We start from the raw sequence: 247,668 nt of genomic DNA on the forward strand, positions 1-247,668 counted from the left end.
TCGGATTGGGCTCAATTAAACCACCAAAGTCATTGTTCCATTGTCAATTGAGGAAAGTTCCAGAAAAAAAAAAAAAGCCGTAATTATTCATAATCCCAACAATTTGAGTGACGCTTTTTTTGGTTCAGTAGTCATTTTGACATTTCTTGCATACATTTGCACATTAATGCGGCGCCTCGTTTGCCGAGGGAGCCTTTTCCCGTGCGAGGGCCCAGGCGGGGCGCCGGCACCGCCGACACACAAAGATTGGTTTTGTTGTCGCTGCTTCCGCCATCTTGACACACTCAGCCTCGTTGTCGACGACATTTGGGTAAACACACACTCGTCTGCGCTACTCGCGTTGTTGTTGTTTTTAAAAGAATATTCTAGCTTGTGATGAGTAGACATGCTTCCTCGATGGCGACTTAGACGCCACAAGGAACACAATCGAGTCAAACCCAACCAACGACAACGATTCTGTCTTCACAACGGCACTGTCAGAGAGCAATTATCTTTATTATTGTGCACTGGTATACAGCCATAATTCATCTCACTCATATCTGTTTCTGATATTAGTTTTTTGCAAAGAGTATTAAGGCCACACTGATAAGAAGTCAATCTTGTCAGACATTTTTTCTGGATGAAAAACTTATTTCTTTCAAGGTGTAATTTGTAATATTATGAGGTTAAAGTCAAATTATATTTGAAAAAGTCACAGTGTTATGAGGTAAAAGTTGTATTTTTTTTATCAAGAAGTTGTTTTATTAGCAAAAAGTTATTAATCAAAAAACAATATTGAGAGAGTAGATATTTTTCTTTGAGATGAATGTATTTCTTTGAGGAAAAAGTCAGAATATTATGTGGTTAATATTACGAGGTTCAAATTGTATTATATATTTATTTAACAAATTAAAATGTAATTTTATTTAACAAAATTATTTAAATTATGTGAATAGAATTGTAATTTTGTGAGGGGAAGTGAAGGAAGGGTACGTACAAAAGAATTCAATTTGCCATGAATTCACTTTTCATATGCGGTAATTTCATTGGTAATGTACTTTCCCGCGCAAAGCACCAACGGTAGAAACGTTAAAACCTCTCAGCTGGCGACGCCGTAAGGTTAAAGTGCAACTAACGTCGTGTCCGGCGACTATCCCTCATTTTGCGTGTCCCGCCCCCCTCGGTCCACATCTTTCATGTTCTGCACGTTTCCCGCCCGCCGTGGAAATCCATCGGCGTCCGCGGGCAGGGCTACGTGTGCGGCGCTCTGCCAGATTTGCATAAATAAGCTCGGCGTCACAGCGTGCCCACGCTGTTGCCCAGGTGCGGGCGCATTTGCATATAGAGCCGCGATAGGGCTCCCCCGGGTCCCCTCGGAGAGTGCGGCGCGCGCAGGGGGCCGGCGGTGCCGCAAATGAGATCTGAATTGGAACCTGGCCGCCCTCCATTTTATGAGCGCGTGCGGAGGTGCCGAATGACCGCGGAGAGAAATAAGAGATAACAAGGGAGCGGGAGAAAGATGGAGGGGGGGAGACGGGTGACACGTGGCGCCCGCCCCCCAATCCCACACGCGTGACTTGTAAAGCAGATTATTGACAGCAGAGGGGGATCAATCACTTGTTTACATTACGTAATGAATCCCACGATGGCTTTCAGTGACGCCGCTGATATATTGCCACGCGCGCCATTGGATGCAAAATAAAGCAATAGCGAGCGCAATACTTGTTGACTCCCTCTGACGGCCCCCGTCGTCGTGCTTTTCCATTACTGCCAGGTCTCTGCGGCCTTTTGAATCGGCGCGATACGGCGAGGCGGGCCCACTCCTGATTAGTCACATGTCGCTCCTCTGACGATACCGCTCGCGCCATCCGAGCACCATCCCGCCGTCTCCGGAACGACGAGAGAGCGGGCGGGTTGTGTTGGGCCGCCAGCCGGAGGAGCCTTTTGGGATCACGAGCGAGCTTCGTTGGACTCGAGCTGCCGCCGGCTGGCCCGTCGCCTTCTCCGTACCGCAAAAAAAAAAAAAATCAACCATCTCGCTGTGCAAGCTTACCGCGTGTCCCTAAGATGCACATTTTCTCCAATGTTTTCAATTGAATCGTAATGTACTAGCTGGTGATAACAAAACTTCTAAATGTATATCTTTAAAACAAGATCATCTGTATTAATGCGGAACAACTTTGTTTGACGCTTACTGATGAGCAGAAAACCTTTTTTGTACCCCGTGCGCCACCTACCGGTGATATTATGTAATTTGCCCCGCCTTCAAGGACGAATGCGTCATTTCAGTATGTTTTTAAAAGTAACTTTGTGTCATGATCGGGCCAGTGTTAGTGGAGTTCAACGTCTTTGGTTCGAATTATCTCAAAACCATACGACGCCACTGTATTGACACCGTCTCCTGCTCCTCACTTGACATATTGGGAAGTTTTTGTTTTGCGTGTGCGTGTTAAAATCCCAGTAGGCACTGAAAGGCAATAAATGGCCTGAGCTCGAAGCAACCGCCTTGGAATGTTTGCTTGGCGCTGCCCGGAAAGGCTTTTTTTTTTTTTTTTTTTGGTTTTGTTTCGTTTTCTTGCTCGCAGGTTATGAGGTATCATTGCGGTAACCAAGCGTGGCTTAGTGCGAAGGGTTTGACCTCAATTAGCGCGGGACGACTGTCTGAAAGCAGCGCAGCACAAACCGAAGGCCAAACAAGAAGCGTTTGTCTTTCGTCAAGGATGCCGAGGGCTCGCTAATTGCTTCTCTCCTCGTTTTTATTTCATTTAGAAAAGTGCTGTGATAGCACGATGACCCTTCTTATCTCCGTGTCATCAATCTTTATTCCGACGGTGCTGAATGCTCGCCCGAGGCTACCAGTGCCTGACATCACCTTTTGGACTCAGGACCAATTAAAATCCAAGCTGGCCGTCAATCAGTTAAGGTAATTTAGTGTTTTGAAAATACTGTACAGTGGGAAAAAATGGAGCTATTAGGTTACTGCATTGGCTTCACGGGAACGGGACAAACAGTCAAACACACAAATACAAAATGAAAACTCTGCTGTAGGGCCAACCCGACTCCAACTCCTGATGTCACTCCCTAGGCCACGCCCCTTAAAGGCACACATTCAACCCATGAATACTATAGTATAAGTGTTGTACCACTTGAGAGAGGACTCAAGACCACACTTTAATGGTCTGGTTCTTGTCTTGACTCGACTCGACTCCCAAAAGTCTGACTGGCTGAAGTTTCTATGGAGACCGGTTGAGACCAGCACCGATCTCGATCTGCTGTTCTTCAACCTCACTAAAGTGATAATAAGAAGAAACACTTTGGGAGACAACAATGTGTTACGGACCACCCCGATCATTTCTAAAATCTTCGTGGTGTTGTGACTGAAGGAGTTTCCCATTAAGTGTTCAATTTAAGCTAGCAGACTCAAGGGAAAGAAATGTGGTTATTTTAAATACACAAAGTGTAATTCTCTCTGTTTGATGTTTAGTTGGCCAGTAAACTTTAAGTAGAATTGGTAATAAACAGCGTGAAGGCTCAAAGTCGGCCAAACGACGGCTCGTATCTCGGAAATTTCGGGGGTTGAGTCACCATTGAACATATTTTTGGGTGCATGTTAAGATGAATTTCCACACAATCACAAATAATAGTTGTGATACAGAATACAATTAGCTTGTTTGATCCCTTAGCATTCTCGCAATTATACAGCAGCTTGTCTCTCCGCCTTCACACACTACAAACACCACTTTTGAGAGACAATCGATTTTTTTCTTATTTTTTTTATTATTATTTTGAATGTCTGACTCTCGGCATTCGCCCTGTAAATATTTTGGATGCGCCAGGTTAGCTGCACGTTAGCAGCTCTGCGAGCCTGTGATGCTAGCGCGGTCCGCCGGTGGGAGTACGACTGTGATTGAGCTCCAAGGTGAAGGCTAATCGCAAACATTAACGCGGAAAAGACGATCACGCGTGAGCTCGTTGAACGCTCGTTCACATTTCATGTCCTGCCAGGCGGAGTTTAAAAAAAAAAAGAAATCAATGTTTTGTCTGTGACACGTGTGTGTGATCATTGCATTGATTGATACTCTATGTTTTGGCTCGTCGGCGCGCCGCACGCCGCTTGCCAAGCGGGCTGAGGACACGCCGGGCCCAAAAGGACGCCAAACGCCTGGCGGAACCTCGGCTCGCCTTTTTGTTTTTCGCCTGTTTTTGTTTTTGGCTCCAGCGTGTCTGATGGTCGCTTCTCAGCACTAATGACATTGGCACATCCGGTCGGACGGGCCTCCCGACACCCACGACGGCATCGGGATTAGTTTGTCTGCTCGTCTCTCAGCATTCACACAATAAGGAAGCGGAATTCTTTGGCATTAGCATGAGTGTAAACGCTTGTCTCTCGCTTATTTATGTATTTATTTGGTCCTAAACGGTTGTCTCTCATAATAAGTGTTTGTGATGCGCATCAATGGGAATGATTAGCTCTCAGCATTCACGCACAAAATGTTATTTCAAAAAAAAACTTGGGATTCTCTCCTGTGAGAATGATTTTGTTTCTGTACAACAGAAGAAAAACAATCCCGCAGGATTCTCACAAAGATACCAATGCTCGTCTCTCAGCCTTCACACAACGCCAAATGTTTTTTTCTTATTTTTCCACGGACAATCTACAATGTTTGACTCTCAGCATTCCCGCGGTCTATACATTTGGACTTTTTGACAGTAAATAAGGATATGTGATCAACATTAGTATTAGCGTGAATGATTGGCCCTCAGCATTCACACAATAAGAAATCAGATTTTTAATACACAATAGCGCTAGTGCAAGAGATTGTCCCTTGGCGTTTTCGCAATGACGATAATGCTCGTCTCTCAGCTTTCACACAATACGAAATGTGTTCTTTGACAGTTGCATCATTTTGAATGTTTGACTCTGAGCATTCCCACAGTATATTGCATATTTTTGACGCACATTACCATTTTCCCCAATGCTTGCCTCTCAGCATATACTTTGAATGCCTGACACTCGCCATTCGCTCAGCAACCTTTTGATGCACTTTCGTATTTGTATGAATGATTGCCTCTCTGCATTCTCAAAATTATGAGAATTCTTGCCTCACAAAAATATTTTTTAATACACAATAGTATTAGTGTGAATGATTGTCCCTCGGCATTCTTGCAATGACAATTAAGCTTGTCTCTCAGCATTCACACGATACGATCCTTTGACAATCACATTTTGAATGCTTGACTCGCAGCACTCATCTAGTAAACCTGTTTGATGCACATTAGCGTTAGCACAAGACAAATGACATGCTTTGACAATCTCTTCATTTGGAACGCTTGACTCTCAGCCTTCCCCGCGTAACTGTTCTTCACGATGACTATTCTCGAATTAGCATCAGAGCCAACGCTCGCTTGTCTCTCCGAACTGCCACAACAATACAAATTTTGAATGCAGAATAGCATTCGCTTGAACGACTGTCCCTCGGCATTCCGTGATGGCGAGCAGACGGGGGCCCGACGGCCACCGCTAGCGCTCGCTTCTCCGCGGCGCTAATGATGTTGGCACGCCCAGTCGACGGCCTCCCGACACGAAGGCCTGCCGTCGCCGCGTCTTCGGGGAGCTCCCATTTAGCCGTTCTGTGTGATTCCCCTCTCAGGAAACAAGCAAATGGTTTTCACATAGACACTCTCGTTAGCCACCCTCGACTCACCCGCCCGCCCTCCTTCCTCCTTTGACACTGCCAGTTTCAACATTGGAATATTCCCCTACGCGCCTCGGCAAACATCGGAGGTCTCGTAGTTTTCCAACCAAAGTCGCCGCCGCCCGCCGCGTGTGCCAGCGGCACGCTCCAAGGAGGCCGGCGAGATGCCAAAGCAATAACGCCTGAAGTAGAAAGAAAAATAATAGCTGAAATGTTGTGATACTTAATGACGTGATATTTGGCCGGCGTGCCGGAAAACACAAACGCATCCGATAGTCCCTCCGTCCGTCCATCTCCTTTACCAGGGCTTCTCGAACTTTTTGGATCCAGAGAATTTTTTCCCCAACGACCCCCTCATAATCTTCTACCACATGTTCCCCGAAATGCCAGAGGATTAAAATGTTGCCTTTTTTTTGAGAAAAACAAAGTCGTAATGTCACAATAACCACTTTATATTTTGGAGAGAAAAAAAGTTGTCCTGTGATGAGCATAAAGTCCTATTTTCGTCAAGGAAAAATGAACAACAAAGACTTTTTCAGGTTGCAAAGTCGCAAATTTAGGAGAATTGTCATATTTTCCCCCGGTAGTCATGTTTTGATATTAAAGGGAAGAGTCATTTTAAACCGTGAATATGAAAAATATGACTTTATTCTCGCAGTAGGACACCTTACGGCTATATTGTCGAAGAAAATATTGTTCTCAAAAACAATTGAAAAATAAAACAATATTGTTCTCGCCTCATGCTAAATGAGGACGAATTGGTTTGTTATGTTTGCTTACATGCACGTTTTGAAAATGATGCAACATTATCATTTATTTGGCTTTTACTTTATTCTTGTAAGACATTTTACCTCGAAACATTTTACATTTGTTTCTTTATTCTCATGACATTCCTCCTTTTTTCCTGAAGAAATGTGAATATTTGAACGTAACTTAGTCTTTTTTTTTTTCTTCTTGAAAATAGGCAACTTTTTAATTCCCATGGCATGTAAGGCTGCACGTGGTAGTAGGTTTTATTTGACATTATGTGAGCGTCCTTGGAAAAATGTCTCCACTTGAAGGGGTCTCTGGAGCCCCCGAAGTTGAGAAGTTGTGATTTCGAGCCTTCATTGACGCTGTTGCGCGCTTTTGGAATGCGGCCGAAGACAACACGCTAACCCAACACCGGAAGGCCGGAGCAGAGATTAGAACCCGAACCTCAGAAGTGCGACGCAGACGTGCTCACCGCTCTTCCACCGTGCTACGCCGTCTCGATTGTATTCCCCTAATATGCTCGGCGCGCTAAATCTGCATTGAAACGCGAGAGAAAAGAGCGATCAATATAATAGCTTTGGCACCTGGCCCGAACGGTCCGCACAATAGGGCCGAGCCTTTTGGAAATCATCAGTGCGTAGCCCCGCGTGTTTGGGGGATAAAAATAATTCCTCGCCTCTTTGCCAAGCGAGCGCCAGGCACAATGCCCGCGTCTGAAGGGAAGGGTGCCACGCGGGCCCCGCAAATTGGCTCCGACGATCACCAAGCGAGCATCTTTTCTTTGTGTGTGTGTGTGTGTGTGTGTGTGTGTGTGTGTGTGTGTGTGTGTACGGACAAGCAGAAGGAGGCGGGGAGGTGCGTTGAGGGGGTGCAGCAGTGGGGGAAGGTGGCGGTGGTCGTGGTGGGCACGAAGGGGGTAAACAATCCCAATGATTTCCCAGCTCTGGCACAGTCCAGGATGTGGATGGCTGCACTGGAGAGGAATTGCATTTGTTTGGCACGCCGTTTGTTTCTTTATTGGAGTGTGTGAGAGAGATGGCGGTGGTTGGGGATAAGACAAAAGGGGGCCGCGTTGGCCAAGGGGAGGGAGGCAAGCTTGTTGTCGAATGAGCCAAGATGCTCAGAAGAAATTACTTCATTTACGCCAAGCCCCCCCCCCCCCAAAAAAAAACAATACACAAAATGGACCTGCGTTATTTGCAAACACATTTCAGCAGCCAATGCAACACACACACATGAGCTACAAAAGTATTGGGACACTTCTCGACGTCACACGTGTCAAACTAAAGGCCAGAGGGCCGCGTCTGGCCCTCCACATCATTTTATGAGCCTCGCGAAAGCTTGAAACAATTTCTCTTGACTTCTCCTCAATACTAACCGCAAAAATGCTAACCAAATGCCAGGGCAATTATGTGATGTGGGTGATTATATTCGGGTTCCCAGCATATAGAGGACAAGAGATAAGGGACAAGAAGTGTAACTGCCTCGTGCTCCAGCCACGTGTTTAGTCCGGGAACGACCTCAGTGCACCTCAGTTTATGGCTCGCGCACATCATGGGTAGCCTTGTGTGTTTCAAAAAAACAAAACGAAACAAAAAAAGTAACCAGCAGCCACTGCAGGGCTCTTCTGATGGAGCCAAAGAAAGAACAAATGCCATTCATTACCTGACAACAAGACAAACAGTTGATGTTGCGCTTTCTTTAAAAAAGAAAAGATTGAAACTTTTGATGTTTCCTTTTAAATTCCATCAAATCTGCCCATTTGTTTTGCGTTATGTTCCATGACTGTAGAGAATGTAAACCGAACCGAGAGCTTAGAACCCAGGTACGCACCAAACCGTGATGTTTGGTGCACCGTTACACCCCGAGCGATTGCACATTTACGTGGTTTCACCCCCAAAGGTCAACCGTCATCGAGATGCGACCCACGATGAAAACAAGCTTGACCCACTCTGCGCTAGCCCAGATTTGAATTGTAGTGGACCGCTGCATAGTTGCGGTTCAACTTTCACAAATTCACCTTTTAGCTGACTGTAGTTTGAACATTATTTTTTCCATTTTTGTGGCAGAATGTTTTCTTTTTGTTGTATTGTAGCTTCTTTTTAATTGCGACATTGAACGGTTACTGTCTGTAAACTCCACAGTAGGTATGATATTTATGATGTTGTAGCGTCTGTTAAATTGAGTGTGGCCGAACGCGACTGGCATGGACCATCGCAAACATTCAACAACTGCGACTTTCCGCCTTACACCAAGCGATTGAGTACCGCACATCTACAGACGTCCTTCAACGAAAAAACTGTGACACAGTATCGGGTTTTGAGGCCCCACAGACAATATACTGACCATTTAGTTAAGGGCCTGCAGTACTTCAGTACTTCGTTTTCGTTCGTGGAACTATTTTCTAATCAGATGTTCAGCTCTGCAGAAAATGTTCCAGAAAGGTTCCCGTACTTCTCAAAAGTAATAACCCCCCCATAGCAGGGTCTTCTTTGTACATCAGAACTAATATTGGACAGTAGGTTGGTCCAAACACTCTTCCAGGGTAGCGTTCCTGTGGTCGCTGATAAATGTCCTGGTGACCATTTTCCCAGTCTTAGTACCAATCAGATACTAGTCACTGTTATTTCATCATCATACATGTTGTCATGTACTTCTATGTTGCCCATATATTTTCTATATTGCACAATATTTATTTTTAACCACACAACGATCAAAATAAGGTAAATATAACGTCATTCTGCAGCGGGAACAGATTGATTGCATTTGCATTCATTTCAATGGGCGACATTACCTCGGTTTGCGGTCACGGAACAAATACAATTTGTAAGCCGAGATTCCACTGTATTTATCGTTTGATATTGCGAAATCTCACCTATTGCGGGTGGGACTGGAACGTATCCCCCGCGATAATCGACTTGGTGTAAAGAGTTTCATGCACATCTTGACATGCCTTTGCACATGCATCGCGTACCCCCGCTTTCAAAACTCCCAGCGTACAGGTAACGCCGCCACCTTACAAACAAGGCCGCCGCCGACAAAGCCTCAGCGGGAGCGGCGGATTAAAAATGACAATCAGTCGGGGGTTGCACGGCGACGCCTCGACGGGGGGCGGGGGGGGGGGGACGCAGGTGCCTTTGTTAAGAGACACCCCCGCGCTCTAAAGGGCCTAATTATCTGCTGTTATTTTGGCACTTATCAGCGCGCTGAATAACTCCCCCTGCTCCGCCGGCGAACTCACACAGCGAAAAATTACTCACCGGCTCCCGGTGAGGTATTGTGCCGCGCCGCCGACAAGGTATGCATATTATGTGCTCGGCTGGAAATTTCACCGCTGTGTGTGTGTGTGTGTGTGTGTGCGTAAAGAGTGATTAGGAAACAGGGAATTGTCACAGAAAATATCCTTTTTTTTTTTCCTTTTGTGTGACGTATCATTCAGCATTTTTGGTGCCCCCCCACCCCCAAAAAATGACGGCGTTGTGCATATCTGGTACTAGGGGGCACTGTTGCACATGCTTTGTGGCGCAGCTTGGTGAACACATTCAAACATAATTGGACAGTTTTATGGAGGATATGAACTCTGAAGGGGAACTTAAGCCATCTAATCATTGGCATTCAGCGTATGCCATTCATATGCATAAACACAAATAAAAGGAGCGAAGCTTCTCCAAAGGAAGTCGAGCCACCAAAAAAGAGAAGTGGGGGCAAAAAAAAGCCCTCGTTGGAATTGAAGTCAAGATTATAGGAAGTTAAAATCTTCAGGTAGAAGCCAATAATACGCATTTTATTCCTAATCCATCCACCAAAAGCACACACGGATTAACTAGAATTCACCGGACACAACATTAGGTACACTTGCACCATCTAAATGGGAAAATTGCGCTTTTGCAAAGATGATAATGCTCATTTTTTTTTTAGGTATTCATTTAACAATGTTTATTGATGTGCTCCCAGGACTGCACTCCATTTTTTTATTTTTATTTTTTTGCCACATGAGCTTTTATATTTGAACATGATGACAATATTTTATTGAATGTGGGTGCACCTAATCTTACACCCACTTTATATTTATATTATGTCAAACGATTAGAAATGATTTGAAGTTTTTGCTTATTATAAAAATGTATTGTGTACCTAATGTTATGGCCGTGTTTGTGTGTGTTGTCGTTTGAGTCTTTGACCGTTTAAGCAGTAAGGTGTTAAAAACATTAAAAGCAAAATGTATACAACCACACTAACTAACTAATATGTATTATGTATGTATAAATACATATTTAATATGTTTGTTTTTTATTGTACATAGCCACTGTGCGATGCAGTGCATTTGCACAATCGTGTTAATTACCGGAATCACATTTTTATGATGCAATTTTTGTTATTTCGCATGTAATAATACACGTCGATTAAAATTGAGCGCGAATTAATTTATTATCCATTTGATCTCATGAGATAGTGCAGGTGTACCTAATGTTCTGTCCTTGCACTCGGGAGGAGTTGTGTCAAATCATTAGGAACACTCTAATTTGTAGTGGATCGGATTAGATTGTAATAAAGTCGCTCAGTTTGTGACATTGACGCGCGTGTCTGTGCATACACGTGTGTGTGTGTGTGTGTGTGTGTGTTTGTGTTTTTGTTGAACCAGTCCCGCTTGCATTCGTATGGATTCATAACACGGCGCGACATGTTTGCCCTCATAAATGTATTTTGCGTGTGCGTGTGCGTGCGTGCTACTTTTCCATCTCGGGCCACGCTAACCTCCTCCTCGCTGTATCCACTAATGTAAGCATCTACATGTAATATGCAGATCATTTTGCAGCGGTGTATCCCGTCCGTGTCGTCCCGTCGCGTTACAGCGGATCACGCGACACGGGGGCCGGGGCCGGGCCCCCGGTGGGGGGTGGGTACAAGCGTCCCCCTTGTAATTGGGGGGGACCTTCTCGTGCGGATCCGTTCAGAGGGGATCCATCCTTTAGAAGGCGCCGCCACTCGTTACGGGGGCCACGGCCGAGCGTCTGCCTCAGCGTGGGGTGCCGGAATGGGGACAGTCCCCAACGGTCCCGGGCCTCCCGCCTCCTCCTTTTCGCGCTCTTTTCCCTCTCGTGTGCAAATGGCGCATCGCTCTCCTCCTCCTTGTGATCTTTGGCTCCTCTTCTTCTCCGTCGCTGTGATCTCCCGCTTCCTGTTTCCCTCCCACTCGCCCGCTTCCTCCTCTATCTTTGTGTCGGTTTGTTTCTCTCCCCATGGCCCGTCCTCGCTTCATCTTCCTCCGTGTGTTCGCTCGGCGTCGCTGCTGCCGTTTTTTTTATTTTTTTTTTTATAACTTACTTTTTTTGACTGTGTGTGTGTGAGAGAGAGGTGAAGCAAAAGAAGTCGTCGTCGTCGTCGTCGTCCTGTTGTGGGTATCTCAGCACCTGTGCTTTGTAAAGTAGAATAATTTCCAGCTTTCATAACTTTTTTTTTGTGGACACGTCTCGTTCTCCCTCTCCGTGCAAAATTTTATCCGCATTCTGGAAGTTTCCCCCTGCAAAGTGAAATGAGCACACGGTGGTGCGGCGCAGACCTCGGCCGAGGGCGTACGCTCAGGTGACGTCGTGTCTGTTCTCTTCTGTAGATCAACATTTAATCGTCATATAAATTATAATTTTTTTGAAATCCTGGATTACGAGACTCTTTTGCACTCCTTTGGCCCCAATAAATGACACTGGGTGGGATCGTGGCGCTTTGACGTTCGTCAAAGGTTTTAGAGCCAGACGCGGCCCGGAATTTGGCGGAGGAGGCCACCTCCAAAAAAGTCTGCAACATGTACAAAATCCTGGATTATTCCGCAGTTTTACCACAGCTCTTTTTACATCGGAAGTAAAATAGTTCCTGTGGTCCAAACACACAGTGGTCCTCCAAAAGTTCCTATTTCAGGGGGAAAAGTTGCTTTTTATGTGCTATAAATCCAGAACTGCTGCCTTTAAAAGAAACCTTAAATGTACTTTTTTGACTGGGCGTCAGCAGTAGAACGTGGCTTGGTTTCACCAAAAACACCCGTTTCTCACCAAAAAGCAGAGAAACCGAGCTTTGCGGGGAAAGAAACATGTCAAGCAGAACAGGGACTTTGAAGCAAATGTTTTTTTTTTTTTTTTTTGCTTACTTGACATCTCAAACTATAAAACAACCAAAACGAGACTGAGAAAAGGCCTTTTGATTGCAAGATGATACTTTATTTACACTTAGACAATGATGAAACACGGCATAACACCGACTCACCGCATGGCTCAAGTTGAACGCCAATTGGTGTTCCTCATTCACTTCATTAAGTGCGACATCTTTACTACCTACCGCGACTGTTTATACCATACATATCCAGACTCTGTTCGAGTGGGAGGTGTCTAAACTTGTCCAACTTCCAATGTGTTGACATAATCGATGTGATAAGCTGAGATTCACGCCTAATCATCTTCTAATCAAAAGCTGTGCTGCTCTCAAACCCAAAACGATGCAACGATGCCCCCTACAGGAATCTGTTAGTCATTACAGTGGTTTTCAAAGCTGAATTTCTCAGACCAACTGGCCAAGACTCTCTTCCACACCTACACGTTGAAAAACGTACTTGACGAATATATCCGTCGGTGGCAGTAAACGGTTGGATTCCAGTTGACAAATAGAAACGTCGACGGCGGTGAGTGAATGATAAACGTTTCTTTTGAATTTCAATTCATTTCAACGGGGAAAATGTATTCAATCTGCGAATACAGTAATCCCTCGTTTATCGCGGGGTTAGGTTCCGGACCACGCCCACAGTCGGTGAAATCCGCACTTTAAAAAAATGTCTGTTTTTTTTATACATATTTGAAAGCTGTATGATGAGCTTAAGATTCCCCACGCTCCTATTAACCTCTTCCATACGCTTAGAAACACTTTCTATTCTCATAAACATAAAGTACTGCACATTATGTACAGTACATTGCATTCCTTGTAATAGGTTATGAATTTCTCTTTTTACAGCTTTAATGTTTTATGCTCGGAATTACCGCAAAATAATGACAACATACTCTCAAAATCCTGCAATATGGCGAATTATGCGTTGTATGAATATGAAGAAAAAAAAAAAATCTGCAATGCACTGAATCCGCAATTGGTGAATTGCAATATAGCGAGGGAACACTGTCAATTGACCAGTACTTGGTCCCAGAACGAAGTAAATTCGTAAGTTAAGGTGCCACTGTCCATGTACCAAGAACTGTAAGATCCTGGAATTCCATTTCTGTCTGCAGCATTCTGTGACGAGTATCGTGGCGCCTCAGCGTGTGGTACTGGAATGGATCCTGGATCACTCCAGAGTTTTACATGGATCCAAGCTGTCCCACAATGCCCTCCATCTCCGGGCCCGCTGCGACGCCCCCACCCGCGTCCCCTCCCCGGGTGTGCCGTGAGAGCAGATCATTGTCATCTTTTCTCCTTCTATCTGCTCGCTGCTCGGGTGACATGCACATTATTTACTTTATGGCCGAGAACTCCATCGAAGCCCCCCCCCCCCCCCACCTTCGTACCCTCACCACCCTCCATCAGTCACATGCCACACAATGGCTTCCTGCTTATCTGCACGAGTGTCCCTTTTTTTTTTACGGCACTTCAGGGCGCCGTAACGAGCCGTAAATTTCTTTTTATTTTTTTTTATTTTATTTTATTTTTTTTGATGCTTGCGTATTCGAGAGCCGCTGCGCTTTTTGGATTGGCCCAGCCGTGAAAAAAAATTACGACTGTTTTCGCACACACAATCTCTCTCTCGCTCTTTGTGTGTGTGTGTGTGTGCGCGCGCGCGTGTGTGTGTGTGGTTGTAAACATGGCACGGCTCCCAAACTTGGAAGCATTCGGAATAAATAAGGCAATGATTATTTCTTGTCGTATTCGTGGGAGGAAAAAAAAAAAAACGTGTCGTACCAGTCGGGGGTGACATTGCTGACCATGTCCGGCGGCCCAATTACCTCCCGCCGCACGTGCCCCCCCCGTAACACATGGTGTGCGTTAACCCCCCCTCCAATTATTCCTGCATAAGCAGATTGTGTGCAACATCAAACCGGCGACGGGGCTGGCTGGTGTGCGGGCCGCCTCCAGCAGAGTGCTCTTTCTTTCCTATCATTTGATCTCATATTGTAATCCCAGGTGCTTTGAATAATTTATGGGATACAGCTTCTCGTTAAACAATAATTTATATGTGTCTATGAGAATTGATTCCACAGGAATGCACATCTAAATAATGAGAGAATCTGCTGCATTTCATCTATAAGAAGCAGCCGCAGCGCTGGGGATAATAATAGCGAAACAAAGGCGGCTTTTTACCGCCGCAATAATAACAACAACAACAACAAGAGCGGCGCACCCGCAATAATCACAATAATAATCAAAATAAAAAGTGATATTTACGGAGGCTACTATTTAAATTAGTTTAACGAACTTGCCTGGTACCAGTGGGCAAAGTACGGCCCGCGGGCGGCATATGGCCTGTTCCGTTGTTCAGTCGTTCAATAATCGAGAGTCTTGTTAGATTTAATTTTGCTGCTTTCATTGAATTGTTTTCCTTGCATTTGGTTAATTCCTCCGCCCTCCTGTTTTGTCGGGGGTCCAATTGACCCGTTTTAAAGTTTAAAACACTGGAGACAATAAGATTTTTTATATAGTGAAAGAATCCACAAACTTATTTGATATAATTTGTTTTATAATTCTTTTGGAATTTACATTGTAGAGATTCTCAGTGTGCTATGAGTACCACTAGTGGTATGCGCGCTCCCTCTAGTGGTACCTGAAAGAATGACCGAATTACGTGTTCTTACATTGTTTTTCAAATCCAGTAAAGTACGGTACCGTTGTGTTTACCTTTTAAGTACAATACATTTGCATTTAATCTTTTGGAGCGGTTTTTCCAAGTATTTATTTCGGTAACATTTTATTTAACTGTGAATGTTCAAACTGTGCATAATTTTACAGAGCTATATAATAATATGACTTTTTTTGTTTGTTTGTTTTCTAATAAAGCCTCTGCCTTGTTTTTGATTAACACGTAGGCCTACTGCGCCACTGGATTTTAATCTTGGTCATGATAACGGTACTTGGAATATTTTTACTTGGTATAAAAAGTTTATTGACCTGGCAGTGACACAAGCGACTTAAAGACAAGCAGACATGTCAACTGTATACGCTTTTTTTTTTATTTGTCTTGTAATGATTAAACATGCAGAAGGTCACATTGACGCATGAACATTTTGGGTGTACTAGTGTAGCAAACAAAAGGAGGGTTCATTTGATGATAAAATGTATAAAATAAACTAAGATACAGATGACGTAGCTATTTAGCCCCTTTTTTTTTTTTTTTTTTAAATCATATCAAAAAAAAAAAAAAAAAAAAAAAAGAGGCCCTTGAAGCCGAACATTTATAGAAGTTCAACAAAGCAGAAATAAAGCTTCAAATGTACAACTGTGTCTTATTTTTCTGCAAGCACGTGTCCATTGTGGCGAGCAATCCAAAGTGGCGACGACCGACGTGAACTTTCTCGGTGTGGCGGCGACCTCGCGGTTCCCTTTCTTCTCTCTACTTTATGGTCGGGGGCGGGGGCGGCGTTGGGGGTGGGGTGCGCTACCATCCATCCTCATGCATGATGAATTTATTGTTAATGCAAAAGGCTTGTAGCGCCCAGTGCTAATGCCCTGGGAGGAATGATGCAACTGATTCCTTCTGAGGCGGAACAATCCGGATGTTCATCAGTGTGTGTGTGTCTGTGTGTGTGTGTGTGTGAGAAGAAAAGCTGAAGCTTCAGAATATTATATCAATACGTATTGTCGCCAGCCCATGAAAAGCATGTAAGTCCATTTTTAACAATAGTTTGACTTTTGAACATAACCTGAGCATCAAACGTACTGTCGAAGCGAAACCACCGATTAAAAAAAGAAAAAAGAGAATTTTACAAGTACCGTCACGCAAGTACAGTATCTTCATTGGCTTCCTGAAATCGCGTTTGATTGTCAGTATCCGATATATAAAAAAACACACACACACACACACACGTCCACTGTAAGTCAAGTGTATACTGTGAAGTTTAAACACTGCTAAAATGTGTTTTATTGCGTCATACATTTAACAAGTATTTCCATTGGCCGTCAGAAATTAGCAAAGTTTCTGCATTTGTAACTATCCTGGATTTACAAAAAAATATTTCTAGTATTATAGTATATTTTTTGTTTTTAGCATAATGCAAACGTCACGAATACTTTCAAGGCCAAACCACCGATGACATTTTTTAAAATTACGTTTGTTTGTTGCTATCTGATAAAAATAAACAACAAACATATGTCCACTTTAAGACGGACCGTACCGTTGAAGCTAATCAGTCATTAAAAATGTTTTTTATTAAGTTATACTCTCAACAAGTATCTCCTTAGTCCACTTTACAGTCGTTTTTTTGTTTTTAATATAACACAAACGTCAAATGTAAAGTCGAAGTTAAACCTCCGGTAAAAATGTGTTTTATTACATCATATTTTTAATTTCTTTTTAAGTATCTCCATTGTTCGCCAGAAATCAGAAAAGTGTGTGCATTTGTCGTCTGAATTCACGTTAAGATGAAAGTTTTTGGTTTTTAACATAATCAATCACGCATACTGTCAAGGCCACCAATAAAAAGGTTTTGACACGTTCTCTTGACAAGTCAATCCATCGGTCGCCACAAATCATAAAGAACGTGTACGTTTGGGCGCTATCGGATATGAAAATCATATCATAAATCCGCTTCAAGATTAGTGTGTTTATACTGTTAACTTAACATAAACATCAAGCGTACTGCCGAAGCTAATTCACTGATAAAAAAATTGCGTCTAACTTATAACAAATCACAAAAGTGATTAAAATACACATCCACTTTTACTCGATTGTTTTTTGTTTTTTTTTGGGGTTTTTAACATACTGCGAACATCAAACGTAATATTGACTGCTAATAAAAATGTATTTTATTACGTCGTACTTTTGTCGAGTATCTCCACGGGTCACCGCAAATCAGAAAAGTGCGCGCGTTTGATGCCAGCCGAGAAAAAAACCCAAAGCATGTCAGTCCACTTTAAGACGAGGGTGTTGGATTGTTTTTAACGTAACGCCATGTATGCATTCGAAGTGGACAACATGGCCACTTTTTGTCAAATATTTGACAGCCTTGAACATTTTACACATGCAACATCAAATACAGATGTTCAAGCGTTAATTGGACACGCGTGATTCAATTGAAGTCGATATATTCAGAGCCCAACGTGTTGTTGTTGGTTTTTTTTGTTTTTTTTTTTGCATCTGAAAGCTGCCAGTCGAGCGATTCCTCGTTGTCGGCGGAGGTGCGACGTCGCCACCAAACTTCTGTCGCTACGCGATCGCTAAACGAGGAAGTTTGCCGACTTTTTTTTCTTTTTTTTTTTTTTACGGGAAGTGGCGACGAGCAATTATGCCCCGAAGTGTGTGGCGCTGTCAGAAGTCTCCGTCAAGTTCTCTGACACCTCAGTGTCAGTTGTTGTTCTCCACCAAGGATTTATTTCTTTTTTCTTTTTTTCCCCCACCAGCTCCAAACAGGACGTGGAAAAAAAGTCTGCGGTTGAGTCGCCTAAGGGTTTGGATTTAACGTGGACTGGGCGATCCATTTTTAATTATGATTTCTTTTTTCCCCCGAGGTGGCTGGATAAACGGTCCATGTTGTTTGTAATCCTTCCCGCCCGAAATAAGAGGAATGAAAAGCTTTTTTTTGTTTAGTTTTTTTGTGATGAAAAAAAAGCAACGTTAAAAACGCGTAAACGTCGCTCATTAGTGACAAGATTTGAAGCGTCACGTGAGGTGTCGGGAGGGGGTGGGGGCCAGAAAACAAGATGATAAAACGTAGATTAGCATTTTAGAAAGTGCCCGCGTCCCGTGCATCATTCTGCTTCAAAGAAGAAAAAGATAAATGATGATGCCATTAAAAGTGAACTAATTAAGGAATGCTTCTTTTAAAAACTCATTAACTGCACCCTCATTTACATAATGATGCATATTAATTAAGTTTTAATGAATCTGAGCTTCCATCACGTCGCCTCTCCTTGGCAGCGGCGCCGTGCCATCGCCACAAATGAATAAACACTTCTTTTCTCTTAAGTATATTTCTCTTGCCTTTCGCCCACAAATTGGAAATGGCTTCTTTTTCATTTATTTTATTTATTTTTTATTTTTTATTTTTTTACAAACAATGGACACAAACAAACAAAAGCCTTTGATGACGACGCCGTTGCAAAGCACGCACGCGACGCTCCCACAAGGTTGAACAACAACAGAACCAAATCACAAATATACATTTGAAATAAAAGTGAAAAGTCTTTCATTGTATCCTGCATATTTTGGATAATTTCTTTGATTTTTTTTTTCCTAGATGTATTTTTTTTTTTTTTTTTTTGGGTTCCTTGAGAGAATCTTGATTAATTCCAGCCGGCGTGGTTGTCGTCTTGCAATGTGACAGGCAAAGGCTTTCTTCTAATGAGATGCATTTTAAATTAGAGCGCACCTCTCCACGTCGCCAGCTGGTGCCTGCTCAGGTGCGTCTGCGTTGTGAATGACGGAATGTGTACGCACACACACACACACACACACACTCATCCTCACTCCTTAGCACCCTCACTCAACAAAGAGAGTGACTGGTGTTAATCCCGGCTTTTAGCACACTTTCATCATGTCAATCTAATCCATTATTATTCGTATTGAAATTTGTTTTTTCTTTTAAACTGGACTAATGTCACTTTTTTTTGTCACATAGAAGAAAAGTTTAGTTGTTTTTTTTCCCCCTCCAGAAATGTCCTTCTAACATGCTTTGAGGAATCAAACATATGTTGTTCCTTTAAAAAAAAAAAAATAGTCAGTCAAATTAAATTAAGAAAAAAAAGAATGAATGTCTGTGTGTGTGAGAAAAGAAATTGTACTTAGTATATCTGAAAGTGTATATAGTAGTATATCTCATCAAACAACGTGTAAGTGTACGTTTGACTTTTGACTTTTGCGTTCTCGCTGAGAAGTTTCTGAGTTGCTATGACAACGTTACTGCTAAAGGATTTTACAGAAAGCTGGCGCAACTTCTCAAGCGGTAAACCGAAAATGCAAAACAATTGAATGAAAGGATGTTCAATTCACTTATTGTTTGTTGCTTTGAAGTCAATGATGTCGTTGAAGTGGCTGGCTGAGCTGCTCTGGGAAAAGAAAATGGTCTTTTCCTGCACTTTAACTTGCTTATTTATTTGCTTATAAGGCTATTTTGAGGCTTGACAGTAGCTTTTGCATGTTTTTTTTTTTTTTTTTTTTACTTTTAAAGCTGATGTCAAATGTCGCTTTCTGTCATCTCAATGCATGTCCGCGCTTTATGATTTGAGTCCACTTTCGGAGTACTGCACTTTGACTCCAACAGCAGTATCGTATTTCCACATCCAACAAATCCACTTGCACTCAACACAATTTGACTTCTTCACATCATACAAACTGTTGATGCAAAATCACCAATAATTGTCATATTTTAGACCGTATCGCCACTGATTGCTGAAAATGTCCGTCAAATACAAACTTGTAGTACAGAGCAAACAACGTATGCATATGCTTGGTTACTGCTTATTATCCCATGAAAACTAAATTCCACTTTTTGAGGCTAGTTTGATGATGGACAATAATGCTGTAAAAAAAAAATAATAATAATTGGTTTTATGGCTGACCTGTGAAAACACGTACGCTTTTAATGCCCATTGTCTTGCTACTGTCAATGCTACTAGCAAAACGACCAATAAAAATGTTGAAAATCCACTTTAAGACGGTATATATTTTGACTTTTCAAACCTCAAACACACTGTCGAAGTGAAACCACTAAAAACGATGTTTTGTCGTGTCATACTTTTGAACAAGAATCTCCATCGACCGCCCAAAATGTGCGACAAACAAATACATGTACTACAGGAAGAGCTTCCCAAAATAGCAATGCTTTTTTTTTTGGTCACAATTGTATTTAAAAAAACAAAACAAAAACGTCTTCTCCACTGTCAACATTGCCAGCTAAAAAAACCCCAACCAAAACGTCCACTTTTCGACTTCTGTTTGACTTTCAAGCAGTCAAAAGTTACGACGTCTAATTAAAAAGAAAAGCAAACAAACAAGCAAGTCCACTTGCAGCCTTTTTGAACATAACACTCATGCCGCATGTCTTGGCTACAGTCTGTACTTCTCCAAACGGCTATTATTGTGGTGTTTCCGCTCAAGTCTGTTTCAAGACATCAGTCGTACTGCTGAAGCGAAACCGCCGGTAAAACGCTTGACTTTTATTTGACTATCTTGATTGCTGCCAAAATATAGCTTTCAAAGACAAACGTACCGAATGCACTGCGTACAGATTCAGATGCTTTGTTGTTGCTTATCATTATCATCAAAATCACATAAATCCACTTTTTATTTTTATTTAGCTTATTTTATTTGGCCGATGATGTGTGAAACGCTAACATTCCAGCACACGTTTGGGCAAATGAAAATACGTCCGACTGTTAGCAGCTGGTTCAGGGATGGGAGGGGGGGGGCGGGTGCCGGCGCTGGGGTGAAAGGTCGCACCAGTCGGTTGATTGCGAGTACACGGGCAGAGCGCGTCGCCGCCGTGTTGGGAAACGCGGGGGAAGCAGATGCCCGTTAATTAGGGGAAATGTGACGGACAAGATTTGATCAGCGAGGGGTGCGCCTGCCTCCCGCAGCATGGCAGCTGTTGTGAGGGGGATGCTGGCGGGGATGCTGGGAGTGCGCGCGCGCGCGTCCCCACAGGGCACCGCCACACTTCACAGACGCGCCAGCGAGCGTCCGCAGGCCAACGCGCAGCCCCGGCGAGAGGCGCTATTTACGGCACAATACGACGCAACTCATTAAACTCTCCGCACCCCCCCGAAAACTTTTGTTTGTTTCCGCAGCATTCGCGTGCACTTTTATTATTTTGGAGGGGCGGGGAGGACAAAGTTTCAAAAGTCGTCACCGTCTCGTCTGTCGCTGCGAGACAAGAAACACTCCAGCTTTAATTCAACGGAACGTTAGCGGAGCTTGATTTAGAGTGCGTACATGTAATGTAAACATCTTTCAAATTAACGCTGGTTTTTCCGGCGGATTCGTCACTTAATTTTAAAAAACAGTAAAATGAGCAAATTCGATGTCCTTCTCCGACTTGAAAAAGTGCTTCTGTCAAATTCTTTAAAAAGAACCGTTTGGTCTTCAAAGCAACTTGGTCGGTCAATTAATCGACTGAAAAAAAAAATCACGTAAAATTAGCTATATTGCCGTTCCAAACTCCTCTTGGCACATTTGACAGCTTTTTCATTCACTTCTTGGGGCCTTTTCGGTGCGAGCTCAATAAAGTGCGAAGGTTTTGGGTAAAAGTCCTTGAAAATGAACGCGTCATTTTAATAGCGACTGAGTTAGCCACTTCATCGACTTAAAAACATTGAAAAATAAGCACATTTTACATCGTTTTATTTCTCCGTCTGTCTTTGTTCTTACAGCATTTTTCTTGGTTGAAAACATTTAAAAAAAAAAAAAAAAAAGTTAAGTCCATAAAATGAACTATATTGTTTGATTATAGCAACTCAGCCAGGCACTTACATGACTTAATTGTCATAAAAAAAAAGTGAAAAATGAGCACATTTTTTTATGTTTTCTTTTGTTACTTTTGGGTTTTTCTTGGTTGAAAAGGTGCTAATCTTTTCTTTGTAAAATTAACTATTTTGTTTTTATCGCAACTCAGGCAGTTCATCAAGGATCAACTTTTTTTTTAAATTGCACATTTAAAGTCTATTTTATTGGTTCTTGTTGCATTTGTCTTGGTTGAAAAAGTGCTCATGTTTTTGGTAAATCCTTTAAAATATATATATATATATTTTTTTTTTATAACAACTTAGTCAGCCAATTATGCATTCAAATTTGAAGTCATGAAAAATCAGCAAATTTGACTGTTCTTTATACATGAATGAAATCAATTTTCCGCAAAGATTTAAAAAAATAACAACTTTGACATTAAAAAAAATTCTAGAATTTGACATCTTTTCATTTCTTTTTTCTTTGTTCATGTTGCGTTTTTCTTGGTTGACAAAAGTCAATCGTCGATCGTCGCTACTTTGTTCGGACGAACCGATAAAAAGCTTCCGACAAACGTGGACGAGAGCAACGTCACATTTTGTTGAGTTTTTAGCAGAGAGTTGACGATCGTGGCGTAAACGGAAGATTTCCTCACAAAAATTTCTATTGCGCACGTTTGCATCGTACATTTTGTGCAAATCCCAAATATCACTCGTTTCATGATCTAAAAAGAATAATCATTTCAAAATGGTTTTAGCGACTCCTTCAGGAAAGACAATGTTGATTTGTTTTTCTTTGAGCATCTTATGACTGCGCTTTACTTTACTTGAGATTTTTACAGCCGACATTCCGGTTAGTGTGTTATAACGGTGTGTGAAATTATAATATATACACGTCGTGGAATATTTATCAAGACAGTCAAGACAATGTGACGTTTTCTTCCAGACTCTTTTCAATTGCTTTCATTTCATCTGCCGCTTTCATCACATGGTACATGCTCGCGATATGGGAAAATAATACAACGGAATATGTATCATCATCATACGTGCGCTATGTGTAACATTTGTTCAAAAATATGCCATTGACCACAGGATTTGAAATATGATCATGAAAAGTGCTTTAAAAGTTATGAAAATGTTATAGCAAAAGATAAATATATCATGTATATATCTAAAAGAGACTTTAATTGTGTGTTTTAAAAATATGTGTTTTTAACAGGCAGGTATTTAAACTACAAATACAAATAAATGAAGCAGAATAGAAAATGAAAGTTTGATGTCTTTATTCCCTCAGCACTTTAATTGTGTTAAAAGTTCCACTTTCTCACACTGATTTCTATTACAGTGGCGTTGCCGCTGTTCTTCGTCGTCGTCGTCTGCCGACGTTCGATTCCCGCACGGCAAGCGCAACTGACCGCCGCATCCTGCTTGTCGAAATGACAATTGCGTAAAGCAAACCAAAATAGAATTGTGCGAGAAGTTTGAAAAGCAAAAACTGACTCACTGACTAATTATAATCCATACAGATACATGCTTCTTCTTCTTTTTTTCTTTTTTTTTTTAATGCTCTGACGTGTTCAAATGTCATCCTGTATCCGTTTTGTACCTTTTAACTCAGGCAACATGAAACTTTACCAAAGACTTGTTTTTTTTTTTACAACTAATTGGATATGTTTAAAATATATATATATTTTGTCTTGAGCAGTTGAATCCAATAGAGAGTTGTGTTTTTTTTTTTTTTTTTTTTTTTTTTGCTAAATGACTATTTCCTCATGGTACGGCCGTGGCATGTTTGAAACGACATGAGACGACAAGAAGCAGAACCTCCACCGCCCGCCCGCCTCCCCCCTCCCCCCTCCCAAAAAAAGCCGCCGCCCACGCCGCCAGCTCGCAGCACCTATTAAAACTTATCTTTCTTTAATCAATTGTTAAATGTCATAGACAATCATCATTTAGCCGCGTCTTGCTGTCGGATTCTTTTTAATCTGGCTGTAAATAGGGCAGCCCTGTCTATCACTTCGCTTCCTGCCACACACCAGAGACTTAAGGTGTTTCAACAATAGCTCGCCAAGAAAAAAAAAAAAACTGGAAAAAAAACAAAGCAGCACTTTTTTTTGATGCATCACCCTCCTTCTCCTCCCTCCTTCTTCCACTTCTCAAATCCCCGCAGAGAACACCAAAGGTATGAAAAGTGAAGAAAGGAAGGAATAAATCCGGGCGATGATGAATAATTTGAATGTGGAAATGAAGCCGTTTGGAGTGAGCGAGAGAGAGACCGCACAAGGAGCAGCCATGGGGAGCGCACAATTAGGTCACCCCAAAATATATAAAAAAAATAAATAAAATGAAATGGGGGGAAGAAAAAAAAACTCTCCTCCAGAAAGTCTTTCTTGGATTTGTCAAATTCAATCGACTTCACTGCCAACAGAATCGCTGATTTGGCTGTGAAGTACGAGGGCGAGCGAAAGGAGGGACGACGCGTCTCATCATTTATGGAAAAATGACACTTTTTTTTTTTTTTTTTTTTTTTTTTTTTTTTAAATTGAAGTCAGGCGAGCCTCTCAGGGAAGGACAGCAGGCAGACATATTGTCTTGGATGTACGCGCCGTCGGCGATACCTGCGCTGCTGCGTTTAATGACACTTGAAAAAAAGCCAAAAGAGTGTTGTCCTTCCTGTTCCCCCCATCCAAACTTCTTTTTCACCTCTAAAGTTGACAGAGCATCAGTGCCTCAAAAGTCGCTCCTGAAAACTCTTGCGTCAAGTTGAAAATGCCACTGAACAATATCAAGTTGGGAAATTCTACTACAAAATTTGCAAATGAGCAAAATCTCTTCTAAATTGAAGCGACATTACGTAGAAAAATGCTCCTCCAATCGTCTCAAACGTTGGGAGTTTGCGTTGCCGCCCGATTGCCGTCATGTGACCGCGCAATTCGGAAAGTTGAGCCCACAAAGTCTGAAAAGTATGCCACGTAAGTCACCCCGAAAGTCCAGAACCTGGAAAGTGAATTCACCGATTTGTGTCTAAATCGGTTTTACATGTTTGAACTGCTGAAAATATGCGCAAAGACGACTGAGAACTATGTCACACTCAACTGTGGACATATAGTGTTCAAACTGTGTTTCACTATTTCAGTTTTGCTGATTTAAAAAAAAAAAACATAGATATTTTTGGGGGGGCGGGCTGGGGGCTACAACGGTGCCGCTTGATGCACTTAAGAGTCTGCCCTGACTTGCCCCTTCCTCACTATTTACAGTAAGAAATCGCATCAGTGGTTGACAAACCGCAATTGTGACGTGCAGTTAGCAAGCTAGCTACGCCTACGCTCCGAAAATTCATCTTCCCTTCGAATAGTCCGCTGGCGTGGCCGCTTTAGAGCGCCTCGTTGTAGTGTCGCCATGATGACCTGGTGCGATATATTCCGGCCACCGGCGGGCATATTTTGGTGACCCAGAGACGTCAGTGACATTCATATGCCGTACATATTTTAGATGAACTTTTGAACTGTTAACTGTTGTGACTTTCCAGTTCCTTGTACTCAAAGGTTTCGAACCATTTCGTCTCCAGATGTGCTTCCTGGAAACGTGGCGAGAGCAATGCGAATGCCGGCAGCACAGTGTCCTAGCGGTTAGCACGTCTGCCTCACAGTTTTGTAGGTCTGGGATGGAAATTCCCCCCGAAAGTTCTCCCAAACTTGCGCGGTTATATTGCCGCACGTTCTCAAAACAAACTTCGTTGGGGGTTAATGGGGCTTTTTGGATGCTTTTTTTTTTTTTTTTTTTTTTTTTTTTTTTGTCTATACAGTCTGTTCCCTGACATTGACAGCACACTTACTGATTACGTTATTCTTCCTTGACATGTGACGTGAAGGGAAAACGTAAATAATAAATCAAATATGCAAATGCAGTGCCCCCCCCCCCACTTCCCCCTCTGCTCCAGCGCTCATGTGACATTAAACCTCGCGCCACAAACGGATGGTCGCAGCACCTCTGGATTATTCATTTGTAAAAGTTTCTCAAATGGCTGAGGTGTGGTGGTGGTGGTGGTGGTGGGGATGGGGATGGGGTTGGGGGGGTGATGGGGGATGATGATTGGGTGGGTGTGGTGACTGACTGAGGCCCGGAGGATTTGACTGGAGCGCACCCAGCAATACTCAAGGAAAAAAAAAAAGAAGTGCTTTGTTAGAAGAGCGAGAGGCATCCCTTGGGCTGTCTCTTTGAATAAGCCAGGAGTAAAGCGTCACACACACACACTTCTCACTCACTCTGTTCCCAAACTACCCACCGCCCACCCTCCCTCCCACCTACCCACCCACCCACCCAGCCAGCCAGCCAGCCAGCCAGCCTCCTTCTCCCCTCAGACCGACAGAAGTATAATTGTGCCACAGGGTTTTAGCTGCGGTGACATATCTGTCACCTGGAGACAACGAGGCGCACCGTGCTCTCCGGAGGAGCCTCGTCTTCCTGTTGAGGTGTCACGGTGAGAGGCAAGCGAGGGTTGGTGGGAAAGAGGAAGTGGGGGGGGAGGGGGGCTCATTTGTTGACTTTTGTCACCACATTGACGCTTTGTAAACTTTATAACCCCCCCATAAAGGGTAAAAAAAAGTTTGGAGTGTGAAGGTGCAAGGCCGGTGCTCGTTTTCCCTTTTTTCTTCTCCAGATGTCATTGAACGTAACATGAACAGTCTAAAAGCACCAATTTGTTTAGAAATGTTCCAAATAACAATAATAATAATAAAATATGGATAATCTGTTCCAGCGCCAGCACGGTAGTCATCTGGTTAGCACATCTGCCTCACCGTTCTGGGGACCGGGGTTCAAATCCCGGCCCCGCCTGTGTTTAGTTGGCATGTTCTCCCCGTGCCTTGGGTGGGTTTTCTCCGGGCACTCCGGTTCCCTCCCACATCCCCCCAAAAAACATGCGTGGTAGGTTGATTGATGATTGATGTTTGTTTGTTTCTATGTGCCCTGCGATTGGCTGGCGATCGGTTCAGGGTGTACCCCGCCTTATGCCCGAAGATAGCTGGGATAGGCTCCAGCAGCCCTGGACCCTAGTGAGGATAAGCGGTAAAAGAAAATGGATGGATGTTCCAGCTTTCGTTGGCTGCCAGTCCTCCATGTTAACATGGATATTTGAATTCAACAGCCGTCAATGGCAGTGAATGAGTTTTAAGGGCAAGTTTTTAGTACCGTTAACATCTTGTCAGAAGTGCAAAGTCATCATCATGAAATTTGCCACATTTATGATATTTTACCTAAAATAATATGGAAATATTCTGTAACAAGGTCATCATAAACAGAATTTTCAAGTAAGATTTTAACATTTAATGATCATCACACATGTAAAAATAAGTTCGGATGTGTATAGATGTTAAAAAGAAAGTCTACCTTAAAACATCTGATAAGTGTTTGTTTTTTTTTCTCAATGGAAAAAATAGAAATATAAAAATTCTGTTCCTGGGTCAAACTGTTGCCATGATGAAATAGTGTAGGCAGTATTTTAAGTATCATTTCAACAGTTCTAATAATCATACAAGTCTAAAAAGTTAGACAATTTAGACAAGATTAACCGCTGCTAAATGGTTAGCAATCGCCATTAGCATTAGCGTGCTAGCGATGACCATTTTAGGTCTAAAAACGCTAGCTACCATTCAACTCATGCATACATCATGTTATATGTCCATTAGACATCTAATAGTGTATTTAAAATCACTTGCAGACCCTCCTTTGTCGTCTTTAGCAATGTTTTTCACTGGCCCAACACTGCGTCCGTCTGCAACAAATGTCCGTGCGGTAAACACGCCAAACATGGTTCTGGGCAGTGCACATTTGTTCCGGGCGGCGCAAATATGCCTTTATTATTTTTTTATTGCCCCGAGGCAGAAAGTTTTGCATTGATACATTTTTGTGGTCGACTTAGCTGAGTTAGACAATTTTGTGTTTTTATATTAAATATATTTTTTTTTTTAACCTTTTACTGTTCACTGTGGTTACCATATTTTTACACCTACTGACTTCTGACAGTTCATGAGAATGTTCAGCTGTTGCAATTTATTTATTTTTTTAAGGTTTATCAAAGTTAAGCTTAAAACTATTTTAGTGATTTTACTCTTTACTGTTAACAGTGCTTAACTAACTTCATTTTACACTTCTGCCATCAGTTTGACAATGAAAATACCGATACAGCTGATTTCCTGCGGGAAAGGTTGTTAACAAATTGGAGGTCCGGGAGCAGACCACGTTGGACCTTAGAGTTTCCGGTTTGGCGCCTATTAGCTGTCAGCCTAATTCTGTGTGTGTGTGTGTGTGTGTGTGTGTGTGTGTGTGTGTGTGTGTGTGTGTGTGTGTGTTGGGGGGTCCCGCTTCTTTAACAATGCATGAGCTAGGCAACGCGCGAGAGGGGACGCTTGTGTACTCCAACTAGGTCAAACTGTCTCAGGAACGAAACACAACAGACCTCAAGTTTGCGCAAATCATTACAGCAAAACAAACTCGTCACTTCGCTTGACACGTTTGTACCACTGCGGCGATAATAAAAATAATAATAAAGAAGAAGAGAAATCTCCATTGCAAATTAGCCTCCGTGCCGGGTTGTGAAGTTTGGCCTGTTTGAAATGCGTATGAAAACGCCACAACTTACCTTGTCGCTGACATCGGGATGGGGAGGGGGACGAGGAGGGGGGGCCGGAGGGTGGGGCGTGGCGGTACGACGGGGAGAAGAAAAGCGATGCGCTCTTTGAGGGCCGCCCCGCCGCTGTGTGTACACAAGGCGTACGCGCCAAAAAATAATAATAAAAAAAAGAAAAGAAAGAAAGCCAGATAAACCGGCGGCGCACGTTCATAAAATATACATTGGCTTCTTTGTCTTTCGTTAAGATCTTCGGCAAATAGCGCTGATGCAAGGAAAGCGAGAAAAAGAGAAGAGAGGAGAGAAAGCGCGGAGCTGGAGGGCGTGTTTGAACAACGACTTAACCCTAAACTTAACTGTGCTTTTCCATCTCTTACAGCACACAACCTGGGAGCATTAATTGCGTCGTCGTCTTTTTTCTTCTACGATGGCAGGGCGATGAATCGATTTTATTTTAGCGATTCATGTAAGTAGAGCTGCAACGATTATTCCAATAACTCCAATAATTGGATTCCCGCAAACAAAGTCGAGCGAAATGTCTGCCTCGAAGCTTTGCAGTGCCGATTTTTCCACACGGACTATTGTTAACTGCAGACTCACGTTGCGCTACATTTAGTATTCTCGATCTCGATTGGGCCAAGCAGGAAGAAAAAGTGGCCCGATACACACATAAAGACAATCTGGCTGTTTTTGTTCCGATTTTGTGCCTTCCCAACCAATCACGTCAAACGCCAGACTATTTTATGTCTTGTCCGAATCTTAAGTATTGAACATGTTCAATATTTACGACCAAAACTCTTCATGTGTGTGGGAGAAGCCGACGTTTCTCGAGTCATGTAGCCAATCAAAGAGGCGTCCTAACTGAGGAGCAACAACGAGGCCATTAAAAAAACAAACAAACAAAAAACAAAGGGGCTTGCTCGATGTTGTTTTTTTTTTGGTTTTTTTTGAGACATTATCGCCATTTTACAAGGCTACTGGCATCGGCAACCTTCGAAAACACTCAGCAAAGGTCCAGGAATGTTTCTTCTTCTTTGGTTTTCACATGCGATCACGCAAGACTTCGAGAGCAGCAGTGGAATAGAATCTTTTCGTGTGTGGTGTTGTGTGTTGAGATGATCGGAGCACACCACACACAATACGACCAAAACTGTTCCATAAATGACAGATCTTCATGTGTCGGGTCTGTAACAGATTTAAAAAAATATAAAAATCCTTGTGTGTACCAGGCCTTATACGACACCTTGTCTGCGACAAGGGAACATAAACATCGTTGGCTAATTTAACATAGCCTCCCACCGCTAGTTACAGCGCATAGTAATGCCCCCACAAGATGTCAAGGATAGACACAGTCGGCGGTACACTTTCAATCGCCTTATTGGACAAACGCTAACAAAATAAGGATAGTCATACTAGCTGCCACAACTGACATAACGCGCAGACTCGCTAACATGAGCTAACGATAACCAACTACAGTCCCGTGAAAAAGTAGCGGCCGCATTCTCAAATTCTTATATTTCTGCATAGTTAACTCACTTGAATGTTTAAGATCATCAAACACATGTAAATATCAGACAAATATAATCCAATTGAATTTAAGTTAACTTTATGAGGGAAAATACAATCCAAGTGAACTTAAATTAACTTTATAAGTGAAAAATGACTCGTCAAAGTTAGCTGGCCCTGTGTGCTAAAGAACGTTTGCAAATTCATATATTCACCAGTTGTTCTGGACTTACCCTCTGTTATTTGTTGAAAAACGTATTTATTCGCCGTTAGCAATGGCTAATGTAACAATAGCATTGACTCCATTCAAGAAAGAATAAAATTGGAAGTCATATTTTGTGAAATAAAACGTGAGATTTTATTTTTGGTGCATACTGTGTAGCACACCCGCCTGGGAGCGCATCAATTAATCCTTCCTCTTCTTGTTTTTTTTTCTTTTTGTTGTTCTTCTTCTAACGCCAGCGAGCAGCTGCGGCGTCAAAGTTGGCTGCCCAGGAAGTGGAAGTGGTGAGACAGATGCAAACGTTATTTTACACGGCGTTCCCGTTCTTTGGCTTTCGGATGCCGGCGCTGCGCCTCGCTGCTTTTGTTTCGAGAGAAATGACTGACAGCCGTCGCCATGGTAACTATAGATGTGGGGAAAAAAATTAAAGCTAAGCCATAAAGGGGCTCGTCGAGGGTAGGGGAGGTGTGCTCGACGGAGAACCCCTTGTATTTTTCTGCTAGTAGGGGGCGCCAGTGAGGCATGTGGTTCATGAAGATGTTTGGTCAAGCGCTGACCATGTGGAACTGACTTGTTGGTACCTCGGAGTACAGAGTCCATAGTGTACACTACTGTTGCGCATTACTGCATATTTGAGTTTCAAAGGTGTTTCAGAGTCTAGAAAGTGTTTAGAAGAGAATGCTATTTGTTGAAAAACGTATTTATTCGTTGTTGGCAATGGCTAATGTAAAAATACAGGAGTACAGAGGACATAGTGTTGTGCATTACTGCATATTTGAGTTTAAAAGGTGTTTCAGAGTATAGAAAGTGTTTAGAAGAGAATGGTAGAGGTTCATAGGAGCTTGAGGACGATTAAAGAGCTTTAAAATGTGTACGAATAATGCCCAAAAATATGGGGTCACTACTTTGCGGAGTTTGCCTATCGTGGCGGTGGTCTGCAACCTAGCCCCCCGGGATAAACGAGGGATGAACGTATAGTGAAGGCGATGTTACCTCTGACGTGGTAGCCGACCCGATGCGGGACTCGACTGTCCGACACGCTTTGAAAATGTTTCCCGCGTGCTTCTTGCCGGCAACACGGCTACATTTCTTTCCATCTTGTCACATCCATTCAGGAGCCAACCATCCATGTAGGACACCAACGTCTCACCTTGTCGGTCCGAGCCCCCCTCCACACGGACACTCTGCATGCAGCCATATATATATATAGATATATATGTGTACCTGTATATAAATATATATGTATGATTGGTGGTACAGGAGGGGAGCAGCAGGAGTGACAGCACCCCCCTCCCCAAGGTCACATCCAAGGAGAGCGCAGCCAATTACTATGCAGATCAGACGTGATGGCGTTTAGGAGGATTGCTGCGATGCAATCACATTAGCTGGCCAGAGAGGAATCTCCCGGCTGACCCCAATCACGGGGGGCTGCGGCGGCGGCGGGGTCGCGCGCCAAGGTGCCGCCGCCGCCTGTGTTTTCTTTGAACAAAACACTTCTTCCTTATCGCGGGCCGCTACGTGATTATCAAGTCAAACAATCCTGCGCCGCAGCGCGGAGCCGCTGTGCACTCGCATATGTTGCCTCGCCAGCGCACTTTGCTCGTGTCCGCTGAACACATGCAAGTTACTTGGTCGCCATTTGGACTTTTTAACATCATCAACAGCCGCACGACCAATGAAAACAGGTTTTATTTTACAGTGGTACCTTGACTTGTGAGTTTAATTTGTTTTGTGGCCAGGCTCAAACAGGAACCCTCCCGCCCCAACTACAAACATAATCAAGAGTCTAGTCAGTTATTCATCAATATTAAACAAGACACATACTGTATGTGAGACTTAGTCATGTAAGAATGTAACGAAATTCAGAGGATTTAAAAATTCTGATTTTTTTTTTTTTTTTTTTTTATCATCAAGCTGCTTCTTTTTGTGTGCATTACTGCCCCTTACAGGACTGGAGTGGTCACGACTTTCCACACGGCGCATTCAGTCAGCTTTCGGTTTGATTGGCAGGTGTTGACCATCAGCATCTCCACTGAGATGGACATTTTTGGATATTTTTTTTCTTCCTTATTTGCCTCTCAGGTGAATGCCCTGGAGGGCAGATTGCAATGGGTGTGTGTATATGTACACGGATGTGTGTGTGTGTGTGTGTGTGTCTATGGCCGTTAATGAAGGTGGAGTTTGATCAGGTCGGCCTCTGCGTTCCTGGGAAGATCTCACTTGAGCCACTGGCCCGTAATGGAATCTGCATCTAATGCATACATAAATCAAAGCCCTCTTTCAGGACATTTTCATATGCATAATGTCCTCCAACCCCCCCACCTCACCGCCATCACCTTCCTCTTAGATCCTTCACATTTCCCTCTCTTTCCACCCAAATGGGGGGGGGTGCAATAGTGAAAGAAACAGAAAGGCAATGTTTCTATCTCCTTTTTATTTGAAGGGAATGATTTTGTCGTGGCTCCGACAAGACGGTTTGAGACGATGTTGAGGATGTTCTCAAGGTGGCCGCCCGACACCTGTTCTCAGCGTGCGATGACAGCAGAGGGAACACAAAAAAAAAGAATAGAAAGTAATCGGCAGAGAATTTGTCAAAAAGGGACAGTCAATATGGCCTCCCTCCCCCTCACTCTGCTGCCTTTGTTATGCTAATTCGGTGGATGCGGCAGATCGGTGGCCACAAACCCCACGATCCGAAGTCTGTTTGACTGCTATGATTGAAAAGTCACGATGGAGGCATTCCACTGCGGTCCTGTAGGTGGCAGCCATGAGGAAGTCAACCGTTGCCCCGCCTGGCCCCAATGCTAGCCGACTGTAACAGACGAAGGGAGGAAAAGAAATTCAACTTGACAGTCACCGAGACATTTGGTTGGTTGGCAGGATTAGGCAAAAGCTACATAACCGATTTCCAGGAAAAATGGTAGCGCGTTGGAGCTTAGGCCAAGAGAGAAGCTGTAAGATGGAAAATTACTTACATGTATGTAAAACCCAAGTTGAGAGGTTACATTTTGATTTGACACTCGCAGTTTTCTGTCTTATTGTGTAAAAAGGGTTCAAAAGGCAGCAAGGCGTATTCCACAGTTAGCTCGCCAACACTCAGACAAATACGAAAACTAGGAAAAGAATTTAGACGATAAAAGATGTACAAAAAGTAAGGCATACGAAAACCAAGGTTTCACTGAAACTGTTTTCCACGAAGTAAGTAAAACGTAACGTTTGGTTAGCCAGTTGGTTGGTTAGCAAGACTACACAAAAATGAAAAAATGGTACAGAGCTAGCACGTGGCGCACGTAGCATTTACCGTCACTATAACATGGGGTGACGAGACGATGTTGAGGATGTTCTCAAGGTGGCCGTCCGGCACCTGTTCTCGCCTCACGATGAAGCAAAGACTAGATAATAATCGTCGCCGAGTTTGTCAAGAAGGACGGTCAATATGGCCTCCCTCCCCCTCACTCTCACTCTTTCTCTCTTCCACGTCTTCGCCCTCGCTCGCCTTTGTTATGCTAATTCGAACGGATGTGGCAGATCGGCGGCGATTTTTCATGTGCGAGTGACGAGAGATAAAAGGCGAGTGACGAGGTGTCGCCGGCGTCCTCTCGAGCGCTAACAAGCGCTCGCATTGTGCCGCCCGCCGCACATTTGCATCGACGAGGCGCCACTCCGGCCCACCTCCTAAAACTTTATGCCCCCTCGTTAGGGCCGCGGGATTAAAACGTCGGGCCGACTTTTTCCCCGCCGGCCACACGTGCGCGACATATGCGCCTTTACGAGCAGGCGGGCGGCGTGCGCGCAAGCGGCGAACGCGCCGTGTTTATTGGACGCCTCCTCGGAGCTGCCGTATCAGCACGGCCCCAACGCGTCCTTAATCACATTTGCATTTTTATTTTGGAGATATTCCTCAAACGTTTGCATTATTGAGGATTTATGACCAGCTCCTCGCCACATCCTCCATCAACTTCACTCATAAAGAAGATTTTCCATAACTCACGGGCGAGTGGAATATGATGCCCCCCCCTCCCCCTTGCCCCCCACCCCTCTGAAGTAATTAGATGGCAGAATTGTGATATGGAAAAGTTTGAATAAATCACTTTGTTTATGACTGTAGAGGCCTTGAGCCCCCAATTGAGACCACACATTTTCTTTTTCCTCGTCACGGGTGACTTTTGATTATCCTCAAACATTTGCCTTTTTTTTTTTTTTTTTTAGCCTTGATTTAACCCGCGTGCATGCATGTGCGCGCGTGTGTGTGTGTGTGTGTGACATGTGGTAACAATGAGCCCTTATCACAACAACACCAAGTGTCAAGACGCCAGGAAGAGGATGATCAAAAGCTTTATTTTTGGGAGGTAGATGCTCTCAAAATGTCTGACAGGAAGTAAGTGAGTGCACCACCAGGAAGTCGGTTGTTCAGTCAGTCCCCCCCCCCCCCCCCCCCCCCCCCAAAAAAAATAATTATTTCATTCTGAACAAGCTCGTTTCCTTAAACATTCATCGTTTTGTGTACGTCTGACATGAACACACCACTGAATGTTTGAAACTGTACACTGAATGAATTTTTTTAATTGGATTTTAAAAAATGTAATTTGGCTCATTATTTTGTTTTATAATTTATTGTACCCTGACATATATCATTTTTGTGTATTTATATATTATTTATTTAATCTTTTTGTTCTCAGTATTATTTTAAAAAATATGACACGCATTAAAGGAATTATTTTCTTAAAAAAACAAGTGACAGATCCACATAATTTTAATGGTAACAAAAACTCCAGGAAATAGACAGCACAATGTTTCATGAGCGGAGGGGGGGGGGAGTCATCAAATGTCCTCTTTGAGTCGCATCTGGGCCAATTGGGGGCAGTGCCCCACGCCATCCAGCAGATGGCACTGTGGTGAAAAAAAAAATGTTTTCCGATTGCTCGTTTGAACAGAGTCCCCACTGAGGTTTCCTGGTTGAGTTTGGACTTCTCAAGAATTCTCTTGTGGTTTGATTGGATTCTTGCTTTTCTGATTGTTAGCGTCACCTGTGTGCCATCAGTTCTCGTCAAGAAGCCCCCACCCCGGCCCCCCTTATTCAGCCCCCACCCACTGTGTTCTCTCACCTGTGTCTTGTTTGCTAATTAGTCATCTTTCGTTTCCTCGCTTGCTTTCTCTTCTCACTCTGTCGCCTCCTTTTGCCCCCCCCCCCCCCCCGCCCCTCCTCCTCCTCATCTTCTTTTTTCCTTCGTTCTTTTCGAAACGCTCGTTAGTTTCATCAACATCACTTCCTGCCTGGTCCCTGACTTGGCTGCATTTTATTCACCGACACACTTTGACGAATCGGGGAATATTTACGACTGTTGAGAGGCTGAAATCCGACGATTTGGACAATTTAATGTATAAAAATGTCTCAAAACGATTCAGCGCTGATCCAAATTTTTGTGGATTAATTTGATCATCGTTTAGTTTACAATTAATCGATTACTTGTGGCACCCCTAAAAGAAATGACATTTTTTCTTCGTTCCCATTTAGCATACAATATGCATTGTTCCCAGTACATTAGCAGGTATGCAAATATAATCTGTTATAAACACAATTGTACCATTTTAAAATGGTTTAAAAGCTGGCGAACACCCCGATATTTTATTTTTATTTTATTTTATTTTTAGGGGATGGGGGCAAGAAGCCTACATGTCACACGGTTGGTGAGGTTCAAACCGTGTGAGAGTAAATAAATAAAGAAATAAATAGAGTGTCTGGCTCGTGTGCACGCTCGAATAGGACACAGCGAGTCGGAATAATAACATCAAGAATGTTAAAACGCACTCCAATTTGGGCAACAATAAAGGCACCATGATCATGTGAGCGCACAGTAACTTCCATCTTATTATATCCAATAAAAATGAAGAGGGGGGGGGGGGGGGGGGCGGTTGTGCATTTTAAGAAAATGCAAATGGAGATCCATCAATCAATTTGTTGGTCCCAAAACTGCCATCAAAGGGGCAGAGGCTGTGAAGTATGCAATCCCATCAACAAAACGCACGATTGAAAGGGGAATCCTTCAAGCTTAATTAATGGGGAGTCTGCCACTATTACTTGGTTTGTTTAACGCGCCTCACACAGAGGGCAACTTGTCCTTTTTTTTTATTTTTTTTTTATTTTAATCACCACACCAAATTGTTCAACATTGCTCATGCACAAAAAAGAAGACCCCAAAAAAAAAAAAAAACAACAATCCATCCGGGCTTTAATCCTTTCCTCGCGTCTCAACATGTCATTATTTTGATCCACGCGCAACAATGGCGGCGGTGCACATTACTAGGATAATTATCGCCAGGCACCGACTTCTATTTGGAGAGGAAGTACTACCTACCTAAAAAAAACAAAAAAAAACACCTCGCCGCTCTGAGATAGCCAATTACATCTCGGTAAACAGCCAGCGGCGAGCCTCGTTTTGCGCCGAGCAGCGTTGCCGATCTATAATAAAAGTCAATAGCGGGAGAAGAAGAAGAAAAAAAAACACAAGTTTGTCGAGAAAATGTCAAGCTGGAACTTTGTGAAGATGAGTCAATGTAAATAACGCTTTAATAAGCGCCCTTGCTAGTTCGGCAGTGCAAATCAGACGTGAAATTTGTCCAAAAAGGGGGGAAAACAATACATTTCGCCCGCGTGAGCTAATAACTGGCGATGGGAAGAGAAGCTGAAACAAAAGATCACTCAGGCGTTCATTTGAATATTCAAATCCTTTTTTTTTTAATAAACTCTCCTTGATTCCATTTCCCCCAAAAAAGACTCATTTTTGCAGCGACACGTGTTGAAAAAGATAATGAAACAGTCGACGCTTGTTTAAGGTCATCATCCATACCTGACGCAAATATTGGAGGACGCAAACTCCACAAAGGATTTGCACTTTTTTTTTTGCCCCAAAGTAGCTGAAATGACAAGAGATGCTTCCATTTCTGTGAGAACACGTGCTAAGGAAGGGTTTTCATAAGTTGAAGTGTATTTTAATGAGTTAAAAGTGTGTGGAAGGGGTCAAACTATCTTTACAATTTGATGCGGTCTGTCTGTAGGGCAGATTTGCACCTATCGCCTCGTACAGTCGGGAACGTTTCCGCTGCGATAAACGAGGCTTGAAAGCAATGAATCGGCTCGGCTTAGCGCCCCCTGCGGGACGCGCGAGTCGCTTTGAGCACCGTGTCGGCCGCCATTTCATTATTGACGAGGACCAAGTGAATTGGCGGCGTCCGAAGCCTGACATTAAGTGCAATATTCAAATTGCCCCTCCCCCCCTCGCCCCCAGGATGAGCCGTGACCTTCAAGGGGGGGCACGTGGACGCCGGCCCCCTGTAACCCCGCCGCTTCGTTCGCCTTAGGCACATGCAATATAAGCATATGTATGTATATTGTTATATTGAAGCATGGTCGTCCCTGGGCTACGCAATGAGGCGGCAAATATATATATATATATTTCTATTTATATGGCGTGTCCGGTGCTGTGTACGCTGATGAGAATGGGAGCACGAGTGGGAATTCACTCTGGGTGGGGTGGCGGATAAGGGTTGCCGTGGATGGAATAGGGGAGGGGGTGGTGGGGGGGGGTGCATGGCGGGGTTTCAATCTCCCAGCAAAGCATTTGAATATAGGCTGCTGATTTATTGCCTTATTCGCTCTGTCTTCTCTATGCAAATGCACACAAGCAGGGTGGGGGCGGTGAATCGGGGTGCGCAGGTTCTGGTGCGGCTTGGGGGGGTGGAGGGGGGGGGGGGGCACTTTGGTTGTATGCATAATGAGATTCCCAGGGTCATCCCTCCGGTGTGTCAGGGAGCCGCACCGAAGCCGGTCCCCAGCTGGGGTGGGGTTGGACCCCCCTCCACTCATCAGCCTGGCAGTAACTCACCCTCCTCGCCTCCCCCCCCCCATGCCTAATGCTTAGCACAAGGGGTGGGTGGGCAAACTTTGCTGCTCAAGGATCGCATTAGATTTTAAAAAAACAACAACAAAAAAAACGGACAGATGGGGTGACTCATTCGGTGATGAGGCACACACAAAAATGTTTGTAAATTGTTTCATTTGAATCACAGCAGGCTCACTTTTCATTTGTATAATTAGTCGATGTAACTGTCATTATCTTGTGAAATGAAAAAAGTCCGTTGGCTCAAAAAAATGGCTCGTCGAATACAATTAGAATTCATGCTCATTTGAATTGTATATTTTGAATATACAGAAAACGATGAACTAATTATACAATTTTCACATTTTTATGAAGTAATTTTATTAAAACTAATTTAGATGCTTTTCCCCCCCAAATTGGTTACCTAAAATGTATTTTCCCCATTCATTGTTTACTTAATTTATTGTAAGTAATAAAATGAAAAATATTGAGTTTATTTTCGTAACATTTTTGTATTAAATCAAATGTGTAACAAGAAGAAAATGTACAAAAATGAAAATGAATGAATACAATTCAGTGAACCAGTTTGAGTGGAAAGAAGGGCTAAATTAATCAACCAAATATTACAGCACTCTTGGTAATGTAAGCAGTGGGTGGGCCGGATTAAAGAAGGAATTTTACCGCCCTGGCCTCGCATGCTAGCATGTAGCGCTCTGTGTATTAGCCTCATATGCCCCCCCCCCCCGCCCTCAAATCACACCAATTATGGATCTGATCTGTATGTTTAATAATTGGCCTCTTTAGACATTCAATTGTGTCCAAATGGGAGTGGAATTGATTTTCTTTTTAGGATATTAGCCGATTACTCAGACTACTTCTCAGCCCCCCCCCCCGCCTTCTCTCCTAATTTGAATAATGGTTATTTCTGTGATCTTTGCGCAGCATGGCATAATGCCCTTAAGGTGGGGCGCTGCCATGAAGCCAACGCTGGAAGTATCAAAATATATTCGCCGTCATATTTTAGGATTCATTTAATGCGTTAGAAAAAAAAATAAAAAATCATCAAACCTTAGTGACTCCTCTACCGGAAAATAAACAAAGATAAAAGATAGCAACTGTCATTAACGTCTTGTCGAAACAATTGTTTTTTTCTTTGTTTGTTTTAATTGGGACGAAGAGGCCATTGAAAAAGGTCACGTTTCTGGCGGATGGCGAATAAACAAACCCGATGGCTTGTTGACTCTTTGGTCATTTTAGCCCAAAATACAATGCAGTTCAAATGCGAGCACATATGGTGGGCGGCAAATAAACCAAGCGAAAACACACTAGCTACTCCTTGCACATCCTAAACATCTTGGTGAAGTGATTTTACTTTTTGTCGTTTTAATGCAAATGCACAAAAGAGTTTGAAGTGTGCAAATGTTAGACAAGTCACCCTAACAATACAATGTAACGCGACCTTTGCAAGTAGCACTTTTTCTGTTAAGTTTGTGGTCATTAATGCCCCAAATGTGGACTTTATTAGTGTTTTGGTTGTACGTGCATTGACCACCAGGGGCCAGTATAATACATACATCCATACATATTACGCCTAGATTTGAGGATAAAACATAGAAGGCTAATATGAATCTCTCGAAACAAAAATGTCATCATATTTCCCGGAGGATAAAGAATATATATATATGCCTGTGAATATTAGGTTTCCCCTCTACATGTGTTGCTACTACTTGTGTTCATATATAAGTTGTTAAAAGGGTTTATAACTCGCGCAATATCGGTGCTAGTTTCATTACTATTGCATTTTGCATTGTGGGTTCGCATTAAGCTAGCGGTCATTTGTAAGACAAAGTTAATCTGGTTCGGTTGGTTTATTTTCGTCAAGCCGTGTGTAATTCTCTTTGTTTTAGGTTAGGTTTGACGGTAAACTTCAACGGGGATCGGCATTAAGAATTGCTCGCGATCTTGCTAGCGCTTGTAACTCCAATTTTTGCTCAAAAGACAACGACCAAAGTCGGACGTGGAGGTAGCACTGTACGCTCGAAATAATAACAACAACAACAACAAAAAAACCAAAAGCACTTTTTTCAAACCAGCGACATGAAAAGATTTTCTTGACGTTTGATTTTTCGGAGCACATTTTGAGTGACAGTTTAGGTTCAGTTACAGATGTCGCGTGTCCACTTTACAGGTGCACTTCTTAAAAGCTCCTCGGCGAGAACAATCATTTCAAAAAAAGGCGTGACGAGGTGTCGCCGCATTCTGACAGCGTCCACTGTCGCAGACGGCAGTTGAACCGCCCCCCCCCCCCCCCCCCCCCCAATAGATAGACAATAGGCCCGTCTGACACTTAAAATATTAAAGAGCGGAATATGCACTGCGACGTTGATCTTCACTATCAATATTTAACACCCTTTTATGCATGTATGCTGACTTGTCCAATTTCATTAAGGCCATTTGTCACGGTCGGGGGACAGCGGTCGGTCCGGGCCCTCGAGGAGTCCCGCCACAAACCAAATGGGGCTTGTCGCAAGCCGGGAGGAAAAAGTTGCTTGCGATGGTGTATATGCAAATTTTTGCAAACAAGCTCACAAAAAAAACAAAAAAACAAAAAAAGCAAGTCTGTGGCTTTGCGAGCTGGCAGCGGCTGAAAGGCTGCCGAGTGGCTCCAACATTATCGGGCGTGTTCAATGCGGAATTAACATATTTTCCCGCGGATTTCGGTCATTTGAGGAAGGCGGCGGCAAGCGTTTGCTATCAAAGAGTCCGCATTCACCGGGAATCTCAGCTTTGAGTGTCATTGTGCAGGAACGTGGTAGTTATAATTTTTTTGAGTTGTTTTTTTTTTGTGTGTTGGAGTCGCCACGTCGATGGGCTCGTGGGCGTCGCTCGGAGCGCGGTGACGAAGACGACGCGCAGCCGGCTCTTATTTGCCGCCCGTACATTATCGCATTTCCTCCCCACAATACATCTCGATTCCGAAAGGCACGGAATCGCAAATGTGACATTTTAACAACCCTTATTCCTTTCACACAGCGCCATTATTTCCCTTTCCACACCCCCCCCCCCCCCTTTTATTTTTTTATATTTTTTGCACTTTAGAGTCATTTTCATTCCAATCCTGAATTACCAATTTGTCTTTGTGGCACAGGCAATTTACATGCATCCCTTTTTTCCTGCCGTTCTCTTTCTCTTTCTCCCCCCCTTTTTTTATATGCAAAATGCACTAAAGTGTAGCATTTTTCCCATCACAAGGATATTTTCTGGGCTCTAATTTCATGGTTTTGATGGCGAGCGAGTGCGTCTCGGGAGGAACTGCGCCTCTTGTTCTCATAGCTCCTGGGTGACGTCTTGATGACAAGTGTCTTTAATATGCATGGAGAATGGCAGCTCCCACATTTCGTCCCCGCCATTTGGCACGTCGCGAGGAAATTGCCCGGCGTTGGGCTGCAGTTACTTTCGGAGACGAATGTCACTTACCGTTCAGGAGGAGACCCCAGCCTTTTATGATTATTGCCGCTGTGTACCGCCGTTAAAACACACGCACGCGCGGACACGGAGCGTGTGTCTGCTTTTTGGCTTCCTCCCCGAACCTTCGCCAGGCCCGACCGCGCCGCCGCCAAGCTTAAGTGGCATCGGAGGGCTCGTTGACGCCGCCGGGAGCGTAAAAACCTTGTCTACGGTGTGACCCGGACAACAAGAAATTAGTAATTATACTAGCAGTCCTGATCTCATGAAAAATTCCTTGTATTTATTTCAGGAAAAAAAGTCACAATATACGAGAGAAATATGTAAAGCAAAAAAATTCCAGTTGTAATCATCATCTCATACCATGAGAATGAAGTAGGTTTTCTAGATAAAAGAAAATCAGATCTTTGTTTTTTTTTTTTTTTTTTTTTTAGAAAAAGTAGTAATTTTTTAGAAATAAGTCAATATTTTTGGGGAGAAATGAGTCATTTTAAAGAAAAAAATGTAATAGTTTGAGAAATAAGTCAATTTTTATGGATATTAATGTTTTTTTTTTTTGTTTTTTTTTTAGAAATACCTTGTCATGTTTCTTTGAGGGCGAAAAAAAAATTCCCCAAAAATTTTGGAAAAAATTCCTTGTACTCCGAGAATATTTTTTGTGACACAAAATATAGTGGAGTGTAAATGTACAATTGTAACCATGATCTCATACTGTAAGCAAACAAAATAAAAATATTTCTAGAAAAAGTAGTAAAAAAAAAATAATTTTTTTTTTTTTTCAAGAAATCTTAATTTTGGAGTAGAAATGAGTCATAATTTTTCAATGAGAAAGCTGTAATTGTTAGTCATAACTTCCCTAATTAGTAATCGTAATTTTTCAAGAGAAATAAATAAAATGTATATTTCTTTGAAGGAAAAGTCGAAATATTTTGTGGCAAAAAAGGTGCAGTATAACAGTAAAAATGTATCATCTCATACAATGTGAATGAAGTGTTTTCTAGAAATAAAAATCTAATTTTTCTTTCTTTTTTTTTCTTTTCTGGAAATGTAGGTGTTGGTTTTTTTTTGTTTTTTTTCCCAAGGAGAAATGAGTCATAACTTTTCAATAAAAATAGTCATAATTGAGAAAAAAAAACCTTTCTAGAAATTAATAATAATTTTGCGAAATAAAAACTTACTTTGTAAGTCTTTCAAGAAAAATTCTACATATTAAGAAAACAAATATTTTCAAGAAAGGAAAATCATAATCTCTCGGGAAATTGTGTTTTTAATTTCTTCAGTGAGAGGCTTTTTTTTAATGAATAAGTCCAACCTTTACAAGAGAAAACACTAAAATGTGTTATTTAAGATATTACAAGAATCAAGATGTATTTTTTGAGAGCATTCATCCATCCATCCATTTTCTGAGCCACTTCTCCTCACTAGGGTCGCGGGAGCGCTGGAGCCTATCCGAGCTATCATCGGGCAGGGGGCGGGGCACACACTGAACTGGTTGCCAGCCAATCGCAGGGCACATAGAAACAAACAACCATTCGCACTCACATTTACACCTATGGACAATTTAGAGTCGTCAATCAACCTAGCACGCATGTTTTTGGGATGTGGGAGGAAACCGGAGTGCCCGCAGAAAGTTTACTAGTCCTTTTTGAATGAACCATAATGTAATGCAGCAAAATTTTTAGTCATCTCATACTATGAGAATAAAAATAAAAGAATAATGTTTTTGGAAACAAGGCCTAATTTTCTTTTGGAATCAAAGGAAATTTTTCGAAGTAAAAAGTGGCCATTTTCCTTGGAAAAAAAAAAAAATAGTATTTCAAGAAATAAGTTGTAATCTTACAAGAGTAACAACAGTATATTATTTCAAGAAAAAAGTCAAAATATTACAAGGTAAAAAGTATTTTTTTTTTTTTACATAAAAAATAAGGGATTGAAGTTGCATTTCCTGAGGGGGCGGAAGCGCAGTAAGTGAAGATATTTTGAGTAAAATATCATTTCATGCGGATAAAGTTAAATACGCAGAGAGTTTGTTCATTTTTCCGACGATTTGGCCTTTCCGTTTCTGTTTGTGCTCTTACATCTCGGACACTTGGGAGACGCCTTCAAGCGCTTTGCGAGTCGACGAGGTGAAAAGATGACGAAATAAAATGCACTTACCGGTGAGGCGCGCTCGCTACGTTTGTTGAAAATAACACATTGCGATTGCGTTTGGGATTCTTGCGCTCCGTTAATTGCTCCTCCAACAATTTGTCCTCTTTGTTCATCAGCTTTGCGATAAAACGCTGGCATTTTGACGCCGACCACACGCTGTGCATGAAAGCATGGAAATATAGGCCTGCTCCCAAGAAGTGACATTCGCCACGAAAACTTAAGTGCTACCACCGCCGCCTTTTAATGTTAAACTATATACGCAACAAGTACGTAACGTGGCAAAATAGTCACTTTTCAAGTGTGCAACTCAAAGACACAGAAAGAAAGGCACCGTCAGAGCTAATAAACTTACAAATCCTTTTTTCACTTTTTTGTTGTTGTCGTCATAACATGTCATAAAAATATCACCTCTCAGAGGAGGTCTTCATTTTATGTAAAAAAGCTGGGTTTTTTCCCCCCCCCCCCATGAGAAAAGTTAACATTTGTTGAGGTTGTCATCTTACAATTACAAGTTCTATTTATTTAATTTTACAGAAAACATATTTCCTTTGAGAATTAAATTGAAATCTGCTGAGATGAGTTGTATTTTTATCATTTGTTTTCAAAACTCAGACAGCAGAAAGTTAGAAAACAGCAGTTTCACGGCTCAACACAAGACTCGGTGAACGTGTCCATCATGACGAGAGACAGGAAAACGTCCCAAGGACCGATAGCTTAAATTGAACAAGAAGCCACACTTGTCGGTGGCGCTAATCAATCTCCGCAAACATTCGGCGTGAGCACGGCGGTCTGCGTCCCCGCTGAGTGACATCTGATTCGGACCTCTTTTCATCCCTTCCGTGGCGGAAAGATGTAATTACCTCGCGGACATGCAGGGGGCGACACCTCGGCAGGTGACGGCGCTGACAATTACACTCGGACTAAGCGCGAACGCTACAGAACAATAATAATCATGTGAAAAAGACTGCGTTTGGTAATCAGTCATCACAGAGTCTGCCACAATCTTTGGTTGCGTTAAGTAGACCCAAGTTCAAAGCCTTAAAACTCAAAATTCAGTTGGCACTCTGACCCTAGTTCTAAGACTTGAGGGACTACAGTTCAATCCAAGCACAAAGAATTGCAACTGTTCTTAGACCAAACCCCGAAGTATTCGAGGGGATATCTGCAATGAAAAGTCCAAATAAGGACACAACAAAGGCTCGACAGTAGACGTAAACCCAAAACTCATGTTGAACCCGAATTCAAAGCCTTAAAACTGGACTAAGTTGGCACAGCAAGTTGCAAGTCTTGCGAGTGGCATTCGACCCAAGCCCAAAGTGTTAGATCGGATTTCAAAAGATTTCAAAAGGGATGGAAGACTAAAGATGTCAAGGGAAGTCACCGGAGCGAGACAATTTTGGATTGGACTTTGATTGGCGCTCAAAGGCCCGAGACAAGCCATCAACACAAGTTTGGAAGTGTTTCCCGAACGCTTGAGTCGTCTGCGGCCTGAAGTCCAAGCAAAGCGACTTTCAGGCCCACGCTCGTTAGGAGCGCTTTCACCTGGTAAACGGCCAACTGGGAGTCAGAGACGTCACTCGCTCAGCCACGCCCCTTACAGGCCCACGCCAACACATTTTTTCTTTTTTTTCAGGCGCTGGAATGGATTCCTGGCATTTGAATTCATTTCAGCGGGAAAAATGGATTTGAATTCATCTCATGTGTGACGGTACCACAGTACAGGCAACTTTGACTTCCAAGAAATTCCATTGCGTCCCCCCCCCCCCCCCCCCCCACCCGTCTTTACGTACAAACGCGTGTAAGCGAGTGCATACAGCGAATTAGACTGCAGACATCTCAACAGCATAGGTGTGTGTACACGCGTGCGTGTGTGTGTAGGGTTCACAGGCCCGAGCGGTGACATTCACGCTACACCACCTACACGCTGGGGTCCCATCTCGGGTCATTTACATATCTTTGAAAGACAGATTGAAAAGCGAGAGAAAGGAGGGACCGGAGCGGCGAGGGTGGCAGGCGGGGGGAGGGCGAAAGGTAGGGGGGGGGGGGGGGGGCGGCGGGTACGAGGGGTCGGCCTGCGGGTGACGGGAAGAAGGGAGAAAGGCAAAAAGAAGACCAAGCCGGAAGATTAGATTCCCCCATCAAGAAAATGAGGGGGGAGTTAGGGGGTCGGGGTGCGCGGAGGGGCCTACTGGGAGGATCCTTCTTCATATTTGTGTGTGAATTGTTTATCACGGTGACAGAAGCGTGCCAGGCCCGAGATAAAGGCAGCGCTCCATCACGGGGGCTGTGACAGCGGGAGGACACGGCGCGGCACTCACCGCCACAGCCCCCGAAATATTATTAATAGATGCCGACTTGATTTGCCGCGATTGCGCCGCCTTGGCGCCGCTTGATTGTGGCCTGTGAAGTTCCGTCCAAAGGGGGAAGCTATTTTTCATGAAGTGACAGAAGTCGACGCCATTTTCTATCCTAACCCCCCGCCCCCCCCACGAGCACCCCACCCCACCCCGCCGTCGCAGTTGCGTCTCTTTCCAAGGAGCTGATATGCAAGACTGCTTATTATGAGAGCGTGTCAGATTTAGAGGGAGCGAAAAAAAGCAGGCAGGGAGAAATAGTTGCTCTTTTGATGGGACGGCCTGCGAGATGGCCTGTAGATGATATCCAGTGTGTGCGGCTGTGCGCGTAAGCCAGTATGCACATGCCAAGCGTGCATAAACTTGACAAGCAGATTTTTTGGGGGGGAAGAATAAGTGTGAGAATAAGAATCACACATCTGCACATACATAAATGTATAAATTCACACAAGGCTGACAGTCAATTTGGGATTTTTCTCAACACGCACACGCGCGCACACACGTTGCGCGTTACATCATGTCAACACAAGTGCAGCCGTCATGACCCACAACCACGAAGGCCTCAATGCCTGACTTGGTACTGGTTGTGGACCAAAATTCACAACTTTGGACTGGACTTGCGTCCACTAATTTGGGTCTGCACCAAAGTGTAAATATCCAGGAACTTGCAGCCTGAGCTCAAAGACTGGAAATTGCACCTAAATCTAAACTCAAAACTTGGGACCAGTTTAAATACTTTGGAGGTACTGGATTGCCCAAACTTAGAACTTGGGACTGCACTTGCAGAGCTCCCATTAATTTAGGACAGGACCAAAGTGCAATGATCTGCAATAGGCCTTGGAACTTTGCACCTAAACTCGAAGTTTTGGGATTACCCTTGAATCTGAACTCAGAACCTGGTTCCAATCTCAAATACTCTAGAAATACCAATTTAGACTGAAGCTGAGAACTTGGGACTGCACTTGGATCAAGGTTTGAAGAACTGCCTCTAATTTGGGACTGCACCAAAGTGCAAAGAAGCGCGACAGGCCTTGGAACTTGGAGCCTGAGCTCAAAGGCTAGGAATTGAACTTAAATCCAAACTCAGGACTTGGATCCAAGCGCAAATATTATACGCAGTATTATATGACCCCGAGCTCAGAACGTTGGACTTCACTTGAAGAACTCCTTCAAATTTTTGACTGGACCAAAGTGCAAAGTTGCGCAACGACACTTGGAACATGGTGCTTGCCTTGGAGCCCAAGCTCAAAAGTTTGGGATTGCACTTTAACCTAAACTCAGAACTTGGGATAAGACTTGGATCCAAGCTCAAAGATGTGGATTGGACCTGAACCCCATAAACCTTTGTAGAAGTAGTCGTGAAATCAGAATCAGAATGCGAGTCCGGACTTGGACTCCATAAAGTTGAGTACAGTTCCAAGCAGAATCCCAGTGCAGTTATATCAAATCATAAATTCACACCAAGCTGCGAACATGGAATTCTTTTTTGCACATGGCGTCAACACGAGTGTGATGATCCACACATTTAGACACCCCCGCCCGCCCAGCCCCCCGACCAAAAGGGAACCTGACGGTGTGCACTTGTTTGTCCATGAGAGGGTGTCGCTGTGCCACACGAGACATAAATGTGCCTCAAACTTTTCGCTGTCAAACTTCCTCTTCGAAAGCTAGATTTCTGTTTCAGTCCAGGGCCCACCAACAAGTTTTCACAGACCACCCCCCGATGCCACCTGCTTCCTTGGAGCACCGCACAGCAGCGAGGAGCCCAGCCGCGATGTGTGACAATGACAATGACCAAGACAGGCGAACCTTTTTGTGTCGTTGAGCGTCTCGCGACCGCAGACTCGGAAATGGACTTCAGATGACTAAAAACACTTCTGCACACAAAATAGTTGCTTTACGACACGTTGTTGTTTAAGAGCCGTGTAGTATGAAAAAGTAAGGGGTAGAAAGCGTTGGCACTACTAAACTTAACTTGTAAATAGAGGTACCACAGTACCTGAAAAATGTCATAAATACAGTAACAAAGTAACCGTACACCACTGCAGACGTTGCAACGACTGCAGACCGCCGGCCCCGAGCCCCGCCCCCCGCTGAGCTGGTTTGCTCGCCACGGTGAGAGGCGCCTGTGGCGGAGTTTCTCAGGTCTGCACCTGGCGACCGCAACCTCCGTCCTCACTGGTGCTGAGACTCGGGGTTTGGGTGCCGGGGGAGGGGGGGGGGGGGGGGGGGGGGGGCGGAGGAGCTGCGGTCGTACGGGCGCAAATGGCGGAGGCCCGAACCTCGTGCAGGAAGTGCGCTTATCTTGTAGCATGAGGCCACAGTGCGGCTGTGACACCTGCCGGGGGAGGGGGCGGGGGGGCGCCGGGTGGTAGGGTTGGGATGACAGATGAAGATGCTCCGATAAGGTTTACGACTTACTTGTGCTGGCTCTACGTACCAAAATAGACACCTGGATTTTAAACGGCGTCAGCGTCACTTGCAAGTAGCCTCTTAAAATGGGCACCCCGGTCCCAGATAGCTAGCTGCCTTTTGTTTTTGCGCAGCCGCCGTTGTGCTCACGAAGCCGGGAAGTTGGCAGCCTTTGTGAGTAGGAATCCAACGAAAACGCGACCAACGGGCCTGGAAAAGGGTCGTCAAACTTCAATTCAAATTAGCTCGACTCGAGGACCTGTCTCCGTGCGGAGCTCATTTGCTCAAAATGGCGACACGGTGGTTAGCGGGGGGTTTGACTCCGGGCTCGGGCGTTTCCATGTTCTCGCCCGCGCTCGTGTGGGTTTTCGCCGGGTGCTCCAACTTCCTCCTACATTCCAAAAACATGCATGCTAGGTGAATCGAAGACTAAATTGTCTGTTTGTGTCAATGTTTGTTAGTCTTTATGTGCCCTGCGATTCCGTTCTTTTCCGCTCCTTGACCTTTCGCCTCTCTCACCGTGACGTGTGCGCACTCGCCCCCGACAGCGAGGCGCTCTAAAGCGGCCACGCCAGCGGACTCTCCGAAGGCACGATGCGTTTCGGGGTGTGGGCATAGCTAGCTAGCCAACTGCACATCACAATTGCGCCGGACGAACTAAGGCCCTCGAGTTCTAATTTTGTGGGGGAGGGGCAATTTTTGCTGGACTCCAATGGCGCCGTTTTAGCCACGCCCCCCCCCCCCCCCCCCCCCCAAAAAAAAATCAGGAATACAGTTTACTGCTGTATCGCCACAACTGAGTACGACATAGTTCTCAGTCTTTCATTTCAAATCTCTGAATTCACTTTACAGTTGTTTTTAACGTTTACTGGGAACATGGTGTAGGAGAATAAGATGGGGCCATGAGCCGCATGCTGCTTCACCAAGACATCTGGTAAATTTCCATTGCAAAATACATATGTAACGTAAACGCATAAATAGCCGCTTGCAGCGCTTAAGTGGAGCAACGCCGGTTGCTCGGCGTGCGAGGAGGGGGGAGGGCGGAGTGTCGGGTTGTCACGTGACCCCCAACCTCCGCCGGGACCCGGGCCTCCGGCACGCATCCGCACTCCAAGACGCGCCCGCCTCGCTCCGAAGAGCGTTCCGTCTCAGGAGTCAATGTTGAGCATCAGCTGACAAATTAATTCCAATAATATTCAAATGCGATGGCGGCGTGTCGGCAGATTCTTCCTGATTCTGAATTATGCGTATTCAATCTGCGCCGGGGCCCGCCGTCTGCTATTTGGAGTGTTCTGTTTTTCGAGCAATCTATTCCTGATATTGCTCCCATTTTGCCCGAGACAGACACCGGCCTTGTAATATCACGCCGGCCGGCCTTCCTTAATGGGATCCTCCTCCCGCCTCTTCCTCCTCCTCTTCTTTTTTTCACCATTTGAATAAACGCACTCAATTAAATCAAACCTGGAATAGTGAAGCTTTTAATTGAAAGGGAATTATGCTCTATATGATTTGAGAAACGATCTCTGGGGAGGCGGCGGCGCTCCTCGACAACTCACCAATTAGACGACTCGTCTCTTAAACGGGCGCCGCCTCCCGAGGAAGTGGCCTCGCATTAAGGCCTTAATGATCGGGGCACTTAGCAATTACCCCGGCAACCCGATTTGCTCTCTCGTTAAAACAAGACATCATATTAATATCGCTTTTTATTTCCTTTCGCCGGCTCGTAAAAAAAAAAAAAAAATAATAAAAGAAAAGAAAAATTGCGTGGGGCGCGGATTTGCCGGCTGTTGAAGCGTATTCGCTTTTTTGAATGTACAATTACACCATTAATGGGGTAATGATAGAGACAAATATATTTGACATATCACCATGTGCTTTAAGAGCTGCTCACGAAATGCTCACTTTCGATTGACAACATCAGTTACCTTCACCGAGGAGGATTTAAAAAAGAAGACGAAAAGAAAACATTTCATTAAAAACATCCAAGGATTTCTTTTCATTAGCAAACTTCATTTTGCAACAGTTTCTTTCGCGGACTAAATTTGCATGAAACCTAATATGCAGCATTTTTCATATGTTGACATTTACTCTGTTACATTTTTTGATGCACTGTGCCGTACTTGTCAGAGTTTGAATGTTTGTAAAGTTGTAATGCGACATACTTTTTATATTTCTTATTTAGAAACGCTATACTTCTACTCCGTTACTTTGAGCTGCAATTTGCTCGCTACTTTTATTTGCATATTTTATTTTATTTTTTGTGTGTGGCTGCTTTAGCCTTAATTCACACTATTTGATGAAGATTGAATTTAGTATTGTTTTAGTGAAAGTAATATTGTTGGTCAATTAATGAATTTGCACGTTCCTTTTTTCATATTTTTGTCTTTGACATTCATGCGCTGATTTAAAAATGAGTAATTCTTTCTTTTAATTATTGATACTACTTTTGACTTGAGTCCTATTATTCTAAAGTAACAGTACTCTTACTCAAGTACAATTTGTGGCGACTCTACTCAGTTCTGTATACTGACTGCCTTAGTTGAGTAAAATAGAGGGTCAAAATATTCGCAACGGTACACGTGGAAGACCCAAACAGACAGATACTTGATTTATCCCGTCAGGTAAATCAAATACTGCATCATGAACTAAATGTATTCAAAATATTCTTCTCTAATAGACAATTGAGGTCCTCTGAAGTACCCCAAATATTCGGCATACGTCTGTGGGGTGCACTCCTGTATGGTTTTGTCAAAAATATATTCGCTCAATTTGCGTAACTCTATTTGTAATAACGACTGGGTCCTTCATGTAGGTGTCAATCAAAAATGAACATTGGCTTTTTTGAGGCAGAATTTTGGATACAAATCGTTATGTAATGAGGTGTTAAAAAAATAAAAAAATAAAAATAAAAATAAATAAAAGTCACTATCAATTTTTGAAGAGCCCAAAACTGGCCTCGTTTGATGAAGTTATACTTCATTTCCCATCCATCCATTTTCTGTCTTCCTGACGGGTCGCGGGCGTGCCGGAGCCTATCCCAGCCGATTCTGGGCGAGCGGCGGGGTACACCCTGAACCGGTCGCCAGCCAATCGCAGGGCACGTATAGACAAACGAGCATTCGCACTCACATTCACACCTACGGGCAATTTAGTCTTCAGTCAACCGAACGTGCATGTTTTTAGGATGTGGGAGGAAACCGGAGTACCCGGAGAAAAGCCACGCAGGCACGGGGAGAACATGCAAACTTCACACTGGCAAGTTTGTGAACTTGCCACTGTGAGGCCTTCATCACCCTTCATCTCCCTCACAAGATGAATTAACAAAGCGCTGTTGAGGGGTCCAAACACACCTTCAGAGACTTATCAATAAAATATGACTTTGCCCGTGTCAAACATTAAGTGATGAACACAAGAGCTGCGCAGTTGGTCTCAAACGTAAGCGAGTGGTCCAAATGTTGTCGAGTGCAGCCGTAAAATTGACAAAAGAGGGCAGCAGGCTTCTGCTGATGCGTCCGAGTGGAGCTTGTGTGTGTGTGTGTGTGACAAGAAGATGGGGTCTGGGTGAAGCGGGCCTGGTTCCACTCAGCGAAGGCGGCCCACCCCTCTCCAGCCCCCTCCGCCCCGCTCTCGTCTGCGCCGGCTCATATCGGTTTACTTGCGATCATCACGCACGCAAACACACACGCACACACACACGACAGAAGTGCATGTGTGTGTCTTTTGAGAGCTATCAGCCAGACCACATCTGAAGAAGAAGTGTGCTGAGGGAGCAGATTGCGAGCTGGCGTCTTTCTCCTCCTCCTCCTCCTCCTCCTCCTCTTCTTTTTGTTCTTCTTGGCGTCCTCGTCTCACGAGGTGACCACTGGCTGACACATGTCGCCGTTCTTTACGCCTCTTTTTCGTTGCCGATTAGCTACTGTGCGTCAGCAGTTTGTTGCATTAGCAGCGAGGTGACGACGGACTCTCAAAGACGGGCAAAAGAAACCCAATGTCAGATGTTCGTTGAGCCTCTTCAACGCAGACAATCACGGCCCATATAAGACATTCATTCGCCTGTCTTTCACACAGGACCCGGTGAAGAAGTGAGCGTTCATACCGGCATGGCGGAATACCTTCACACACAGGTGACGTGCCGACACGGCCCTCTTTCACTCAGTTCTGGCAAAATACCACAATCAGATCATAAAACAGTTATTCGCTCGGAGGGCGAGGACGGAACGGCCCGAGGTGGACGTCTGCCGCGGCGTCGCGTGACCTCGAGTTGAAGACCGTTCAGTGTTGCAGTGACGTGAGAAGGCGCATCCAATAGGAGAAGGCGCTGGCGGAATGATTTCACAGTGCTCGCGTCAATAGAACAACCAGCGGGGGAAAAATACTTACTTCCTGGTACACTGCTACGCAAGCGCTTCCAAATATGGTCGAGAACACCAAGCGCATTGTCAAAAGGCCTTTAGAGCATTTGGAGTGATTTTTCAAGACTCACACAAAATTGTCTTCTTTGGCAATATAAACCGACCAAAGTCGTTCTCTTCGCACACCCGAAACTTTTACGTTGTTTAGTAATCAACAGTAGACTATTGGTCGGTTTCACCCAAAACACCGCGTTCTGATCAAAGTCTGATCTGTTGTTGTTGCTTTTGTGACACCTTAAATTATATAAGAACAAAAACAAGACCGAGAAAAAAACAATTATTTCCAGATATACACCTAAGAAACGCTGACTCTCGGGCTCGGCTCGAGGTTGAAGTTGTTCTCACGAAGTCCAAAGTTCAAGTTCATTTATTGAAGGTCGATTGAAGGTAGCGCAGCATTTTCACATTCTGTAATCCGTTAAGTCGTTGTAGGTCGTGAACGCTAATTTGAGTGTATTAAAGTTGGTTCGATCAAAATAGTTTCTTGGATTTGAAGTTACGTTCAGGTGAGTTAAGTGCGCTTGACATTTCTTGTGTTCTGACCTTGAAGCGTGCTTGTTAGTTAGCGCGTGACATGATATACGCGTCGAAAATTCTGGGCCGGTCTTGCATCGCAAAGCTTTGTGTGCTTCCCCGTCACGCGACAGCTCCCGATAATAACGCCCATCGTTTTCCGGGAGTTACCGACTGGATCGGGTCGTGCTCCAAAGTCGACGGGAGGGCAAAGACGAAGGTCGGATGAACAAAATAGGGTCACCGCAATACAGGTGAAGTACGATTTTATTCATACATAGGGCTGACTGATTCATCGATTTTTATTGCTCAGAATCATTTCGTAGTTGAAAGCTCGTCCCCGATGATGTGCACTGCTTGCACTAGCAACATGGCTGGGAACAGAGAGGAGCTAGTTTATAAAAGCACACTCAGTATTGCCAACTAGCGACTTTCCAACCCGTCTACAGGCGATCTTTCAAAAAAGCAACTCGTGACTAATTCCCGCCCAAAAAAAGAACAAAAAGTGGAATCCTTTTCATATTGATTTGTGTATTACCGGAAAGCAGCTTTATGAAAGGCAATCACGGGAGAAAATCGCGATGAACATGGCGCCCGTTTCACGTTGCTAAAGCAGTGATTTTAGAAAAGCTTTTGAACCCGGAGTTTGTGCAAATATTTTGCCGCGGTCGTCTTGCCTCACCTATAAAGCTACTTTTCATTTGGACCATTATGATGTTAAACCTTTAAAATGATCAAATATTAAGGATTGAATTGACATGTTTTGACAAAAGGGAAGTTGTAGAAGTTAACGTTTGGAAAAAGTCACGATTGTTCCCAACTGTTGATCTGAGCTCCGTTAATCATGTCTGCCTTTTTTCTTCGGACAATCTCGAAAAGGTAACGACGTGCGGTCGATTAGAGCCGATTATCCCAGTTGAACCTTCGACAAGCTGCAAGTTTGAGGCAGTCTGAGAGGCAAATAAAAAGTTTTTGGACATGTCGTTGCGCCGCTTTTCCAGTGCGACCCGCGCCAACGCCGCCGCCCCTTTTGGCTGGCTGGGAACGCGGCACGGTCGCCCGCCGCACACACACGAGAACCCTTTGAAAAACAAGCCCCGGTTTGAAGGGCAGAGTGGATTCAGATGGCTTGGCTGCGGCTCAAAGGCGAGCAGCTCTCCGGGTCAGCTTATTATTTCAATGGATGCGAGGCGCCGATCTTCTCCAGCACGCCGCGCTTCAAACCAAGAGACCCGGCCGGCGGGCCCCTTGGTGCACTTTCTGGGTCAAGGCAGCAGTGTTAGATCAGACAACCTGTTAGTTCAGACAACGTCTATGTCTATTAAGAAAAGGTACATAAATGAGGGCACTGCCACGAAGTTTATGGAGACCATTGCTGTGCCACAAACTGTGGATGCTGAGACAGTTGATGAACTTTGGGAATATTTCACCTGTAAAATCTCAAATGTCACGAATGCTGTCGGTCCCATTAAAACGAAAAGACAATCTTGGGGCGACCTAGAACACCGTGGAGGAGCACAAATATGGTAAAGAGCTCCAAATCAAAGTGTAGGAAAGCAGAACGTAAGTGGAGAAAAACTCAACTCTACAGACAAAGTCCTTGTAATTTTAACGGGGCTACACAGCAACACTTTTCTGAAATCATCAGTAAGAACTTCAACAATACTCGCACTCTGTTTGCTGTGGTTGACAAGCTCATAACCCCCCCCCCCCCCGAATCAGATAGCTCCACAACTCCTACAGATAAATAGATAAATAGATAAATAGCAGATAAATGCCATGAATTTGCTTGTTATTTTAGTGAAAAAAGAACAATCCATCAGGTTAAATATTAGCACAAATCAGCAAAATGATCAAATGATACTACATCTGAAACCACCCAGGAAAAACTCTATTACCATGTCAGAATTTGATACAGTTGGCCAAAAAACTGTAGAGAAAACGGTTCTGCAGCTGAAACCATCAACGAGAGCTGTCTTGACTCAATACCATCTGACTTTTTCAAAGCTATCGCAAAGTCTGTGCCAGCTGATTTCCAGTCAAGAATCAATTGCTCACTTACGGTAGATCATAATAGACTGCTGAACAGGTTGGAAACGTGGGTAGGACTAAATGGAACAGTCCTTAAATGGTTCATGTCCTACCTGGAGGAAAGGAGTTATTTTGTAACCATTGGAAGTGTTCAATCTCATCGAATGGCAATGACCTATGGGGTCCCTCAAGGGTCAGTTCTTGGACCCCTCCTGTTCAGCCTGTATATGCTACCCTTGGGTCAAATTCTGCAGAACTTTAATTTTGACTATCATAGCTATGCAGATGACACACAGTTATATCTAGCGGTGTCTCCAGATGACTACAGTTCAATTGAGGTGTTGTGTCACTGTCTAAAACAGATAAATAACTGGATGAACCAAAATCTTCTTCAATTAAACCACAGCAAAACTGAGATAATTGTTTTTGGCAATAAAGAAAAGAGGATTGCGAAATACCTGGAGTCACTCTCTTTAAAAACCAAAGACCAAGTCCAAAACCTTGGTGTTCTGATAGATTCCGACCTGACTTTCAACAGTCATATCAAATCAATTACTAAAACGGCCTTGTACCATCTGAAGAACACATCCAGTGAAGGCTTGCATGTGTCAAGCAGACCAGGAGAAGCTCATCCATGCTTTTATCTCAAGTAGACTTGACTATTGTAATGGTCTTCTGACTGGACTCCCTAAAAAGAGCATTAAACAGCTGCAGCTCATTCAGAATGCTGCGGCTCGGGTTCTGACCAGAACAAAGAGGTCAGAGCATATTACTCCAATTCTAAAGTCTTTACACTGGCTTCCAGTCAGCTTTAGAATAGATTTTAAAGTTCTGCTACTGGTCTATAAATCACTAAGCGGTTTAGGTCCTGAATACATGAATGAAATGCTAATGGAATATAAACCCAGCAGGGCTCTGAGATCGACCGACTCGGGTCAAATAGTGGAGCAGAGAGTCCAAAGCAAATGTGGTGAAGCAGCATTTGGCAATTATGCTGCACACAAATGGAATAAGTTGCCAACAGAAGTGACGTCAGCCCAAGTGTGCACGTTTTTAAGTCCAGGTTAAAAACTCTTCTTTTTTCCCCCCATGCTTTCTAGAGCATTTCCACTTTTAAATGATTTTATTTTATTTTTTTTTCTCTTTGTTTTAAATGTTTATAAGCTGTTTTTTTTCTTCTTTTAATCATGTAAAGCACATTGAGTTACCATGTGTCTGAAATGCTCTATATAAATACATTTGCTTTGCTTTGCTTAAGACGACACCAGCCAGGAGAACTTGAAGCAGAGGAGAAGGCCCACCCCCCTCTCACAAATAATAAAGATACAGTGCATACAATGGGAAATTCCATAAGCACACAGGCTAACAATTAGCATCTATGTGGCGGCGTTGTTACCGTATAAGCGATGGATATCTGAACATAAACATTGCAGCAACACATGTAGACAGATAATAATCAGTACCTGCTGTACTGAGAAGCAAGAGAGAGGAGCTGTCTCCAGTATATACGTGTCTGTCTTATACTGCCCCCAGGTGGCCAAGGCGCACACAGCAGAATGAGCAGCACAATGTGCATTGGAGAAAGTGTTGCAAAAACAGTTTTGTTCTTTTCAATTCTATTTAATTATGTCGCTACTGTATGTTTTGATAAAGAATGCGGGCCGCCGGTCCGTATCCCCGCCTGAGCACATGTCGTCGCTGTGTCCCTGGGAAAGACACTTAACCCATCTTGCCCAGGAATGGATGTGGTTCGAAGCACGGTGGTGGTCGGAGGGGCCGTAGGCGCAGAATGGCAGCCACGCTCCCGTCAGACTGCCCCAGGGCAGATGTGGCTACACGGGTGGCTTACTAGCGCCAGGGGTGACCGAGGAGAGTCGATGAATAATGTGTGCAATTGTAAAGCGTCTTTGAGTGTCTAGAAAAGCGTCATGCATTATTATCATCATCATCATCATCATCATCATCATTAAAATACACAACCGTCTTTTTTTTTCTTCATTCATTTCAATGGGGCTTGACTTGAGATACGAGTGTGGTCACGGAACGCAAAATAATTTCCCCCCCTATTGCGGGTGTGTGTGTGTGTACCGTATTTCCCGCAATACTCACTGTATAGTCGTTGGATTCTGAGCCGCAGTTTGGGAAATCGGGTCCTGACAACGCGCCACCAGAGTGGGTGGTCCGACACCGTCCAGCACCCTGTTGCCCCCGATACTAGGCGATGCCTCTCCACAAAGCTGACTTCAAATCAGTTTATCTTCAAAATGAAGCATAAAACTAGCGAGAAGGGGGGACGAGGGAGGGCTAATTTGCTCGAAGCCGCCTGGTCCGGAGCGTCTTGCTCGCTGATCCCTTCTAATTGGCCGTCATTACAGCCCACATTAGCCTATCGGCGCTCGGCTGGAGGGCCGACGAAGCCGAGCCGCGCTGCTGGATGGCACGCTTTGCTAAGTCTGAATTACACAACTCCGGGGCCCGTGACTAATACTGGCGCGCCGCGTAACTGCTAATGTAAGCCATGGAACAGATGCCGGCGGCGGAATGGCAGCAAATATGGTCCGGTTCACCTTCTCGCAAGGCTGCCTCGGACCGGGCGCCGCGGGAGCGAGCTCGGTCAAGCGGCCGTGATGACTGTCATTCACCCTGTGATTGGGTTTCACTCGCTGCTCTTAATTGTTTGTTAGTGTTTCAACATGTGTTTGTGTGTCTCGCTTTGTTTTGTGCGGTCAGCTGCACCTTCAGCAAGAAGGGCAATCTTTTATGCTAAACTGCCAACAAACAAACAACCGGCCATGTTTGCACATGTGAAGCGGCTGAGATTGGTTCCATACTCGGCGGTGACTCATGACTTTAATTGTTTGTTTTCGCTTGTTTGGAGGCTCGGCTCAAGTTAATAATGACGGCGAGGAGAAGTAAACAGTCCAAAAGCAAGTAGAGCGCTAAGTCGAGAACTCGGCCAAGGCCAACAATGCTAATTAGGATCCTTGATACAAACCTCCTACATGTCATAAATAGAATGGAGGCACAAGCGGATACACCTGATTTTCAAAATAAAACATCTTTCAGACTCTCAACGACATCTATTTATTGTTCAGTCTCTCTGTGCAGCCTGGTAACAAATGTCCTTGACGGGCGAAACATAAGGCAGCAATGGGGAGCTCGCATGACGCACGAGCAGATGCTAACTGCTCAACGGAAGAAGTCTCCATTAAGTTGTAACACGTCGCTTCATCTGGTTAGCCTGATGCTAATGCTACTGTCCAGGCTGATGTTGCGTCCCTATTTGTTCAATGCACAAATACACCCTCCCAACTTAAGGGGGCAGCACGTGGCTCTGAGATCAATGCGGAGCGCCTTTGCGGAGAGGGAACCTCTCGCTTTTCCAGCTGTGGTCACGAGCTTTGCTGACTTGAAAGAATGACATCACTGCGGCTGGATTTGACTTTTCCTCCTCCGGACGAGCTTGTCCGGTTTGGACCACACCACAGAAGAACGGAACGTTCCCGAAGCGCTGGCCCATTTTTTTATTTTTTTATTTGTTATATTTTCCCTTGTCAACTGTCACACTGTCATCGCTTTGACACATCTGTTTGGTGGCCAGCGCTAATCACATTGATTTAGGGATCAGGGGTCTGCTGGTGGGGTTTTATTTTCTATATCAACCTTTCGAGGTCAGATTTCCTGCCAGAGAGTGAGAGCTATAAATCGGCGCTTCAGTGATAGTCGTGTGGTTGCAGTCTAATCCGATAGTCCAGTTAATAACAATTTTCACGTTTAACCACAATAAGAAATATTGTTTTGTTAGATTCTGATTTTGGATATGACCATTTGCTGCCAGAATTGTCCTTCCAAACGAGTACAAGAACCCAAAACTAAATGAGGAAGTAGACCGGGGCGTCATTCTTTCCCTGAGATGGGACATGCTCGTTGAAGAGAAACCGCTAACTACAACGATTACAATCAGCCTAATGGAGAGCTGGAATTTGAATCTTTTGTTTTTATTTGCTTCTGCGTTGGACATCAAAATATTGCTTTTCATAAAAAGCTGTCCATGCACAAAAAAAGGTTAAGGCTCGTCATCTTTCAAACGCTTACTTCCTCTTTCGACTTCCGTTCACTTTGTTTTGAAGTTCAACTGCAACACACACCGCAGTAAAGAGGAAAGCCCGGCGACGTTTTGTTTTAATAATCCAACAACCTCGGATGATCATCGTGTTGCAAGCGGATGATTGGAAGCTAATAGTTTACGTATTTGGTGCTAAATTGTTTTTTTGTTCATGTTTTTGGGAAATGTGACATGCGGTTGCTGTTACACCGTGTTTATAATAATTCGCTGCACATCCGTTTTAGACCACACCTCCCCCCCCCTTACACTTTGCGTTGGAAATGAGCTATGACACATGCACGCTAAAGCTCCTTTTTATGTGCAGTATATGTCATTTCATGAAACATCAATTTAAGTTTGCGGGACCCCAAAGGGCGCATGCGGGTCACGGGTAAAACCGCATCTGAAGACGAGTGTCGCATGTACGCAAACACCAGCGAGTCTCTCGTGAAAACCCTCCACCGCACATACCAGGATGTTAATTTAGGATGTTTATGAGCGTTCATGACATATGGTATGAAGGAGCCGCCGCCATCGCTGCACTCAATAAGTGATTGGCACTTTTTCCCTCTTGATTTATTTTTATTCCCCCCCCCCCCCCTCCTCACTACGACCACATTAGAAATAAGTCTGGAAAGTGTTTAGAAAGACGGGCAAAAGCGTCTGCGTTGTAGACGTATCATCGGCGTAGAATATACAAGAGGTCGCCTAATTGCCCCCTCCAACTTATTTGTAGCGACAGGATTCACTCATTCATGTGCACAATTTGTTTAGTGAACAAACCAAAGAGCGTTTGTTTTCAGGGTGGATTTGCACTGTTAATACATCAGATTTGAGTTTCTTGGAAGACGGGGAGATACAGTGTTTGTTTTACGGGATGTTTTAGTAGCTGTAAACGGTAGGTGAGCAATTTCACAGAGAACAGCGACCCGGGAAAATGGCAGAAAATTACCCGGTTTAATAGACTATCGACTATTAGTAGTACTAATAAGATGACGCAAATAGCATTGTACCTGATTTGCACAAAACAGTTTTGGCCGTTACGCTCTGTTTGCGTTGGGGGCCACCTTTGGTTTTGTTCAGTTAGTTTGCTAGTTGGTTGGTTGGGGAAAAGCATTCCGCAAAAGCTACAAAACTGATTCTCACAAAACTTCCAGGATTTTCTTTGCACTTTAGACTGTTACTCTCCGCTTGAGAATTAGAGACCGAGTGGGGTAGTGACCCGCCAGATTCAGTAAATGACTGTGGTGGGAAAAAGCTTGTTTGTGTTTACCATTTAAAAAAAAAAAATAATAATTCTTGCTTCTGTTAAAAAAAATAATTCAATTAAATCTGACAAGTGCATAAAACGAAGTTTAGAAGTTTTGGTCACAGTTAGTGAGTTAGTAGTAGCGGTTTAGCAGGATTATGATTTAGGATTTGAATGGCACTTTTGACAGTTCCGGTCCGCCTGAATTGTGGCACTATTGGGGCAGTGACGCACCAGATCCAGTAGTTGGTGCTTTTGTGGGAATAAAAAATGTTGTATGTGGTCGTGTTTAGATTTTTCGTCAGCCAAAAGCATAAAACACAAGTTGAGCTGTTTGCTTTGCTGTTGGTTGGTCGCTTAGGAGACAGGGTTAAGCAAAAGCTTGCTAAATTGTGCTAGAATTAGAGGCCACGTGGGGCAGTGACCCACCAGATCCAGCAGATGGTGCTCTGTTGAGGAAAAAAGAAAATGTTGCATGTGATCATTGTTTTATTTTTTTCTTCAAGCAAAAGCTTACAACACCAGTTAATACATTTGGTTTGTTTGTTCGTGAGTTGAGATTGTTGGTTGGTTGGCAGGATTACGCAAAAGCTTCAAAACCGATTTCTGCGAAACAAGAATTTTATTGGCACTTTAGACTGCTCCAGCAGATCGTGCTTTTGTGGGGGGGAAAAAATGTTGTATGTGGTCATTTTCATAATTTCTGCTATGCCAAAAGCTTTAAACCCATTTCATTGGTAGTTAGTTTGTGGCAATGACCCAGTGAACCAACAGATAGAGCTGTGCTGGCAGACACAAAAACGTGTTGCGTGTGCTAGCAGAATCTGTAGCGACGGGATTAACTCATTCATGTGCACAATTTGTTTTCGTGAAAACATCAAAGGTTGTTAACACAAAGACGCATGCGCTCGGTTTCAGGGTGGATTTGCGGTGTTAATACATCGGTTCCGCGTCGCCTTTCTCGCACGATGAAGAGATATAAAGACATAAAGAGCGTTTTACAGGGCACCTCGGCGGCCGTTACACTAGCGTGAACGTCATCCAGTAGCGTCCGGGTCGCACATGGGCACGCTATGCTATCTATGGGAAGCAAATAAAGCCGAGACCACAGCCCGCGCGAGGGGTGCTAGTCATTACGCTGGTGAACATTTGGACAACATATGGATTCGCCTTTTAAATAAATCCGTCACAAGCAGCCTCCAACTGCAAATCTGCACGGCACAAGAAAGCCAAGACATTTGAACATAATTGTCCCGTTGGGTTTGACCTCCAGTTCAAATAGATTTGAACGCGTTGCTGTGTTATTTATGCGTCCACGTGTGTCATCTTCTAACAGCGGATGTGAGGCATCAGGACACAGGTCAGCCGCTCCATCGAGTCGAGTTAAATAACACAATAACGGACTGGTTAAGGCTCAGTAAAAAGTATTACTTAGCACCTGTTCTCACTCTGTAGCTAGCACATTTAGCACAGAAGCAAAGGTTGCTCGAAGCTGTTTATTTGTTACTCAGAAGTCTACTGTAAAACTGACACGTCAAACAAAAGAGAATTCAGCACTAAAATGTTTAAACAAACCGTATCGCTACATCGAACGAAGGTCCCCAAGCTTAATGCTAACATATAATGTGAAACTCCATACAGAAATTAGCGTAGATGTCAGTGTAATTATGAACCTTCAAACAACTACCACGTTAACGCTGTATATAGTAGGTAAACATCCGCTAATAGGTGATCGATGGAGCTTTTTGTGTCGCCTACTGGGTGTTGCGTCTGACACGACAGCCCCCCGCCTTCAACTTGGGTGACCCCTCCAACAGCAGCAGCAGCACATGTGTCCGGACTTCGGAAATATGTGCGGTCGGCTGCACGGGGAGGAGGAGGAAGCGACGGCGAAAAGAGAGGGGAAACTTGCTTTTAATAAACAAGATAATGGCTGCCATACGCCCCCTGCCTCCCATCTCCTCGCTCCTTTCACCCTCGACATCGCACGTTTTTCTTGAAGAATTACACTCATTGTTTGGCTCGAAGGAGGAAAGGAGGGCGAGAAGACGGGAGCTAATTGGCAGAGGTATTAGACGGGATTGGGACTACGCTACTGGGGATGGGAGGGAGGTGGATGATGTTCAAACTAACAATTAAGTGGCGTCTGGATATTTATGGGCAGAGTTGGTTTCAGTCACTCAACCTTGTTTACCAAACTTCATTATCGCCAAAGTCCACTTCCAAAGCTCAAACAGCATTCCCAGGACTGAAGACCTCACGTACAGTACTTTTGGGACTTTTGTGATACAGTTTCACAAAAAAATAAGAAAAAAAGGCAAAGAGTGTCCTGGTAAGCCAAAATGACATATTACAAATAGTAATCTTCTTAAAGTCCCATTAGTGAAAATAAATGTCGACAGAGAAGAGTCTTGTTAAAACCCCTGCCAAAATTGATTGATTTAAAAAAAAAAAAAAAAAAAAACTAATCGCCATGAATAAAGGTTAAAAAAGTCTGAAAAATCAAGCCCGCTCAAAAGTCAACTAAAAACAACTTCTACGACGTGGAAAAATGGATGTTACTTCATCTAGCATCTTTCTTCTGGGTACACATAACTACGAGCTGCGAAAATATATCCGCTCGGGGGGCTGAACTATATCAGGTCGTCACGGGCCTTTTCCACGCCGCAACAACGAGGCGCTCTAAAGCGGCCACGCCAGCACAAAGGCCAGGTCCACATGCATGCTGAGAATTTTAATTTAATTTTTTTAACTCGCTCTTCTGCCGTTCTCTCTGTGATGTGCTTGCACTTACAGTGGACAATGAGGCGCTCTAAAGCGGCCATGTCACCCGCTGGCTGTGAAGTCTGACTTTTTATTAATCCCCCACAGACTCACTCATCCGCCTTTCTCTGCGGAACTATCCGAAGGGAAGATGCATTTACGTGGTGTAGGCATAGCTAGGCTACCAACTGCTTTTGGCAATTGCCCCCGATAACCGCTGCTGCAAACGAAGCCGTGTATACTGGTGGAGGGAGGAACCGTTTTAGCCACGCCCCAAAACTTAGGAAAACTGAAATGATGGAAAATGGTGCAGTGAGTGCTACACAATTCTCAGTCTTTGCACATTTTCAAGAATTCTGTATTTAGTAACAAATCTCTGAATCCAGTTCACAAGGTGATTACTAGTCCTGCTACTAATGCTGGTATTGATTAGCACGATAAAGTGTGACATTACACGACTCCAAATTGGGATTTGCCTGTGCAGTACACTGTACCGTAGAAAACCCTACGAAATAACGCTTAACTACCCGCAAGATCGCAGGGGGGCCGATGATGAACTGTATGGCAGTTTGGCAAGGGAAGTCTATAATAGGAAACGATGTAAATGGTCTTGAGGAAGAATATTTGCGTGCGGCCAACACGCTCGCTTTTGTTGTTAATTTGTTTTTAAGGTGCCCAGCTTGAGGCTGTTAAGGCATATCAAAGGTACGCTCTGAGATAATTATTTTTCGGTGGACGCCGTTCACCCGCGCTGCCCTTTTAGTCGTTGATTTCCGTTTGCCAATTAGCCAATTAGCCTCCAGAAACGAGCGCTTAAACTTGTCTTCTTCTTCGGTGTCCGCGTTTGGCTGATAAAGCACACAAATCTCATCTAATCTGATCAAGTTGATCTCGTAACTAATTGTCAGTGATCACTGACTGACTCGATGTGATTTTTTTTTTGTCATGTTCATTTAAAATTTTGTAGGTTTCCTTACAACTTTGTAGCGTTCTGTTAGTTGTGATGCATTATGGGATGTCAGGTGACATCAATCATGCTAACATAAGTCACTGTGTGAGTTGAGTGTGCTTGTTAGTAACGTGGCTAGCCAAAGAGCTAGCGTAGTGAGATAGAACAGAGAGTGAATAAGTTAGTGAGGTAGTTTAAGTTATGTATTGCCGTGAGTGAGTTAGGTAGTTGGTTTTATTAGTTAGTTTAGTGAGTGATATTGTATATGGTATTAAGTGACTAAGTTGTGAGTGATTGAGTCAATCTAATAAGATAGGTTAGTAAGAGAGTTGGGTTATTGAGTTTGCTTAGTGAGTGAGTGAGTTAGGTAGTTAATTTAGTGAATTAAAATAATTTATTGTTACTAGTGAGTGAGTGAGAGGCAGTTAGTATAGTGAGTTACTAACTTTGGTTAGTAAGAGTTACACTAATTTGTGTTTGCTGAGTGAGTGAGTTAGATCGTTAATTTAGTAAGTTAGTTTGAGTACTTATTGTTACGAGTGAGCGATAGTAAGTTTAATGATTTAGTATACTGAGTGAGTGGCCTGGTGAGTTTGTCAGGTTAGTGAGTGAGTTAATTTACTGAGTTAGTTCGTTTAGTGAGTAAGTTAGGTAGTTAGCCAAGGAGTTAGTTGATCCAGTAGGTCCACTTAGTGAGTTTGTTTAAGTGATCTATTGTTTCTCGTGACTGAGTGGGAGGTAGTTGAATGAGTTGGTTGATTTGTTTGTTTGTTTATTCGTTGTAATACATTAGGCTCAGATTTCCCCAAAATGCTCTTGAGGGATGACGCGTGGGCCAAGAAGAAACTATTACATTTTGGCACAGATCTGAATAAAGGCGGAGATTGCAATTGTGCAGACGCAGTATGCCTCCTACAGGACTGGAGTGGAACAGCATGAGCCTGCGCCTCATGAATTTGCAGGCAGACAAATATTTGGAAGCGTGGTGGTCCCTCTCGCACCTCTTTATCGGACAAATTGCTGTGTGCTGGGTACAAGCGACAGAGCGGATGTGTGAGCGTGTTGATGGCCCTAAAAGAGAGTCAGCCGCCTTGCCAGTCCATAAATGAGTCATTGACATGCGAGGGAACAAAATGAGTCATGGCTGGGATCCATGCTGGCTGCTTGAAGTGCATCCCAGAGTCGCGTCCCGCAAGGCCGGCGCCCGCCCCGACTGTACCGCCGCCCTCTCCCTCTTGTTTCCGCACAACCTTTTCTTTTAGTTCTCTCCTCCTCCTCTATTGTCTTTCTTTCCCCCCGCCGTCGTTAAGCCGTCCGAAGTCGCTGCCCGGGCCGTTTTGCGGCAACTATTTTTGGCTCAAATGCTTCCGCTCGCGTGCAGAAATGCAAATGATGCCCGATCCCATTTGCCACTTTTTTTTTTTATTACATTTTTTTTTTTTTTTATAACTGCATCTCCCACCATTATTCATTCCATTGTTTGTCTGTGTGATAATTTAGAGCAGACCTGGGCAAAGTACAGCCAAGGTGTCTGACTGATGGATGAGGCGCTTCAAAGAGAAGTCAAGGAAAAATTGTGGCGAGCTTTCGCGGAGGCCGCGCAAATGGTGCGGGGGGGGGGGCCTGCTCTGGCCCGCAGGTCTTGAGTTTGGCACCTGTGTTTTTCCAGCCAACACCAGGCCCGGGAATCCCCCGCCCCCTCAATCCTGCTCTCGGTTTATTGAGTGTTCGCGCAGCCCCCTTGGCCACACGCTCTCGCTCTGGCAGGCCCGCGGCCGACGCTTGCCAGGACACGCGGGAGAGCCCGGCCGCGAACGTGTCGCTCGTCCGTGCCAGTCCGCCGCCGTCCGTAATTCGAAATGACAGCGTGATGAAAACGGAGATGTAGAGCGCTACGGGGGGCTGCCATGCGACGGGCTCTCCGTGTTACCCGCTTTGTGTCCTTGTGGAGTGGGACCTCGGCGTGCCAATCCTGGGAAGAGCACGGTGACGGTCGGAAACAGGATGCCCGGACCATCAAAACAGTCAATATCCTATTTTGAATTGCTAGGATTTTTTTTTTAAATATATATATTGAGTTTGTTTTATACTCTCTCTTATTTACAGCACTTTGTTACAGCTGCAGTTTTGTTTTTTTTGAAACAAATACAATTGAGTTGAGTTGGTACTTTGGTTTCAAACAGCCTTGCCAAAAATTGACCAGGAAGTTGATAAAAAAAATAAAAAAAAGCAATTTTGGGGGAATTACAAAAGTTTGATGATCCTTTAAAGGATTTGACATGAAAAACTTCAATTATTTTTTGTTTAGCTGTTATTCAAATGATATGGATCAATCGGACAGCCAAATCGGCCACTTTCCGACATCGTATTTTTACATTAATTGTGCTAAATCTTCTTCAATGCAAGTCGGTAATTTAACAGTCAGTCCGGCTCGAAGATTATTTTCCTCGACGCTAACTTTGCAATCGGCCAAAACTCGCGGGAGTGCGCTATCTCCGCTCGGAGACGTTACGTAAGGAGCGGCGAGGAGGCTATTAATTACAGTACCTGCTGATAGTTGAGCGTATTAGCCCGCGTGGCTAATGCAGCTGCCGTTTGACCGCCACTGAGCTCTCTAATGTGTCTGCGGGGAAAACCAGCGCTTCTAATTAATCCTGAGCTGACGGCCAAGCCAGGACATCCCCGGGGGAGGCATCAGTGCGGGTGCGCGGAGGAGGGAGAGGAGGTGATATGAGGCGCACCGACACACTTATCCACAGATTAGACGCAACGCCCTCACTTGGGACGATGAAATGCGACACCGCTGTTGTGGAGAAAATGACTCGTTCTACTATCGAGAACAGCTGAAATAAATCTTTGAAGACTAAATAAGTTGTGCAGTTCACTTCATTCACAAAGAGGTCAGACAACACACATACAGTAGGGCCTGATTTACTGGCATCCCAAATAACAGGCACGACGATTGCGTGTTCGCGCTGGCACATTGCGTGCACTGTTGGTTGGCGTCTTGCGCATGCTCTACTGTGATTGCAATTTTATTTTTTTTTACTAAGATCTTGTTGACTCACTCCAACAGATTGCGTGCGCTGATGGTGTAAAGGTGGTGGAGACCGCGCAAAATGAAGTTCAAAGTGATGGAATTGGAAGTGTTAATGGGAGAGGCAAACAAATAACAATCAAACAACTGCTCTAAATTGCTTGAGGACTCTGCATCGTTTGCACAATTGCCATTATATCAGTATCACCGCACGAGATGTACACTTCCATTGCTCATTGACTCTCCACACTCGTGTTTTTTTATGTCCTAAATGTATATTTCGTCACAGTGGCTGTTTGTTGTTTTACAATAGTGGCTCCAACTACCGGAAACAAATTCCTTGTGTATATTATAACTTGGCCAATAAAGCTGATTCGGATTAGTGAGTTACAAAAAACCAAAATGGATTTTGAGAAAGCCTGCAGCCGCATAAAACCATGTTTTGCTTGCTTTAAGCTCTTTTTGTTACTTCATTTCAAGTTCACTATAAAAGTGACACATACAACTCAAGCGAATTAAACATTGCATATTTTAACACCAAATTGTGCAAACAAGCAATATAATTTCATCAGATGAAAGTCCGCTCGTTTAATGCTAACAATGCAAAATGCCACAGATCAGCTAACGGAAATTAGGATAGACGTTCCGGTAATTATAAACCTTAAAGTATCTGCTACTTTAGCCCACGACTATTCCTGAAGGCCTGCCGATTGTTCAACCGCAGACAATGAGCCGATCTCCGAAAATCTGAAAAGTGATCTTTTTTTTTTTTTTCTTCACCATTTTCACTCAAATGAAAAAAAGCCATTCCGGGTTAAAGTATTAATCTAAAAAAAAAAATGAGCAATTTATGTCCTGTGTAATGCACTGAAAAGTTTGCGCTGTCTGAAAAGGTTGTCTGAATCTCATGCATGTTTGTCAATATAATTTGCCGGGCTGTGGGACCCGGAGGAGGGCCGGCGGGTCCCTTAAGGTTTGCGCCTCAAATGCCAACATCTGTCTGCCAGCGGCGGGAGAATGAGACGCGGCGGCGGCACCTTGGCGCCGGCTATTCTCTGCTTGACAGAAGCCACAAGGTGCAACTTTGGAGATGAAAACAGGCCCGACTATGCAAATCCTCCAGAGTGCGTGGAGCCCTTTAACATCAATCAGATGAAACTCCTGGTGTCATCTTCCGGGCATCCTTATTGGAATGTGGCATGCAAACTTGTCAGGGGAATGGCAGGCAGTCGAGCGCAGACCTCCGCCAAGGCCAAACGACAAAAACGTTCACGGAGTCGGTTTGACTGAACATTGGTTAAATGGCTATTTCCTGGTTTGTGGAAGATGACAAAGTACAAAAGTGCACAAATAGGTGATGCAAATAGTTCAATTGCGCATGACGACGCAAATGGAGATACAAAACGCAATAGACGGAAATTAGCATAGATGCTATGGTAATTATGACCGTCAAACTACTTTAACACGCAGAGCAGCAACACATACAAACGGCATACAACAATACTCCCAGGCATATATTCCCTTTGCTCAGTAGGGAAGGGGGGGGGGAAAGCTCCTCCCCTTTCTTCTTCTTGCTCGTAATTACGCTGCACGTATTCCAGAAGAGCTCAGTGCTGCCTGCCATGTTGTGGCACAACGTGGTACTACACCGAATGAGCGCAACTGAAATTCGGACTTAAGGAAGCTTCTGGGAAAAAAATTGATTTGTATGTCTGAAATATTAAAGTGAATGTTTGTGAGCTATATTTCAAAACCCCAATATGAGGGGGGGGGGGGGGGCGGGGGCTAAGGGCCAAGGGTCACGTAGTGTGATGCTGTAATCGTTACAAATGTAAAACAGACTCTAGCATCATGGAATGGAACCTAAATTTTGTTTTACATTGAACAGAATATTGAAGGAAAATATCCAAAGCTCCCCCAAGGACGTTGTTGATCAAATGTTACTTGGCTAAACTAAACTTCTTTAGTCACGTAAACATGTAAACCAACGTGACATATTTGTGTGCTCCGTGACACCCCCAGCACAGATCAAAGGCAGCAAGAATACGTTTTTTTTTTTTTTTTTTTTTAAATGAATACATTTATTGCTGCTTCTTTTTTTTTATAAGATGACAAACAATACATTTTTAATGCACACGTCCCTTTGAAGAACACCAGAATAGAACCACCAAAGCGCCACCGTCACAAAGTGCACAATCGGCACATTTTGTCAAAACATAAGACGTTTATTTGCATTTTTGTGTGTGTGTGTGTGTCTTCTGTGTGTTATGTGCTGATGTTGTACTAGTCAAATAACATTTTATTTCGTTTTTATTTATTTTTTATATATATGTTTGTGTGCCTGCAGAATCAACCAATGGGGCGCTTAGTTTGAAATGTCACCATGGAGACGAGCTTCAGGCGTCTTCCACTGAAGGTGAGCGACCAGCTTCATCACACGCACGCACGCACGCACACGCAGGTTAGAGGACCTGACCGCTGCCTTTTGAAGGCATATGGAGGTAGGGATTTATGGATTTCCTGCAATATTAATGTCCAAAATGTCAGAGGAAAGCCGCGTTCCCAAGCAGGCGGCGGGGATCGTAGCGTGACACGTGGCAGAGCCGCGGGCCGCGTATAATGAATCAACGGCGGGAGGCCCCGCTTGGATTCTGCCGGACGTTGGACTTGGCCTGAGTTCCTGCATGAAATATGATATTTATACCTGGTCAAAAAGTATTTGAACTCCCCTCTTAATCGATTTGTTGGTCAAGCAGATGAGTTTTCTGTGGAAGACGCAGCTTCTGGGCCAACATCAGTGACACTCCAAATTCTTCTCCAGTGTTATGATTAATGCATATGCTCGATGCATATTTATATGATTTGTCATTTGGAGCTCATCTGCAATAAGCTGAGCTGGAAAATTCAGCCCCCAAAGAGCATTTCGGGAGAAATGATTTATCATGAGACCCACCCAAAAAAGTCTCAAGACTCAATATTGCAAAAGGCACACAGGAAGTCGGCCATTTTTGCTTCGAAGCAGCTTTACCTTGAAACATGTTCGTGTCATTTTAGCATTTCTGGAGTACCGCAAGGCAGTCCTGTTCGGGCTTCGCGGCCTTTGCTCTGCGCTTTCGCAAAAGCGCGATGCGAATCAAAGTTATTATGAGTCGTGATGGCAAAAGTCGACCAGTCTGCGCCAGGCTTGGATGTGTAGAAAGTTAGCTCCTGTGAGTTGGAGTGACGCGATTCGGCTGCTGACGGCTCCCAGCAGAGAAATGTTGTGTTTATCCACCTCAAACGAAACATCCATTTAGCCCCCCGTCCTCCTTCCCACCCTGCAAATGAAGCAAAATCAAACAAGGGGCGCTTGTTGGCGTCTCCTGTGAGGACGTAAGCTCCTTATGACAAAATGCTTTGTTTGCCCCCCCACCCTTAGTCACAAATCATTAAGTGCTTGGCTGGGGTGTTTGAGCGCGGCGGCTGGCGTGGAAAACGACGAGCCGCCGCCGCCGTCGTCCCTCCAGCGCGCGGGATTACAAGGCCGCGTGTTTGTGAGCTCGTGACTCTAATGGGCTGGTAATTACCGTTTGTTTATGAGTTTATCGATGCGTGCCGCCACCGAGCCGGCGCGCCGCTTCCAGGCGATGGCGGATAAGAGCCGTGCCCCCGCCACACCCATCTAAAGAGCCGGTTAGCTCGCATTGTGAACTCCCACTGCGATCGTATTAGCGGAGCTGACACTGTTTGATGTGTGGCGCTCGGGGTCCGGGGGCCATGAATCTGTCTTGACTTTCGCAACCTTGGCGAGGGCGAGCGACACAATTTCTCACTTTGATGTCGCGGTCGAGAGCTGCGCAGACGGAACACACACGCAAAAAAAATCCCGGGAGAGTCGCACACAATATGGACATCTGTCTGACCATTCGCACACATAATCGAAACACGTCGGTCCGTTCGCACACACGCTGACGTGTCTGTCGTGTTCTCATCCGCGTTGCGATCGAGGCGTGCGTGTCCGGGAGGTCCGGGTGAGCGCTTTTCGGCTCCTCGTCCTCCTCGTCCTTGTGGGAGGTCCGCCGGTCCGTGCCGGGCTCTCGCGGGTCGCCGGGCGCAGATTTATTGAGGCTTCAGCCCAAATGACGCTTTCGTCTTTTGCTCTCTTACTCTTCTGCCAAGTTAAGCAGTCGCGTAATTGAAAGCCGCTAGAGAATCCCTTTCAAGTGCACAATGGCCTCACGCACACGCACACATGCAGTCATCGCTGTCACGCTTACACAAAGGCTATTTGACCACACACACACGTCTGCTGCATGTGTTCTCGCAGTGTGTGGAAGATGCAGGGCGGGATTAGATCAAATCTCAAATTGGCGGCAGGCAGGAAATTCATTTCCACGTCGTCAGTGCGCCATTATTACGGGCGCGAGGACACGCGCGCCTCCGCGCAGCAGCGGGGAAAAAAAAAAAGACCATTTTTAATTTCACTGTAAATGTTTTTCATAATAAAACCAGAGACCCAACGACTTGGGGAAATGCTGGCAAAATGAAACTGTCTGTGAAACCGCCGCCTGTCCGTTCAGTTCATTAGAAGGTGGGTCCCTATTGGTTTTTTTGTATCCAATAAGTGTCGTGCTTCAAAGTAAACGACCTCATTGGTGCACGGCGGGCTGGAAAATTTAGTTTTTTTTAAACCCTGACAACATATGGTGCAAAATTATGCAGCGGATGGCAAATGCAAGAATTAGCCAGGATGTGAAGACACTCCCCTCACACACACACACAACTATGCACGCTTATACACTCGCTGTACAGGACAATTACTCACGCTAAACGCCAACAGATGCCATCTTGATTAAATTTGACCGCACAAACGCAAATGGATGCAAGAAGACGACGAAGGGTGGGCGGGGCACAAACGAGGCGCGTCGAGGCTCCTCAGAGCCGACGTCGGGCAGGTGGTCCGGACCGGGATTAGGTCCACCGCGGGATGGGACCTCCGAGTCTGATCTACGTAGACCGCATGTGTCAAACTCACGGCCCGGGGGCCAGATACGGCCCGCCACATCATTTGATGTGGCCCGCGAAAGCAAACCATGTGCGCCGACTTTGTTTTGTCTTGCTAAAATACAAATAGCCTTCACTTTTAGTAACGTTGAGCTATTGCAACCATTTTTTTTTATTTATTTAGGAACTTTTATCAACTTTTCGGCCCGTCATGTGACAAAAACGTGTGCTCTCCGAATCTCTCCGACGTAATTCTGTCCCAAATCAAAATCATTCATTCATTCATATGTTGACATTGTGTGCGTGATTACGTTCGAATGCGCCCACACTGTTTATTCATGGCATCGAGTGCAAAGAAAAAGAAGAAAAGAAAAAAAAAAAGGCTGGATTGCTTTTTTTGGTTGTTGTGTCCCAATACAAGCTGAAAAAGGAAAAACACTGCCGACCTGCACTCGGGCCTCTTGTTTGTTTATCGTCTCCAGACGGGCGCTCGCGTCCCGCTCGGGACCCATCTAGTGCCCATCTGTTTATTCTGCGGGGGGATGCCCAGGAGGGCCCCCCCAATGCCCGGGCCTCTTACAGGGACACTCCCGTTCCAGCCAGGTAAACACACACACACACTCGCTCTGCACTCAGGGGGATTTTGGTGGGATTTTGTACACAAAGTGGTAAACAAAGGCTGCTTGAGAACGCTTTTGTTGTATTTGGACTTTTTATTTGATTTTATAATTTATAATAGACTGTCATTCAATCTGAAAATAGCAAGCCCAATGGCGAACCCCCCTTGAAAAAAATAGTGGCCTGATGTAGCATTTGTGTCAAAATATACTTTCCATTCATCCACACATAATGTCAACATTTGTTTGTCCATTCCCGCCAAAACACACAAAGAATGTAAACATCACTTTATCTATTTCGTTTGATGTTCTTGTTCGGTAATCGAGCTCTGCGTAAAATCTGCCATTTGGGTTTGAAGCAGCAATTTTGGAATGCTTTTAAGCATTTCTGGGTGACCTTAGAAAATAAATTCCTCCCCGAGATTTTACCAGATGTCTACCAGACAGATGGGTGACGATAAATTGTGACAAATTGGACTTTTGCAAATTGTGTGTGGGCACCGTGGCAGCAAAGTTTGATGCTTTGTCATCAAGAACAAAACTCTTAAGAGGTTTCGTTTGAAAATTCAGCCCCCAAAGCCCATTTCGCTCGGCAACGTGGATTTCGCTCGACATGTTTGTCATGAATTGCCCCACAAAAAAGTCTCAAGAATCAATACCCCAAAAGGCACAGGACGTCAGCCATTTTGCTTTGAAGCAGCTTTACCTTTTGCCCTTTGAAGGTCATTTCTGCCACTTCCAGAACTCCTTCAAATAGGAACCTTGTATTGACAGGATTTTGGGAAGGTTTGAAGATTCCCCGTACAACTCGAAATCAGCCCCCTGCAGCCGTTTCCACAGAGCAACGTGAGCTTCGGTAGACACGCCTGCCACGAGTTGAGCCACCGAAAGGTCTCACGGAGCCTTCACGAGATGATCTGCGATTTGAAGCGGCCGTTTTCCGCCGTGTCTTGTCGACCAAGCCGCCCTCGACATTTTGTCGGACCGATGGGCACCGCTAAATTGTGACAAGTTTGACTTTCCAACACTGTTTGTCGGTGAATTTTGCGGCTGGGGGGGGGCAACGAATTCCCGACCTAAACGAGACACCGTGCTCCAAAAGCAAAACAGCGGCAAACTTAAGTGACTTAAGAAAAGTGCGAGGCAAATGAGGGCTTGCCATGTAGTTAATGTAGAGCAGCCGTCCTCCCCCTCGCCGCTAAATCCGACGCGGAATGATCTCAAAGGCAAACGCTGCTTGTTGGTGGATCTTTTTATGTGGAGCAGAAGGAGACTTGAAAAGTGATACCTCGGCGTACCTGCTTGAAAGCTTCTCTTCCCCCCTCAGCGAGGGATTAAGAGCACAATGTTTTTTCCCTTTTTTCTTTCTTTTTTTTTTTTTTTTTTTTTTTTTTTTTGCTGTTATTCTTCTGCGCCGCCGCCGCGCTCCACCCTCCTCATTAAAGACCGTGCATATTCTCCCCGGAGAGTCCTCCGACATTACAACTCTTCTCCAGGTACGGCTCCCCAGGGCCCCCCGGCTCCCTCTCATCTCCTCCCCCTCAGCCCTCGCCGTCCCTCGCCGTCTTTTCCGCACAACCCCCCCCCCCCCCCCCCGTCGCGCTCCGCCACCCCGACGCCCTTTTCTCCCACCTTGCCGCCACCTTTATCTCGCCGCACCTTGCGTCTCTCCCTTCGCAACTTTTCCCATCTGCATACGCCGCCGCTTATTTTGAAGTTGCGGCCCACAACACATATTCAATATTAATGAGGACCCTCATGAATTTTTGAGCTCTAATTAGGCGGCTTTCGCTTCGTTAATCGAGAGGGTTCGGGGCGAGAAATATCCCCTCACCCCCCTTTTGTGATGTCCCGCACCAGTGATGGCGACGGGACGAAGGCGGTGTGTGTTTGTGTGTGTGTAGTGACGAGCAGGCCTCGCTATAAGACAGCTGGCCATTAGTCTGTGCGTTCCGAGGTTGTATCATCTCTGCGAGCGTTCGCCGGCTGGGCCGTTATTTAGCCATTCTTTTTCATCGCCTCGGCGAGTGACGCAACGGCCCGCGATGCGTTCGAGCGCTGCGGGAAAACACGTTCTTGAAGGGGAAGAGCAGGACGGTGACACGCCCCGTCACCACAGGATGCGGAACTGTAAATGTCTCACTTGCAGTTATCGTGGAGGAAAATGTAAAAGTACTTGAGCCGATAGCAATTGCTAGCATGTTAGCATTTTATTCAGTCTCATTGGAATCCTCACCAAGTCTAAAAACTTGCACATTGGCTCGTCGAAGACTAGAAAATGCCTGACTGTCGCACCAACAGCAAGAGGTGAGGGGTCGAGTCGCTGCCTGCATCGACCACTCCCAAAAAAAAAAAAAAAAAAAAAAAAAAAACATGCTCATCCCGCTGATGGAAAGTTTTTGGAGGACTTTTTACATCGAAACCGGTAACCGGCGACCAGGCCATTGTTTGTCTACATGTGCCCTGCGATTGGCTGGCAACCAGCGCAGGGTTTACCCCGCCCCTCGCCCAAAGTCAGCTGGGAGAGACTCCAGCTCATGTGCCACCCTAATGAGAGCAGAAGACGGACGGATGGATGGATTCACACCGCTTGCTAACTGTTAGTATGAAACGAATAACCGTCGGGTAGAACGAGGCGAGTGTCGTAGTTTTACGTACGCGAGCGTGCGTCACGTCCACCCGAGCGCCTCCATCGCAGCCCTCTCCTCTCCCACGTCAAGCTCACTTCACCCCCCCCCCCCCCCCCCCCCCAACCCCACCGGAGCACCTCTCCCGACGCACCTCTTTGAGGGCGTCGGGAGAGGCGCGGCCGCCGCGCCGCCATCGCGCCTGCTTGTGCATATGCAGAGGAAGGAAGACGCGGGGAAAACAAGGCGAGGAGATGCGCACCTCTGACAGCCGGCATCAAGCGGGCGGCTGACAGAATAAGGGCGGCGATGATGATCTGAGACGTCGGGATGTGAAGGAAAGAGAGGAAGGAGAAAGGCCTTTCTTTTTCTTTTCACCGCACTTCATTTTTCCATACCTGTTTTTTTTTTTTTTTTTCTTCCACACACACCCCCACTTGACACGCCTGACTCGTGTGGCGTTAATCTCCCCACACACAGGGAGGCGCCCCCCCCCCCCCCCCCCCTCCTCGCACACACAGGTTTCTCTCCTCCGTGTTCCACTCCTTTCCCCTTCTTTCAGCTATTTCCATTTCAAAACCCATCAAAGGCGGTCACTAACGACGCGGCCTTTCATCAGACGGTTGATATCGTGACGCTCTCGCCGCGTTTTCCTGTTTAATCCCGAGTTTGCCTCTCCGAGCAAGATGTCGCCAGCGGGTGGGTGGTAGGATGGGGGGACTTTGAGGTGTCGAGGGCGAGGGGGGCTAGGGACGTGCCGGTGGCTCTCCCACGAGGAAGTCTTTGTCTTTCCGGAAGCGTCTTCCACTTTCACACTGCGCCCCGATTCGTCCCGCACGGGCCAAAACATTAGGTACACCTGCAACATCTGATTTAAGTGCCGATCTTGTCAAAAGTAACAAGATTTGTTCCACATCCGGAAAAGAACTTACCGTAGAGAAAAGATTCATCTGTGTTGGCAAGACATCAAAATCATGGGGGGGAAAAAAAAGTCGTTAGATCACCCTTGTGTCTTGAGTTTCTTCATTTTTTATGACCGCTACAATTAAAAGGACAAATATAATGACGACAAGAGTTGGATTGACGAGCTCATATCGAGACATTCTCCAAGGAATTCTTGATTTTCTGATGTGTTGGTGAAATACTGCAATTGCAGTCCAAAATGGTCCAAACAGGAGCCGTTTCCAGATGCTTTCGAGCCGGAGGCGGCGGGCACACCACCGAATTTTACCCAAAGATCCCTGTAGATGGCGCCGTTGCATCGCTTTGGTTCTGAGATCAGCACAGCTTTTCGGTGGAAGATAAAGATTTGGGGAAAACTGTTTTTGGTGCACGCGAACCGTGTTCTGTTTGCTGCTGATTCCTCGTGAAGGGGAAAAAGCTGGGAACTTTTTCTGGTGAAAGAAGAGAATCTACGCTTTCTTTTGGTAGGTTCGGTGTTTATATTGTCGCAGGACGCAATTTTCTGCGGCTCGCAAAAGATCAGTCAAAACGGCTGGCAGATATATGTGGAACTCCTCCGGCAGGGTAGGAGTTAAAACGACTTCCCGTGTCCCGGCGCTCTCCCGGGACCCACCTGACCACCGGAGTGCCGCCCCGTTACGTGCGCCCGCTAACGAGTCTCCCGAAAGGACAACGAGGTAAGAGGCGTACGCCGCCCGCAAATGCCTCACGGCGCATCGTTTTATTAGCCTCGCCTGCCACGCAACCGGTGCCCTCTTTTCCTGTAATTACGGCGAGAGGCAAAAACGTGCCGTAATTGTTTGGGAACGGGGGAGAGGAATTTGCGTCGCCCCTCCTCCCTCCCTCCATCCCCCTCTTCCACTCCCCCCTCCCCAAAAAGGGAGCGTGCCGGTTGCCTCGCTCGCAGCTCCTGGGGTCGTGTGCTTTTGATTATTTTTCCAATTAGAGTCAATTGACCTGACAGAATGGAGGGCAATTAGTGATATTTCGCCCTCCTCGCGGGGCCCGCCGAGTAATTTGCTGGAGGTTGTCGCCGGTGCTTTATGCGGATACACCGCTCCGCCCGCCACGCCGTCCCGGAGCATAATGGCTTATGATTTGGCCCCGCGCTTTCTTTCCTCCTCCCTGGTAAAGTACAATTACAGACTGTTGAAGGGTGTCATCTCTTTGAGTATTTATGCGGCGGCGGCGGGAGACGAGATCCTTCCTGGATGTTTGGGGGATTGTTTCCAAAGCGACGGCACAAGCGCTGTTGGTTTAACAAAATGCTCAGCAAAGGAGGCATAATGAGCGCATTCCGCGGCGCCTATGCGGGAAGAACTCGAGCATTCAAAGACTTACGGGGGAGGCGGGATGCGGGAGAGCTCGTTGGCTTAAATCTCGCTATTGATGAACTTGATGAATGTCATTTTTACATCCGTACCTGCAAAAGGACAGAATGCTCCGATCCGCAATAGACCGGTCGGCTTCCCCCTCGTCTCAATGCAGTCATGGATTTAAAAAAAAAAATGATAATAATACAAACTAAATAAAAACATTCCCAACTAAGTCTTAAGCCTGCTTAAGATGGAGCCTTATATTCCGATTGGAACCGGGTTAGAAGCCCAAATGGCAAGAAAATGCCGCGTAGAAACACCTCAATCAAAATAAACAGGCCCAATCCGAATGGAATTTCATTGGGCTTGGCACGGGTGGAACCCGAGGCAGCGGAACCGGGGTGGCCTGGTGGCACCTTTGACCTACGTGCCCCTTTTTTAGCCTACGTGTGAGGCAAAAGTGCCGTAAATGCGCTCGGAGTGGCAAAAAAATTGCCGTCGAACAATTGCAGGTACAGTTCCATTTTTTTATGAGTTTTATTTTACTTTCAAGAACAATACATTTGCATTTAATCTGTAACTGTTTGTTAAAAAGTGTAACTTTCTTGAAGTGGTACTTGGCATAAAAAGTTTGGGAACCCCTGATCGAGAGAATAAAGAAATACTAGACTGAAGAAGAGAAGCAGGTTGTAATCGACATTTGGAAAAATTCTCTTGAATTACCAACTTCTGCTTTTTTTTAAAAACATTTTTTTTATCTCATTATGTCACAAGTTTAAGTTTGCTAATATTCTTTTTAAATGACAACTTATTTTTGTATAATTATGCATTTTTCTCATAATATTTGGGATTTCTGGAATTTCCTACGAGATTAATAGAGTGCCTATCTCTGAAAATAACATTTCATTCTTTTCTCTGAACATTGCAACATTTTCTCATAACTATTCTTGAAAAAAAAAAATCACTGTAATTTCATAACCCTTTTTTTTTCCTACTAATCTGGAAACTTCATTCTTGTGAACTTGATAACATTACCACTTATTTTTCATTTTCTTTTTTCTTTTTTTTTTTTTTAGCATTCAACGACTTATGGAGGGAGGAGGCGGGATATGTGAGAGCTCGTCGAATTAAATCTCACTATTGATAAACTTGATGAATGTCATTTTTTTTTTTTTATCCATACCTGCAAGAAGACAGGATGCCCCCTCCCCTCCCCCCCCCCCCCCCCGCCCCTCGTTTCAATACCGCCATCAAAAAAAAAATATAATCTTCCCAACTAAGCTGGCCTTGGCGTATCACCACTGCTGAGTCTCTAAAGCGGAGAAAATCTCCTCAAAGTGCCACGCCACAAATAAATAGGCTTCATTTAGCTATTTTCCTTCCAGGCAGTCTCACCGAGGGCCATAAAAGGGCCGGCGAATAATAGCAGCGGCTTGTTTGGAGATGGCGACGACGTGCGACACGGCGGGTTAGCGGGGAAGCAGCGGAGCACATGCAAATTGCAGGATGCAAAGGGGGGGGGGGGAAAAAAACATGTTCGATGCTGCAGGGGTGAAATTTATTGTGAATATTACACGCACGCCCCCTCGACATAAAGCGCGACATTCACTACATCTGTTGTGTTAAGTGACTGTAATTTAGGTGACATTGGCACAAAGCCTCTTAATGTAGCCCCGGTGGACCAACCCAAACCCCCCCCCCCACCCCCCAGATATCCGCCCATCCACCACGGGCACCATGCGGGACCAAACGGCGGCATCTCGCAGCTGGAGCGGCGTCAAGCATCATTTGCCTCCCCACCTGATTAATTACACTTTGATCACTTGAATCCAAATCTGATTCATTTCGCCGGCGTGTCAGGCAGGCATCAACCGGCCGTTTTTTTATCTTTTTTTTTTTTTTTTTTTTGTAAATGAGCGTTTAACATACGACGTTAATGTCGCGCACGTGTGAAGTGCCGGGAACGTTCGATCGGTGCCACTTGTGAATGGCGGCTATTGCCGTTAGGAAGGTGAGGTAAAAAAAAAAAAAAACGGCAACAACGACGTAGCTGTCGGAACGCAGGAACAGAAGGACGCCATTAGATTGGAATTGATTTCTTTACTTTGTGTTTGTTAACCCGCAGGCCTTGTTGGATTTTACTACCGTTTCAGCTTTTTAGTTTTTGTTTTTTGTTTTTTTTTCCTTTTACCACATAACCTTTTTTTAACTCCCATTAGCATACAAGATCCGTTCATTTTCCGCAACCCTTCAAAATTCAGCCCGTCAGCACAATGCGCAGCAGTTCGATTGTTCAACACAAAAACAAAGCGGCTTCACGTGAGGCTCAAGTGCGCATGTGGACATGAACATTGAGTGGCGAGCACACGAGTCCAGTAGAAACCCCTCGACCGCGGTAAGGTGACGATATCAGGCAGGGGACCGAAAGGAACAATTTGATGTAAAAAGTCTTGTATTGATGACAAAAATCTTCATTACACTTTCATTAACACAGCTACAGTGTTGCAAGAACCCCAAACGGAAAATGACACACGGTGTGATGACGGTTTGAACTGCAAATACTCTATAGTTGGGTTTTTCCGGCAAAACGGTGGTGGAATCCCAAATGGTAAAACGTTTGTGGCATTGGAACTTTGGGGCAGCTCTGTTTGAGTCTTCTGCTGGTTGGATGTGCTGTGAGGAGCACCTTCAGGCGCAAAAACAGGTACATTCCTTCTTCAGCCGTCGTGAAATTCCCGGCCTAAGTGTTTGTTTTGAAAGCCGCTTGCTGTCAAAATGTCCTCCTAATGCTTTACGCGGGTCAGGTCACGACTCAGTTTACGATACGGCTTTTCCCGATGTTACTGTCGAGTAATTCCTCGCTAATGAATGAGGAAATGACCTTTGCCATTTGTTAAAAAGACATGACATTTTTTTTTTTTTTTTTTTACTAGACTTAATTCCTCAAAGTTGTGGCGGGAGTCGCCGGAGGGGGAGGGCGCGGCGGGGGCGCGGCGTTGAAACGCTTTGAGTGTACGCCTGACCTCGAGAATATGTCGAGAATGCGAGCCTGAGCCTGACAACAACTGCGTAGTGCAAGGCAAACACGGCGACGTACGCGCACGCCCGGAGGCTTCCGGCCGACTGGCGTGTCTGCACAACCGCCTTCCAGTGCGTAAGTGGATAAGAATTTGAGGCTTGATTCGCAATCACCGGCCGTTCCGTTAGGTACACTTGCTCAGTCTAACGAGATCCATGACAAAATGGACGAGGAGTGTGAATCACATTTGGTGGCAATCGAGCAAAATCTGGAGAAAGGAATTCATCTCGGAAGGAACTCTCGGAAATAACCAAAAAGGTGACTAAAATGGTCACTTGAAACCAAAATGGCAGACTTCCCGGGCAACACTAACCTACCAAATTTCATGTTGCTCAGAGAAACGGACTTTAGGGCCCGATTTTTTTTTTAAACGTTGCGTTTTTGAAGGACTGCTGGAAATGGATCCTAAAATGGCCACTTCAGAACCAAACTCCCGAACTTCCTGTGTCTTCTTGAGACTTTTTTGTGTGGGCCTACTCATGATAGGACACGCCTCCCCGATTTGAAACTGGAATTTGCCAAAGCATTCCGACGACTGAAAATTGATCCCAAAATGTGCTGCTTTTTAAAGCAAAATGGAAGATTTTTGTGCTCTTTCTGTAATACTTGAAAATGGCGGCCAAACGGCGGGCTCCTCCTAAGGCATCAATGGGAGTTTCCAGTAGTTCGCCGACAGGCAGGCAGGAGAAAGCTGTGTGCTAAACATCCCGAGATGATGCGAAGAAAGGTCTGGGTTGTCCATTTGTTGTGGCGGAAGTTAACCGTAATCAATTGCTAACGGCTAGTTGCTCTATGTAAGGTACAGGAAGTGCCTAACTAAAGATAAAGAGGGAAAACAATGAGAGTAACTTTGTGTCAATGAGTCAAAAATTAGAGGAAAGTAGTATTTTGCTTCCAACACAAAGCAAAAAATGGGCTCCGCTTTGAATTTTTGCTATGTGAAGCGGCTCTCGTCAATAGCGAGGCGCACACCGTTTGGGTAACGCAGCTTTCATTACGATTGCGTTCATTGATGACATTTCGTTCGGAAGCGACTTTTTCCCGACGCTCCCAAAGTTGGAAGCGGGGGGAGGCGGCCTGGCAAAAGTTGCGGGGAAGAAGCTTTGCGACGAACTCGCCAGCTGTGATCCTCAAGGGCGAGAGGGAAAAAAAAACAACGGAAAAACAAAAGCACACAACAGCAGTGGCCTACATTCTCGCCGAGAGCTTTCAGCGCCAACGCGGCTTATTTTCATACGCCATTAATTGCTTCAATAGATTGCCTGTTGAATTCTTAATGTGCTATAAATTCCGTGTTTGTTTTTTTTTTTTCCCCCCACATCGTCGTCATTGTCATCGGCGGCCTTGGCACGAGCGAAAAGGGGTGGGGGGGGGGGGGGGGGGGAATCCGTAACCTCGCTTGTCGGACTTGATGTCGTCGGACTCGCGTCTCCTCTTTGTCGCCATTGTGCGTCCGCGGCCTTGTCCTTTGTGCTCGCCTTCGCAATGAAGATTGCGAACGGCGGCGGCGAGGGTCACCGAGTTGCCAAACAGATTATCTGGCGGCGCTGCGACAACTTGAAGGGACATCGACGCCTTTTGTGTGTGTGTGTGTGTGTGTGTGTGTGTTTGCGGGATGAGTCGTCTCCGCGGGGCTTTTACCTGTACCAGTCGAGCCGTCTTCCAATCCATTTGAATGCATCACCAGCAGGGCTTTTCCTTCCCGGCTTAATTCATACGCCGAGACTTTGCATGTTTTAAGCTCTATGCAAATATTATTGGATTTTCTAAGGATTTGGGCGGATTTCCTGCCATGGATTTTCCTTTACAAATGTCTTTAGAAAATAAAGTGAACCTATTTTATTTAAATTCGCTCTGAGAAGCCAAACAAATATTTAGACGCTTGAAATCTTCTCAACTGAGGACCCAACTTTAGTTGGTTTCTTTTTTTTTTTTTTTTTTTTTGGGTGGGGGGGGTGGGCGGGTCCCCTGTTTACGGCGGCGTAACCGGAATCAGAAAATCGGACGGGTCTGGTGGCCCACCCGAGCCAGCAGAGGGCCCTGTGCTGGAATAAAAAGGAGCTGTTTGTGGCAGCGACAATTGCTCTCACCATAGCATTGTTTTTCCCGTTCCAGGCATCATTCCGCCACCTCAGAAGCCATAAAACCGTCATTTTGCATTTGCGCTCTCGGCCTCCGTTACAACTCCAGTTCTACCTCCGAAGTTGGAAAAGTGACAGTTCAAGTGACCCACCCGATCCAGCCGATGAAATGGACGGACGGGAAAAGCTTGTTGCGCGCGTGGAAGTCACAGTTGCTTGCAACACATTGCTTTCCCGGTCCAGCTGTCGTCCTGCCTCTGCTTCGACTCCCAAGTCGGAAAACCGGCATGTCCGGTGGAACCAGCAGATGGAGACACGGTGGCAAAAAAATGCTCGCCATTTCTGCCAAAAAGCAAGCGGAAAAAGGGCTCCACAAACGTCTGTATGTACAATTGAACGGCACCTCCCCATGAGCGTTTGGTTCGGCAACAAAGGCCGTAACAGCATCACGCTATCACGCTATGCGCGGAATTTGAGGTGCACGTGTTTTTGATCAGCGCTCGCTGTTTGTACTCAAGTGTGTACCCGTCCTGCTCCTCCATCTTTGGAGGTCGAGCATGTTCCCCAACAACTTTTATCCATATTTTATTTCATAAAAAAAAAACCAACGACCTAAAACGTCATGCTCCGTGACGTCGATCACACCCTACTTGTTGCCTTCTGTTTGTGCGCCTTTAAGCTCTCGCAGTTTAGTCTGTTGGTGGCTTTTCGGGCCTGGGGGGCTGCGGTACGGAAGGGGGGGTTGAGGGTGGTGGGGCGGGGGGCGTGGGGGGGGTTCTGACCACAAGCTGAAGGCTTGATTACACCCCTGGCACGAGAACAGAAAGCGGCGGGATGGCGCGATGGAAGGCTGGAGGGTCCTGACTAAAAGCAGCTGTGGGGCGGCTGATGGGAGGGTGGAGGCGGGGGTGGGGGCCTTTAGGATGGGGGGGGTTGAAGGGCTCAAGACGACTGACCTCAGCAGAAACGCACATGGAAGTGCTAAGATGTCCATGACTTGGCACGTGCGCCGCTATTAATCACTTAACAGCTTCCTGTTTGTACTTTTACGCGCGTTCAATCTGGATTTTGGCTCCGGAAAAGTTAAGGGTGAGATTATATTCACAAGGTGGATTGATTTCTATTTTATTTTCCATGTATCTATTTACAACCATATTTGTCTGCTAACACCGACACGTGCTTGAACCGGAGCAGATTTTTCGCCACATTTGCCGATTCGGAATATCTGAATATATTTGCGCTATTCTGTCTCGAGAAAAAAAAGTTGAATTTTGTCACTGCGACCACCCGGTTATTCCTTTTCGCGACATCCTCTATGAACATGCAATACTTCCAAATGTGATTAAGTGAGGAAAATGCGTTAGCCCAGGAAATATGTGCGTTTTCTGTTCATGTTTTTGTACAAAATCCTCTGCACACGCTTGGCTCAGAACCTACAAAATGTCGCCGTCGCCGTAATTTCAAGTGGTTGGCTGTGTCATTTTCATAACATCCATTTGTAACAAATTTAGACTCATAATATCATGAGTGATTTGATTCAAAACACTGAAATCACTTGGTGTCTTACAATGGTGTCTTTAAAAAAAAAAGAGGTTGGATATTTGACTGGATGAAAATCTTTGGAAAAGTTGATCGCTCTTCATATCCATAAGTGACATGCAAATGGCGACATCTGCATATGTATATGGATAAGTACACATTTCGGCGTTATCTGGCCGCGGCGCGGCTGAAGAGCTATCGAGTCGGCGTATTGAGACTCGGAGTAACTCCTCGTGAAGCTTTTATCTGTTCAGCGCAAAGAGGGGAAAAAAAACAAAAAAACAACATGGCCGTGAATAATGATGGCTCCCGGAGAGCCTCGTAATGGCAGCCAAGTATTCGAAAGGCTAAACGGCTCGTCCGGCTGGATTTTTCTCGCTCTCCCACGAGCCTTCTGGTCGAGGAGCTAAATTCGGAAGCGGCACCTTTGATACCTAGCGTTGCGTCGGCGCCATTTTGTCGGGCACGCCGCTTGATTTCCACGACGAGTGACACAATTCCCATTTGGATCACGCGTTTGTGATTATGATGTTTCCGACGAGCGAATTGCCTTCCGGGTGGGGGGGCTCGACATTTCTGAAAACCGAAAACATTTCTGATTTTTGTAGGCGGGTGTAACTTGGTGAAAATGTACGTACATTACCCCCACAAATCTCTCTCTGGAAAATTTGAAACCAAAAGAACCCCTGACACCAGTTTCACTCGTCGAAAAGAAATTGGTCGGCCGCGTCTATTAGGACAATTCGCGCGAAAAGGTCTCCTCAAGGACTAGAAATGAGAAAATTGCCGAACAAACAATCAAGAAACAATGAAAATGGCTTTTAATGTGGAAATGACTTTTCTACCATCTTGTCATTTATTGGGATATACCCGTAAAACGACAAGCGACGGCGAAATCGAAAGAGTCCTCCTTGATGAACTCGCAGGTGACCTAATAAATGTACATTTCCGACGACATTTGGGGACAAAATGGGATTTGTGTGGCATCAATACGGCCCGCGGTCGTCTTTCGGGCGACCGTATTCCAAAAGCGCCTGCTGATTGACAGCTGGATGAAAGCAACGAGGGTCATCCTCCGAGGAGCGAACGCCTTTGTCTCGGAGCGTGACGTGTTGTTGTTGTTGTTGTTGTTGTTTTTTTTTTTTTGGTCTTAAAATGCCCCCCGATCCGCGGCGACCTCCGATGGGAACCGTGTCATTAAGAGGAATTGGGAGATGTTGTTGTCTTACATGTCGGCGTGCAGCGTGGCAAGCGGCCTTCGGTGGCATAAATTTGGATGTGCGAAACATCAAAGGCGCCATATAAATGCCTTTCTCTTCATGTTGTCATGCTATCTGTGAATCAACGCTCCCCCCCCCCCCCCCCCCCCCCCCCCCCCCCCCCCCCCCAGGGCCAGCCTTATTTACATTTTCAAATCTGCATTTTTCATATAGATCTGTCTGCCTCTGATTTTAATATCAGTGATGTTTCCCACGACACCTTTTGTTTTATTATGCATTATGAATTTCTTCCACTCTTACTCCGCCCTCTCTCTCGCTCTCTCTCTCTCTCTCTTTCCCCTTCTGTCGCTCGCTCACCTCCCATCTTTCTCTAATCCCTATCCCCCCGCGCTGGCTTTATGAGTCCCAGCCTTGTATCGCGGGGAGGGGAGATTTATCATTTCAATCTCATTTCAATAAATAAAATAATCTCTCTTCTCCTGTACGTGACAGCAGCTAATAGTATTTTGTTATCGCCAGTGAAACTTTGCAGACTTAGTGCGGCGGGGCTCAAACGTTTGGCACGTGATGGCGCCGGCGATGGCGTTTTCCCCGTGCGGTGTCACAACAGTCGGCTTGCTCGGGTGAGCTAACGCGAGGTTCTTTTCGCGATCCGAACGGCAATTAACACGTAGCCCGCCACGTTGCGCCATACATGCCGGCGGAGTTCAAAAGGTGACAATGTTGGAGCAAAGAAAGTCATCACGTTAGCATAACAAATGAATTTTTTTTTTTTTTTTTATCAAAGCCATGTTTTGACGGGATTAATAGTCGTAATGTCACAATATTGAAGTCATATCGTCATATATCTTAAAGGAGGGAAGAAAGTCATTTCAATAATGGGCCACCTTTTATTCTGGGAAAGACAGATGTCTCTCTTCTGTAGAACGGGGGTCCTTAAACCTTGTGGCTCGAGTCCAAAGTCCCCTCCGAATCGCCAACGCCAATTAAGGTTCATTAAACCGTTGCCTATTTTCAATGAAAAATAACAAATTCATCATTTTCTAAAAGTTGTAATGCTGCGACAATAACGTGTGCAATATTTTCAATAAGTACAAAGTTTGTGATATCAAAGTCAACGAGTTTAACGAGGGGAGAAATTTGTATTTTAACAACATGCAACATTATGCTCATAATGTTGCATCTTTTATTCTGGAAAGGACGGCGTTATTCTTCAAAATGAATCGGACTATATTCCCCAAAAATGAAGATCAGATTTATGTGATGGTACGTCCCAATCCTATCTGAGCTTTTAACTGGCCCAAACGCAATGGAGGGAGGAGTCATCGGTTTATTACGCATGCCAGTCGGCGAGTGCTTTTTGAAATGATAATAAATCATCATTTATCTCAAGTGATTTTTGGGGACCCCCGAGTTAAGCGCTGGCGAATCCCGCTGAGCTAACGCGTTTGTCCTCTTTTCCAGGTTAAACGCGACATCCCGCTCGGTGTCGTACGAGCCCTCTCGTAGCGATCGCGACCGGGCCGCACTCGTGGACGCTTTTATCTGCCGCTGTCAGGCACGCGCCCGCCAGAACAAGAGCAGGCATCAAGACGACACTTTTATTTTAATTGCTATCTCCCCTTCCCCTCGCGGTCCTTCGTTTCCCCTTACCCCCCGAGCAAATCAGCACCAAAAAATGTAAAAAGACTGACAGGAAAACAATTGCGTTTCAAATTGAACTCCCTGCAGAGTGTGTTCACTTCCTTAACCTGACATCCTCTCTTCTCCGCGCACGGCAGTGCGGGAGCGGCACGCCGCAGCCGCTTCGAGGAGGCGGAAGGCGGCGGACGAGGGGAAGGGAAGGGGGGCAAGACCGTCCTTTTGAATATGTGTTTTCTGTTTATCATTAGCTGACTGGGTGCTTCATCATTCGGCGAAAATCCCTATCTGCTGAACATAAGGCCGAGAGACAGCGGGGAATCAATCTTTTGTGCTTGGGCAGATAAACACAGGACGCAATCAGGGGGAGACGGAGCGACGGAGCAGGCCGCGGGACTCACGCCGCCGGTGATGGATGGCGGAAGTGAAAGTGTCAGGATGGCATTATGCAAATGGGGGAGGCATCCGAGCATCGCCCCGGTGATTATGGGAGATGGGAGAGAGCAGCCTGTGGTCCCCTTGGCACCCGGGCAGCCATTTTTGGGGCTGAGGGGGAGGTTGAGGGAGGGGAGAGCGTGTCACGGTATCATTCCCTCACACGCGCCTCCGCCTTCCCCCGCCGACGAGAAAGAGGAGGAATAAGTCTAGGGTGGAAGGAGAGAAACAGGTGTCATTTATGGAAACAAATGGGCGTCCTTCGCCTCGCCTGACGAGAGGGGCGGGGCCTCCACAGCCGCGCCGCAGGAAAAGATGACTGGGGAAAGGGAGGTCCGTTTGGGTTAGGTTAGCTTGGTCAGTGAGTTGGCTTGAGGTCGGTCAGTCGGTTGCTTGGCTTGTGTTGGGTTGGTTTCATTTTGTTCGGTAGGTTAGTTTGTTGGTCAGTTGGTCGGTTTGGGTTAGGTTGGGAAGTGCAAATACTGAGTGCAAAGCGGTGAAGCGCAAGATTGAGAAGACTTGAGACTTACGTGACCATATTTGAGCAACCTCTGCGATTCACAAATCCAGTCTGTGCCGCGCTGTCCGAAACCAGACCGGTTGATTCTCCCTAAAGTCCCCGGACGGCGCCGATGTGGCGCTTTCGCTTTCACTTCCACCGCGCCGCGCCCACACGCACAATGTGCGGGACGTAATGGCCCCGCGGACGCTACTCGTCTTCAAATGGGGGGCACGCCGGGTGCCTGAGGGAGCGTCCTCGGCCCAGAGGGGGCATCCGTCCGCCGGTCCCTGCTGCACCATTACTGCGAGATTGGATGAAGATGGAGACGTGAAAAACAAATGAGCTGATGTGTGCGCTACGAGGTGAGGGCGAAGGTGCAGCGGCTCTTTGTGTGTGTGAGATGGGAAATTAGCAGTCGGCGTTTGATGAGGCCATTTCTTCCCGAGCAAATGTGGGCTCGTCGTGGTCGTTTCGCGCGAGTGTTCATCGGACACTTCCCTTTTTCCGTTTTGTCCTCCAGAGGGACGGTGGCGGAGGTGCCCGTCCTCCACCTCCCGACGTCAGCGCTCGCCACCGGCGCGCCAGACAATAGCGCCGGGTTCCGCCTGATTGGATCCATTTGCATTGGACACCTCCTCTGCATATTGATTGATGGGTTTAATCAGCGAATCAGGGGGAGCGCTCAGACATCAATCTCTGTCAGGCCCCTGCCTTTCTTCCGAGCCTGTGATTCCCTGCTAAGACTCATCAAGGGAAGCAAGTTTCGACAGAGAATGACAGACGTGGCGAAAGGGAACAGAGATAAAACAAAACCAAAAAAAAAAGCAAGGCGTGTGCACGGGGAAGTGGAAGGAGACGCTATTAGATCTCGGCTGGCCTGTTCCGATTGGTCCCGTTAGAAGTGGACCAGCCGGAGCAGAAAAGGAAGCCTGTCCGACTATGAAAGCGAGTTCCGGGCTGTTCCAGTGTGGAAGATCACATTTGTGCACCCGTCGTTAATTGATCACGCGACCATATTAGGACCACCCCCAAACAAAGCACGACGGTTTGGAGTTTGACTGTTTGCCCGTTCAAACACGCTGCGGCTGTAACACAACTGAGTTGTAGGTCGAAGGAACGCAAACGTGTCATGGCACTGCCGCACGATCGTCGCACTTGCGTGCACAGACCGAATCGTAAGCGGACGTATGATGGAAATTTGGCTTTGTGTCTGTTGAGTTCATTTATTTATTTATCCAGATAAGGCGGTCGAGAACAGATTTTCATTCGCGGCGCCGACCTTTCGGCAGGCAGCAGAGTTCAACGATGCCCCCCCCAAAAAAAGTAAACACAGACAACTAACTATACAGTGTGTTATTGTTACAAAACACATTACATAGCACATGGTGAATAAAAAGTTCAAAAAGGGCTGAAAACAGGTGTCGCGATCATGTACACTCTCCCTCACTAACGATGAAACTGGAACGACTGAGGTGAGTTTTGTAATCGGTTGTCGGTTAGCCAGAAGTCGCGCGGACTTCGGGAACAAAGAGGTGAATCAAACTCTTGGAACGGAGAGTGCGGCTGGTGCTATGCATGGTGAGCAGAGAGCGACCATAGGGCGGGGTCTCGCCAATGACGGTTTCAGCGATAAACATGGACCGGTGAATTTTTCTGCGTGAGTGAAGGCAGGGCCAATTAACCATCTACGAGTAAGCCCTTCTCAATGTCGACCAATTGTGCAGCCAACACTTTGGCTGACTTGATCATATTAACTACAGTATGTCTGAATTCCCTGTATGTCTATTTTTCAGCTTACCTGTTCAAATTTAAATTGACTGCGTGGTCGGGTCTCCCTTCCGAGCGGTTTAGCTCACGTAACGTGACTACGGAAGGCTAAAATCATTCGTTCCGGCCTGAATTTCTGAATTGCTCCAAATGGCAAAGACGTGTTTGTGTACTAGTCGTGCGACATCTTGGTGAAATGTCCTATTGAAAGAATTTTGTGGTAATTATTCCACCAGGCTGTATTACAGTCTCAGTCCCGCCGTGTACTCCCACAGTTTGGGAATCCCCGCTGAACAAACAACAGTACGTTATTAGAATTCAGCGCCTGCACGCATCCGTTCAAAGCCACGCGACAGATCCATCCCAAAAAAAAAAAAAGACAATTTTGATCTGTATTTTAATTGTGGCCTTTTCTTTTGTCTTTGAGCTGCTTACTTTTAATTGAGTTTGTGTTGGCGTAATTATCCTGCGAGAAGGAAGCGAAGGATTTGGCAGCTCGATGTGTCACAGGTACACTTTCACGTTGACACGGGAAAGGCATCGGGGGTCCTTGTGTATCCCCCGATGAGGCGCACAATGGCAATCGCAACTCAATTAACACTTTCTATATATACAAGTGCGCAACACGCACGCAAACAAGGAGTGCAATGTCGCCTTTGCGCTGATACTGTGACAGCTGTGCCTGCCGTTGGACCCGTGAAGTCACACCAAGAAGAAAAATCACGCCGCGAGGAAAACTTCTCTGCCAATGACCAAATGAGGGGGGAAAACACATTGAACAGCCGCCCGCCTGTTTACAGTTCACTATTTAAAAATTCACCTGGCGGGATTCGTTCCCGACCCCGTATTAGCGCCTGTTCTCACTCGCTCGCTGTCAAGAAATGGATCAAAAAACATCACTTTGAGGAAAGAAGACTGCCTCGCACAGTTCTCAAAAGAAGAGACAAAGAGTGCTTGCTTCAAGCTGTTTGTCTCTCCCAGGTTAAGGGTACTTTAAAACTGATGCCGAAAACAAAATAAAATGAAACAATGTATATTTCAAGTCCAAAATGTTCAAACAAACTATACAATTTTATCTAGCAAAAAAATAAATAAAATCCACTAGCTTAATGCTAACAATGCAGTACATTGTGAAAAGCCATAGACAGGCTAATGAAAATTAGCAACGGTGTTACAGTAATTATAAATCTTGAAACAACTGCTACTTTAACATCGATGGAGCAGCAACACATAAACTGACAACAACGCTTCCAGGTATGGTTTGGTCACATGACGCGGAACGTCATGTGACCAAACCATAAAACAGGTTGGCGCACTTCCTGTGTGTGTGGCAATAACGAAATTCCAACTTTCCAACTTTTGGACAGTCGTTGCTTACACTTTCGTTAAAGAAAAAAAAAAAAAAGTTCTAAAATCAAAATATCTGTAAGAAATGTATTTCTCAGGGTAATGTTGCAAGATGAGTTTGAAATGATGTTAAACTATTTTGGGATCATTTTTACCAGAATAATTGAAAAATGAGTTTTGTCGTCTCCTGTCTGCTCTGCCACCGTCTTAAAAACGGTAAAATGGGTGATCCAATGTCACCATGGCAACAGCAGAGACTCCATTCGCCATGTTACAAGTCAGTGTAGCATCCACAAGATTTGGATGGTGACAAGCCCTACTTACTGTTGCACTTTTTTTTTTTTTTTTTTGTCTTTCTTTAAGGAAGTTGAACCAAATAAGCCTTTGGCCAAGTAAATGACGAAATCACAGCCCTTGCACTGACGGCAGGATAATAGTCACTGAAAACTAGTCAAAAAATAAAAATAATAATAATAATAAACAGTCCATGAAGTCAAACATTTGTTTTTTATTTCCTCCATTAAACTCTTAATGACTTCCTGTTTGAATGTGGACGCGATGCAAAGGGCCCCCATAATAATCCCGCTCTGGAGAAAATAAAAAAAGAAAAGAAAAAAGAGGAGGAAGAAACTTTTAATACCCGCCGCTCTTAATGACGATGCGTGCAATTAGAGCGGCTGCATTTTTTCCTTTTTTTTTTTCCTCTTCGCTCTTGCCGCGAGTCACACGAAAACAAATAAACCGTCTCCATTTAGAAACCTGATTAGACTTTGGAGTCCCTGAGCAATTAAAGTATTCCAAGTGAAGTGCGTCTGCAGTCGAGGTGGTCTGCGCCTCGCTGGTGGTCCGCTCATTTGCGGTTTTACATGTGCCACAAGATGGCGGCGACCGTCACGGACAGCGTCCGTGGCCTGGCCGTTAGTCATTACGCGCGCTGGCGCTAAATACTTTCCGTTATCTATCCATCCAGTTCTGATCCCACCTATCCTCACATGCCCTGACATTGACTGGCAACCAGTCCAGTATTTGTGTAAATGTGCCCTTTAATTGACTGGTGACCAGTTCATTGTTTGTGTATATATGCCCTGATATTGACATGTTGTCATTGTTAATTCTGGTGTCCCCCAGGGATCTTTCTTGGACCCCCTTCTCATCCTACCTCTCGGCAATATTTTCAGTAAATTCAAACTCATTAACCCTCTTCAAATCCAAACTCAAGACAAATCTATGAAGGACTGCCTACTCACTTTAACATTTGCCATTTGAATTGATGTTTTATGTTTTGTTATTTTTATTGTATCGCTTGATTTCTTTTAACTAAGTTTGTACAGTGACCTTGAGTGTACTGAAAGCTGCCAATTAATAAAATCTATTATTATTATTATTACTGTTTGTGTATATGTTCCCTGACATTGCAAGGGTGTCACCCTAAAGTCAGCAAAGAGAGTATCCACCTAAGTCACTGTAGAAAAAAGGATGGCGATAGAAAGAGATCCCTGGACAGGAACTGCACGGCACAGTAGTGGTTAGCATGTCTTCCTCACAGTGTGCAGGATCTGGGTTCGAATCTCAAGGACGACGTCCGAAGCCTGGTCTTGCGTTCGTCTGTCCACTCTGTTGTCTCACCCGCCGACGATAAATACATTTCATCGCTCATCCTTTAATCTTCTTTGGCCGACAAATTGGCTCGGCGTCCTCTCGCATAACAGCTCCCCCATCTCTTCGCCCCCCCAATTTGATGTCTTATCAAATGACTAACCCGCAGGAAATGAATGGCTGCCATGTGAGCGGCGCCATTGATGTACTTTCACTTAGCCCCAAACACTGCGCTCCTAATTGAATGATTAGATTCCTCGACTCTTTGCGCTATCGTCCTTTCCGCCGCGCTAATTGCACGGCGGCGGCCAGAGGAGGACGCCAGGGCCCCCGGCGTACCCATTCCATAAATAAAATAATACAACCAAAATATATTTTTAAAAACTAATAAAGATGATCCGTCTGGACGTAATTGAATAACACCTGATGATAAGTGGTGATAATTAGTAAGGAGGGGTGTTCACATGACAGATATAATTGAATTTGTTTTGGGGAATGCGAGATCACAGGTCAGGCGCAGCACAGTGGAGTAATGCTTAGCACACAGGTGTCAAACGCAAGGCCTGGGTGCCAGATCTGGCCCACCATATCATTTATGTGGCCCGCCAAAGCAAACAATGTGTAGTGGACGCCCACTATTTGCCGGGGATACGGACCGCCAATAGTGAAAATCTACGGATAATTGACGCCCATGATTGCATTGAGGGGAGACAAAAGGATATTTTGTGTTTTGTTTTTTTCAACCCCCAAACATTCTTGAATTAGTGGGAGCTACCTACAATAAGCGTTTTCCACAAAAAAATAAATAAAATGCCGTTTGTTTCCCCGCCCCCTCAAAAAGACGAGAAAAAATTGAAAAAGAAAAATCAGTAAATCGTCGAATCCGCGGGTGCCGGCTCACAGGACGTGGGCAGCATGTTGAAGAAGTAGTTAGCACATCTTCCTCACAGTCAAGACTACTCCGTTCTTCCGCATCCCAAAAACCTGCACGTAAGACTGTAAATTGTCCATAGGTGTCAATGTGAGTGTGAATGGCTGTGTGTCTATAAGTGGCCAAAAGTCAGCTGGGATAAACCCAGTGGATAAATTAGGACTTCAGATCTGCTCCCCGGCTTGTTCCCAAATTCCAAATGTAAAGGCTGTAAATCGCATGTGAATGTGCGCGTGAATGCTTGTCGTCGATATGTGCCCTGTGATTGGCTGCTGACCTGCTACCCACCCAGAAGTCACTTTTAGACTCTTTGACCCGAATGAGGAACGGCAGTATAGAAAATGCAGGGAGAGCACAGGACTGCCACTAGGGGGAGTGCTGAGGCTTTGAGGGCCCGTGCTGCAAACACACACACGCACGCACGCACACACACACATTTACACTTTGTGCGAAAAAGTGAATGTGATCACATAACACGAACACCTTTTGATCTTGAACTTCCATGGTAACGCTTGTGGTTTGGGCAGTGCCGGTCCTCCTCGGCCCTCGTGTCCTCCTCGGTCACAGTCGCCCAGGGAGGCGCTGAAGCGGCGTATCAATATTTGGCGTTTGGCCGTTCAGCATTTCCAGTGGATTAGCCTTTGCTCCGGCACGTTTATTTTGGCAGGCGGCCAGAGCCACAAGCTTTGATAACAGGTTCGGTCTTGCTCCTCCTATGTGCGTGCGTGCGTGCGTGCGTGGGTTCCGAGGAAAAACTCCTGCCGCCGTGTGTCAATGAGTGAAGAAGCAGGACGGTGCCCTGCGGGACGCCACGGAGCAGCCGCCACTTTTTTTTTTTTTTTTTTTTTTTTTAAACCAGGACCTCCCAACTCTTAACAGCTGCTGCAAGCGTGATTGATGATTTGCAAGCGAAATAACGTGTACGTCGTTTGTCTAATTAGACAAGATTGCAGACAGACAGAGAGAGAGAGGAGAGAGAGCGAGAGCAGGCGCATCGGGAGCATGTTTGTGTTTACATCGTCTGTGCAAGGTCACGGCCATTTAGGCTGGAGTCCAATTCCGATCAAATCAAATGTCTACATCCCAACAATAAACAGTGACAACACAAACCTCAACAATAATACATAGATAATACAAATACATACGTTTATAACGCAAGAATGATTGCTGACAACTCTCTTCTCTGTTTGTTTTAAAAAGTTTAAAAATGTTTTCAGCGAGTAGGAGGGTTAAAAGAGTTTATTATTATGTTTTTTTTTTGTTTTTTTTTATATAGTCTGGCTTTTTCCCTGGTGGGCCTGCAACGTACGCCCTGTGCTGAACGAGTTTTCTGTACTTGGTCCTTGAAGCATGCCAATGAGTCCATCTTAAAAGTCAACCATGTTGCTTTCATGGACAAACAGATGTGTTCAAAGTTAACAAGCTTTAATATTTCCAGCGCCCTACGGTCTTCCCCCTCCTCCTTTGATGTCGACTCTTGTGCGGCGGATCAGACCGAGCCGGCCGTGCCCGGACATGCCCGCCCGCCCCCCACCCGCCCAGGCTCCACTCGCCCCCCTTTATGTTGTCTCCTACCCCCACCCCCGATCCCTGCGGCCCCCTGGCCCATCCGCGTCCTACCTCGCCACCCTGTTTATGTGCCATGTTTGTGTAACCGGCCGCGTTAAAATCGGCGGCATAATTAAAACATGTTGATCCCTTTGGTCATGGGGGGGGGGGTATTAATGGCACGCTGGGGCGGCGAGGAATGCTAATATCGCATGAAATGTTGGCTTAGATTGGCGCTCACCTGCGGGCCCGCAAATGTGTGTGTGAGTGAGTGTCCTTTCATGTAAATGAATTTGTCTGCAGAGATGGAATTAATAGCTCGGGGGGGTCATCGGGATAATGATTCCTTCACAGACCCCCGTCAGAGTCAAATGGTGCGGGCGTCTCGTTTGCGTGGAATACGGACGGGGCGGGTGCTTTAGCGAAGACGCCTTTGCTTTTTTTTTTTATTATTTTTTACGACGCCTCCAAATGACCCACTTTGTATTCACGCTATGCAAATTTTCCACCGCGTGGTTAGATCTCGTTGATGGACTGCCGCTCCCGTATGTTGAACACGAGAACGTATCATTTGCTCATTATATCACAATGTTATTTTATGACACACGGGTGGGGAGCGGGGGGGCGCATGACTTGACTCGAGTCAGACTTGAGTCGCCAGTTTTCTGACTTGGGACTTGCTTGACTTTGACTTGGTATTCACAAGACTCGACTGCGTGACTTAACGAGTCTTATATTCTAAGATTTTTTCTTAGTTATAGTATATTTGGAAAATAAAACATATATTATTGAGCCATCAAACGGCATTTGTCAATCTTGTTGTTTTACAGTTTGTGGTGTCACAAAAGCAAAAAAAATAAACAATAATCACATCAAAGTCAACGTTCTGCTTGACGTTTGTCTTCACCGAAAGCTTGCGTTCCACACTTTTTTTGGTCCGTAACCGGTGTTTTTGGTGAAGCCAACCCATGTTCTTCTGCTGATTACTAAAGAAAAGAAGAAGCTAGAAAGAAACTTCTTTTTCCGGCGAAAGAAGAAAGGCAACCTTTTTTATCCTTCTTCTTTTGATAGGTTTGCCGCTTTGTCACATTGTCACAGAACAAAAGATCAGTCGAAATATTCGACAACGGCTGGCAAAATGGGGAACTCCGCTTTGACAACGGCTGGTAGTGAATTAATTAAAAATGTTGTGTAATATAAAACAACCATCAACAAATCAAATATAGAAATATAATCAACCCGAAAAGCTGATGTATGAAATCAATTGACAAGGATGAAAACAAAGGATGTTTTTCCTGTAATTATAGTTCCGTTTAATTAGTTGAGTCAGCAAAACTTTTTGAATTCTCCGTTTTGTTTTTTCATTTGCTATAACAACCTCGATGGGGACTCGACTTGCTCGTTTTTTGGTTTTTTTTTGGTCACAGAAACTTGGCAAAGTGAAGACTTGAGACTTAATGACTGAACGTGTCTTCCTCCCGCCTCTGGAGGGAGATGGCGCACAAGACGCCGCCCGCTTACCTCGCTGACCTGGCCTGCCCGGTCAAGTTCAGCCTGTTGAAACCGTTGTGCGTGCGTGTGCGCCGGCATGTGTGTATGTGTGTGTCTGTGTCTATTCTCAGACACAACTGACACGTCTGCTTTCGGGCTTCATTCCAAAGTCTTACACAAAGCTGCCTTTAAGTGCATGTGTGTCAAAGGTGTACGAACACGCCAAAGGCTGGAGAAATGTGCATATACAAGGTGCATGCAGGTGTGTCTGGCGGTGCAAAAAAAGTGTGTAAATGTGCATTAAGGTGTTGGAGGTGTTAAACAGTTTTGGAAAAGTGCGTACAGTCCATAAAAAGGTGTGTTAAAGTGTGTGCAAAAAGGCATAAAGGTGCACACAAGCACTAGTGCATCAGTGTGTAATAGTGTTTAAAATTGGATTCAGGTGTGCAAAAGTGTACATGCAGGCAAAGGTGTGGGTGTTAAAAAAAAAGTTGGATCAAAGTGTGGAAAAAGTGCAGAAGGGTATAAGTAAGTTTAGCTGCACAGTTGTATATTAAAAGGTGTACACGGCTTCGTTATGGTGTATCAACGTGCATAAAGGTGAGAAAAGGTACATGCAGGCTCAGATGCGCTGGTGTATGTGTAAAAATGACGCCTAAAGGTACATAAGGCTATCATAGTTTAGGAAATTGCATTCAGGCTTCGCTGGCGGATAAAAGAGTAAGACGGTGTATGAAAGTGCATAAAGGGGTCTCAAGGTTGAGGTGTGCCGGTATACAAAGGTGTTAAAATGTCTAAATGACAATGAAAATGTATAAAGGTATATGAAAGATGCATTGCTGTATAAAAAGGTACATACAGGTGCATCCAGCTTGAATTGCAACGTGGACACACGGTGCACAAAAGGTGTATTAAAAGTGGAAAATGCTGTGTAAACAGGTGTACAAAGTTGTATGATGGTCCACGCATGGTGTGTAAAAGGTGTTTAAAGATGCATAGGGTGTGAAATGGTTATATTAAAGGTGCATGCAAACTTAAATATGCTGTTGGTGTACCAAAAAGGGGTTTCAAAGGTCCATAAAGACACATTTGGTGTATAACGGTGTATTAAACATGGGTAAAGGTTTTTTTTTTGTTTTTTTTTAAAAAGGGGGTACATATGCAAACTGAGTATGCAGGGGTATCAAAGGGAACAAGGTGTTTTAGGTGATTTAAACAGGTGTGTGGTGTACATACAGTGTTTAAAGGTGCATGCAAACGGAGCTATGCTGGTGTTTATAGGCGCATCAAAGCCAAAAGGCTGTTGAAATGTGTGAGCAGCTGTACAAAAGTGCACAAAGGTGGACAAAGGTGGACAAAGGTGCACAAAGGTGCACAAAGGTACATGCCTGCTGAGGTTGCAGTCGTGCTCGACGCTAGACGGGGCAATTAGGGGAGTCGTGGGTGTCAAAAGCCTGAGGTCAATATCTTTACACGGCTTTTGTGACAGAGGAGCCCGGCGCGGACACGTGAACACAAAGAGCACACCTCACAAATCCGGCGCACCCCCTCCCGAAGGTGGCCACCAGCCAGGCGGAGGAGGGGCAGGGCGGCGGCGGCGCTGTCCGAGCCCCGACGGTGGGAACGGCGCGCAGGTGAAGCCGTCTTTTTGTTCCTGGCGAATAAAGGAGGCCTTTGAGAGGCTTGGTGTTTTTGTTGCTGCGGGCCACGCCGCGAAGGCGCCAGTGGGGTCGTGGGATGCCGAGACGCAGGACGGCAGGCAGAGTTACTCGCCGCAGGAGCAGCAGCGCGTAACCGTGCTAGCGCAGCGGATCGTCTGACCGCGGGAGAACAGAAGACGGCGGCCGAGGAGCGTGCGTGTGAGGCGTTTAAGGTACGACGACAATGACGCGGCTCGTGTTTCCGCGCCGCCGTCATTCCAGGTCACCCATTGTCGCCCCGGACCGACTTCCCACGACGCAACGCGCTCCACGGTGGGCGAACTTCCAGTGCACTGCCGACCCGTCTGACCTTTCAACTCGCAGACGGGTGCTGTTGACTGAGCCCCCCCGCAGGACAAATGTCTGTTTACTGCCCCCCGGCCCGAAACCTGACCTCCATTTTGGTGTTTTCACCTGAGAATCACTTTTTTGTAGGGCTGGGTGGCAATTGGTGTGTAAAATGTCGAAAAGTCCTCGAGCCTCAAGATGCTGTTAAGTGAATTTATACAACCGTGAAGATAGTTGCTCAAAACATTTGCAAAGACTGACAACTATGTAGCGCTCAGCTTTGGCGATGCAGTGGATTCCCCGATCTGCGTTTTGTTTTTTTTCCCCCTAATTTCTGTCAATTTTTTTTCACTTTTTGTTTTTGGTTTTTGGGGAGAGAACCAATCTCGAAAACACTTGTTGGCAGTTTATCCCCGTCTATTCGAGATTTTGTTTTTGGTTAAAACAAAAATGTGCAATTTTAATGGGCGTCAATTATCAGCAGATTTTCCCTGACTGCGGTCCGGCCCAGTCCCTATCCCTGGGCGAACACTGTATAGAATCAGAATCATCGTTATTTTGTTTTTATTTAAGTATTATGTTTTTCACCATTTCAGTTCTCTGGTGGAGGGGAATTTTTTGAAAAAGATTTATTATGATTATTTTTGTTTGAATCTGACATGACAGCCAGTGTGTGGTCGCTTTAGAGCGCCTCGTTGTCGCGACGTGGAAGATGACGGGATATATTGCAGCGACCGGAGGCTTGAAGCAGATATATCATCGTCGTCAATCCAGGTCGACTTCAGTGCTGCCCGGCATGTTGCGGCACAACCTGGGCACGCAACTCTAAATTCGGACACATAGTGTAAAAACCCAGAAACACAAGCAATTAAAAATCCGTGATAAAGCAACGGAACATTGTAAGTGTGCAAAAAGCCGTGCTGGCGTGGGGACGATTTCGAGTGTCGCTACGAGAGGAAGGAGCCTCGGGTGTCGTTTTCTCGTCTCCCGTCGGACCGCCGCCGACTGGCGACGTCCTTTAAGCCGCTCGCCCGATTGGCACGCCTTTAATCTCCCGACATGCCCGCTACAGTGTGACGGAGAGTTTGACTGCGACCAGATTGTAATGGATGGCTTGGCTTACGATGACATTTGGACATGCACGCCTGACAAGACAAGGAGGCGCCTTGAAAAATACTTTCATCGGATTTGGTAGCTAAAAAAACAATTAAAATATAATAGCTTGACTCCCTTATGAAGTGTTAAATTCAAACAGTTGGCAGTCTGTATTTGAATGTGTTAAGTTGCCTTAAGGTAGGGCAAGGAACATTTCTGTGTCCTGTTTAATACAAAAGCATTTAAATGGGCTTTACACTTGTAAAGCCATTTGAAACAAATTCTGAGCTTATCGTAAAAGCGCAATAAAATAAATTAAATACAGTGGTGCCTTGTGATAGGCGTGACCCGACCTTCATTCGGCCAAATATTTGCTTTGACTTGAGAGCAAAAACTTGAGATACGAGTGCTGTGTGGTGGCAGTGAACTCAACTCACTTCGCAAGCAGCAGTTGGGGAGAAAGTCACCAAGTCAGTGCAGAGGCAACACAACCTACAATGGAATATTGAGTGTTCTGCAATGAATTACAAGTCCTTGACTTACGGTTGACTTTATTTCTCACGACATGTCAACACTTCTTAAAGCAAGTCGACGTATATCATGGTTAAAAGTCAGCATCCAGTTAGAAGGTGCGGAAGTGCACCTCGACAACGCCAATTAGCTGCTCGGCGTTTTTACACGGCGCTCCGCGGCCAATTAGCGTCTCGTAATAGTCGCTCAGCCGCAGAGCTCGGGTTCAAAGGTCGCCTTCAGCGCGGCAGTCCAGACGGAGGGAACATGCCGCGGCTCGTTTTTGTCCGGAGGGATCGACTTCCCCCGTCAAGATTCCTGACGAGGGACCGACTTCCTCCGCGGGTTCGGTGTGGAGAATATGCGCAGTCATAAAAATGAACGTGAATGTTCGCCTGTATCGGTGCTGTAATTGCCATAATTCATAACTCATCTTCGACGGACGGTGGAGGCGTGATTCAATGTGCTTAGCCCCATAGCTGCGCCAAAGAACAAAAACTTTGAAGTTGACGGCGAAGCGGATTTCGCATGCGCTGCGCAGCCGAGAAAAGAATGACGTGAATTAGAAATGAGTCAGCCTTCAATTCCTTTGCGTCCTACTTTATGTACCGGAGCGAAGATTCATTTATGCCTCGGCGGCTGGAGACGGCTGCAAAACTTCTCCCTTCCTTCAACATGGCGGGACGTTGCGTCCGTTCAGCGAGTTAGCGGCTAGCTAGCATCGCCCTCCGCCGCTAACTGCCAGACACCTTTAGAAGGCACAGAACGCTCGGGCGCTAGCGCAGGACTTGAAATAAAGTATTCCAATGATACACAACGAGACCTTAGTCTATTTCTCTCACATTTATTGATAAAGTAACGAAACTCGGTTAACTGTGAGCACAGAGAAGCGATGCGTTCAAAGACACTCAAAAATCTCAGCGCTCAGCACAACTAACCTCTTGTACACTACAGCTATTTTTTTGTCATTGTTTTATGTATTTTAACAATAAAACATATATATATAAAGATGTCCCGCGATATGGCAAATGATCAGCAATATAAGTATGATTTGAAAAAAAAATCTTTGATGCACTGAATCTGCAGTAGGTGAACCACGATATAGCGAGTGACTACTGCACACTCAAAATGTAGTCACGTGTACGTTTGGGAAGTCGCTGCGGTCGCATGGTGATTGGCGTGCGTAAATCACCGCCATTTTGCGGGAGAGCGTCGCTGTCCGTTTGGCCCCGCAGAGCCGCCACATAAATCTCACCTCTGCAAAGCGCTTTATGGGAGCGCAGTGTGTGTTTTAATGTGTTCTTTACAAGTGTGGAAAGGCCACATCTTGAATGACACCGCCTTTGGGAAAGAGAGAGAAAAAAAACGCACACGCCTAATACTTTTACAGCCTCATTTTCTTTAGCATATGCTTATTTTCCACCAAGAGGAACACGAGTTTGTTGAGGGCCGCCGGTTTCACTCCTTCCCCCTCTCGGCCCGCCTTGCTGGGAAATTCATTGAGTGGCTGCGCCGCTGTTGTTTTATTAGTCAGGTAATGAGCGTCAGGCCAATTGGCTGCTAAAGTGCCCGACTGCGGCCCCAGAGAAGAGCGGACAAATTGATTCTTTTGTCAGCCAGGCCCCGAATACTCGCACGAGACAGACGTGTTGACTTGTACGCTAACAAAATAGAAACAACCCAAGAGGGTAGACGCAAAGTAGATTGTCGGCGGTGTGGTGCTGGGGGACAGCTCCACATCGACAGTTGGCGGTCGTCGTTGCCGACCTGACAGCAGAGTAAAACGAAGTAAAATAAAAACAAATACGTGGACAACAAACTGGGGGGGGTGGGGCGGCCATCATCTCTTTCGGAATGTGGAAAGGGGGTGTGTGGCTTTAGAATGATGTGAAAACTGTCTGGTTATTCCACTGGTTTATTCGACGTTCTCCTTCATTTGCAGCCTCCAAATGCTCTCGCTTGGCTTTGAACTGGAGCTCAACTTCAGCCCCGCAAGCCTGGTCGTTCGCCACGTGGCGCCGCCGTCCAAATGGCTCAGAGGAGCCGACTCCGTGGCACTAAATGACAACAAAAAAATGAGTTGCTCCTTGCTAAAATTGGCAGCCGCAGCCAGGGGGGCACGAGGCCCGGCGAGGCCCGGCTGGCTCGGCGTGAAACGTGGCAGCGAGTCTAAACGCGGTGGTTGGCGGGGATGCCAAAGCTGCCTTGTCAAATGCGACACGGCGGCGGGCGCATGCCGCACTAAGCGCTTCTTCGTTCCCACTCAGTGCTGGTCCGGCCTGGAACGCTGACAAACTGCTTGAAATGGGATCGTTCGGCATAACTATGTCCTACACAAGGCAGCAATACGTGTATTGAAATTGAAAACTGTGTGGGAAATAGCACTCTATAGTATTGCACTTTATAAAGACGTATAGTAATAACAAAAATAGAATATCAAGAATGAAACAGCTTTTGCATGATGATGTATTCATTCATTCATTCATTCATTCATTCCGATGTCTTTCAATTCACACGACGGAAACATCAGTTCTTCCTCACACGCACACACGCATTATAAACATTTTGTCCGTTTACATGGTCCAAAATACAAAGATTTGTCCATTCGCATGCACACGTCAAGTAGACAGGAAGTACTTTTATGATATTTATCTCCAGCCGACTGTACTGTATGGGATTAGGCTGTGCAGGTGTCTGGTGAGTGGACAGATTTGCGTGCCACTACAGTCGCGTCAATAACAGCTTTTGTCTGTTTTCTACAGAAAAAAAATACAAATTTCATGTGGGGTGTTATGCGGTAGAAACAGTAATGAAAAAAAATTATATGTGTATAGTATAATAATGCATGGTGTGAATGACGTGTCAGACTGCAGACTGGCCCTGCAGCGCTTGCGTCTGACTCGCGCTCAACTTTTTCTTTCTTTTTTTTTTTTTTTTCATCTTCAAACAAGAGGCAGAGACCACCCGCAACCCCGGTGGTCTCTGATGTGTCAACGCGCACAAGATGTACGAGCGCTTCGTACCTGGTGTCCTGTCATAATTGTCTGGGGGGGTGTCATCTGGGCGGGCGCGGCTTGGGGGAGGTCGCACTTTATTGGCGCCCATCAAGTCACGCTGATGGCATTAAACTCGCACATGCGTGAAAGTTTTTTCATTGATTTGATTATGGCCACCTATTGTTGGGATTTGCTCATTTCTGGTCCCCATGGTCATATGTTTTCCTCACGACATCCAGTTGAAACCAGAAGTTTACATTTTCAGACTTTATATTAAAAAAACACACACACACTTTTGAAATGAAACATGAAAGATTTTGAACATGAAATCAGACTACACTGTTCCAGTTTTAGGTCAGTTAGGATTACCAAAATTATTTCTATTTGCTAAATGCCAGAATAATAAGAGGATTTTTTTCTTCAGTCAGAAGTTTACATGCAGTCAGTTTAATATGCCTTTTAACAATTTGGGAACAGCCAGATGATGATGTCATGTCTTTGGAAGATTCTGATAGGTTTATGGACAACAATTGAGCTTATTAGAGACACACCTGTCGATGTACACACTGATTCTTTGTGTCACATCATGGAAATAAAATCAAAATAAATCAGCCAAGTTATCAGGAAGAGAATTGTGGACATGGACAAGTCTGGTTCATCCTTGGGTGCAATTTCCAGATGCCTGAAAGTATCACGTTCATCTGTTCAAACAATTATAGGCAAGTATAAACACCATGGGAATGTCCAGCCATCCATCAAAGGCTCAGGAAAGTGGACGGGGGGTCTTCGTTCCAGAGGTGAACATGCTTTGGTCCTAAATGTCCATATCATCCCAAGAACAAAAGCAAAAAAGACCTTGTGAAGATGCTGGCTGAAGCAGGTGTGTCATTATCCACAGTGAAACGAGTACTGTGCCGGACATGGGCTGAAAGTCCACTCTGCCAGTAAGAAGCCATTACTCCTAAAGAAACATAAAAAGCCAGACTACAGTCTGGAAATGCACGCAGGGAAAAATACCTTAATTTTTTTAGGCATGTCCTGTGGTCTAACAAAATTTTACTTGAACAGTTTGGTCATAATAAGTATTGCTATGTTGGAGGAAAAAGGGAGAAGCTTGTAAGCCTGAGAACACCATCCCAACTTTGAAATAAGGGGGGTGGCAGCATCACATTGTGGGGTTGTTTTTCCACAGGAGGGACTGGTGCATTACAAAAGAACATGCGGAAGTACTGAAGACCCATCTCTAGACATCAGCCAGGATGTTATACTGTAGCTTGGGCACAAATGGGTCTTCCAAATGTACAATTATGTGAAGCATACTGCCAAACTGCTTACAAAGTGGCATAAAGATAACAACGCCACTTGTGTCTTAAGGCACCACTGTAAAGAAATACAACACAGAGTCCATTCCACAATCCACACTTTGGGACGTTGAATATGGACCCTGCCATGTTCACATGCTTATATGGCCTGTTGGCGGGGTTTTGCCTTAACTTATTTAAGGTCTCCACGGTGATACATGTCTTCAGGAGGTAGGTCTCCTTTTATAACAGTGCTCCCACCAGGATAGTGGAGAAATATAAACATCTGCTCTCACACTTTTTTCTTTTCTTGCATTATCTCACTTTTGGTCCCTGAGTCCACACGAGTGCAGAAGAACACTAACAAGCTCAATCACACACAAATTTGTTGTGTTAATTGATGTTATGCAGCTATTGATCAGGTTTTACCACATTTTAGGTCCCCACAGTGACACGTTGCCACTTGATGGGCGTTAAGTCGTACTCGAGTCCAGACGAGTACACGCACACCTTGTTGCTGTGCGTCACACTCTGATGAAACTTCCGCAGTCTCCGTGAGTGAGAAAAGGTAAATGTGTGTTTTTTTTTGTTTTGTTTTATGGAATGGACAGATAAGAAGATCCATTGCGAAGCCGGCAGGCTTGCAGCTGATTAGCATAGCTTAGCTCAAAGCGGCAAAAGGCTTACACCCCGAAAAAAAAACCAAAAAGGTGTAGCCAGCAGTCCCTCTTAACGCTCGCTAATTAACATCTTTCATCTATTTAGTGGCGTTGGTGCAAAAAATATTGTACAAAAAAAAAATAATTCGGAGTGTTGGAGGTGCCAAGCGAGCGGCAGAGACCCCGAAAGATAACGGCCGCCACGTTATCGGCGTTTTGGCGGGCGCACATCAAACGCGGGAGATACACGGTGTTAATTAGCAGCTGAGGAGCTGAAAGACGGGCTAGCGCCGCAGCTAACGCCAGCGCTAACTTGAGTAAACGTCTTGGGGCTGGCGTGGCGCTTTCCTTTTCGGAGAGTTAAAAGGAAGGTAGCGTTAAAAAGAACGACGTGTGATGCATAGCTGAAATGTAGAATTGATTGAAATGTCGACATTTAGAATGTGGGACATGGAAAAGTTTGTATCGCTTGACAAATACGTAAAATGTCTGCAGTGGGGTCGGGGAGTAGCCATGGAAAATGTGGGATAATGCAAAACGTGAGAATTATGGAAATCTAATATATAGTTGCTTGGATATCCTGAATGAGCTGAACAGTTTGAAGTTGGAACATTTTGAATCAGTTGATAAATGTGGAAGGAGGTCAAATTGTCAAATTTCATGGAAATTGTGGGAATTTGCGGATGTGGAAAAAAAAAATATGGCTGTTCAGCATCGACACAATTAGCGTAGCCGCGGCCACGTCGCCTCGAAGATCCGCGTCGGTGCGCCGCACATAGACGCACTCGCTCACCTCGCGCCCGACATGTTCTGCGGTGAATTACTTAAGCGATCCCACTTCTTCTTTTTGTTGTCGCCTCTACAACAAGACAACTCGGCCGCGCGTATCTCGCCGCACGCACGCACGTACGCTTCCCCTCCCGTGACGGCCGATTTGCATATCTAGAAAGTATTTCCTGGTAAGTGGAGCGCCGGGCGGCTCTCGGGAGAGGCGAGCAGACACAGATTTGTATTTAAAAAAAAAAAAAAAAAAGAGAAGAGTGAAGAAAGAACAAAAGCGCTGCGCGGAATCCCTTTCATGATCCGCCGTCTTGAAAGCCGAACTCGGGCGTGCAGTCGACAAGGGAGAGAAGTGAACAACCGCTGTGCGCTTAAGGAACACGCTACACGTCCGCGTCGAAAACAAAATGTTGACGCTAAATCGAAAGATTTATTGTAATCTTTCGAATACAAAAATCGCTCGTCGATCGCGCCGACCAATAGGTGAAATGTGCGAAGTAGCGACCACATGTTTGTACATATTTTAAAGCGGTGTGAACCTCTAATCTTCCCCACACTCCGATTAACCTCAACCGTACTCTTACGAACACTTTCTATATATATTAAATGTGTGTGCAGTAATGCAAAGGTCGAAGATTTTCTTCCTTGTAATATGAGATAACATAAGATCTTCACCCCCCTCCATGTCAGGTTCAGAGGTCAGGGTTCAGAGCTGACGAGTCTCAGGGGGCGTGTGCCTCGTTTCTCCGGAGCGCAAACCGAAGGGCTTCGCTCGTGTTTACATGAACTTTGACCTCCACTTTTTTACTTTTGTCCCGCCACGTATCGTGCGTTCGTTCAGCCGGTGTTCGCTTTTTTTTTTTTCCGTCCGCGCATCCGTCGTGCGTGCAGTTATTTTTGCTCTTTAAGTGACGGCGATGGACGTGCGCGTCGATCGCCGACGCGTCGCTCGACCCAGTTTGCGGCGTGATGAATAACAAAGACGGCAAAAAAAAATAATCATCAGCTGACGGACCCCCCAGTCCCCGACATGTAAACGCATGCGGAGGCTAATGGAAGGTTCTGACAATGTCAGCAATGGTGATGCTTGCTAAACCAATTTTTGAATTGCGGTTTTAACAAAGCATACTCTTTGTTTTTGTCCGTCCGTTTTTTTTTTTTTGCGTGACTCGGTCGCACGGTCTTAGCGTCGGCATCCGGCCACACTCGAAAGAGAGCCAGAGCGGCGCTGATGTGCCTTTAAAGCGTATTAAAAGGTTTGAAGGGCCGCACTCAGCGGGGACACCGGCGCCGCTTGTATTCTCAATTATTGATGCCGCTCTCCGAGCGGGCGCAATGTCGCTCCCTCGCTCGCTCGCTCGTTCGCTCTCTTAAAACCAAAAAACAAAACAAGTCTCTGGACGGCTTTCGTGTTCCGACGAGGGTTCTGTCTGGGAATGTTCCTGGACAGACGCCGATGTCCGTCTTTGGGTTTCAAGTTGCTTCCTTCTTTTCTTCATTCTTTCTTTCTTGCTTTCCTACTTTCCATCCTTCCATTCTTAATACATTCCATCCTTCCTCCCTTCTCTCTTTCCCTTTTTCCTTTCTTCTTTGCTTTGTCCTTCCTTGCTTCCTTCCTTCCTTTCATAGTCCTTGAAACCTTCACTCCACCTTTCCTTCTTGTCAACCTTCCGCTCTTAATTCTGTCCATCCTTCTACTCTTCCTTTCTTCTTTACGTCCTTCCTTTCATTCAAGCCTTCCATCCTTCCTGCCTTTACTTCCTTCCTTCATTCTATCCTTTGTCTCTCCCTTTCTTTTTTCTTCCTTCCTTCTTTCCTTTCTTCCTTCTTTACTACCTTCCTTTCATTTTTGCATTCCTTCTTTTCTACTTTCCTACCTTCCAACCTTCATTCCTTGAATTTCTCCTTCCATCCTTCCTCCATCCCTACCTTCCTTCTTGCTTACTTTGTGCTACTTGAGTCCATCCTCCGTGTCTTCCTCTGTTCTTCCCGCACTTCCTTCCTTCCTTTGTACCATCCTTATTTCCTAATCCTTCCATCCATCCCGCTTTCATTTGACTTTCGGGGGCGCACCGTCTGCGAGCTGATGTCGAAGGAGTTTTCCTCAAGTCCGTCCGGGTTTTTGCCGGTGTCCCGCCGGGGCAACGAGGACGCGGATCGCCGCCCCGCAGATGACACCTGGCAACTTGTAATTATCTGAGCGGCGAGCAGCTTTTATGGGGGCCCTTCCAGTCCTTGCTTGTGGTTTTTTTTTTTTGTTGTTGTTCTTCTTCTTTTTTTTTTTCTGCGGCGCAATTAAAAAGATGGCTGGGTGGCAAACTGCGGCAACGCCGCCGCAATCGTGGAGGTCATGGCTGCGGGCGGCGGGAGAAGAGCGCGCCATCCAGGAAAAACATTGTTAATTATGTTTGACAGGTATCTATTAAAGTGCATTCTTGGACCTCGGAGGCCCGATCACGTTTAATCTCAACTGCAGCCCCCGGTTGATCCGGATGGATTTACGCCACACAATTTCCATTTACTGCCAAATATCGTCACATTATTTTACAGGTACTACACGTACGTGTGCTTACCCTAAAGCAGGCCAAGGCTGATTTTTGAGATCGCCCTCGTTCTCAAGTAGGTGTGCTGCTTTAAAAGTTTGAAAAAGTCCAAATATTTACCAACCAGGGAAGATGATTGTGAAATCCGCGTTCGGAAGTTGAAGGGGGTGCGCTGCGTAAAAACCCTGCAAAGTGAATTCAGATATCCATTCATCCGTTCTCAACACTGCTTATCCTGTTCTGGGTCGCGGGGAAATTCAGATCTTTGTTTCGAAAAAACGTGCAAAGACTGACAAACTTTTCACTATTTCAGATGTCCTGATGTTTTGGGGGGGTTACCTAAAACAGCGCCTAGCCACGCAAGCTAGCTCTGCCTACACCCCTGAAAATACCTCTTTCTTGCGGATAGTCCGCTGGCGTGGCTGATTTAAAGCGCCTCGTTGTTGGCTGTGAGCGCGCGCACGTCTCAGAGAGAAGGCGGGAAAAAATAAATAAATAAAAGTCCGACATGAGCGGCAGCATGCGGATTGGGACTTTACACCGGCGTGTCCGCTTTAGAGTGCCTCGTTGTCACAAGGGTGGAAAGGTCCTGTGACAACGAGAGCTTTAAGCCAATGCATTTTGGTGTGGGCATACCAAAGATGCTAAATGAAGTAATATCCGTTTTCCCATGTTGTATTTGATTGGCAGTTGACAGTTAAGCGGGGTGTGGTTTCAGCGCATTCAGTGGACACGCCCACAGCATTTGAGAGCAGAAAGAATGGCTTGATTTTTTTTCACGATTTTCAAGTTAGCATTTCTCCGTGCTGTGTCAAATTCCGAAACATTTTTAGGGCTAACTCTTTAGGAAGTGTTCTTCAGTCGTAAAAGTCAAAGTTTTTTTCCCAGCCCAGTAAAAAAGGGGATTTGGCATCTCTGAAGGCGTTATGCTACTTTAAAAAAGTTTGGAAAGTGGAAACATTCCCAATTTCCAAACCAGGGAGTGTGTGTCTATAGAATATCAGATTTCTTGCATTTTTATTTTTTGGTTCCTCTTTACGCTGCTGTGACACAAATCAGAATCAAGCCACTTGATAGCAAAACATTGGAATTGTGTCACTTGAAGCTCATGGCGTAAATCCAGTTTTGCCCGCCGTCAAATAGACAAATCAGGCTCATCAAACGCACAGAATCATAACGGGAGATGCTTTTTAATTAGTTATTCACGGCTCCTTTTCACTATTAGCTCAACGAGCACTCCAGCGTCTCCTCGCCGAGTTTCCTCGGCACAATAGTCCAGTGATTGTAATCACGCACTTGATTTTACGACCCGGCAGGTGAGACGTAACAAGGATGCGTCTGATTGGGCGGGGACAAAAGGAATGGCTGCTCTCTATCATCAAAAAAAAAAAAACTTGCCCGGAGACTTTTTGCGTGGCATGTCTGCGGAATCCAACTGAAGAACGTGCGTTTGAAGATGATGAATGACACAAAAGTCGTCAATTATCCTCATATTGGTGGTGGAAATAATGAGGGTTTAACACACACATATTTCGACATTAAAAGAACCACACTGGATTTGCGCTGGGCAAAAAATGTCTGTCATCTTTTTCATTTGGACTTAAAACAATAAATAATAGAGACAGTTTAAAAAAAAAAAAAAAAGATCTTTTCCAGCACGATAGCACGGTTGCCTCTCAGTTCCGAGGCCCCGGGTTCGAATCGCAGTTCGGAGGACGAATGGCATTTCCTCGATGGTGCACGGGCCAAGGAAGAAGCCCATTCAATTTGGCTGACTTATTTTTGAATTTTCTCATAAAATCCGTACCCAAAAAGTAGTCGGAACAAAAGAGGTATGGCACTTATTTCTTTTACGAGACATTATCATCGTTTTCCTAAAGGCCATTGCCAAATTGATTAAAACAGCATCATCTGATGATTGAGCATCTATTTTCCTATTCTCTAAAAAGCCAAAGGTATAATTACGTCGCTAAGCTAAATATAAACCCAGGAAGTAGAGGTGTCACTCACACTTAATGAGTTCTTAATGAGTAAAAGAGCGTGCCCGGGCCGCCGGCACATTCTCCTCGACCCTTCTGGCTATTTCTTTGCAAAAGATGCTAAGCTAAGGCTACTCGCGCTCGAGCAGAGTATGAATACGTGTGGTAAAAGCAGAGTATGTAAAGTAGAAAACGTGTGTCGCAATGGTGAGAAAAGATGACGCAGTTCGCGGAGTGAATGACGAACGGCATGGGAAAAAAAAAAAAAAAAAAAAGCCACCGCCATTCAAGTCGAGCCATGCGCTGAGTCAGCGTCGCTCACGCCGGGTTTTAAAAAAAAAAAATCTGTATAGAAGTTATTCTTTTGCCATCAAAAGCCCTTTCTCAGTTTTGGTTTTGTCACCGTTCTTTTTTTTCTCCACTGCTTGGTCAGGTTTTACTGCTGAACACGAAGCAAACTTTTTATTTGTAGTGAAAGAAGAGAGTCTACTTTTTCTTTTGGTAGGTTGGGTGCATATATTATTACAATATTTTGTGGGTTGAAAAAAACAACAACAACAACAACAACAACAAACCTGTTAAAAATGAATTAAGTGAATGACTTAAAGAGTGAAAACATATCCAAAAGTCGATGTTTGTGCTACACTGCGATTGGTCAGTGCACATTTCGGGGGTGTGGCTTGGCTCAAGGGCCGTTGCTTGTGTGGCATTTGTTGCTGTTCCAATAATTTTGTTGTCTTTCTTGCATGCAGCGAAATGGCGGTTTGAGAGCGCGGCCAGCCTGTCGATACACCTGGTGCCTGGTGGGGCCCCAAAGGGGAATATTTGATACGACGTGTAACGCTATCAGGACAAACTTGTGCATGCTTTGCGCCGTAGGCGTTAACTGTTAAAAAAAAGAAAAAAAAATGTTTCCTGGCTCGGGCCCTCGGTTTACCTTTTATGGGCGATCGGGAGATGACTGTCTGATTTATTGTTGTGTTTATTGGGTCGCTTTATGTAATGGCTAAACTGTGTACCAGGGGTGCGCAAAGTATGGCCCGCGGTGGCCCACCGAGCATGTGTACAAACTTTTGGGCTCATGGGCCACATTTGATTTTTAACATGGCCAGTTCATTCGTAAGATGAGGTAAAAAATAAACGTTAAGATATGACGTATATATATATATATATATATATATTGAATTTATTTTAATAATCAAATGTTGAATTCCTATTTATAAATTTGTATTATCATTTAATTTCAACCAATATATAAACATTTCCAAATTGTTTATTTTTACAGTTTTATTACTGTAAATGAATAAGATAATGGAATTATATAAATGACTAAAAACAAATTCATGGAAAATATGTAAAGGTTTATTTTTACAATAAAATGATTGAATCTCATTTTTTTATTTTATTTATGATGAATGTAATTGTAACTACTTAACCAATTATTCAATACGATCGATTGAAATTTATTAAACATATAAGGAAATATTTTTAAATGGTAATATTTACAATAAGACAAGAAACCAATTTTAAAGTAGAAATATATAAATACATGTATTAATTTAGCATTATTTTCTGAATAAAAAATATGGATAATTAGAATATATTTTTTATTATTCATTAAATTCAACTGTATAATTTCTTAAATGTATTATTGTTAAATAGTACGATTTAAAATAAACAGTAAAATAAAAAAAACAATACATTCAAATTTGCCAAACTTTAATTATACTTAATCAATCAATAGTTTCTACTGTAAATAAACGGTCCGATATCCCGCAGCTGTCACTTATAGCCGCAATCAAGCGAGTGTCCGCATCAGGGCGGCTGTCAAAGTGGGAGGGTCCTGTCACTGGCGCCGCGTTGATGTGCGGTTGGTTCGCTGGCAGTCAAAGTCGCACTTCCTGTCTCGACCAGTCCGTTGTATAACTGCCCCGGTCGATCATGTGACAAGCGTGCGAGCCGCGGACCCGTAACCGTCCCGCAAGTGCACCCGCCAACGGGTGTGCCGTGTTAAAGCGTCTTTGGCTTTTCCCTCAAGAGTTAAATATTTGCATTTGAATTTGCATTAAATCATTTACATAAAGGGCGAACAATTTATGAATTTTCTCAATGACTTGGAGTCCAGCAAACGCAAATGAATATTACTGGAGGCGACCTTCTCTGCCTCGTCATGTTTTTAATGACGCTGCTTTTTTGCCGATGCATTGTTAAACGTGCTACCGTACCTGTGAACGAAATAGTAAAGCGTGCAGTCTCTGTCGTCCTTGACCATCATGCCATGTTTTTGTGGTTCAATAAAAGGAATGCAGTACAATATACTACATAGTTCGCGGAGCCTCAAAACCCGATACAAGGTTGCAGTTTTGATATCCAAACCTTTTGGCAGTGAAACCCCAAATATCGGTTGAGGTCACTGATAGCCAGTCTGGAAATAACCTGGTGCTTTCTAGTTTGAAACATCAAGAAATGGTTGATCGCAAGCGCGCCAAAGATGCTTTTTCCCCCCCCCCCCCTTGGAGTCCAATTTGACAAGCACGGGCTTACGCTTCTCAAACTGGAATCGGCAAAACCGAAGCCCGGGTTGGTACATTTGGTTACGTCTCTAACTGCGGCGACACGGGAGCGTGCAAACACCCGTCAACCTCGACACGATCGGACCCCGAGGGTCAGCGCCCCGCGTTGTCGCCATTCGCCGCGCTTCCGCTAACGTAGCATCAAAGCACACGTGTAGTCGTCGGGATTAGAGGAGCGTAGAAAAAGGAGAGCCCCCAACCCGTTGACGGCTGGCACGGCCGCCGCCGCCGCCGCCGCCGCCTCCTCCTCGGCACCAGCGAGTTTTTAATGCATCCCATTTAAGTTTAATTACTCCAATCTCGGCGAGGGCACACAGGAAGAAAAGGCCCTGGCGCTTGTGCCGAGCAGATTACCCCACTGCCCTGCCAAGTCCGTGGCGCGCTGCATCCTAAGATAGAATTCAAATTCAAATGCGGGGCTAAAGAAAGTGCAGCTGTCACCCCTCTGGCCTGCGAAGCCCCAACCAGATCAAAGATGAGCTGTCCTCCTCCCCTGCCTGTGTAAAAATGAGCTGTCCTGGCCGTGCCAGTGTCTCGTCCCCCCGGGGCACCTAATCCTTCTCTCCTGACTCCACACTGACAGTCTGAATAAAGGCGTTAAACCCCGCAAAATAATTACCAATTAAAACGGATGGAGAAGTCATCAGGTAGAGGCTGCTGGTGCTGGTGGGGCGGAGGGTTTTCGTCTTCGTCGTCTTCTTGCTCTGTGCCAAGAACAACCTGTGCTTGCTCCTTTATGGCTGAGTGACCTTACAGAGTCCTATCACAGCGGGAACAGACTTCTTGGATGTCGCAGGAAGTTTGTTGCCACCCACGACCACCCGCAAAAAAAAGAGGAGAAGAAAAACGTTGCCTGTTCGCCAGCCAGACAAAGTTTCGCAAAAGAGAACTTGTTTAAGGCTGCTCTTGATTGGCTTAGACTGACAACTTGAAGGATATCTGCACTAAATTACTTACTGACATGAAGTATATTAGGTCTGTAGAGTTACTTATACATAAGTATACCTTGTATCGTGACAAACATTCTGACAAGTTGAAGTACAACCCCAACTCCAATGAAGTTGGGATGTTGTCTTAAACATTAATAAAAACAGAATACAATGATTTGAAAATCAGGATCAATTTATATTTAATTGAATACACTACAAAGACAAGATATTTAATGTTCAAACTGATCAACTTTATTGTTTTGCGCAAATAATCATGAACTTAGAATTTGATGGCTGCAACACGTTCCAAATAGGCTGGGACAGGGTCATGTTAACCGCTGTGTTACATCACCTTTTCTTTGAACAACATTCAATAAACGTTTGGGAACTGAGGACACTCATTGTTGAAGCTTTGTAGGTGGAATTCTTTCCCATTCTTGCTTGATGTACAGCTTCAGACGTTCAACAGTCCGGGGTCTCTGTTGTCGTATTCTACGCTTCATAATGCGCCACACATTTTCAACGGGAGACAGGTCTGGACTGCAGGCAGGCCAGTCTAGTACCCGCACTCTTTTACTACGAAGCCACGCTACGAAGGTGGTTTGGCATCGTCTTGCTGAAATAAGCTGGGCGTCCATGAAAAAGACGTTGCTTGGATGGCAGCATATGTTTCTCCAAAACCTGTATGTACCTTTCAGCATTAATGGTGCCTTCACAGATGTGTAAGTTACCCGTGCCGTTGGCACCAACACAGCCCCATTCAATGTTGCTTTTCGGCCTTGCCGCTTCTATGCAGTCATTTCTCCAGATTCTCTGAACCTTTTGATGATATTATGGACCATAGATGATGAAATCTCTAAATTCCTTGCAATTGTACGTGGAGGAACATTGTCCTTAAACTGATCGACTCTTTTCTCACGCACTTCAGGGAAGCTCCTTTTATACCCAATCATGGCACCCACCTGTTCCAAATTAGCCTGTTCACCTGTGGGATGTTCCAAACAGGTGTTTGATGAGCATTCCTCAACTTTTTTGCCACCTGTCCCAGCTTTTATGGAACGTGTTGCAGCCATAAAATTCTAAGTTCATGATTATTTGCTAAAAACATTGTCCCCCCCGTGAATAATTGGGATCCACTGTATTTCATGTAAAACGCCATAGACGGGCTACCGGAAATTAGCATAGATGGGCGCATAGGCGCCGCTCTAATTTGCCACTTTAAAACCCAATAACAAACAACCGCTTACAAATCTGCAATCTAAGGTTGGCTTGAACGTGGAACGGCGATATAGCGAGGTTTCACTGAATTGTCATCGAATGTCTCGCTTATAGCCACCATTCATATACTGTACTTGAATTTCAAAAATGTCCACTGGACATCACCACCATCATGGTGGCGTCCTAATTGACGCTATTGTAGCCACCAGCTGACAGCTAGCGCGACCCCGAACAAAGAAAGGTGTCTTCACGCCGTAACGTGTTGAGAGCCACTCTGACATCAGACGGCCTTGGAGCACAATGGCGGCGAAGAAGAGCCGAGGCCTCAAAGTCGGTGGTGGTGACTGCGCTTGGATAATGACGCCTCCCCCCCCCACATGCACGCCTTCTTGTTTGTCCTTCACGGGGCAATTATGGGACAATGTCGTCAAAAGGCTTTGGACTTATTGCGGTCTGCTAATGACGAGCAGGCACGGAGACTAAAGTGGGCTTTCTAATGAAGATGGCCTGGAGGCCTTGTATCGCTTTTATAGGCAAATCATTCGCTTTTGTTTTCTTTGTCCTCCCTAAATGATCAAAATTGTCCTTCCACCTTAAAGATTCTCGTCTTTCAAGCAGACACTTTAAACGTCGGGCCACTAAGCAAAATGCAAATGGGTGCAGAACGCTTCAGATTGAAGGTTGATTACACAACTATTGCTTATCTTTGACTACCTCGACTTGATTTCATTTGTGTATCATTTACCTTCCTTCCTTTGAAAATCATCGAAATGGAAATAATCTGTTGCAGGGTCAAACTATCATCGTCGTTAACTGTGTAGTCGGGTTTGAAGTAACATTTTCACAGTCTTGAATGTCAAGAAGCTACAAAAAAACTACTGCCAATAAAAAAAACAAAAACAAAAAAAACTTACATTTCTGAAATGTTGTAGGATTTTCATTATTTTCTTAAGGAAAACTGAAATGTACAACCGTAGGAGCCCAATTTCACTAGTTGGCAACCTGATGACTTTTTTTGTTCTTCAACAAATGTAAAAGTATTTCGCTATTGGGAAGCTGTAAATGTCTGCCACATTGGGCTTGAAAAATGCAGCAATCCTTTGTTAAAACTCATTTTTTCCCCATCAATAATCGGAGATGGTTGAGCATTCAATCAGTTTCTTGAGCCCTTAAACGTCTTTTAATGTGCGACACATCAAAGCGGTCAACGCTCGACTGACTTTGTCTTGATTGCGTCAAAACATGATATTTGTTCGGCGCCTATTTGCACCCCAAATCCCGAATTAAAAGCTTCACTGCGTGTTTATACAGATCGGAGACTCGCAGCAAGTCGGAGTTTGTCGGTCCGCCGCTGCCGACGCACACGCTCGCCAGCTGCACAAAAAAAGCTGCTCGACGAGTTAGTACGACGATTAATGACACGCAAAGTGACTGAGTGCACGCGCTTGTGCAATGACCAATTAAATCTTGAGGTTAACACAAAGCGTGATGTTTTTCTGGAAACCAAAAAAAATAAGATCTGAATGAGTGTGCAGGTACGGGAATTTAGATTTTTGAACTTTTTTTTATGATGCCTAAAGGGGAAACTTATTTTGTGTACTAAGAAGTAATGGTGATCAGCTGCATTGTTGGGTGTTGGGTGTTGGATCTTCAAAACAAAGAATGTAGGAAGAGGCTGTACTTATTTTAAAGGACGTTTCTGGAGACCGATGGCGATACTTGGCATCCGTAGTTGTCAGAACTTACTTTAGTACAACCATGTAGTTATGTGTTTTCAAAAAGAAGAATGTTTTACACACTGCAACAGTACTTGCAGGAGAACACGGCGAATGCAATTTAAAATGGCGGACTTACAAGGTTATCGTCCGACGGGGACGATACTCATCTTTATCATCTTTGCTCGGCGTATATCGGGGAACAGTAAGGAGGTGTCACCTTGCTGTAAGTGGATTAAAAGTTGGCCCGTCAGCAGCCAATGCGCTATAATCGGAGACGATGGGTTGACAAGCGTGTGATCAAAACGGATACTGAGCTGAAACAAGTTCAACCCTTAAATTGATCCAGGGAGAAAGATTCAAACGCCCACGCAAGCTAGGTAAATGTTGTGTACGTGTTTGGTTCATTGCGCAGTACAGTACAGTAAAATATGCGTTGCTTGGCCCGGCAGGCACACTTTAATTACGGGGTTAAAGGGAAGCAAAAAAAAAAACAAAAAGTTCCCATAGACGCGCGCATCAAACGCATTGCAAGGTCCAAAACGCGGCGGCGGTGACGAACACGCCCAGAGTACTTAGCCCTCGGTCATTCTGGCACGCTCTCACAAGACAAAAGACAAGTCGTATCAGCAATGCAAAGCGTCCCTCGGGTCACAACTCATCAGCCGAATAGCAACGTCGCTGCGAGGCTGACGAGGCTTAGCTCGCTGGAACTTTAACTCTTTCCGCGCACGCACGCACGCCTCCAACCTGACCCGATAACGCCTCGCGCTTAAGTCGTCCCAAAGCAAACCGTGTCGAGGCCGTGTATTTGTCGTATCAGGAAAACGTCATTTACACCAAAGGGAGTAAAAGTCGCATTTGACCATTTTGAACTGGCCTAAGTGTCAAAATAAGTCCATCCATGCATTGTCAACGCCGCTTATCCTGGTTAGGGTCGCGGGGCGCTGGAGCCTATCCCAGCTGACCTCGGGCGAAAGGCGGACTGCACCCTGGACTGCTCGCCGGTCGGTCGCAGGGCACAAAGAGACACAGACAACCGTTCGCGCTCACGTTCGCGCCGTCGCTGAGTGGGAACTGAACCCACGCTGCCCGCACCAAAGTCAGGCGAATGGACCGCTACTCCGTCAGTGTCAAATAAGTTGTTTATTATTATTATTATTACTCTTTTAGAACAACAAAGTTGTAACTAATGATTGAACCTCAAATATTAATATTATTATTATTTTTTTTTTTAGAAAAAGACACATTTTGTGCGCGAGAAAAAGTCTTATTTTTGCAGGTCTTTTTTAAAGCAAAGCAAAGCAAATTTATTTATACGGCGCATTTCATACACAATGTGCTTTACATGATTAAAAGCATTTTAAAGCAAAGACAAGAAAATAAGCTAAGATAAAAAATCTATTTTTCAAGAAATAAGTCTTATTTTTTGCAAATATATTTTCAACTCAGCTTTATTTTTGTTTGCTTTAACAACGAACACAGCTGTAACAAAGTGATGCACACAAGATGAGAATAACAATTACAATACTGTAGTACAATTCTAGATTCTACAATTCAATTCTCGAAAAGATGTCATTCGAGGAACAAACATTTTTTGGGGGGAGTTAGAATTTTAACAATTGAAATGTTTCCTATTTTTCATGGGGGGGGGGGGAAAAGATTGTACTGTATGTTTTCAAGAACTACAGCTATGAAGACACATTTTGCTAAGTGCTGGTATTAGTTGCGCAGGTGTACCTAATGAAGTGGCCAGTAAGGGGCATACGAACAGTACAAAAGAGTGTATTTCAAAGTGTCCGCCTTTAATTGAAGTGTACGCACAGACGGAAAGAGGACAAAGACGCAGGTTGCCCACGACGCTCCCGCGGAAGGAATTTCGCAAAGAACGTGGTCAAGTCAGAATCCCGTTTCTGCGTGCCGCCAAAGAGGAGATTAACTTGTCAAAATGTGGCTCTGGGTCCAGACGGGTTCCTTTTGAGTGGATATTCCGCCCGTCTGATCTGCCTCGCAGACGCTAATAGCGGCGGCTCCAAAGGCCGAGCGGGAGACGCTTTGGCTTTAGGATCGCTTTACCTGGATTCGGCAGCGTGGCGCTAGTGGATTAGCCCCCGCGAGTCACGCGCTACAGTTGTACACACGCGCAATGCAATACGTAAATGATGCTCCTTAGAAAGGTGCACTTGAATGTAAGTCATAGATACAAAAGCAGATACACTGAAGATGTTGACCTGTGTAAGCACTGTACATTTGTTGAATTTCCGCTTGAGGGATTGTAATCGGTATAGTCAGTACAGGCCTCGAATATAAATTCCCACTGTAAACTTTGAACTTGTATAGTTGTTACTTCAAGACATTTTGTGAATTCAGAGATTTGAGAAAGAGAAAGGCGGAATACCGAGGACGGGAAGGAAAATCAGACTTGAGAGCCAGCGTGTCGACCAACGCTTTAGAGAGCCTCGTTGTTGGCAGTGAGTGTACTGTGACAGGAGGCGGATGAGCAAGGTCATTCTATTTGAGTTTTTTGTCAAAGTCTAACGTGACAGCCAACAAGTGAACGGGAGCGTTGCGCTGGCATTGCCACTTTAGAGCGCCTCGTTGTCGCAGTGCGGAAAAGCCCCGCGACGACTCCGCTTAAGGAACAACTAGAAACCAAATATTCTTAAGTAAAATCTACTTTAATATAAGTACAAAAACAAACTAAATATGCCTAAATGTGTGCAGTCACTACTTAAATCAGTTTAAGGGTCAGCATAAATGACTATAAACTAGATATTCAACTTTTGTAGTTACTTCTTATGTTTAAGGATCCTGAAGGATAACTAGATTATGATCCAATTATACTTAACAGTGAAATTCCGGCTGACATTGTCAGGACAAAGTATGCATTGGAAGTCGTACAAATCTTCTGATTTTAGTCATGACAGCGGTTCATTTATTTTTATGCTCATATGAGAGAAAAATCATGTTAAAAGTTGTTACGTAAAACATTAGCCGAACGTCACAGACTCAACTCGGCACCTTAAGTGGCACAAAACATTGGCGTTGTCCTTAAAGTCATAAAAAGTAGTAATTGGAGCAAAAGTTGCAAACAGATTATCTCTGTTTTGACTATTTCCTCTGGAGCAAAGAGTCCGACATAAAGTATGAATTGTTTGTGATTGAGCCGCGTTGTGTAAGCTTGACGCTTGCATTCATGGGCGACTGTCAATCAAAAAGCGTTTTGCTCAGTCATCTAACGATCGAACATTGTTGCGCAGAACGACGTCCCGCTAATTATCTTTTCACACCTTATGTATGTAAGTAGGCACAGACCAATGCACCTGGGTCAGGAATTTCCACGGCCAGGGATGCATTCCGCCACTCCTAGAAGCTGTGTGCGTTGGCCACGTGCCACGCGCAACAACAAACCGACCCAAAGAACAAACACTCATCTCGCAAATTGACTGCAAATACATTTTTTTAGCACTTGGTGGACGCTTTCAAAACGGTGCTTCCAAGGCCAAAAATAAAACACATTTTTCCGAAAGATTCTGGTTGAGTTCCAAATTGTTTAAACACTGACCCATACTGAAGTCAACTTTGGGCACATATTTTGTCCTGAAAACGTCGGCCGAATTCTGACATTTTACCACCTGATGAATATTTATGACCTTAACATTCTTATCTGTCATTGCAGTTTTTACATTTTTACCACTGTTGACATTAAAACTCAGATGTTTTGTGCAACTTTGGCCGCATATTTCCCCTCGAAAAATGTCAGTCGAATTATATGAAATTTAATGGAAAATATGTCCGCCCAAGACATTTTGGGTTGAATTGTCAGTATTTCGGCTTCTTATCTATCTGTCGTGTAAAACTAACGTGAACTGGTAAAAGTAACATTTCAAATTTGTGCTTTAGACTTGAGACGAAAAATCTGTCCCGAAAATGTTGGTTGAATTCCGAATTTTATGCCTGGCGAAAATGAATTTTTTTTACAGTTTTTTTTTTTTTTATTGTGTAACACAAGGGGAAAAAAAGGTTAACCGCCTTCCTGGGAAAGTTTTGTGTGACTACAAGAAGCATTTTTTTCCTTCAAATTTTGGTTGACCTTAATGAACACAACATTTACATTAATTACATTAATGACATTATTACCTATTTTTACCTATTTTTCAATTCGCAGATGTTTAAAAAGTGTAAAAAAAATAAAAATAAAAAAAGTTAACTGCTGTGGACAGTTGACTTTTTGTATGACTATGGTTGTATATTTTGGTTCAATTAAAACATTTTTATAAAATGAAATAAAAAAAAAAACATCTTGTCCCCAAACATTTGGTTGAATTTTGAATTTTTACATCATTAAACTTAAGTAACTACTGTTAATCGTAAAAAAAAAAAAAAAAAAATCCAAGTGTAAGTTAACCAATGTCGGCATTAAACCTCAGAGTTTTTGTGCGACTTTTGGTACATATTTCAGTCAAATTCGGACGTGCGCGCTAAAAGGCGCGCTGTCTCTTTAAGAGACGGCGCCGAAGTTGACTCTCCAAAAGTGGGAAAGGACACACTTTTGGCAGCCCTTGGTCAAAAGTGTAAAAGCGGCGTCATAAACAGATTAGAGGAGCAAGTGACATTTCTACACGGTGAGGAAGCAAGGAGGGGAAAAAGGGGGTGTCGGGCTTAGCTACGTGCATTAAGACCACCCGCCCCCCCCCCCCTCCACGCCCGCCCGTCCTCCCTATCCCTCCTCCATCCCTCATGTTTAATGTATCACGCGATCACAAGTGATTGTAAGAGAAATTAATCAATAACAAAGCCGGTGGGATGCGAGGACGACACATGCCGCCACTCTTTGCCACCTCTACTTCGCGCATCCATTTTGTTTTGGGGGCGAGGGCGTTGGGGGGGGGGGGGGGGGCGGATGTGTTGGTGTTGTTCGCCCACGTCTAGGTGAGGGATTTTTTATTATTATTTTTTTTCCCGCATGCGGGAGGAGCTCCATATGGCGGGGATCAAAGGTGTCGCCGGGTGCACGGTTCTGCTTGGTCGCCAGCCACCGCCGTTAATTAGAAAACAAGATCAGAGGCAGTATTAAAATCCAATTAAGGCCGTATGAACAGATTGCCAAGTGATGTTCACTAATGCATTACTGAGCACCATGCAAATTTTAGTGGCAGCATTTGGCTTTATGTGATGTGTTTGTGTCATTAAGGCTGTGCGCGTGCCTGTGTGTTTTGGTGTGTGTGTGTGTGTTGCGTGACATTGCCTGATCTCTTGCTTGATACACACACACACACGCACACACACGCACACTCACATATCTAATCTCATCCAAACAATCAGCCAAAAGCTCTGCAGGGTAACAACACACGCGCAGTCAGATGGGCTGATACGCCGTCTTACAATTAAAGAATAATTGGGAATGCTGAATTATTGATCCGTCATAATTGAGTTCTCTCTGCGTTTGATTTGTTTGGAGAATGCGGCGGCTGCACGGGAAAATCCGGTAGATTTGGATCAAGATCTGCTCCAATTTGCAACCCCCTCAAACATACACCCCGCTCAACAACAACAAGAAAAACCTAAGTGGACCTAAATCTCATACACCCTTACTGTTCATCTTGATGATGTGTTTGATACATACATGATAACAAAATCGGATCACATCATATATGGAGCAAAACGTATAGTATCATATAGTAGATGGAGTGCATCGTATTGTATGGCATCGTATCATAGTTGCAGGTAACTATTGAATCAGAAGTGAGGTCGAGCCAATTACATCCAAATTGGAAGAATCGTATCGAAATTGGAGTGTATCAGATCGGAATACGTCGTATTGTATCGGCTCATATTAATTGGAATGTATTGTATGGTCTCTGTCTCGACTCTTATTGGAGCTCAGTTGGACTTGGGCATCTTCACTTTTTTTCTTCTTGCTGTTAATTAGGCTGAATGTTTTCGAGAAGACCTCAGTGCTGCCCGACATGTGGCTCTCAACGCTAAAAGGCGCGCAAGTCTAACTTCGGACTTGCCTGTATACTGTAAATGCCCATAAAAAAACAATAGCTAATCGACGATCGTTTGGCAGTGTGTTTTTGGGTGAATCGTATCACATCGGAGTAGCTTTACGCATACGACGTGGTCGTCGATGTAGCCTCGGCCACGCGCACCCGTAACGTCAACATATTGTACATAAAAACGAAAAGCTCGTATTGATAGTCTTTCATTGAGCACTGCAGACAGATATGAAGTCAGTCAGTCGGCGCTCAAGTGAGGGCATGTGCAGCGCCAAGTGACGAGTGGATGCAGCTGGTGGCCCGTGGCCCCGAGCAGCCACATTAGGGCTGACGAGGGCTGCTAATGTGCTCCTGAATGGAGCCCCTTTTGAGACGCAAAATAGAATTCTGATTAGAAAGGCAGGAAATACACATGTGGAGTGCCGGAAATTGTTACAATGTCGAGCCGTGGCACATTTGGCAGCGTCTCAAGCTGCGTGGGGAGCAATGAGATCTTAATGAAGGCATGTGCCGCCGACACCGCGCACACATTTGCATGTCTTTTATGGCTCTTCACTCGCTTTCAGCCACAAGAAGACGACGACGACGACGAGTCCTCACATTCCGCTCCCCGCTTCGACAGGAAGCTTGAACTTTCATCTTTTCATCGGCCACTCGCAGGCCACAACATTAGGCACACCTGAGCAATTAAAAGACATCCAATTCAGGTGCTATGGAACACGATTATTCCAGCAAATAAGGAAATCAAAAAAAAACCATGACATTATCATTTGTCGCTGATCACTCAGTGGACTTTTTGATTCAAATTTCTTTAAGTCGTTAGCCTAATAGCATAATTGCCGTTTTAAACTGACTTTTACCAAATCAATTAAAAAAAAAAAACACCAATGTGCTCGCTTTAAGTTTTGATTTTTCCTGGTTTTCCAAAAATATTTATGTCAAACTATGCTTTGATGGCTTCTGTATAACGTCCATGTTAAATGTGAAATCTAAATGTTTTACAGCTTCTGACCTACTGATATATGCATGTTTTGAAGAAGATTTAAGCATGTATTAAATTTGTTTTTTAAACTAAGATTTGTTTATATTTGTATTGTAATGATTACAGTAACTTGTTTAATAATTAGGATTTCATAAAACCTATTTTAACTGTAGTCTATAATCAATTTCGTACTGTATAAAAATGACCTTAGATACTTTTTTAGTTTAGCTTATTATAGAATGCAGTTATTTTTGTGTATTTATTTGTATTAAATCATTTTAAAGACAATATTTAATGCTCTTTTATAATAGTGTTTTGTATTATTTAAAGTCTTTTTAAATGACATAAAATGTATTTAGTTAAAAATGAGTCTGTGATAAAATGCTTTCTGTGTGGCGTTTACATGTTCTCCCACTGCTTGCTTGCACGTTCCAAAAACGTGCACGTGTGGTTCAAAGAAGACTCTAAGTTGCCCTTAGGTGGGAGTGTGAATGCTTCTTAGTCTCGATGTGGCGTGCAGTTGGCCCAGTCAGCTGAGACCCTAGTGAGGACAAGCGCAATAGTAAATGGATGGATACATTGAATTTAATTCAACATTTTTCAGTGGAGATAATCACAAATGATTCCAATTAAAATATATTTATCTCGGGATAGTTGCATTTCTACGTACTGTATTTCATATAATAACTTTTGAATATGTTGCCTTGTGTTAATCGTTGTGATTTTTACATTCATTAACGTGTGGATTCTCAATATATGATAAAAGCGGAGACAGGAGGTACCACGCACAATAAAATGTTTGGAATTTATAATATGACGAGAAAAATGTGTCCATGTGTCACTCGCTGACAAGTGACGAGTGCGAGGCCGCAACCTCGTCAGGACTGAACTTGGGACAGCTGTGGCCCGTCGAGCCGGCGTCTCCCGATTGGTCGGAAGGTGTCAGTGGCACGATTTAAAAACATCTCTCGACTTGCCTGCGTTACGACTTGCTCCTTTGCTGTCATCATGGCTGGTTGGGTGCCTTCTGTGTAAGTGCTTGGCCTCCGATGTCTGTCGATGGCCTAGTCTGATGAATTCTTTATCAAATGTTTGTGTGCAAACAGGGCTTTGCTCCTTGTTCTGATGGCTGCTGCCACTCTCTGCTACCCGTTTAGGCAAGGTACGCCACTGTTGTGAACTGACGGTCATTCTTTAGCATTTGCCCAATTGTGTCGAGTGAAAGGAAAAACTGCATCTTAGTGGTGGTAGTGGCTGTAATTTAGCAGAAAAGCGGCTTTTTCTGCAATGGCTTTTTTTTTTTTTTCCCCCCCCTTTCAATCTGAGATTCTCATTTCATTTTACATTTGCCTAAAAGAAAAATTGGAGTGTTTTGAGTAAATTTCTTCAAAACAAGTGCTTAAGGGCTTTGTTGTCAATCTGCAAATTATCACTGTCCACTGAAAAGGTTTGTGTCAATTTGCCAATGCCACACTGGGAAATGTGGCCAACCTCAAAAAGAGCTCTTTTTAATAGTGCTTTCTAGTTATACTACTTCTGCCCTTTTTAGGATTATGGTTTTTATTTTTAAGGGGTGCACTTAATTGGTAAAAAATATCTTGGTAGACAAAGATCATGCATTTTGTCTTTTTTAGCTTTGTTTTGCAGTCTGGCTAGACTATGTAAGTGCAGCGTTCATGCTGGGACTAATGATTTTAAAAAATGGGTTCAGATCTCATGTTGACTTGTCAGTCATGCATCATGCTTACTACTTTTAGTTGCACTAGAATTAAATTTTTCTGCTTAGCTGCTGGTCCCAGGTCTTTCCCTAGCAGTCACTACAAACCACGCACTCTGCTGGACCATGCGCCGAAGCGGGAATTCACACCTCAACTTTCAGTTGCCGGGGCGAGGCATCCAGCTGTGGAAGAGGGTGTTGGTCAAGCTGTGTCTGACAATCCATGGGGTCATGGTTTGTAACTTTCTAAGCTTGAACTATGCTTTAGTGGGGTTTCCAAATGGATTGTTGCAATTCTGCTCCCAGGTAATAAACTACCAGTCTCAAGTGGTGCAGAAAATGTTCCCAATCCAGAGGACTCCAACGAAAAACCTGATTCGTCAGGCAGCAGCGCCGTCAAGCCGGAAGTCTCAGGTTCCCTTCCACCAGGCGGTCCCGGTGCTTCCAGTTTCGGCCCTTACTTCCCACCCCCTCAACCAGAGTTTCAGCCCGGTGAGCTGTTTCGCATGGAGAAGACCTTTGAGCACGGTGACTACGAATCTGAGCGTGAAACGCAAGGCTTCCCACAACAACCTCGTCGCTGGCCACAGCCTGTTCCGCTTCCTTATGACTCGACACCAGAGAGTGTGGCACGTTCGCCTGCAGACATTTTCCCACCACCCGTTAGCAGACCTTTTGTGCCTTATCCTTTTGACTACTATTTCTTGACCGGCCAGTATCCTCCAGGCACAGCGACTCACTTCAGCAGCAGCTTTGAGCGGGGTAGGAACTACAACCAGGACCTTCATTACGAAAAGTATGAGGAGGACTACGAGCCCGGATGGCCCCAGGAGTACTCTGCTGAAGCGTCTCAGAACTCTGGCCAGGGAGGTAGTCATGGGAGCACCTCAAACTCAAGACAAGATCCAGCCTCCAGCTCTGGCTACTACATGCCTTACAATCAGCCTGGTCAAGTAAAACTGCCTGTTCACTCTTACCAGAGACGGGTAGGTATTACTAGTATAGTAACACTTTTGCAATTCTTACTCTCAACTTGACCAATTTCTGTTACAGGTTGGACATTAAGCACCTTCACGTGGTCTTTGAATTTCAATAAATGGAGAAATCTGCCTTGACTTTGGTTTTTATTAGTGTTGCATTTGACTTTCAACCCTAACAACCGCCGTAAACTAATTCTGGCTTGAAAGCCAAACTTTAAACCTGGTCTTGACACTTTAGCCCAGTCTTAAAACTCTTGACTCTGCCTTTATGACAATTTTTTTAATTTTATTTTTTTTGGCCAATGCAACTTAAAACCCTGACAAAACCTTCAAACCCCTAGCTTGGAATGTACTTTTGAAACTGATTCATGTCCTACATTGAAGCCCTAACCCATCCTGAAATCCTTTTAAAGCTCTGGATCAGAACACTACCTTGAAACTCAAATCCCCCCCACTAACTCTAAATTAAACTCCTAACCCATGTGTGAAATTCCACTTTGAAATCCTGTCTTCAAAACCAAATTTGAAGCTATTCTTAAGTCTACCTTGAAACTTTAACAAAGGCTATAAACCCCAAACATGAAAACCCTACTCCAGCTCTCTGGCTTGAAACTGTAACCAGTCTGTAAAGTCTTTACTTGGGTTTACCACCGGTGCAAGGTTTAAACAAAAAAAACTCAAGCCCTGACTTCAAATCCAATTTGAAACCTTCGTCTTAAACCTGACTTGGAACCCTGACGCATGGTGTCCTAATGTGTTGCTGTTGTGGTAGAAATGTTTAAAGCCAAAGTAGCTCTTCATGGTGTATATGGCACATCTTCGGATGCATTGATACGTGATATAAAAGCCATACATTGTGTGGCGCATCTGGCCACCCTGGCGGTGACTCTTGACAGATGTATGACATTTTAGCATGCCGCCAAAATAAAAGCCAGTCCATAAACGGCTTCTCGGGGGGGGCTATGGGTGATCTATGGTCTGCGTGGCGGTCTCTGGCGAGCGGCCCAATCTGTTACTGTGACACGGATGTCGTTAATGGACAGTGGGCATCCTAATTTATGTAACAAATCACCTTTGAAAGCCTGGCCATTGATCTTTAATTAGAGGCAGCTGTTAATCAGCATTATGACTCTTCGGTGGCGTCATGCTTCCTGCCACAGTCTGTTCCTGTGCCAGAACAGCAGCATCAGCATCCTCCCTTTGTGTGTCTTTGTCTACCACTCAACCGAGGTGTGAGCTTCCTAAACAAGAACAAAGGCTGTCTAATAAAAGTACATGGTTGTACCTTTTAGGTGTACTGTGAAACCTAGCTATAGCTAAGGGTTGTTTGCCTCTGTCGCATAGTTTCAAGCATTTTTTTTTTTTTTTAAATGGGTAGGGTGTTTACAGTATACAAGCAAGTGAGAATTTAGATTTGTTATCGTAGCAGCTATAAGACTTAGGCCAATATCTGTTAACCTGTCTATGGCTTTTTTTTAATTTATGCTAGCATTGCGCTAGCAGACTGAAATGAAAATATGGTTTGGTTGAACATGCTGGTGTTTAAATATACAATGGTTAATTGTCTTGTTTTGTCAGTTATGGTGAACTGCAAATGGAATACTTTAAAAAGTCTGTTTTTTTAACAAGTTTAAAGTGTGTGAGGGAGGTAAAACTGGATTCTCACCTATCGCAAGGTGGGTCTGGATAGTAAACCCAAGCAAAAAAACAGACTTGAAAACCATACCATCAGAAGCTAAGCCTGGCTTGAAAACATAACCTATGCTGTAAACGCAAAACTGAAACCCAAATCCTGGCTTCAAACCCTACTTTAAAACCGCAAACCTCGTGCGAAAAAGATCTTGATTCTGCTAATATATAATGCAGTATGTTCAACCAGAAAGCTAACTCAAGCTAAGATAAAAGTTTAACATCTGTAGCTAATGTTCGCTCGTTAGGTGGTCAGAATTTGTCTTTTTGGGTGGGATCAGAGAGCCCCGTGTGCTGAAGTGGCATTATAAGTCTTGTTTTTCAAATTAAAAAGCCCCAGAGTGTTGTCTTTACTGACTGTATTTTTCCTGAAAATTCCATGCACTTGCTTTCTCTCCATTGCCCGTACAGACAATAGCAAATGCAATGATAGCCTAGCTACAACGCAACATCAATGAGCCTTGAGCCATATTTTCTGTTGTGAGTGTTGCTTTCAAATAGCAAATGTGTTTATCAATGATATCCGTTGTGGTTTTATGGCCTTGGATGAAGAGAATGAGGAGATATGCTCTGAAGGACTTTTATTTTATATATATATATATATATATATATTTTTTTTTGTTTGTTTTTTCGGGCCATTTTTAATATTTACTGTATCTACAAAATAGTATTCCTAAGATTTTGGTGTGTTTCTGCATTATGAGTTCAAAAATAATTTGAATTTTGGTGATTAAGCACAAATGGTTAGCTAGCTAGTTAGTCTAGCTAGTTACAAAAGTCATTTGCCTAGCAGTTAGCTAGCTAGTTGGCTAATTAGCTATATGTTTGGTAACTTGTTAATGAGAACTTTTTAGTCCACTGGTTGTTTGCCTAGCTAGTTAACTCGCAAACTATTTGGTTAGGGAGTTAGCTCCTTAGTTAGCTAGATTGTTGTTTACTCAGTTAACTGATTAGCTAGTCTTTTGGTTGCAGGGTCACGGGCGTGCTGGAGCCTATCCTAGCTATCATCGGGCGAGAGGCGGGGTACACCCTGAACCGGTTGCCAGCCAATCGCAGGCCACATAGAAACAAACAACCACTCGCACACACATTCACACCTAAGGACAATTTAGAGTTGTCAATCAACCTCACATGCATGTTTTTGTGAAGTGGGAGGAAACCGGAGTGCCCGGAGAAAACCCACGCAGGCACGGGGAGAACATGCAAACTCCACACAGGTGAAGCCGGGGGATTGAACCCCGGTCCTCAGAACTGTGAGGCAGGCGCTCTAACCAGTCGTCCACCGTGCCGCCTCGTCATAATCTTTGTAAAGAAAATGCCCCGCGCCTTGGCATCTGCTGTCACTTGATGTGAAAGGTGGAATGTGGCGAGAGTCGTCCATGTGTCAAGCAAAAAACACACACACATTCCCAGAGTGTGACTGAACAAAGAAAAAGAATCATAAAAATAATAAAAGGCAAATGATTTCCTCATAAAAGCCATAGATGTGGAGTGTTTTATGGCTGCCTCTTAAGTTAATGACACAGAATTGAATTCCCACGAGGGACTGGCCGTCATCATCATTCTGACGACACTTTTTCTTTTGATGGTCATCACCTGTCAAAATCAACTCATTTATCTGTACAACTTCACACGCTGGATTGGAACAGTAACATCTTTGTTTTACGCATTTCAATACCTTTTTCAGCAAACAGAAAGACTTTAATGAGGCAGTTGTGTTCGTTAGTTAGTGTGTTCTTGTTGGTTGGATGAATAGATAGTAAGTTACCTAACAAATGGCATCACATTCCATTCGTCCACCACAGCGCTCAGGATTCGTGTACGGACCGGTGTGGAAATCCACCGCAAACGTCCTCGCGTCGCCTTGTGATTAACACACAATAAAAGAATGTGTCGGGTGGAGGGGGCCTTAAAAGAACATGAGGAAAAAGCTGCCCAGCGAAAGATGGCTACCCAACGCACTCTATAATTACGTCTGGATGAAAGCGCATCACACTCGACTTCACACACACTTTGTTTTTATGACATAATGACAGTAAGGCCACAATCAAATGGAGGAGCTTTAACATGGCTCCGCCATGCCACGCCTGGCCAGCGGGGGCGATACTGACCCCCCCCCCCCCAGGCGGCGTCTACCTGAGACGGGGCTCACCTGGTGAAAATAGGCTTTAATGCTTTAAGATGTTGTGGAAACACTGAGGGCGTTGGTCCTGTTTCCATGGTGACGTTTCTAGGCGGTCCCGTGCAACCCAGTAGGTTTTCTTGGGATGGCAGCCCGACCGTTGCCTCACCTTACGTATGTAAAATGAACACCCGTTCATTGCGAGGGTTGCGTTCCGCTCACCCCCAATTGGTGAAAATCAGTGATACAGTGAAAGACCCTATTAAAAAAACATTTTAAAATAGTTTTACCATTTGCACGTGCTTTAAACATATTTAGAAGTAACTCACTCTTTCACTGTCATGAAATGCGAGCATATCGTATAACATCACTTGTTATACAATATATAATTTCGATAAAGTTTACTGCAAAACTGACGTAAAAGAGAAAGAAGCGGCTTGGATGAAAATCAGCATCTCCAAATCTGAGACCATGGTCCTCAGTCGGAAAAGGGTGATGTGGATGGATGGATGGTCAATTTTGCTGGCGTTTGATCGCAGTTTTCTGACATTAAGTGACGTTAAGCTTCTTCTCAATCGTGAGCATTGGAAAACGCTTAACGTCCACAAAATGCTCAATATTGGGCCAATCCTTCTGATATTTTCAAAGGGTTGAAGTGGGCATAAGTCGAGATGTCCACATAGATTTTAGTGACAATTGATGGCAGTTTTCAGACATTAAGCGACGTAAAGTTGTTTTTACGCTTACGTTGAGCGTTTTGGACTGTCCTATTTTGTTCTTCTTGGCAGAGGGCTGCACTCCACTAAGGGATGATATTTGTTGCCATTTTTTCTCAAATTTGACAATGTATAATGACTTTATAATTATAAGGACGATTTGAAGTCAAAGACTTTGTATTAGAAATCATTGTGGTCTCATAGATAATCACTTCCCACCGCCAAACTCCCTCTACCCTCTAAACCCTCAGTCCCCACCCAATCAGCCCTGTCCCCCCGGCCCTACAAAACCCGAACCAATTAATTGCTCGTTATTAAATAAAGGCATTAAGTACTTATTTATTTATGCCTAATCTGTAAGAGAGTCAGTGTCATTCTGTCCTGGTTGTCCAGAACTGCTTGAGAGGAATTCGTGGTATGAGGCCAAACTTGAAATCTGATTGGTTAAAGAAACCGTCCCACTGCTAATATAGTTTAGGTTACATGGGCAAGCGTGACTAAATCTGAAAGGCTTGGGCAGATTAGATTGACGTGGCTACACATACTGATTGAACACAAAAATCTAGTATACATGTACTGGAAGGAATGCACCCAAGATTAACGCTATGAAATAAAGATAATAGACTTTTCGGGAGCAATTTCATGGAAAAATATTTGAATTTAGGTTGTAAATGGGGCTGTGAAAAAAAATCGACTAACTCGGCTAAGTCGACCGCAAAAATTGGTTGACACAAAAAATGTCTGCCTCGAGGCTATAAAAAAAATATTAATAAAAGCGTATTTGCGCCGTCCGGAATCATTTAGCCACTGTCCATGTTTACCGCACGGACGTTTGTTGCAGATGACACACTGTTGGACAAAACCATTGTCAGAAAATAGCGACAGAGGAGAAGACACTATTAGCTGTGTAATTTACATGTAACATGATGTATGAGTGAGCTGCATGGTAGTTAGCGTCTAAAATGGTAATCACTAGCGCGCTAATGCTAATCGCAAATGCTAACCGTTTAGCAAAGGCTGATTTTGTTTCTACCATACACTCAGTACCAACATATGCAGTTTAAAGATCGAAGTTTAGCTGTCATAAATAAGACTACAATGCATGTTAGTAGTTTTAAAAATGTATGTATATATATATATATATGTATTATATTTTTTTGGTGGGACGGGGGCGGGGGGTGGCGAGTACTCGCAGAAATATCAACAGGATAAAAAGATTCGATAGTCACAGCCCTAGTTGTAAATCAGTGCTTCAGATCATCGTGATCGTCCACCACTGGGTTTGAGTGCCTTGCACAAGGGCACCACTGCCTTGGTTGCGACCCGCAGCGGCCTCAACTGAATGAGGCTCTTTGGTGGTGTGGTCCCGCTTCCTCGGAACCATCCCAAACCACAGCTGTCACGTGACCACCACCCTCTTAAATGCCCCGCCCACGCTTCCCAAGTGCCGGCATGTGGGCCGGATTTCCTCTCCTCGAATGCTCGCTGAGCGGCCACCGCCACTCCGCTGCGAAACCGGTCAGGGCCGGCAGATTAGTACGTGGGCGTACGCCCAGGGCCCGGCGGGGACAACTGCCTGTGATCCGCCAGTAAAGTCTGATCTGTGCGGCGGTCGGTGGCGGACCGCAGGCCCCGCTGACACCCCGTTCCCGCGAGGACATGGTTTTACTCCACACCGTGATTTCCCGCTCTGACTTTCGGCGAGGACGGCCACGGTCCGACGCGGATAAAAAGCCGTTTATTCCGTATCCAGACTAAAGTCCACATACTAGTACGCTCTTCATTCCCAATAGTGAGACTATTCGGTGTGCTAGTAGAATGACTTACTAGTAATATATTTTTCCACTACTAGTTCCATTTTTGTCCTACTAGTACAAGTAGCCTCCTTGACCCCACTAGTAGCTTTTTTGGAAGCTGTTTGAGCATTTATTTGATATCCAGGTTACTAGTACATTCTTTTACTGACTAGTAACACAGAACAGCACACTAGTAGAACGATTAGGGGATACTAGTAGAACAACTGTGTTAAACTATTCATGTTTTTCTACTACTAGTCCCACTTTTGGTCTCCTAGTACTAGTAGCCTCCTTGACCCTACTAGCTTTTTTGAAAGATGTTTGAGCATTTGTACAATCCATGTACTAGTCATAGTAGAGTAAATGCTCAAACGGCTTTCTATAAAGCTACTAGTAGGCTGAAAGTGGCACTAGTATTTGATGTTTTGTTTTTGTTTGTATTCATATTTAAAACATTTCCTGGCATTTTATAATTTGAAAAGTGTCTTTGAGTACTCTTAAATAGCGCTCTATAAAATAAATATAGTTAAATATTGTTGAAAAAAATGTAAATGTGTAAGACACCCTTGTTCTACTAGTGCGCCCCAGTCATTCTACTACTGCGCTGGATTGTCTTACTAGTGAGGAGAAAGTGCGTCCTAGTAAGTACATGGACCTTAAGTGGATGTTGAATAAATGCTCAAAGGGCTCCTTTTTTAAAGCTCACAACGCGGCCGGAACATTTGTGTGGCCTCTGATTATACAGCGGCGGGGACGCTTAAAAAAATAGGACGGTTCCGTACGGGAATAATTCCGCCAAATGAAATTGCATGATTGCACGTTTGAGGTCGGCGACGTGATTTACGGCTTGGTAGAAACGCGCAGGGCGAATGCAACTTTGTTCTCGGGCACGTCAAGATGGAGATCGTTTGTCATAGCGAGCTTTTAAGAGTTTTATGGTGACCTTTCTTTTTTTCCTCCCCAAACATGTGCGCCGAGTCATGCGAGTCCAATTGTTGTGTCAGTAGTGTTGCCATGGCGAGGATGAGACTGGTGTGGGAACATGACATCCTCTCGGCGTGCGCATTTCTGCTGACCAGAAGACCCGAAAAGCCTCAACATGGCACCCAGATGTCAGCCCTCCCTCCGCGCACAGTTGGGAACGTCTCAAAGTCGGCCTCCAAACAACAACAAAATCCTGCGCACGGGCAATTTGTAGCTACATTTGGACTTATTTTTAGAATATATCTCACCCTGGCAATTATTTCAGCTTGTTGAATTATGTATGATGCCGCCACACTTCACGCTACAATGTGTGTCGAGGATTTTGTTTTGTTTTTTGGGTGGTGCTCATCTTTCTAAACTCTCCTGTCGCCTGGAGGTTGGGCTTGACTGATGTTGGCCCGATATCAAGAAATACCTGCGGGCTTCCCTTACTCACGCTCCTCGGCGAGGCGCGAGACCGTCGAGCGCTCTCGGCCCACCAGCCAAAAAAGAAGTGACTCATATTCGCAGTTATGCTGTTTACTCACCACTGTCAGAGGCAGAAAAGAGGAAGGGTTGGCTGCACACACACGAGCCCCCAACTCACACCGGATGAGCCGGGTCTTTGTAAAATGGAAAATGTTGGCCAAATAACCAGCGGGGTGACGGGGTTCGTCAAAAAGGGTTGTTTTGTTTAAAAATAAAATGAAATGTACGTCATCCAAGAGCATCCCCAAAAATGTGCTGAACATCCCCCCCCCCCCCCGCCCCCGAGAATTAAATAAGAGAAAAGTATTCTTTTTATGTCAATGCGTGCAGATAAACTGACTCGTCCATGTGTATCGATAAAACCCCGCCCTCTGGCCGCTCTCTGCTCACCATGCATACCACCACCCGCACTCTCCGTTCCAGCAGTTTTAGGAACCTCTTGCTTCCCAAAGTATGCGCTACTTTTGCTCCATCTTCTTTGCAATTTGCTACCCCCAAAGAACTAGAACACTCTCCCCAAAAAAAACAAAATATATACAATAAAATAAAACTCGCTATTCATCCCAATATCATCGTTTGAAATGTTAGTCAGGGTTCTGCAACCCGCGGCTCCAGAGTCGCATGTGGCTCTTTCATCCTTCTGCCGTGGCTCTCTGTAACTTTGGAAAATAAACGAGCATTTAATTCAAATTTAAATTAGTTCATTTTGGTTTTCAAATTTAATTCTAAATTTGAAGTTTATTGTGTGTATATTAAAAAGTAACATCGTTCACGGATGACAGCTGACAATCGTGTGTGCAATTGAAGGCGACGTCTACGCTTTACAGACGCTGTACGTTGACGTTCAGGCACAGAAATCACACTAACCAAAATAAAATAAATATTTTAATTGCTTTTTAGTTGGCGAATATATTTGACGTTACGAAGGAAAATAGTTCTTTTTCATTCAAGTCGACAGCCGACTGCGTGCGCCACACGGGATCAAATGATGACGAGACACAAATAGAAAGTCATTTTTCAGAGTTCAAAATGTTATTGTTACATGCAGAAATATCATTTTGTGTTCTCTGGCACAGTTTATTGATTGCATAAATGCAATACACTTTATATTTTTTATACAGAGTTAAAAAAAAAAAAAGGGAAAAGGGAAAAAAAAGCTCTATGCTGTGTTATGCTCGCTTTTGATGCCAAAATGAAACACGTTGACAATCGTGTCTTACTTGAAATCCATTAATGCACAATTTTCTTATAAAGTTTTGTCATATATGTAAACATAGTGACAAGAATTCATGAAAATAATTGTTGTAAACGAGCCAATGTGCATCACAGACTTTATAATTGAGTCATTAAATTCATGAGGAAATTAATATAATTAGAATTTTTTATTAGTGTGTGTGTGTGTGTGTGTGTGTGTGATTGCTGTGGTGTGACTGGTCTTTCGGGGAAAAAAAAAAACGTGTGCTTCGCTCTAACGGAAAGCATCCACTTCCTCCTCCTTTCCCTACGCGTGTTGCCGTGGGAACCGTGCCGGTGACTCGATCTCGGTGGCATAACAACAACAACAAAAAGAAGGGAAAATGACAGCCAATGCAGAGCGTGTTCAATCATAGAGCAATTGCAACATTTATTGAAGTGTTGGCTTTCTTGTATTGATTTTTCAACACGTTACAAAAATACATATATGCTCAAAACAGCAGGTGTTCTGAGATGACTTGTTTTGTTTTTTGTCTTCACAACAATGCACTCCCTCCCTTCCCCGCCCTCCCTCTCCCTCGTTCCCACCGGAAATAAAAAGCAACGAGAAAAAAAGTATTTTTGTACAAAGAGCCAAAGTGAAAGTTGTGAAAAGTGAAATCGGGGTCTCTTGTTGTTTTTTTTCTCTCTTTTTTTTTTTTTTTTTGTCATCACAAGACCTTCAAGCAACCATGAGGACGCACGCACGCACATAAAACAAAAATTGTCTCATTAAGTGTAAAAGTGTCCCTGCAAGTCGTCTTTTTTTTTTCAGATTTTTTTTTCTTCTTCTCCCCATAAAACAAAACAAGATGGCACCTCACTCTGACATGATTGTGTAACTTTAAAATCCCTCCACCAGAACACAAAACTGCATATGGTGTTCCAAAAATGAAAAAGGGAGGAAACAATACTTATTATTTGCAAGTACATTTCAAGGATGGCATATTTTTGTAAACATATCGTGTGGATTCATGTCAGAACCTGATCAGAATTCAGGGATTTCGCCGCCCATTATTGGAATCCAAATGACGCCGAGGACATGTATTTATTTTGTTGTTGGTTTTGTTGTTGTTGTTGTTGTTGTTGTTGTTTTCAAATGAAATATGGCGTCTGCTGCTTTCATGTGGCTTTCGCTGTCTTGCCTCCCTCCCAAAAAGAAGATGCTGCCTGTCCCAAAAAAACACATTTCATATGCTTCCAATTTGATTTGAATGACTCTTGTGTGCCTGGTCAAGGTCCCGCCGCCAATAGCGCTCACACATCTTCATCCTCCTGCCTTTCATTTTGACAACGAGTCAGGGAGTCGGGGTGCGCGGGGGTGCGGGGGTTGCCTCCTTCAAGGTCATGCGGCCAGATGTGCTCAACATTATCATAACTCATATCCAATCTTTTATTATTTGGTGGTTATTTTGCTGCCTCCCTGTTCATTTTTATGCTGAATGGCTTCTTTTTGTTTGTTTTAACCCTCCTATCACATTAGTTTGTGAGCAACAGAAGAAAAACAAAAAAAAAATGTACTGAGTCAGTTTGACCCGGGGCGTGTGCAAGTGTCAACAAATTATTTTAATCATTGGATTGCGTGAAAACATTTTCGCTATTTAAAATGGGTCAATTTGACTTGGTGTCGGTGTGTAAATATCCAAAAAGTGTCAGAGACATTTGAAAAAAAAAAAATAATAATAATAATAATAGTAATACGTGAAACTAATCTTTGTATGTATGTATGTATGCTTATTAAGCCAAGCCAAAGAGATTTCAAACCTGAAAACTACTTTTAACAATTTAAGGTAGGTCAATTTGACCTGGTTTATTTATTCATCCAAAAAGAGTTGAATTGCATTTTGTATTGAATTGAACAATTTTCATGCCAAAACCATTACAATCTATCTCATTGCAAATATCAGCATTGAGCCGTTCTGTCCACCGATGACACTTACCAAGCCAAGCAGAAAAAAAGTTTCATGCCCCAAAAACTCCTCTCACAATTTAAAACGCTTCAGTTTGACTCGGCGCACGTGTGGATATCCACACAGTGTCCGAAACAAAACAAAATCTGAACTCCATTGCAATTTATTTCATTGCAAATATGTGAAGTTAACTTTTTCAACCAAGCAGAAGATGTTTTGTAGCAAAAAAATGGGTCAATTTGCCCTACAATGTACCAGAAGGGTTAATGAGGAGTAGATGGGAGGGGCCTGAGGCAATAACGCATTTTAACACACACACACACACACACGCACGCACACACACACACGCGCGGGATGACGACGCAAGCAGCTGGTCTTCTTGATTGTTTTTAGACCGCCTCGTTCAGAAAACAGTCAGGGCGCATATATATAGTTTTTTTTGAAAAAACAAACCATAAAAAAGGAATATATTTACACAAACGGGACTGTTCCCTTCTCACATGAATTACAAGTAGTCTTAACTTAACAATTGGACATATTAAATATGGTGGTTCGATCCTACACGGGCGAATGCATTAAGTGCAAGCTTTTTTTTTTGTTTTTTTTTTTGCCCCGTTTGTTTTACGTCCTGGCCGACTGCAATACAGCAACTGTATTTGCTTATTTTTAAGCGCACGTTTCCCCTCTATAAATTCATTTTTAAAAATTCAATTATTGTCAGGCGGACATTGAGCAGTTCTGGAGAGGAGGGGCTGGATTGTAGTCCGCTGCTGCATTTAGCATATAGAAAACATCATTTGCTCACTCACGTGATAATAAGCTTCCTTGGAGGACAAAACTGAATTATCATCGTTATTAAGGGTGACGTCTTTCCAATTATTTTTAGAAATCCCCAAAAATATATATAATAATTTGAGCACATTTGAACAAAAACCCCACAAAGATGTATCTGCACATGCCAAATATTACCTTAAAAAAAAAACAAAGTAATCCAATAAATACAGAAATTATTGCACAGTAGAAAGGCTCCATGGAATTCCTAAAATCCTCAAACGGCTCCGGACAAAGGTTTAAAGTTTGAATATTCTCAGGCGACGAGGGAAATAAAATTTCAAAAAAATTTAAAAAAACACCAATCAGTCTTGTTTTTTTTTGTTGTTGTTTTTTGTTTTTTTATATGTAAAGAGAGATTATCCGGCCATGCCCCTTGTTCCAAGTAGTCATAGGAAAGATGTCTGTGTAGATTCTCAGTCATCCGGGTCCACAAAAGTTGAATCGAGGCAACTGGATAAAAACATTTCACTTTTTAATCCAAAAGGCTTCTGGAGTCCTAAATTGGAGGTGTGGAGACGCCACACCGGGTCAATTTGACCCGGTGTGGCGTGTGTAAATCTCCCAAAAGTGTCTGAAACAAAAACAATAATTATCGAGCCATTTCCTTGCAAATATGTAAACTTCAACTTTTTCAGCCAAGCAGATGATGTTTTATACTGTAACATTACTAACAACTTGCAATTTGACCCGCAGCGTAACAGGGGGAGGAGTCGGTGGGCGGGGCAATAACACGCAGCCAAGTGGAGCTTCCGCACCTCACGTTTGCAATTGAAGAAGCTTTTTGGATGAAAGGTGAAGTGTCTTTAACAAGCAACGAGAGTCCATTTGCCTCCATTGAACTTTTGCGGATAATAGGGAAGATGAGTGTGCGTACGTGTATGTTTATGTGCGCGTGAGACGCTTAGCTTCGCTCGGCTTGCTCCAGTTTGACCTCGCTGGCCATCAAGTGTTCGCCGTGCCACTTCTTCATGTGTTTCTCCAGCGTGCTGTAGACGCTGAAGGGCATGTGGCAGATGTCGCAGCGGTACACCTCCTTGCCGAACTGGCCGTGCGTCTTCATGTGGCGCGTCAGCTTGGAGCTCTGGGCGCAGGCGTAGCTGCACAGGTCGCACTTGTAGGGCCGCTCGCCCGTGTGGCTGCGCCGGTGCACCGTCAGGTTGCTGCAGTTCTTGAACACCTTGCCGCAGTACTCGCACGTGTCGTTGCGGCGGTCCTTGGAGCTGGGCGGTCGGCCGGGCCCCGGCCCGCGCATGAGGTGCGGCGTGCTGCTGCCGCTTCGGCCCGAGGCGCTGCCGCCCTCCATCAGCTCCCCCGGCGGTGTGGAGAAGCGCAGGCTGCCCGTCTCGGAGGAGGAGTGCTCCGAGGAGGTGGCGAAGGGCGACTGACGCGAGTCCGTGAAGCCCAGGAAGGGTTCCCGGATGAAGTGGCGCGAGGCGGCGTACCCGGCAAGGAGTTGGGAGTAGACGTTTTCCGGCGAGATGAGCGGCAGCGCGGGCGGGAGTTCCAGTTGCTCCCGCTCGATCTTGATCCTCTTGTTGTTGTTGGACGGGCTCGGGCTGGTGATGGGCGTGGGTCGGCGCTGGAAGAGCCCCGGGAAGGATTCCGCTTCCGATACGCCGATCCTGCCGTTCATCAAGGGCCTGGGGTCCGGCTCGGCCGGCTCCCTGACCCGCTCCCTGTCGCTGTGCCGCTCTCGGTCCGGGTCCGGCCCCCCGTTGGGGCCGTCCCCGTTGGGCTGCCTCTCCAGGCTCCTTTTGTTGGGGTTCAGTCTGAGGTGATTGTCAAGATGGTTGTACGGGTGCATAATGCCCACCCCGCCGCTCTCGCCTACCCGCTCCCCTCCCAGGTGCTTCTCCTTGGGACTCTGCCTGGGCCCGTTCTCCCGGTTGGGGTTGAACTCTCGGGAGTCCTCGCTTAGGTTGGAATCTGGCCGACTTCCATTCCTTAGCTCCTCCTCCTCCTCTTCTTCCTCCTCTTCCTCCTCCTCCTCTTCTTCCTCCTCCTCGTTGTCCATCCCCATGACTCTTCCGTCGGCCTCCCTGAGCTTGTCTTCGCCTTCTACTCCCTCTCCCGGGTTTTCGGCCTCGGGGGAGCCGCCCATGGAGCCGGACTTGTTGTGCATGTGTGTCTTCATGTGCCTCTTGAGCTTGCTGGCTTGGGAGCAGGCGTGGTCGCACAGGTGGCACTTGTACGGCCTCTCTCCGGTGTGGCTGCGGCGGTGCACGATCAGGTTGCTCTGAAACTTGAAGATCTTGCCGCAGAACTCGCAGGATTTGGATTTCCCCGCTGACTGGTTCTGACCCTGGGTGTCAGGGGGACTGGAGGAACCGTGTGCGCCCTGCGGGGTCGGCGGCTGCGGGGCGTAGGTGAGAAAGGCCGGCGGCTTGGAGCCCGGCTGGAAGAGGGCGGGACTTAGCAGGCGGTGCATGGGTGGCACGCGGTTGGGTGACAAGGGCGGCGTCGGCCCTCCGTTGTTGTTGGTGTTACCTGCCAGCTCCCTCAGACGCCGGGAGAAGTCCATGGATGGGGGTTCCATCGGGGTCAGGCGCATCACCCTCTCGAAGGCACTGGGGTGCTGGGAAAGCAGCCCCATCTCCTCCGGACCCAGCCGCTCCAGCGGGGGCCTGGGAGGGGGCGGCGGGCTCATAAAGGGAGGGGTGGCCGGCAGCCGGGTCTCCATGAAGCCCGGCGGCGGGGGGTGTTCCCTGAGCAAGGGTGCGGCCATGCGCAGGAGGTGGAAGGGGTTGTTGGCGTCGCCCAAGAAGGTGGGCAGCGGCGAGCGGGGTAGGGCGTTGGCACCCGGCGGGGGCGGCAGGGCCATGCGGGGGGTGAGCGAGCAGTTGGCCAGGTGGTTGTCCAGGTAGATACGGATTCCATGAGTGTGCTGGGCGTGCTGGAGGAGGAACCAGGCGCTGGTGAAGGTCTGCTTGCAGCTGGTGCAGATGTAGCTGGACGGCTCGTCTTTATCTGCAGGGGGGCGACACCGCAGACATTTTGAGTTCATTTTTTTTATTCCCAACATTAAATACAGATTCAATCCAGACAATATGGATTAAAGTATCAGTACACCAACCAAGCAAAATCAAAGAAAAGAAAAAAACATGGAGTTGCCCTTGCCCTGCCTCCTTTCCACTCTTCTGGGAAGACTTGGAAGAGTTTGCCTGCGGGGAATTATTTGTTCTTCCAAACTCGCCTGAGTAGACTTCGCTTTGTGCAGTCGGAAGAATCGAGGCTGGCCGAGGTAGGGAGGTTCTGCTCCAACTCGGACGGATCAATTCATTAAGAGAAAGACTTTTGTCCAGAGAGCGTGTGCCCGCGTGATGTTCTTCCTGCGTGTGCGCGTTTGTGTGTGCGCGCACTGGGGCTAACGCAGATGGCAGGTGGCGCCCTCGGGCCGCGACACATTATGCAAATGTTGATGTCAGCCTAAGCTTTAATATACAGATCCATCTCTTCTGTTCTGTCATTTCCATACGGAGGCGCTCGGGTAGGGACGGGGGCGGGCGTGCAAAATGGTGGGAGGCGTAAATATGCAATGTTAATATAAAAAGATGGAGGGGTGATATCGGAGAAAAAGCGAGACGCACAAAAGAAAGCGGTCAGATCGTTGCGTAACACATTTTTGCGCAGTTGGTGTGGCTGCAACATAAACACACGCGCGGCGACCCTCATTGACAAATTGCTCGTCGGAAGGACTTAATAAGACCAAATGAATCGATCGGTCATGGCGCCGCGGCCTTTGTTGCGATTTATCTAAGTCGACGCAGACCCTCTGGTTCCCCCGAAAGGCATCTGCAACATTCCAAGTGCGGGGATGTTGTCAAACTGTTAGGGAGGGCGAACCAGTAAAAAAAAAAAAATCGATTCCAAGGAACACCTTCTAATCTTCATGATTAAAACTGCATTTGAAAAGAGGTTCGCCGCTTTCACGACGACGTCCTGCAAAATTGCCACACGAGAGGAAATATCCGGCGTCCGCTCGTTGCCTTTCACACTAGCACTAGCAAAGTATTTAGTTATTTATCTTTCCCCCTCTTTTTTTTCGTACCAATCTGCCGCAGCTCTAGCGAAACATGATTTCTTTCCTGTCATTTATTTTGACACCTTTAATGTTAAATTCTCTATCTGATTGGGATTTCTCTATCTGTATCTAGTTTTGTGTCCACGCTTGTTGCTGCCTTGTATTGTTTGTCTCTCTATTCTGTCTTACATCCACACACGTTGTATTATTATTATTCTTATTATTTTTGCACAGTAAAAGTGAAAAATAATAATAATGTTCAAGTCACAAATCTTAAAGCTTCTCGCGAAACCCCAAATCGGCTAAGTGCCAGTTTGAGAACCGTGGCTCCTGTCTGACGGCTGATCCCAGATCAGTGTCTGCTAGCGCGCCGGGAAGTTAATTTAGCGCTCTGATTGGATGAGCCCACTCTCCCGGGTGGGCTCGGTTGAGGAGGGCGGAGGGCTACGGTCAGCGAAGGCTAATTGAGGAGCTCACTTTCCGATTCTGTGACTTTTTCTCCGCTATTAGTGGAGATCTGTTGCGCTGTTTTGGCTGGGTGGGACGCGACCTGACTCCTGCGACTAATGTGTGCGTGCGTGCGTGTAAGTGTCTGCGAGTGGCGGGCTGCCTGCCTGTGTTTAGTTTGGCTTGGCTTCACACGACCGCTTGGCAGCACCAAGCTGGACGGCTTAGCAGCTTGGACGGGGAGACGAAAGTGCGAGATGGAGGGAGGCGGTGGTGGTGGGACTAAAAAGGGTGGTTGGGGGGGGGTCTTTGAGGACTAGACTTGGTTGGGCACACACACACACACACACACACACACACACGGAGCGTATTTCCAAGTCCCTGAGGACTTGGCAGCTGTATAATCTAATCACCAAACACGGATCAATACGTGAAATCATAGCGAGGGACGGCTTGATTTGTTGTTGTTCGGTTTATTTTGAATAATAATAAACAAGGCGTCCATCCCAGCACCACAGCTCTTCCCAACCCCCCCTCCTCAACTGCAACGCATTTGCATCTTGTCATAACTGCGCCCGCCGCCGCGCCATATGCCGTTAAGGGAGGCGTGTCGGCTAATAGAGTGACAGACAGCTGATGGCTGCTGCCTAATGACCACCAAAGACACATTTCGGCAACTTCCTGAACGAGCCGGGAAGGCGGACGGCGAGTATAAATAGACAGTGAAGCTTCACAAAAACACCTTTCTTCGTGTATTTTTTTTTTTTTTATCTCCAGGTTACCCCTTGATACATGACCTTTCACCTTTCGCGCCCCCTGCTACATTGCAGATTTTTAAGCGATCGTCGCGTTTTACAGTATGCAGGCAAAGGCGAATTTTCAATTTGCGTCACGCTGGGCGGCACCGAGGTCTACTGCAAGACGAAGAGGCAGAGAAGGTCCCGAACTAAGTTGACAAAATCCAGTCATATTTGTTCTCACAGGACAGAGAGAATGTTTGCCTGTGAGCATTGTTGTGAGCTCTGTTTGGTTGTGTTACTGTTTTAAGGTAGCGGGTGTTTTGAAGATTTCGAATGACATCAATGCTCATTTCACTTATGGCGTTTCACATTACATGCTAGCATTAAGCCAGCGGACTTTTTGTTAATGTGGTTTGGTGAAACATTTTGGTGGTTTTTGGGTGGCTTTTATGTTTTATGTGTCAGTTTTACAGCAAACGTCAACTGGGAGTGACAAAATAAAAATAAACAGCTTGAAGCAAGCTCGCGCGCTTTCTCACTTATTTGGAAAACTATCAGCCAGAGTCGCTGACACACACACACATGCAAACACGCACACACATGTGCATATTTACCCATTAAAGGCACATGCATGTTCACAGACATTATAATACATACAGTATTTTTTAAATACATTTGCAATGTGTTTAAAAAGTGTCTTAAGTGTAAGTGTGGTTAATGCGTGTGTGAGGGTAAAACTATTAAGTGTTGCGGTATGAAGCTTTACTTTGTTGACTTCTTGCACTTCTTGTGCAGACAGAAACTAAGAAGTGATACAAAATGAAAACCAAGATTTTTTTTTTTTCATGTTGGCGATCGCAATGTCTTTTGAAAATATGAATTTAACACATTTCATTCATTTTTGTTGCTGTTTCCCCCCCATCAAGATTGCGTCCCTTCCTGCGCAAACAGGAAGTCGAAAGTGTAGCATGCCAGCCATGTGCACAGTTGCGGCCAACTTGGCTTCACTTGAATTACTGTAAGTCTATTTTTAATTGCATATTATTTGTGCTCTATTTTGTAGCCTTAATTGTATTCTGTGGTAAAATGGATAGTCTTAGCAAATTGTAAAAAAAAAAAAAAAAAGAAAAAAAGAACATTATTGCCACACATACACTTGGCTTTAAGGCATCCTCATTCTCACCCAATTAGCAAATGAAGCAACAATCACTTTGCGGCAATTAGAAGCTAAGCCCCGCCTTCCAGTGACCGCCGTGGTCAAGTACCGGTTAGTGGAGTCAATCACACGTATACACGCACACCGCAGACTAGCATTTATCGACTAAGACGACACGCAAAATCCCCATGAACGTCAAGAGTGGGTGTGTCGCCGTCGAACAGGAAACGCAACATTTTGGGACTTTTTGAATGAAATATCTAATAATTACAAATTCGCTCATGATAAAATAGTAGATAGACAGGCACAGAATCCAATAGGCATGGAAACGTGAAGCATCCTTGGGCCCCTTGAAAGACACAGACTCCTATTATAGTTAATAATACAAATAATCATTATATATTATGATTAAATAGAAACATACATTTTACCAAGCATGTGCTAATGCCAGTCATAATACAATTGTACGGTAATTTGGAAATAAAGATTTCGAATCGATTCAATTAAAAGAATATGAAACAATTAAAAAATATAGAAAAATAAAGAAAACATAATACTTTGTGTATGAATTTTAGAGCATATGCTAATGCAAGTAATAATAATAATAATAATAATAATAGGGATATATTCATAACATTTTATAATAATTTACCAAAACATCTTTAACATTTATTTATTGTAGAAATATTTTTTATTAAAAAATAAAAAATATTTGTAAAACAAATGTGACAAATTTCATGACTTTTTTTTTTACATTAAAAAAAGAGGTGTGAACTTATTTTTTTACATGTTATTTGTAACATCTTCAAAGAAATATCCCTCAACATTTCTACTTTTTCTCAGCACTTTTTGATGTGGCCTGTATTTAATCATGCGATTAGAATATGCGGTGAGGCAATAAAAAAAAAAAATACGGGCAACCGGTCGCAAACGGACTTTGGACACCTGACCTTGAGGCTTGAAGGTAGGTGACTATTCCGAGCGTCGGCGTTGCCGTCCAGGTGTGCGCGTATGGCGGGAAGAGGAAGGAGATCATGGCGAGAAGGGCTCGGGAGGGCCATGCAGGGCTTCTTGCATCAAAACAAAAGCCAATGGCCGGGAGCCCTGCAGGACGTTTTTAAAACACTGGCACATGTACACCAGCGCCGTTCAGGTGGGCTGCTAATAACATTCATTTTCTTTTCTAACTCAAACCGCCGCGCCAATTAAAGTTCTGAGCTTTACATCACGTTTTATTCCTTCCAGATTGCTTTTTATAGTCATTATTTTTGCCTTAAAGTACAAACAAAATGCCAGCCGATGGGCTATTGACTGCTCGCATATGGCCACCGTGAAGAAATTGGTGCGAGGAGCTCCGTCGAGAAGGAGGCGGCGATGGTCGCGAGGTGGGGTAGACAGCGCGCATATGGTGCAGACATGTGGATTTGTCTTTAATTTAGGAATTCACATATGCCGCCGCTCCCGCCATCCGCGCCTGTGTTGCAATCTCGCGCGAATCCACACTGAAAAGCTACCAAATGGAAGCGCTCGGAGTCGTAGACCATCTTGATCGCACATTTACGCTTCACGTGGAACTTTGGAGGACCCGTCTGTGTTCTGTAGGTAAATATCACGAACCTTTTAGTAAATATTGATCGCAATCGCTTCAGTTCCTACTATTAAAAACAAAAACAGGGAAAACTACCAGACGAGTTTGCTGCCTAAATGGCAAGTCAGAGAAAACCCAAACGCAAAACGGAAACGGGAAGAGAGCAACATTGCGAGCTAAAAAGTCATTTGACGTACTCGCACTGCTCAAACTAAACTGCCGCCTAAGCGGGTCGTCAAAGAAACTCAAAGCAGGACAAGAGCAACGTTTGGAGCCAGGAAATGATGCAACAACGGTCTACGTCGCTACGATAGAAATAGTTTGCTGCGTGCAAGAACAAGAATACATCAGAAATCAGGAAGAAACAGGAAGTGAGCAACATTTTCTCGTAAGAAAATCAGGTCGTTTATTCGTAAAGATTGCAATAACATTTGTACCCATACAAACAGCCTTGCTAGTTTGCTGACTAAATGGGATGTTGTAGTGTGTGTGCGCGGGTGCGCGCGTGTGTGGCATTCTCGGGAGGTTGCAGTTCGGCTGCGCCGTTCCGACATTCCATCAAGGGCGACGCGGCACAACACATTTCCACTCGGAACAAAGCCGCCCGCAGGCGAGGCCGCTGGGACGCCAACCTGTCCCCGCCGGCCCCTCCCCTCGCCATCTCCAGCCTCCACACGCACGCACGCACGCACGAGGGAGCACGCGATGTGCACCTGTCAGGGGTTAGCTGACACCTCTCCTGCTGGCAAAGCAGCTCCTCATTAGCATGGCTGTGATCTGCGAGTCCCCGGGGGTCCCAACCTCCACACCTCGCCCCCGCCCCCCCGTGCCCACCTCTTCACCTCTGCCGCTCCTCCTCCCTCCTCGGGCTCCCACTCCACTCTGATGGCTCGTTTGTGATGAAAGCGGCTAATCAAGGGGGCCACGGGGGCCGGCCGGACCAACCGGGGACAGCGAGTCGGGGCGATAAGACGCCGCCGCCTTGGTGCCTGGCTGGCCGACTGTCACCCGCGCAATATGTTGGGTATGAAGGGAGGGAGGACGGGGGAGGGGATGGGGGGGGGGGGGGGGGGGGGGGGAGGTGCTACAAGACGGGGCGAGACTACGGAGGGTGGCAGTAGCAGGCAGGGGGTGAGGCGCTCCCACAGTGGTGCTGGCTCCACATTAAATGGAACCAGCTTCAGTCTGCTAACCACATGCATGTGTGTGCGCGTGTGTGCGGCCAATATCAGCGACTAAAATGTCTGACGGCGCTAAAAAGAGGACTTCGAGCCGCCGCGTTGCCTTTCGCACCCGCCACGTGGCACATTGAATTCAGGCCATTTTCTGCCTAGTCGGGTTGTGCGCAGCCACAATGCAAACACGTGGAAAGCCGATGGCGTGAGCTTCCCCGGGCTGTTAGACGGGTCCGTTTAGCGCCTCAATGTTCCTGTCCGTCACTTGTCGAATGAGGATGACGATGGCGCGACATCAATCGCGGTGACAATCAATCAGGTTGAGTTGAGGAATTAGGGGCGAGCAACGGTGGGCCCGACTCGTCGACTGCCTAAATGGGCTCTGGTCGGGCTTAAAACAGAAAGTAAGGCGAGAATGGAAACGTACAACGCAGACAGGTGGAAACCCGTTGGGCTGATGTTCCCCAGATTATCAGACTGGTCTGCAGCGGGTGAATTTTCCTGACTGTTACTTGTTGACATGCTCCAAATTCTCTTCAGGAATGCTAATGCGGCATGACATCGATGCGGTTTTGTTACCAGCAGCCGAGGGCCTGATTAGTTCGCCGCCAAATCTCCAAGTCTACCGGAAGATAATAAAAGCAGATGCAAGTCAATATTGCAAAAGCGTGCAGGGCTGAAACACGGACAGATGGAAAGCCATCGCGGGTCCGGTTAGCGTGTCGGCGTCCGTGTACGCCGCTCGTTGACATCGGTTGCCGCCAGTAGAAATGAGGAATTTGCCACGGAATTACGAGCGACCAACGGAGACGGAGTAGTTTGCGCCCTAAACGGATTGGATTTTCAAACGCAAAACGCAGTTTGTTAGAAAAGCCTCAAGCGGCTAAATAGACGGCCCGAGCAGTTTCCTGCCGAAATGGGCTGTCGTTGAAAATCGAAACTGGAATAAAGATTTAAAGCTCATAAATGTGTTTTTAGCGGATATTGCAGAAGCCCACATAAGCGACTGTAAACATCCGTACTAGTTTTTACTGAACGTGTTCGTCGACGCTTTGGCCTGCTGATTTGCAGTTTTTCCTTTTCTTTCTTATAATATTAATTACACAAAATTATGATCATTTCAACCATCAAAATTGTAAAGGTTTGACATTTAAAAAGAGGTTTTATTGTAATTCAGTCCGACGTAAATAAATCTTCAATTTGACAAGCGCATAAAAATGCAAAACATCAAATGCCGTTGCGAGGCACCGGAAATGAGAGCGCCACATGTAGATAGTGAAATACGCCCACGCGGAAAAGGAAATTAAACTGCTGGCTCGCTTTCATTTTTTGCCGAGCCGGCGTGCCGGAGGCGACGCAGCCCGTCGAGGCGGTGACAGCGGGACGCGGCAAAGCGGCCCCGCCGTCGCCGCCGCCGCCGCCGCCACCGCTAAGTGTCGAGTGAAAACCGCCATTCATTGAATTACAAAGTCATGAGAACACAAGGAGTCAAGGCCACTCCAATCACATCTTCCGCCCGTTTGTTAACGTAAACGTTCTTTTTCTTTTCTAATACTGCACATCGAACACACACACACACACACACACACACACACACACAACAAGAGTCGCTGTGCTGCAGTACGACCGAGACAGGATCTTCTAATCCCGGCAGGCGATTTACACTTTAATTTGATGTCAAATCATCAAACTTTGCTGCCGTGCTCTAAATCCTAATTTGGCATCACCCATTTGTCGAGGGTAGACAATTTGAAGTTCGGTGGCAATCAGACACAAAAGTGCCCCTGGAAAACGAGCCTAAAATGGCCACTTCAAGCCTGGGTGAGACAGTGGCTTGCGATTGGCGGAGAAGCAGGAAGTGAGTGAGGCGGGGTCTCCCGCGGCAACACTGAGGACGGCTCGGGCAGCGCCGGCCCAAAAGGAAGAAGAAAAGAAAATTGCTGTCTGTCGAGGAAGCCGGAGGAAAATGCTTTTATCGCTACCGCTATTGTTAATAGCGGAATTACCGGCACTTAAACGCATCAGGTGGCGGTTTCAAGGAAACAATGGCGTCATCGGCGGCTACGGCAGAAAAACACACATTATTAATCATAATAGGGAGGCTAACAAGCAGAATGTTCCCCGTGAAAAGGTCACCGGCGGGCCTTTCAATGGATAAAAAGCAGCTTTGAGGACTTCCAACGTTTTCCAAACAAATGAGCTGGAGCCGAGCCCCTGAGGGACGCCCACTTTGTCCGCGCCGTCAGCGTCCCGTTCGCCGCCGTTCCGTCGCCTTGATTGACTCGGACGTGCCGACGCCGCTCTAGACGGGTGGTTAGATGTTTGGCGGGATCAATGCGCTTCATAACAAACGCGCCCACACCTACCTCTTCTGGGGAAACGGGAGAAACATGCAGCGCAATGTCCCTTGGTAGGAATAACAAAGATAGTTTCCTTTTGTTCTTCAACACATCCCGCAGGCCCGTTCGAGCGTCTTCGCAAACTCCTAATGTTGCCCGGCTGACTCGGACACTCGCGAGCCCCTGGAATGAAGTGTACGGGTCCCTGAATGCAACAAAACGCATCCCTGAACACAGTCCGCCAAGTTTTTGGCTTAAAGCGTATCAGTCGAGATGCCGATTTGCTCGTGCGCTAATTAGCGTGAGCGCGCTAATGCTAAAAACAATGTGTCGGTGATTGCGGCGCGCTCCGCTCCAGCATGTCGTCAAATTGCCGCCGCCCCAAATGTTTGCGTCACTGATTAGCGGACTGTTGTTAAATGTCTCTGCTAATCAATTCATGATTGTTACAAACAATATCCCGTAGCACGTCTGCGTCACTTATGACTTAAGTCTTATTTTGTCCATGAAGAAGTGATGTCACCTGCGATTCAAATCAAAGCGTTCAACATTTCATTTTCGCTGCAGAGCTCCCCCTACGGGCGTTTTTAGGGGTGAGTAACTTATAATACGATACCCAGACTGTACGATATAGCACATTTTTAATATTTCAGGCTTGTGTATCAATACTACAAGGCAACAGGTAACGCTTTTGATACATGATATTGATATTTGATAGTGTTTATCTTCGCAGATAGCGATAAAGCACCCTATCGATATTCTGCAGTGTTGATACAGATAACGTTACATAAAAAATTGGATAATGTTTTGCACCGGATTATGATATATCACATCACTGGTGTATTGATACCGTAACATCGCATAATGATACGTCACCATATTGATATTTGATGCTGTTGTGCCGATACTGCATCGGAACAGATTATGATATGAAACATTCTGATATCGATATCTGATACTGCTGTATCGATACCGTATTATAACGTCAAGATTGCAGCGCAATGCCACTCAATCGATGCAGTGTGACAAAACTGTTTGGGTTATTTTGAATTGGATTTAATGATGTCATCACTGTATGTTTTTCTATAAAATGCAATATTATGTAGTTTTTCTGTCATTAACATAGACACCATAACCATTAGCTAGCTGGAAGCGATGAAGTGCACTTCCATTCATTTGAATGGGAAGAGATGATTTCAGTGTTATGAGCGCTGCGCTCCCCCGTATCCATGTCACCAAAAACGCCACTCGGCGCGATCATCAGGTCGAAGCGCCTGTCACGGTCGCTTCTTTGGCGACATTGACTTTGCCGTGGGCCGCCGGCGTCTTTTATCGTGCGTCTTTGGGCTTTTCACGCCGCGGCTCCCTGAACCTTCTGACGTGCGTCCAATTGTCTCCGTGCCGCCAATGGAGACGTGCTCGTCCCTCGGCGTGGACACACCCGCCGCATAGTTTTCCTCACGAGTGTGTGTGTGTGTGTGTGTGTGTGTGTGTTTGACGGATCTTCGTTTGGCCTCGGGGCCTCCCTGGAGACTTTTCTGTGGCCTCTCTCTCGCTCTCAATTGGTTCTCATTATCTCTCTGTCTTTGCGGCCGTTATCGCGCTGATACATTTCCTGCTGTTGGCACGGCTCCTGCATAGCTGATGGTTAAAAGAAAGCTGCTTTCATGTCGCCGTTGCCTTTAGGACACACACACACACACACACACAGGCATGTACGCATACATATATGAATGAGGGGTGGTGATGGTCGGGGGCCGGCCTTGCCCCCGCCAGACCGCGGGCCCAGACAAGCTCCACTGGCACAGATCGGCCTGATAGCATCTCGACTTTATTTCGTTTTGGAAAAGACAGCAAGGGGAAAAAAAAAAAAAAAAAGTGGGGATGTTTTTTTGTTTTTTTTTCCTCTTCAATGTGAAAAAGTTTGACAAGTTAGGTTAGGCAGGCAGGACGTGGCATGACACGACACATGTTGTGTTGTTCCACCGTTAAGTCATAGAGCTGGCTAATAAAAAACAGATTTACATTTCTAATGAATAAAGAAAGCCAGCAGTCAAATTGTCCTCATAATCCTTTTATTTATTTAAATAACCTCCACCCAAAGTCCTTTTACCCCCCCCTCCCTTACCCCAAAGGAAAATATAGAAAACACGCAAATAGTTTTAGGGCTTTAATATTTCCCAGATATGCCTAATCATTTCTGCCCGCCCTCATAAATTTTAGCAGCGCTTGCAGCCACAACAAAAAAAAAGGAGCTGCTGCTTTTTATTCTCAAATAAGTCAATTTAATATGCACTTCTTTCTTTCCCCTTTTTTTTTTATAGCTTTTTCATTAAATTAGATCTTTTTTCCTCCAAATGGTGCAACTTTATTCCCCATAAAAAAATAAAATCCTTCTAAATATTAAAAATATATTTTTAATATTCGTAAAATGTTGACATTGATATTGCAACTATTTCCCCAAAATATTACCCCCTTAGTAAAAAATATTACTTTTTTTCCTTTTCTTTTATTTATATATATATATTCTGTCCCAATTCAGGATCATTTGAAAAGATAATGTTGGCATCATTGCAAGTAAAAACTTGTATTATGAGGCAAAGGCATGATTTTACAATAACTTAATTTTAATAAGTATATCTAATATACAGTATATATATATATTTCTCCTGTAAAATTCTCCCTTCGTATATTCTTAGAAATATTCATGTTTCTTGTCAAAATGTCATTAACTACAATTAAAATGCAATCAACAATTAACTTAATTAATAACCATGCAAAATGACTGTGGTTTGATATTAAAACATTACAAAAATCCAGGCCTACAGTATGTAGGGTGTGTGTGTGTGTGTGTGTGTGTGTGTGTGTGTGTGAGTGTGTCTGTCTTGGCAGAGGTCCACGGTCTACTGGGTCCATTAAAAGTCTAATTTTAGGAGCATTTGGACTGTGGAGGTTTAACGGTGTCGCTGTAGGTCATCGTTGACTTAAAGACCCTGTAAAGTGAATTTAGAGATTGGTTTCTAAATATATTATACATGTTGGAATGTAATTGCTCTAAACGGACGAAGACTGAGGACTATGTAGTACTCAGTTGTGGAGTAACACTTTTTTTGGTCATTTCAGTTGTCCTGATTTATTTATTTTTTTATATATATATTTTTTGGGGGGGGGGCGGGGGGATGGGGAGACATGGCAAAAACAGCGCCATGTGATGCACTTTGGAGTCCAGCATGAGTCGCTCTTCCGCCACTATAGAAGAACTTGAGCGCCTTCGTTTGCCCTAACAGCCACTCTGCGGGTTGGCATGGCTGCTTTAGAGCGCCTCGTTGTTGCGACGTGGAAGCGACCCGTGACTACCCAGTGGGATATATTCCAGGTTGTAAGTGGATATATTTTTGCTGCTTAAACATACTACATACGAGATGAAGTAGCGTCCCTTTTTCCAGGTCGTAGCAATGGTATTTGATTGACAGTTGAGCGGACACGCCCACAGCGTGCTGATAGAATGGCCTGATTTTAGATACGTAAATCATTCAAAATTGACACGCTTCTCTGCGGCGTGTCAAATTTACAAGACTTTGACTTCGCCCACCTTGCTTTACATTCGGACGTGCTCTGAACCAAATATCAGAACCGGGATTTCCCCCACTCCGATATTTGCGCATTTACCGTCATCTTGCGTTTTTGCATCACTTGGGGGGGTGGGGGGGGTATGATGGTAGTTGGGGGGGGGGGGGGGGGGGGGGGCATAAATGCAGCATGAAAAAAGGATGAAGGCAAAGCCAAGCACACACGCAGGATTATTTGTAAAATTCTCAAAATGTCTTTTTACAAATATTGTTTTCTTCTGAATGTAAAATAAACTAAATAAACTTCATATTAAAAAATAATCACAGATTATAACTATTTTGTGATATTCTATTAAAATGCTCTTTTTCGGCACAGTATTACATCTTTTTTTCTCATAAAAGTATAGTATTTTTCCCTAGATTTGCCCTTCTTAAAAACATAACTTTTTTTTCTCCATTTCTTACAATTTAATTTATGTAAAATATTCCTAAATTGTGACTTTAATCTCCGAGTATTAAAACCTTTTTTTCAAAAGAAATTTGCTTTTTTTTTCCTTGTAAAATCAAAAATGAATTTTCACACATCATGCAGAAAAATCCCAGACATTTTTCTCTCCAAATGTTACATTATTATTCTCGGAATATTACAACTTTAAATTCTATTAAAATTGTTTCCGGAAAGATGAAATATTGTTGTTCTTGGATTTTTAAATACCTTTTTTCCAGATTTTTTTAATTTTTTTTTTGCTTGATTAAAAATAAATTCACACAAGTACATTTTTAGAAAATTCTGACTTTATTCTTGGAATTTCAAAACCTTTTTTCCTGTAAAAATATTACTTTTTTGTAAAAGTTGGGATTTCAGTTTGGTAAAATTGTGACTTTCTCTAAATGACTTTATTCTAATAAAATTACATTAACCTTGTAATAGTACAACTTTATCTTGAAAGAATTCTTCTGAATTTGTGATTTTTTTTTTCTCATAAAAATAAATCATATTCTTTTTCTAAAATTATGTTTTTTGTTATGTTACAATTTGAGTGTGGTAAAAATCACAACTTTTTATGGAAAATTACAGATTACAACTTTGTATCGTATTTGTTTCCCTAAACAAAATAAATAAATTAAAACCTTAAAACTCTTCTATAATATCAGCACTTGATTATCATACAGTGACAGCATTTTGCTTGTATAATTCTCTGAAAATTGTAGCTTGAGTTATGGAAATTGAAAACCTTTTTCGTAAAATAGTTTTTTCATGTAACCGTTCTTCAGTCCAGCCTAAAATGACTTCATCTGCATGAAATGCTCTCCTATTACAACTTTATCTTTGTAAATTCTTTGAGAATTGCGACTATTGTATTTTTTTTTTCTCGTTAAAAATAATCATTTGAAAAAGCGTAATAATCCTACGTTTTTTTTCCGGGTGTAATATTCAGCTAATTTGCTTCACTTAAGTCCAGTTTTTTTTTTTTTTTTGGGAGCAGAGAGCGCACGCACACATCTGGAGCGCGCGGCACATGCTGCAAGTTAGCGGTGGCGCTCACACTCCAAATTAGTGGCCACTTTTATTTCCCCGCTGTTGTAGGAAAATATCAAATCTGCTGCCATATGAGTGCCATAAAGCTGCTTGTGCTGCGTTTGATGCCTTCATGTGGGACTCCTTAACTTGTGTGTGTGTGCGTGTGTGTGTGTGTGCGTGTGTCTTGTCAGCGTATTCCAGCGTGCATTTTTCCACAATGCGTTAATGTACCGTTTATATCGCGGTTCATTGTTCGCGCCCCTGTTGTCTCACAGATTTTTTTAGCGCAATGATTTTTATGGGTATTTACAGTCCAAATTCCGAGTACCGTGTAGTACCGCATTGTGCCACAACGTGTCAGGCAGCCCTGAGCCGTACTGGAAGACATGCAGCGTAATTGAAAGCAGGAAGAAGAGTACAGACGGCTTGTTGTCCCCCACAGAGCGGAGAGAATGCGAGTTTTGTTGTATGTTCCGTTTGTATGGGTTGCTGCTCTGTGTGTGTATTCATGTGGCAGCTGTTTGAACGTTTCTAATCCCCCCTAACATACAGTATGTGCTCATTTCCATTCACCCATCTATGGTGTTTCGCGTTATATGTTAGCATTAAGCTAGTGAAATGACATTGTTGGGTAGAACATTTTGTTTAAATCGACAATGTTTGATTCGTTTTTGTTTCATGTGTTCGTTTGTTAAAGAAGCACTTTTTTTTTGAAGGTTTATAATTACCGTAACATCTATGCTAATTTCTGTTTGCCCATCTGTGGCATTTCACATTGTAGATTGGCGTTAAGCTAGTGCACTTACATTAGACGAAATTTTACAATGCTCAATTCTCTTTTGTTCTATGCGTCGGTTTTACAGTAGACTTTAACTGGGAGTGAATAATAAACAGCTTGAAGTAAGCACACCTTGCCTCTTATTTGGAGAACTGTGCAAGCGACGGAGTCTTTTTCCAGTTTCCTCAAAGTGATGTTATACAACAATCTCCCTTTTCGTTACAGCGAGAGAGTGAGAACAGCCGCTTAAAAAAAAGTGTCTTTTAATAAGTTGAAATGTGTTTAAAGCGCACGGGAGCTCAAATTGCGGTAAAACTATTTAAGATGGCGGAATTTCACCTGTAGCGGGTGGGTGTGGGTTCACGTGCAGCCTCGTAGACCGACATGACCACACACACACACACACGAAGCAGACGTCCCCCGAGGGTGGTCTCGTCTGAGGGTCGGACCGCTGCCGTTTTGGGGCCTCACGCGAGAGCTGACGACTGCGAATTTGGATTACGACTTCATCTTGTAAAATTCTCCTAAAATTACAATTTTCTTAAAAAGTAAAAAAAAAAAGAATCTCGTGAAATTACAACTTTAATTTGGGGAAATGAAATCTTTTGTGTTATCAGTTGAATTCCCCAAAACGTATGACTGACTCAGTGGCCAGCCAGTGTTTACTGAATGTCAAAATTCCCACGCTCCTAAACAGAGACACTGAATTGTACGACTTTTTTTTTTGAACATAACATTTAAAAGATTTTCTCTCATAATATTACAACTTGGAAAATTCCCCTAACATTTGGATTTTATTTTTCAAAACATTCGGTTATTTGCTGAAACCCCTGCTTCTGACGCGATCCCGCTTCTGAGGCGATCCCCCGCTTCTGACGCGATCCCGCTTCTGACGCGATCCCGCTTCTGAGGCGATCCCCCGCTTCTGACGCGATCCCCCGCTTATTCACGTTTCCTTTGCAATTCTTTTTGTTTTTCATGGCCATTCTAAGGGAGTATCAATCAATATTTTGTGGAATAGTGGGGGTCCGCTGTACTTTATTGACGTGATATTACAAAATTGTCCTCGAGGTAATCACTATCTTTCCCAAATGTTCAGTTTTTGATGTATATCCGACTATCTTCTTGTACGGTTGTTATTATTTTACGCGTGGCCCTAATACGTCCTCGTCGCTCCCGATCGCCGGCCCTGTTAAATCAAACCTCGAAAACGATATCCAGGCCGACTTTGACACGATTCCCATGTTGCCGTCCGAGTTTGTGCGTGTGCGGCCTTAGTGGTGTTTACTTCCTGTTTACGCGTGCGCCACGTCGTCCTCAAGGAGGTCAAAACATCCCCGAATCACGCGCACGCCCCATATGTAATGCATGCATTCCGATTGAACATGTTTTTCTTATTTAATCTGCCGCTTGACAGCACGGGACACACACACACACGCACACGCACGCACACACACAAAGTCCTCCACATTTGTAGCTACAAAAAAGGCATTAGAGGGAGGTCGGAATCATAAACAAGTTGGTGTTACTTGTGAAAAAAAAATGCTTAAAATGGGAGCAGCGTACTCTCTGCGCTCCCCACTGAGACACACACACGCGCACGCACACACACACACACACGCACACACTGAGAGAGAAAACCAAAATAGACACACACATGCCTTGCAGCAGACGTAAGATGGATGCGCTGGCATGCTTTCAAAACACTTGATTTCGTAAACACACTCACACACACACACACACACAGACACACAAGTGGCACCATGTTCACCCCGAATCCCAACCCGTGAGCTTGGACATCAAAATGAAGTTTTTTTTTAATTTTTATTTGTTTTTTTCGGGGAGGGGCTGAAGGGTAAAAAAAAAAAAAAAAAATCATTGGGAGTAATTAACGCATTTCATATGCAAATGTGATTAATGCAAAACTACAAAGTCATTATGCAAATGAGCTTTTCCTTGAGCCTCCGTACAAATATTCGCCGCTCAAATCAGGGATCAGTCTCGCCATCTTTTTTTTTTTTTTTTTTAATCTAACACCCCCTTGCTTCCCTCGCTCGCTCTCGCTCATCGAGATAATACATAAGTAGCATGTGAAGTTATTTGGAAGTGTGTGCGTGCGTGGGTGCGTGCGTGCGTGCGTGCGTGCGGCCACCTTGTGATTGCGAGGCCGCTCGGCAGTGGAGCGAGACAAGGAAGCGGGCGCGCAGGGGAAGGTATGAATATGCAAAAAGGCTGATTGCTTTTCGTGATTAAAGCCTATTTAATATGCAAATGAGAGCAAGCCAGGTGATTAAAGGAGCACTGGGTGGTGGGGCACACGCACACACACACACACAAAAAAAACAACAAAGAAAGAAAGAAAGAAAGAAAGAAAGAAAGAAGGAAAGAAGGAAGGAAAGGGGCGAGGGGAATCACAGTCAACATTTGACCTCTTTGGCCGAAAGTCATTTTTTACTTTCGGCTTATTTTAACACGCAATCAAATATCAATTAGGGCCCCTTATCAATGATGTGATATCATATCTCGCAGTGCAGTCATTTTGAACTTTTGATCCAATTTGGACGACATGATATTTATTATGTCTCCTGGTGGAGTGATTTAGCACTTGGGATCAAATAGCAAAAATATTTGAATCAAATATTGATATCATATGTCTTAGCACTGCTGATCAAATATTGATACTGTGATATCACATCTCATTGTACAGTAAATCATATTTTTATCACACAGTGTATCGCTACTTTGAGATCATATTTCATAGTGCATTCATTCAAGCATTTGCGATGAAATGTCAATACCGTGATATTGCATTTTATAGTTTGGTAATTTTGCACTTTTCATAAAATATTCATTCTGTGATATAGCATCTCATCGTACCGTAATTTAGAACTGTTGATTAAATATTGTTACTGTGATATGACCTCTCCTAGTGCAGTCATGTAACGCTTTGGTTTTGATACCTAGTGCAGCACTTTACGACTTTGGATCAAATATCAATCGTATTTTGATCGAGGATTGATACTCTTGCTTTCACATCTCATAGTGCAGTCATCGGATAAACTAGGGGTTGTTACGGAACTGGAGTTGTTTGTTTACATGCAACCATGATGCACGGGCGCCGATTCTGCGATTGTTTTTTTTTGTCGAATTTCTGCAGCCCCGAAAACCTCAGCAACGCTCAGTAGCGACCTCAACCGCGTTCCGCTTCCTCGTCTACCAACAACATGTTAGACTACGCAACCAGGGGGAATCAAACTGTGGACCTCCTTTATGCCAATGTGAAGGGAGTAAAACTTTATTGAGAACAAAAAAAAGATTCCTCTACATTGTCTCTCTTTATGCGTCTGGGATGTATCCACAGCGATGGGTTAATTAGTCATTCCTAACACTAATTGTTATTGATACAACATTGGCGCAGATGGGCCCAACAGTACGGGCAGCGTAATTGGGTCGCCCCAGCCCGCCTCCCCACTACCGCGCCGCCTCCGTTCCAAAACCAGAAAAAACTTGACAGCCCGCCGACGCCAAGTGGACGAAAAGGCGGAAAGAGAGATGTTTGCGGATGTCGCTGTCACCGCCGCGTCTTCATGAAATATTCACCGTGATCTCTTTTACACTACGCGCGTGTGTGTGTGCGCACGCACACGTGTTGTGTGTGTTTGCGCGCGCTTGTCACGACGTGACGGCGCGCCTCAAAGTATTCCGAGGGGGAGCGCCGGCGGCCGTCCTGGTAAGAGGTTCAAAGCCGGGCCAGGCTCTTCTTAGCTCGCTCCTCTGGTAACATCCTGACACGCTTCATTCTTTACAAACACAAACACACGTGTGTGTGTGTGTGTGTGTGTAATATTAGCATAGCATCACCAGCCCGCACCAGACGGGATGTTGTAAAAAGCAGGTGGAAAAAAGACGGCAAGGGCCAAAGGTTAGCACGTTTGCCGCCGACGCTGTCAACCTCAGCAGACGGGCCGAATTTGTCGCGTGAGATGCGAACACTCGACTTCGATGTTTGAACAGCCGCAACTGTGAAGTGGACTTAAAAGTTCATCGGCCCTCCCCTCATCACGCGAATTCATCGGTCCATGTTTATCTGATAAAAAAAACAACAAAAAAAAAAGCCTATCTTCGCTCTCTGCATACCACCACCCACACATTTTTTTTATGACCTCTTTGTTCCCAAAGTTTGCCCTAATTTGAGTCCATCTTTTCAACCTTCTGCCCCAAATGACTGCAACTCTCCAACGAATAAGAAAGCCCAGCTCATTCATCTCATTATGGTTTCAAAAGTTAGTGAGGGATATTGTGCACGATCGCTGCGCCTGTTTTGAGCCCGCTTTGAACCTTTCATTCACCGTTGTGCAGACGCAGTGTAACGTATTACTATAATACACCGCATAACGGAGGTGCAATGATTCATGGAAAACTCTGACAGCTGTTTTGAACACATTTTTGGGTGCGGAATCCAAAGCTAAGTTGTGGAGAAAAAAACTTGACGTGCAAAAAAAAAAAAAACAAAAAAAAAAAACGAATCAGTATGCCAATTTGAGTTGTACTCATCATAAAAATCGAACTCAGCAGAAAACCTTTCAAATTGTTCTCCAGTGTCAAATGAATCGTCAATTTTGGATTATCGATGAATCGTTTGGAGACCTCGTTTAACTTCAAATTGTACAAATCCTTTCATTTGAGCCTCTCAGCAGTAAATATTCTCCGATTTCTGTAGTCCTCCATGAAAGCAAACCGATGATCTTTTTTTGCAGATTTTCTGACATGTTACAGAAAAATAAAAGGCGCTGAATCATAAGCAATTTATGTTTGTGCATTCTCTGCACATTTTCGGCTAATAGAGAAGTTTAAGTGATCTTTGCCGCACTTTTTGATAACTAATTCTTGAGCACTTCAAGCCGCGCGCCACCTTCAACATTCCGATAGAGCCCCCGTCTCAGCCAGCACACCCTCGAAAAAACAAAGTTTCGTGCACCTCCCGAATTTCTTCGGGACCTGAGAGAGAAGATGAAAGCAGTCTTCCTAAAGGTGTTAAACCACGCACCCTCTTCTACACCCCTGATGGAGTTGGCGCACCCCCATTTCCTTCCCAAACACCATTGCACAAAAAAGTTAAATGCAGAGCCGAGACTTTCTCAGGGATCGAAGGCGGTGACAATTCAACAATTAACAATAAACGACTGCCGCGCAGATCCACAATTTCCTTTTTAAGAGGCGCACCCCTTGCGCACCTCGTCCGTACGCCAGCAAACAAGGGGGTCCTCCGCGCAATTTTGAATGCACCACCCTTCTACCTGCCCAACAGTCAGCGCACCGCCATTCGCCACACAGACACTCGAAGAAAAGTTTCATGCAGATTCAGAAGTACTTGGAGATTGCGCACACGCATAAGAGTTGGTGCGCCCCCCCCCCCCCCCCCCCCAACACCACCCCAACCCGCCCACTGAATTGCTGCTCTTTTAATTCAAGACAAAATATTCACTTGCGATTGAATGTTGATCAGCATCTTTATCAAAATGTCGCACCGAATTCGAACAAAATCTTTCCATGATTCATTTCCCGCCCCGACACACAAACGTTCCTGGTAACAAGGTTGTTTTTTTCTTGTTTTTTTTGTTTGTTGTTTTACGTAATCTTGTCCGCAAACAAAAGGCGATGACAAGTGAACCTCCTTGGCGGAGATGATCAGACGTCACTTCAAACTTGCTATGGTACGAGTGTGGAACAAAAGTTGTTGAGAGACAAATATGTTGAAAGTGAACACGTGAAAAAAAAAAATTCAAAAATAAAAATACGCACTGACGGGCCACTTCAGTAGGTACACAATCAAATGCGAGCCAATACACAAATGTTTATAATCATGCTCATTTTTGATTGACACTGTTAGAGAGCTGTTCATTGAACAATGTGTATTGTTGTCATTTGACTTTGCATCACACTGATTTCTGTTTCCAACATTATGAATTCATTTATGAATTAATTGTAGCGCTTCCAAAAATAACAAGACAAATCGGAAAGTTGCTCATTAAACGATTTCAGGGAACGAGCCAGTTCATTTGTTTTTTGGGTTTTTTTCAATGTGACAAGTGACGTCCATTGTGGAGCTGTCACACGCTGTTTGTGAAATAAACATAAAAAAGAGTTTGTCGCACACACGCACGCACGCACACACACACACACACACACGCGCGTGCGCGCGCACGGCTGCGTCGTCTAAAAATGTTCTGGCCATCTTTCACAGGAAGCCGTTTTGTGCAAACCTGAAGAAAAATACACCGGCGCTTTTTGCCACGTGTCACACCAAATGTAAAATAATTGCAAAAAAAAAGAAGAAGAACACTGACGATGGCGTCTGCTTGTATTTTTTTCGTGACCTTCCGTGACCTCTAATACGTCGTGTACGAAGCTTTATGAATTTTTCAGTCATATTTTGGGGATCAGTTTGACTTGAAGTTTCCCGTTGGGGGGGATTCAAATTGAAACCAATGTATTTGCCATTAGATTAAATACAATCACATTTCTATTCAATTTGAAATGAATATATACATAAATATATATAATGTTTGGAAAAATATTCATTTATTAGAATGAAATACAGTATCTTGATGGAAGAGATTCAAGACCCCACGTATTTAACCGAATGAAATCTCTCGTGTGACTCGCATTTGCGGTAAACATTCAAAATGTCTGCCGTGCGTGACTCATTTGATGAGAGCGCATTTTAAGCGTCCTCGTTCTGTAACGAGTGTGACATCACGTCTGTGCTAATTGTTTCCGACGTGGAAACGGTAAATTGTCGAACCTCCCGTAGACGTAATCCCCGCCCTGATGGCCATCGCCGACGTGACTGTGCGGGGGCCCCCCCCCCCCCCCCCCCCAGAAAAAAATCTCCCCCACCGATAGCAGATTATTAATCCCCTCCTCAGCGCGCACAAAGATGAATTTTCATCGATTAAACAGTCCATATTAAATGATGATTCATTGAAAGTGCATTCAGGAAGCGTGGGAGGTGAGGGTGTCCTACTTATCACCTTCTTCCTCACCCTTTACGATTGGTTTCAGCTCGAGACCTCCCGCAGGCCTCTCTGTGTGTGTGTGTGTGTGTGTGTGTGTGTGACAGAATACACACACACACACACACATACACACTCAAGTCTGGCTAATGAAATCATCTTTAGCTACATTAATCCTTCCTGAAGGCCACAGTCAAAATAAGAAGGATTCTTTTAAACACAGCTATCTTTCACACACAGGTGACACACACACACATTTATTTATTTATTTATTTTTAAAAGGAGTATATCGTAGCAGTTTTCTGATGTGCATCAGTCCAAATGGTCCCCGCAAAGCAAAATGTCCTCGTTCCAACGGCGTGATGTCAACGTTTGTGCCACACAAGTGCCAATGTGTGTGGTTGCGCGCGCGCGTGCGTGCACGTGACGGGAGCTCTCCTCGCGCTTTTCTGATTTCAACACGTCGGAATGTCTCTCGAATTCAAAATGACCACAAGGCCTGTGTCGTGTGAGCATCGGAAGACAATTGCAGGTGTGCGCGCACACACACACACACACACACACACATACACGCCACCTAAAAGTGGCAAAAATGTCTTCAAGCAACAGTTATGCCACAGGAACATAGAAAGAAAAGTATCTGTGTATGGGGGGGGAAGGTGCTCATGCATGTTTTCTCTGATGTGCACCGGTCAAAATGTCCCTCAAGTGAAAAATGTCTTCATAATTAGTGGTTATGCAACACTAACGTCATGCATGTGTTTTGCAAAATGTCTCCAGTAACAGAAAAGGCCAAGCGCCGATGTGTGTCCTCATACCTCCTTTCTCCTGTTTGGGGCAGATCCCCTTGGCCGGAGTCAGCCTCCTGTGGACGTCCTCGTCCCTGCCGGGCGTCACCTGCACGCCCACCTCCACGGGCAGCACGGGGGGACCCCTGCCCACCTCCAGGGCGTGGCCCCGGGGGGAGATGGGGATGCTGGCAGCGCCGCCCGCCTCCCCGGGCTTGACGGAGAAGGAGCCCGGCGCCCCCTGCGAGGGGCCGCGGCACAAGCGGCGCTTGTGCTCGATGAAGACCAGGATGTCGCCCAGAGGGAAGTTGGTCTGGCACTGCCCGCACGTCAGCAGGTCGTGCTCCTCGGTGCCCCGGAGGGCGGCGGAGGGGGCCGGCGACGGGGATCTCGCCGCCGCGTCATTGGCGTCGGCTGCGGCGGAAAGAAGACGGCACCGGGGTTATTTTTAAAGATGGGAGACGAGGACACGAACACGGCAAAAACCAAAGGTAGCGAAAGTGCTCACGACCAATATTTGCAGGGGATTGGTACAGAGCCTTGTGGCGAACGGCGAAAATCTGCAAGGAATTACAGTCATAACGTTTTGTAGTTGCCTATAGATGCCACAAGATGGCGGCAAGGCACTAAATGGAACTCCTCACCTCATTTTCTTGCCACAAAATGAAACCAAAAGAGAATGTATCAACACGCCTTTGTCCTTCGCTCAAAAACAGAAAGTGAGTGTTTCCACAAATAATGGAGGCTAGACTCACAAAATAATTCTGCGAGCAGATGAATTTGCAAATGCTGGACCGCAAATATGCGGGGGTTCACTGCGCATATATTAAAAAAAAAGGCTCTCGTGAAAGTATTGATTCTACTCCTGTACTTTAAGTAAAAGTATAAACGTAGAGACTGAAATGTATGACAGTACGAAAGTAGAGGACGCATGAATATTTCCATTTTTACTGATACTTTTTGATAACTTGAATGAACAATGAAACAACGAAAATAACTTGTCTGCACAGAAAACAAATATTGTCCCTCTTTTTTTGAACTTAAGCGCTCGTACCGAGAAGAAGAAGAAAAATGTGAACTCGTTTGCCACAAAACATTCTTGTAGTCGACAAAATCAAACTCTCCTCTCATTTATGGAAAATATTTGCCGTCTCCGAATCTGTCGGCGTTGTCGTCAATGCGCCGTGTCGCTGCTGTTCCTGTGTTTATTTCGCCGTCTTACAAGACCCTGAAATCTGAATCGAGATCTTAATTGCAGTTGACATTTTTATTTATTTATTTATTTTTTTGTCATCTTTGGAGGTTGAAAAAAGCAACAAGCCAATTTCGACCAAGTTTGGAGTACACATCTGTTTCCAGCTATCGGGAGACGAAGTAAAACGTTGTCAGAAGAAGAAATACTACTGCAACTCCTTCTTAAAGTATTTGTTAACTCCCACCTCTGGCCAAAACTGAGCTTTAAAAAAAACAAAAAAAATGAGAAAAGTTTTCTACCAATAAGATTTCATATGACAAATAAACATACGAGCCTCACAATGTCCTAAAACTAGTGTAATCTCAATAACAAGTTATAATATCTTAAAAAATGCTCTGAAACAAAATCTGCCTGGTAAAAAAAGAAAAAAAAACACACACACATTTCGCCTTGATTTGAGAATGATATCTCGTGCTTAAGCATCAAACATCTTAATTGATTTAGAAAAAGTCCGACTGGCTGTCGGGTAGCTGTTATTGTTTTATGTCTCACACACACACACACACACACACGCGCGCACAACAATTGGGGCGATGAGATTACCCGATAAGAGAACCCTGTCGCCACCGCACGACATCGCCGTCCCCTCGCGAGTGCCGAGTTCATAGAATGCAACAAGCCGGCGAACACCTGCTCGCTTGGCTTATCTGCCACACATCGGCGTGGGTGGCGCCCAGAAACACTGCCGAGCATGTACAGTATACGTTATGTCGTGTGTGTGTGTGTGTGTGTGTGTGTGTGTGTGTGTGTGTGTGGCCAGGAAGCTCTTCATCTCACAGTGCATGCTGGGTTTCCGCTGGCGGCCTTCGTTTTTTTTTTTGTTTTGTTTTGCAGAGTTGTGTCACACACACACACACACACACACACAGGCACGCACACACGAGACGAGGCTGTATCCATCCTGTGTGCGAGTGTTTGTGTGCGTGTCAAACAGTGTATTCTCCGCAGACATAAAATCTATACAGGTCCTGTTACCAGAGTAAATCTCATTTTTCACATATCTGACACGGTCATTAATAACCATTACACACACACACACACACACACACACACACACACACCCCTATGGCGTCGACTTAGTCCCCCAGCTTAACGCAAATCCCTAATGGGCGACCTCGAAAAAAGTGTCCTTTTCCCCAAGCCGGAAGCTCCGAGGAGGCTCCGGGTGGGATGGATGGAGGGGGGGTGTCTGGGGCCGGCGTGTACCCAGGGAGAGGTGCTGATACCTGGGAGAGATGCACAGCGGGCCCCCAGCCCCCACCTCCATCTCCATCTCCCTTCTCTCCAAACATGACACCCCTAATAATTGCTAAGGTTATGATAACGACTCTGTGTGTGTGTGTGTGTGTGTGTGTGTGTGTGTGTGTGTGTGTGTGTGTGCTATCAGTGCAGAGATCCTAAAGTCCCTTATCTCCCGCCTCAAACTGTCAGAGCGCCGTTCCTCCTCCAAACTTCCCGTCGCGCACCGCTTTCCCATCCCCCGATTTTTTCCAAATGTTTTGCTCAAATAAATAAATAAATATATCAATAAAAGCACTGGCATCCGCCCCGCCGCCGCCCTGCATTCGCCCACTCCCGACACGGAAGGCTGGCGCGGCGCCAGATCATTTCCATCTCATCATCTTCGGCGGCGGCGAAGGAACACAAACGCATATTTACCTGCGGATCACACAGCTCGTGGCGGCCATGTTGCATGCGTGGGCGTTGGACATATATTGGAGGCAAATCTCCCAGCTAACAACGTGGCGCGTTCCTATTTGCGGCGGAGATGACGAGACGGGTGGCGAGATGGCGTCGGGAGGGAAACCATGCGGAGACTTTCTTTGGTAGAAAGGGGGTTTGCAAAGTAGGGCCCGCCGCCCGCATACGAGCCGAGTCCCGGAATATTTCGGTCGCCTAATAGCATAATTGCCCAATTAGGTTTTTAACATAAGAAATCAAACGTAAAGAAAATTCACCTGACAAGAAGTTTCCAATTGTCGTGATTTCAAATTATCATGACCTGCATAACTGCGCAGAAATTGAAAAAAAGTGATTTTTTTATTGATATCGTGACAGTGAGATAAAAAGGACTTGCTCTAAGGCTAACACTTTTTTATTACAATAATATTTTAAATATTTGTATTAACTATTTGCTGAATTTATTGTGAATGATGAACTCAAGTATATTTGTAAAATGAACCATTTTGAATACACACCAAAAATAATGGTTAAATGATTATAACTGAGTAAATTACAAATAAAACCATTTTAGGATGACAGCGGATATTACTTTATGATTTCAACTTTTCCAGAAAGCACCCGTCCCATCTTATCCATTTTAAAAATCAAATATGGCCCTTAAACACAAAACGTTTGCCCACCGACGATTTATTTGCGTGTAGCCACATACGTGTGCGTGCATGCGTGCGTGCGTGCGTGCGTGTGTGTGTGTGTGAATGCAATAATGCGAGTGTGTGTGTGTAAGTAAATATTTTTGACTTAGCAACTTCCCCAGAGAAGACTCGCGCAAAGCGGTTAAAAAAACAGAATCCCAAACATTACACAGTTCCAAGAAAAAAAAAAAGTCTTACTGTCTTACGCTTTGCCTAAAAAAAAAAAAAATATGTCGTTTCGTTTGTTTTCTCTTTTCTGAACTGTAAAATGTTTGTAATTCTGTATTTTGTATTTTGTCATGTGAAGCACTTTGTGAGTTCTCTCAAGAATGAATGCTCTTTTTTTTGTTGTGCTTCGTGACTGAGCTTTAGGAAAGATCCAGTCAAATTGTCGCGACACGGAATGTAAAGCATTCGACTCAAAACGAAGAAGTGCATCATGAGTAATTCATTGTGGCTCCTTCTGGAGTGCGCTACCTGGCCACCGGGGGGCAGTATCGTACAGTCATGCAGACGCAAACGAAGAAGACTCACAACGACTGCGAGTGACTCTGTAAACTGCGGTAATATGAATCGTTTCTTGCAGAGGATAAAGAATATTCAAGCGTTGTAATATTGTCTGTCTACATGCGTTGCACCGTGTGGTGTGTTCAAATATCTGTCTCAAGGCGCCATCGTACTCAAGTCAAGGACAGATACCTGAAAAGTACACTTAGGTACAGGAGCAAGGAATTTTTACACACGCACACGCATGGCCCAGTGCGGTAAATTAGCGATTAGCGTGACTTGGACATCTCATTCGGACTGGCGCGCGTGCAATAGGCCACCGAGCGTGGAATGTTCGCTAATGGGACACACACGCGAAAATGGAAAGACGCTAAAGTGTGTAGCGGCGTGGAGAGGCTGTCAAAGACGCGAGCGGGCGAGTCGTGAAACTCGAGCCGCTTGGCCCGCTCTCACTAACTCACACACACACACACAGACACACACACACACACACACGCTGGCGAGGGAGTCGGGCAGCCTGAGAGCGCCCCCCATCTGCCACCGGCGTCACTACTGCCCCTCCAGCTTCAAGCTTGCTCGCCACTATTTCCATTCGTGCGTTTGCATGTGATTCTTTTTTTTTTTTTTAACCATGTCCTGTTGAACTGCTTGGTCATGCAGGATTATGCGAATATGTTTGCTTTATGTGTTTTGTTTTTTTTCTTTTAATCCAAAACTTGCAGAAAAGAAGTGTTGTTATAAAGTAAGGAAAGTATGCAACATTTTTCAATTTTCTGCATATCTCCAAATTATGTTAAGCCCATCGAGTTTGTTGTTTTTTCATCCAAACTTTGAAGACAGATATTGTTTTATTTTTAAAAAAATGAATTAAAAAAATCCACAATTTGCAGGTATGAGGTTTTAACTGGACAGCAACAATTTGTTTTTTTTTTTTCTACCAGTTTCTCAATTTGTATTTTCTATTACCGAAGCGGTTTTGCCGCGCAACAGAGGAGTTCAAAATACTCCTTCTGTGGTTATTTGTTGCATATTTTGTAGCAAATGCCGTCATAATTCGGTTTAAGAGGGAACGCGCAGAAAGAAAAGAGACCAGAAAAAAAAAAAAAACAATAGACAGCAGTAAGAGGGAAACAACCGTAGATGACAACAATCAGTTACATGGAAGTTACATTTGCGCTTTCTGCAGCCTGGAAAGGCAAATGTACACAATTAGCTAATAATTGCCTTTTTTATATATATATATATATAATAGGAATGATTTTTCAGCTTCTTAACCTCGTTTAAGCTGTGGCTTTGTTACATTAGCGTAATTTGTGCACTGGCGGAGGTTCTTCAAAGCGAGCCGGAGGGGCTGTTTTGCCAGCTTACATCCGTGGCCTTTAATAAATCCCATAAAAAGCCTAATGATGGCGGCCGTGCTGATATAAACGCTGCCTGGCTGGGAGGGGGCAAAAATTCCTGGCGAGGTCTGTCGGTGGAATTGAAAGGAAAGGACATTTTGCACAATATGTGCATAACGCCCGCTTGGTTTTGTTTGCATTTTCCAAGCTAAAAAAACAAAACAAAAACAAAAGTGAAAGTAAAAGCAGGACCCCAGAGGGGTGGGGGGGATTATTCTGTTGATCAAAAACATGATATGCGACGACAAACAAACAGCATCCATTTAGCTTGTCTTAAGTTTTTGCTTTGGGTTTTTGGTGTGTGTAGGTTATTATTTTGATTTAAAAGTTGATGCGCAGTGAAAAAAATAAATGACTGTCAAATATTTTGTTTAGTTGTTATTGTGCTTATTATTGTGATTTTCAAATTGTATTTGTACTTTGTGTGTTTGTGTCCGTGCGTGCATGTCTTTTCTTGGTTTCATCCAAAACTTGAATTTTGTCACTTTTTTGTGCTTTTTTTTCTTCTTTTTATTCAAAAGTTGAATTTTGACAACTTTTTGGGTTGTCGCTTTTATTGCCTTTTTTTTTGCTTTCTCGTATGTGCTTTTAACTTTGTTACATTTGTTAGCTTTTTTTTTTCTTCCATTTTTGCTTTGTGTGTGCTTTTATATTTTATGGGATTTTTATTTAAAAAAAATAGTCAGTCAGTGGAATTTAGAGAATAGGGAATTTGACATCAAATGTTCATGCTCCCCACTCCTTCTTGTCTTTGTTTGCATTTTCCCAGCTAAAAAAAAAAAAAAAAAAAAAAAAAAACCACACAAGTACGCCCCCAGGGGCGGTGTGGGTGCGCAACGGGGAGGGCGCTTGCGCATGTGGGTGATTCTCGGGAACAAACGACAACATCGCAGACGGCTGCAATCAAAAATTCAAACGACAAGCGGCCTCGCTGTCGCCCCGGCCGAGCCCTCGCCCTCGCCCGTCCCCGTCGCCGCAAAAGACTCGGAGGGCGACCCGGGGTGACGTGGAAAGATAGGCGTCGGCGTTTGACAAACTTTTTACGTGATAAGATAGCGAGTGAGCGCGGCGTACAAAATTCATCAGATGCGCTCGGCTGACGACGCTGAAATATTCAAGCAAAATGAAAGAACAAAGTAAAATGGCCGACGGCCAATCGGGAGCCGATCGACGCCTGCGAGCTCGTCGTCTGCTTACTTACGCTCCGTGATTGTGTGTGTGTGTGTGTGTGTGTGTGTGTGTGTGCGTGTAGCCATATGGTGTAAATAAAAAAGGAAAATGTGTTGTGCAGATCAGATCAGGGAAAGGCGCATCCGCTACACATGACGCCGCCGCTCGTCAAAAGGCTAAAGTTCACGTTGGACGTAAAAAGGGGGCGAAACGGCATTTGCAGCATGTGACTGGTTCGAGATCCACCATACGACGAATCGATTTCAAAACTTGACGTCCAATCAAAAACATTTGCCATCAAATTTTGCAGATTTATAAAATAAACTGTTCATTTCTTTGATTGGTTTGTCGTTCAATCCAAACATTGGTGGCCAATAAAAAAGCAATTATCACCAAACTTTGCCCATTTTTCTCAAATTAGATGATTAGCTTATTTATTCCATAATTTTTCTGTTTTCTCAAAAATTTTACGACCAGCGAGGGGGGAAAAAAGATTTGGCAGATTTTTATGTTTTTTTCTATCTTTGTATCCAAAACTTAATGTACAATAAAACATATTGCAAATTTTGCTGATTTTTAAAGAATAATAATTTGGGTTTTTTTTTCTAGGGGGGGGGGGTCATTTTTTATTCTTTTAATCCAAAACTTGATATCCAATGAAAAACATGTATCTCCAAATATTTTTTTTTCATTTTTGCATGTTTATCATTTTTGCTGATTTTTCTCTTCTTTTTTCAATCCAAAATTTCATGTCCGTTGAAAAATGTATATCTTAAAATTGTATTTTTATATTTTATAATTCTGGATTTTGTTGGGGTTTTCCCCCCTTCTGTTTGTCTTTTTTATCCATATTTCAAACATTTGCAGATTTATTTTCTTTCATTGTTATTTTGATTTGTTTTTTTTTATCCAAAATGTAATCCCTCATGGAAAATATGTATTATCAAATTTTGGTGACTTTTTTCTTTTTTGCTTATTTTTTTTTTTGTTTGTATTTTTCTTCTTCCTGATAATTCCCAACAAAAACATACCTCCAAAATGTTGTTCTATTTTGCTTTTTGTGTGTGTTTATCTTTTTATGGAGAACACACAAATTTAAAACATATACATGCAAATTTTCATTTTTTTTTTTCTTTTCGAAATAAAATGATTGTCATGTAGTTTTTGTTGTTGTTTTACAAATTATTCCAAAATTAGAATTTATGTTGAGCCTGTTTGATTTTCTTGTTTCTTCTTTTTGTCCAAATTTTTGTTGTTGATTTTAAAGAAAACTAAAGGTGCAACATTTGGAGATACATGCTTTTCATTGGACACCAAAAATGTTTTTGTTTTTTTTTTTCTTACACAATTTCGGAATATTTCCCCTTCCCATTTGGCCTGATTTGTTGGTTTGTTTCCTCTTTTTTTTTGTTTTTTTTTGACAACTTGAAGACAAAGTCAAGCGTTGGAACATTTGGAGCAACGTTTTCTTGCCGTTCCTCAATAGCAACACTCGTTGGCCTGACGATCGGTTGGTTTGTTTTGACCAAGCAAAGGCATCACATCATACACGAGGGCGAAAAAAATGACTGTCGTTGGGAATCGAAAAAGAGCTCGCTGACTATCATTCGCCCAAAAGCTGTGACGTTGTTGCACAGTGGTTTTCAGGTGTTGTCGGATGTGAAGATTTTGTTTCCTTTTGTTGTTTGTTAATAACAAATAGTGTTTTCAAGGATTTCTCCATAGGAGTCAGGCCAAAGTACCGTCGAATATAAAATGACTGCTTTGCCGCCATCTTGTGGCTTCTTCTTGCCAAGGAGCTATGTTGAAGTTAGTTGAGGAGCTTCATCTTGTGCTTTGCCGCCACCTTGTGGCATCTGGAGGCAATTTACAAATCTTCTTTTGGTGGATCATGGTACTACAAGTGATTGTTTATCTATCTATGCCAGCAACGTATGGTGACAGGCAGAACCAAATGAAATGTTCGAACCACGAACACCTCACATTTTTTCTTTATTTATCATTTTTGAGGATTTTTTGGTTTTGTTTCCTTGTTTTTTTTTGGGTGGTGTGCCATGAGATTTTGTAATCTAAAATATGTGCCTTAAAGGGAAGTTTACAATTAAAAAAAAAAATAAAGAAAAGAAAACACTTTTTTTGGTCATATTTGTTCAAACAGTCATGATGACTTTATAGTAGTACACGATAAATGTGATCTGTGAAAGAATGTGCCGTATCTGGCCTGATTTGACATGACAGTTTTAACAAGCATGACAAAAAGTGATTGATTTTAAAAATTGAAAACTTCCCCTTTTAAAATGAGGAAACACGGCAATATTGTACTGTATCTGTTTCTTATTACACACTGCTAATAGAATAAGGTAAACATAACCTGGAACAGATTAATTCCATTTTCATACATTTGATGGGAAAAATTGCTTTGGTTGGTCCGGCCATGTTTTGGTTCGCAAACGGAGTCTCGAAATGTATTAAGAATGTGAACTGAGGTTCTTGTATGTATTATATTTCGGCCTACCGTCCGTAAAAGTAATGCAGACACGGTCGTACCTTGACTTGCAAATGTCATTCGTTGCATTATCAAGCTCAATGTACTTGGAAGTCAAATCGGTTTTGCCCATTGAAATAAAATGAAAAATGCCGTTCATTTGTTCCAAGCCCCACAAAAAAATAATAATAATAATAATTTGTGGCTCGGCATTTTTAATCAACAAATATAGCACTGTTTTGTATACAAACAATAAAAGCAACAGCTGCGGTGTCGTCCGTGTGCATTTAAGGGGCGTGGCTTAGCGTGTCTGGGCGTGAGTTGTGGCCATTTCGTTCTCGCTTTGTATTTCACTTTGTGCCGTCCAATAAACAGCGAAAGCCAATCGGCGTGGCTCGCCCTGCCCATCATCGTATGTTAATTCATTTCTTTGAATTTGTTTTTTTCCCTCACGTATCTGAAGCTCGCTCGTAACACGAATTGGGGCACGCGAAAAAGAGAGTCAGCCCGGCAATGGCTCGCAACTTGAAAAACTCGCAAGTTGGGGCACTGACAAGTCAAGATCCCGCCGCACAGATACGATGTACTTAGGTTACGTAGATTTTGTACATTCCACGACTACTTTTGACTTTTACATCCTCAATTTAAAAACAGATATATGTAGAGGCGACCCCCTGCTATTTGAGACCGGGCCGGACCGCGGATTAGCGAAAATCCGCAGATAATTGATGACCATTGTAATTGCATTGAAAAAATCATTTCTTTAAAAAAAAAAAAATAATGAAACCCCACAAAAATCTTGAATAAGTGGGGATTTTTGGGGTTGTTCCTGCCACACCCCAAAAAAAATGGAAAAAAAAAATTAGAACTTGGGGAAAATTTGTTTTTAAAAAGGAACAAAAATCTGCAAAAAATGTTAGTCCTGTTCAATAAACAGCTTAGAGAAGAATAATAATAAGAAGAAGAAGAATTAACCAAGTGACAGCTTGTCACTTGTATTAGTCAATGACCAGTGCGATGAAAACTCGCCGTCTTGTTTGTTCGATTTTCTTCAATATTTTGCTGTCCCTTTTGAAAAATTAGTTTCCATCAGACGAGGCGACAACCTGTCCGGAAATATGCCGCCATTCCGGTTCCGTGCACCTACGGGGTTCCCCGGCCAAGGGCCCGCGGCGCTCGTCGTCCTCCAGACTCGAATGTCTGGATGAATGCGGCGACTTCACGTGTAAGCGGACACCCGCCTGACACTTGACACTTCAACTCGCGTTCACCTTTTTACGTTATTCCCTTCAAAAAAAAAAAAAATAATAATATTATTATAACCGCTCGCTATGTGTTGACTTAATCAAATCCTCCAGCCTGAGGTGCGATCTGACTTCGGATACCCGGAACAATCCACCTTAAAGAAACAGCCCACAGTGACAAGCTCAAGTCCAAAGTCAGGCAGTTTGACCGTTTTTGGTGTGTGTGTGTGTGTGTGTGTGTGTGTGTGTGTGTGTGTGTGTGTGTCGTCCTCCTTGTCGCCTGAGCGTAAACGCAAATTGGAATTGGCCCGCGGGCCGTCTCCAAACCGAGTTCGACAACAAGTTGGGCTCGATCAGTGCGGCCCGCTCGCCGCGCTAACCGGAGAACGGCGACGTGCGCGTCACGCGGACGTTGCCGTGGCGCTACGCTTTCAAAACCCGGTCGCCCACATTGTTCTACAAAACGCGGAACAAGAAATGCGCCCTTGTCCATTCGTTGAGGAGAATCGTTCAGGAAAATTAGAGTGCAGATTCAAGTTCACTTCTGGAAATTATTGTTTCCACTTGTAGTGAACGTGTTATTTATCTGGATGATACGACATCAATTTATCCGACACATGACTGCATCCGTTGTCTATGCCGGATTAGGGTTGGGGTCGGCATTAGGCTCGGGATATCAATTTTTCGTCAACATGCCAGATTAGTGGGAGGTTCAGGGTCAGGATTAGCGGTTAGGGTTAGCCTAACCCAGCGAACGGGGAAGAAGGGTGGCTTCATCCTGAACTGGTTGCCGGTCAATAGCAGACACATATACAGTGGATATATATATATATATAGAAAGTCTACACACCCCTGTTCAAATGCCACGTTGATTTGCTATAAAAAATAATGAGACCATCATACTGGCCTGCGACCTGTATAAGTCAATTGGAACAAACATTTTGGCATTTTGCAAAAACACATTTGAAACCCAAATGGGAAAAATGTGTGAGGCGTGCGTGAACTTTTTGGGCAAGATTCCGCAAGTTTGCTCGTCCCCAAAACAACGCGATACGTTCAGTGAAGCACAGCGTCGTGCTTATGGGCATTTCGTTTTGACTTCGGATGAAACTGCGGCCTTCGTTAAGCAGAACGGAGTTATGAACAGTTCCAAATAGCAGTCAGTGTTTAGCACAGAAACTTTGCAACAACAAAAAAAAAACATTTTCAGGAAAAACCTACTAGAACAGCTGAACTTTTTTTGGGGTTCTTCAGAGGCGTGGTAAATGTTGACAGATGTGTTCTGACTCCCATTTAATATCAATTTGAATGTGATTGGTTCATTCTGAACACACCCACGTCCCCAGTTATAAGAGGGTGTGCGCACTTGTGCAACCACATTATCTCAGTTGTTTATTTTTAGTTACCCTCTTGAAAAGATGTCCATTTTTTTTCCATTGAGTTGTACAGGTTATTGGTGGAAAAAAGTTTTTTGTTTTTTTTTTAATATCGAAAAAAAAAAAAAAAGCCATTTCAGCAAGGGTGTGTAGACTTTTTTTTAAAAATTTTTTACATCAACTGCACGGTCAAGAACCAAACACTCACACTCACAACCGCGAACGCTGTCGAGTGTGTAACGACGCTAGCACGCAGCGTTTCGGTAAAGTGCGGGAAGTCGCTTGCGCACCCGCAGAAAAGCCACAAAGCATCTTTTTCTCTTTTTCTCGTGTTCCTTCTTCTCCGACCTGGAAAATCCCGTCATTCCTTTTTCTGTACACAATATGTATGACTTTAGATCCATAAAGCGCTTTGTGGATCTTGTCGGCGAAAACTGCGATAAAAATGACATTTACTTACTTACACACACACACACACACACACACACACTTCTAACACATAAACGACTGGTTGGTGTGTCTATCCAAGCAAATTGTGATTGTTTTGCTTGGGCGGAGGTGGGCAGGGCTTATTGGGGGCGGCATTCAGACTTCCGCTACACACACACACACACACACACACACACACGTCTAACATGTTTTTTTTTTGCCACAATTAGTTATCAAACAATATTAAACCCAAATCCAACTGCACCAAAACTGCGTCGACGGGTTTGGTGCGGACCAAGTATGGATCAAGCTGCAATATGTATTTTTTTTGGGGGGGGGGTTTCATGTAAATATTTCTCTTACTTTTGATAATACGCACAAAATAAAAGGGGAAATGAACTGCATGTCCAAATTCGGACGGTTCGAGCTCGGTGGAAGTTTGCGCCCGACTGGGGCCGACACACACACACACACACACACACACACACACACACTTCTTATGTGACATTTATCGCATTTGTCAGTTCTGAAGCGAGATTAAACCCATAGAAAAAGGGCTACTTAAAGCCTCATACGGAGCAAAATGTCAATGATTTGGCCTTGGCGTAGTAGTTGCGCTATACTGAGCTGGCATTCAGGCTTCCGCTTGACACACACACACACATGCACACACACACACACACACACACACACACACACTGAGCTGTAATAATTATTTGACTCATCTTCCTCGGCATCAGGCGCAAGCCCAAGTAAACAAGACCTATGTTGTTGCTCGCACACTGTCTGTGCGTGTGTGTGTGTGTTTGTGTGGGCGTGCGTGTGCGTGTGTGTGTGCGTGTGTGCGTGCGTGTGTGTGTGTGTGTGTGTGCAAGAACAGGTCGGACCAGATCGAGGCCCTTCTATTTCGCCAAGCATCCTGCAGTCCCAATCAGGAAGACACTTTTTGGCACCTTCGTGTGGATCAAGTTCAAAAGTTGCTGTGGGTGCGCGCGCGTGTGCGCGCGTGCGTGTGTTATGCAAAGCGATTTAGAGAAGGGAAAAAAAAGAAAAGAAAAAAGACGTCAAACAAAGTGACCCATGGCTGCGAGCGGGGGTGGGAAATATTTAACTGCTACGCTAAGCGGACAAATGAAAATATGCAAACTTTTTTTTTTTTTTCTTTTCGGGCATCATGCATGCAGGTAAATGTCACACACACTCGACACACACCCTGAGGTATAACTGTATTTTGGAGGGGTGTTTTGTTTTTTCTTTCTCTCTCTCTCTCTCTCTCTCTCTCTCTCTTTTTTTGCTCCTCCACACTCTAAAATGAATTGTCTGCGCGTCCATCAACTGCACTAATTAAAATCATGCAAAGCGTCCAATGTCGCTCACTCATTAGAATAATAACAGCGATCGGGATCATCCAAAAATCTGCCACCATAGGAATGGCACGAAAGAGCTCGTCAGTTGTCCGACTCGGTGATGACGATCAATAATAATTTGTAACGCGCACACAAAACATTCAACATAAAACATTGCCACAGATTACATCACGAGCTGCTGTGCATTGAATTAGCGCGATTAGGCCTCGACTATCGGAGAAGATGAAGGTTCCAATTGATATTAGGATTTGGATTACAGGGCACGTTTTCATCTTTTACACTCGCCCCCAAGTAGATAAGTGTGTGGGATCACAAATGGCTTGCGACAAGATCGACGCTTTGAAGAACTCAAGTGAGCGGAAAATAAAAAATAAAAAGTTCTTATCTCGTCATGCGCGATTTCTTGTGTTGCAACAAACTTGAATGCACAATTGGTGTGTGTGTGTGTGTGTGTGTGTGTGTGTGTGTGTGTGTGTGTGTGTGTGTGTGTGTGACGATTGCAAAAACAAAAACAACAACTTCAACGTGACGGACGCTTGCAACTGGCGCGGAGGTTGTGCACGTGCGATCGACACCTTGAAAAGGTGATTGTTCCCAAAAAAAAAAATACAAATAATTTTTAAAAAATCTCACTTGTATTTGATCCAAACAATTGGTGCGAACGCCGTTTAAAGATGAAAGTCTCACGAGGACAAAATGAAACGCGAATGTTGGGATTTGCCTGCGAATTTGGTTTGTTTCGCGGTGTTTTCGCCACGTGCCGAGTTCACCTGGAGAAAATGCTGGTTTGAAAACAGGCCTGTGCGCCACTTGATTGGTTATTTTTATTTGGATTTGGGGATTTTTCTTTTTATTTTTTTGTTTCGGCGCGGGCACGGCAGAGGCGTCGCGACGGGTTCGGCGCGTCGCGACGAGGCGGGCATCTCACCTGGCGCCGGTTCCCGGTGGCTCAACGACAAGTGCTGCGGGTTCACCTGCTTGCGGCGGGACATCGCCCCGGCATTTACTCTGGCATCGCCCGGTGAACGGCACTTGGGGTCGGCTCGCACCGTCGTGTCGGTCCGCTGTGGCTGGCGGGGCGCGGGGCGGGTGGGGGGCTGGGTGGGGTGTGTGTGTGGGGGACGGGGGGGTAATGGGACCCTTACTCCTCCTTTTTCTTTTGTCTTTTCTTTCTTTTTAAGTGTTATTTAAATTGATTTGCTCGTCTTCGTCGATAATTGGTGCACGAGTTGAAGATGAGGATGCACGCTGTCCTCCTTCGGGGCGAGAGGAAAGAAACACCTGGAGGAGGAAGAAGCCACAATGCAAAAAAAAAAAAAAAAAAAAAAAAAAAAAAAACAACCACCAACAACAACAAAAACAACAAAAAACAAACCAAAAAAAAGCTGCAAAATCCTGCGCTGTGATGCCGCTTTCTTGTCAATGTTCATTTAGGATCCCCCTTGCAAGCACCTTCCTCTCGCTTTCGCTGCCGGCGGCGGTGGTGCACTAAAAAAAACAAAAAAAAAAACACAAAAATGACCCTTTGGCACCAGCTCCTTGTGTGCGTTTTGGCATCGGCGCGCGGAACGGCAACTCTTGGCTCCTGTGGCGTGAGACTCGCTGATGGAGAGAGAGAAAGAGAGAGAGAGAAAGAGAGAGAGAGAATGCATGGGCAGACAAGACACCTCCTCCTCCTCCTCCTCCTCCTCCTCCTCTTCCTCCTTGTCCAACAAGAGAGTCCAAATGTTTCCTCCTGCTTTCCCTGTTGGGTCTTGTTTAAGACGACGACCCCACATGTGTGTGTGTGTGTGTGTGTGTGTTGTGTGTATTCTAGGCGTTTTGAGAAGTGCCTGACAGGGCCGTATCAAATGAGGAGTGGGGGGGGGGGGGGGGGGGGGGTCAAGAGCTGGAGCTGTACATGCCCACCCCTGTTGTAGTTGGTCTTTTGTTATTGGCAAAAAAAAAAAAATCAATAATAACAATTGACACGAATGCACAAATGTGCAGGGTTAATTAAAAAAAAAAAAAAAAAATAGAAATATGTGAATAGAAATGACATTCTAGCCAATCAGAAGCCAGGAGAAAGTCACGTGCAGAAAAGGTGCAACGGAACAACCGGTCCTGAATGTCTTCTTCTTAAATGTTAAAGCAAAGTGGAAATCATGAATGATTATAAACACGGTCAAATAAAGCAACAGGAAGCACTCGTAACCAGCTGATCGCCGGGACCGTTTTAACCAATCAGAAGCCCGGAAAAAAAGGTGGCCTGGAATAAGTAAAAGAAAATCAGAGTAGTAATAATAGTCATAACGATAAGCAAAAAAACAAAAAGTGGGACGCACGCCGAATCAACAGGTGGCGCCGTAGCCGCGCTGGCCGTTTTAGCCAATCGGAATCCGGAAGAAAGCCACTTAAGGAAAAGGCGCAATGCGGTTTCATCCTCGGCTTTTTTTTCATCGTTAGGCCATCTTGGAGTTTATAGAATTTGAATTGATCTCTTTGTTTGCATTTTTTTTAGTGCCACTGTAAAATTGGAAGAAAGTCTTTTCCGGAAAATGTCTCTTGAAGGTGACGTCACTGCGGCTCACTGTTCTCCACGTTGACGCCACGAGCGGTGCAGCAGGTGGCGCTGTCGCCAGGAAACATATGGACTTAAACAACACGACGCCGAAGTGAAAACTTGAAAATATACATAGTATTAAAGTCGTGCAACAGTTATACATTTAAAAATATATATATAACGAATATACATGTATTAAAAGTGTTTGGGAGAGAAAAAAAAATACATGATTCTTTTACGTTTGTGCAGTGGGATTGTTCATTCCTTAACTTAGCTCAACTAAGATGCAGTGAGCCGTTTGAAGCATAAAGGAGGGAAAAGGGAGGCTGCGTCCCGCGTGATGGCGGCCGCGGACGCGCATCTTCCTAGACAACAGCGCCCTCTGTCGACACACTCAAGCACAACACTTAGCTGCAGCGAGGGCAGAGGTGGCAAATGTGCTCAATGGGGGAAAATGGTAAACAAAGTAAGAGTGCAGATGTTTGTGTAAAGGGGGGGGGGGGGGGGAGGCTGGTAGAAGTTGAAAGACAGATTCAACTCTTTCAGCAAAAAAAAAAGTACAGACTGAGATGTGCTTCAGTACCAAAGTGAACTTTACATATACACGAGTTATATACAATACCAATGTCGCTCACTTGCGAATGATAACAACTGAAATAAAATAAAAAAATAAAATAATCATATTGAACTTTGAAATGCCCAACGCGGGTGGTTTTGAATGAACAACATCAACACATTCTCCTAAAGAAGGCCACGGGTGGCGGATATTTGGCTTCCTTGCATCCGTTGTGCCACATTGGTCGACGCGATTGGCTTCGCGTTGCTGCGTGTCGCTGCGGTCTCTTGTCCCCCCCCCCCCCTCTCCCCCCCCCTCCGAGATGTCCATCAATTCATCGATCAACCTCGATTTGCGTCTCGTGTACGTCGATATTCGCACACATATTCTTCGCCCTGTGTGGAAAACCACCAAAATTGTTGCCGTTATTTACAGTAGTTATGAAAGTCTTCTTCGCTTGTGTCTTCATGGCTGTGTCATACTGCCCCCCCCCCCCCCCCCCCCCCCCTGGTGGCTGGATGAATCGCAGTGCACTAAGTGGTCAATTCTTTGCGTTCTATTTCATAATGAACTTATTAGTAGTATTGTGAAACTCGAGTCCGGACTCAAGACCACATCGTCAAGGTCTTGATCTTGTCTCGAACTCAACTCCCGAAAGTCTCGGTCTCAATGAGTTCTGGTCTCGGGCGAGTCTTGGTCTGGGGTAGTGTGGTCTTAAGCACAACACTAGTTATGACTTCATGTTTTATAAAGTACAGTAAATATAGATTGGCGTTTTTCCTACATTACAATTTTCGGGTTGCTGGAACAGATGAATAGCATTTGCATTTATTTCAAGGGAGGACGTCGACGCGCGCGTTGTGTTGGCGCCGAGGCTCTTAAAAAGCGCTCATGAGCCGTCATCGTTCACGCCGGCGACCTGACGTAAGGCGGCAGAAATACATTGTCCAATATAAAACGGCTGAAGAAGAAGAAGAAGAAGAAGAAGCGTTTGCTCTCTCGCTCGCCGCAGCGGCGATACATTTAACGCCGGGCCATTAATAAAAGATGGCGAGCAATTTTAAGAGCATTAGAAGTTTGATTGCTGCGGGGCAGGCCCGGGGGACTTTCAGGGTCACTAATTATTTATATCAATGAAATGTCATCTCGGCTCTGGCTCAAGTCGACGCAACCTCGGCAGACGCGGCGGCGGAGCACCGAAACGGCACGACGTTCGGCAGCCGTCGTTCAGGGGGTGCGCCCCCCCCGCCCCCCCCCCCCCCCCCCCAAAAAAAATGTAGCTCCTCCATCCTGTTTAGCGTGGAAATGTGAAAGTTGTTGAGCGTTTCTATCGTGAGTAGGCCCGCCGAAAAGTCTCAAGAGGTCATGCGCAAAAAAGGCACAGAAAGTCAGACGTTTTGTTTTGGAGCAGTTTTTTGGGGTATTTTTTGAGAGATTGTTTTGCTCCGTCAAACCGGCTGGTCACCATTCCTTCATAAACCGCAATAATATTAACATTGTTCTTCGCAGAGGATAAAGAATATGGGCCTGCGAGTATTAGTTCTTGTTTGTTGTTCTATGTTATCTGTCTACATATGTCGCGCCGCCATTTGTGTTCAAGTATCTGTCGCCTGAAAGGGTTAAAACGCGGCGACACGGACCGATGCTACTCGTTAGCACGCCCCGCCCGCCGATTAAGCAGCCAGCCCATTTAATCGACCAATATTGCCATTTTTTTTGTTTTGTTTTTGTACTTGTTAACACATTACAACATAAGACAAAGATTATGACATTCGAACAAACGTTTTTAAAAATGCAAAAACAAGACGATTTTTGGCGGTTTTTAGTTGTTGTTGTTGTTTTTTTCCCCACACATGAACACGTCATAACGTAGGACAAATATAAGGACACTGAAACAATCGACAATGCTAAGTTTTGGGTGAGTTTCAGCATCGAAGTATATTCAAAATAAATCGGGCAATTAATCGGTCATAGGAATTTCGATTAACGGGCAGGAAATGTATAAATGTACACAGCTCCCAACTTTTGGGGGGATGCTTTCGACTTGATTTTTTGTTTTTTTTCTGGTTGCAACCCGCATCTCCAACGGATGCTTAAGAAAGAAACATGAATCCGACAACACACAGGCTCTCCCCGGCTCCCTTGATCCTCACCCGTGGGTGCTCTCAATAATACATCAACGTCCCCATTATAGCTTGTATGCGCAGGCAGTTTAGGCTGCACCACAAAGACCGTTTGTGGACACGGGAAATGTTTTAAGTCCAAAGTGTTGCCTCTGAGGGGACGCGCTGAGTGCCGCCCCCCCTCGGTACCTGAACGCACCGCGGGGTGTTTATAAGAAACCGGGCTAAGCTAAAAGAAAGTTGGGCCGCATTTACACGACAAACGGGAAACTCTTACGTCGAACACAAGCTACTAAACATGGCTGGTCGCTTTGTGAAAATTGCGCACAAAAATGTTTTTAAAAATATAAATGATGGATATAAAAATGGTCTGTTCCTGGGTGAAACTGTCCCATCATAAAACCTTTAGCAGGATTTTTTTAAAGTAACATTTTAACATACTTACAAGGGTAAAAAGAAGTTTAGCATCTTGTTTTTTGTTGGTGTTTTTTTTTTAAACTGTTTTACAAGTAGAGCAAATACATTCAATGTTACATTCCATTCCTATAAAATACCATTAGTAAAAACATGGGATTGGTTGGACAAGCAAAATGGATGGAGCTAATTTAAAATACATACAAATCTTACATAATTCTAAACTGAAAATATGAAAAAAATACAATAAAAATAGAGTGAAAAGTAGATTTTTTAAAATGAATACAAATTGTAAAATTAACAAATAAAAAATTCAAAGACCATATAAGACAAATACAAGAATACTCAATAATATGAACTGAACTGAACTGAAAGAAGTGAAAAAAGACAGAACATTTTAAAAGTTAACGCCACATATAAATCTGTAATAAAAAAAAAAATTAAGTTAAGTAAAAATGTAAAAATTATATATATATATATATATATATATATGTATGTATATATATATATATATATATATATATATATATATATATATTAACTAAATATTTTAAACAATTCAAGAAGGAATGGTGAGAAGTACAAATATCTTTTTAAAAAGGGAAAGTGAAAAATAAGTCTAAAACATTTTTGAGTCTTAAACTTAACAAAGATTGTATTTTTAAAAAAATACGTCTAACTTTACTGGCACGTGAAGGCAAATACAAATAACTGAAAAAATATAAAATATGTTTTAAAAAGCCCTTAAAAATAAAGAAGATTTTAAATATATACTGCACGTAAAAGATGAGTAAATTAACAAAATAAAAAATAAATACAAATGTAAAAGATTTTTTTTAAATACAAAACACTTTTCACAACTATTATTTTTTTAAAGGAATTCTGAAAACTAAAACTAAAAATTATTTTAACAATGGACAGTGGAAAATATATGAAAAGGATTAAAATTTTTAAAGTTAACAAAAATCTATTTAAAAAATGATTGATACATTGAATAGCACGAGGGCAAATACAAAATAAATGAATAATATACAATATTACAGAAAATTTTAAGTTAACTTTACATAAAACAATGAATCAATAAAATCAAAGTAAATAAAATGTGTAATATCATTTTTTTTTAAAAGGAAAGTTTATATATTTTTAAAACATTTTCAGATCAACAAAAAAAATCTATTTTTTTAAAAGTAACATAAAAATAGGCCAACACATATGAGGACAAACAGCACACACAATGCAGTTTTTATGAGTCAAAAGTGGGTTAGAAAAAAAAAAAAAAAAAAAAAAAGGGAATGTGGCACCCTTGGGGGTCAAAGGCTGCGTCCATTTGGATGCGTCAAAGCTCAGCGTGACATAAACAATGAGAGGTCCACTTCATGCAAATATGAATATTGCACTCATCCGAAGGGCGCATCGCGGCGCCGCTTCATTATGCAATGTTTAATATTAATAAAGAAAGTAGATATATAATTCATAAGCTGATTTACTGCAGAATCCACGAGTGTGTGTGTGTGTGTTGACGTGAGTGACACATTGAGACGCTCCCTTGCTACGGGCGATACAAGCAGACGACGCTCTTACTTCTTTTCCACGGGACGCGTCCTGACAATTCCTGCCACCGGTTAAGAGGATTTGTCCGAGCACGGATGAATTTATAATGCATGCAGATTCCCCATTTTTAATCGGGGCCTAAATGATTCACCGCGGGGGCGTCTCAAAGGTGCGCCCGCCGTGTGGAGACGAAGCCAGCCGGGTCAACTCATGTCACTGAGGAACTTTTGTCCATGGCAGGTCGTGTCACTTCATAACATGATGTCACTTTTAATTGTTGAGGAAATATTAACAGCTACATTAGCGTGTCACGCCATTTTTTTTTTCTTTTGGAGATGTTGCCTTTTGGCCTACATGATCCCAAAAGTATTCTTTATTCTGTATGCGTGTTCATTCCTTCTTGCCATCGTGCATTTTTAATGAAAATATTTTTCACGTCACTCTCAAAATACCCAACCGTGTGAGAAGGACTTTTAAGGAATGTCCCGAGTGCCGAGCTCGCTTTCTTCAAGTAGGAAACAAACACATTTTGTTATCGGAAGAGGAATCATAAAAGAAAACATTATAGTATAATAGTGAAAGTAAATGAAAGTTGAAAAAAGGCTGACCATACTCCATTACATTTATAAAATGTTGTGAATTTGTATTCCATGTATGAATGTCTGTATTTTAACCATGTAAAGCACTTTATGAATCGCTGTCAAAAATGCTATAACATTTTTTTAAATAAAATCCTTACTTATGTATCCTTAAAAACAGCACAAACAAAACAAAACACATTTCTCACTGATTATTGTATTTTTCTACTGTATCACGAGTAATAATAATTAATGTTAAGAGTCAGGTTTGATTAATTTAGACGCTGCATCGCCTCTTCTTCTTTATTTCAAATACCTTTTCATCAACGATGTCAGGTGTCACATTTGATTAAATGAAACATATCTTGTCCACGGTCCGTCCGCATTGACAAGTAGCTATTTGGCTCCCTCTGGCGTTCGTACTTGCAAGTACAATACAGTCCAGTACTTGCAACAGTCACACAATACAGTAGTACATTTTCGCACTAGACATTTCAGGAGAGGCTTATAAACAGGAAATGTCATATTTTCTCGCTTAGTAATGGTGAAAAACATTATTTTTTACTAGCAATGCGAGCGTATGTTTTGGTATTTGGTAAAAGAGATGGATTAGTGTATTATTTGTCAACAGAAAACAAGTTGAGTGGCTGAATGTCTTGTCACGACTAGTCAAATTCGGGAGTGCCGTCTTTGTTGTTTTTTTTTTGAGTGACGTCTCCCGGATCGCGTGAATTGCGTCATTACGTCACAAACACGTAAGATCCCACGTAATCCATAATGGCAGCACTCTTGCTCGTCACAATGGACGCTGCTCGTTAGCTAGCTAGGTACTTTTGAGTCAACCACTGATTGTTCTTAGAAGGATTTTTTTTCCCACTGTGGCTACATGTTGAAGGTAGGACACGCGCTATCTTTTTTTTTTTATTTGAAAGATTTGTCAAATATTGATGTGTAAGGCCTTTTCGTAGCGGTTTGACGTTTTGGAGTTGGGCTTAGCATGCTAGCTCGTTAGCTAGTTGGCAAAGTGAAACGTCAATGTTTTCCCTTATTTCGCATTTTTGTAACTAATAAGCGTTTATGCCGGGAGCTTAATAACATATTAGGGTATTCGTGGATGATCAGGATTTTTATTTTTTTTAAAACAAATTTTTTTTTACTGTCGATCACATAGAATAATGCAATGATGATGCTGTCCTAACAGTAATTGATCTAAAACATGAAAGGGACAGATCAATAAATCCCGTTGTATTTTTCAATGAAAAGAACATGTAGTTTTTTTTCGTTTTAAATGTGATGCAAACTGTAATTTTTTAAAAAATATTTTTTATTTTTTTTCCCAAAAAGTCACTTTTTTAAAAAACTATATAAGCATTAAAAACATATGTGAGACGTTTTTGAGAAAAAATATTTGAATGAAATGGTCATATTCATTGAAAAACTCATTTAACGGTATTTTTATATTCTTTTTTTTTTCACATTTTTTCCAGTCACATTTTTAAAAGAAAGTCCTAAAGTCCTTAAAAATCCTTTTTATTTTTAGAAAAAAGTCAGTTTTCCAAGAAAATGATTCGCTATGAGGTAAAAAAAAAAAAAATGAATGAAAGAAAAAGTCATTAATATTAGGAAAATGAATGTTAACACGCGTCTGTTGTTGTTGTTGTTGTTGTTATAAAATTCCTCCTTGCGCTTTGAAATGCTTCGTGAGCGACTAACCTGAAATGTGGAATATGAGTGTCATTTTAGTGTAATGTTCATGCTGCATCACCTAATATGACTAAAGAGATTGCTGAAGTTGTGCATGTTTTTGTTGTGCCAGCAGGCGGGCAGCGCGGGCCCATCCTCTTCCTCCTCCTCCTCCACGGTGGCCTCCCCTCAGCCGATGAAGGAGTCCAAAGAAAACGCGGCGGGCGGCCAGCAGGCCATGTTGGACCACATCAAGCCGTGCTGGTACTGGGACAAGAAGGATTTGGCGCACACGCCCTCTCAGTCCGAAGGCCTGGACCCGGGAACGGAAGCCCGCTACCGCAGAGAGGGGGCCCGCTTCATATTCGACGTGGGCACCCGACTCGGCCTGTATCCTCTTTCGTGGCAAATGTTTGAAAACGTAGGTGGCGTCGGCGCTTGTGCCTGCGTGATTTCCTTGACGACCGGCAGACATTACGACACGCTGGCGACGGGCATCATCTACTTCCACCGCTTCTACATGTTTCACTCTTTCAAGCAGTTCCCCAGATATGTAAGTTCACTCCAGGGCTGTGTATTTTTCAGGGGAAGTTTTTTTAATTTTATTATTTTTTTAACATTTTAAATAAATATTAGGACATATTTTGGGGGTCTTTTCCCCCAAGAAAAATTTTCTGAGTTATTTCAGAGTGCTTTTGTGAAACATGTAAATTTTTATTTTTAAAGAATGTAATTGTTTTCGAGAAAATAGTTAATAATTTTTTTTAAATGACAGTTTTTTGTTCTGCCTCACTTTACATGTATTTGTGAAGTAGAATATATGTATTTTTTTTTCATAAAAATCAGACAATATGCTTATTTTCTGAGGGGAAAATATTTGTTTTGATAAAATTGTATTTGATGTGGTGACGAGTCATTTTTTTATGAAAAAAAGGGGGGGAAAATACCCCCCTTTTTTTTAAACGAAATATAATTTTGGGAGAAAATCCCATTTCTTTTGGGACAAAAAACATTTCTTTATGAAGCCATATTTTCAATAAAAATATTTGGGGGGGGGGGTTCATATTTTTTCTAAAACAAATGGTGATATTTTTTCGCAAAGAATGTTGCTTTTTTTTTTTTTTTTTTTTTTTTCTCCTTCCTCCTCCTTCAGAGAAAATGTTTAGAGCACGTTTGTGTTTCAGGTGACGGGCGCTTGTTGTCTCTTTCTGGCGGGTAAAGTGGAGGAAACACCCAAAAAGTGTAAAGACATCATCAAGACGGCGCGCAGTCTGCTCAACGACGTGCAGTTCGCGCAGTTTGGAGACGACCCCAAGGTCCGTTTCGGAAACACTTTTATACGCGCGCCAAATAAGTTTCCTACCGTCGGTAGAAAAAGGGCAAACCAAATTGCGTGCGTGCGTGTGCGCGTTCCAGGAGGAGGTGATGGTGTTGGAGCGAATCCTGCTGCAGACGATCAAGTTCGATCTGCAGGTGGAGCACCCGTACATGTTCCTGCTGCGATATGTCAAGCAGCTCAAAGGTCAATGAAATGTATTTCGTTTAATATCGTCATCGTGGTTAATTTCATGTCCGCCACTGACATTTGCCGTCTTGTGTCGCGAAAGGCGAGAAGAACAAAGTGTGCAAGGTTCTCCAGATGGCGTGGACCTTCGTCAATGACAGGTGAGGCCGCGGTCACGTGACGCATTAATCGCCTGCGAAAAAATCCTTATTGAATGAATCGTTGAATTGACAAGAATTTGGACGTTCCCATTCAAATTAAGGAAAAAAATACTTTATGCTACTAGTGTCACTTTTTCTTTCTAGGAAAAAGTCATAATATTGTCAAAATGGTTGGTTGTTTTTTTTTTTTTCAATAGTCTTGCGAAAAATTTAAATGAGAATTTTTTATTTTTTTTTTTAAACCATTTTGGGAGAAAGAAAAAAATGATATTGTTCAGATAATAATACAACTTTCTCACGAGCAAATATCATATCCTACCACTTTGTCTTGGAGAATACAACTTTCTCATATTAGCACTTTTATCTTGATAAAATGAAAACCTTCCTCCTAAATATTTCAATTTCTGTGTTAAAATGTTTTGTGGTGGGAAGTCGGAGTCATATGGTTTTCAGTTTCAAAGATTGAACAGCAAAAGTACTAAAAAAAAAAAAAAAAAAGCAGCCTTTAAAAAACGTTTTTGAGGGGGGGAAAGTATAATTATGAGGGAAAAAGTCACAAGACGACAAAGTAGTATTTTGGAGAAATAATTCTTGATTAGAAGATAAAGTTGTAATATTACAAAAAAAAAAGTATTCTCAGAAAAAAATTCTTACCTTTTCAACTTTCTTGTCTTTACAAATAAATATAAATGTATAAATATAACTTTAGCTTTTGTTGTGTCACAAGATTACGAGAGAAGTTGTATTCTTTCATTTGTCAGTAAGGTAAAGGGCTCACAATTGTATTGTTGAGGATGAATTGGTCGACAACAGGTGACCTGTAGTAACCCCCTCGCCCTCGCCCGCCCTCGCCACGCTCGCCACCCGGCAGCCTGTGCACCATGCTGTCGCTGCAGTGGGAGCCGGAGATCATCGCGGTGGCCGTCATGTACCTGGCCGGCCGCCTGTGCAAGTTCGACATCCAGGAGTGGACGGCCAAGCAGTCGTCCCGCCGCTGGTGGGAGCAGTTCGTGCAGGACGTCCCCGTGGAGCTTCTGGAAGGTACGCCGGGCGCCCGCTAGTCGCCAAGGCGGGCGCGCTAAACTCGAAAGTGACCTGGCGTGTCGTGCGCTAGACATCTGCCACCAGATCCTGGACCTGTACTCCCACGGCAACAAGCCCATACCACAGCAGTTGCAGGACAAGGAGCGGGCGGCCGGCGTCCCCGCCGCCCCCGCCCTGACTCCCGCCCCTCCGGCGGCGCCGCCGGCCGCCGTCCCGCCCCCGCCGCCGGCCAAGAAGACGCCCCCTCAGGGCGGGAGCCCCGCGCGCCAACTCAAGCGGGCACACGTGAGCGCCTCAATTTGTGTCTTTCTCGTCCGCTTCGCACCGCCACCCGCTAAAATGTGAATCTTCTACTTGCAGACCTCCCCCAAGGAAGAAGCCAAGCCCCCAGGTACACACACACACACACACACACACACTTCCGAAGAATACACACTTGTAATATTGGAACACGTTTAATATTCTTTCATCTGCAGAACAAGTTGGATCAAAGATTCCTCGGCTGGAGAGCCCCATGCCGCCGCTGCCCACCTCGCAGCCGCCCCCGGGTACGCGAAACCTCTTTGGCACGTTCAAAAAAAGGCCAAGATTCAGTACCATATTTCACTAAAATCGTCTAGTTTGGAAGAAAAATCCTTAGAGAATTTGTGAATGTCCACTGTACATGCTAAATGTCATTTTTAATAACTTTTTCTTTTTTCTTCCCTTCCAGACCGCAAACCCGCCGCACCCGCCCCGCCCGCCGAAGCAGAACCCCCGAGCGAAGCGGCCCCCCCCGCCCCCTCACGCGCCGCCGCCCAACCAGCCCCACCAGCCCCCGCCCCTCCCCCACCGACCCCCCCCGCCGCCGCCCTCCAACTACATCATGTCCACCACTGGCTCGTACATGTCGGGCGAGGGCTACCAGAGCCTGCAGTCCATGATGAAGACCGAGGCGCCCGCCTACGCGCCCCCAATGCCGCCCACGTACGCCCCCCCTATGCCACCCTACCACGTCTACCCGCCGCCCACGGCCCCGCCGCCGGCGCATCCTCCGCCTACTGGCTACCCGCCGCCCACGATGCCGCCCGGCTACCCTCCGCCAGGCTACACCAACTACCCTCCGCCGCCGCACATGCCCCCGCCCGGCATCGGCCTTCCCCCGGCCGGGTACCCGCCTCCGCCTGTGCCGCAAGGCCAGCCGCAGGTGCCCCTGCCCCCGCCGCCCGGCATGCCCATGACCCGGGGTGGGTGGATGAGATGAACTGCAGCCAATAGACTTGCGAAGGTCGGGGTACACCTGCTTTTCGTTTGCCTTTGCTTTAGTCGTACATGCTTCTTCTTTGGTTTGCCGGTTGCAAAATGTTTCATTTTTACGGCTTCTAGTTTCTTTGGTCGTCTCGTCACGGTTTCCTCGATGTCGGGGCGCCGGACCAGGTGGACTTTCCGCCCTCGTGTGCCTTAAAGGCTCCTTTCTGTTTCTTTGGATTTGTGTCAAATTGGCACTTGGGAAAAATAAACTTTTTTTTTTTTCAGTCTGCTTCCGTTGTGTCGTGAACCTTCTCTATTTGCAAAAATTAGGGATAATATGGCAAGAGGTGCAACAATCGATTATCAAATTAGTCAAATGATAAATGATTAATTAAGTGGCCTAAGTTCTGCTCCCAAAAAATTCTTAAATTACCTTTCTTTGTTTCCACCTGCACAATAGGCTCACCTGGCAGAGGTCACGTTTTTTTTTTTTTATACCAGCTTTCACAAAAAATGAGTGGCATTGAAAAGGTACAGATCGCACAAGCAATACTAGATTTAAAGGTAAAAGTTGCACGCGGAATGTGATGGCGTAAAAGTACAGTTTCTTCTAAAACAGATCTACTCAAGCGAATGCCATATGTGCCATATTCCAAACTTTCCCAGTGGTGCCAAAAGGGGGCAGTGTCGGTCCAAAAACAAAACAAGCAGGAGCCCTGTTTTTCTCATCTCTGGTTTATTTTCTCTCCTTTTGATTCTAAACGTGGCCTCCTCGTCTTCTGCCAACTCTGAGCCGCTCGGACGCCAAGACGTGAAAGTCTGCGCAGTCGCAGTCGCGTTAACAAGAGTTCCAAAACAAAGAAGTCCAAATGTTATGTTATATACATTTTTCTACAAGAGAATCATGGCTTCCTAGCAAAAAAAAAAAGGACACTTTTTACTGGGAATTAGTAGATAGTAGTACTGTAAATCAATATTGGGGCCACACTGGAGTGGGATGGTTGGGGGTACTATGGAGAATTATAATTTTTTTCACAAAATGATGTCACATTTACCCCAAAAACTACGATTAAAAAAACCCCAATAAAAACACTCAACTCCCTTTCCCTTGAAGAGTCCATATTTCTCTTCAACAAAACGGAACACAAAACATTCTCTAAAATTAATTAAACTATTTTTACTTGTTTCTGGACTTTTTTCCCCCTCTCGACCCCCCCTCCACAACTTTAGAAAAAAAGCTTTTTCTAAAACGAAAATAAATAAAATTCTTGGATAGAAAAAGCCCATGATTTCTAGAAAAACAATTCTAGAGGGGGAAAAAATGCACCTTAAAAAAAACCTACTTCTTGGAGGGAACATTTCTCAGAGAATGAAAAAGAAGTTTTCTAAAGACTTCTAGAAAAGCACAACTTTTCTAGAAAAAAGTCAAACAAGTGCACCTATTTCTCTCGACAAAAAAAAAAAAACACATCCTTCGTAAAAAGCTTTTTCCCCAAATTTTTTTTTTTGGGGGGGGGGGGGACTAAAAAAAGGCGTCTCTGAAAAATAATCATAAAAAAAGCTTACCAAGACTAATACAGAAATCTGGTCGCTAGCCAATCAGTCGAGATTTTTTTTTTCTTAAAAATTAGAATGATAATTCCTGCCCCCGTGCTTTTTTTTTTTCATTTAAAAAAAACACGACTTTGGTAAAAGAAAAATATTAAAAACAACTTTTTTTTTACTTCACCATGTCTGTTTGTTAGGGTTTTGTTTTTGAGTGTGGCCCAAATACGTCTTGCTAGTGAATGCGGTGCACAGTGGACATGTTCTATTTTGGAAGTGAAAATGTAAAGACAGGAGTACCACTTCCATCTCGATCAGTGCATACTGTCTTGCTTCTGACATCAGAATTATTATTATTATTATTTTCTTTCGGTTAAGGTTTCGGGGGTACAGCTAACGGGTCAAGACGCATGTTGTCACAACCATAAAAAGTTAGGAAGAACATGCACAGCGTCAACAGGCTCCACCTGGTCACTCAAATAGCTAAGTCCATCGGGGTCGCGTCCACGAGAAGCCAACCTGAGAACGTGATTGTCGAGCATGCACATGGCATCCAAACGTGTTCAAAACATTGTTAGAAAAAGTTGAAGAAAAAAAACAAAAAAACAATCACATTGATATTCCCCATGAGAGAAGGACTAGTAGCCACAGAATAACAAATATTATTCACAACAAAAGCAAACGTGTCGTTTGCGGTCTAAACGGTTGATCACGTGGCCACGCTAGAATTCCACCGACGACGACTAGTAGCACCACGCTCAAAAGAAAAACATCGAAGCCAACAGAATAAAGTCACATTTGTTTTTCTTTTTAGAAACAGTATCTTTCCAAATGTTATAAGGGGGAAAACATGTAATGGTTGAAAAGAGAATTGGGATAAAAACGTTTTTTTCCCAAGATAAAATATGAATTAAATAAGTAATAATAGCTTATTTTTACCTAGTTAAAATTGTATTTATTTTTTTCTTTTATTTTTACATGTTTCAAAATCTTAACTTTTCACTTTTTATTTTAATTTTAATATTACCTATACGAAGTAAGTAATAGTAAGAGAAAAATAACCTGGGGGGAAGGGGGTACTTTTTTTGAATACTATTTTTTTCCAAGATAATAAAGTAATATGAGGAATATAATATAATAATATAAGGAAAAAGTCTTGTTCTTATCTGGGAAAAAAACAAGAACATTGATGCATTGTTTCTTGTTTTGTTTGTTTTTTGGGGCGGAGAAGGAAGTAATCATTTTTATTATGTAGTGCTTTTATTTTAAGATAAAAAGTCATAATATAAGAAAAAAGTTATATAAAAAAGTTGTAAGATAACAAAAACAGGAATGAAAACTGGAATGCTATGCTTAATTTCTTCCTTGTAAATTTCCAACTTTGTTCTTATAATTGTACTACTTTTTTCCAAAAACATACAATATTGTAATACTACTTATTTTCTTGAATTAAAAAAAATCCAAATTGTCATCGAATTTTTTTTTTTTCATTTGAGCATGGCCCTAATCCTCGTCGGTTACAAAACACACACACAGAAAGTAAAATAGTAACAATGAAGTTTATCCTATTGTTGTTGTTTTTTTTTTTACAGAATATACATAAAGCTGATGGTGATCTGGCGACGTTAACGAGCCCAAAAGGTGCCAAGTCAAAGTGGGTCAACACGACCTAACACGACTACAATTTATACTTATTATATTCGCTAGCAATAAACGTGGCAGGGTATCGCTATGTAACTCATGAATAAATGATAAGAAAGTAAATTTTCGACATTAGGCTACACTCAAATCTTATCGTACGGCTTGTGGTAATGCATTAGCTCTTTATAATGCATTAACTAATGCTAATGAAAAACCCTATACAGTGAAGCCCACAATAAACGGAGAGACTGGAAAGCGGTACCCGTCACAGAAGCTAGGGGGCGCAACAGAAGTTCATACCAAAAAAAAAAAGTACTGGGCAGATTTCCGATGAAAGTGTGCTCGGAACCGTGTCGCGTTGGCGTCTTCCGTCTCCGTGACGACGGCCAAAAAGTCAAGCGTCCGCAACGTTGGCGCGATGGGTGTCCCGGCGGTTTCGTGCGCTGCCGCCCGCCCCTGGCGGCGGGTGGCGCTACAGCGGCCCTTTGAACTGGTTGCCCGACAGGTGCTGGCGGATGGACAGCTTGGAGCCGGCCGCGTCGCCCAGCTTCCGCCACACCACCTGAACATGCGACACAAAACAACAACAAAAATCGTCAAAAAAACTGACAAGAACAAGTCAGACATTTCTGTCAAAAAGAAATACCCTGACGAAAACAAACATTTTGGGGGGGAGGAAGTAATATTTTCAAGAAAAAAAATGCGAGTTTAACAAATACCTTCGAGACAAAAGTTGTATTTTTTTTCAAGACAAATTTTTTTTCTTCAAGATAGTTGTTAAAAAGTCATTATTTAAGCGAATTAAGTCGGATTTTTCAAGAAAATAAAGAAAGAAGAAAACTGTATATTCAGGCCTGGCGCATGTCGTCGTCGTGTCCCTGGGCAAGACACTTAACCCACGTCGCCCAAGAATGGATGACGGCGCCGGTCGGAGGGGCCGTAGGCGCAGAATGGCAGCCACGCTCCCGTCGAGAAAGGTGCGACATAAGGGTAATGCATTATTATTATTATTATTATTATTATTATTATTATTGAAGGTTAGGGTTTCAAAACAGGGTTAGGGTTCCAAAGTAGGGTTTCCAATTAGGGTTAGGGCTTCAAAGTAGGGTTTCAAAATGAGGTTAGGGTTTGAAATTAGGGTTTTAAAACAGGGTTCGGGTTTCAAAACGGGGTTAGGGTTTCAAAGTTGGGTTTTTAAACAGGGTTAGGGTTTGAAATGATGGTTTCAATTCAGGGTTTGGGTTTCGAATTAGGGTTAGGGTTTCAAAACGGGGTTAGCGTTTCAATTCAGGGTTCGCGTTTCAAAGTAGGGTTTTGCTGCACTGTAGCGCCAACTACTGGTGAGGAAGACTTCCTTTTTAACAGATTTTTTTTGTTGCCTTTCGCATCCCTGACTGGTATCGGTCGCCTTCACGAGTACCCGATACCTTGAAATGAGGCCAGTGTCATCCCGAAAAAAAATTCCAAACTTTGCCTTCTTTTGTGCCGCTGTCGCCCCTGAAAAACACACACACGCACGCACGCACGCACACTTGCGCACACACAGCCTCCATTGTGTGTCTCCCGCTCTCATCACAAGCACCTTTTCATCTCGCTCGGTGATAGCAGGATGAAGAAGACGAGGAGGAGGAGGAGGAAGAGGAGGAGGAGGGAGGCCACGCGCTCTTTCCCCCGCACGGCATTCCTACTTACGTCTCTCGCCGGAGAACGAGCGATGGAGGGAGTGAAAAGGAGAGCAAGAAAGACAAAAACGGATGCCACCGCCACCATCGTCATCATCACCATCATCATGGGCTCATTTGTGGAATGACCTGATTTGGTGGCTATAAAGTGACCACGGGAAAAAAGCCTCTCTTGTTTGTCCGGAACAAAGTTTTAATTGCAGCCCAGAATAGCAAACGCACTAACGAGCACGTTTGTGCGCGTGTGCGTGCGTGCGCGCGCGCTCACGTACGTTGCACATCTCCCTGACGATGGCCTTCTCTTTCTCGCTGAGGTCATCCTCGTAGTCTTCGGGAAGTTGCTTGTCCAGGTTCTCGTGGACCTCCAGCACCTGAGGGGCCGAAAGCCACGTGAGCTACGTTCACGGCGGCGCAAACTTCAAGAGGCCGAAGCCCCGCCCACCTTCATGGCGTGCACCACGGCCTCGGGCTTCTGCACGCACGACAAATATCCCGTGGCCGGAGACGATTCGCTGTTGGGGAGGCGGCCCGAACCCTGAAGATGAACCACAACATTAGCATTAGCATTAGCATACACAACTCACGGTTGTTAAGTAGGGATTGAAACGATTCGTCGATTAGACGAGTCGACTTCACGACCGCGTACTGAAAAGAACATCTCGGTCTATCTCCATTTCAAACGCAAAAGCATTTTGTTCAGTTCGTGTTGTTGCGCGTGATTCCTAACCGCCAACAAATCCGTTCCCATAATGCAACTTCCCGATATCTGTTGTCAGCCATCTTTTCCGCCAACGTAACAAAGGGACAGCAAGCTGTTTAAGATTACTGCTAAACTAGCGCAAAACAAAGAAAATTACACGCAAGCAGTGCAGTCACACATGTAGACAGACAACATAACAATACTCACATACATATATTCTATTTCCTCTGCAAAAAAACTATCAATATTACTGAGTCGCTTACAGTAGTTGTGAAACTCTTCTTCGTATTATACTGCCACCCGGTGGCCGAATCGCACACACCGGAAGGAGTGGCAATGAATTCATCATCATTCCTTACATCATTTAATTCATGTTCGTCCAATAAAATATTATAGAGGGCTATTTACAGCCCAAAAAAATCTTGAGGCTTTTTGGGTTAGGCTGAAACGGATTAATGGCATTTCCATTCATTCCTTTCAAGATACTAAAAGTGGTATGTTAAGGTGGCACTGGAGTTCAAAATTGGTGGCGTTTTCTGTTATTTGAGCTGAGGGAGGCTAAAGAGACACGAACGTGTATTTAATGTGCTCCTAAAGGTGCAGTGACCACATAAATCCACTTTGCTGAGGTCGGCCGCATCGTGAATCGCGCCCACCCGGCAGGTCGATACGCTGAGCTGACGCCGTGAAATGAAACGCGCAGACACGGCACGTCGATGCACTTGAGCGCTAAAGTCGTGATTAAAACGCTGCTTTGGTTTTTTATTTTCCCCTTAAGCAGCCTGAAAACAATTACGCAGCCCCTCGAAGAGGTTAAAGGTGAGGCTGGGTTGTGGGAGATGATTACTTTCATGCGGGGATTCATTTTAAAGCGGGAGACAGATTTTGACATTTTTATTTTGTATTTGGACATGATAGCATGCAATAACCTCTCCTTTCCTTGGAATACCAAAACTCCAAATCCTCACAAAAACTAAAAAGTGACTTTTTCTGTCAATCCAATATGGCAATTTTTAGTTTCGAATTAATATGAAAGATGGCTGAGCGGATGTAAAAATGTCATATATATTTCTCATTTTCGATGAAGAATTGAGCACGGAGCAGAGGCTATCATTTGCATTTCTTTTTCGAGTGTGTGTCTGTGTGTGTGTGTGTGTGTGTGTGTGTGTGTGTGTGCAGCGACCGTGTTGTGCGTGGCGTCCTGGCGTTGGGGCAGCGAGGACAGCTGCGACTCGGAGTGGTAGAGGGTCATCCCTTTCCGCAGGGCTCGCAAGTCACCTGGATTACACTGAGGACAAGAACACAGACAAAAAAAATATGCACGTGCGAATAGGAATCATAACATAAACGCGTAGACAACGTTTGAGCCCGCAGCCCAGAAACAGAAGCAAACACCCACAACACAAAAGCCACCAAATGGAAGATTTTCTTGAAAAACCTTGTTTAAGGCCACTTAGATCGATTTCAATTTGACCAATACGTGTAGATGACTAAATATGATTTTTGATGAAATAAAAAGTACCATATACACTTTTATTTCGCAATGAGTTCAACATTCTAACAGATATGCGATATTTTGAAATCACATAAAAGTATAGCCCCAAGGATCTTTTGGGGAACAAACTGAAGGCACAGAGACCTGGCAACATGAGCTCAATATGATATCACGATATTTTAACAAAAATTGCATTACCATTTGTGACTTTTTATTTTTTTTTTAATTACATAAAAGTATGCACCATTTAAGAGCTTTTAAAAGACCACTTTGATGAAATGTAAGACCTCTCCGCTAAATGTGACCACAAAGTCCCCTGCTCCAGTGTGTTCCACTAACGTGTGTATGCGTTCACTGTGATGGGTTAAATGCGGAGAACAAATTTCGTGTGCATGCATGCATGTTTGTGACAATAAAAGGTGATTCCTCTTCTTCTTCTTCTTCTTCTAAAGTACAGGCAATAATACTTCTAAGATAAATAATTATTAGGTCATCGAATTCAAGGTATGCACCACTTAGGAGCCGTTGAAGGCAATTTTAATCAAATTTAAGAGCATTCCTTCAGGAAACGTGACCGCTTATGTTCTCAATGTCGGTGTATAAACGCGTGAGGCCTGAGAGCGCTGATGCTATAAATAGCGCCGCATCTACGAGCACAGTGTTTGTTGTCTGCCCCCGTTATCTTACGAGCGCACACTTAGCGTCTCGCTAACCTTTTCGCGTCCTTCCCGTGGTGCCGGCTGATCTTTTACGTTGTTTTTCAATCTTTCGAATGGCACCCCGGCATCTCGCCGCGTTTGTCTCCAGGGCTCGGTCGCTGGGAAAATGTCAAGTCCGCTGGACTGAAACAAACCGATCGATGATCTCATCGGAATAATAAGAACGGCGTAGCCCCGTGGCTAACTTCCATCTTTTAGCGTCACAAACAAACAAAAATTGGACTCCTATGGGAAATGGTGATTCATTCATTATTTGTTCAGCTTCAAATAAGATGTTACTCTTTAGGAGTTGTGAGACTGTGGGCGCACAACATCCTGGTTTTTGTACAAAATAGTATGCAAGCATGTCCAGGCTAGCTTATCCAGGCTAAAACAATTAGTATTTTCCGAGGCGTCTTACAAATAATTAAAGTAATAATTAAAAACTAACCCTTCCACTAATTTGTGACAATATAGTGTTACAGAAGTAGCGTAATATGCTGCTTTGACAACCACTTACTGCAACTTTTGTTCGAGAGAAAGCTCACACATTTAGCTCTTGACGAGCAACATCGTTACGAAGTTAAAACAAAATGTTTTCAGTTGTTTTCAAAACCTGAATTAGTTGCCATTCATTTTTCCCAATTGTTTCCTATCCGAGCACCGCAAGAAAAGCGTTGTCCAAGCTAACAATTTGTATTTTCGCAGTTGTTTGCCCAAATACTTAGCATTTACCGCTAATCTTTGCCGATAGTTGCCTACAGAAGAAGCAGAACAGTCTTTCTTGTGTGAAATAAGACTGAAGAATAAGACTCCTAATAAATGCATCATTTTTTTAGAAATATATATTTTTGTTGTTGCTTTACAAATTATTAGCATTTTTTCTCTGTTCGTTGCCTTGCTAGTTCTTGTATGGGAAACCTTTGCCAAGTCTTCGGAAAGGATTTCAAATGAGTGCATTTTTCGAAATAAATCCCCTCAAGTGAACTCAACCTTTTCTAACCAGGTACAAGTGAGTCATTATCTTTCAGAACGAAGTTTGGCCAATTTCTGAATTGTGTGGGTACGTGCACACCTGCTTCCCTCATGCTCGAGTCTTTGCTGGTTAATATCCACACGTTGTTAAACAGCATCCACGAGAAGGTCAACATTCCTGTGATAAGAAACTTTTGTTCCCTTCAAGCTTAAAGCAGGAAGTTTAACAAGCAGGCGACTCATTCCGGAAATAAGAGGCCCGCCCGTGTAAACTCAACACGCGTTTTATTCACCAACAAGCATTCCAAAGAAGAGCTTTTCAAAAGAAAGCACTGAGTGCATTATGGATGTGCGTTTCTACCTGTGTCGGACTTGTAGTCTCAAATATTTATGCGTGCGGCCGCCGGCAGACGTCCCGGCAAGCCGAGACAAGAGCATCTTCTTTTACGCGCCGCAGAGCAAATGGAGCCTTTGCTCACCTTGCAAGGAAAAGATTTACGGACACCAAGAAAAAAACATCCCCGCAAAAGGCGCGCACATGCGAGAGAAACATCGTAATACCCTCAAACCCCTTTGACTTTTGACCTCACTCGGCCATTAGCTGTTTAGCTTCGCTTAGCGCAAGGACAAGAGATTTGATTTGAACGGCAGACTTGAGGCTAAAGCAATTAGTTGTTAGCCTAGTTTAGATAAGGTTTGGGGCTGGGAAGCTAATTTGCCAAATTAGCCAACATCTTTGAGTCAAGTTTCATGTTGAACGCAGATTTGATTTCAATCTTAAACAGAACTACGTTGTTTAGATGACACAGTAAACAAAATACCGCTAGGCTAAAGCCATTAGCCTAGCTTATCAGCGAGACTTCAAAGAATGATGGCGAGCCGAGACGGCAAGTTAGACGAAAATCGTTTTGAGTTTTCACAGATTTGATGTCAAACTTTTATTGTGCAGATGTTTTCGTTGTGCTCTGTAGGAGAAAAGCCCGAAAAAGCTGAGCTGAAAGTTCCGCCACCAGAGAGAGACAAGTGAGCAGACAAGAGAGCGGCAGTTACCTTCTTCGTGTGTATCTGGGATAAACTATAACGGCTATGAGCCTGCAGAAGGAAAACAGGAATATTGTTGACCACGTTTAAGTACAGGCACGACAGAAAAAAAAAAAAAATGAAAAGAAGTCGAATAAAGCAATGACAATCTGGTGAAATTCTTTTTTTTAAATTTACCCACAAATAACAGAATTTGTTTTATAGAGATAAACAAGTGTTGAAAAATACAAATGAATAAAATAACTCAAAACATGAAATACCTTTTTTTTTTTAATACTAAATTTAAAGTACCAAAAGATTAAGCAAAATATAGCACTGACAATCTAGTGCAAAACAGAATACAAGCAGTGACCATGGAGCGAAACAGTTTTCTATAATTTAAGTATGTATGTCTTTCAAGCGAAAGGCAAGGAAAGTCGTCATTAAACGATAAAAAAGAAGAACGTGGGGCGACATATTGAGTTCGTTTGTGAGACATTTGTGAGAGCGCGTTCAAATGAGCAATCCTTACGTCTCCACGCAGACTGACGTGACCTCGCCGTGAACCCTCTTTCGCTTCCCCGAACCCCCCTGGCCCCCTCCCAGCTCCACGCTGGCATCTTCCAAACGTGGGCGAAGTCATCGCGAGGTTAACACCGCCGGATTCTGTCATTTAGCGTCTCCTCGCTCTTTTGCCACGGGGGCGAACCGACGCTCGCCATTGAAGCCTCCGCCATGAATTAAACATGCATCAACACCGAGACGCAGACAGCCGCCGATGACGCTCATCATCTCGTGTTGTTGGCTCCGCTCAAAATAATACAACATTTTTAAAAAACAAAAAAACAAAAAAAAAAGCTGCTTAGAAGAGTTCAACCACCGGTCGCCGGCGGATCTTTTGGTCGACCGGCATTTAACCATCTCGGCAGCATCGCAGTTGCTATCAAAAATACTCAGACTCTCAACCGCCTTCCTGAGCTTAAGATAATCGATTCGAGCGCCCACAAACGGCTTGAAAGATCCTGCTTATGACACTTATAATATTCATAATTACAGGTGCAACAATTAACCGATTCATCGACAACTAATTGATTGTCAAATTCATCGAGAACTATTTTGATCAGCGATTAATCGTTTCGAGACCTTTTTGACTGAAAATTGACCAAAACCTCTGATTTCAGCCTCTCAACAGTAAAGTCTCCGATTTCTGTAGTCCTCCACGAAAGCAGACATTGTGTTTTGAATAAAGAAAAAAATAGCACTGTACTGTAAAATATACACTTAAAACATAATACAGTTCAGTTTAAGTATACCCTAGACTTTAGGTATATATTTTTTTCCATCTAAATTTTGTCCCGGTCTTCGTAAATCTGTTCAATTTTCGAAAAAAAACCAAAAAAACGTGTGACTCGGCCATTCATCTCCTAGAATCGATGCACATTCAGCCGAAGTATTTAGGTAACACATCCTGTCAACAGACAGACCTTCAAAATAAAAGCACACAGTTTCAACACACTTTCTTGGGCCACATGGTGGCTTATTTAAAAGTCACACTCAATAAACAAGCAAGAAATTGTGCGAAATAAGCCACCATAGGGCCAAATAAAGTGTGTGAAAATGGCACGCTTTTAGTTCGAAGGCCTGACGTTCGACGGGAGTTACGCCGATGTTGCCCCAATTTGTCTGAGTGCTGCCGAGCAGACCGGGAGGCTTGTTATTGACTTGATTTGTTAATGAACGCTTGCGTTGTGGGATACGCCTTGCGGTCTGTTGAAGCGCACAATATGACAGAAAGTTCCGAGTTGCAGCCATTTGATGAAGAAAGTGAGAAACCCGACGGAATTCAAAAATTCAAAAACTCGGAAGATGGCTCCCCTCTCTCCCCTCCTCAATGAATACGCCATCAAATGTTTAAAAAGGTGGAAGTGTTGTTAAATGTTAACTATCCACTTATTTTTACACTGTTTTTATATGTAAAGTTATAGCTATTCTCTATAAAATTTTATTATTTTATAAAAAAAATGTTGTAAGGTATACATTTTGGTTTGAATTAAAGTTTGTTAGGGATTTGGGCTATTTCGAAATGAATGGAGGTCGGTCGTCAGCGCGATGCCTCACCTGCGACAGGAGCTTGTTGTTGTCGTCCTCCAGGATTCGCACTTTGGTCTCCAGTTGCCGGATGTAGTTGGAGGAGGAATCTGCAGCAGCGGAGGAAAAGAGGGGAGGAGACGCCATTAGCATTTCAAAAGACGTCGAGACGGAAAAGAACCAGGAGGCAGCCGGCGTGAGAGGACCCACAAGAGTTCCCAAAGGTTTGCACTTAAGGAAGTTCACATCTTAAAGCAACCTCTGTCAAACTTTCTCCGCCATATAACAACAGGTAACTTTTCTAAATTTAACTGCTGTTTAAAATCTCAATTTTAGAGGGGAACTGTTCATGCGTAACCTTTTCATTTGTGACTTGGGAATGGCTTTTTTTTTTTTTTTTTAAAGAAGTGACACTGATGTGAAATAACTTAAAAATTAATGAATAAAAACAATGAAAAAATGACTGAAAGTGTTTTTTTGTAATATAAATCTTGTGGATTGTTCTATTTTTATTTAAATCCGGCACATACAATGACTGTCATTTTTAATTACATTATTTAGTTAGAAATTACTATTTGATATGGCAAATATCTAATAAATATTTTTTTAAATAAGATTGATTGAAAGAGACTTTTATTCATTTTATTTTGAATAATGCACATAAAACTACTCTTTATTTTTATTATTTTTTGTTATAATTTGGATAGGGCAAATATAAAATCATGAATATGAAATATGAATTACAATTATGAATTATGAAAGTAATTGTTTAATTACAAAAAATTGTAAAATAGTGGAATATCTTTTAATGGTGCACATAAAATGACATTTTTGTATTAAATTGTTTAATATTTAGAAATTAAATTTGATAGTGCAAAAAAAACAAATCTAAGTTACATTAGAAAAATGCTTTTTTAATAACCAACAAAAGTTTGATGTTAAAAAAAGCTAATTTTAAATATGTACACAACACAGGTTAGTTTTTTATTACTGTTTTTTTTTTAGACAAAAAGGTAAAATTTTGTAGCGTGTTCAAATAAAAAAAAAAAAAAAAAAAAAAAAAAAACATAACAATGTAAATGCATAATTCTGATACCAGCCTGCCGTTATTCTTTTCATCTACCCTGCGATAAAGTGGAGGGGTGGGAAACAGCTGTTAAAGGATGCCAGGTTCAAAAGCGTAAACATTCCTTCAGCGATTAGCCGTGTCTGACCTGACGTCCTCTCGCATTCTTTCAGGCCGCGTGTTAGCGGTAAAGCGGGAAAAACAAGCGTCACGCATCCGTCACGTCACGGCCGAGAATCCCGCTCGCCGCTGCTCACAGCCGTCACGCCGCAGCGGGTTCAAACAGGGGACAGCAGCCGCGTGAGGCGCGCCGCCCGGTCCCTGTAGGTGGCGCCGAGCCTGTTCTCCAAAAAGGCGCATTTAATTTACAGCGCGATCAAAGCGCGAGTCAGACGGCGCGGCGAGACGGATCCAGATGCTTTTGTTTGTTAAGTGGAAAGACAGACAAAAGACACCAGACAACACTGTTGTCTTTGGCAGATTTTACTTTATATATATATATATATATATATATATATATATATATATATATATATATATATAGTAGTTTGAAAAGTTTTCTTTGGCATAACATAATTCAGTCACAGTCAGACTGTATCCCGGTCTGTCGTACGCCCCCCCGATATATCCTTCATCATTAGCCGACTGTTTTCATTTTTAGTACAGGCAAGTCTGAATTTAGAACCGTGTGTGTGGAAGCAGCAGTTGTTCATAGGTTTATACTTACCTTAACATCCATCCATCCATTTCCTTTACCGCTTATCCTCACAAGGGTCGCGGGCTCCTGGAGCCAATCCCAGCTATTTTCGGGCGGGATGCGGGGTACATACACCCTGAACCGGTGGCCAGCCAATCGCAGGGGCACTTAGAAACAAACAACCATTCGCAGGAGCTGACATTTTTAATTCATGTCAGCTCCTTCTGGTGTGCACGACTTGGCCACTGGGGAGCAATATAATAAAGTTGTCCAGAAATAAAACAGACAAAAAGACTTTTGTGTTGCAACTACTGTAAGTGCCAGTCATCTTTTGCACAAGATAAAGAACAAATGTACAATATATTGTCTGTCTACATGTGTCGCTACACCGTTTGTGTTCAAATATCTGTTGCGTTATAGATGCTATTCGTTAGCGCGTCCATTGCGTTTCTCATTATGTGTTCGCAAGAAGCTGGCCGACTTTAAAACAATGCTATGTAGTTGTTCTAAATACACAGCGTCAAATACAATGTTGAATTCTATTTTTTTTTGTCAGTATTTCAGAAAACTTCAACTGGGAGTGACAAATAAACAGATTGAAGCAAGCACGCTTTGCCTCTTATTTGGAGAACTTTTCATTTCCTCAAAGTGATGTTATATATTTTCAGTCTTCCATTTAAAAAAAAAAAAATAACAGAATGAGAAGAGGTGCTAAGGCATCCTTGAAAGAGTGCCTTCTTCGTGGTTTTAATGTGTAAATGTGTTAAAGCATACAGGTGGGGTAAAAATATATTTTTGTAAAAAAAAGCTTTTCACATGGTCTCTCTGTAAATTGCAAAATATACCCCCACGATATACGGTGAGTTCACTGTACGCGGTGTTGTAACACGCAAACAGCGGCGTGTAAAAAGACTCCGACGCTACTAATCTTCCGGTTGTGCCTTGTGACCCGCTAATCTGGACTCATCTGATGCCGGCCTGACCTTCAGCCGTCGCTCAAGCCGATTAGGGTGAAGGTTCTTCAACCTTCGTCGCACAACAAAGACGGACCAATGAATGCGCATCCTTGTTTGTTTGCGCTCGTCTCTTATTGGCCACGAGAATGTAAACAGGAAGTTAGGTTTGCGAGTGGAATCGAACACCTTTTCAGGGGGAAATTCGGCCTGTGTCGAGCGTGCCGCTATCAGACATGCTAACTCGACAGACGTTATTTACAATGTACAGAGTATTTTAAACGCCCTAAAATGCCACAAGATTAAATGTTGAAATGAAATATTCATGGTTTAAACAGCGGGATTTATTAAATATTTTTGTGGGAGTGTCAATTACTCGCTTTTTTCTTTTTAACAGGGATTACTGTATAATTGTCTCGTATTTGACAATTAATATTAACCCTCATGGCCCGCAATCTGCCCCGGCATCTGCTTTGAGCACATACACTCAAACCAGCATACAAATCGCTTTTTTTTTTTTTTTTTGTGGGTATCCAATGCAGGACTTGAGCTTTAGCTACCAGAATCCTCGGCGGGGGGTGCCGCCTTTAAACCTTAGCGTCATGTCCAAGTGGTCTAAGCGCTAATCCGTCACGGGAGGGTCCTCCTCGCACGCACAGTCGTCCAAAACATTTTTTGTGTGCCTCAAATCTATCTTTGCCATACAACTATTATGCGGTAATTACTACTAACTGCGAGTAGTTTCCAACCCTAACTCTCAAGAAGTGAGAAAGCAGGTGAATTGGGAATTTATAACTTCAGTGATATGTCAATTAAATATACAGTACTTTGTGATTTCATAATCTGGTATGTGAATAAAGTCAACTAGCGCCTGGATTTTAAAGTATTAAAACTTGTGCAGTGTTGCACTTTGTTTCACACAAAATTATAAACATTTTAAATGTTACGGTAAATAAAAAAAATTAAAAGTCCCGTTTTATTAATTTATTATAATATTTTTATGACAAAAACTAATTGTTGAATTTAAATGATTAAATTAGTACATATTGTCAATGAAAATGGCCTGTTTATTACAATATTAAAGTTAAATAATGAAATTACAAAATATATTCTTATAATATGAAAGAGATTTTTTTTAAATTTGAATTACTACATTCCTAAAAATAACTTGAGATTGCCATAATTTTGAAATAACCTTTTCATCAAATGAGAAAAAAATATTTTCAAACAAAAATGACCAGTTTCTTCCAATTATTGAATTTACTGTAAATGACGAATTGACACAAAACTGCCTTGCTATTGACAATTTAAATGAGTAAATTACTAAAAACCTCTGTCTTGTCGATTACATTTATTCCATTGAAATAGCACTCCCTGCCACAGCAATGAAAGCCTCTTCTGCTCCTCCTCTGTTTTTTGTTTCTCTTTTCATCCCGCCATCCCCCCCGAGGAAGACGGTCCGGCCTAAAATAAACTCAGTAGCCCGCGGGAGCGGGCTCGGTGGCCACTGTTTTGAGAGGGCCCGTTATTACTTATGCATTAGCGCAAGCGCAAAGCACCGCGACATCCACACCTCTTGTGTTGACTCCATCAATGGAGCTCGCGCGCGTGCGTGCGCGTGTTGCGCGTAAGAGCAACGAGTGACGTGGACAGTGGCACCATCTCGCCTCCCCACCTCCATCGCCAGCCCACGTCACTTTCAATCCCGTCAGCGCCCCGCTGTGACCCACTTCCAGCGGCCTCTCTCCCCCAACCCGTTCCCGTACTGCCGTGCCGTGCCCGGCGGCCCCCTCCGACCCGGACGCCGTCCTTGCTGGGTGTGGACGCTAGATAGAAAAAGTCTACACACCCCTGTTGAAATGCCACCCCCCCCCAAAAAATAAACAAGGCCAAGATAAATCATTTCAAATCTGTATCCACCAATAACGTGACATTTAACCTGTACAACTCAAATGAAGGAAGAACAAAAATGTTGTTGCACAAGTGTGCGCCGCCTGTTAAAAAGGGGACGCGGCTGTGTTCAGAATTAACCAATCACATTCAAACTCATGTTAAATGCCACCATTTAAAGTGCCTCTGAGTCATCTGAAATAAAGTTCAACTGTTCTAGTAGGCTTTTCCTGACATTGCTTTGCATTGTAGCAGAAGCCTGAAGCTTTTGGGCTAACATTGACTGCTGCTATTTGGAAGTGGTCATCCCCACAGCACGACGGTGATGATCACCATGCTTCACTGTTTGGAATTTGTTCGTTTGAGAACAAAATGTGAGGAAACGTGTTGTGGTCCAGCGAAAACAAGGTTGAACTTTACACGATAAAAAAAGTACTTTGAAGCAAAAATGTGTCCATATTTTTTTTCAAAATTGTTTCATTTGAATTATTACATGACCAACGCTTGTCTTGTCAACACGAAAATAATTATGGGCAAAAATGTAAAAAAAAAAAAAAAAAAGAATAAATTATAGCAAATCCAACCTTAGTCAGATCTTGTCTTATTTGAAGTAAAAGTTGAAGCAATGTAAGAAAATGTAACTTTCATCGAAAAATCAGTGGAAATATAACATCTGTTCTCCACTTTGTTTCACCATCTGCATGTTTTCTGCTTTCTGTCTGCGACACACCCTTTCACACGTGCGCCCTCCACTCCCACTTCCACCCAAGGGACGACGGGCGGGACGCAGTTTACCGCGGGTCAACTCGGGCCGTTCCTCCGGGAGCAGATCGGAGAGGACGGGAGAGGTGAGCGGCGAGTCAGGCTCTTTCATAACAAATAAATCACACGCGGAAAGGAGAGTTTGTGCTCCGGCGCGGCCGGGCTCAAAGCCGGTAGGCAAAACGGTTCAGGTGGGGGCGGAGAGATCGCCTTCTGTTTGCAAGTCAGATCTTGAGGCTGTTTAGTAGCCTGCTGAGAAGGGAGCTCCCTGGGCTTTTAGGAGTCCTCCAAGGCAGATTTGGATGTGATCATATTGCGCGCTCAATGTGGTCAATGACCTCAAGGTGCTGAAGGGAAAACGTCACTCAAAGTTCACGGCGATGAAAGATCAACGCAAAAGAAATTTTGCCTTTATCTGGCTTTTTTTTTTTTTTTTTTTTAATATGTATGTATAACTAAAGAAGGTTCATCCAAAGTATTAACTCACTCCGGCGGCAAAGTCAGACTGTTTTATTGTTTATGTAGTGGTGAAACCATTTTAACTCTTATGTGACAATTAAAGAGCTTTAAGATATAAGATGCATAACTCATGACTTGTATTCAACGGCAAAAAACACTATCGTTTTTACTAAACGTATTTAAACGGTTAAAATACATTGACAATATTTTAAACAAAAACTACAAAAACAATATTTGTTTTAATTTAAAGCAACCTGTCGTGATTATTATAGTTATCTAATTAAATGATTAAACTACTAAAATATTTGTACACTAAAATAAATGTATTTTATTAACATTATTAAAATATTAAAAATACATTTTCAAGTGTGACTTAATTAAAATGATTGAATTAAAAATAGTTTATTAAAATAAATTACATAAACCAAGAATCACTTTTTCTTATCAAAATTATTCAAATAATTTAATTAGTAAGTAATTCCATTATTTAAGTATTAAACTACAAAAAATATTTTGTATAACATACTATAATTATGCAATTTAAAAAAATCTGACTTGTTTATTGTATTATGTAATTAAATAAACTACTCCAAAAAATACATAAAGCTTGGTAATAAATTTATGTAATCTAAATCTAAAGAATATTGAAAATGTTTTTAATTAAAATGTGTGCTATTATTTACATTTATTTAATTTACATTATTAAATTACATAAATATTTCTAAACAAAAAAAAGAATCATTATGTTGAAATTATTAAAATTATTTAATTCAATTATTTATATGGTTATATGATATATTCTACTTAATAACTTCAAAAAATCTATGTTGTTTATTACAAGGATTTCATTTAAATTATTCAACTACAAAAACATTTTCAAAATGTGTCTTGTTCATGACAATTATTAGAATTACTGAATGAGTAAAAATATACACGATGAAACTAAAAGTAATCATTTCCTTAGACTAGAAATGAGAATAGAATAATTGATTTCCTTCAGTTTTGAATGGACGTTGTTTCCTTCCCTAATTATCAGCGCGACTCTCTTGAAAACTTCCTGATGACTTCCTGACACGATGGAGGATGTAATTACAGTCCCCGCCGCCTTTCACTCAATTTGCACGGAGGTCGCGTGGGACGCGCTAATGCAGCGACGCTCGTTGGCGTCTATTAAGTCGAATTTGCCTCTGGCGCCTGGGAGCGAGCCGCCTGTCAAGCGGCTCCGGGTCGCGAATGCGCGCTGGGACTTTTATTTATAGCCGTCACAGACGCGCGTCAGTGTTGCTAACGCGCGCGGTGACGGGTCACTCCCCTGTCGCCTCGGCTTGCCATCAGCGCCTGTGTCTTTTATCACATGCGCACTTTGGACTAGAACCTCAGGATTTGTATTTGTGACGTTCCAGCACAGCAAAAAGTTAATTGATAACGATTGATAGCGTCACGGTATCACGATACGTCGGAAATTACGCAATAAATGTCGATATCAGTCACGCTGAATTAGAAAAAGACTATTGCCAGTGTGTAACGTTGTATCCGTGGTTGTATTTGTTGCTCCCCCGTGTGTTGTTTGAAGGTTTATAATTTGGAAACATTTATCCTAATTCCTGTTAGGTCATCTGTGGCATTTTGCAATGTGTGTTAGCATTAAGCTAACAGACTTTCGTTAGTCAAAATGACAAGGTTTGGTAGAACATTTTGTGTCAGTTCAAATCAATATGCCCATTAAAATAAACTGAAATGATGAACTCAAACATAAATACTCGCACTCATAGTCGGTCAGAAAAAAAGCTGTTTCCGTGCGTCCCTACTTCCGGCCGTGTGGATATTTTGTGGACCCCTAGTGCGATGTGGCCTTAATCTTTTGATTAGGCTGGAAGAACGGCAATATGAAGGCCGTTTGGACTTAATCCCGTGACATCAAGGCCGTGGCGATTATATTTGCGCCGCAAACTTAATTACTGCTCTTGTGTGTATGTGTGCGCGATGGCTACTTATAGATCAAGACAAGACAAAACAGAGCAGATTAGCGACGGATTGCTCGAGGCTATTGTTTGTTCGTTTGTTTGACGAATGCCACAACGCTTGATCTTCTCCTCTCAGGACAACGGGACTCAAGAATGTTTTTAAAGTCGTCCGCATGCGGCCTGTCGCAGCCAAGGCAAAGTCGCCGCGGTAGCGCTTCCGCGCCAATGGCAACGATTAGGTGGGTATGATAGATACAACTTTTGAAACTCACACCGGGGGGGGAAGGGGCCCGCCGCATCCCATGATTGGGCACCCCGCCCTTATACCACCCCCCGGTCGCGCGCCCGCCCGCCAAACTAGGGGTCTGGGACGTGGGGTTGTGGTGATTGAGGGTCTTTGTGTGGCAACTTTTTTCGGGCAGGGTGGTGTCTTTGCGTAATAACTCAAGCCTTCTTTTTGTTACCTGTTTATTTTGTTTGGGCTCGTCTGGCTTCGTGGGCATCGTGGAGTTGTTTTGGCACACTTAGTGTTTTGGCAATACGGGTATGCGCCGGCTTGCGGCTATCATGGGACATAGTACCTTAGTCCCCCCCCGTTCGTCAACACCACCCGTGTTACCCGCCCCCCACCCCGTGCTTCCTTGTTTGCCCCTGCCGGGTGTATGCAAGGCAGGAGGCGGGGGCTTCTTGGGGGAGGGGTGGGGAGTTGCTGAGCCGCAGGTTAGGTGCCCTCTGTTTGTGTGGGAGCACCTAGTGTGGGCGGGCGGTTCACGTTTGTGTGGAGCTATGGTGGCGGTGGTCGGGTCCGGGTGGGCCGCGGCTCCTATTTGGCCGATAGGGAGGTGCTTGCGCGAGGCGGGGGCGGACCTGAGGGGGGGCATGTTTTGATGCTGGTTTCCATGGACTGGGCGTTGACAGCGGGGTCTTTGTGATCGTATTGGAGGGGGCAAGTGTTAAATTTAACAATTTTCAGACCAATTGTGTGATGAAATAGGATCATTTCCTAGAGCACCTGATGATCTCTGGCGAAGTGGTTGGGACTCACTGCATTCGCACAAATGGGATATTTATTTTCAATGAAGTTCTGTCGTTAAGCCAACAAAGAAAGTGCGAGTAAAGTTGCCTGGAGACGTCGTGGTAAACAAAAGCTTCAACTTCCAGCAGCCTCATTCCAGCACGCGTTGCCACGGCGTCAGCGCCCAGAGCCGCGCCGAAGCCCAACCCTCCCCCTTCATTTGCATAAATCTGCATAGCGGGCCGGTCTGGTTTTTAAAGCGAGCGCTGCTGAGCTGGCGGAGGTCGCGCTTATGTAAGCAGAGTCAAAGAGCGCGCGGTTAAGGTGGCCAAAACATTGCCGGCTAAGTACAAGCACTCAAAGCCTTTTTATGATCCCGCTCCCAGCGTCCCGTTGGCCGCGTGGGAGCCCGGACAATTTAGCCGTGACGTTCTCTTTCAAGTCACATCATACCAAAAATAATACAGCAATAATAGCACGCATATTCGGGATTCACCCCGTGTCGTATTTTGTGGAACCTAATTGCTGGTTTTCGTGCTCTTTCTGAAACACCCTAAGATACCACAAGATGGCGCCAAAGTCCCATCTAATAGGGAAGCAGCACATTGGCGACAAGGAAGTATGTAATTATGTAATTAATTTTAATTATGCACATACGATTCCCCAAATGCCATCAAAATAATAGATACATTTTTTTTTATGCCTGATATTAAACTGAGCCGGCACGGTAGTCAACTGGTTAGCACATCTGCCTCACAGTTCTGGGAACCGGGGTTCAAATCCCGGCCTTGCCTGTGTGGAGTTTGCATGTTCTCCCCGTGCCTGCGTGGGTTTTCCCCGGGCACTCCGGTTTCCTCCCACATCCCAAAAACATGCATGCTAGGTTGATTGAAGACTCTAAATTGTGAATGTGTGCGCGAATGGTTGTTTGTTTCTATGTGTCCTGCGATTGGCTGGCGACCAGTTCAGGGTGTACCCCAACTCTCGCCTGAAGATAGCTGGGATGAGCTCCGGGGCGTGAGGGTAAAGCGGCACAGAAAATGGACGGACGGATGGATATTAAACTGCTTTTGGGGTCACACAGTTTGTGATATATTTCCAGTTGAAACTATGAACACAGGCTCAGGCTGTATCTCTGAAGTGCAAATTGAAACAGAAAGAGGACAAAAGGTCTCCAATGATGAGACCCGACGGAACAACAACTCCCTTGTGTCACGCGGAACCCCGGCCGCGGATTAGACGGAAGAAACGGTACATCGGCGGGCGATTAGCGCCCTAATTGGTGGCCAGAGAGCGAGAGGAGTTGCGCAACGGCTGCTCGTCACTCTCGGCTCAAATTGGACTGATGTTGGCCCAGTTCCGTAGCCTCCCGCTGACCCCGCAGTGGAAAGACGCTTGTTGTAGCAAGCTAACACTATCAGCTTAGCATTAAATGCTAAGGGCCATATTACGGTACTCAAGGACGATGCCGGGAAGAATCAGGTGGATAAATTAGCCATTGAAATCCTGTTCTCTGCCCCAAAACATGTTTTTATTTTAACATTTTAAGTATGTCCATTTGATGTCAGTATGTGAGACTTAAATTGCCTTAAACGTAATTGTGAGCTACACATGACTGTAGTCCATTGGACAAGAGGTATAACCCCAAAATTGCTTTTGACAAACTCATTTAAAAAAGGTATCACGGCAAAGTAAATATCAGTGTAGCACACAAACACACACAAACACAAAAAGGAAATAAAATAAACTGGATTGAAATCAAATTGGGTAAAAAAAATAAATAAAAAAGATGTCTTTATGTCCCAAAAGTATTCTCTGTCAATTGACTGTCTGTTGTCGTACTAGAGCGGCTCCAACTACCCGAGACAAATTCCTTGTGTGTTTTTGACCGACTTGTCAAATAAAGATGATTCAGTTTCGGATTCTGAAGTAGAATAAAATAACGGCATTTAAACAGCCTTTGTTGGGGTCTTCAGATGGAGTCAAAGCATAAACAAATTAGCGTTTAAAACGTCATTGACACTGCTGCGCCAGTTACTGTTGATACCGTTTCCTAAAAAGAAGACAAAGTACTAATTTTGCACTTTCCCAAAAAGAAAAGACTTGTTGGCATCCAACTCTTGTGTGGACTGATAGTGAATTGGACTGACTATACAATGTAGCTCCACTATATTGCGGTTGATCGTTTGTGCCCCCGCAATGTTATGGATCTGTAAGAATAAGAATAGATGCCTGTCAGTATTGTTGTACTGTATGCTCCGTTTTGTATGTGTTACAGCGCCATTTGTTAAAGTAGTATATGACTGACGGTTTAGACTTACTGTAACATTTATGCAAATATCTATTATGGCGTTTCGCATTATAAGCTAGCGGACTTTCATTAGACAAAATGATCTGGTTTAGGTGAAAAGTATGGTGTAAACTTGCCCTGTGAGTGGCTGGAGAATTTTGCGAGCAAGAGTCCCTTTCTTGACAGCGAGAGAGTGAAAACAGCCATTCAGGAATACATTTTAATAAGTTGAAATGTGTTTGTGAGTGTGCGTGAGGAGTAAAAGTATACAAAAAATATTTTTGGCAGATTTTCTGGACTTTTCTGGAACATATCCCCCGTGATAAAACAGAGGTTCACTGTATCCACTTATAAAATATCAAATGTGCATGAAACATCAAAGAGAGGAAAAGTCACGTTACGTAAACGCCGCCGCCGACTTTCCGAGGGGGAAACATACGTGACCTGACAGGCCAACTCGAGGCCTCAAACGGTGCTGCCGCCGCTTTAAAGCCGTCTCGGCGCTGCCTGCCGGGCCGAGACACGCGAGAGCCGCATCCGCAACGTGTTGGTTTTTTTCTTTTTTCTTCTTCTTCGCATACTTTGATCGGAGCTGCCGAGCATTCCCGACGTTGTCTGATCTTGTCGAACGCTTTTCCCTTGAAATCGACGTGACGCCAGCACCGAGCCCTACAAAGATCAAACTTGAGGCAAATATTTCACTCATTTGTGTATTTACCAAATGCAACCACGGGTGGGCAAACGTTTTTTGTTCGCATATAAAGTATGCTTATGAGTATTGTTGTATGTTCTGTATGTATGTATTGCAGGCACCATGTGTGTTCAAGTAGCAGTTGTTTCAAGGTTTACCATCACCATAACATCTACGCTAATTTCCGTTAGCTTGTCTAAGGTTTTGGCGTTAGTATTGGCGTTAAGCTAGCAGACGCTCATTCGATGCAATGATATGGTTTGGTGGAATATTTTTAAATATACAAGGTTTAATTGTCTTTTGTTTTATGTGTCAGTTTTACAGTAAACCTCAACTGGGAGTAACAAACTGGTTGACTCAGGCAACCTTTCCTCTTTGTGAGCAGGAGTCTTTTTCTTTTCATTTTGTCAAAGTGATGTTATACGAGAGTCTCCCATTTCCTGACAGCCAGGGAATTTTCACCTTTTGTGGTTTTGGTTCTGGAAAATATCCCTCACAATAAACGGGGGTTTCATTGTTTTGCTTACAACTAACAAAAATCCAGAGCGGAGAGTGACATTTCAGAATAATTCAATAAAGAAACAAACGGGCCTCATCAAGCAGCCTGGAGGCCACCATGACATTTGCGGACGTTTCAGCACCATCTTTGATCTGATGACAGGGCGGTGATAGTCACACACAGCCAACATTTTAAACATCATTCAACAATAATTACACTCAAAGTGCTCTATTCCATATCATTATACTCTCTCTGTTTATACCTTTCAATTTACAGTCATTGTTCAAATGTGTCCGGAAGACAAAGTGACGACGCTATACTAACAGCACGTTTACTTTTTCCTTATTTCTAAGCCTTTCATTGTGTCAATGCAGAAGGCCATTCACACGTAACAAGTTATTCTGTACCCAAAAAAAATATTATTCTCCCCACTGATTTTATATTCTGCTCCTTTCACATTTCTCAACCAACTGAAACCATACAAACTTCCACGTATTCACATTTTCCATGACATTCCCAAATTAATGCAGACATTTCTTGACCTATTCAAACCATTCCAACTTTAAAGCATTCCAAACATTCAGGGCATATAACAGATATATTTATCACAAGTCCCACATTATCACAATAACATTCACAAAGTAAGAGATTATGATAAGATTATTAAGAGTTTATGTTTGCTTCCTCCTTCCACATTCCAACCATTCCTTCATCAAGTCTCAAATTATACCTTTCAACAATTCGAAGCATTTTAGTTCGCCGTCAGCTTTCGAGCATTGTCACGCAATTTCTACAGAAATTGCATTCTCAAGTGACATACATAGTTATGCATATCAACAGATGTTTCATACATTCGCAGTCGCGGGTGCGCTCAGAGTCGGTCCCCAGCCTCGCACTAACCTGTTAGCTTGGGCTTCAGGAACTTTGCTGGAACTAAGTTTGGAATATCCACTTCTGGAAAATAAACTTAAATAAATGGCCATCCCTCGTTGGCTAACAACGGGCATAAGACTAGCAAAAAAAAAAAAAAAAAAGCGGAGCAAGGGACCTCCAGCAGCTGAGGATTCAGGAGTTAGCAACATTTCTGCTGGACAGGTAAGTTCATCTCCTCTTTTTGATTTTTAATTGACTTTACATTCCCAAAAAAATACAACTTTAAAACAGTAACATTTAGTGTTACAGTAAAAGTATCACAAATCAGTCATGCTACCAACGTAGCAGCCACGGCTAATGTGTCGGCTTGTTTACAGTGCTAATGCTACTATTGCTAGCACCGCTATTTGGTTGACGCGTTCTCTGTGACTATTTTTCATCACAGCAGCATACTTTCATTATTGCATGCTATTACGAACGGTCATGTTTGAGAATCGTGCTCCTCCACGTCAGAGAGTCGAGAAGTGGGGATTAGTGACGTGTGGCTACATTCAAATCTTGCTAGCGGGTTTGGAAACTGCACTCCCGCTTTAAGTGTGAATATTGCTGCTGTGACAATTTCATTTCTCTCACGGGATGGCTAACGTACAGTATCTTTTTATTTATCTATCTATCTGCTGTATCTCTTTGTCTCTCTCTTTCTAAGCTTTTATTAGGCCTAAGTCCCGCCTCGGATGTGTAGCCATTGGGTTTATTAGTGTAGCTGGCATACGTACACACAAGTACGCACACCCACTTCTAGACACACACATCACCAAAGGGGGACAAATTCCATTAGCGAGGCGGTCCCAAGGTTTACAGCCAGATGGTTAGCCCACCCTGAATCAATGCGATGAAGAGTACTGCGGGTCCTCATCACACGCAGACACCTCATAAACCCTAATGGAAACTCATCAAGTGCTAATTTCATTACAGCAGACCTCCGTGATACCCCATCATGCGGTCGTCAAGTCTCGCTTTCGGGACGGGGGGTGGGAGCTGGGGTCTTTTTACGACTTGCGCGGCAGGGCGGTTACGGCGGCACTTTGGCTTGCGTGCATCCTCCGAGCCGGAGAAGTGGGCCTCGTCAATTTGACGAGCTTTCAAGCGCTCGCGCCGACACGAGTGAAATGTAAAACTTGAAACCCAAACTATAAAATATAACTGACGTGGAAATTATACATGAGGGCGACGTGCTGCAGCTGGATCCTAAACCACAGTGTACGTACATGTTTGTTTTACAAGAAACCTCACACGTCAGTCAGTACGACAGCTGAATGCAGCGGCCAGTTAGCTTAGCACGCTTTCGGCATTAAACTTGCCTGGATGTTTTGCTACGCTACTCTGCAGCACTATTTGCCAACATTTATTGAGCCAAAACTGTCACAAAAACAGTTTAAATGCTATTAGGGCTAAATGATTTGACCTTTCCCCCCCCCCAAAGAATCAAATTTCTGATTTTGATCGATTTTTGGGAGAGAAACTCTTCCTTTAAACACAATCCTTAATACATTTTAATAAAGCCTTTTAAAGGTTTGCCAATTTAACATCTAGAAACTAACAAAAATGGGATTAATATATACAGTCACAGCAACTAAACACAATATGAATAAAAATGTTCATGAATCAAACACCTGCTGTGAATTTTGCTGTTCACTTCATTGTTAGAGAACATCACAAAACGTACTGAAACATTGAACAATGGCACATGTGAGAAAAATGTGATAATATATATATATATATATATATATATCTGCACCACAAATGCACGTTGGTATTCTCGTTTAATGATGCAAACTCAATTTTTATCTGATTACTCAAATAACCCATGGGATCATCGCTATAATAATCAATTCTAAAACTATTCAATAGCTGTAGCCCTACTTGTAAGATGTTTAAAATCATATTAAACTGTTGTGGGGTCATAGTTTGTGATGTATTTGTGGTAACTATAAATATAGGCAATTATAAACACCTGACTTGCACGCTGCCAGAAGTAAGACAAGAGCGTGCAAAATCCTCTCGGACCCTCCGCATCCCGGTCACCGGCTCTTCCGGCTCCTTCCCTCAGGTAGGCGCTACCGATCAATGCAAACTAGAACTAGCAGACATTCCAACAGCTTCTTCTCTCTTGCCATCAACTTTTTAAACAGCTAACCTACAATTCCATTGCAACATGCTGCCAATTTTTTTTTGTCTTGAGTTTGTTGTCACATTTCTGTCAGGCCAATAATATATTACTCGGGCACTCACTGTAGTAGTGTCGCCACGCTGCACTATTTGCATATCTGTTGTTGACCAATACTGGCCACTCATGCCAGAGTAGCATCTGCCCCGCTTGCACACTGACTGAGGAGTATCTGCAACATTTGCACAATCGACATTGTCCCAGATTATCGCGCTACGAGTGACTTTAAACTTCATACACTCCTCCTCTCGGCGCCCTTTACACAATGGTCATTGCACCTGACTTTTGCTATATTAGTCATTCAAACTGGTCTAAGTGCTAGAGGACTCTGCATCTTTTTGCACAATTGTCAAAAAAAATAATAATTGTACCGGCATTACCAGATAACTAGCAACCCTTTACTGCTCAGTGACTGTTTTTGTCAATGTCTTTATGTCTCAAAAGTGTTCTCTGTCAATTGACTGTCTGTTGTCGTACTAGAGCGGCTCCAACGGAGACAAATTCCTTGTGTGTTTTTTTTGGGCATACTTAAAGCAAAATAAAGATGATTCAGATTCTGATTCTGATGTTTCCTTCAGCAACTCAAATGGACTGTGATCAGCATGGTGGGGTTCAGACACATCTCTTTGGCCTCCATTGTCTGCCAGATGTCCTTGGCGAGACGCTGCGTCAGCTCGTATTAGCGGGGAGGCTCGCAAGGACCCCGCAGGCCAGCATGCAGTCCCACTTGGACTCAGTGGATTGTACCAAGTGGAACCCGGGTTTCTTCAGAATTGCTCCTGTAGACCTTTTACTTGAATTCCGGAAATTTTAGCATAACGTAGGAGGTGACATACGGCTAAATGGACCTCTACTAGCTCCAGACAATGTTTTTTTTTTTTTTTTTTTTAAATGCAGGGTTATCAATCCTCTAATCATCTTACTATAAAAGCTGCAGATTAGCATGGGGGACATATGCTAGGTCGCCTAACTTCCCACTGGCCGAGATTCAGGGCGGAGTTTGCGTGTTCTCCCCAGTATTTTTATTTTGTATTCTTTTGGTCACGCTCCAGTGACCCTCCAGACTGGACGAAACACATCCATCCATCCATTTTCGATACCGTTTAGCCTCATTAGGGTTGCAGGTGAGCTGGAGCCTATCCGAGCTTACTTTGGGGCAAAAGGTGGGGAACACCCTGGACAGCCAATCACAGGGCACATATAGACAATCAGGCATTCACAGTCAAATTCACACCTAAAGATGAGTCTTGAATGAAGCTGAGGCATATTTTCAGTGTTGGGTTTTCGCACCGGAGTCAGTATAACAATTGTCTGAGTCAGTTTAACGATTGTCTGTTTTTTAGGCCGGAAGGACCAAAAGCTCACCAATTTTGGTGCAGCTCTTCGATGCATCTGATGGGTGAAGATTGGGCATACAGTGGTGTCTTGAGATACGAGTGACCCAACTTTTTTTAATGAGATATAAGCTATTACAGGTTTAGTCCACTACTTTAATGCTAACACATGCTGTAATAGGAAACACCATAGACGGGCTAACAAATAGCATCTATGTGGCGGCGTTAAAACGCTTTAGGCAACAGACATTTAAACACAAATGGTGCATCAAAACATGTAGGCAGAAAAAACAATAATAATCACAGTATCTTCTGTGAAAAACCACTTATATTACTGCAATATTTTAAATGGAAAAAAAAAAAAAAAACCTGTTCAGAAAAGTAGTTTTTGAAGCAGCGTTTCTGGGAAGTGCTTCACATTTGTGTTACATGAAGTCCACCAACTGCTTTTCCAGCCCAGGACAATTTGACATTTGTTCTCGCCGACTCGTTATCTTATAAATGAGTCATGTCACGTTTGGTACACGAGGCAGTCTGTTCACGGGCGAGACGCGTGACTCGCTTTTTTTTTTTTTTTTTTTTTTTTTTTTTTTAACAACGCCATATAACGAACAATGTGTCGTGCTCGCTTTCCTCAAGATTGCCTGTCAGCCCGCTTACGGGATAATTTAAAAGGTCCTGCCCAGAACGCTCAAAACGAGCGAGGCCTTGCAATAATGACTTGGCTAGGACAGGCGGTTCATAACTCAGCAACACGTTGTGAATAAGTCAGACCACCGACTGGAAAACCGGGCCACGGATCAGGCGTGGCGTCTGTTTAAAAAAAATAAAAAATTCAGTGAGAATCGGGCTGGAATGTAAGGGAGTGCGCGTCGTGTTTGTCCTGTTGCGCAATCACTGCATGCAATCACTGCACGACTCGACGCTGCCGGTCCCCGTGCAGTCATTCGCCGCTTTTCTATTTTGGGCTGACATGACGATCGCTGGTGCGACGCATGTGAGCCCGACTCGCTGCTAAAAAATGGATATGCGCTCGCACAGGCAACGATGTAAAAGAGTGGTAAAGCCCGGAGATAAAACGGATGTAACTAGTGAAATATTTACTTCTCGCGAAAGCGGGTGCAGGTGGGGAGTGTGAAATGTCTGTAGTTCGCATTTTTGAGTGTTCTGCAGGTGCGCTGGTATTTCCAAACTCTCTTTGTGTGTTTAGGAAAGCTGGGAATTCAGGGCAAAGAACATCCAAAGATGTTAAAGCTAGCGTATGTAAATATGTTTTTTTGTTTTGTTTTTTTAAGTTCTTTTCACCCAAGCCACTACTAGAGGAGATGACAGAATGCTGATTAAGCCTATCAGCTCCTCAAACATCTTGCTTTATTTTTAGGTATTTATATTTGATTTAGTGACTACTGTCGTCATTCGCCGCACTGAAAATGACGTAGCGGAAATGACGCATTTTCCTAAGCAGTCGGTGGAGCGCGGCCCCTTGTCTCCTGTTTGTAAAAAGCTATGTAAACATATTATTTTATGTTTTGTAGCAGAAAATAATCATGCAATATTCACTGTGTAAACAAAAAAATTGCAGCGTACAAACTCAATCTGTCTTTTTTGAGGATGTCTGTTTGTGTTTTTGTAAATTGAATGTTCAATAAAGAATTACAAAAATAATAATTCCGAGGACCCTTTAGATGCCTAACAAGGTGCCTGACAGAAAGTACATACATCAAACAATGCGCGAACACAACGCAGCAATAATAGGGAATAATCCACTGTCTGCATTGTACTGCCTGCGATATTTCTGTCTGACAGCGTCGATCATAAAAGAAAATAATTACAGACGTCTGCCGCAAACGAAATCGAAACGAAAGAATTTACGTATTGTAGGTTTAAAACCAAGATCAAATCCAGTTCATTGATCTGTTCCAGTCTCCCCACCCCCTCACCCCAATAACACAACACAATTCTTCAGCTCCGATGCTTCTACATCATTCTGAATGCATTTCCTCTTAACTACACGATAGAACGCTGATGCGGGCTCGGCAAAAACCCGCCTCAGTCAGCTTTTCCATTATTTGCCACATCTGTGTTGAATATAACCAAGGGGCTGAGGAAGGGGGGGAAATGGGGGGCCTGTCCGTGCCCCGACTGTTACTGAACTTGTCTGGCTTTTTTGTGATGCAACTGCAGAACTTTCCAGCCGGCTAGCGATTACGTCCACGTCTAAACGCTCCACTGTTTGTCATCGGTACGGCCCTGAGAGAGCTGCTAAGCGTTAGCACATGGGTCCTTCTTGTTGGTTTTGATACAAAGAGTGTCCAAACTTTTCCTCTGACGAGGACAGAAACATCGAATTCATTAGAAGCGCTAAAACCAATCCAATAAACACTTACATATTGTTTTATATATATAGTAGTTATTTAGAAAAACTGCTACATTAGGCTTTAGAGCGTGTATCAAATATTAATTTTGGTATACTGTATGACCCGGTAAAAGGCCCGCAGGCCGGTTTTGGACACCCTCAGTTTAACATGTTGCCAAATAGACTTCGCAATATTGCCTGGGAAGAGAGGGACCAATGAACCACAGCCCATAATACTGAATAGACAGGCACCGTATCCTAGCAACAAGCAAAAAAAGGAGGGGGAAGGGGGGGGGCTCCTTGCTTTGTAGCGCCCTTGGATCTTCCTATCAACTCTCTGAGGAGACTGGCACCCCCGATGAGGGCACTTTTATCAATGTGCCCTTTAACGCCGTTATATCTCCTTAAGGGGTTTAAGTGAGTGCACTCTGGGCAGAGATACCAATCGCGCTCTTGAAATCCTTTTAACATCGAAGCCCTCCCACCAAAAAAAAAAAAAAAAAAAAAAAAAAACTGCCACGTTGAATAGGTACCACATTCACGCTTTAATTACCGTTTGTCGGCGAGCCAAGTAAAGATGGCGAGGATCGTATAGGAAGATAGTTGGCGCACTGTACAACCCCCTCTTGGCTTGACTTTTCACTGTGTTAATTAATTTAAGATCCAGATCAAATATCGCCAAGGCGTTGCATACATCGGAGAGGAATCATCAAAGGAACCGGCTGAGATTCGGAGCGCGCCAAGCGTTGGCGTGTGGAGTTCACGCACGAGTCAAATCTCACCGCTATGAGATATTCTCCGTTAAATCATTCATGGACACGCCGTAGTGTGTTACATTTGATAACTATATTCAGAGGGTCCTCGGTTCACGGCAGGTTTCTGTTCCTATCGAAGCGACTTAACCTCAACTTGCGTTTTGCACACACTGGTTTCGTTTTTGGAAATTTTGGCAGGATTCTGCAAAAGTGATATGACAGGGGGTACTCGGTGTACAATGGTATCCACAAACAATATTTCGAGGTTACAGACGAAGTAAGAGTACGTGGTCACACGTCACAATCTGGCAAAGCTCAGTTACCTCGGTGCAACCTTGGTTTACGAATTTAATACCTTCGGTGACTCGTTCCACGACATTACACTAATCTTTCCGATTAAAATGAATGGAAACGCAATTAATCCCCGTCAGAACAAAGTAATGTTTACGTTGTTTTCATCTGTGTGCAAGTGAAAATAAATGCAGTACAATATCGGAATAAGTGAAAACAGTTCATTCTTATTATTACTACAATAGTACAGATGGGAGATTCCGTCAAACCAAACTGCGAGCACAAACACAAACATCATTCTCGTATTTCGCCATGATTTCTTTTTGTTCAAGAGAAATACTTTTAGGCTTCCTAATAACACAATTGGTAGCCGTTTTCACTTTCTTTGCAACCAGACTGAGGGCTAAATGAAAGCAAACAAACAGATACTTGCAATGTGTGACACATGGAGCCAATGATGCCTCGCGGCACAAGAAAAAACACACATACGCCTTCCGCGCGTGCATGCCAAGACAGTTCATGAACCGTAAATGGTGTAATTTTTCTTCTAAACTTTTGTTCATATATAAAATTGTGTGCAAACCGGCTCATTTGTAAAGCGAGGTTCCACTGGACTTTGTACTTGGATTGTTTTACATTCAGCCTAAAAGGGATTTTCATACAAATATTTACTGTAAGTGTTACAATGAGTATTATGTTCAGTATTCTATTTAAGAATTACATTAAAACATAACACACACAGATACTCTACCTTTTGATCTTTAGTAGCAAACAAACGGTAGCCAGCCAATCGCCGGCTAGTGCGTCAAGCTAACGCGGTAGTGCACATCTTTACTCAGTACTTTCTTGCCAAACATCTCAAACCGAAGTACTCAAATGCACCACACCCATCACACAAAATCCAAATCATACAAATATTTATTGTAATTATGACTTAATATCACGTTCCGACTTGTGTAGAAATTTGTGTGAAGTGGGTATCGCAGGAACAGAGCTCTCTTGTAATCTGAGTACTCCAACTGTCTAGAGTCCATAGACGAAGCAAATCTCACCCCCAACTTTCAGTCCACTTTCCGGCAAACAGAATGAATGAGGCTTAGAGCGGCCCGAGAGTAATCAGACATGATCTGAACATCTGCCGAATCCCCAGCCAACACTTTAAAGAGGATCGGAGGAAGACCCAGGAACATCTCCAGAGTTGCAGATAATCGCACGGTCATGCCTGGTGGTCAGCCCGGTAGCGTGAATGCGGAAACACGTGCTAGCAGATGGGAAGATAAAAGGGCATTTGCGCAACACTCCTTTGCCAGCCATCGATTTAGCCAAACTCATCTTTATCTGCATTCTAACTAAGCGCTTTACGATTGTCAAAGTGATGTTGGAGTCCAAATAAATAACTCTGATCGACTCCTCTACCCCTCCCCACCCTGCGTAATCGGGCCTCGATTAAGTGGCGAGGTCTTAATACGGTTCGCGATGAAATTTCATCAGCCGACGGATTGTAGCCAAGCGATTGTCCTGTCCTGAGCTGCCCTACGAGCATGCGGGAAAGACGACTTTCAACAGAAATATTTAAAGTTAAACTCCTCATGACCTTCCCTAGTGATTCACCTTATTCTCATCCGTCAAATCTCTTCTCTTGGACACTTATTTTGGGCACTGAGTGCCTTCTAAAAGAAACACATGACTCTTGGTTACATTTCTTTCAAGCACTCTCATAGGGTGACCCAGTACAAAAGTCCTCTTGCTTGGGGTAACCTCAAATGCTGAGATTAGCCCAATTTAGGCACGCCACGGAGGCCTCTAAACAAAAGGAAGAGTGGAACCAGCCAGGACAATAGAGCCGGCGGCAGATGGTCCATTGCTTGCCTTAATGTAGGGCATGGTGGGGGTAGGAGATGGGGAGGTCACTGGTAACCCCCCCGCGCCAAACCCCTCACTGCATGGGAAAATACCTCCACTCATATTCAACAATCAGCTCACATTCAACAAGTTGGCAACACTAAAAGCACCTTATTTCCAGCAAAAAGTGCCAATCTATTTGGAAAAGGTAGCAGAAATGCTCCTTAACTAGGGAACAAACTTCATCTAAAAATCTATTGGAATTCTTTCCTTCTCTGTGCTTGCCACTGGGTCAGCCATGTAATGTTTGCACAACTTGGCCAGACGGAAACTAGTTCTCGTTCTGGGCCCACCACAGCGGCTTTTTCCCCCTGTACTGTTTCTGCCTCACTTACCACAACTGTGCATTCAGAAATGGACGACCCTTTAAATTAAGGTGACAGATTCAATTCATTCAGTGCAGTCATCTACTGCTACAAGCGCTCTGCATCCTCTTCAAGCGAAAATCACGGAAGTCGCGACTAGTCGACATCACGCTCTAAAGGTCGATGTGGGATAGTAAAGTCAAAAAGACAACTAGTCGATTAGGCTATCAAACCCCTAATCTATCGTTCAACCTATGTTGCGTCTCTTATACCTCAGAAGCTGGCAAATTGGCCAGTCAGCTTCAGTTAAAAGGCACATTTATCGAGGCCAGGTAGCCAAAGATGCCAGAAGATTCTGGTGGTTACTGTGGTTGGGTTCTAGAGTCCAAACTTTGAGGATGATCGCCCTGAGCGACTGTTTCAAAAGAAGCGTCTCACTCTCTTTCTCTCTCTCTCTCTCTCTCTCTCTCTCTCTTAGCTGGTACGCCCAAAGCAAAACAGAAACATGTTTGCCCGACTAACTCAGTCCAGTCTTTGGCACTTGGCCCGTCGGAGGAAATTAGCCTCGGGAGGAGAGCGGCGAGGTTACCTGAAACCGTTCCAGAAATCTATCCCTGGGACAATTCGATCCAGATGCTTCAGACGAGCCTACAAACGTATCGCATCCATCATGAGGGCTCGCCGCCGGTTACATTAAGTGCCAAGTTTCATTGTGATCCACAAACCAAGCACAAGGGTTCAGCACACACTTTTCAATCTAGTTCAGTGGATCCAAACCACTGATACTCGTCCGTGGGTCATTTGGTACCGGACTGCACTCAGCAAAAAAAAGTTGGGGACCGCTGAACTCCTGGTAAGCAAGCTGAAGACACCTGCTGACTCCGAAGCTCACAGTCCAAGAGCTGACAGGCAGAAAATCCAGACGAATGTCTAACGACTCCCTGCTTGCTGATGAGGGATCGCTGTGTCGCCGAGTTGCTGACTTTTGGCAGCTTGGGACCATCGAAGGTCACAGGATGTGTCGCGTAGACAGAACTGAAGTGCTGATAGCGTACCCCAGGTGTGTTGTTGTTCTTTGCTGTTGATTTCACAGCAGCTGCTTAGCCTTCCCGACCTTATCCCACATGTCAGGTTTGCATCTTAATCAGTTTTTTAGAAATGTAGCATATAAATCAATAGGGATTGGAGGGCAATGATAAAGTAGTCAAGGACAAAGGACAATGTGGGCTGGACTCAACTGTTCCAGTCTATTTTGTCGGGAAATAGTCTAAGCATCGATTTTTTATTTTTTTTTTACTACTTGTCCGTTATATTGGGGTTGCAGGTAACTAAAGTCTATCTTTTGGGAGACAGACGGACAGACAGAAAATTTACCGCAAACTATAATCACTAAACACTTTATAAAATCCTTTAAAACTCATCTTAAAACATGACCCTTAAAAATAGATGGTTTACAGATTATTTGATTTTTTAAAAATAAATAAATTAAGAACATAAATAAAACAGCCAAACAAAAACATACACACGCAGCGAAGCCTCACCATTACTTCTGCTAACAATCCGGGCCAAACTTATCCTCTCCCTGACATACAAAGATCTTAGAACATGACTCCAACCTACTTCCTTGACACCGATTGCTACTTTCTGATTAGCCAGGGCTTTGGCGCTGTCTTGTGGGATTTTAGGCCATTACACAAAGCGCCCGCAAAGTTTCACAGCTAAAAGTTGAGGATAGGTTCAACAGAAAAAAAACACAAATTGTATGATGGGGAATTCATGAATAGTGAATGACAAATAGGTGGAGTTCACTGTAATCCATCTTTTATCCATCCAGCCATCCATCCATCCATTTTCTGAGCCGCTTCTCCTCACTAGGGTCGCGGGCGTGCTGGAGCCTATCCCAGCTGTCATCGGGCACGAGGCGGGGTACACCCTGGACTGGTTGCCAGCCAATCGCAGGGCACATACAAACAAACAACCATTTGCACTCACAGTCACACCTACGGGCAATTTAGAGTCTCCAATTAATGCATGTTTTTGGGATGTGAGAGGAAACCGGAGTGCCCGGAGAAAACCCACGCGGATTGAACCCGGGTCCTCAGAACTGTGAGGCTGACGCTCTAACCAGTCGTCCACCGTGCCGCCATGTTTTATCCAAACAATAAAAATTCCATCAGCAGACAGTTGCTTGCATTCTATTTATTTTTCCCCATACACCCAAAAACAAAACGCGTGTTCAATGGAAATCAAAAGTTGCTGTTCGTCCCGTCAGTATCTGATACGGGCCCACGCCTACTACAGAACATGGATGGATTTCGGATTGTTACCTTTCACATAGGACAGAAAAAACCCAGAAAAAAAAACTGTAAAATTATGGTAATTGTGAATGTGAAAGGCGCTTGGAAGAGCAGGCCTCATGAACGCCTCCTGGGAATTCAAAGCTTGGACCAAAGAATGATTAATTCTCTCCATAAAAGATGTGACAAGGACTTATTTACAGTCAACAACTAATGAGGAGAAAAGTTCTGCATCATGCGACTCGTGGGGATGACACAACCCCTGCCCCCCCCCCCCCCCCCCTCCCCCCACCATGTTTGTTTTTAGAGGTTTCTTCAAAACAAGGAGCTGACCAAAGTGAGCCTGGCATCATTCCGTGCGGGTCGACCCTCAGCCACCCGCCCAACTCCCCCATCCGACCCTTACTCCCGCTTCAGTGATTCCGAGGCCAACCGCGCCCCTCGTCCCCTGGCCCCAATGATCATTCCCGTTGCCTTGGCGACCGAGCAGGCCTCAGTCCCTCCAGCCACCCGCAACAAGGACACAGGAATGGATATTAAGTAGAGCGGGAACCTTTTGACGTATCCCGACACGCCAGACAAAGCGTGCGGGACTCGGAGAACACGTTTTCCCGATAGAAGGCCTGGAAGAATATCAAACAGCGGTGCCAAATCTCTCACCGCATTCTGCCGGCTGACGCGCAGTTTTCGGAATGAGGCGGATTAGACGGCAGGTTGACGGGAATCCAGACAGATGAATGCAGAGCGGGAGGCAAAGATCGGAGCTACAGTAATCCTCGCAGATTCGCGAGTTCACTATTCACAAATGTATGTGTTTTGCCCTTTTTGTGCTCTTTCTGAAATGCCCTAAGATCCCGCCAAAGCCCTGTGTTGATAGAAATTGGTGTCAAGGAAGTACAGCAGATATATAAAGTCCTGTTTAAATACCAGTTTTTGGGGAGATGTGGAAACACGAGACCAAGACAAATCATTTCCAAACTTTAATTTCCTTTCAAGCAGAAGATTGTGCTAACACAATCTGCTATTTGGAACTGGTCATAATTCCCTACACCTTAAATAAGGCCCCAGTTCCAGCTGGGAAAAAAAAAAAAAACAGCCCAGTCCCAAAGTATGATGCTGCCACCATCATGCTTCACTCTATGTTTATGTTAACATTCTTTTGGTGTCTATCTACCTTTTGACTGTGTTCTTGCAAAATTGGTTCAAAGGGTGAACTTTTTGGCCATAATTTCAAAAAGTAGGTTTGGCACAAACAACATCACCAAAAAAACGCCACACCTACAGTGACGCATGTTGGTGGCAGCATCGTGCTTTGTGTTGCAACTGGTCAAAACGGAGGGAATTATGAGCAGATCCAAATAGCAGTCAGTGTTAGCACAAAACCTTCAGGCTTCTGCTAGAATAAAAAACAATATCAGGAAAAGCCTCCTAGAACGGCTGAAAGTCCATTGAAGTTGATCAGTGGCAGTTTAAATGGTGGCAGGTGTGTGCTGACTCCCATTTAACATGACTTTGAATGTGATTGGTTGATTCTGAACACAGCGACATCGCCACTTGTAAGAGGGTGTGCACACTTGTGTCCCCACATTCTCACAGTTGTTTATTTTTAGATCCACTTTTATATCCACTGTTATGTTGAAGTGATGCATCATGATAGAGACGCCGCCCCAAGACGGCGTCAAAGCACTACTTTTCTACTAAACGGGGCTATGGCTTGACTCAATGAAGGTCCTCCTTTCACTTTCACAGCATTTTTTGGCAACAAGATGCCACAATATGTTGCTAAAGCAGTGCTTGTATATTAGACAGGGTTTTGGCCTGATCACAAAATACACACATAGCCGAAATCACAAATGGCAAACATGCGGGGAAACACTTCACTGTAATTCATTTTTTTCCCTTGTTTTTTTTACACTTTCCTGTTTCGGTGCAGTCTGTCGCAACGCCAGGATGACACGGCTTCCTCTTTTGTTGCTACAGGAATGTGGGACATCCTGACGGGCCGGCTTTTCATTGTCAGCACACAGCTGAGAGTTTCCCCCGCAGGGCTCTTTGTGCGCGTGTGTACTCTTGTTGTTGTTATCAGCTAGCCAGGCGTCACGGTGGGCTGACGGCACGACACAAGCCAGAGAGTCCTGGAGTGAAACCCGATCAGGCCGTCCGGTTTCGCTTCGTCAACGTCAGTTTACAAGCGCAGGACGCGAGCGACACAAACATCCTATTCCGGCGAGACAACATTTAGAGGCACAAAGACTTGTAAGGGCGACCACCAGGAAACCAAAACCATTGTGCAGTTGGTTCAGCTTCCTGTTGACCTTTTGATAATGTTTGTAAACAATAGGCGCCAGGATACTTCTGGTTGACAGAACGCTATCGTTGACTAGAATTGAAAACGATGCCGAAAACTTGTTGTCTTTGGGGTTGCGCCGCCAGATATTCCCCAAAAGGTTTAGTCTCAGGCACTCTGCCGTTAAGTTCGACATGAACTCACGGCAGATATCAACAAGCTCCAGCCAAACGCATCAGAAGTCTCCCCGACCACAACGACCCAGAAACACGAAGGACTAATCTGAATCGGCTGGTGGCCGACTGGGAGAGCTGCTTCTACGGTTTCATTGAGAGGTTTCAGGTCACGTCCCGCCCTGAGGGCGAAGGAAAAAGGCAAAGTGGAAATCAGGGAGGCAGAGAATTGTCTGAAGGGTGGGTGGCACCTCAGATATCCCGAATGGCTGCGACGTACGACTGCCCAGTCGGTTGAGTACGACTCATTTAAAGCTCATTTGAGTCTAAGTGTGTGTGTGCCAAGTGGGTGACTCAGAGTGACTCCACAAAGAAGGAACACAAAGCACAACTACTCTTGTCAGGTGTTTTGAATGCACCACGCCAGGTCAAGAACGGGTCGGCGTGGAGGAGGGTGTCGCCCAGCTTGTCTGTGAGATTCAAGTGTGTAAAGCACTGTAATGACTAACAGATCCCTTTAGATGGCGGCGTTGCATCGCTTTGTTTTCAAGATCAGAAAAGCTTAAGAGTTGAAGATCCAGATTAGGGGGGTTACATTTCAGCTTTATGCATCAATTATGACGGAGAGAAATGCCAACACGTTGGAAGTCAGACAGGTTTAGGCACCTCACACTTGAAAACAATATGGATATGTACAGTACAAACAGTGTTCGCTTCGCGGCAGGTAGGAGAAGGTGTTTCGTAATCGTGAGAAAAGAAGACGCGCTTCACGGTATGAATGACGAACGCCCGACGTTCAACTCGAGCCATGTAGGGAGTCAGCATCACTTTGCGTGCGTTTCATAGTTGTATATATCTGTAGACTATATGAATTATTACTTTGCCATCAAATGCCCTTTCTTACTTGTTTATAGTTGGAGGTGTCACAAAAGCAAAAGATATGAGTGCCAGAGTCACTGTTCAGCTCGACGTTTTGTTTTCACAAAAATCTTCTTTTCTCTGCTTCTTGGTCAGGAACCAGTTTCTGTTTCTGGCGAATGTTCGGTGGGTTTTGAAAGATCAACCAAAAGGCTTTCAAATGGTTGGCAACATGGGGAACTCGGCTTTGAAAACGGATGGCCGTGAATGAGTTGCAAGAGACAAAAAGAACCGCTTGGACAATAAAGTCAAAACTGTGTCTTTATCTCATCAAGAACTAAATCAAGAACCTGTCAACATTCGCAATTTCAAATTAAAAAACCCAAATCCAAACCCAACCAAGTATTGTCTGGCAAAGACACTTTGTATAAAGCACTATTTGTAACTAGGGGGGGGCTCACTGACGGTAGTTGGAAGTTATAAACTACAGAAGTACTGCGCTCCTTTGGTCTTCTCTTCACAACAGATGCCTGCACAGCGCACACACACAGACACACACACACACACACACACCCAGTGCAATAAAAACACAAGCTGGATGCCAAAAGAATGGCTTGGGGAGGGGTCACAACAGAAATTCAATTACATGGACAGCAGCAACCCACCACCACCTCCCAGAAACCAACCTCTTTTGAGGCGATCCAGCCCCCCTTTAAAGTTTCCCTGCCAACAACCATAACCCCCCCACCCAACACCCACCGAGCTACAATGAGGCTGGACTCCCGTTCTCACACTCCTCAACCAACAAAGGTTATTCAAGTGCATACAGCGTTGCCCCGCTTTTTCACGGTTCATCGTTCGTTCCCCGCTAACAGGCGGATCTTGAAATGATCGTTGCTGTTAGTCGCGCGCCTTTAGTGTAGTACCGTGTTGTGCCGCAACATGCCGGGCAGCACTGAGGTCAGTGAAATGTTCCGTAAAAAAAAAAATAAAAAACTCCAAGATTATAAAGATGAACCTGCTGAAAAGTCGGTGTTCTTTTACGTGTTCAAAAGTTTAACTACGAGTTTAACCTCAGACAAACTAACAGTCTGCACCACAAGGTGGCCTTTCAAGGTCATATTTGGAAATATATGTCATGTTTCAGACTACTCTTCTTCTATGCGGTAGTAAACTAATAGAGTGCAATTCCAAATTTGCACTTGCATGTATGCTATGAAAATCAAATTTTTTTTAAAAATCCTATGTGATATCGTGAGGGCCCAAATGGAGCCAATCATCATTCGGCCCTCGTATTTACTGTACTAAATGAAGCAATCTACACTTCATGCAATGTACAGCACTGTGAGCCATACAACAGCTTAGAAAAGGGGGCTATAATACTGATGTTACGTAAAGACAGCTAAACACCGTTCAAAATCAGTCTGTGTGTGTGTGTGTTTGTGTGTATATACAAGGATTTAAGGTCTTCCTTGTGCACGCTTCCATGCTTTTTTTTTTTCGTATTTGTTGCTACCTTCACCCACAAATCCAGGAATCGATGTTGCACGCCAGCCGAGTGATCCGACGGGAATCTGCTGCTTTTAAAATGTGAGGATCGGAGGAGCGGGGGGGGGGGGGAAAACAAATAAACAAAACAGAAGCCAAGAGGGGATGAAGGAGCGTTCCAGCTCGTTTCGGTTTAGCGTCATTGCGACCATCCTTGATGGCGCTTTCATCTGAGCCGTGTTCTTAAAAATGGGGAAGCTGCTTGTTTTGTTGAGGTTATTTTTTTTTTTTTTTTGCTGCCAGGAATGTTGAAACTGAGTAAACCGGCGCGCACGCACACATACTTTTCCCCCAAAATTTGAGTTTGCAAACATCTCAACATACATGCTATACTTAAAGTGTGGATCAGAGATTTACATTTTTAAAGATGTTAGTCCTTGTATGTTTCACATCTAATTGACCAGTTTAAAAGTTTAAAACTCAATAAAAAAAATATTTTTTCAAAAATTACAAAATTTGGGATAAAACCGCTGGCCTATTCTTTTCTGTTCCTCTATTTATTATATATTTTTTAAATAATATATTAAATAATATTTTGAGCCAATATAACATGGACCAATATATTTTTATCAAGAAAATAAATTATATAAAAATCACAATTAGACACTAACTAAATTGTAATGTTGTCATCTCATGTTATTGTTCCTTTAATTATTCGATCTTATACTTTTTGGGATGGTTAAACATGTCAAATTGACAATTGAAAATGTTTGCAGTAAACCAATGTTACATGAGGCTGAAGATAAGCAAAAGAGCAGCGACCCAAATGGACTGAGATGGGTAGGTTGGGTGTTGGGGGGGGGGGGGGGGGGGGGGGCACTTGCGGATGCTGTGCGAGTGCGTCCGATTTAATCTCCCCAATCAAGACTTGCTGGTGGGGTTAATCCAAGCAGCCCCCTCGCCAACCACCACCATAATCCTTAAAAGCAATTTTGATCAGCATATGTTGTCGCCGTCATCGCACGCACACTAGCTACTACGTATTAGCCTGTTCTTTTATTTAATTTTTTTGTAAACATCCACTCAAAACACAAAAGAGGATCTTTTGTGCCCACGCGACATCGCCGATTCTTAAAACACCCTTTTTGATGGGTTTAAAGCAGAGGTGTCAAACTCGTTTTTTGTCACGGGCCACATCGTAGTTATAACTTCCCTCGGAGGGCCTTTACGACTGTGAACCCATATAAATGAAAGATTACCTCATAAACTGTAATTACATACATTATGCACAACACATTGATGAATAACCAGTTTTAAAGTCAGAAGCCTATAAACACGTTTTTCAACTATTACATTTCTTTTCAAAGGGGGATTAGTAATGAAAAATGCTTGCAAATATCTCAATGGTATTACACGAGAACAAAACTAGCAATTTTGATTTGGTTTCGCGGGCCACATTAAATGACCGGATCTGGCCCCCGGGCCACCAGTTTGGCACCTGTGGTTAAAGTGTACGGGCAAGTCCGAATTTTGAGTCGGGTGCCTTCAGTGTAGTACCGCGTTGTGCCACAACATGCCAGGCAGCACAGAGAACTACTGGAAGAGATCCAGCATACATAATTGACTGCAAGAAGAAGAGGCAGAGAAGGTCCCCAACTGAGCTCCAGCAATGGCAGTCGTGCAGTAATAGCAGCGAGAATATAATACGGTATATCGCTGTGAGTATTGCTGTTTGCTCTGTCGGTATGCGTTGCTGCTCCAGGTGTGTTAAATTAGCAGTTGTTTGAACATTTCTAGTTGCCATACCGTCCATGCTCATTTCCGTTCGCCCATCTATGGCGTTTTGAATTCGACGTTAACATTAAGCTAGCAGACTTTCATTAGACAAAACGGTTTGGTTGAACAATTTGATGTTTAAAGATACGTTTAATTGATGCCACGCTGAGGAATACTTTAAAAAGTGAGTTTTAAAGAGTGCGTTTTAATACATTGAAATATATTCTTTATATGGTCATACTGTGGATTTTCACCAATCGCGAGTGGGTCTGGAACACATTCCCCGCAAAAGAACCGTCCAATGGGGCAAAAAGTGTTTCCAAATTGTGTTTTCGCTTTCAAGCCTCCACAGTATTGCACCTTATGGCCTTACAGGCAATTTAGAGTCTTCAATCAACCTAGCACGCATGTTTTCGGGATGTGGGAGGAAATCGGAGTGCCCGGGGAAAAGCCACGCAGGCACGGGGAGAACATGTGCTAACCAATCGACCACTTTGCCGGCCTGACTAATTTTCTAAAACACTTGTCCTTATTCGAGTGGCAGGTGAGATAGAATTGCTCAGCAGAGGCGGGGCAGACCCTGCGCCGCTCACCAGCCAGTCGCGATCACCATTCATTTTTTCATATCGTCCCTTCTCGATTATTATCGCAGTTTGTTTTTTAATAGTTTGAGAAGCACTGTTTTAAAGGCACTTCAACCGAACATTAACACAATCGTGAATCATAATCAATTCACGTCAATTTGAAATAATGTCCTGTTTTTGAAGCAAGGGATGAAAATTTTAAAAAGATTTGGGGAAATCCAATTCGATCAATGGAAAAAAAGCATTTACAATTTCTTTTTTTGTAAATGATTTATTGCAGTGGCGCGGTGGTTAGCACATCCGCCTCACAATTCTGAGGACCCCGGTTCAAATCCAGCCTAGGTCTGTGTGGAGTTTGCATGTTTTCTCCAAGTACATCGGTTTCCTCCCACATCCCAAAATGCCCACATGCTTTTTTTTTTACGTGCCCTGCGATCGATTCCGGGTGTACCCCGCCTCTCGCCCGAAGATTGCCGGGAGAGGCGCCAGCACGCCGGCGACCCGTGTGAGGATAAGCGGTTCGGAAAACGGAATGGAATGGAATGATTTATTGCAAAAAAAATATATATGTGTGGACCCCCAAGCAAAGGTTTCAGAACCGCTATTTAAGTTTATGGACGTTAACACGAATATGTGTGTTAACGGCTCCCATGAGGATAAGCGGTCGCTACTGAGGTGTGTGGAAGATGAACATGAGCGCAGCTGTGCGCGCGTCCACTCACCATTGAGTCCATTGGGGATGCTCCTGTGATGGTGCGGCACCGACAGGTCGTCCATGGACCTCCGCGTGGTTCGGCCCAACTTGGGGGCCTCCGGGGCGGGCTTGTTGACGTGGTTGTGGTGGTGGTGGTGGTGGTCGGGACTCCCGGCGCTTCCCGCGCTGGAGGTGCTGCTCCCGTCCCCGACGTCCCGGACGGTCCCGGTGCCCCCGTTGAGGTTGCTGAGGCTGGACTGGCTGTCTATGGAGCTCCTGGAGCCCGCCCCGTTCCTCTCCTCGTCCAGCATGAGGATGATCTCCTTGAGCTCGCCGTTCTCCCGCAGAACCGTCTCCTGGTTGGCCTCCAGCTCCTTGAGCTTGAGCATGTAGGCGCCCACCTCCTTCCACATGGCGCCGGCCGTGTAGCGGCCGAAGCGCTGCCACTCCCGGGACAGCTTCTTGCCCTTCTGCCGGTCGTCGTCCAGGAAGCAGCAGAGCTCGCGGAGCTCCTGGTTGTCGTCCTGGAGCTTCTGGTTGACCTCCTTCAGGGTGCGGATCTCGTGGAGGTGCACCTGGAGCCGCCGGTTGATGTCCTTCATCAGGTTGCCGTGCTCGATCATCAGGTTCATCTTCTCGCCGTCGACGCGGCGCAGCAGGCGGACGAGCTCCTCCTTGCCGCCGCGGAGGAGCTCGTCGTCGGTCAGCTGGCCCAGGTCGTCGCTCGCCGCCTCGGACTGGCTCTTGGCCATCGCTCGGTGTGTCGGGAGGGTTACTTGGAACGAGGGAGCAACTGCGGGATGGTGTTAAAACACATCGCGGAGGTACTAAAAAAAAAAAAAATGTTTCAAAAGTCAACCGAAAAGACAGGAAACAATTCAATCACGCACACATTCCGTCTGTGACACTCAGCGGGCGCCTGACATCTCGCCGAACCAAACCGAAGCGAACCGCGGAGCTCAACAAGCGCAACGAGGGCTGCCGAGCCGGGCTGCCTTCGCTCGAATGTTTCAGACAAACGCAAAGAAAAGAAAAGAAATGAAAAGAAAGAAAAGAGTCCTACTTGGGTGCGCGTCGCTCAGTGCCCTCCTGCCACCGGGCTGCTAAGCCTCTTTTGCGGGATTGGAGCTTCACTGGAGCGGCTGGAATTAGTGGCGGCGGTGGCCCCCCCCCCCTCTTTCCTCCGTCCTCGTCCGAACATTGGACTTTGAACACGGCCAATGAAGACGGAGGAGGGAGGAGAAAAGGAGGGGGCCGCAGGTAGAAAAGGAGCGCCGGCGAGTCTCGCGAGATCCTTTCTCATAAAGTAACACTACGTCACAGTCTGCAAGTCTTGGCTGCGAGGCGTCAGCGCGTCGGCCATGTTGGATGTGTCAGATCCCAACGCAAGTAAATTGACTGAATTATATAAAGCGACAACCTATCAAGTGCGCGACGGTAATGCGTCTCATGTACTCATTCACACGCACACGTTCATATATTTGGGATGGATGTAGGAAAGGGGCACTGCCGAATCTCGCGAGATTTGATCTCTTAAAAGTCGTCTTCACAGTCGGAGAAATCATAGCAACGATTCCCCAAAGTTTGGTGGTACTCGACTTACATCCATCCATCCATCCATTTTCTGAGCCGCTTCTCCTCACAAGGGTCGCGGGCGTGCTGGAGCCAATCCCAGCTATCATCGGGCAGGAGGCGGGGCACACCCTGAACTGGTCGCCAGCCAATCGCAGGGCACATAGAAACAAACACCCATTCGCACTCACATTCACACCTACGGGCAATTTAGAGTTGTCAATGTGGGAGGAAACCGGAGTGCCCGGAGAAAACCCACGCAGGCACGCGGAGAACATGCAAACTCCACACCGGGATTGAACGCCGGTCCTCACAACTGTGAGGCGGACGCTCTAGCCAGTCTCACACCGTGTCGCCTCTAAATTCTGAATTTACAAAGTCTTTGCTGCCCTCTTGTGGCCAAATAATGCTAACAACGTAAAGGATGACATTTTAATTCTGTTAATGACGAAGATGAAGTGCTGGGCTGCTAAACTATTTACCTTATATAAAACATAACGAGGATCCATATTTATAATTTCAACAATGCAACAAAGCATATTCAATCATTTAATACGATAATTTCAACTATGTTTAGAACGTACAAAATATATAAAATCAAGTTTTTTCTATTAGTTCAATATGACAATGACTCGATTTTTCTTTTCAGTCACAGTGTGGCAATTCTAAATGATTTTTACAAAAGTAACATAACGTTGGAGTATCACAAGAAGTGTTTTTTTTTGGTTAAATAAATAAAAAATAATAATAATCCCAAGAATATTTTACAAAATTTTTTTAAAATAAATGATTGTAATATTATGACTTTATTGCCTTAATATTCCAATGAAATAATATTTTTGTAATATAACTGGAGTTGATCTTGAACATAAGTTAGGAGAATACAATTGTGATTTTTGGAGAGAAACCCCCCCCCCCCCCCCTCTTTTGTGACAAATGTTGACTTTTTTAGCCAGCATTAGTTGTCTTGCCATCTTGGTCCATGTGAGCTCGGCCCTTCTCTTCTGGACATCAGCGAGCGTTGTGAGATGATTATGGTAGTAGCCTACATTCACGTCGTCGTCGTTGTTGTTGTTTGTTTAGAGTTTGGTCTGGCAGTAAACGTTGCTGTCGTCCACGGCGACGGCTTCCTTGTAGTGTCCGTCGTCCTTGGCTATCGTGGGATTCTTGTACTCGTGGTACTCGACCACCGGGTAGGTGACGGCAGTCAGCAGCAGCGCAGCCAGCAGGATGTAAAGTTTGTACTCCAGACACAGGAAGGTGCTGTACGCGAAGGCAATCACGAAACCCAACGACTCCCACATGCGGTAGTTGGCGAAGGCCGCTTCCTTCTCGTTGGGGAACAGGATGCCGTACAGAGCTGCCGCAACGACCAAAACAACAAGAAATACAATTTGTTGATTTTAAACTACAGCGAGGACAACAAATACAAAATCAAGTAGAAGAAAAATCTTTCTCGCGTCTCCTGACCGTTGGTCTGCGTCTGCCAGATGGCGTCGGCCATTCCCCACAAGGCGGGAAACACAAAGAAGACGCCCAACTCGTGAGGGTGAGGCCTCCAGTACAACAGCGCGATAATGCATGACAAGTTAGCCACTGCCGCTAAAGTACAGAAATAAACACAAAATGTTCTTTATAGATTGTCAATACAGTCAAAAAAAACCACACACACACGCACACAAACACGTAAGACAAAGGCGGGACTTTTTAACCTAGGAAGAAGAGTGCCGCCCTGCCGGTGTAGCGAGCGAGTCGTCCGAAGAGGAAGGAGCAAAGCGAATTGGACGCCCCGAAACACATCATCACGAAGCCAACGTAGTGAATACCCAGGGCGCACGTCACGTAGTTCTGGAACAAACACAACATTCATTACACTTAGCGGTGGGCCGTCACCGAGTACAAACTACATTGGAAAACAGATATCTGTCCTTTCTTCTCCTTATGCTGCCAAAATTGGTTTGCTACTTTTGTCAGAGAACCCCACAGCGTAAATAAGACATAGAGCGAGCCATGCCGCAAATAGCAAAAATAGCAGAGTAATGGAGGCCCCACCAACAATGTTTACAATTGCTAATAGTTGCCACCAGATGGCGGCAAAGCACTGATTTTGCCCAAAGGGCTCTCCTTAACTCACTTCAACATAGTGCCTTGTGACCAAGTTGCCGCAAGATGGCGCCAAAGTGATTCGCAGAGGATAGGGACCGGGGTCCGACCACAAATAGTCCAAATCTGGGAATGACTGACGCCCATTATATTTGCATTGAATTAAAAAAAAAAAAAAAAAAAAAGAAAATTACCCACAAAAATCTTGAATAAGCACCAATTAACCCCAAAAAATTAAAAATTAAATTGAACAAAACTTGGAATATATCCACTGTACTTTCTATTCACTTTATTAAACAGAAATGTGTTCTCATCTTCTTGCTGTTAATTGTTGTGGCGCAACGCGGTACGACACTGAAGGCGCGCAACGTGAAATTCAGACTTGCCTGTATACTGTTAAAAAAACAAAAAAAACAACTTGAAAGATCTCGATATAGCGAAGGTTCACGGTAGTGCGATGTAGCGACTCACTTTGGTGTACTCCCCAGACAGGAAGCTCTGCTCAAAGCCGCTGTACATGGTGAGCGGGATGAGGGTGAGCAGCCTCCAGTCCTTCAGCAGGCGGAAGGTGGCCAGCAAGGTGTGGCGGAAGGGCTCACGGTTGTCACGGAAACGGACGGTCCGCTCCGCGTCGATGTTGTCCAGAAACACGGCCACGATCAGCATGGCCAGCACACCCACGCCTGTCCCGGAAATAAGTATACCGTGACTCCGAGAACGCCAGTCGAGTCTTTTACGACAATGGTTAACATTAACTGGTCTTCGGGACAGAATCCTCACCAGGGGCGTCGCTAGGCCTATTTTAGGGGGGTGGGGGGGTGGGGGGGGCGGGAGGGGGCTGAAGTCGGGAAGTCACAAGCGACGCAGAATGTTTTCGTCCATACATAACGCTGACGTTGCTATGCCAGTAACATCATTCAAGTTGCGTGTCCTCCGCACACGTAGCTGACGAGCGTCGACATTACCGATGTAGCATCCGACCAGGGTCCACACCAGTTTCTGCGCCGGCCTGCCGGCGGTGCTGTTGGACGTGACGTTCAGACCGCAGTCGGCGGCCCCGCAAAACTGGAGCTGCTCGTCCGTCACGTCAACTGGCAACACATCGTCGACACGTTAGCGGTGTTAGCGACACCTCAGCAACATGATGCAATTTTTAAGCATTTCTACATTTTTATTCAATTTGTTTTATGATTGCACGGATGTTTTTTTACGTAGAAAAAAAACACATTTCAACTTCATATGTTTTATATATTTTCATGTAATTGATTTATTGTAATATGTTTTCATTTCTTACATTGTACTTCACATGTTTAACATTCTCACTTAGTCATCTATAGATTTTAATTCCATTTGCATCATTTTTAAACTGAACAAGTTCCAAGTCGGTCTGCGTCAATACGTTTGTAGTAGGCGCATAAATACGGTAAAGGCGGCCGTTACTCATGTTGGTGTCCTGTCCGAAGATGAGCGAGGACATGAGGTTCCCCCACACGGCAGACGACTGGAAGATGAAGAAGAAGAGGCCGAAGTACTGGTTGATGACGTCCGGACCCTTCTTGCCCTCCTTGGCCGCCTGCGCGTTGCCGGAGATGGTGAGGTACGTGCACTTGGCCGACCACAGAGGGGAGCCCCCCAAACCCAGGATCACTGAGGTGGGGATCAGCGTATACCTGAGAAACCAAACCAAATCAACGTGGGTGACTGAGGCTTACTGAGGCAAAGAAGTCGCATTGGATGCGGCCGAGCAGTTCCTGAAAGAAGGTAACAGTCCCAAGAAAATGGAGAAAACGAGTCGACAGAAAAGGTTTTACTCTCGTGATAAAGAAGGTAACAGTCCTAATTGAAGGGTCTAGTTCTGAAAGAAGGTTCTTGTGCCAAGAGAAAGTTCTTGTTCTGAGAATTGGTTCTCCTCCCAAGAGAAGGTTCTGCTCTTGAGAGAAGGTACCGGTCCCAAGAAATGGATTAGTCCCGAGTGAAGATTAGTCCCAAGAGAAGGTTTTAGACCAAGATCATTTTCCTGTCCCGAGAGAAAGTTCTAGTCCCAACATAAGGTTCTCGTCCCAAGAGAAGATCCTCCTCTCAAGTGAAGGTTCTACATCTAGGAAATTATTCTAGCTCCCAGGGTAGGTTCTATTCCCAAGAGAGGGTACCAATCCCAAGAAGATGGAGTAGTCCCGAGAGAAGGTTTTAGACTAAGATCCTTTTCATGTTCCCAGAGAAAGTTCAAGTCCCACCATAAGCTTAACGTGCCAAGAGAAGGTCATCCTACCAAGAGAAAGGTCTAGGTCTGGGATATGATTGTAGTCCCTAGGGAAGGTTCTAGTCCCAAGAGGGGGTACCAGTCCCAGGTTTCCTATCCCGAGAGAAGGAACCAGTCCCAAATGAAGGGTTTAGTCCTGACAAAAGATTCTAGTCCAAAGAGAAGATCAGAATATCATCCTCCTAAGAGAAAGTTCAAGTTATGAAAAATGACTGTAGTCCCAAGAAAAGGTTCCAGTCCTGAGAGAAGGCACCAGTCCCGAGAAATGGATTAGTCCCAAGTGAAGGTTCGTCGCTAGAGATTGTTTTAGTCCCGAGATTTCCTGTCCTGAGAAAAGGTACCAATCCCCGGAGGAGGTTCTAGCCCCAAGAGAAGGATCTACTCTAGTGTCTGGCCTTGAGAAATGGTGGCAGTCCCAATCCCCAGTCAGAGAAGGTTCCGTCCCAAGCGAAAGTTCTGGTTTCGAGCGACGGTACGTAGCGCACGTGTGAGGTTGTTACCATCCCGGGTAGAGGTTGCCGAAGGAGTAAGAGACGTAGCAGGCCATGCCGGCCACGATGGTCCACTTGCAGCCCAAGTTCTTGATCATGAGGGGGGGCAGGAACATGGATGAGAGGATGATGGAGGCGTAGATGACGCTCAGAGACGCCACACCCATGCCCTCCTCCGCATTCAGGCTGCTCTGAACGGGCGAGAAAGAGCGAGGCAACGAGCTCCTTCAAAGTTACGCGCAAAATCGATAACATACAATCGCAAAGAAATGTTCTTCTTCAGAGGGATTTGTCATTACTCCAATAACACACATTCCGAAACATACAGAAAACCAAAATGAACAGAGGACGCCACTTTGATCGACATATGCATCATAAAGCGAAATAAAAAGAAAACAACTAAAACTAGAAATATTTTACATTATGTGCTCAAAGCAAAAACAAAACAAAAAAAAAACTCACACACTTTGCTGTCAATTTTAAGTTTACAAAAATAAGAAGAAGCCATATAGGTTCACATAGTATTCAAAGGACTTCTAACGTTGTATTTACCTGCAGGCTTTGCAGTCCGCCGTACGCCGTGAAGAGCGACAGGAAGCCCAGCGACACCACCAGCACGTTCTTCAAGTTGCGGCTGAACATGGCGCAAACTCTCCAAAACCTTACGGATAACAACGGATGAAGATCTTGTGGCGGTGACTCCGAAGAGGAACTCGACTTCTGCGGAGTGGACAATCCTATCTGATAAATACTCTTTTACTGGCAAGAGCAAAGTACACACACACACACACAAAGTACACACACACACTCATACACTCATACTTATCTTTGGGCCTCATATCAATATTTGACAATATGATGCATGAAAAAGTTTGTGATGAGCACCGTTTTGTCACTACTATCAGGAATTCATTGTTGTGTCATGTCACGCACACGCACACACGCACACCTTGGGTGTGTTGGGAATCCCCGCCTTTCCATTATATCAATATTGTAGTTTTCACGTGGTCAGCATTTGTTTGTCCACAATGACGGAGGTCCTGATGGGCAGGATAAGCTAGGCTTGAAACAGAAGTTCTCGTAGTCTGGTCTCGTTTCCGTTCACCCTAAGAAATGTATATCAGCTAAGTATCAGCCATGTTGTAGCAAGCCAGTCCAGAGTTTTATCGTCCAGGTTAATCAGGCCTAGATCGTTGTTTAGGGCAGCTGGTGATGACGTGTTCTACGGTCTGTCCCCTCATCGAGGGTAGTGTCCAGCCGGGCGACGTATCAGTGCAGCACGGGCGGTGGTCTTTGCCTTGGTGCTGTCCAAGAGTTGGTTAAATGACAGCGTTGGGATCGTCAAGTGTGATGTTTATTTCGCCGGTTGCTTCTTTGTTGTCGAGGTGGAACATTGTTGACACAGTCTTGTCAACACTGAGCTCGAGGCGCCAGTTCTTCAGGTACAAAGACAGAGCGCTCACGTCCTCTGAGAGACCCTCTTCTACGGATTTCCGAGATGGTTTGCTGAGATGGATGGCCGGGTCATCTGCGTAACCGTACTTCCTTGATGTTGTTGTGGGTAGGTCATAGGTGTAGATATTAAACAGCATGGGTGCCAGCACTGAACCTTGCGGGACGCCGTTCTTGAGCTTCTTACGCCGCTGCTGTTCTGGCCGTTGTTGGTCAATAGCCGAAAGCTGCGGTTGCTCAGCATCTCTATTATGAAGCTCAACTTCATAATCTTCATAATTCTCTTTTTAGCGTGGGAACTGATCCCAAACTTTGGACATTCTCTGTCTTTTGATGATCCCAAACACAGCTGCTGCGTTCCTTCGGAATCATTCACTCATTATCTACACCCTCATCCCTGTATATTATAGTGGGTTATTATAGTCCATTGTAGAAAAATGAATGAGTGATGTACTTCCTGCGGCTTCTGAGAAAGCACGGCCTGCCACGGGAGCTGTCGGGGCAGTTCTACACAGCGGTCATCGAATCGGTGCTGTGTTCTTCCATCACAGTCTGGTTTGGTGCTGCTACGAAAAAGGACAAACTGCAACGGACAATCAAAACTGCTGAAAGGATTGTCGGGACCCGCCCTTTTTCTTCTTGTTTTGTCAAGCTGTTAATGGCAATAAAGCTTTTTATAGAATGGGATGGACAGTATACGTACAATAGATGAGTGACATGCTGACGTCATGTTTGCATACAGGAGCTGGCGAATAGGGCAAAGGTTTATGGCGAGTTAGTCCAAGGGCGTCGACGTCTTGCCTTTACGACCACGCCGCTTGTTGTTTACAACGTGCGTGCCGTCGTTAACACGTTAGCGCTCAAAACAGCAAATGGGTGTGTCCAAAGAAAAATGGGGGGTTTTATGTTAGAGGATTAGAGTTAGAGGGTTAAAATTAGGAATTCAAATTAGGGTTTGGGGTTACGGTTTCTAGCCAAGGTTAGGGTTTCAATTTGGGGTTTGAAGTTCGGCCTTTGAGACGTACGCAGTGAGGAAAACAACGACACAGAAGGGAAATGTAAATTTAACTTAATGACGATTCACGTAACATCCACGAGTGTCATCATCAACAATCATAAAGTCATAAAGGGTGTGTGTGTGTGTGTGTGTGTGTTTGTGTGTGTGTTTTGTCATAACCCATTGATGTATGGCGGTTTTCATTTGAGTTAGATCATGCGGGGTGCAATAAAAGAACAGTTTTAGTCTTTATGTGCGAAAAATGTATGCATATGAACCAAATGATGAATTCCATAAATAAAACTTACAGCAGGGGTCGCTGTTGTACTATCAGGTCGGTGTAAAAATGTCTCAAGCGTTCGCAGTGCCGCCTGGAGGTTGCTTTTTTTTTTTTTGTATTTATTTTTTACTGCGTGCGATTACTCAGGGCCTCTTTTGTTGTAGGTCAAAGGTCATCTTGCCGTCACTCTTTTAGACAATTTATATAGTTATAAACTATATAATACAGCTCACTTTTGAGGTATTCACTGAATAATGTGTTTATTATTGTAGTTGTAGTGTTACATTCGAACTTTTATATAACAATATGTATGTCATTTAACATTATTATGTGTGCAACATTGATACGTAGCCAGTGAAAATATCAATATATATAGATATAGATATATATATATACACACATACACATACAAAATATGCTATATGACTTATCTTTATGTGGTGTCATATTTAACATTGCATATTTTAATTTTGTATATTTTATTCTATTGAATTTTATCTCGTTTTGGGTTTTGGAAAAGACAATTTTCTGTGATTGAATTTGCCCCTTTTTAAATTGTACATACGTTGCACAATTCATTCGGTACACTTGCAGAACGTAACGCGAGCCAAAGATCTTGACCACAAAGTGTGCCTTCATGCGGATAATAATTACTTTTGAGTTACACATTGAACAATGTTCATTATTGCGGTTTGATGTTTCTACACACGAGCACAAACGAGCAATTTCATTCGTATTCTGTCCCCGGGGTCACGTCACTCGCCTTTTAAAGCAACACACATTAAAAGTCACAGATACTACAGTGTCGAATGTGATGGCGAACCCAAGTGGACAAAGATAATACCTGCACTTCAAATGCATATCTTGTATTGGTATTATGCATAAAGCTCTAAAATATATATAAATAAGAAAAGAAATATATTGTCGCTATTTTGTGGCTTTTCATCTATCGTGGAGTGTTCTGGAACGTGACCGTCCGTGATAAACAAAGGAATACTGTATTTGGAAGATCGCTTGTGCAAGCTTATGACATATATAAATAATAGGAGTTGTGAGATTCTTTGTGTCGCCAGTCCACCGACTTCGGATGTCTGGAATGTAAATTTAACTCGCCGGGAAAAGAACGAAGTGCAGAGACACGGGTTTGTATCAAAAAATATAACTTTTTTTTTTATTTCCAGCTACAAGGCAAAACATGTAACAATCTGTCACACTGCTCAATAAAATAGTAAAAAATACTGCTGTCCAAAAGAAAAAAAAAAAAAAAAATTGATACATTTTTGGAAAAAGCACAGAACAATTTAGGCTTTTAAATTAACTTACACTGTACAAACATATACATCATTTACATGTTTCTTCTTGGAATGAACTAACAATTCTTCCAGTCCTTTTTTTTCCCTTCTTATTCGTCTCGTAATCTTTCATTCTTCTCAGTGCCGTGGTCACGCCCACTCGCGTCCGGACGGAAACGCTGACCTTTGGACAAGACCCACATTCGGGCCTGTGCTCAACACACACACACGCACATGCACACGCACTCTCACGCTCACACGCACGCACATATAGGACAGTGGCCCGCTGTGGTGTGCTACGTTTGCAGGTCTGGTTGGCTGGGGAGTCATCGTACACCTCATTTAGAGGGGAGGTCAAGATTTAGATTTAAGAAAAAAATAAAAATAAAAAATACAGTAAAAACTGGACGGGGCGTGTTTTCCACAATATTATTAGTGCAGGAATCTCACCCTCTGTCTGAAAAAGTGCACAGAGCTGCACGCACAAATACACACGACACAAAAAGTGCGTGACTACTTCGACAAAGCAAGCACAAAAATGAGGCTTGTGTATATACGGAGCTGCGAGATGAGTTCTGTTTTCAAGTCACAAAAGCCGGTGTCGGCCCCTCGGCGGGCGGGCGCCCTCACGCCATGTCGCCCATCATCTTCTTGTAGTACATGGACTCGAAGATGTCGTTCTCGCCGGGGCAGTTGTGGTGGCAGGCGCACGACTTGATGAACATCATGTGCTTCTTCATCACCTGCCCGTCGGGGCACTTGAACTCCATGGGCAGCGTGGTGGTCCGGTGGGGGGTGCAGCAGCGGCCGTCCAGGCACACGCCGCAGAACTTGGGACGGTACGACTTGGTGGTGGTGCAGCCCGAGATCTCGAACTTCATGGGCTTGGAGAGGCGTGGCGTGCGGATGCACTTTTTCCCTTTCTTATAAGGAAATACAAAAAAATACATTTAATTTTGAGGCAATATTTTAACATTTTATTTTTTGGTTTATTGCATTTCATTCTACTGAATTAGATTTTATTTTAGGTTGTGAAAAAGACATGATTTGTGTTTTTGGGGGGTTAGTATTTAACCTTTAATTTCATTTTAGGTTGCCAAAATAAAAAAAATGTTTCCCATTTTTGTCATGTTGCAAAAAAAAAAAAAAAAAAAAAAAAAAAAAGAAATCACAATTTTTGTGAGATTGTGAAAACATTATATTTTATTTTACTTTAAATTACAGAAGAAAAGGCACATATTTGTACTGTATTTTATTTATATTTTAGGTTGCAAATAAAATCAGAAGATTGTATTTTATTTAAATTAGAAAATTGTAGTATTTTATTTCATATAAGGTAGCAAAACAATTGTATTCATTGCATTGCATTGTATTTTAATTGTTTCAAATATATTTTTTCTATTTCATTTTAGATTGTGGGGGGGAAAAATTGCACATTAGTATTTTATTTGACTTGTATTTTAGGTTGCAAATTCAATCCCAATTGTATTTAATTATATTTTAGCATGGGGGAAAAAAAAGTCCCCTGATTGTAATAGGCTGCGTCTGCGCCTGTTGTGACTTAAAAAGGGAGCACAGCTACTGACCCGGATGCTCTGCTCCAGGTGGGACTCGCAGGGGCGCACCATGCACAGC

The 247,668-nt window shown here is 44.1% G+C and overlaps 6 protein-coding genes across 9 annotated transcripts in view; 2 read left to right on the forward strand and 4 right to left on the reverse strand.

Annotated features, from left to right (window-relative positions):
* The first annotated feature begins 125,589 nt into the window (after positions 1-125,589).
* LOC133468342 (uncharacterized) lies at positions 125,590-127,506 on the forward strand. The gene is made up of 5 exons (XM_061754142.1): positions 125,590-125,705; positions 125,781-125,836; positions 126,461-126,625; positions 126,698-127,377; positions 127,445-127,506. The coding sequence occupies exons 1-5, from the start codon at positions 125,683-125,685 to the stop codon at positions 127,454-127,456; spliced, it is 936 nt and encodes a 311-aa protein (XP_061610126.1). The 5' UTR covers positions 125,590-125,682; the 3' UTR covers positions 127,457-127,506.
* Positions 127,507-136,156: 8,650 nt separating this feature from the next.
* On the reverse strand, positions 136,157-179,178 carry bcl11bb (BCL11 transcription factor B b). 2 transcript variants are annotated; one of them, XM_061754184.1, is made up of 3 exons: positions 178,799-179,178; positions 164,293-164,676; positions 136,157-142,090 (listed from the first exon to the last, which is right to left on the reverse strand). In XM_061754184.1, the coding sequence occupies exons 1-3, from the start codon at positions 178,860-178,862 to the stop codon at positions 140,025-140,027; spliced, it is 2,514 nt and encodes an 837-aa protein (XP_061610168.1). In that variant the 5' UTR covers positions 178,863-179,178; the 3' UTR covers positions 136,157-140,024. The 2 variants fall into 2 exon arrangements, with proteins under 2 accessions (XP_061610168.1, XP_061610169.1); XM_061754185.1 differs by lacking the exon at positions 178,799-179,178 and adding an exon at positions 166,061-166,252.
* Positions 179,179-186,370: 7,192 nt separating this feature from the next.
* ccnk (cyclin K) lies at positions 186,371-191,537 on the forward strand. Its single transcript, XM_061753519.1, is given in 12 exon segments — positions 186,371-186,529; positions 187,451-187,707; positions 187,789-187,870; positions 188,502-188,633; positions 188,734-188,839; positions 188,925-188,982; positions 189,854-190,023; positions 190,097-190,311; positions 190,387-190,417; positions 190,503-190,574; positions 190,739-190,779; positions 190,781-191,537. Coding segments are annotated over 12 exon segments (1,662 nt in total). The 5' UTR covers positions 186,371-186,520; the 3' UTR covers positions 191,270-191,537.
* A 436-nt stretch (positions 191,538-191,973) lies between these two features.
* ccdc85cb (coiled-coil domain containing 85C, b) lies at positions 191,974-236,840 on the reverse strand. Of its 3 annotated transcripts, XM_061753520.1 has the most exons (8): positions 236,650-236,840; positions 235,615-236,413; positions 203,131-203,210; positions 201,043-201,084; positions 198,008-198,112; positions 196,567-196,659; positions 196,397-196,495; positions 191,974-195,004 (listed from the first exon to the last, which is right to left on the reverse strand). In XM_061753520.1, exons 2-8 carry the CDS (start codon positions 236,336-236,338, stop codon positions 194,915-194,917), a joined length of 1,233 nt encoding a protein of 410 aa, XP_061609504.1. In that variant the 5' UTR covers positions 236,339-236,413; positions 236,650-236,840; the 3' UTR covers positions 191,974-194,914. The 3 variants fall into 3 exon arrangements, with proteins under 3 accessions (XP_061609504.1, XP_061609506.1, XP_061609505.1); XM_061753522.1 differs by lacking the exon at positions 201,043-201,084; XM_061753521.1 differs by lacking the exon at positions 236,650-236,840 and having other exon boundaries at positions 235,615-236,643.
* Positions 236,841-237,694: 854 nt separating this feature from the next.
* Positions 237,695-242,980, reverse strand: unc93a (unc-93 homolog A). Its single transcript, XM_061753806.1, has 9 exons — positions 242,962-242,980; positions 242,565-242,732; positions 242,022-242,203; positions 240,702-240,931; positions 240,227-240,352; positions 239,733-239,944; positions 238,871-239,006; positions 238,629-238,760; positions 237,695-238,518 (listed from the first exon to the last, which is right to left on the reverse strand). Exons 2-9 carry the CDS (start codon positions 242,652-242,654, stop codon positions 238,238-238,240), a joined length of 1,389 nt encoding a protein of 462 aa, XP_061609790.1. The 5' UTR covers positions 242,655-242,732; positions 242,962-242,980; the 3' UTR covers positions 237,695-238,237.
* A 2,904-nt stretch (positions 242,981-245,884) lies between these two features.
* ccn2a (cellular communication network factor 2a) overlaps positions 245,885-247,668 on the reverse strand; it is a 3,541-nt gene continuing 1,757 nt past the window's right edge. Inside the window, exons 4-5 of the mRNA XM_061753807.1 lie at positions 247,620-247,668; positions 245,885-246,956 (exon numbers count right to left, since the gene is read on the reverse strand). The exon at positions 247,620-247,668 is cut by the window's right edge and continues 163 nt beyond it. Of these exons, the coding sequence (XP_061609791.1) occupies positions 246,660-246,956; positions 247,620-247,668 (346 nt within the window). The 3' untranslated portion in view covers positions 245,885-246,659. The remainder of the gene's footprint in view (positions 246,957-247,619) is intronic.

This window comes from Phyllopteryx taeniolatus, chromosome 18, assembly GCF_024500385.1.
Source record: "Phyllopteryx taeniolatus isolate TA_2022b chromosome 18, UOR_Ptae_1.2, whole genome shotgun sequence".
NCBI classification, from domain to species: Eukaryota; Metazoa; Chordata; class Actinopteri; order Syngnathiformes; family Syngnathidae; genus Phyllopteryx; species Phyllopteryx taeniolatus.

Coding starts and splice junctions, on each gene's coding strand:
- LOC133468342 (XM_061754142.1), top strand. CDS start 125,683: ATGGCTGGTTGGGTGCCTTCTGT. Junction 125,706..125,780: donor GCTGGTTGGGTGCCTTCTGT/GTAAGTGCTTGG, acceptor GTGTGCAAACAG/GGCTTTGCTCCTTGTTCTGA. Junction 126,626..126,697: donor TGACAATCCATGGGGTCATG/GTTTGTAACTTT, acceptor TTCTGCTCCCAG/GTAATAAACTACCAGTCTCA.
- bcl11bb (XM_061754184.1), bottom strand. CDS start 178,862: ATGTCCCGCCGCAAGCAGGTGAACCCGCAGCACTTGTCGTTGAGCCAC. Junction 164,677..178,798: donor CCACCGGGAACCGGCGCCAG/GTGAGATGCCCG, acceptor TTTCCGCCGCAG/CCGACGCCAATGACGCGGCG. Junction 142,091..164,292: donor CCCCAAACAGGAGAAAGGAG/GTATGAGGACAC, acceptor GCCCCCCTGCAG/ATAAAGACGAGCCGTCCAGC.
- ccdc85cb (XM_061753520.1), bottom strand. CDS start 236,338: ATGGCCAAGAGCCAGTCCGAGGCGGCGAGCGACGACCTGGGCCAGCTG. Junction 203,211..235,614: donor CATCCCCAATGGACTCAATG/GTGAGTGGACGC, acceptor CCGCTGCTGCAG/ATTCCTCCTCCAACTACATC. Junction 196,496..196,566: donor CCGTGGTGCACGCCATGAAG/GTGGGCGGGGCT, acceptor TCGGCCCCTCAG/GTGCTGGAGGTCCACGAGAA.
- unc93a (XM_061753806.1), bottom strand. CDS start 242,654: ATGTTCAGCCGCAACTTGAAGAACGTGCTGGTGGTGTCGCTGGGCTTC. Junction 238,761..238,870: donor GGCGGCACTCTTCTTCCTAG/GTTAAAAAGTCC, acceptor TCTGTACTTTAG/CGGCAGTGGCTAACTTGTCA. Junction 238,519..238,628: donor CTGGCAGACGCAGACCAACG/GTCAGGAGACGC, acceptor TCGTTGCGGCAG/CTCTGTACGGCATCCTGTTC.